The sequence below is a fragment of the Mesoplodon densirostris genome, chromosome 1 (genome assembly GCF_025265405.1).
Source record: "Mesoplodon densirostris isolate mMesDen1 chromosome 1, mMesDen1 primary haplotype, whole genome shotgun sequence".
Lineage (NCBI taxonomy): Eukaryota > Metazoa > Chordata > Mammalia > Artiodactyla > Ziphiidae > Mesoplodon > Mesoplodon densirostris.
In genome coordinates this window covers 76,966,341-77,203,254 of record NC_082661.1, presented here as the reverse complement: position 1 = coordinate 77,203,254, position 236,914 = coordinate 76,966,341, and the positions used below count along the sequence as shown (strand labels likewise).

Genomic DNA, 236,914 nt, shown 5'->3' with positions numbered 1-236,914 from the left:
AGTCTTGACATCAGACACACTTCACCAGAAATCCAAACCCAAAACTACATTGTAGTCAACATCTCCTAAAGCAACTGGTTAAATTAAAGAAACCGGTCCCATATATCAGGGTCAAGCCATATGTGCAACACATGTAAGCCAGGATTGCAAGGTCCTGACTCATGTTGGTATTGAAACGTTATTTTCCCAATGCTTGGCGGCACTGGGGACTTTTTTCCCCAGTGGGCAGAATCTAGAATTCTCCAGAAGTAGCCCCATAATGCTGCCCAAGCCTGTCCGATTCAGACAGGTCTGCTCTCTTGGCGTGTTCAGGAAGGAGGTTGCTTGCTGCAGCCTTGAAAACCCCTGGAAGATTCAGCCTCTTGGAGGCCCCAGCGCCTCTGTTCAGATAAAAGCCTGCCCATATAAGCCTCACAGAGCAAATCGCAGCAATGCTGGAATTGTTATTTTCAAGTGCTTATTTCACGACATTAAAATAAATATTTTTTTCTGGTATATTAAAATTAAAAATAAAATCATAACTTTTGATTAAAACTAAACTATGTTTCTGGCTTCTTTTCTCTCTTGTTCTGGGCAATTACAAGGGGGCGTCCAGGACACTAAGGGCTACTCAAAAATCTCACAAAGGCCATCCCACACTTGACTCCAATGTGTTCACGAAACACACGTGAGTCCCTAAAACTCCTCAGTTCTCAAGCATAGCCCAGGAATGATGTGGTCCCCAGATACTACTGATCAAAACCCCACAGGTGTCTAGCACACCCACGGTGTTTCATGGGTGTAACACCTCACATGTTCTCCAGACCTGAGGGCGCATCAGAGCAGTCCTCATGGGGCAGATAGTCTAAGTTGGATCCCCATTTTACAGCTGAGGAAAATTTGTTCATTAGATCAAATGTCACAGAAGTAGAAGGAATGAGATGTGAACATAGTCTCCTTAAATCCAATTTCACTGTAGCCATTCAAATTTTTTGAAAAGAAGTAGAGTATAAATGAATGAAATTCAGATGCTCAGCTCTGAACTAGGAAGCGCTTTGCCATGTCAGTGGACAAAGTCTTTCAGGACAAAATGTGTGATGGGGAAAATAGGAAGCACAGCACCTCCCTCCTAGAAGGGCCCAGTACGTCACACACCTGCTGGCTACTAGCAAGGGGAATGAAGCCATCTACTCCCTGCTCCTACAATTCGGCCTTCTTCTAGGGTTTTGTATGTTCTATTGTATATGTTTTAGGTTAAATGGTATTCTTTATGGTTTTCTCTACGGTGTGCACAACAGCAATATCCCGACAGCATTTATATTGAAAACTAAGAACCTGTTATTTCTGAAAGTTCTCCACAGCTAAATTACTATGAACACGCCTCTCTCTTTTCACATCATCTCAGAATAAATTAAGACAGAGCTTTCTATTTTATTTGTCAACCACTTAATGTATGTTCTTAACTCAGGGCAAAATGGGTGGGTGGGGAGAGGGAGACCCATACTGCACAGAAAGTTATATTTATTAACTTCACCAAAAAAAAAAGGACAAGCAGAAGCAAACCTTAGGGGTGCTTCTCTTTTTGACAGGAGTCTCAGAACCCAATACAAACAACTGCGCCATCAAGTAGCTTCTGATAGGAACACAGTCTCATATAATGCAAGCTTCAGAAATGAATGCAGCATGCATTAAAACATACAAGCATTTTATATCACTGTCTAGCCAGCAAAAAATGCTGTACTTATGAGACTTCAAGACCACGAAACATGTTATAGCAGGCTTCCTAGGAATGAAAAAATAAGAATGGGATCAGAATACAATATCTCAGCAACATGACCACTCTTGGCTGTTGTTTCAAAATGAATGAAATTAATTGGAGCCATAGTGAGTGTCCTAAATCAATGGTCAGCACAGTTAAAAGAACTAAAAAATAAAAGGGCTCCCCACTGGTTGGTCTGTAGCTGATGAATCTCCGGCACTGGTAGGTCTGGGGCAAGGTCTCAGTTACAGCCAAACACCTGTCCTGAGACTAAATGGGGAGGCCCTACTGAGAAGCAGTGGTGACCATAGGGACTTCCATTGTTGGGGGAGGGGTGGGCTGCACAGAGGGACCCAACCCCCTCCCCCCAAAACTGGACGCTCACACATGTACAGAATTTCACACCTGCTCTCCGCCTCAGCCCGTGATGCCTGAAAACTCGTGTCACCATAAAGGATTCTAGGCAAGACAAGAATCTCTGGATCAGATCAGATCAAATTCACTGTCCCATTTTACCCTGTAACCTTTTACGTTTTCTTCTGCTTTTCATTCCTTTTCATCTATAGACTAGTTGAAAGACGTAACCATTGGTAGTCCACCTTATTTATATATGCGTTATAGAATACATATTTATACAGAAAAGATAACATACATACGCTCTCGGAAGACAACTTGGCAGCCTAAGGGTTAAACATGTGGGCAGCCCCCTCCTGACACACCGGCTGCGACCTCACCTGAGATCTCACAGGATTCTGCAATCTTTGGTATTTTCAGCCCCTCAGGGCGAAAACCCTGTGTTACAGTCTGGGGTTTCATACACAGCTTCCTTTTCTATCGACTACACTAATTCCTTTCATACTAGAGGGAAAAACTGCCCCCCTGGGTGTTTCTCTGCTATGTTTTATTTATGAAAACTCCAGTGGGCGTTTCTTAAGGCAGCCAATATCTCTCTACAAAGAGAAGGCAAACAGTGTTAGCTATTCCTGCATCCCGCCCGGCTCATAGCTCTATGTGAGTTACTATAAAATACCAGATCATTTTTGCAAAACGAGCACTTTGTCTCCTAATTAGAAGCAGTTCTGATTTTAACTTCGTTTTAGAATAATCAAATCAATACAACATAAATAAACCTACTGAGCTTCCAAATTGACTTAGGCGGCCATGCCAACTCATTTGTTCATTTCCATGTAACCCGAATTTCCCCCGGACCCACCAGCCTGTAGAGGCAAATTGTTTGCTGGTTTGTAGCTCGCACTGATGCAGGACCTCTGACTTCCTGCCAAGTCCCTTGCATCTAATTCTGGAAATTGCCAAGGGGTGTCTCACAGCCTCTATCAGGCATTTCTGTTATGTGGTCGCTCCCACCCCACCTCCCTGTCATCCGTACCCGGCCCAGCTGCTATTTCATCTCTCCACTGGGCCTTGAAATCTCTAGGCCTGGCCAGGTTTAGCAGTTCTCAGCAGGCATCCACCACCCCTCAGAGAGGTAGGGTGCCCTCTGCTTTGCAGTGGGGCAAGAATGCCTCTTTCCCTTGGTTAGATGTGCTGTGTGAGAAAATCTGCCCCCTTCTCTACTTAGGAGCCAGACATGCAACCAGGAACCAAGAGATGGATTGGAGAAATGGCCATCACACTGCATCAGAATGTCCATTTCCTCTCCTGCATGGGGCAAAGCTTGCCCCCAGGTTGAGCTCATTGAACCTTGTTTCTCCTTTTACTTGGATAAGTACTGCCCCTGGAAGGTCCTCAGCCCCACTATAAATGGACTCCTGTGACCACCACATCTACTCCCCAGACTTGCCCTGATATATCTGAGCTTAGCAGAGGACACAGGTGGAGTTGCTTTTCTAGAAGTGCCCCAGGTCTCCTTCTGAAGCCCCATTATCTGTCCCCACCACAGGTCCAGACATCTCTGAGACACTTAAATTCAGCCCAGGCAGCCTGCCACACACATAAATAAATAATGAAATACAAACATACTTAAAACAAGTGCTTTCTTTTCTAGTGAAAATCAGCTTTTGAATTAAACAGGCAAACTGCAAAAAGTCACAATAATTTCTTAGGTTTGCTCTGTTTATGCCTGACTCGTGGCCTTCCCATGTGCCTGTTTCGTCTTCCTGGAAAGTAGAGGTTAGGACACTCGTGTTGAGTTCTCATAGCCCTGTGCTTTTCTACCTCGTGTGGCTTATCACCATGGTAAACAAATAATTAGTTATTTGTGGACTGTTGAAAAATCTGTCTTCAACAGATTACAAGCTTTATAGGACAAAGAATCAAGTTCCCCTGTTCCTCCTAGCAACTCCACGGCCTGGGAGAGGGCTAAATGTTTGTTGAGAGGATGAAAAAAATATGATGTTAGAACCTGTTTACATCTTCATTTTTCTTTTTGTTACATAAAAATTGTTTATCAAGAAAAATCCTTATTACATCTGAAAAGCTATTTTAGTTCTTATCAAAATGTCCCACATTTACATATATATGTGTATTTTTTAAAGAATTTTCAGTTTTTTTCTGTATTTTGAACTGCTCCTTATAGCTTAATTCATAAGGAATTTTACTGAGCCTACCCACCCATTAAACTTTTTATTATGAGAACTTTTAAACATATATAAAACAGAGAGAATAATATAATGAGCTCCCATATTCTCAGCACCTAGATTTTTAACATTTATTAACTTCTGCCACATCTACCACATTTGTTTTAAAGCAAATCCTGGGTGTTATGACATTTCATTTTTAAATATTTCAAGAAGCATTGCTTTTTTAAAAAAAGGCATTACTCTTACATAACCACAGCATTGATATTGTGATACTTAGTAAAATTAGTAATAATTTCTTATTACCACCTAATATCCCAGCCTTTTTAAAAATTTCCCTGCCTGCCCAAAATGTCTTTGTTCAGAGAGCACCTCCTTGCTTTTTTTTTTTTCATGCTGAGTGATTTATTAAAGAACCAGGGTCAATGGTCCTAGGAAACTGTTAGATTTTTCTGATTGCTAGCTACGGTATCATTTAACTTATTCATCTGTCCCTCGTATTGCCTATCAGTGAGAAGTCAGATCTTAAAGTTTGATTAGATTCAAGCTATTTTTTGGCAAGTATATTTTAGGTGGTACAGTGTATGTCATATTGCTTCTCCAAGGAGGAATGCAATGCCTGTGTGTCCCACTTTTAGGGAGGCTGAGATTGACAAGGGGCTCAAATGGCAATCCACCCTTGATAATGTCCACTTTCCCCCTTATACTATGGGCTAGTACTTTGACATCTTTCAAATATCCAGTTCCCTCTAAACTTTCACCTAATCCTTTTGGCATCCATTTTGATAACAGTTGCCTGAATTATCTATTCCATTGGGGGATAAAAAAATTGAGATTTTATAATTTTGTTATTTTTTCTACATTTATTAACTAAAATTTTTTTGCTTAAAAAAATCACTCCTTAAAATTCAACATCCATTCATGATAAAAACTCTTACTAAAGTGGGTATAGAGGGAACATCTCGACATAACAAAAGCTATTTATGACAAACCCACAGCCAACATAATACGCAACTGTGAAAAGCTAAAAGCCTTCCAACTAAAATCTGGAACAAGACAAGGATGCCCACTCTCATCACTTCTATTCAACATAGTATTGGAAGTCCTAGCCTCAGCAATCAAAGAAGAAAAAGAAATAAAAGGTATCCAAATTGGAAGGGAAGAGAGCAATCAAGATGGCAGAAGAGTAGGATGTAGAGCTCACCTCCTCTCAGAAATACATCTACATGTGGAACGATTCACACAGAGCATCTACTGAACACAGGCAGAAGACCTCAGACTTCCAAAAGGGCAAGAAAACCTCCACATAACCAGGTAGGACAAAAGAAAAAGGAGAGAAAGGAATCACGACAGGACCTGTGTCCCAGGGAGGGAGCTATAAAGGAGAAAAGGTTCCTGTACCCTGGAATGTACCCTCACAGGCAAGGAGATCAGCCTGGATGGAGAGGGAGCTTTGGAGCCTTGGAGGAGAACACAGCAAACAGTTTGAGAAAGGCAAAACAGAGTGACCTGCACAGATGGTCGGTACTGCCATCCTGTGCTCCCCAGCCTGAGACGCTTGTCCGCCAGTGTGGACAAGGGCTGAGTGCTGAAGCTTAGGCTTCAAGAGTAAGACCTGGGGGGAGGACCAGGGATGGCTGCACAGAGACAGCCTGAAGGGGCTGGAGTGTGGCAACTGAGTGTGTCTGTGGAAGAAGACTGGGCCCACCAGAGAGGCAAGGTGCCACTGTTGGAGCGCATGCGAGGAGAGGGGTGGGCCCATCATAGGACCTTCCTTCCCCCTGCGCATGCTCTCAGGGAACAAGACACTGCCTACAGGAGCTCCAGGGGTGCACATGAGCTGCTGCTGCCATCATGGGTTCCAGAGGTAGGCACAGGCCACCACCTTTGAGAGACTCCTGAGCAGGCACCAGTTGCTGCCACAACCACTGAATGACCCATGAGCAGGCATCAATTGCTAACCTCATCCAGCACAGGCCCCTGGAGCACGTGCAGGCCACCACACCTACACGCTCCCTATCAAAGGGATAACAGCCAGCACACACTGAGGAAAGAGGCAGCAAGCATCCAAACTAAAAGCAGGCTTCTTGCCAAAAGTATTAAACCCACACAAGTTACGGAGGGTTGCTCGCATATATAGTTTTCCAAGACTACAGTAGATAATTATTCCTCCTAAACTCACAGAGTAAGAGAAATACGAGTAAAATGAAGAAGCAGAGGAACCACTGCCAGTTAAAAGACCAAGAGAATTCCCCTGAAGGAACAAACAATGAAACAGACCTCTTCAGTCTAATAGACAGTGTTCAAAAACGAGGTAATGAGGTGAGGAACCAAGATGGCGGAGTAGAAGGACATGCTCTCACTCCCTCTTGTGAGAACACCACAACTAGTTGCTGGATAATCATCGACAGGAAGACACTGGAACTCACCAGAAAAGATACCCCACATCCAAAGACAAAGGAGAAGCCACAATGAGATGGTAGGAGGGGCGCAATCACAGTAAAATCAAATCCCATAACTGGTGGGTGGGTGACTCACAGACTGGAGAACACTTACACCACAGAAGTCCGCCCACTGGAGTGAAGGTTCTGAGCCCCACATCAGGATTTCCAACCTGAGGGTCTGGCAACGGGAGGAGGAATTCCTAGAGAATCAGACTTTGAAGCCTAGTGGGAATTGATTGCAGGACATTGACAGGACTGAGGGAAACAGAGAGTCCATTCTTGGAGGACACACACAAAGTAGTGTGCACATCGGGATCCAGGGGAAGGAGCAGTGACCCCATAGGAGACTGAACCAGACCTACCTGCTAGTGTTGGAGGGTCTCCTGCAGAGGCAGGGGCTGGCTCTGTTTCACCATGGGGACAAGGAAACTGGCAGCAGAAGTTCTGGGAAGTACTCCTTGGCATGAGCTCTCCCAGAGTCTGTCATTAGCCCCACCAAAGAGCCCAGGTAGGCTCCAGTGTTGGGTTGCCTCAGGCCAAACAACCAACAGGGAGGGAACCGAGCTGCACCCATCAACAGTAAAGTGGATTAAAGTTTAACTGAGCTCTGCCCACCAGAGCAACAGTCAGCTCTACCCACCACCCATCCCTCCCATCAAGCCTCTTAGATAGTCTCATCAACCAGAGGGCAGACAGCAGAAGCAAGAAGAACTACAATCCTGCAGCCTGTGGAACAAAAACCACATTCACAGAAAGATACACAAGATGAAAAGGCAGAGGGCTATATAACAGATGAAGGAACAAGATAAAACTCCAGAAAAACAACTAAATGAAGTGGAAATAGGCAACGTTCCAGAAAAAGAATTCAGAATAATGATAGTGAAGATGATCCAGGACCTCAGAAAAAGAATGGAGGCAAAGATCGAGAAGATGCAACAAATGTTTAACAAAGACCTAGAAGAATTAAAGAACAAACAAACAGAGATGAACAATACAATAAATGAAATGAAAACTACACTAGAAGGAATCAATAGCAGAATAACTGAGGCAGAACAGATAAGTGACCTGGAAGACAGAATGGTGGAATTCACTGCTGTGGAACAGACTAAAGAAAAAAGAAAGAAAAGAACTGAAGACAAAAAAAAAATAAAAGCGAAATGAAGACAGCCTAAGAGACATCTAGGACAACATTAAATGCAGCAACATTCGCATTTTAGGGGACCCAGAAGGAGAAGAGAGAGAGAAAGGACCAGAGAAAATATTTGAAGAGATTATAGTCGGAAACATCCCTAACATGGGAAAGGAAATAGCCACCCAAGTGCAGGAAGCACAGTAAGTCTGATACAGGATAAAGCCAAGGAGAAACATGCCGAGACACATAGTAATCAAATTGGCAAAAATTAAAGACAAAGAAAAATTATTGAAAGCAGCAAGGGAAAAACGACAAATAATATACAAGGAAACTCCCATAAGGTTAACAGCTGATTTCTCAACAGAAACTCTACAAGCCAGAAGGGAGTGGCATGATATACTTAAACTGATGAAAGGGAAGAACCTACAACCAAGATTACTCTACCCACCAAGGATCTCATTCAGATTCAAATGGAGAAATCAAAAGCTTTACAAACAAGCAAAAGCTAAGAGAATTCAACACCACCAAACCAGCTCTACAACAAATGCTAAAGGAACGTCTCTAAGTGGGAAACACAAGAGAAGAAAAGGACCTACAAAAACAAACTCAAAACAATTAAGAAATGGTCATAGGAACATACATATCAATAATTACCTTAAACGTGAATGGATTAAATGCTCCAACCAAAAGACACAGGCTTGTTGAATGGATACATAAACAAGACCCATATATATGTTGTCTACAAGAGACCCACTTCAGACCTAGGGACACATACAGACTGAAAGTGAGGGGATGGAAAAAGATATTCCATGCAAATGGAAATCAAAAGAAAGCTGGAGTAGCTATACTCATATCAGATAAAATAGACTTTAAAATAAAGAATGTTATGGGGCTTCCCTGGTGGCGCAGTGGTTGAGAGTCTGCCTGCCGATGCAGGGCACATGGGTTCGCGCCCTGGTCTGGGAAGATCCCACATGCCATGGAGTGGCTGGGCCCGTCAGCCATGGCCGCTGAGCCTGTGCGTCCGGAGCCTGTGCTCCACAACGGGAGAGGCCACAACGGTGAGAGGCCCGTGTACTGAAAAAAAATAAATAAATAAAAAATAAAGAATGTTACAAGAGACAAGGGAGGACACTACATAATGATAAAGGGATCAATCCAAGAAGAAGATATAACAATTATAAATATATATGCACCCAACAAAGGAGCACTTCAATACATAAGGCAACTGCTAACAGCTATAAAAGAGGAAATCGACAGTAACACAATAATAGTGGGGGACTTTAACACCTCACTTACACCAACAGACAGTTCATCCAGAATGAAAATAATTAAGGAAACAGAAGCTTTAAATGACACAATAGACCAAATAGATTTAATTGATATTTATAGGACATTCCATCCAAAAACAAAAGATTACACTTTCTTCTCAAGTGCACATGGAACATTCTCCAGGATAGATCACATCTTGGGTCACAAATCAAGCCTCAGTAAATTTAAGAAAATTGAAATCATATCAAGCATCTTTTCTGACCATAACGCTATGAGATCAGAAATGAATTACAGGGAAAAAAATGTAAAAAACACAAACACATGGACACCAAACAATACATTACTAAATAACCAAGAGATCACTGAAGAAATCAAAGAGGAAATCAAAAAATACTTAGACATAAATGACAATGAAAACACAATGATCCAAAACCTATGGGATGCAGCAAAAGCAGTTCTAAGAGGGAAGTTTATAGCTATACAAGCCTACCTCAAGAAACAAGAAAAATCTCAAGTAAACAATCTAACCTTACACCTAAAGGAAGTAGAGAAAGAAGAACAAACAAACAAAACACAAAGTTAGCAGAAGGAAAGAAATCATAAATATCAGAGCAGAAATGAATGAAATGGAAACAAAGAAAACAATATCAAAGATCAATAAAACTAAAAGCTGGTTCTTTGAGAAGATAAACAAAATTGATAAACCATTAGCCAGACTCATCAAGAAAAAGAGGGAGAGGACTCAAATCAATAAAATTAGAAATGAAAAAGAAGTTACTACAGACATCACAAAAATACAAAGCATCCTAAGAGACTACTACAAACAACTCTTGCCAGTAAAATGGACAACCTGGAAGAAATGGACAAATTCTTAGAAAGGTATAACCTTCCAAGAATGAAGCAGAAAGAAATAGAAAATATGAACAGACCAATCACAAGTAATGAAATTGAAACTGTGATTAAAAATATTTCAACAAACAAAAGTCCAGGACCAGATGGCTTCACAGGAGAATTCTATCAAACATTTAGAGAAGAGCTAACATCAATTCTTCTCAAACTCTTCCGAAAAAATGCAGAGGAAGGAACACTCCCAAACTCATTCTATGAGACCACCATCACCCTGATACCAAAAGCAGACAAAGATACTACAAAAAAAGAAAATTACAGACCAATATCACTGAGAAATATAGATGCAAAAATCTTCAAAAAAAAATACTAGCAAACAGAATCCAACAAAACATTAAAAGGATCATACACCATGATCAAGTGGGATTTGTCCCAGGAATGCAAGGATTCTTCAATATAGGCAAATCAATCAATGTGATACACCATATTAACAAATTGAAGAATAAAAACCATATGATCATCTCAATACATGCAGAAAAAGATTATGACAAAATTCAACAACCACTTATGATAAAAATTCTCCAGAAAGTGGGCATAGAGGGAACCTACCTCAACAAAATAAAGGCCATATACAACAAAACCACAGCAGACATCATTCTCAATGGTGAAAAACTGAAAGTATTTCCTCTAAGATCAGGAAAAAGACAAGGATGTCCACTCTCATCACTATTTTTTTTTTTTTTTTTTTTTTGCGGTATGTGGGCCTCTCACTGTTGTGGCCTCTCCCGTTGCGGAGCACAGGCTCCGGATGCGCAGGCCCAGCGGCCATGGCTCACGGGCCCAGCCGCTCCGCGGCATATGGGATCCTCCCAGACCGGGGCACGAACCCGTATCCCCTGCATCGGCAGGCGGACTCTTAACCACTGCGCCACCAGGGAGGCCCTCTCATCACTATTGTTCAACATAGTTTTGGAAGTCCTAGCCAATCAGAGAAGAAAAAGAATTAAAAGGAATACAAATTGGAAAAGAAGAAGTAAAACTGTCACTGTTTGCAGATGACATGATACTATAGATAGAAAATCCTAAAAATGCCACCAGAAAACTACTAGAGCTAAACAATGAATTTGGAAAAGTAGCAGGATACAAAATTAATGCACAGGTGAACACAGCCTGAAGGGGTTAGTGCACCATGGATAGCCGGGAGGGAGTACGGGAAAAAGTCTGGACCTGATGAAGAGGCAAGGGACTTTTTCTTCCCTCTTTGTTCCCTGGTGCGCGATGAGAGGGGATTAAGAGCACTGCTTAAGGGAGCTCCAGAAATGGGTGTGAGCCATGGCTAACAGCGCAGACACCAGAGACAGGCATGAGACGCTAAGGCTGCTGCTGCCACCACCAAGAAGCCCGTGTGCAAGTACAGGTCACTCTCCACACCTCCTTTCTGGGGAGCCTGTGCAGCCCGCCACTGCCAGGGTCCCGGGATCCAGGGACAACTTCCCCAGGAGAACACATGGCACACCTCAGGCGGGTGTAATGTCACACCGTCCTCTGCCACCACAGGCTCACCCCGCACTCTGTATCCCTCCCTCCCCCCAGCCTGAGTGAGCCAGAGCCCGCGAATCAGCGGCTTCTTTAACCCTGTCCTGTGTGAGTGAAGAACAGACACCCTCTGGCGACCTACATGCAGAGGCGGGGCCAAATCCAAAGCTGAACCCTGGGAGTGGTGTGAACAAAGAAGAGAAAGGGAAATCTCTCCCAGCAGCCTCAGGAGCAGCGGATTAAATCTCCACAATCAACTTGATGTACCCTGCATCTGTGGAATACCTAAATAGACAATGAGTCATCCCAAAATGAGGAGGTGGACTTTGAGAGCAAGATTTATTATTTTTTCCACTTTTCCCCTTTTTTGAGTGTGTATGTGTATGCTTCTGTGTGAGATTTTGTCTGTATAGCTTTGCTTCCACAATTTGTCCTAGGGTTCCATCCATCCATTTTTTTTTTTTTTTACTTTAAAAAAATTTTTTTTCTTAATAATTATTTTTTTATTTTAAAAACTTTATTTTATTTTACCTTACTTTATTTTATTTTCTATTATCCTCTTTCTTTCTTTCGTTCTAACTTTCTCCTTTTTATTCTGAGCCATGTGGATGAAAGGCTCTTGGTGCTTCAGCCAGGCATCATGGCTGTGCCTCTGAGGTGGGAGAGCCAACTTCAGGATGCTGGTCCACAAGAGACCTCCCAGCTCCACATAATATCAAATGGTGAAAATCTCCCAGAGATCTCCATCTCAACACCAACACCCAGCTTCACTCAACGACCAGCAAGCTACAGTGCTGGACACCCTATGCCAAACAATTAGCAAGACAGGAACACAACCCCATCCATTAGCAGAGAGGCTGCATAAAATCATAATAAGTCCACAGACACCCCAAAACACACCACCAGACGTGGACCTGGCCACAAGAAAGACAAGATCCAGCCTCATCCACCAGAAAACAGGCACTAGTCTCCTCCACCAGGAAGCCTATACAACCCACTGAACCAACTTTAGCCACCGGAGACAGACAACAAAAACAACAGGAACTACGAACCTGCAGCCTGCAAAAATGAGACCCCAAACACAGTAAGATAAGCAAAATGAGAATATAGAAAAACACACAGAAGATGAAGGTGCAAGATAAAAATCCACCAGACCTAACAAATGAAGAGGAAATAGGCAGTCTACCTGAAAAAGAATTCAGAATAATGATAGTAAAGATGATCCAAAATCTTGGAAACAGAATAGAGAAAATGCAAAAAACATTTAACAATGACCTAGAAGAACTAAAGATGAAACAAGCAATGATGAACAACACAATAAATGAAATTAAAAATATTCAAGAAGGGATCAATAGCAGAATAACTGAGGCAGAAGAATGGATAAGTGACCTGGAAGATAAAATAGTGGAAATAACTACGGCAGAGCAGAATAAAGAGAAAAGAATGAAAAGAATAGAGGACAGTCTCAGAGACTTCTGGGATAACATTAAATGCAACAACATTCTAATTATAGGGGTTCTAGAAGAAGAAGAGAAAAAGAAAGGGACTGAGAAAATATTTGAAGAGATTATAGTTGAAAACTTCCCTAATATGGGAAAGGAAACAGTTAATCAAGTCCAGGAAACACAGAAGTACCATAGAGGATAAATCCAAGGAGAAACACGTCAAGACACATATTTATCAAACTGTCAAAAATTAAATACAAAGAAAACATATTAAAAGCAGCAAGGGAAAAACAACAAATAACACACAAGGGAATCCCCATAAGGTTAAGAGCTGATCTTTCAGGAGAAACTCTGCAAACCAGGAGGGACTGGCAGGACATATTTAAAATGATAAAGGAGAAAAACCTATAACCAAGATTACTATACCCAGCAAGGACCTCATTCAGATTTAATGGAGAAATAAAAACGTTTACAGACAAGCAAAAGCTAAGAGAGTTCAGCACCACCAAACTAGCTTTACAACAAATGCTAAAGGATCTTCTCTAGGCAAGAAACACAACAGAAGGAAAAGACCTACAATAACAAACCCAAAACAATTAAGAAAATGGGAATAGGAACATACATATCGATAATTACCTTAAATGTAAGTGGATCAAATGCTCCCAACAAAAGACACAGACTGGCTGAATGGATACAAAAACAAGACCCATATATATGCTGTCTACAAGAGACCCACTTCAGACCTAGAGACACACACAGACTGAAAGTGAGGGGATGGGAAAAGATATTCCATGCAAATGGAAACCAAAAGAAAGCTGGAGTAGCAATTCTCATATCAGACAAAATAGACTTTAAAATAAAGACTATTAGAAGACACAAAGAAGGACAGTACATAATGATCAAGGGATCGATCCAAGAAGATATAACAATTGTAAATATTTATGCACCCAACATAGGAGCACCTCAATACATAAGGCAAATACTAACAGTCATAAAAGGAGAAATCGACAGTAACACAATCATAGTAGGGGACTTTAACACCCCACTTTCACCAATGGACAGATCATTCAAAATGAAAATAAATAAGGAAACACAAGCTTTAAATGATACATTAAACAAGATGGACTTAATTGATATTTATAGGACATTCCATCCAAAAACAACAAAATACACATTTTTCTCAAGTGCTCATGGAACATTCTCCAGGATAGATCATATCTTGGGTCACAAATCAAGCCTTGGTAAATTTAAGAAAATTGAAATTTTATCAAGTATCTTTTCCGACCACAACACTATGAGAGTAGATATCAATTACAGGGAAAGATCTGTAAAAAAATACAAACACATGGAGGCTAAATACACTACTTAATAAAGAAGTGATCACTGAAGAAATCAAAGAGGCAATCAAAAAATACCTAGAAACAAATGACAATGGAGACACGACGACTCAAAACCTATGGGATGCAGCAAAAGCAGTTCTAAGAGGGAAGTTTATAGCAATACAATCCTACCTTAAGAAACAGGAAACATCTCGAATAAACAACCTAACCTTGCACCTAAAGCAATTAGAGAAAGAAGACAAAAACACCCCAAAGTTAGCAGAAGGAAAGAAATCATAAAAATCAGATCAGAAATAAATGAAAAAGAAATGAAGGAAACGATAGCAAAGATCAATAAAACTAAAAGCTGGTTCATTGAGAAGATAAACAAAATTGATAAACCATTAGCCAGACTCATCAAGAAAAAGAAGGAGAAGACTCAAATCAATAGAATTAGAAATGAAAAAGGAGAAGTAACAATTGACACTGCAGAAATACAAAAGATCATGAGAGATTACTATAAGCAACTCTATGCCAATAAAATGGACAACCTGGAAGAAATGGACAAATTCTTAGAAATGCACAACTTGCCATGACTGAACGAGAAAGAAATAGAAAATATGAACAGACCAATCACAAGCACTGACATTGAAACTGTGATAAAAAATCTTCCAACAAACAAAAGCCCAGGACCAGATGGCTTCACAGGCAAATTCTATCAAACATTTAGAGAAGAGCTAACACCCATCCTTCTCAAACTCTTCCAAAATATAGCAGAGGGAGGAACACTCCCAAACTCATTCTACGAGGCCACCATCACCTTGATACCAAAACCAGACAAGGATGTCACAAAGAAAGAAAACTACAGGCCAATATCACTGATGAACATAGATGAAAAAATCCTCAACAAAATACTAGCAAACAGAATCCAACAGCACATTAAAAGGATCATACACCATGATCAAGTGGGGTTTATTCCAGGAATGCAAGGCTTCTTCAATATATGCAAATCAATCAACGTGATACACCATATTAACAAATTGAAGGAGAAAAACCATATGATCATCTCAACAGATGCAGAGAAAGCTTTCGACAAAATTCAACACCCATTTTTTTTTTTTTTTTTTTTTGTGGTACGCGGGCCTCTCACTGCTGTGGCCTCTCCCGTTGTTGAGCACAGGCTCCCAACGCGCAGGCCCAGCAGCCATGGCTCACGGGCCCAGCTGTTCCGCGGCACATGGGATCTTCCAAGACCGGGGCACGAACCCATGCCCCCTGCATCGGCAGGCGGACTCTCAACCACTGCGCCACCAGGGAAGCACTCAACACCCATTAATGATAAAAACCCTGCAGAAAGTAGGCATAGAGGGAACTTTCCTCAACATCATAAAGGCCATATATGACAAACCCACAGCCAACATCATCCTCAATGGTGGAAAACTGAAAGCATTTCCACTAAGATCAGGAATAAGACAAGGTTGCCCACTCTCACCACACTTATTCAACACAGTTTTGGAAGTTTTAGCCACAGCAATCAGAGAAGAAGAGGAAATAAAAGGAATCCAAATGGGAAAAGGAGAAGTAAAGCTGTCACTGTTTTCAGATAACATGATACTATACATAGAAAATCATAAAGCTGCCAACAGAAAACCACTAGAGCTAATCAATGAATTGGTAAAGTAGCAGGGTACAAAATTAATGCACAGAAATCTCTGGCATTCCTATATACTAATGATGAAAAATCTGAACGTGAAATCAAGAAAACACTCCCATATACCATTGCAACAAAAAGAATAAAATATCTACGAATAAACCTACCTAAGGAAACAAAAGACCTGTATGCAGAAAATTATAAGACACTGATGAAAGTAATTAAAGATGATACAGATAGATGGAGAGATATACCATGTTCTTGGATTGGAAGAATCAACATTGTGAAAGTGACTCTACTACTCAAAGCAATCTACAGATTCAATGCAATCCCTATCAAACTACCACTGGCATTTTAACAGAACTAGAACAAAAAATTTCACAATTTGTATGGAAACACAAAAGACCCCGAATAGCCAAAGCAATCTTGAGAACGAAAAATGGAGCTGGAGGAATCAGGCTCCCTGACTTCGGACTATACTAGAAAGCTACAGTAATCAAGACAGTATGGTACTGGCACAAAAACAGAAAGATAGATGAATGGAACAGGATAGAAAGCTCAGAGAAAAACCCACACACATATGGTCAACTTATCTTTGATAAAGGAGGCAGAAATGTACAGTGGAGAAAGGAGAGCCTCTTCAATAAGTGGTGCTGGGAAAACTGGACAGGGACATGTAAAAGTATGAGATTAGATCTCTCCCTAACACCATACACAAAAGTAAGCTCAAAATGGATTAAAGACCTAAATGTAAGGCCAGACACTATCAAACTCCTAGAGGAAAACATAGGCAGAACACTCTATGACATAAATCACAGCAAGATCCTTTTTGACCCACCTCCGAGAGAAATGGAAATAAAGACAAAAATAAACACATGGAACCTCATGAAACTTAAAAGCTTTTGCACAGCAAAGGAAACCATAAACAAGACCAAAAGACAACCCTCAGAATGGGAGAAAATATTTGTAAATGAAGCAACGGACAAAGGATTAATCTCCAAAATTTACAAGCAGCGTATGCAGCTCAATGAAAAATAAAACAAACAACCCAATCCAAAAATGGGCAGAAGACCTAAATAGACATTTCTCCACAGAAGATATACAGACTGCCAACAGACACATGAAAGAATGTTCAATATCTTTAATCATTAGAGAAGTGCAAATCAAAACTACAGTGAGATATCATCCCACACCAGTCAGAATGGCCATCATCAAAAAATCTACAAACAATAAATGCTGGAGAGGGTGTGGAAAAAAGGGAACCCTCTTGCACAGTTGGTGGGAATGTGAATTGTTACAGCCACTATGGAAAACAGTATGGAGGTTCCTTAAAAAACTACAAATAGAACTACCATATAACCCAGCAATCCCACTACTGGGCATATACCCTGAGCAAACCATAATTCAAAAATAGTCATGTTCCAAAATGTTCATTGCAGCCCTATTTACAATAGCCCAGAGATAGAAACAACCTAAGTGTCCATCATCGGATTAATGGATAAAAAAGCTGTGGCAGGGCTTCCCTCGTGGCGCAGTGGTTGAGAGTCCGCCTGCCGATGCAGGGGACATGGGTTCATGCCCCGGTCAGGGAAGATCCCACATGCCGCAGAGCGGCTGGGCCTGTGAGTCATGGCCGCTGAGCCTGCGCGTGTGGCGCCTGTGCTCCTCAACGGGAGAGGCCACAACAGTGAGATGCCCGCGTATCGCAAAAAAAACAAAACAAAACAAACAAACAAACAACAAAAAAAAAGCTGTGGCACATATATACAATGGAATATTACTCAGCCATAAAAAGAAACAAAATTGAGCTATTTGTAATGAGGTGGATGGACCTAGAGTCTGTCATACAGAGTGAAGTAAGTCAGAAAGAGAAAGACAGGGCCTCCCTGGTGGCGCAGTGGTTGAGAGTCCGCCTGCCGATGCAGGGGATACGGGTTCGTGCCCCGGTCTGGGAGGATCCCACATGCCGCGGAGCAGCTGGGCCCGTGAGCCATGGCCGCTGGGCCTGCGCATCCGGAGCCTGTGCTCCGCAACGGGAGAGGCCACAACAGTGAGAGGCCCACATAACGCAAAAAGGGAAAAAAAAAAAAAAAGAAAGAAAGAGAAAGACAAATACTGTATGCTAACACATATATATGGAATTTAAGAAGAAAAAAAATGTCATGAAGAACCTAGGGGTAAGACAGGAATAAAGACACAGACCTACTAGAGAATGGACTTGAGGATATGGGGAGGGGGAAGGGTAAGCTGTGACAAAGTGAAAGAGAGGCATGGACATATATACACTACCAAATGTAAGGTAGATAGCTAGTCGGAAGCAGCCGCATAGCACAGGGAGATCAGCTTGGTGCTTTGTGATGGCCTGGAGGGGTGGGATAAGCAGGGTGGGAGGGAGACGCAAGAGGGAGGGGATATGGGAACATATGTATATGTATAACTGATTCACTTTGTTATAAAGCAGAAACTAACACACGACTGTTAAGCAATTATACTCCAATAAAGATGTAAAAAAAAAAATCTTCCAACAAACAAAAGCCCAGGACTAGATGGCTTCACAGGTGAATTCTATCAAGCATTTAGAGAAGAGATATCACCTATCCTTCTCAAACTCTTCCAAAATGTAGCAGAGGGACAAACACTCCCAAACTCATTCTACGAGGCCACCATCACCCTGATACCAAAACCAGACGAGGATGTCACAAAGAAAGAAAACTACAGGCTAATATCACTGATGAACATAGATGCAAAAATCCTCAACAAAATACTAGCAAACAGAATCCAACAGCACATTAAAAGGATCATACACCATGATCAAGTGGGGTTTATTCCAGGAATGCAAGGATTCTTCAATATATGCAAATCAATCAATGTGATACACCATATTAACAAATTGAAGGAGAAAAACCATATGATCATCTCAATAGATGCAGAGAAAGCTTTCGACAAAATTCAACACCCATTTATGATAAAAACCCTGCAGAAAGTAGGCATAGAGGGAACTTTCCTCAACATCATAAAGGCCATATATGACAAACCCACAACCAACATCGTCCTCAATGGTGAAAAACTGAAACCATTTCCACTAAGATCAGGAACAAGACAAGGTTGCCCACTCTCACCACTCTTATTCAACCTAGTTTTGGAAGTTTTAGCCACAGCAATCAGAGAAGAAAAGGAAATAAAAGGAATCCAAATTGGAAAAGAAGAAGTAAAGCTGTCACTGTTTTCAGATAACATGATACTATACATAGAAAATCCTAAAGATGCTACCAGAAAACTACTAGAGCTAATCAATGAATCTGGTAAAGTAGCAGGATACAAAATTAATGCACAGAAATCTCTGGCATTCCTATATACTAATGATGAAAAATCTGAAAGTGAAATCAAGAAAACACTCCCATATACCACTGCAACAAAAAGAATATAATATCTAGGAATAAACCTACCTAAGGAGACAAAAGACCTGTATGTAGAAAATTATAAGACACTGATGAAAGAAATTAAAGATGATACAAATAGATGGAGAGATATACCATGTTCTTGGATTGGAAGAATCAACATTATGAAAATGACTCTACTACCCAAAGCAATCTACAGATTCAATGCAATCCCTATCAAACTACCACTGGCATTTTAACAGAACTAGAACAAAAAATTTCACAATTTGTATGGAAACACAAAAGACCCCGAATAGCCAAAGCAATCTTGAGAACGAAAAATGGAGCTGGAGGAATCAGGCTCCCTGACTTCAGACTATACTATAAAGCTACAGTAATCAAGATAATATGGTACTGGCACAAAAACAGAAATATAGATGAATGGAACAGGATAGAAAGCCCAGAGATAAACCCACACACATATGGTCACCTTATCTTTCATAAAGGAGGCAGGAATGTACAGTGGAGAAAGGCCAGACTCTTCAATAATTGGTGCTTGCAAAACTGGACAGGGACATGTAAAATTATGAGATTAGATCACTCCTTAACACCATACACAAAAATAAGCTCAAAATGGATTTAAGACCTAAATGTAAGGCCACAAACTATCAAACTCTTAGAGGAAAACATAGGCAGAACACTCTATGACATAAATCACAGCAAAATCCATTTTGACCCACCTCCTAGAGAAATGGAAACAAAAATAAACAAATGGGACCTAAAGAAACTTCAAGGCTTTTGCCCTGCAAATGAAACCACAAACAAGTCATGAAGACAGCCTTCAGAATGGGAGAAAATATTTTCAAATGAAGCAACGGAGAAAGGATTAATCTCCAAAATTTACAAGCAGCTCATGCAGCTCAATGAAAAATAAAACAAACAACCCAATCCAAAAATGGGCAGAAGACCTAAATAGACATTTCTCCAAAGAAGGTATACAGACTGCCAACAAACACATGAAAGAATGTTCAATATCATTAATCATTAGAGAAATGCAAATCAAAACTACAATGAGATATCATCCCACACCAGTCAGAATGGCCACCATCAAAAAATCTACAAATAATAAATGCTGGAGAGGGTGTGGAGAAAAGGGAACACTCTTGCACTGCTGGTCAGAATGTGAATTGTTACAGCCACTATGGAGAACAGTATGTAGGTTCCTTAAAAAACTACAAATAGAATTACCATATGACCCAGCAATCCCACTACTTGGCATATACCCTGAGCAAACCATAATTCAAAAATAGTCATGTACCAAAATGTTCATTGCAGCTCTATTTACAATAGCCAGGAGATGGAAGCAACCTAACTGTCCATCAACAGATGAATGGATAAAGAAGATGTGGCCCATATATACAATGGAATATTACTCAGCCATAAAAAGAAACGAAATTGAGCTATTTGTAATGAGGTGGATGGACCTAGAGTCTGTCATACAGGGTGAAGTAAGTCAGAAAAAGAAAGAGAAATACTGTATGCTAACACATATATATGGAATTTAAGGGGGAAAAGTGTCATGAAGAACCTAGGGGTAAGACAGGAATAAAGACACAGACCTACTAGAGAATGGACTTGAGGATATGGGGAGGGGGAAGGGTAAACTGAGAAAGTGAGAGAGAGGCATGGACATATATACACTACCAAATGTAAAATAGACAGCTAGTGGGAAAGAAAAAAGAAAAAAAAACTTAATGCACAGAAATCTCTTGCATTCCTATACACTATTGATGTAGAATCTGAAAGAGAAATTAAGGAAACACTCCCATTTACCACTGCAACAAAAAGAATAAAATACCTGGGAATAAACCTACCTAGGGAGACAAAAGACTTGTATGTAGAAAACTATAAGACACTGATGAAAGAAATTAAAGATGATACCAACAGATTGAGAGATATACCATGTTCTTGGATTGGAAGAGTCAATATTGTGAAAATGACTATACTACTAAAAGCAGTCTACAGATTCAATGCAGTCTCTATCAAATTACCAATGGCATTTTTTTTTTCTTTTTGCGGTATGCGGGCCTCTCACTGTTGTGGCCTCTCCCGTTGCGGAGCACAGGCTCCGGATGCGCAGGCCCAGCGGCCATGGCTCACGGGCCCAGCCGCTCCGCGGCATATGGGATCCTCCCAGATCGGGGCACGAACCCGTATCCCCTGCATCGGCAGGCAGACTCTCAACCACTGCGCCACCAGGGAGGCCCACCAATGGCATTTTTTATGGAACTAGAACAAATCATCTTAAAATTTGTATGGAGACACAAAAGACCCCGAATAGCCAAAGCAGTCTTGAGGGAAAAAAACAGAGCTGGAGGAATCAGACTCCCTGACTTTAGACTATACTACAAAGCTATGGTAATCAAGACAATATGGGGGCCTCCCTGGTGGCGCAAGTGGTTGAGAGTCCGCCTGCCGATGCAGGGGATACGGGTTCGTGCCCCGGTCTGGGAGGATCCCATATGCCGCGGAGCGGCTGGGCCCGTGAGCCATGGCCGCTGAGCCTGCGCGTCCGGAGCCTGCGCGTCCGGAGCCTGTGCTCCGCAACGGGGGAGGCCACAACAGTGAGAGGCCCGCATACCGCAAAAAAAAAAAAAAAAAAAAAAAAAAAGACAATATGGTACTGGCACAAAAACAGAAACATAGATCAATGGAACAAGATAGAAAGCCCAGAGATAAACCCACGAACCTATGGTCAACTAATCTATGACAAAGGAGGCAAGGATATACAATGGAGAAAAGACATTTTCTTCAATAGGTGGTGCTGGGAAAACTGGATAGCTCCATGTGAAAGAATGAAATTAGAACACTCCCTAACACCATACACAAAAATAAACTCAAAATGGATTAGAGACCTAAATATAAGACCAGATACTATAAAAGTCTTAGAAGAAAACATAGGAAGAACACTCTTTGACATAAATCACAGCATGATCTTTTTTGATCCACCTCCTAGAGTAATGGAAATAAAAACAAAAATAAACAAATGGGACCAAATGAAACTTCAAAGCTTTTGCACAGCAAAGGAAACCATAAACAAGATGAAAAGACAACCTTCAGAATGGGAGAAAATATTTGCAAATTAATCAACGGACAAAGGATTAATCTCCAAAATATATAAACAGTTCATGCAGCTCAAGATTAAAGAAACAAACAACCCAATACAAACATAGGCAGAAGACCTAAATAGACATTTCTCCAAAGAAGACATACAGATGGCCAAGATGCACACGAAAAGCTACTCAACATCAGTAATTATTAGAGAAATGCAAATCAAAACTACAATGAGGTATCACCTCACACCAGTTAGAATGGGCATCATCAGAAAATCTACAAACAACAAATGCTGGAGAGGGTGCGGAGAAAAGGGAACCCTTTTGCACAGTGGGTGGGAATGTAAAATGATACAGCCACTATGGAGAACAGTATGGAGGTTCCTTAAAAAACTAAAAATAGAATTACCATATGATCCAGCAATCCCACTACTGGGCATAAACCCAGGGAAAAGCATAATTCAAAAAGACACATGCACCCCAATGTTCATTGCAGCACTATTTACAATAGCCAGGTCATGGAAGCAACTTAAATGCCCATCAACAGACGAATGGATAAAGAAGTAGTGGTATATATATACAATGGAATATTACTCAGCCATAAAAAGGAACGAAATTGTGTCATTTGTTGAGACGTGGATGGATTTAGAGACTGTCATACAGAGTGAAGTAAGTCAGAAAGATTAAAACAAATATCGTATATTAACGCATGTATGTGGAACCTAGCAAAATGTTACAGATGAACCGGTTTGCAGGGCAGAAGTTGAGACACAGATGTAGAGAACAAACATATGTACACCAAGCGGGGAAAACCGCTGTGGGGTGGGGATGGTGGTGTGCTGACTTGAGCGATTGGGATTGACATGTATACACTGATGTGTATAAAACTGATGACTAATAAGAACCTGCAGTATAAACAAACAAACAAAAAAAAAACAACAAATACTAATCTTTGTTTGGGTTATTTGTATGGAATTATGTTAATATAAATGTTTCAGACATTACATGAAATTTCTATAAATCTTATATGTTCTGGTATGATGTTATGAGTCATAATTCTAGTTATTAATTTAAAATGTATATGTCAGAAATAACTAAATTCCTTGTCAACTTCATTATTATGAACTTTCATCAAATCTTTAACCATGGTCATTTTTAAGTCTTTTGTCATTTACAGACAGTTCTGAGTGTACTCTGATGCTTTTGCAAAAATGTTCCTATAAAAGGGTTTCATCTTCAGGAATTCATGGAAAAGACTCTGACAAGTACAGGTTTCTGGTAACTGACTATACTGCTGAACTGAATGAATAAGCATTTTCAGAACTCTAATGGAAAACTGATGAATTCATAAAAGTGCTAACAAACGATCAAGATAAAAAAATAATTACATGGGGGAAAAGAAAGAGGTAAGGAAAATACTGAAGGAATTAAGAAAAGCTATCAACATAAATGTAGATTACTGTAAAAAGGAACTAGAAACTGTAAGGAGGAACCAAGAAAAATTAGAAAATTTGTTTGCTGAGACGAAAGCTGAGCTAAAAGCAATGAATAATGCAGAAGATCAACTAAGTGATCTGGAAGATAGAATAATGTAAATCACCCAATCAGAATAGCAGACAGAAAGCCAAATGAAAAAAATGAAAGCAATATAAGAGGCCTATGGGATAATATAAAGTGTGCCAATCTACACATAATAAGGATTTCAGAAGGATGAAAAAGAGAAAAGGGGATTGAAAATGTATTTGAAGAAATTATGGCTGAAAACTTCCCAAACCTAAAGAAGGAGACAGATATCCAGACACAGGAAGCACAGAGTGTCCCAAACAAGATGAACCCAAACAGACCTGCACCAAGACACATTATAATAATAATGGCAAGTTAAACATAAAGAGGATTCTAAATGCAGCAGAGAAAAACAAAGAGTTAGTTACAATGGAACCCCCATAAGGGTATCACCTGATTTCTCTACAGAAAAACTGTGGGCCAGAAGGGAGTAGCAAGATATATTCAAAGTCTTGAAAGGGAAAAGTATGCAACCTAGAATACTCTACACAGCAAGATTATCATTTAGAATAGAAGGAGCGATAAAGAATTTCTCAGACCAGCAAAAACTAAAGAATACACCAATACTAAACCTATCCTAAAAGAAATATTGAAAGGTCTTCTCTAAATAGAAAAGAAGCAAGAAGATATAGAAAAGAGGAAATCACAGTTGGAAAGTAAATCACTTAAGTAAGCCAGTATACAGATCAAAAAGAGAAAAATCTATTTGTGAAAGTGATGATAACAAAAGGAACAACAAAAGTATAAACATAAAGATGTAAAAGAGGACATTAAAATCATAAAATGTGGAGGAGGAGAGTAAGAAAATGTAGATTCCTTTTTTTTTATAAGGTGTTTGAGCCTATATGAGTATCAGTCTAAAGTAAGCAGATATAGGAAGGGGTTAATATACTTGAAAAACAGGGTAACCACAAATCAAAAACATACAATAGATTCACAAAAACCAAAAAGAAGAGAATATAAGCATAAAATAAAAGGAAATCATCAAACTGCACAAAAAAAAGAAAGGGACAAAAAAGAAACAGAATCAACTGGAAAACAAGGTTTAAAATGGCAATAATTATCAATAATTACCTTAAATGTCAATGGACTAATGTTCCAATCAAAATACATAGAGGGGCAGACTGGATAAAAAAAACAAGAGCCTACAATATTGCTGCCTACAAGAGACCCACTTTAGGGCAAAGGATACTTCATGCAAACGGAAATAAGAAAGCAGGGGTTGCAATATTCATATCAGACAAAATAGACATTAAAACAAAGGCCATAAAGAAATATAAAGGACACTATAAAATGATAAAAGGATCAATACAAGAAGAGGATTTTACACTCATCAACATATATTCACCTCATATAGGAGCAACGAAATACATAAAATACTAACAGACATAAAAGGAGAAATTGTTGAGAATACAATAGTAGGAGACTTTAACAATGCACTCACATTAATGGACAGATCTTCTAGACCAAAAATCAGTAAGGCAACAGAGATCCTAAATGATACAATAGAAAAGTTAGACTTAATTGATATTTTTGGGACTTTACGTGTTAAAAAAACAGAATACACATTCTTTTCAAGCGCACATGGAACATTCTCTAGGATTGACCACAGACTAGGGCACAAAACAAACCTGAACAAATTTAAGAGCATAGAAATTATTTCAAGCATCTTCTCTGATCACAACAGCATGAAACTAGAAATCTACCACAGGAAAAGAAATGAGAAAAAACTAATTACATGGAGACTAAATAACATGCTACTAAAAAACCAATGGGTCAACAAGGAAATCAAAAAGGAAATTTAAAAATACCTTCAGGGTTTCCCTGGTGGCACAGTGGTTAAGAATCAGCCTGCCAATGCAGGAGATATGGATCCAAGGCCTGGTCTGGGAAGGTCCCACATGCTGTGGAGCAACTAAGCCTGTGCACCACATCTACTGAGCCTCTGTTCTAGAGCCCGCGAACCACAACTACCGGGCCCATGAGCCACAACTACTAGAGCCCAAATGCCTAGAGCCTGTGCTCCGCAACAAGAGAAGCCACCGCAATAAGAAGCCCACACACTGCAACAAAGAGTAGCCCTCACTCTCCGTGACTAGAGAAAGCCTGCATGCAGCAACAAAGACCAAAACTAACTAACTAAATAAATAAATTTACTAAAAAAAAATACCTTGAGACAAATGACAATTAAAACACATCCATACAAAATCTATGGGATGCAGCAAAAGCAGTTCCTAGAGGGAAGTTCATAGTGCTACAAGCCTTCCTGAGAAAACAAGAAAAAATCATAAAAAACCTAATCTACTGCCTATAATAATTAGAAAAAGAATAAACAAAATCTAAAGTCAGCAGAAGGAAGGAAATAATAAAGATCAGAGAGGAAATAAACAAAATAGAAATTTAAAAAACAATAGAAGGGACTTCTTTGGTGGCTCAGTGGTTAAGAATCTGCATACCAATGCAGGGGACACAGGTTTGATCCCTGGTCCAGGAAGATCCCACATGCCGTGGAGCAACTAAGCCCATACGCCACAACTACTGAAGTCCATGCGCCCTATAGGCTGTGCGTCACAACTACTGAGCCTGCACGCCACAACTACTGAAGCCTGTGTGCCTAGAGCCCATGTTCTGCAACAAGAGAAGCCACCACAATAAGAAGCTTGCACACCACAACAAAGAGTAGCCCCCGCTCACTGGAACTAGAGAAAGCCTGCACGCAGCAACAAAGACCCAATGCAGCCAAAAATAAATAAAATTTTTAAAAATCTGTTAAAAAAATAGAAAAATGTCAATAAAACCAAGAGCTGGTTCTTTCGAAGGGTAAACAAAATTAACAAACCTCTGGCCGGGCTCACCAAGAAGAAAAGAGAGAGCACCCAAATAAACAAAATAAGAAATGAAAAAGGAGAAATATCAACCAATACCACAGAAATACAAAAAAAATACTATGAACAATTATATGCCAATAAATTTGACAACCTAGAAGAAATGGACAACTTTCTAGAAACATACAGTGCACCAAAATGAATCAAGAAGAAAGAGATAATTTGAACAGACAGATCACCAAAAGTGAAATACAATCTGTAGTTAAACAAAAACAAAAAAACAAACAACAAAAACAAAAACAAACCTCCTATAAGCAAAAGTCCAGGACCAGCTGGCTTCACAAGTGAATTCTACCAAACATACAAAGAAGAGTTTTACCAATTCTTCTCAAACTCTTCTAAAAGATTGAAGAGGAGGGAACACTCCCAAAGATATTCTATGAAGCCACCATCACCCTGATACCAAAACCAGACAAAGATACCAGACAAAACCAGACAAAAATAAAAATAAAATTACAGGCCAATATCTTTGATGAATATAGATACAAAAATTCTCAACAAAATACTAGCAAACGAATCCAACAACACATAAGAAAGATCATACACCGCAATGATGTGGGATTCATCTCAAGTTCACAAGGATGGTTCAACATATGCGAGTCAATCAATGTGATACACCACATCAACAAAAGAAACAACAAAACCACATGATCATCTCAATAGGTGCAGAAAAAGCATTTGACAAAATTCAACATCCATTCATGATAAAAACTCTTACCAAAGTGGGTATAGAGGAAACATACATCAACATAATAAAAGCCATTTATGACAAGCCCACAGCCAATATAATACACAATGATGAAAAGCTGAAAGTGCTAAAATGTGGAACAAGACAAGGATGCCCCCTCTCACCACTTCTCTTCAACATACTATATTTAAAATAGATAACGAACAAGGACCTACTGTATATCACAGGGAACTCTGCTCAATATTCTGTAATAACCAAAATGGGAAAAGAATTTGAAAAAGAATAGATACTTGTATATGTATAACTGAATCACTTTACTGTACTGAAACTAACACAACATTGTTAATCAATTATACTCCAATATAAAATAAAAATTAAAGGGAAAAAATGGACAGGGAAAAAAAAGTCAGTCAGGTCTACTTGATCCAATGTGGTTTTCGTCCGTGAAACTCTAAAGCTGTGCTTTTTTCCCCCTCACTGAAAAGACCATATGACTTTCATTGTATAAAGATAGAATTTTATCCATCCATCTCTGCAGAAGTATAAATTCAATTACATTTGATAAAGATAAAAAGGAATCTTCAAATTGTCCATTACACAAAAATAAAATAAAGGACCCTTGTGTTGGCTATTTAGCCCATGAACAGAAATAAAATGTCACGTACATTATGGCAATTTCTACAGATTACAGCTACCACGATTTTATGTGTTACATTTTATATGGAAGTAGAATAAACAAAATTCCAACAATAACAAAAAGCACTTTGTTTCCCTCCATATTTCTTACTGAAATATTTGAAGTACAAAACTGGTTATGGCCTAAGAAGCCTTGTAATATTTGACAATGCTAGTGACCATTGCTGAAAAGATTTGAGATATTTTTAAACAAACAATCAAGAATGGATTAATTTGATACTAATTTTATCACAATGAAGTTTTTAGTGAAGGATTCCCATTATCAGATTTTTTCTAATTAATTACTGCTGATAACACAAAGGTTAAAATAAAAAAAAAAAAGAAAAATGAGCAGAAGAACCAAATAGACATTTCTCCAAAGAAGACATACAGATGGCCAATAGGCACATGAAAAGATGCTCAACATTGCTAATTATTAGAGAAATGCAAGTCAAAACTACAATGAGGTACCACCTCCCACCAGTCAGAATGGCCATCATTAAAAAGTCTACAAATAACAAATGATGGAGAGGGCATGGAGAAAACGGAACCCTCCTACACTGTTGGTGGGAATGTAAATTGATACAGCCACTATGGAGAACAGTATGGAGGTTCCTTAAAAAACTACAAATAGAACTACCATACGACCCAGCAATCCCACTACTGGGCATATACCCTGAGAAAACCATAATTCAAAAAGAGTCATGGGGCCTCCCTGGTGGCGCAAGTGGTTGAGAGTCCGCCTGCCGATGTAGGGGATACGGGTTCGTGCCCCGGTCTGGGAGGATCCCATATGCCGCGGAGCGGCTGGGCCCTTGAGCCATGGCCGCTGAGCCTGCGCGTCCGGAGCCTGCGCGTCCGGAGCCTGTGCTCCACAACGGGGGAGGCCACAACAGTGAGAGGCCCGCATACCGCAAAAAAAAAAAAAAAAAAAAAAAGAGTCATGTACCACAATGTTTATTGCAGCACAATTTACAATAGCCAGGACATGGAAGCAACCTAGGTGTACATCGATAGATGAATGGATAAAGAAGATGTGGCACATATATACAATGGAATATTACTCAGCCATAAAAAGAAATGAAATTGAGTTATTGGTAGTGAGGTGGATGGGCCTAGAGTCTGTCATACAGAGTGAAGTAAGTCAGAAAGAGAAAAACAAATACCATATGCTAACACATATGTATGGAATCTAAGAGAAAAAAAAAATAAACGTCATGAAGAACCTAGGGGTGATATGGGAATAAAGAGACAGACCTACTAGAGAATGGACTTGAGGATATAGGGAGGGGGAAGGGTAAGCTGTGACAAAGTGAGAGAGTGGCATGGACATACATACACTACCAAATGTAAAATAGATAGCTAGTGGGAAGCAGCCACATAGCACAGGGAGATCAGCTCAGTGCTTTGTGACCACCTAGAGGGTGGGATAAGGAGGGTGGGAGGGAGGGAGATGCAAGAGGGAAGAGATATGGGAACATATGTATGTGTATAACTGATTCACTTTGTTATAAAGCAGAAACTAACACACCATTGTAAAGCAATTATACTCCAATAAAGACGTTAAAAATAAATAAATAAATAAAAAGTTTACAAATAACAAATGATGGAGAGGGTGTGGAGAAAAGGGAACCCTCCCACACTGTTGGTGGGAATGTAAATTGATACAGCCACTATGGAGAACAGTATGGAAGTTCCCTAAAAAAGTAAAAATAGAGTTGCCCTATGATCCAACAATCACACTCCTGGGCATATAACCAGACAAAACTAATTCAAAAAGATACATGCACCCTACATTCATAGCAGCACTATTCACAATAGCCAAGATATGGAAACAATCTAAATGTCTATCGACAGATGAAGGGATAAAGAAGATGTGGTATATATATATACAATGCAAAATTACTCAGTCATAAAAAAGAATGAAATAATGCCATTTGCATCTACATGGATGGACCTAGAGCTGATCATACCAAGTGAAATAAGTCAGAAAGAGAAAGACAAATACCATATGATATCATTTACATGTGGAATCTAAAATATGACACAAATGAACTTATCTATGAAACAGAATCAGACTCACAGACATAGAGAACAGGATTGTGATTGCCAAGGAGGAGTGGGGGTTAGGGAGGAATGGACTGGGACTCTGGGGTTAGTAGATGCAAACTATTACATATTGAATGGATAAACAACAAGGTCCTGCTGTATAGCACAGGGAACTATATTCAATATCCTGGGATAAACCATAATGGAAAAGAACATAAAAAAGAATGTGTATATGTGTATAACTGAGTCACTTTGCTCTACAGCAGAAATTAACATAACATTGTAAATCAACTATACTTCAATAAAAAATAAACAAATTGGAAGGGAAGAGGTAAAATTGTCACTATATGCATATGACATGACACTATATAGAAAACCCTAAAGACTACACACAAGAGCTACTAGAACTGATAAATGACTTTGGCAAGGTAGCAGGATACAGGATTAACATAAAGAAATCTGTTGCATTTCTTTCGCTAACAATGAAACATCAGAAGGGGAAAGTAAAAACAATCCCTTTTAAAATCACATCCAAAAAAAAAAAAAAACAGAATACATAGGAATAAATCTGACCAAGGAGGTGAAAGACGTATATGCTGAGAATTATTAAACATTGATAAAGGAAATTGGAGATGATCCAAAGAAATAGAAAGATATCCCATGCTCTTGGATTGGAAGAATTAATATTGTTAAAATGGCCATATTACCCAAAGCAACCTACAGATTTAATGTGATCCCTATTAAACTACCCATGACATTTTTCACAGAAATAGAGCAAATAATCCTAAAATGTATATGAAACTACAAAAGACCCAGAATTGTCAAAGCAATCCTTAGGAAAAAGAACAAAGCTAGAGGCATAACCCTTCCAGATTTCAGACAATACCACAAAGCTACAGTAATAAAGACACATTTGTGTATTGGCACAGAAACAGACATATGGACCAATGGAACAGAATAAGAGCCCAGAAATAAACCCACACACCTACAGTCAACTAATCTTGGACAAAGGAGGCAAGAACATACAATGGAGAAAAGACAGTTCCTTCAGCAAGTGGTGTTGGGAAAGCTGGACAGCCACATGTAAATCAATGGAGTTAGAACACACCCTCACACTCTACACAAAGATAAACACAAAATGTCTTAAAGACTTAAATATAGACATGACACCATAAAACTCCTCGAAGAGAACATAGGCAAAACATTCTCTGGCATAAATCATACCAATGTTTTCTTAGGTCAATCTCCAAAGGCAATAGAAATTAAAGCAAAAATAAACAAATTGGGCCTAATCAAACTTATAAGCTTTTGCACAGCAAAGGAAATCATAAACAAAATGAAAAGACAACCTACAGAATGGGAGAAAATATTTGCAAATGATGCAACTGACAAGAGCTTAATTTCCAAAATATACAAACAGCTCATACAACTCAATAACAAAAAAATCAAACAGTCCAGTCAAAAAATGGGTAGAAGACCTGAATAGATATTTCTCCAAAGAAAACATCCAGATGGCCAATGGGCACATGAAAAGATGCTCAACATTGCTAATTATTAGAGAAATGCAAATCAAAACTACAATAAGGTACCAACTCACACCGGTCAGAATGGCCATCATTAAGAGATCTACAAGCAGGAATTAACACAACATTGTAAAGCAATTATACTGCAATAAAGATGTCAAAAAAATCTACAAATAACAAATGCTGGAGAGGATGTGGAGAAAAGGGAACCCTCCTACACTGTTGGTGGGAATGTAGATTGGTGCAGCCACTATGGAAAACAGTATGGAGGCTCCTTAAAAAACTAAAAATGGAGTTGCCATATGATCCTGCAATCCCACTCCTGGGCATGTATCCAAAGAAAATGCTAATTTGAAAAGATGCATATACCCCAATGTTCATAGCAGCACTATTTACAATAGTCAAGACATGGAAACAGTCTAAATATCCATCAGCAGATGAATGGATGAAGAAGATGTGGTATATAGATACAGATATAGATAAAATGGAATATTACTCAGCCATAAAAAAGAATGAAATAATGCCATTTGCAGCAACATGGATGGACCTAGAGATTATCATACTATGTGAGGGAAGTCAGGCAGAAAAAGTCAAATATCATGATATCACTTACATGTGGAATCTTAAAACTGATGTAAATGAACTTATTTCCAAAATGGAAACAGACTCACAGACATAGAAAACAAACTTATGGTTACCAAAGGGGAAAGCGGTTGGGTGGGGAGGAGGATAAATTAGGAGTTTGGGATTAGCAGATACAAACTACTATATCTAAAATAGACCAACAACAAGTCCTACTGTATAGCACAGGGAACTATATTCAATAACTTGGAATAAACTATAATGGAAAAGAAAAAATAATCACTCTTCATCAATTCAGGCAATTTGGGCACTCTAAAATACAATTTATGTAGGAAACTATACAGGTAAGGTAGAATAAATCCTTAATTCTTTCCTTAAATGATGATTATCAGAGTAGCAGCCTGGTACAGCAGTGACTTCCAAAGGTGACAGATGAGTTTTGAGGTTCTTTTTTCCTTTTGCTCTCTTCTTTTTTTCATTCTTTATGAACTCATGGATTTTTTTTTTAACTAGCTTCATTCACTTTATTTTTCCTATAGAAAACTATGTGGTGGCTACAGCTGGAGCCTGAGTCCTCTGCACAGAAACTCTGGTGTGGGTCTTTACAAGATGGTCAGTGAATTCCTGATATGGAGACTTGGTGAACACCGTCTCTTTCCAGAGATCAGGAGTGAGATAACTGTAGGTCTTGGAAATGGCATCAAAAGTGGCCTTGGGGGCTTCCCTGGTGGCGCAGTGGTTGAGAGTCCGCCTGCCGATGCAGGGGACATGGGTTGGTGCCCCAGTCTGGGAAGACCCCACATGCCACAGAGCGGCTGGGCCCGTGAGCCATGGCTGCTGAGCCTTTGCGTCTGGAGCCTGTGCTCCGCAATGGGAGAGGCCACAGCAGTGAGAGGCCCGCATACCACACACAAAAAAAAGGCCTTGGCGAAGTTGTCCAGCGTGGCCAGTGCAGCCCCTGGCAGAGGTGTAGCAGTCATCAATTCCAGCCACCATCAGTAGCTTCTTGGGCACAGAGACTGAGACGATGCCAGTGCCCCTGGGGGAAGGGATGAGGCTCACCAGCACAGAGCCTCAGCGGCCAGTTACCTGGCAAGGGACGGTATGGGGCTTGCCGATCTTGTTCCCCCAGTAGCCTTGTCACGCGGGGACGATGGAGAGCTTGGCCAGAATGATGGCCCTACGGATGGCAGTGGCTACCTCCTTAGAGCACTTCACACCCAAACCAACACGTCCGTTGTAATCCCCGATGGCGACAAAGGCCTTGAACCTGGCCTGCTGGCCAGCACAGGTCTACTTTTGCACAGGCATGATCTTCAAAACTTCATCCTTGAGGGATGCCCCCAAGAAAAAGTCAATGATCTCAGATTCCTTGATGGGCAAAGAAAAGAGATAGATCTCCTCCAGGGACTTGATCTTCACGTCCCTGACCAGGCGGCCCAGCTTGGTGATGGGGGAGCCACTCCTTGTCCTCGGCCTTGCCTCCGCGAACTCCACGACCCCGGCCCCGGCCCTGACCACCGCTGCAGAAGCCTGCGCGGAAGCCACCACGGCTTCCCATTCCAGGGCCCCCGGGGCCTCTGGGGCCTCCCATAGCACTGGCGTCATCTGCCATTTGGTGTTTCTACTGAATAAAAGCAAAGAACTCATGGATTTTTATATTTTCCACATGTTTCAACGAATTGTAGTCATTATTCTTTTTTGCTCAACTTATCGCATCTTTAGGCAGTGGGAGACCTTTAAAACGGCTGCTATGTCCCTTTGGCGTGTCCTCAGACATCTTTGAGAGCTTCCTCTCCTTTGGGCAGAACAGGAAGTCCCAAGCTCACCTGAGCTTTTCCTGACCCAGACCCAGAAGCAAGCATCTCTCCAAGGAGTCATAGTTTCTTTTAGTGGGGGAAATTTCCAATTTTTTCTACTCTAAAATACTTACATTTCAAAATGAAGCTGAATTTAACTACATTATCAAGTTGAAAATCAACTTATTTCAAAGACTAAAAACCCACTTACGTGCTGCTCACGAAAGACATTTTAATTAATATCACCAGGCACACACAAGTAAGATTATCAAAGCACTTTGGGCATTTCCTCACTGGTTCTGCAATATTCCCATTAAGTTGGTACAAGATAGTTTATCCTCATCTAACAAGGTGAGCTGAATAGAAAAGCAGAAACTTAATTGTACAGAATATTAGAGGCATGTAAACCTTAAGGCATCAGTTATGTTCTCACTATTACCAAAAACCTAGTCAAGACTTTAAAGAAATTGTACAAATCAGTCCAAAAACTATGATGCAAATGATACTAACTGGCAATTATTTAATTAAATGTTAGTTAAGTAACTTAAAAGAAGTGTTTTGATAATTTATAATTTTTATTTCACATAAAAATAGGTAAGGATTAGCCAGGGATGTAATGTACTGGCTAGAGCAAACATTTATTTGGTCAGTAAATATTTATATGCCTAGAAACATGAGACACTAACATTTAGTCTTTTGGGCTGTGATGTTTTAAATTAATTTTTAGAGAGAGGATACTTTTCCTGTGACTTTAAATCAATCACAATTGAACTATTCCACAACTGTCAAAGGTAGGATTACAGTATCATGATCTCTTCAAAAGACTTAGACATATGAAGAGGAAATTGGCCTAATTTCCTGAGATATCAAATCCCTTGAGGTCCTTGGCTTTTTTTTTTTTTTTTTTGTGGTATGTGGGCCTCTCACTGTTGTGGCCTATCCCCTTGCAGAGCACAGGCTCCGGACGCGCAGGCTCAGCGGCCATGGCTCACGGGCCCAGCCGCTCTGCGGCATGTGGGATCTTCTCGGACCGGGGCATGAACCCATGTCCCCTGCATCGGCAGGCGGACTCTCAACCACTGCGCCACCAGGGAAGCCCAGGTCCTTGGCATTTGATAGTCCCTTGTTTTACACTGTGGTTTGGGTTAGGTTTCAAGTTATAAATCTGGGTTATTCTTATTTTGGTTGCCAACTTGTCATTATCACCATCCTAACCAGCCCCAGCCACCTCATTGTCAGGCATCTATTGTACCAAAGACTAAATTTGAGCCAAACCTATTCCTCCCCGAGGGCTCTCTCTGGATGAATGGCCCAGGAGACTTCTAATAGGACAATTTCACTATTTCACTATTGGATTTTTCACTATTTAACTATTGGATTCTGCCTCTTTGTCAGCAAATGCCTTGTCACCAGAGCTGTTACTCTTCACTGTTACTTTTCAGCTTCTTCAGGTCACAGGACACCACTGTGGAAAGAGCTCTGTTCTAGAAAGCGAGCATCCTAGGTTCCCTTGAAGCCCCTCTGTGAACCACTGTGTGTGATCCTGTGCAAGTCTCTGACCCTCAGTGATCCTCAGATTCCTCATCTCCAGATGATCTCTGAGGGTCATGTTGACTCCAACTTTCTCCCAATTAAAGTTACACACGTGTCTCCAAATTCCACACTGGCAAAGAGAAATACGCTCAAGGTTAGATCCAGGCTACTTCATTTGCATCACTGCACTTTGGTTCTTTTCAGCTGGTACAAACTCAAGCAATACAATGAAGTGGAGAATTTAGGAAACCAGGTGAAAAAAAACAAACAGTAATTGAGGACTTAGACACTATCATCAACAACTTAACTGTTTCAAAATAGATGGGCTGACAAATAGGATTGACTGAATTCACCAGAAGATAATCCAATTCCTCACTTAACTTTTTTGCTGGGACACTGTCTCGCTTCAAAGTAACCTGAATGATGTAAGCCTATAAATGCCTCCTCCTGGTTATGGTTATGCCCTTGGAGGCTGTGTAGCAAAACAGTAAAGAGCGTGTGCTCTGGAGTTAAACTATCTAGATATAAATCTTATTCTATCACTAATTAGCTATGTAACTATAGGCAAGTTACTTAACCTCTCTTTGCCTCAATTTCCTTATCTATCAAACATGGTTAGTAAAAGTACCTCCGTCATAAGTAAATACATTTAAGTTCTTAGATACTGCTTGGTACAGCCTGAGCCCTCAGTAAATATTAGCTAGTATACATAAAACCAAGCTACCACTCCTGACCAAAAAAAAGAATTTTGATTTCTTTCAGCATATCACCATCACCCTTCATCACCCACCACCAAAAGCTCATGAGCCACTACATTTTTTACAGATCACACAGCACCTGTGGGGACACTTAAATTTTTCAAGACAGTCCAATAGAGAAACCATAACTTCCAAATATTTCTGGAACACTTTCTTCAAGTGAGTACCTATCCAGTTACAAATCAATCAAACCCCTGCTGGACCAGTATTGCTCTCCTGAGAGCTGTACAAAAATTCTCTCTCCTGGCAGGGGAAGCAATCCACCTCTTCGGCATTTTTTTCCCTGAAAGGTCGTATCTACTTGTGGTCTTAGACTTACACTGCCTTTTAACAAGATTCTTCAGCCCACGCCTCCTATACCACAGACCTCAGCAGCTCTCACTTATAATACTCACAACCAATGACTTGAACAAAGATTGAGCACTTCCTGTCCCCATGATTGCTGCAACCGGTATACTATTTTCATAAGAAAAATTTATAAATGGGTTTCATTAAATGCAAAATTTCCCCTAAATTCCTTCACGTATGCCGAATGTGGGAAGAAAATTAAAGTTACCTTCAGAAAAGTACTTTTTTCCCTCTTCTGCCATGAGGACTAGTCAGAGTAGCTTGAAACCCTAAGAACATGCCTGAGACTTATTTGCTTGTCAATTACAAATAGATTCACATTTATAGTTCCATAGATCACTCTGGAAGTTGCCCAGCAGCTTTCAGAAAAACAATTTCTCAGGTGCTTACATGAAATGATTGAGGCAAAATGGATTTTTCTACCCAAAATGTAAATTAATTCTGGTTCACATATTGAAGCGTGTATTTTGGTAAATATATAATGTGTTACTGTATCCTTCTTAGCTAGCTGTAAGCAGGAGACAGTGGATTAATTCACAAACTTGGAAACCTTTGCCTGGATTACAGCTGAGCAAAAAAAAAAAAAAAAATGTTTTCTTACCTCAGAAGCCAGCAGACAGACATGCTTAGGAGAGGAGTGTCAGGGGAATGCGTTCGGAGGCCTGTGGGGAAAGAGAAGAGAAAAATTACTACCATACACCTTTTTATTAACACTCTATTTAATAAATTCACTTGCTTTTCCCCTTCAAATTAAAAGGCTTTTCCAGTTAGAACATTCCGGCCTAACATTAAGGAAAACATCACCTTTAGCAGAAAGAAAAGAGCTACCGTCAGCTTCACATCAACCGTGAAAAGGAAAATTTTTCCAGTTGTAAAATTACAAACTGCTCTTCAATAATATCATCCATCATGATAATAACGACAGCCGTGAGGGAGGTTGCTGGCGCCCCACTCTCTCTACCACCTGGAGCACCCCTCCCCCCAGCTGCTGTGTTAAAGGATGATTAAGGAAAACAATGTCAGTAACACAAACAATGTCATGACGCAGCCAGTCTCCACTTGAAGAACTGAAAATTGGGTCAGAAGGCAGGAAGCTTTCAAAGGATAAAAAATAAAGAACAAGGAAGAGACAAATAGAAAACATCTGATTGGCAGGGGCCACGTAGTCAACCTCGTCCGGGGTGAGAAAGAACAAGGAAATAAGTAGAGTCCAGAGTTGGCTTGGCGCTAGAGTATTTTTTTTTTTTTTTTTTTTTTTTTGCGGTACGCGGGCCTCTCACTGTTGCGGCCTCTCCCGTTGCGGAGCTCAGGCTCCGGATGCGCAGGCTCAGCGGCCATGGCTCACGGGCCCAGCCGCTCCGCGGCATGTGGGATCTTCCCGGACCGGGGCACAAACCCGTGTCCCCTGCATCGGCAGGCGGACTCTCAACCACTGCTGGATTGGGTGGATATACTGCATTTCCGGTCAAGCGAAGCATTTACAGGGACACACAAGTTATCTAAGTGTCTGTTTGCTGATGTGGCACCCCAGGAAGGGGTGGCTCCATCTTGGGCCTAGAAATTCAATTCAACAGCTGATAACAACTCACTGGAGAACTGCCCACTCTCTCTGCGTGTGTACTGGGGCTGTGGGCGTGGGCACAGACAACGCGGACTGCCATCAGTTACCGACTGATGTTGAAATGAAAGATGGGCCCACTCACCCCAGGGCGGGGTCAGTCCTGCAGTGCAACTCCTGCCCCAGATCTTCCACAAGGGAAAGCTGGTCTCTAGCTTACGTGACACTCTTGTTTAGTTTTTCCTCTCTGCCCTATCCCTGATTCCTTTACTCCTCTTCTCCAGAAAGCTTTCTTCCAATAAATAACCTGAACAAGAAACTGCACATCAAGCTCCTTCCAGGGAATCCAACCTAAGAGGGGTGGTATTGCATTTGGTCCCAGGAAGCAATGCTGAGGGTGGAACGCTCTGCATCCCTACGTGGCCAGTTGGAAAGGAGGCTCACATCACTGGTGGGAGGTGGAGGGTTGCTAGTTCCCAGCTTGGTGATTGCTAAGACCTTTACCTGTGGAGAACCGGGTTGGGATTTGGGTGGAAAGCAGCGCATTAACTGGTTTAATGAGGTAGGCATTTAGGGTATGTGGGAAAGAGTAACTGTAAGGCCTGGGAAATTTAAAGAAGAGAAAGTGACTGGCAGATCTATTAATCAACAGTTTAAAGCAAAGTATGAGAGCAAGAAAAGAAGGAATCTCTGGTAGCTATTCACAATGACCCTCATCTCCTGCAGCTGGAAGACTTAATGGTAACAACAGCAGAAGTTGAGAGAGGGTTGGATTCCCAGCAAAGACCAAAGTCAGGGCCTCGATGGGGAAGAAGTGGGAGCCTGAGAATTGGCATGGGGATCTCTGGGTAGATGCACTTGAGAACCTGGACAGACCCCCTGCAGATTCCTATGAACTCCCGGGGCTTGCGGTGGAGGCCCCTCCCCAAACACACACATTCTTACTTGAAGAGGTTTCGCTTTCTCAGCTGCCTCACTGCTTGCCCTTGTCGTGATCTGCCCCTCGTATTCCCTCTTGGCCATCACACCCACAATTAGGGTCAAATCTCAGCATAGCCAACTGAGGAACTGCTGGGTTTGCCAGGATAGAGGGGGATTGTCTTCCCAAGCACCACAGGGCCCGGCGAACATGAATCAGCAGGAGCCCGTGGATGCTGGCAGGGCAGGGATGTGGATCAGGGAAGACAGGAGGGTGTGGAACAGGACTCACACCGTAGAAAGGATTCGTTCAGGGTTTCCACTGCTACTTTCCGTTCATTTGAGAGACATCACTTTATTCCTGGGGTAGCAAACTGTTTGCTCAGCATGATTTTTCTTACACATGTAGTTTGTGATTTGAATGTTTTTATGCAGAGCCCACAACTCCCTAGTCTGTTATATGTGGTGGAATTATATGGTCGTGTTACTTCCCTGGCCCTTGAAGGTATTTGTTAGTTTTCCTGCTCTTCTCTCTGCCCCTTTGCTTTCAAGCATCAATTAAAATTCTCTTTACTGCTTTTTGAATCCCCTGAAAAGACTTATTGCTTTTCTTTTAACATCTCTGTTTATTTACCCATTTAAACCTGGCTGTTTGTCTTATTATATTTAAATTCTATCACAATTTAACTGTAATTAATTCCTTATTTATTCATTGTTATCCAAATTTCTAATCCTTCAGATTGCCTTCCAAAACATCTATGTATTATTATCTACTGTTTGTGTGTGAACTTGGTTTTCTGTCATTTGTCACATATGTATTTATAAAATGGTATATATTACAATAAACATGAAAATTTTCACAATCTATTACGGTGGGAAAGATAATTTCCCACTAAAATGTTTGTGTTAATTAACGATTGATCATATGCTATTTACCAGACACCTTGCTTAAATGCATTATATCATAATCCTCACAACAACTCTATGAAGTAGTTAATATTGTCTCTGTTTTACAGATAAGGGAAAACAAGAGAAAAGTTAAACAACATATTCAGTCACACATCTAGTGATTGAAAAAAGCTGGGCTTGAACTTGATTAACCTGAGATCAGAGCTCCTGCTCTTAATCACCACATTGTTCTAAAATTCCAGTTACTACCTTATAAATATCGACTTATTCTAGAAGAGACTCTTAAATCTCAGTCAGTTATAGCCTTAAAAATTTAACAAAGTTTAGAAAGACATCTATTTTGCAAAATAGTTTGACAGCTGTTGTGTGTTATTTTCCAAAACATGTAAATAGAAAAGAAGGAAAAAATACTTCTAAAATGGTATAAGGGAACAAGGGAAATTCCCAACTCCTTTCTTTTAAGTTCTCTGCCCTTGTTGGCTTACTTACTAATTCTTTTGCCTCATAAATTCCTCTGTCTCATTTTTATTCACAGGGATTAAAACTACAGAATGAAAGGAAAAGAATCTCATGTGTATCTAACACTAGATAAGGTCCAATCATAAGAAAACTTACAATTTCCCATTAAGCCTGCCAGCTTTTAGATGAAGTTCAGCCTCCGACACAGGACCAAGAAAGACTCACCGGCTCCAGCCACCATTGCCTTGTTCCCCTTCCTTCAAATCATTCTGGTATGTTCTCAGTTCTTCCAAGGAGCCAGCTGCTCCCCATTCCAGGGTCTCCACGTTCACCTGTTCTTGTGGTCAGAAGTGGTCTTTCTACCTCTCGCTTCCTCCTGTCAAACTCTCCCTTCTCCTCCTTCCTGTCTCAGCTTCAGTGTCAGATCCTCAGGGACATCTGTCCGGACCCTGGCAGACCAGGTTAGAGTCTAGCATCTCACACTGTAAACAGGATCTGTCGTCATCATCACCAGTCTAGTCCCCAGATGGTCTATACTCTGTAAGGGCGGGTCATTTTATACCCAGCATTCTGTGCAGTCCCTGCAACATAAGTAGAGCCTCAACATTTTTTGAAGGAACGAATTGAACATAAAAATAAATGAATAGGGCTCCCCTGGTGGCACAGTGGTTGAGAGTCCACCTGCCGATGCAGGGGACACGGGTTTGTGCCCCGGTCCGGGAAAATCCCACATGCCGCGGAGCGCCTGGGCCTGTGAGCCACGGCCGCTGAGCCTGCGCGTCCGGAGCCTGTGCTCCGCAACGGGAGAGGCCACAACAGGGAGAGGCCCACGTACCGCCAAAAAAAAAAAAAAAAAGTGTTGAGGACTGGAGGCACAGGTCTAGTAGTCTGAGTAGCAACAACTGAGAAGTGGACTGAGAAAAGAGAAGGAAAGGAAAGCAGATCTCTTATCTCCCCATCCCATGGGGAGTGCCAGGGAAATATCTACAGAGGGTAGATTTGCCCAAGAATCCTACCCTACCCCACTCCCCCATCCCACTCTGCTCCACCGAATCCAGATGACCCTGAGAACGAAGGGTCTCCTCCTGGTTTCCACGGCTGCTACACATTAAACTGATTGGCATCATTTCTCTCTACACCTGCCTCCTGATCTGTTGGGGGATTTCACAAACCTCGCTCTGGCAGTGTCTCCACGTAGCCTACACAAACAACCTACAGAAGTTTCAGTGGAGAAAGATATTTACGTAAACATAGCAAAGCCTCCGAAACTCAAAGAAATTATCTTGCAAAAATGTGCCCTTGATTATAAAAGATATATTCATCAGGATCCTCACAAACAACAGAAACCGAGCTCACGATGGCTTAGGCAAGAAAGGTACTGATTAGTCCACAGACGCTAAGGTCAGATCAGTATAGCTGGAGCCAGTCGCTAAAATGTCAGTGATCTTTCTCCGTCTCTGTCCCTCTATGTCTCTCTCTTTCTCTCCCTCCCTCTCTCACTCTCACTCCCCAGTGCTGCATTTCTCTTTGAGGGATTCCGTCTCTGGCAGGCTCTCCCCAGGGGGTAGCAAAATGACTCTCAGCTGCACCATCATTATGTCTTATCAGCTTTGCATCTCTGGCAAAAAGAGAGGGAGTAACTCTCAAGAACCCCTGCAGAAATCCCAGGATAGAGTATTATCATCCTGATTGAGATCAGGTGTCCATCTCTGGGACCAGTCAATGTAAACTTAGGGATGAGAAATGCTGATTGGCCAGGCCTGGATCACATGGCCAGGAAATGAGCTCAGCCCCATCTAAGCTGAGAACTGGGAAAGGCTGTTGCCCAAAGAAAGAGCAAGAAGGAGAAACGAGCCCCAGGCTGATAATAAGATAGTGCCCATTTCCAAAGGCACAGGGCTTTCTGCTTTCTAGAGGTATCTACCCCCCTGCTTCATTCCTCATTTGGCCTACAGGAATCTTTCCCTTCTTTTGGCTGATTGGTTCTCCTACAACAACAAAAATAATAGTAGCTCACCCTTATATGATACTTACTATGTGCTATTTACATGTTTTTATTTATGTATTCCTCACAGCTTCATATGAAGTTGTTACTATTACCACCCACGTTTTATAGATGAGGAAACTGAAACACAGAGAAGAAAATAATTTGCCAGCTTTACACAGCTAGTAAGTGGTGGAACCGAGGGGCAAGTCTAGCAGGCTGGTTCCAATGGGTACTAATGTCTACCTTGCTATTTTGCCTTTGTAATAGTTTTCTTTTGTTGCCCTTTTATACAATTAGACTGCTTAAAGCATGGTTTCAAAAGCAAGGATGATGCTGAAATCTTTTTCACTCCAGGTTTACATAGAATTCTAATCTCAGAACTCAGTGACTCTGTAGTGGGTAAAGGTAACTGAAATGTCTTAAAGATTTTTACATGTTGAGTTTTTGACTCGATCCAAAAAAAAAAAAAAAAAGAAAAGCCTTGGAAATAGAGGAGGTCTGAAAAAAGATCCTCTATAACAGTATTTCTTAAGCTTCACCTATTCACAAATTTTCTATATCCATACACCACCTCAACTATTATTTACTTGGTATTTTTATTGAACTTGATCTTAAATTGACTCACTATTTATTGGCCCTGACTCCAGCCTGAAGTACCTGAAATCATGGAGTTGGTGTTCTAATCGTCTTTTTCCTAAAACATATTAAAAATAAGCACCTGGGAAATCAGATTACAATGAGATAACACTCATGTCACCAGAAAGGGTAAAATTAAAAAGACAATAGGACAACCAAACCACTCATGCATTATTGGTGGAAATATAAAATGGTACAAGCATTTTATATTTTTTCTAAAGTATAGAAAAATCTGTTTCTTATAAAACTAAAAGATACACCTAGCCTATGACCTGGCAGTTAGAATTCTACCTGAGAGAAATAAAAATATATTTACACAAAAAGACTGACGTAAGAATGTTCAGAGAGGCTTTATTCGTGATGGTTAAAAACTGGAAACAGACAAGAGAATGGATAAACAAACTGTGGTCTATTAACAGAATATTATTCAGCAACATAAGGGAATAAACTACCAATGTACACAGAAAAACGAATGAAGAAAAAAATTAAGCTGAGTGAAAGAAGTCTTACACAAAAAAATACATATCATATGATTCCAGTTAATTGAGGTTCTAAAATAGGTAAACTTATCTATGGTGAAAAAAACCAGAACAGTGGTTACCTGGGGATGAGATCGGGACAGAGATGAAGGAGGAACAGGCATAAGGGAGCTTTCTGGGGTGATGGTACTATTCTGTATTTTTACAGGAGTTTGGGCTACATAGGTATATGTATTCATTTTGTCAAACAGTAAATTTTACTAATATAGAAAAATAAACTAAATAGATAATCAATAAGGACCTACTGGATAGCACAGGGAACTCTACTCAATATTCTGTAATAACCTATGTGGGAAAGAATCTGAAAAAGAATAGATATGTGTATATGTATAACTGAATCACTTTACTGTACCCCCCGAAACTAATACAACATTGTAAATCAACTATATCCAAATATAAAATAAAAACTTTAAAAATGCAAAAACCCCCCAAAAAAGAAAAAGAAACTATAAACAAATATTGAACTCATTAATAACCTGCATGCAGAAGGGTTTTAGGGGAAATGCACCGGTGTCTCCAATGCATTAAAAATAAGATGAATCGATGGCTCCATCAAGGGGTGGCTAGAAGGTTAGATATGTGATGAAGCAAGTACAGTGAAATGCTGATGGAGAATCTAGGTGGTAGGTTTATGGCTGTTTGTTGTAAAATTCTTTTCAATTGGCTGCATTTTGAAAATTTCCATAATTAAATGTTGGATGAAAAGTAAATACCTAACCGTTAAAATAAACTGTTCACTTAGCTACCACTTGAAAGCACTTCATCTCCCTCCAGTGGTACATGTTCAGAGCCTGCAAACACTGCTGGAGCAGAAACTTGCTTTTTCTTGACATCTAGGTTTGCAAAAGAACATTTTTCCAGCTCTGTTTAAGCCTATAAAGCTGAGTGAAAAAGTTGTGGTTCAGGTTCATATACATCTCTTCACTTTTCAAGTCACAAATTACGTATTTTCTCCTATTTGTCTCAATTCCAAGCTTTCCTGAAACAAAGGAACAACTGACTAAAATTTTGTAAATGAGCTCTATTCTCCTTCAGGAAGGTCATTCTTTAGGAAAAGAGAGGGATTTGGCTTTTGGAAGTCTTGGTCACTGAACAAATATGTCTCTAATTTAACAGCATGATGGAAAAAAATGAAAGCTGACCACTATGGAACTTTGTAAGTTTTATAGGTGCCGCCACTTAAACCATTGCCTGAGATACTGTTAAAGTTTCAGTTATAGTATGCAGTTATCAAATATTTGAATCCAATAGCAACCCATATCAATAGTGATTTGGTCTAAAATATATTTGTGTGACAAATAAATGACTGTCATTCACAAGGTTTAAACAATAGTCCTTAATCAAAAGAAATTGAGAACGCTAGAACAGCAGAGCAAGCAATATAAAACAAATTAGAAGATTTGGAGCTAGGCAGAATAAAAAAAATGATTATTTTTTAAGCCATGACAATTACTACCTTGATCAAGAAAAGCACTAACGACAAATATTCAGCAGTCTGAAAGAGTTTGAATAGCTATTAGCATAGATTAAATTTGTATAGAAAAAAATAGCACATGGGCTTGTTACTTGCTATGGTATCCAAAAAAAATTCAATGCCTATAAAATGCAGAAATTGTTCTAATTAGGCAATTATAATGACTCTGTTTATTAGAATTGTAATTCAAATGCAAGCTTCCATTTTACATAATCTAGCACTAAAATAAATAAATTAATTGCTGTTAGGAAAAAAGAAACCCAGATTGCTATTTGCTTTATATCTGTGTATATGTGTGTAAACTAATAGAGGGTAGGAATCAGATCAATGTTTCTTCTTCTTATAATATCTACATGAAAGTTATACTTATTAACTACCTAGATGAGATCTACTCTTAGACAAACTAATGATAACAGTTTATTTGAAATTTAAAAAAATGACAGTGATACAAAAAGAAAAATTATTGAGCAAACATTAAGACTATAAGCCTTCAAAACTGCCTTCTAAGGGAAGAAGCAAACCTCTGTGGCTATAGCCAAAGATAAAGTACAGATCGCTTAAAAAAAAAAAAAAAAAAAAAAAGGACAAGAGAGGATCCTGCCAAGAAAACCAGAGTAAGGAAACTATGGATTCTGTCTTGATCTCTCTTATTTGGTAAAATGTAAAACTCTTGCTGAAACCGTGTGAGGAACAGATGAACATGGCTGGGATCATGTATAATGCAGTGGTACAGATGCTGACAGATTCACACAAAGACACTTCCATTTATTTTTCATGGGCTTGAAAACTGAGCTCTACAATGGTCCCAGGTGAGTGTATTTTTGGCTTAACAAATCTCCCAGAGTACTTTGATTTTCTTTGCATCCTAAATGAAGCTATCCATCATGGCTATGCCTCTTAATTGGCAAAATCGAAGAGATGGAAAGGAAGCCAAGTTTCTGATTAAATTAATGTGCCCATTTGCTGAATTATAGAAGACTTCTTGCAAACCCCAAATGGATCATGTGGTTTTTCTAGGACTAGTTTTTTAAAACTGAATGAATGATAGGACCAACTCTGACAAGCCAGGCTTGAAATGAACAGCTATAGGGTTTCTTCCTAGGCTCCCCAAGGTAGAATCACTTCGTTACCCTCCCCAGTCTCCTGCCAGAGAAATTTCTCATTATCCTGTCTCATTATATTCCCGTCAACCCCTCTCCATTGCACACTCACTCAAATACTTCAGTCTCTAGAAACTATCTATGTACTTAAAACTAAAGAAATATTGAAGCTAATTGGACTAGGTATCACTACGATGGAGTAAGCATCTAGATTAGGGAGTAAAAGTAATAAAATGCTGACATGGTTCCCAGTATCCATAATGTGGGGAAGTTGGCATCCTGCATGGTCTGTGGGTTCTGGTGTCGGGTATAGGTTTTAGTTCTGAACCACAATATTTCCCCTCTAGACATCATTTGCACAGTTTGGAAATCACACTCACAGATCCTGGAAGGGCCATACAGGCCCACCTGGGGAAGCTATTGAAAAGGGGCATTTGACCATTTGTAATTGCAAGTTTGCACCTAGTTCAGGGCCTGGTACCAAGATAAACAATGCAACGTAAAGGGTTCCTTTAAGATATCTGATTGAGAACAAGTCTTTCTTTTCTTCCATCTCACTGAAATGACAGACGAATAGAATCTAAAATATAAAAACCTATTTTAAGAAGATAATTCATAATTTTTTTTCTTTTCTGGAATATTTTAACTTAACAGACATAAGCCTCAAACATCAGAAACAAGTTTAACTTAACTCAATCCTGATTGTTGCTACTCGAAGTGTGATCTGTGGGCCATCAGCATCCACATCAGCTGGGAACTTGTTAAAAATGTACATTCCTTCTCCTAGACCTACTGCACCATTCTTTGCATTTTTGACAAGATCTCTGTGTGATTTTGTGGACACAAAAATTTGAGACACGCTGAGCTGGATGCTGGGGAGATGGGTACTTCAAATGAAAAGTTGTACAGAACTTGGGCTAGGTTGGTTTCAGGGCACACTGAAGCAGAGGAAAGCCAGAGTTACACAGAAACAGAAATGACTGGAAGAGGTCATGTTGTCGAGGGAAGAGGAAGAGCAGGGCGGAGAGAAGCAGAGATGAGAGGCCCTGGGACAAGGAACTGAGAGAACTATACCAGCTCCCTACGTTCTTGCCCAATCCTCAGACCCAGAGATCTCTCACTTCACATCTTGGATTGATGCCCTATGATCTGTGGCAACTTTACATTTAATACTTCGTTAGGGCAAGTCTGATGCTAATCCCTGATTATCTCTATATGATTTTCCTGTGTGATGTAGTTGTTATCAAAACTAACAAGGTTTGGGAAGTTGAGTGCAAAAAGGGAAATAAGTCACTTAGTTCTCCACAGGATCTGGGCCACATCTGGAGTATGGCGCTCAGTTTGGACACCTCAGGTCAAAAAGGATCCTGGCACCTTTGGACTTCCCTGGTGGTCCAGGGGTTAAGACTCCATGCTCCCAATGCAGGGGGCCCGGGTTCAATCCCTGGTCTGGGAACTAGATCCCACATGCCACAACTAAGAGTTTGCATGACGCAACTAAAGATCCTGTATGCCGCAATGAAGATCCCGTGTGCTGCAACTAAGACCCAACACAGCCAAATAAATAAATAAATAAATATTTAGGCGGGGGGAGAAAAGGATACTGAGGGTACTGACACCCTGGAGTCAGACCTCCAAAGAGGCATGGTCTGAACTACGTCTGAAAATATAATCAATAGAGGAACGGGCAACAAAAGCAGGGGTATTTGGCTCCTGGAAAAGAAGATTCTCAAGATACGTCTTGAAAAAGAAGACACTATTTTCTAATATTTTCAGGATTAGATAAAGAATTGATCTTTCTAGATGTCAGAGCCAGCCCAGTGGGTGGCCGTGAACAGCTCACTGTAAGGAAAAATTTTCTTGACTCCGACGGCATTACAAGCTGTCTTTTGAAGTATCAAGCTCCCTGTGACCACAAGTCTTAAATTGAAAGCTGAAGCTAAAAGACCCTCTTCAGAGACTTGGGAGAGAAAATCCTACTTTGAGCATGGAACTAGAAGACCTTTGAGATATGTTGTATCTCTAAGATTGTCCAGTTACAAGGCTAGAATTATAAAGGCTCTTTTCCCTCGTCTACTCTTGAGCAGGTAGAGTGACTGCTTTAGTGATCTGAGTGATCACCGAAGTCCAGATTTTTCTATTTGCCTTATTTTCTAAGAACTCTGATGAGTTTTATGACAGATTTTGAATAACAAGATGGTAACAATTGTGAGGGAATAAAAAGTCATTTGGAGTCCAAGAGAGAAATTGAAAGAAAGCTATGAGTTTGGAATGAGAAAGGAACAAAAGCTAGTTCCAAGAGTTCTAATAGGGCAGGGGGTTAAAAAAGCTGTTAGAGGCAGAGGACCTTGAAGCTTCTGCTTTCTTGCATTTGTGATCTTTATTTCCTCTCTATTTTAATTGCTTAAAAAATTATCCCTATCAACTATCTCACGAAGACAGGAAGTACAGCCACTTTCATTATCATTTCCAGCGCAGAGCAAACATAAGCAAGCAATGCTGTATGAATCTGTTGAGTAATTTAGCAAACACAGAAAGTTGCACAAGGATTTGAAAAGCAGAATTTAAAACTTAAAGTTAATGGGAAAACCTAAACGACAAATTGCTAAAGGTCAGATTTGTTAATAAAAGAATGCAGCAAATCAAAGCAGCAGAATTTGAATGACTCTTCTCATCATACTTATGAACATCATTTTTTACCATCCCCAACCAAGTAATTTCTTATGAGACTCCAAATGCCAATTTTTAATTTTTCTATATATTGCCTCCTAGTTTGTACACAGCCTTTCTTTCCTCATAACCTCTGTTATCTCATTCCTCTTTTTTATACCTCTATTTGCCCAAAGCGTTCAGTGTGTGTGGTAAACAGCATTCTCTGCCTCTCTTCAGACTTCCAACCGTGGAGGAAAATTCCCAGCTCAGAAACATGTTAATCCAGCATACATGCTCCATGGCTTCAGGGATCCAGAGTTCAGAAGACCCAACCCAGACAAATGCAAGGAATGTGAATAATTCTGCTTTGGAATCCATGAAGTGCTCAGTAAAATTTAGGGACAATATCTTTTGTGTTCTTTTCACCCTTTTTCTTTGGCAACTGTGAAAGGCACATTTTTTTCACTTTTATATTATGATATATAGGTAGTTTATGGAGAAACAATAACAATAGAAATACCTATGTACCTACTATTAAGACTTAGAGATAGCACATTACCAGGACCTCAGAAGCCTTGGATGCCCATCACTGAAGGTCTCCTCTCCCAGTACCAGAGGCAACTACCCTTCAGAATTTTTTGTCAATGATTCCCTTGCTTTTCTTTATAAGTTTACCATGTAAGCCTATATCCACAAACAATATACTGTTTAGCTTTACCTGCTTATAACTTTATATAATGGAATTCTTTTGTACATAAATTTTTCCTCTTTTCTGTTTAAATATTGTTTTTCAGATTAATCCACTTTCATGTGCATAGCTATAATTCACTTAACTGCTCTACGGTATTCCATAATAAACCTATACACTGATTTCTTATCACATTACTGTTGATGGATATTTATATGGGCTCCAGGTTTTTTGCCATTGTAAACACTCTTGTATGTGTCTTGAGATATATTATTGGTGTAAGAATTTCTCTAGTATATATACCTCAGATTAGAATTGCTAGGTTGTAAAATATGAACAATGTTCAAATTTGCTTGGTAATGCCAACATGGTGATACCAATTAACACCCCACCAGCATAGAGTACTGGTTGTTCCACACTTCTTGCCAAAACTTAGACAGGTCTAACTTTAAAATTTTTGCCAATGAGTGTGAAATGATATCTCATTGCGGTTTGATTTCCCAATTACTAATGTGATTAATCATTTCTTCATGTGGTTTTTTGGGTTTTTTCTTATAAATTTATTTACTTATTTTATTTTTGGCTACATTAGGTCTTTGTTGCTGCCCATGGGCTTTCTCTAGTTGCGGCGAGCAGGGGCTACTCTTCGTTGTGGTGCACGGACTTCTCACTGAAGTGGCTTCTCTTGTTGCGGAGCACGGGTTCTAGGTGCTCAGGCTTTAGTAGTTGTGGCACACAGGCTCAGTAGCTGTGGCTCACGGGCTCTAGAGCACAGGCTCAGTAGTTGCAGCACACGGGCTTAGTTGCTCCATGGCATGTGGGATCTTCCCAGACCAGGGCTCGAACCCGTGTCCCCTGCTTTGGCAGGCAGATTCTTAATCACTGCATCACCAGGGAAGTCCCTCTTCATGTGGTTTTTGGGGGCATATTTGTGTTCCCTCTTCTGCCTTTCTACTGCATTTTCTTTCTTGTTCCCTTTAGGAAGTATGTATATATTCTAGGTTTATATCATCCTTTGTCAGTTATATCTATTGCAAACTTCTTTTCAAAATTACATCTTGTATTTTTACTCTCTTTGTGGTATATTTTGAGGAACAGAAAAGTTCTTAATTTTAATGATAATTTATTGATATTTTCCTTTTTGAGGTCTTAAGAAATTTTCCTTTAACCCAAGGTTATTAAAATATGCTCCTATAAATGTTTCTAAAGGCATTCTAGTTTTGCTTTCCACATTTAAGTTTATATTCTACCTTAGACAGATTTTTTTTGTAAATGTGTAAGGTAGGGACCTGTTCCATTATTTTCTGCACAGTTAACTGATTTTCTCAGGTGTACTTGCTGATACTCCATTCTTATCCCACCGATGTGCATTATCTACTCTATCATCTTTCAAGTTTTCATGTATGGGTATTTTATATTCCATTTGTCCATTGTTGTTATATTTCTACAATGACACTACACTTCTTAGTGGCTATAGGTTTATAATAATTTCTGATACCTGCTAGATCAAGTCCTCCTATTTAATTCTTCTTCATGGGTAACTTTTGTTTTGTAAATAAGTTTATTTATATCATATTTTAGATTTCACATGTAAGTGATATAATATGATATTTATCTTTCTCTTTTTTTTTTTTTTTTTTTTTGCGGTACGTGGGCCTCTCACTGTTGTGGCCTCTCCCGTTGTGGAGCATAGGCTCCAGATGCACAGGCTCAGTGGCCATGGCTCACAGGCCTAGCCACTCTGTGGCATGTGGGATCCTCCCAGACTGGGGCACGAACCCACGTCCCCTGTATCGGCAGGTGGACTCTCAACCACCGCGCCAGCAGGGAAGCCCTATCTTTCTCTTTCTGACTTACTTCCCTTAATATGATAATCTCTAGGTCTATCCATGTTGCTGCAAATGGCATTATATCACTCTTTTTTATGGCTGAATAATATTCTAGTGTGTGTGTGTGTGTGTGTGTGTGTGTACACAACATCTTTTCCATTCATCAGTTGATGAGCATTTAGGTTGTTCATGGATAACTTTTGACTTTTCATAAACAGCCTATATTCATTTAAATTTACCCACATATTTTCCCTTTCAGTTGGTCTTCTTTTCTTATATTTTCATGATTTGACCTGGTATCATTCCACTTCTGTCTGAAAAATTACTAGTATTTCTATTGGTGCATGTCTTCTGGTGTCCAATTTTCTGTTTTTGTTATCTAAAGTTTTAATTTTGCCTTCATTTTTAACAATATTTTTTGCTGGATGTAGAAATCTAGTTATTTTCTTTCAACACTTTACATATATTATTCTATTTTCTTCTGCCTTACATCATTTCTGTTATGTCTTTTGAAATTATGTTTCTTATTTCTGAATGCTTTAAAAATGTTCTTATTTTCGTTGTTTTTAAGCTTTTAAATATTTATCTTGTTTAATTTTGTAGCATTTCTTTAATCTGGTTTATTATTTTTCATCTGTTTTGGAATATTCTCAGACATTATATCTTCAAATATTGCTTTTACTCCCATCCTCTCTTTTCAACCCTTCTGGAATTAAATATATATATTTGGTGTGTGTTAGAAGTTTTTTGTGTGTCTCATGTATTGTGTTTTTCTGTATTTTTCATTTTTTTCTCTTTCTCTTCATGTTTCAGTATAGATATTTTCTATTGACCTAATTTTCTAGTTCACTAATTCTCTCTTCAGCTGTGTCTAATATGTTAAAACCATTTACTAAGTTCTTTATTTCAGTTATTGTAATTTCCAGTTGAGTATTTTTTTTTTTTTTTTTTTTTTTTTTGCTGTACGCGGGCCTCTCACTGCTGTGGCCTCTCCCGTTGCGGAGCACAGACTCTGGACACACAGGCTCCGCGGCCATGGCTCGCGGGCCCAGCCGTTCCGCGGCATGTGGGATCTTCCGGGATCGGGGCACGAACCCGTGTCCCCTGCATCGGCAGGCGGACTCCCAACCACTGTGCCACCATGGAAGCCCCAGTTGAGTATTTTTAATAGATTCAAATTCTTGCTGAATTGTTTTTTCTCAGCCTTTATATTCTTCAACATGTAAACCTAAGTTAACTTTAAATCCATGTCTAATAACTTCAGTAATTGAATCTCCTATAAATCTGTTCATTTTGCCTGTAGTTCTTTTTTCCTCTTCTCCTGGTTTTTGGACAATCGTTTATCTCCTGGGTTACCTAATAATTTTTTATTAAACGCCAGACATAGCATATAAAAAATTGAAGAAATAATCAGAGGTTTTGAATGATGTTATGTTCCTATAGAGAGGGTTCACTTTTTGCCTGTAGCAAAATTAAAGTTAAGATCACTTTAATCCTATTTGGGGATGAGCTAATTTGAATCTGTGTTTCTTTGTGAGAGCTGGATTGTTTCTAGTTAGCTCTTTTCTTAATCCTATTTGGGAATGAACTAATTTGAATCTGTGTTTCTTTGTGAGAGCTGGACTGTTTCTAGTTAGCTCTTTTGCCTAGGGTGTAGCATTCAAAGATCCTTTATGAAAGCTTGCATTGGTTATCAGGGTCACTCCTCTTTGGCAGGCCCTAAACTCTATTTTTTTTCTCCTAGCCCCATAAAACTGTTGAAAGCTCTGTTAAACCTTTCTTCACTTGACTGCTATTCTCCTCTTATCCTTTTAGTCTTCTGTTTATAAGTTGGCAAATGCCTCAAGAAGAAAAGTGACAATAAATGTCAGTTTCATCTCTTTGCATTTTCCATTCCTTCTCTCCAAGATTTAACCCTTCAAATTCTCACTGCCTTAGTAGCTCTCTGATGCCTTCAAATAGATTGTTGTTTGTATTTTATGCAATTTTCTAATTATTCATAGCAGGAAATTTCTGATATGCTAGACTTTTATAACTTTCCATTTAAATTTTAGAAGCAGTTTTTCAAGTTTTCTTTAAAAACATGAAATTTTTATTAAAATGTTATTGAATCTAAATATCTGTTTGAGGAGATATATTAAGACCTCCTATCCATGAACATGGTATATCTTCTTTAGGGTATCTTTTGTATCTTTTCATCAAGTTTTAAATTTTCTCCAACATAGCTTGGACCCTGGTAGATTTATTCATGGTTACTTCATATTTATACTACTATTGTAATTAATATGTATTTTAACTATATTTTCTAATTAGTATTACTGAGGTATAATTTTGTATTACTTCTTGCAATTTAACTGTAGATTCTTTTGTGTTCTCTATGAACAACTGTATCATATTAAAATAATGAGAGTTTAAGTTCCTTGTTTTCAATCTTTACATATTTAAAAAATTTAATCTCATTATTTTTGGAATATTATGGTGGTGTCAAATTACTGTCTACAACATCTAGTGCCATGTTGTGTGGAAGTGATGCTAGTAGGGCATCCTTGGTTTGACTCTGATCTTCAACATTTCACCATTAAATATAATGTTTGCTGTGTGGGATTTTAGCAGATTTTCCTTCACCAAGTTAAGGAATTTCACTTTTCTTTGTATTTTGCTAAGATTGTTTCCATACATGGATGTTAAATTTTATTGAAAACCTTTTCTGCATTTATTATTTTTTTCTCTTTTTATTTGTTACTGTTATACTTATTGGTTTAAATATTTAACCAAATTTTCATTTATTATATAATTGCCATTTGGTCATGATATGCTATCTTTTAAATAAATTGTTGAATTCATTTGTTAGTATTTTGTTCAGGCTTTTTACATCTATACCCATAATTGACTTTGGCTTGTAATCATTCTTTCTTGTGCTATACTTGTCTACTTTAGAAATAAGTGTTATATTAACACCATAAAATGAGGTAGGGAGTGTTTTCCTTAAAAAAAAAGACTTTATTTGTTAGAGCAGTTTTAGGTTCACAGAAAAATTGAGAGGAATGTACAGGGATATCTCATATGCCTCTTGCCCCCACACATGCATAGCCTCCCCCATTATTGATATCCCCCACCAGAATGGTACATTTGTTACAATTGATGAAACTACACTGACACATCATAAACACCTAAAGTCCACAGCTTACCTTAAGATTCACTCTTGGTGTTGTACATTCTCTCAGTTTGGAAAAATGTATGACATGTATCCCTCATTATAGTATCATCAGAATATTTTCACTGCTTTAAAAATCCTCTGTGCTCCACCTATTCATGTCTCTCCCTTAACCCCTGGCAACCACTGATCTTTTTATTGTCTCCATAGTTTTGCCTTTTCCAGAATGTTGTATAGTTGAAATCATACAGGTAGCCTTTTTCAATTGGCTTCTTTCACTTAGGAATGTTTTTTAAGGTTCCTCCACATCTTTTCATAGATTTGATAGCTCATTTCTTTTTAGTGCTAAATAATATTCCATTATCTGGATTATCACAGTTTATTCATTCACCTATGGAAGGACATCTTGATTGCTTCCAAGTTTTGGCAATTATGAATAAAGTTTTTATAAACACCAATGTGCAGGTTTTCGTGTGGACATAAAATTTCAACTCCTTTAAGTAAATACCAAAAAGTTGATTGCTGTATCACATGCTAGGAGTATGTTTAGTTTTATAAGAAGTAGTCAAACTGTCTTCCAAAGTGGCTGTACCATTTTGTATTTCCACTAGCAATGAATTAGAGTTCCTGTTGTTCTAAATTCTTGCCAGCATTTGGTGTTGTCCATGTTCCAGATTCTGGCCATTCTAATAGGTGTGTAGTAGTATCTCATTGTTGCTTTAAAATGTAAATTAAAAATTGTGTGGATCATCTTTTTATATGCTTATTTGCCATCAACATATCTTCTCATTTTCCTTTTTTATTCTATGGAAGTATTTGTGTAATATAAGAATTAGCTATATCTTGAATATTTGGTTGAATTTGACTGTTATGTCAGTTAAGATTAAATCAAGGAAACAAACAACTAGGTATATGGAATAAAGAAGTTATTATAGAAATTATATCTTACCTAATTGCAGGAGGAGCTGGGAAAGTAAGATCCAGAGAAGGGATTTGGACGGTCAGAGAAGTCACTGATCAGCACTCTTGATGCAATGGAATGCATGGATAAGGTGAAGTTTACAGGGAAATCTGCACACCAGGCACTCTTACCTTTCAAGTGGTAGCTGAAGCAGAGCTGGTGGGGAGGTCAGTGGAAGACGTCTGCATCTGTGTCTAGTGGTGGAACTAGGATCACTGGTGTGCATCAGGGTCAACAGTCAGGAAAAAGAGACTAACACCAAATAAGGGAGAGAGAGAACAATCTGCAACCTGACAGCAATCACTATGGGGAAGAGTGAGGACTCACTGGCACCTGTGCATCTGTCTTTCACTGCATCTAACCATGATGACCAACTGTATCACAAAAACATACAAGGAGGAAATTCTGGGAAACAGTTCCAGTTTACCCAGTTGATACAATGCAAAGCTACCAAATATGTAATGTTTAGTATTTTCCTTGTGGGAAGAATTTTAAATTTTTAAATTTCTTTAATGGGTTTAAAACTATTTCTTTCTCTGCAAGTTTGGTAAGCTGATTTTTTTTTCCCCTAGGCAATTGTCCATTTGGCCTAAATTTAAATTTTTATTGTTAAAGTTATTCATACTATTTTCTTATTTTTTAAAATCATGACCATGTCTATAGTTTTATGCTCTTTTCATCCATAACATATATAGTTTTTCATTATTTTTTCCCGATTCCCAAATAAATTTGTTAATTTTTTTCAAACAACTAAATTTTGGCTTTTTAAATTTTCTTATATTTTTTCTTTATTTCATTAATTTCTGCTCTTTGATATCTTTGTTTATACTTTCCTTGGATTTATTCTACTTTTTAAAAATTTCTTCAGTTGGGTGCTTCTTAACTCACTGACTTTCAGGCTTTTTTCCTATATAAGATATAAAGGTTTAAAATTCCCTCTAAATGTCAGTTTAGTTATACACCATAAATTGTGGTATACAGAATTTTCACAGTTGTTCAGTTCCATTATGATTATGGTTTCCATTATGGTTTCATCTTTACCTGTAAGTTATTTAGGAGTGTTTCTATAATTTCCAAGCACTCTCATTATCACTTATCATTTAACTCTAACTCAATTTCATTATGGCCAGAGAATATGGTTTATACCACCACATTCATGTGGTCTTGTTAAACTTGCTGAAGATACATTATGGACTAGCAAATACTAACATTCATGAATTTCTATGTGTACTATATATATCCAGTTGGAAAAATTATAAAGTCTTCTATATCCTTACTAATTTGTCTCCTAAGTTTATTAACTACCAAAAGTAGAATGGTAAAATCTCCTACTGTGATAGTGTTTTCTTCAATACTTCTTGTAAGTTGTCAATTTTTGCTTTATATATTTGAGGCAGGGTATTAAGTGTACATGATTTTAGAATTATATTTCTGGCAAATTGAACATTTTATCATTATGAAGTAATTTTTATCTCTAGTAATGTATTTTATTATTCATCTTCACTTTCCTTCAGTTTTGGACATAATCTATCTTTAAGAATAAGCAAAATGGAAAGAATATCTGCCCCACTAACTTTATAGTTTGGGTGTGAGAATTAATGAGGTTGAATAAGATAATGAATACAAAAATCCTTATTAAGTTACAAAGCACCATGCTACAGATGAAACGAACACACATTGTAAAGCAAATACACTTAAATAAAAAATAAAAAGACCTAAATAATTAAATAAATGAATGAATGAATAAATAAATAAATAAAAAGCACAGTGCAAATGTATGATAGAACTCTGGAGAAAAATATTTTAATAACACAGTTACAAAGGCTTTTTGACCCCAGTGCAAACTATCATATATACCCACATCTATGGGACTAGGTAGCTTAAATGGGATTTGGGTATAAATGTTTTAAAAGCTCAATCACAGCCCAGTCATTACCATAGTTTTTATTTTTTATTTATTTATTTTTGTGTGTGTTTTCAGTTTAATTTAGTTCAAAATATTTTCTAATTTCCCTTGAAACTTCCTGTTTGGGACATAGGTGATTTATAAGTGTATTGTTCAATTTTAAATATTTAGGGATTTTCCTGGTATTTTTCTACTTTTGATTTCAAGTTTAATTTTTTATAGGACATCCTTTGTATGATATATAGTTGAGCCTTGAACAACAGTTTTGAGCTGCACAGGCCCACTTATATGAGGATTTTTTCCAATAAATGCATACTATATTACTACATCATTCATGGTTGATTGAATTTACAGATACAGAACTTTGGATATAGAGAAATGACTGTGAAGTTGTATGTGGATTTTTGACTGTGTGAGGGGTCAGTGCCCCTAATCTCCATGTTATTTAAGGGTTAACTGTATATTTTAAAAAATTTGTTAAGGAAATTTGTGGCCCAGAATATAGTTTATCTCAGTGAATGTTCCATGACCACTTGAAAATAAGCTATATTCTACTGTTATTGGGTAGAGTGTTCTATAAATGTCAGGTTGATCAAGTTGGTTGATAGAGTTGTTCAGGTCTTCTACAGCCTTACTGAGTTTCTGTGTACTAATTCTGTCAGTTACTGAGTGAGGAGTCTTGAAGTCTCCAACTATAATTGTGGATTTGTCTATTTCTCCTTTTAATTTCGTTGGGGAAATGGTATTTCCTTATCATTGAGGCAACAGGTATAAATACTAAAAGCAGGTAATGATAGTGAAAAATTTGGAAAGTTGCTGTTGACAGAGATCAAGTGGTTCTAGAACTCTAGTTATACATTTTCTTACTGATCATTAGAAGCTACCACCTACATCTTTTGTGCTGCTGTCTCCAGCTCTAACAAATTAATAAGTATTTAAAACTAATGTCGACATTCTACAGTGTATTTCTGCTTGGCTTAGCAGCTGCCAACAAATGTTAGAGAAATATCTCACTATAATATACAAAGGGTTATTCTTACAACACATGGGATACTTAATTACCATCTGAGATTTTTCAGTAGAAGCCTTATGATAGTTTCTCAAGGACCTCTTCCGTTTATAAGCTTCCTGCCTTTAAAAAATAGATAAAAACAAAAAAATGTTTTTCCCAGTTCTATCAAGGCACAGATAAGCTGCACAGTGTTGTCTCATACTAATATAGTCATGAATTTATATTCTCATTAATTTCTTTATCCAATGCATAAAACTTGATGAATAAATGACCAACATGTCCCAATGTATATATCTAAGGTAGTGATTTTAATGTAAAAATGAAATTGAATATTTAGTCTGTCTTGATATTTGTGCATAATGCCTCTTAAAATTTTGATGCAGGGGTTTAGGGTTCTGTTCTTTGCCTCATCTTCATGTGTAAATTGCCTGGATTAGAAGCAGAAAAAACAAGGTCACCATAATGTAAATTAATGCTATTAAAACAGTGGTCTCAGGAAAGGGCAAAATAATAACTATAATAATACCATTTAATTTTATGGTAAGCATTATGCTAAGTATTCTACATGCATTATTTCATGTAAAAATCACAACAGTCCTCTGACAACAGTAGTGTTTTTCTCCCCATTCTACAGATGAGGAAATTGAAGCTGAGAGAGATTAAGTAGTTTGAACAAGGTGATAAAGCTAGTTAAGTGACACAATGGGATTTGAATTTAGTTTTATTGACTTCAGAGACCATCTTCATAACCACTACATTCTGTATTGTCATTAAATATACCCACACCACCTCCTCTATCTGGAATCGGTGCATCTGAACTCTGAGAATGCAGCTGAGAAGAGTAAGGAAAAAAAGGATGCAACATGTCAAAAGTTTAAGGGCTGCGACTTCCCTGGTGGCGCAGTGGTTAAGAATCCACCTGCCAATGCAGGGGACACAGGTTCGATCCCTGGTCCGGGAAGATCTCACATGCTGAGTAGCAACTAAGCCCATGCACCACAACTACTGAGCCCTCGTGCCACAACTACTAAAGCCCGCGTGCCCTAGAGCCCGTGCGCTGCAACTACTGAAGCCTGCACACCACAAGTACTGAAACCCATGTGCCTAGAGCCCATGCTCTGCAACAAGAGAAGCCACTGCAATGAGAAGCCCACTTGCCACAACTAGAGAAAGCCCACACACAGCAACACAGCCAAAAATAAATAAATAAAAATAAATAAATCTCTATTAAAAAAAGTTTAAGGGCTAAAACTCAAGTACTTTACACAGGAAATGTACTTAATCTCTCCTTCAGTACTATACATGTACTCTTACTTTACTTATAGTGTTAACTTGCTTGGTAATCTGAACACCAAGTTTACAAAACAGAAGCAACAAGAAAGGTGATAAGGAGCATCTATGGAAGGTAATTGATAGAGCCATGAGAGCTGACAGCTTAAAAGTTCATAAAAGTAATAAAAAAAAAACAGGTTAAAGTATTTGGACTCAAGTTCTAAGGATCTCTGTAAGCAGCAAAGAAGCTCTGACTATCACAAAACTGTAGCATTATACTATGCCTGGTGTGTAATGAAGTTCTTACATCATCAAGAAAATGTGTAATTATGTGCAGGGTGTTTCATAGAGTGGTAGAAAGAGTGTTATCTTAAATTGATTTTTTTTTAAAAGAGAATATTTGGTTTTTAAAGCAGTAAGGCCTTGATTACCTCAATACCTCAGTGGTAGAAATAAAACCTTAGTTTGTGTTGGTGCTGCTGTTACTTTAAGTTGTTTCATACAAAAGATGTCTCATTTTAGAGCTAAAGAAACCACGGTGCAAGCACCTGCCTCACTGTCCAAATGACTCCCTAAAATTCTGAATAATACAGTTTTATTATACTTTATTATTTTGGCAGGTGAGTGGTACAAATAAAAAATAAGAACCCAAATAATTCAGGCATTAATCTGGGATTGACAACTCTTAGTTTAGAACGCACTCTGAAGGCTTAATTGTTGAGTAAGGCACATCATAATTTTCCTTCTGGCCCACCAGAAATGGAAATTGAACTATGTTAGAGGGTCAAATATTCACTGTAGAGGAGAAAAAATAGGAAATGACCACCAGCTAGGAAATTTTCCTGTTTGGTAATTTATGTGCTTCCTACAGTCTCTGGTTCAGATAAGTGAATGATTAACTAAGGATCCATGTCCATCACATTATTTTCCTACTGAGCTACGTTGTTGTAAGCATATACTACTAGCGACAGAAACCCTGTCAAGTTCCAAACGGGAAAGAACTCTGCTTCAGGCATGTCTGGAGTGAAACAGCTCAGGATGAAACAATGCAGAGAGTGTTTCTCATTTAAGGATTTAAAAAAAAGAAGAAAGAAAAAGTTAACAACAACAACAAAATCTTGCCTGTCACAGCTGATTAAATTACCTAGATATTTTCCCTTTCTCCCAGCCTTTTTGTTGGTTTGTTTGTATGTCTTTAAATAATTTATTTAGTGTTTTTAACACATTTTCAGTGATCACACGATAGTCATTTATTCACATGAAGAGGATATCAGTTGGAAATCAAGGTTAATAGGTGGAACTGGAACCATACGGTTTCAAAAGAATAGAGTATGCTAAGCCTTCTATTAGGTGCTAGAAAAGAGGGCAGAATGCTCATGTTATGTAGCAGGTGACATTTAGTCAAATAGGATCACAATCAGGCATTGTGCACAATGAGACCATGAGATTTAGGAAATAAAAATATTTGATTTGCATGTTTTCCAAACTGAGTATCTTAGATGAAAATGCTCTTTTAAAAAAATAGATTCTTAAAGGAGGATATTTCTGGTAGAGACATGGGAGGCTCAGCAAAGGAAAATACTCTTTCAGGGTGACTTGCTAAGGAAACAAAGTGTGTTTTCTCTCTACTTTGACCAGGGAGACAGTGTTAGATCCTGATCAAGGACACAGGGTCCTAGTTTATGAGGTATCAGATTCACTGCACAGCTTGAAGATAACGGTTCAAAGATAATGCTATGTTATGGGCTATTGTGGTCTTATGTTATCGCTGGAATCCTAAAAGAGGTGCTAAAATACAAAAATGTAATCTAAACACATAAAGCTTCCAAAATGTTCACTTTTGGAAGAAGAAAAAATATTCACACAAATATAATTTTCCCATCATTGGGAGAATTATGACTACATTTTTTCTGAGGTCAGTTCACTCATTAGAAATAAAAGACAGATCTTCTGATCCTCCAGGTTATCAACTATCAATTAAAGCAAAACTGAATACAGAAAAATCTGAATTAACTCCACCATAAAATCTTTACCAAAACTTCTAAGAAGTATCTACTTGAAATGGGCTTCAACTCCTTTTCATGCTGACTTCTGGTGTAACCAAAGTCCAAGGAGTTGAAGAGAAAGGAAAGAAAAGATAAGCAAAAGGACTAGTTAATGCATAAACTGAATAATTCAAAGCCCCAAACAATCCACAATTACAGTATTAGGTTGTGTAATTTGTAGTAACAATGTCTTGGCTGCAAGAATGATATTTAATTGGAACACTTTGTGAATTTTTACTTTATAACGTTAGAAAGATTTCAAATATGATTTTTTTTGTAAAGTAACAATAGCAAGCTTAGAAAATCACTTTGCTTCAACTCTAACATCCCCTTAAACTATAATTTATTACTTAACCAGGTGTACAATAAAATGTTTATGTTTAATGCTGATTTTATTTAAATAATTAGAAGAAATTGATTGCTGTCCAAAATTAAAATAAATCAGGCAATTTGCTTACAATCTCATATGTTGAAAATAAGTAAAAATTCTGTTCAAACATACAAAGGGAGAATTTACCATTTTCATTAGAGAAAAAATTATGTGGGGGAAAGAACAGTAATGTCAGAAACACAGAAGTCTCTTGGGTAATGTTTTAAAAATTAAATGCTTCATTCAAAGATTTTTAAAGGAAAAATAAGCCATCCAATTTGGAAGAAATCAGGTTCTGAGTTAGTACATTTTTCATTAATTTATCAAAATTCATTCTTCAAAATTACCAGCATGGACCACACCAATGATAAGTTAAATGCCTACCGATGTATTATATCAATAACAATAATTTTAATATTCTAATCATTTCATAAAATTGAGCTAAATGTTCTATCCAGATAAGAGAAATTACTTTATAACTGACCCAACCTGTATGATTGATTGTTTTAACCCCAAATATCTTCTGGGGCTGCAGGAAAAAAAAAAAATCTGTCTGTATTGAATATTGAAGACAACACAGTTTACAAAGCACTACTTTTCCCATTTTGGTTTCTAATGAGTTACCCAGTGATTCTTCAGGTTACTTTTACTTGAAAATCTGCAGTGAGACTGCTTGAAGGAAGAAGCAAAAGCACAATACGTATTTGTCTCCGACGCTGAGTAGGTGATTAGTTGTAGAGATTGTAGAATGAAAATCTGTATTTTTTCCTCTACCTTTTGAAATGAAGTATGACTATCCATCAATAACAGTTTGTTCCTCTTGATCTTACTTTTAATTCCAGCTTTCACTGAGTCAGCTCCATTTGGTGTGGTGGATCCGGAGCTCTTTGTTGCCATAATGGATAAGCTGATGGGAGAGAATGGGACTTCTCAACTCCCCCAGCAATGGGCCATGCCCCATAGGAGGGGAGATGAAAGCTACACTTCATTCCCTGGTGACTAGAGCCTTTATCACTGGATGATGAAACACAGCATCCTTGTTCTGTGCCCATATACATCTGGGGCTCCTTTCTCCATGATGTTGGTTGCAATGACCCTATACAAGAGAAAAAAGATATTTCAGTATTCATATCACTCACAATGTCCAGCAAGACAGACCCTAATAGTAGTGGCTGGAGGGTAGGCCTGAAATATGAGACACAAATGAACCCATTTTCAAACCATTCTGGACCCAATTTTTAAAAAATTAAAATAGTTTTGGTTAGTAAGATGATTCAAAGGACTGTGCTACCTGACATTGCTACTTAGCTTTCTCTGTGTACCTCCTCTGTCCCCATTTGGCCCATAAATGACTTGAGAACAGACCTCGGGTTTTAAATGCACTTGCATTCCTATCCCCTAGCTTGGTACTCTGCACTTAACTTGTACCAGTTGATGTTGGCTGAGGTCAATGAATATGGTTCTATGGAGGCACCACTAGTATAGCCTGTGGCTTAATGGGTTTTCCAGGGTAGAGAAAGAATTGGCTCAGAGCCAATCTTGATCTTTTAGCTCATTTCCCACTCTACCTCCCCACTTCCAATCTCCACACGCACTTTCACAACAGACATTTATGAGATGGCTGGACATGACTGTGGATATGATCACTCATATTGGGAGACAGGTATTATGAGTGGCTCATAGAGAACGGGTCAAACTGTTTGCAATAGAATGAGTAAAAAGAGAGAGATTCTAATTTATTCCTGAGTATTCAGCTAACTGAGTCCTTAGTTCTTGTCTGAGTTTAACCATACTCTTTTAATTGTGCTACTGAATATCTTACAAAATTACATTATATATACCTCTAAAGGGGATTATCTTCATAACGAAGAATTATTTGCTTTTAGCTCCTCAAGAAAAAGTACTATGTAAAACAAGATATTCCATTACATTCAAAAATGCTACTAATAACAACAAAAACCCAAACAACATTTGAAAATGCTAAATGTTTTCATTATCCCGATTAATAACACTTGTAATGATATATATATATACATATATAATATTTATTGTAGTTTTAATATTCAATTCTGAAGCATACCTTAATATCCAGAGCCTTCCTCAAATTAGGAAAGAAAGTTATACTGAATTTGGGTTACGTGGCAACACATGTATGAGAGGGGGATTTGGAGTGAGTTTTTCAAAACAAGAAGCCTATGTTCTCTCTACGAAGAAGTCTGAGGAGAAGAGAATGGTAATAAGCATATTTATGAAGGGCAAATATCAGAAAATATAAGTGGGGCTGAAGCACCTCTCATTAGCAGAGGAACTGGTTTTGTTGGCTCAAAGTTTCTCTGAACCTTTCTGAAGGTTTATGATACAAAAAGCATATTCAACCTCATCCTCTGAGTTAGGAAATACAACTATGATATCTGAGACCCAAGCCCAAGAAATTTATCTTAATACAACTCTTGACAAAAGTATTATGTCGAATCATACGTAACTCCATTTCTACTGGAAGCAGATTGAGTTCCAGAACAGCCTGAAAATGTGGGTTGATTTTACAGCCCCTCTCACAGGGGTCTGGCTGGATTTCATAGACGGCCAGGCATCTGGTTGAGGGCTAGCTCCTGATAAGACTTAAATACTCGCAAATCCCTAGGAGAACCCCCAGATCAACTTAAATTCACAAGAATCCTTCCTTCTAAAACATGGAACACATTTTCTTGGAGCCACTTGCAATTTCACTGGAACCATACCTACAGCTGCCAATATAGATCCCGAACCCCAAGAATGACCTCAAAACCCAATATAAATCAAAATAAGGAGTGACTCGTTGTGTGCTTGCTTAAGGGGACCTAGCAGACTGCTATGTGACCAGAGTTTTCAGTGAACATGGTAACCTCAGGTAAACAGGAATCTAGTCTAAACATATTTCTCTAAAGTTCTATGGCATTCCAATACAGCCAGCTGCTCACACAGCTTATACAATTTCACTATTCACTGTTTCTGTGTGTAGATGGGACTTTTCACATTCAGGGAAACATTCAAGATCCAGGTAAAGATAATCATTCACCAGGATCCAGGGAAGAAAACTGGTCAACATCTGCCACCAGGCCGTCCTTGAGGGCTACAGGTTGACTCCCATTGCTGAAGTTTTGATGTTCCTTTATAACCACAAACTGCAGCAAACAAAAGGGAGAGAGAGGACATTGTTAAAATCCATAAATTATCTCAACATACGTTAAATAAAATCTATGGCTTCATGTCCACCTATAGAAGGTAAAAGCCAAAAGAAAGGCCCTGTCAAATTTGTCTCTCTGGCTAACTAAAGATTCAGTTTTCAGTTAGAAAACTTCTGTTACTCTCTGTTAAAGCAACTAGCACTACCCATACATGAATCCACAAGTGTTCTAAGCATTGCCCACAGGCCAGACGAATAATATCTCGCACATGTATGTGCTCCAACTTTTCAAATGTGTGTGTGTGTTTAATTAGGAAAATTCACTTAAACATGCTATCAAGTTCTGAATAATCTGGGCTCATTAGTGGGTAATAAGAACTAATAATGCAACTACTATTTTGCAGGGATCCATGAAATGTCTTTTCATGCTTGAACAGCTTGGGAACCAGAATTCTAAAAGGCAGTCTCAGAAAACAACATTATTTCTCTTTGGTCAACAAAATGATTATTTTTGTCATTGTTTGTACTGTCCACATTCGATTGGGCACTTGCAATGCAGGCTAACCAGAGTTCACTGGCTCACATTCACACCAGGTAGATTAGAGATTAAAGTAGATCAAAGATAAAAGGAGAGAAAAGAAGTGACCCCATGCCCCAGGATGAAGGATGCAGTTTGGTGAAGTCCTTCCTTGCCAATCAGTAACCCAGCAGAGAGACTGTCCCAAGGTTCTGAACCAATGCTCTACTGGTTCAGAAATGTACCCTCCACATAATGAGCCCATAGCTCAGAAATACAACGAGGAAGAGAGAATAGAAAAAAATCTCCTTGGTCATATTTCTCCTTGAGAAAAGTATAGGAATTAAAATGAGTAGAGTCGATTAGGGAGAGAAATGTTGGTGAGAGAATGGTGGATCATCTGAATACGTTTTCATTTTCTTATTTTCCACAACACTAATCACCCTTCTCCACCTCCTCCTCATTGATGGTCTCCCGCAGTAACTCATTGCAAAACTAATACATGACCCACTGTTTAAGGGCACATGACCATTTTTCTGGCTCAAGTTAAAATCCAGTCCACTGCACTGCCAGTTTTCCAACCACATGCCTCTCTGCCAGAAGAACATAGGTTCCAGGATTCTGGCCTGGGTTGGGGAAGGCAGCTGATGGAACCAAGTTTGTTTCTGCTGCTTCTCCTCCTAGTTTGGGTGCTCAGCTCTCTCCCACTCACACTGATATCTGCAGCAGCAGTTGGTGTCAATGACAGTTCTGATGGCTGGGAGACTGAACCTCTTACCACAGCCCTGAGACAGCATGCTGCTCATGACAGCAGCAAGTGTTTTTGATTTTTAAAGAAATAAGATACAGATTGTGTTTCTCCTTCTCTCCCATGATTTAAATAAGATGAACTAAACTTGCTACCCAAAACCTGAAGGAAGTAACATACAGGCTGACAGTGAGATCTGGAAAATTAAAGAGTCCACAAGTCATGAAGGTTCAAAGAACTGAGGACATTCTGTAACTAAGTCCACCCAGAACCACACACTTAGGGAACCTCCAGAGACAGGAGGGATCTTAGAGCTCATGTAATCCAAACTCCTTGGAATCCTGATGAAGAAACAGGGGTTCAGTGACTTGCTGAAAATTAGCCAACTGGTTAGAAGAGTAAAGCCAGAATTCACATTTCTTATTGTATTTCTGTACTCAAGTTCCACCAAAAAATAAGTATACACTGAATGCGTACAACAGGCAGAAACAGATGGTCACTTGTTAGTCAAAAGCATAGCCACAGGAAAGCTGTTCTCTGAAATGTACATGAAGTAGAGGCTGGAGAGTGGGAGAAGTGATGTGGGAAGGACCCCAAATGATGCCTTTGCCCCTTGACAACCTCTCCCTAATAAACTTTTCCCTACATGCCCACAGGTTTCAATTCACCACGGACCTGCCATATAGTCCAGCCTCTTCCACAACATATACCACAAGTGATACCAACAACACACACTGAACCAGTCAAGTTATCTCTGACGGGATTCTGAAAATGGAAATTCCAGCAATTTCAAGAGAGCCTGTCCCAAGTCTGCCCTCTAGTGTTCTAAGATCAATTGCTGAAGTGGATGATCTATGAAGCATTTTGAACTTCGCAATTACTATGCTTTTTGGAAAATATACAGGGTTGCCAGATAAAATACAGGATACCCAGTAAAATTTGAATTTAAAATTGAACTTTCCGTATTAGCATGAATTTAACTAGGTGTCCTGTATTTTTATTTGCTAAATCTGGCAAATGTTTTGCTGCTGAAGTTTAAGGACTTAAAATGTGTGTGAGAAAAGAAATTTTAACAAAATTAGGAGCATAATCTTGGGTTTTTAAGACATCCATCTGAAAGGGATCGCCTAAAAATGGGGAAAGACTTTTCACAAACACATAAAAAGCCAAGTTATAGCAAGAAAGTACATGCTAGAAAAAAGATCCCATAAATGTCTCTTGCATTATATTATGGCACTAGTTTAGCTTATCTGATTACTTTAATTTAGGACACAGTTCCTCCACCCTCACTGCCCACCCAGGACCTCCCACTTGCTGTGGTGTTAGGTAACATTAACACCAGCTGGAAGCTATAATAGATTCCAGTCTCTCTGAACTCAGTGAAGAATGAGAAAAAAAAATGAACTGGGATTAACGTAAAGCTTTACTGCTTTACATTTCTTGCTTCATGTAGTTAATTTCTTGCTTCATGTACTGTGGTCACATTACCCAAGGTTGGGGGCAAGAGGACATCCCAGCCTCGTCGTCTGAAGGCCTGATACTGCTCACATCTCTGCTCGACTCTTCATAAGGATTCTTTGGATTTTTCGATAGCAGCCTCTGAGTCCTGCCATAGAGCCAAAATATCAGACAATCTCAAAACAAAATAAAACAGTAGCCTATTCAGTGATGGTCAAGGACAACTACTTTTGCTACTGAAATTTAGGTACTTAAAATGCATGGGAGAGAATAAGTATTAAGGAAACTAGGAGACTAATTTTGTGTTTTAAGGCATCCTTATCTGCATTACTTTCCAGATGATGCTTCACTCTTTCCAAGGTGCCGTGACAAAGGGTAGGAGGGCGTGGGGTGGGCGGGAAGCCATGCATTCATTCATTCATTTATTCATGGACATATTGATTGAGTACTAACTATATCCTAGGCCCTGTCCTAGTCCTGGAGACATAGGAATGGAAAAATAACACAACAAAATCTCTACCTAAACGGACTTAGAATTTGTGGGGAGGGGACGCCCATGGAAATAGTACCACAGCAATTGTGTGACACACACTATATTAGCTTCATTTTACAAGTGAAGCCAGTGGGACTGGAAGATAGTAGTGATGAACCCAAGGCACACAGCTACCAAGGGCAGCCCAGGAGCTGGGTCACAATGCTGTGCCAACTACATCTTGGCACCTGCCATCTACCTCTACAAGGATTACATCACGAGCTGCAGCAGCTGCTGACCTTCAACACCCACTGAAAGGAGTTCAGTGAGGAGATCAGGAATGAGGCACTCTGTGCTCTGCGAAAAACTGGCAGAACAGGTCTTTAGATAATTAGATAGTCTCAGGAAAAGATTTTATGAGCCCAATTCTTGCATCTCCTTGTATCTAGCAAAGCACTAAGATCCTTCATGGTGACGTCACCTCCTCATGAGTAGCAGTAACCTTCACGAGACTAGAAGCAACCTTCCACAAAAAATATGTGCTTGATTGCCTGTACTCCCCCTTCACCAAAGTCACATATATACTGACCTTGCCCCCTTCCTCTTTGGAGCAGTTTCTCAGAGCCATCTGAAATGCTGTCTTCTGGGCTATAGTCCTCATTTTGCCCCAAATAAAACTTAACTCATAACTCTCACGTTGTGCTTTTTTTTTTTTCAGTCGACGGATGCAAAGCCTAGGCTCCTTCCAGGTTTATGCAAGGCATGGTGTCATGCCCTGGGGGAGGGGGTGAAAGGGAGGGAGATCTAACGTGAAAGTGGGATCCCTGTCCTCAAGGCATAGCCTTGAGAGGGAGAGAGACAGGTACATCACATACTGAGCAGCCATTTAAGGGAAACCAATGAAGGAAAGGTGGTGGGGAAGACCACCAGCCAGCCTCAAGATTCCAAAATAATGCTGCTATCCCGGAGCAGATGGCATCTTAATTCCCTCTAGGAGTGTAACCCTCAGTCAAACAGGCCTGTCTCACCATTGGAGGAAGGACAATAAGGAAGGTAGGGGCTGCTGTGGAAGCCCCATCCCAGGAGCTGTGAATTCCATGAGACAGATGGAACCCCATCAGGAAATAGTGTGGGTTATTATTTTTAATCAAAAGCATCAAGGAAAAAAATTGAAGTGGTTAATATAAACAGTTCCAAAGTTGCAAGTTATAGTTTGTGACATAATACTTCCTGTTGATTTTTTTACAAAGCAGTCCTTCCAAGAAATAGTTTTATTTTTATTTTTTACCTTCCAAGAAATCGTTTTATTTTTAAAGTCTTTTTTATTGAATTTGTTACAATATTGTTTCTGTTTTATGTTTTGGTTTTTTGGCCGCAAGGCATGTGGGATCTTAGCTCCCTGACCAGGGATCAAACCCGCATCCCCTGCATTGGAAAGCGAAGTCTTAGCCACTGGATCACCAGGGAAGTCCCCAAACAAGTTTTATGAAGTAATAATATTACAATACTTTTAAAATTATTTAGTTCCACAAACAGTCTTTTCAGAGATACACAAGACAAATAGTGTCGGACAGTCAATCTAGACAAAACAGGTCAGACTGACACAAAGGGAGGAATAACTGATTTTAACTCTTTAAAGAAAATTGCTAAACACACCTAACTGATAAACCCAATTATAGATCTGTATTTATTAGTGTACATTAGTGACGTGGCAATATTTAAACTGGCAGTTTTAATTTGAACTTAGCAGCATATTACTTACTATGTCATAGTCCATAGAATAAGAAGAAAAAATACCTAATAATTACAGTACACTTGGACTTGTTTCTTCCTTCCATTTTTCTCTACATTATTTGCCAATCATCTACTTTCCTTTTGGCATTCTGTCCAATGGGATGAAACGGTGATTATTCAATATTCTTCCTACAGATATCCAAGATATTGATTGAACACCAGGCTAAAAAGTACAATGGTTACTGATGAACCACTGAATTAAAATTTCAAGTTTTTGCCTGAGAATCCTGTGTCTCAAGATAGAAAAGGATTTGGAACGTGTGACTCCCTGGGGAAGATTACAGTTCATGGAAAATCATAACAATAACAAAAAGCATTTATTAAGTCATATATGCCAGACAAACTACAACGGTGCATAAAATGCTTTTCTGTATTGAGGATAGTGGAGGATGCTGTCTTACTTTTTTTTTTTTTTTTTTTTTTTTCTTTTTGCGGTATGTGGGCCTCTCACTGTTGTGGCCTCTCCCGTTGCGGAGCACAGGCTCCGGATGCGCAGGCCCAGCGGCCATGGCTCACGGGCCCAGCCGCTCCGCGGCATATGGGATCCTCCCAGACCGGGGCACGAACCCGTATCCCCTGCATCGGCAGGCGGACTCTCAACCACTGCGCCACCAGGGAGGCCCTGCTGTCTTACTTTTTAAGAAAGTGGAAAATGAGCAAACAGTGTGATGCCCATTCCTTCACCCTAATGTAGTGGGGTTTTTTTTAATAGATGTGTAAATATTATCATTCCACAGTTCTAAACTTTTAACTTGAAATGATTAAAAACATAAACTCCAAGGACCCGAAACTTCCTTCCAAGTTAGGGAAGATAACTGAGTTTCTTGAACAGAAGTTAATACTTTGTGGGAAATCAACTCAATGGATGGCACCCATGAAAAATTATAGTTATACAGGCTGGGGATGGTGTGAGAGGAAGCACATGATGCTAAAAGAAAAAAAGTGGAATATAAAAACGTGTGAGGTTAAATAACAACCCAGTAAACTACATAGGTTTATGGACAAAGACTGGAATGGAACAATAAATCCACTGATGTTTTAGAGCAATGAAATCCTGGACCATTTTTTGTTTTCTTTTACTGTTACTCCAGTTTTTAAATGAAATAAGTGTGTAGAAGCAGCTCATCTCAAGAAGCCCCTGGGAGGAGCTAGAAGGAGGTTGAAAGTTCCAAAGGAAGCAAAGTCACCTGTATTTCTGAGCCCCGCACAGCCCCAGGAGCAGTAGTAGAAGCAGCACCACTGCGCAGGCAGCCACCGCGGTGATGCTCCGTTGCCGCCCGTGGCCGGCATGGCGCAGTTCCCACCACTTCAAGTCTCGGTGCTGACATCGCTCCCCGACGTAGCCAACGACACAGCTGTGACAACATACAAACAGAGGTCAGCAGTGAGTCAAGGCCGAAAGCGCTTATATTTTTGCACTCAATATCCAGCCGTCTCTCAACCGCTGCATTTCAGCTTCAGCTCTTTGGACATATGGAAAATCCATCAGGGGTCAGTTGAAAGCACTCTAATTTACAAGTTAATGCAACACAGACTTCCCCCATTGTTCTGTTGGCCCTGGGATTAATGGGGGATTATTTGCATACCGCCTCTATAAGGCACTGCAGAACATTGATTAAAGATCAATTTCTGTTAGGCTAAAATCCTGTGAAGCTTCCTCTAAGACCAACATAAAGCAACCCTGCCCGGAGAGCCAAGGGAGTTTTTGAACAAATGTTCAGCCAGACTGCAATGAGTATAGGTCAAAGGGAGGAAGAATTCAAAGCAGAGTCTTTCACTTGAGACCAGGTTGTAAAAGAATGTTGAGTAGTCTCTGAACTGGAAGCATAGACTAGTCTGCAGAGGAAATCATTTTTCCTTCTTTTTTAAAATCACAGACTCAAAAGGACTCGGTGGTGACACACAAGCATTTGCCTACTTCTTCAAGGGAGAAAAACTAAATGGAGGAAAAAGGGCATTCACCAACATCCTGCTGTTTCATTAGTGAAATTGTTACTGGAATTACCAGCGGGCAACACAGGCTGCAAACCTTTAGATGAAAGTAAATGAAACAATGCTGCCATCTACTGGGAACACATGCTTCCAAAACTCTCAGGATCTTGGGTAGAACTATATTTATTATTCTTTGTAAGAGCATAAACTTTAAAAATATTCTATTAGAAATTTTGTGTTGCTCACTTGTTAGGAATTTCTTCACCTTGGCCCTGGATCTACTCTCTGTATGTATATCCATGTCCCTACTTTGTTCCAAAAGGAGGTAAAGGAATGAATACACAGAGGACTGATACCAGTCCCCATGGGGGGAAGAGGCAGCAAGGGAAAGGCGTTAGATGAAGCATGCATCATGGATGAAGTCATGGATGAAGGCCCAGAAGGTCTCAAGTCTAGTCCTAGTTCTACCTGAGTTGGTTATAGGAGCTTTGGCGAGTCACTTTCAAAGACAGCAGGGAAAGTAACTAGTGTTTGTTATGCACCTTATGTTTCTGATATTGTACTAGGCACTTTTACTCATTTTATTTTTGATGGCATATTCCCATTCTATAGATGAGGAAAGTGAGATTCAAAGGAGTTAAGTAATTTTTCACACAGTTAGTGAATGGCAGGTTTGATTCAAATGGTTCTCTGATTTCAAAGTCTGTGTTCTTTCTACTACATTGGGCCACTTCCAAAAAGAGTTTTAAGTTCCATGCACCTCTGAAGAACTATTCTTCTAGAAGTGATCCTACCAGAGAATGCAGGATCTGAGTGTAGGAAGCATAAAGGACCATCAGGCTATTCCCGGCTTTCCTGGATGCTGTTTTAATTCTAGCTGTCCTTGGTTATAGACGTTTACTATCAACGCCTACCAGCCACTTTTAAACTGTTTAGATATTAATAGGCCACATCTCCAATCCTCTCATAGATCTTAGGGTCTCAAGGAATATGCCAAGCACGTGACAAGAGAACTGGGAGCCCAGGAGGCTGCAATATCAAAGCCTCTCAGCCTTATACGGTCCAGAGCAATCAGCCAGCATTTCACAAGGGCATGCCAGGCTCCACTAGTTCTTTAGGTTTTTTTTTTTTTTTTAACATCTTTATTGGAGTATAATTGCCTTACAATGGTGTGTTAGTTTCTGCTGTATAACAAAGTGAATCAGCTATACATATACATATATCCCCTCCCTCTTGCGTCTCCCTCCCACTCTCCCTATCCCACCACTCTAGGTGGTCACAAAGCACCGAGCTGGTCTCCCTGTGCTATGCGGCTGCTTCCCACTAGCTATCTATTTTACATTTGGTAGTGTATATATGTCCATGTCACTCTCACTTCGTCCCAGCTTCCCCTTCCCCTTCCCCATGTCCTCATGTCCATTCTCAACATCTGAGTCTTTATTCCTGTCCTGCCCCAGGTTCATTAGAACCGTTTTTTTTTTTTTTTTTTTTTTTAAGATTCCATATATATGTGTTAGCATACGGTATTTGTTTTTCTCTTTCTGACTTACTTCACTCTGTTATGACAGACTTGAGGTCCATCCACTTCACTACAAATAACTCAATTTCATTTCTTTTTATGGCTAATATTCCATTGTATATATGTGCCACATCTTCTTTATCCATTCATCTGTCGATGTACACCTAGGTTGCTTCCATGTCCTGGCTATTGTAAATTGTGCTGCAATAAACATTGTGGTACATGACTCTTTTTGAATTATGGTTTTCTCAGGGTATATGCGCAGTAGTGGGATTGCCGGGTCGTATGGTAGTTCTATTTGTAGTTTTTTAAGGAACCTCCATACTGTTCTCCATAGTGGCTGTATCAATTTACATCCCCACCAACAATGCAAGAGGGTTCCCTTTTTTCCACATCCTCTTCAGCATTTATTGTTTGTAGATTCTCTGATGATGGCCATTCTGATCAGTGTGAGGTGATACCTCATTGTAGTTTTGATTTGCATTTCTCTAATGATTAGTGACGTTGAGCATCCTTTCGTGTGTTTGTTGGCAATCTGTATACCTTCTTTGGAGAAATGTCTATTTAGGTCTTCTGCCCATTCACAACCCTTTTTTCATGAAACATTTCACAGCACCGCTGTTGGGAGAACTTGGGCTGAAGAAGACTTGCCCCATAGGGTGTGGGTTGGTTCAAAGCCAAACCAGAATGAATGAGGACCTCTTCTGTGCTCAGGAGGTTTGGGGTCCTCTGAGAATCCCCAGAGCGGGGAATCTGTGAGGAGGACCTTGGGTGTGGAGACTTCCAGTTCTCACATCCTCTGCATCCACGGGGCAGCCAGCGGGTCCTGCATCTGAGGGGAGCTTTCGTTGCCTCCAAACAAGGAAGGAAGCGCATTCCTTTATTAATGTGCTCACAATGTTAAGAACACTCTGTGTGGAATGATGCCTGTGAAGTGTTTCTAATAAAAGCTGGACTGGGAAGCACTCCTTAGAGATGTGTTATTATGGAATTAAAAAACTACAAGGTGAGGTCATTGGGGCAGGGAAGGAGGGAAGGGTTGGACATCTGATTAAACCACACTTTTATTAAATATAGAATTCAAAAACAAAGTTATGATCCAGATTAATGGGAACTCTGGTGATATTTTAGATGTTGCTTTTTGATTAAAGGTCCTTAAATTTAAGTGTTAGATCCCACTTAATTGTCATTTTGTAGCAACTCGTGTTTGAAACATTATTAGGGGAATGTGATATATTCATCAGGATTTAATGACAGAAAAGAAAGCAGTGTGCTAAAGAGTTCACAAATCATTTAATGAATTGCTGCTATCAGGTCCAAATGAAATTAACGTGCTGACTGCAATAGGCAACCCTGCAGTACCCTTCTTCTTATTATAATGTCCTCTTTTTTTTTAACATCTTTATTGGAGTATAATTGCTTTACAATGGTGTGTTAGTTTCTGCTTTATAACATAGTGAATCAGCTATACATATACATACATCCCCATATCTCCTCCCTCTTGCGTCTCCCTCCCACCCTCCCTGTCCCACCCCTCTAGGTGGTCACAAAGCACCGAGCTGATCTCCCTGTGCTGTGCGGCTGCTTCCCACTAGCCATCTATTTTGCATTTAGTAGTGTATATACGTCCACGCCACTCTCTCGCTTCGTCACAGCTTACCCTTCCCCGTCCCCATGTCCTCAAGTCCATTCTCTACATCTGAGTCTTTATTCCTGTCCTGCCCCAGGTTCATCAGAACCTTTTTTTTTTTTTTTTAGATTCCATATATATGTGTTAGCATACGGTATTTGTTTTTTCTCTTTCTGACTTACTTCACTTTGTATGACAGACTCTAGGTCTATAATGTCTTTAATAACCCAAAGTTAAAGTATCAGAGAGAAACACAAACCATTGCTAGGACACTTGTTTTCATAATTTCATTATCTGTAACAACAAGAAACCATGAACAGGTAAAAACAATTTGATTCTTATTATCAAATCAAGGATGATTATCATTAAGTACTAAATTTATCTTAGGTTAGAAAATCACAGCATGAAATATGAATATGAAAGCAGATTTCTATTAGAACTGAGTCAGTTTGCTAATATTCATGAGCATTTTTCACTGTGTCTGTTTGTGTCAGGCTGATGTGATTTATAATGCAAGGCCATATACTTTGTCACAGAATATAACTTATTCTTCTTATAATTTAGACTATGTTTCTGCTGATTATTAGTGATAAAATAATCAAAGCCTCGAAGCTTATAGCATCTTTTCGTGAGGATCGAAGTATTTCATCATTCCTTCACTAGGCACAGAGAAAATTATCAATGAGTCAGGAGTCCAGCCATAGGAGACCTATTCATTTTTCAGTATCTATCAATTCCCTCAGATTGCCTTCAAATTATGAAAGTAATTAAAAGTAAGATTTGATACAAAACTAGATCTTCTGGGTGTGGTTTTTACTAAAAACTGAGGGGCATGGTTTCTGAGTGAGTACGGTGGGAACACCTCAAAGTTCCAGGGCTTCCTTGAACCCTCTCTTCAGGTTGACACTTAGCCCACCGAAACCATCACGAGGACAAAAGCAGAGCAAAGGCAGCCATGGCTGCATCCAGCAGTTGTTACCAAACAACAAAAATGTAAATGCCAACTATTAGGAAGTAAAGAGGGAAAAAAATGTGTTAGTTTTGAGCAATGAAGGCAAGAAGTCCAGTGTGAATATATATAACACTTTTTAAAATTCAGAAACATAGCATTGATGTGCTCCATCTATTTGGCAGAAAATAAATCAAAGTTTTAAGAAATTCTCTCAGTTTAATCCCCAGCCTATACCAGTAGTAACATCAAGTTATTTAAATAAGAGGGAAAATAACCAGTTCCTTACAATTAATATTTACCACTAGCACCGGGTTAGGGGCGGGGGATGGTGAAATATGCAAGAAAGGTGTAATACACACACAGAATTTATATATGTAAATATAGGGTTACATATATAAATTATATATTTTTCCCTATGGAAAAGCCTAATTATAGAAAAATCTCAATATAGGTTTTCTGAATCTGCTAAAAGTTATGGGCTGCAATATCATTTCTCTGTGCCATCAGAAAAATAGCTTGACTTACTTGCAGGCATAGCTGTCTACTGCTTCAACATACATACACACACCGCCGTGGAGGCAGTACCCATCATGGGACGGGGGACATTCGGGGTAAATATTTCTCACAGGAGAGCGGCCATCCTCCCTGGGATGAGAGGGTGGAGTCGAGTCTAGAAGAAGCAAAGGCATTTCTTTTACTTTCTGAAGTGATTGGGGTCTTTCAGATATCAATATCAGGAAGTAGTTTCTGTGAACAATTTGTGAGATAGAACAATAGTTGTGATTTAGAACAACAGTTTCACTTTCTTAACCAGACCTCGTGTCCTTCACCATGGAGCCAGCCATTCTTTCCTTAGGTTCAGCATTATTTGACATAAAGCATGTTGGAAGCTGTAAGAGAATGGTCAATCCCAAGACCATATGAATTCCGAGTGCAGATCTCATTATAAAAGCACATCCATCATCCAAAAACACACGCTGTGTGAAAAAGCAGTTAGCTTAAGAGTGTCTCACTGAACAACAGTATCTCTTTATAGCTTATAAACCACCTACCACTACACAGTCCACTACTCCTAGTTTCCTGGGAGTCTCAAAAATTTCTCCCACACGAGACTTTCTTCTAAAAACTATTTAAGTTGTAGGGGAGCCCTCAAAGACAAGACTAGCAACTTTGACAGAAAGGAAATGTTACCATAACAGAGGGGATGCCAAAGTGGGGAAGTCCGTTTTATTGAATGGTTTGCTGCTCTTTAAAAGGAAAACATTAGGGTGTATAGCTGATTATATAAATATTAGGAATCTTTCAGTACCTTTAAGAAGAGCAAATTATTTGAGAAAATAATATGCTAAAAAAACAGAGACCCGAGCAAGTGCAGAACCTTCTTTCTCAGGATGTTTTCTGCTTGCAGAGCTGAGACAGGTAAATAGCTGGCAATGACTTAGCTGACCCTGGCTTCTATGGTCTATGAAGCCAGCTCCCCTTCTGGGTACTGATGGTAAGAAGATACTGCTGTTATGGGGGAGGGTTCAGGAAGCAGGAAGCGACAGTTATTAACATTTTTTAAAGTTCTAATTCAGATCAAGAAATACTGACTTTTTTAATAAAATTAAATGCAGTTTTATTAAGAATTTCAAATTACATATGTCAAATTTCTAGAATGGAATAGAACCATTTTGAAACTGGAGAGATGGCATAGATGAACACTGATATCCCTTGAAACTCCAATTTTATTTAAAACAACAATTCCTCTGCAAACCATATTCCCCCTTATATAACAAGATGAAATAGTATCTACCTCTTCACTTAGGCAACAGCTATTTCCTAAAGGAATGGAAAAAAAAAAAGTAGTGATTTTGCTACTTCTTTAAGTTCATTAAAAATGGGATTCTATCTTTAGATTAAAAATTTTAAGCTCAGAAAAGGCTTATTTTAAAATCCTTGAAAGTGATTCAAAATGCTAAGAGTCTGGACATCCTCCTCAACCTGTCTAGCCCTGCAGAGCTTTTCCAGCAGCCCCCAAAATCAACACTACAAATCAGGACATTAGCTGCATAGTTAAAGAGAACCACCTGCGTTCCCACCTTTATTGAATTGTGAATAATAAAAAAGGATTTATTCCAGATGCTATTAAATTAAGAAAACTTGGGCCATTTCACATTCTCAACCACAGCATCAATCTAATCAGGAAAGTAAACTCACCAGCCTGATTGAACTGAATGATTTCTAGAAGCTCTAATGGAAATACAGTTGGGTACTGATTTTTTTCAGAATCAAGTCCCTCCCCTTGGATCTGGACCACCCACCAACCTACCAGGGCAAATCCGTCCAGGTTCAGACAAGTTGCCAGCACATGTGCAGGTGTAGTTTCCCTCCATATTTGTACAGGCGGCATTTTCCCCACAGGTGTGCACACCCAGTTGGCACTCATCAATATCTGTCAGGAAAAGGGAGTAGGAAAGAGAAAAGTAGGGTGCAGAGGAGAACAGAGGGTGGTATAATTGGAAAACCCAATATTCTGGAAAGGGAGCATCTTCAACTTCTGTCATGTCACATGTTCTCAGAGCTCTATACATTTGTAGTTTCAAAAATTCTATTATAAATGTTGGAGAGAGAGATGGACTGGGCCCCTTGGCTGCATGCCCATGCAGGTAAACTCCTGACATGAGGCTGGAAGTTTTCCTACTGCTTGGAAGGAAAGGAAATTTCCCAGCCCATGTAGCTCAGTGGGAAAGTTGGAGATGGTAAACTATCTCCAGGTAAACATTTAGTAGTTCAGATCATATCAAATTCAACATTTTTTGCCTTTTTTACATAAATATGAACAAAGTCATCACTTTTTTCCCAACTACCCATCTTTTATTTTCTCAGTTACCACCACCCTAACCTTTAGGTCCTTCTTCTCTTCAATTTTCCATTGCTGTAAGAGGAGCAGCCTTACAACATTCCCTGCATCCCATCTCTCCTCCGTTTCTCTCCTAAACACCAGTGTCACATTAATCTTCCCAGACCACATCTCCCGTCACTGCACCACTTGACTCAGATGCTGCCAGCAGTTGTCTGTTTCCTAGAGCTGTGCTGCCTAATATGTAGCCATCGCCATTTGTGGGTATTGAGCACCTAGTCCACACTGAAATGTACTGTAAGTGTAAAACACACGCCAGATTTTGTAGATGTAGTACCAACTATGAAAGAACATAAAATATATCAATAATTTTTATATTATAGATAACTAATGAGAACCAACTGTATAGCACAGGGAACTCTACTCAGGGCTCTGTGGTGACCTAAATGGGAAGGAAATCCAAAAAAGAGGGGATATATGTATACATATAGCTGATTCACTTTGCTGTACAGCAGAAACTAACACAACACTGTAAAGCAACTATATTCCAATTAAAAAATAATGATGATACTAATAATTTTTATATTGATTATACATTAAGCTGTTAATATTTGGGATATATATTGAATTAAATAAAATATTATTAAAATTAATTTCAGCTGTTCCTTTTTGCTTTTTGTAATGTAGCTACAAAAAATTTAAAATTACATATGTGACTGACATTATATTTCTCCTGGATGGTGCTGCTCTAGAGAAGTAAAACCCCAATGCCTGACTTTCAGATTCTAGTTTTCCACAAATATAACTCAATTTACCTGTTATGGACTGAATTGCATCTCCCCAAAATTCATATGTTGAAGCCCTAACCCCCAGAGTGACTATATTTGGAGACAGGACCTATGAGGAAGCAATCAAGCTTATATGAAGTCATAAGAGTGAGGCCCTAATCCAACAGGATTGATGTCCTTCTAAGAAGAGGAAGAGATGCCAGAGGTATCTCTCTCTCCCTCTCTCACTCTCTCCACAAGCCACAGAGGAAAGGGCAGGTGAGTGTGGAGCAAGAAGAGGGCTGTCTGCAAGCCAGGAAGAGTCCTCACCAGGAACCAAATCTGCCAGCACCTTAATCTGGGACTTCTGGCCTCCAGAACTCTAAGAAAATAAATGTCTGTTGTTTAGGCCACCCAGTCTACACAGTACTTTTTATGGTAGCCAGAGCAGATGGAGACACCACCTTGCCAGACTCAGTTTCTGTTCTCCTTCACACAGTATAGACACACAGTCTATACTTAAGGCTCTAGTCTTTTCTCTACCCGCCCCCCAAATAAGACCTGTGATATGTTCATGCCTGGGATGCTCCCCACTCCTTCACATTTCTGCATAAAAAAAAATGTACTTATGCCCCCAGTTCCATCCAAAATGCTACTTCCTCCATGAAGTCTTTCCCAATACCTCAAACAGATATGTCTACCAGTTCTGAACTTCCACTTAGTTTTTACTTCTCTTATGATGCATACCTTTCTTCACCACTTATCACAGCCGCATTTCTTTTAGATCATATTCTCCATGTAAGCAAGGACTGCCTTCCTCATCTTGGTATTCCTCACAGATCCTAGCACTGTGTCTTTGCACTAATAGGGGTCAATTAAATATTTGCCACATTGAATCACTAACATGAATAGCCCAAAGGGAGTCTTTTTTTTTTTTTAACTGACATCCTACTGCAATCTCTATGAATTATCACCTTGAGAATGAGAGAGAAGCAAAAACAATGATGTACTGTTGGCCAAGAAACACAACTACTCTTAAGAATAACAACAACAGTTTTTTTTTTTTTCTTTTTGCGGTATGTGGGCCTCTCACTGTTGTGGCCTCTCCCGTTGCGGAGCACAGGCTCCGGATGCGCAGGCCCAGCGGCCATGGCTCACGAGCCCAGCCGCTCCGCGGCATGTGGGATCCTCCCAGACCGAGGCACGAACCCGTATCCCCTGCATCGGCAGGCGGACTCTTAACCACTGCGCCACCAGGGAGGCCCGCAACAACAGTTTTATATAGCACTTATTGTGTGCCAGGCATGGTTCAAAGCACTATATCTACTACATCTCTATATCTACTATATATACATGGGGCTGGGGGGCAGTGTGGAGAACAAGAACAAGCTCAGGGCTTCCACGTGGCCCGAGACGCCATGCCAACCAGGCAGGCTGGGCCATGACACTCTGCTCCATGGAAGGAGATGGGTGAGTAACAGAGTGAGAATCCAGAGTATAATGAGTTTAAACAGCCAAGAAAGTATACCTTCCTTTTTCTTCAAAGTAAATTAAATATAAAGCCTGTTTGTCTAAATTTTCTATGAGCCTGCTTAATTAGAGCAGTGACATTTTCCCAATTGACAGCCAAATATGTGCTTAAAAGAGCCTTTACAGATGTCTGTGGACTCCACAAAACTAATCTGATAAACGTCTGATTTAAACCAACCAGATCCAGAAAATTGGTAGTTATGACTGATATTTCATCTTTAACCTCAACATGTGGGAGAAAGCAATGCCATTTTAGTTTGTTATCAAGGCATCTGCCCCTCACAGTGAAAAGATTTTTATGTTTTCAGAAGGAAAGGAAAATACTGAAAGAGACATGTTAAAGCCCCATAAAACTTGAGATAACTGTTTTACTGGGCCAAGATGGCTTCAGGCAGGTCTTCACTTGTAGGGTGACGTTGTGTTACACCTGGAATGGTACTTGACATCCACTAAGTGAACTCCCAACCCAGCAAGCCACACCCAGACCTTGGCAGAGGATGGTGATTATGAAAGAGGTCTTAATCATTCCTTGCTTGATTCTAAATGTCAACGGCTTGAACTTATCAAGAGCCAGCTGTGAGCCCTTTCACAGAACCATGCCTCCTTCCCTTTACACACAGCCATGACCTCCAACAAGCCCACATCAGCTCTGCAGTTCACCACGGTTCAATTGCCAAATTCAGTGACAAAGAAAATGCTGTCCAGTTCCCCCCATGATGGCTCGAGGTGTGGAGTTATCGATGAGGCACTGATGTCACTCAACCCCCGGAGAAAGAATTAGAAATGCAGAGGGGAAAACAGCCTCTGCAGAGTGTAGAAGCTGACTAGTGTGGTCATGGCCAAAGGGCATGAAATTGACTATTTACCAAAAACTGAAATATGTCAGTTTGAACAGATCACACAACTCCTCTTTTAGTCTTAACGTGTGTGTCACCGCAATTCTCTCCTGTCTTTTCTCGGCCCACCACACCCAGTGTTTGGTGATTCTCCAAGGCCTGCCTTCACCCTTGGCCCTCTGCACACAGCTCTCTTACCAAGGCAGTGGATCCCATCTCCCTGGTAGCCTTCTGAGCACCGGCAGACATGGCCACCTTCAGTATTGATGCACTTGGAGGAGGTGGGAGGGCAAACTGAGATACCCATCTGACATTCATCTATATCTGTGGGCAAAATGATGAGCTAGTGAAATACACAGGCAATCCTGGTATAAAGGAAAAGAGTAGGAAAGGATAGTATAATCTTACATACAATCATCCAGCCATTTACAAGTACTGCTTGCAAATGTGATGCAAACCCTCCATCTTGGACTTAAAGTTCATTTCTGAATCAATTTTTACAGATTTCTCAGTGTTTCATTAGTGTAAGTAAATCACTTTGTGCCAGAGTTTCAGACCATAAGAACATTTACAATAATGGCTATCAATGTAAAATAGTAACCCATCCAGCAAAACCTATTTAATAAACTAAAACTTATGACCTAAGCCTCTGGGGGGAAACACTGTGTTTTTATTGGAATTGGGGAGTTTATAAATTTGACTTGAACTCAAATTCATGCTTTTAAAGCTAATTATAAATTCTTCTCCTTGGGGCTTCCCTGGTGGCGCAGTGGTTAAGAATCCGTCCCCCAATGCAGGGGACACAGGTTTGAGCCCTGATTCGGGAAGATCCCACATGCCGTGGAGCAACTAAGCCCATGTGCCACAACTACTGAGCCTGTGCTCTATAGCCCACGAGCCACAACTACTGGGCCCACGTGCCACAACTACTGAAGCCCGTGTGCCTAGAGCCTGTGCTCCGCAGCAAGAGAAGCCACCGTGATGAGAAGCCCGTGCACCACAATGAAGAGTAGCCCCAACTCGCAAAGACTAGAGAAAGCCTGCAGGCAGCAACGAAGACCCAACACAGCCAAAAATAAAGTAAATGAAATAAATAAATTTTTTAAAAAAATCAATTATATTAAAAAAATTCTTCTCCTTAATGTCGATTGTCTATATCATGGAATTTTAATATAACTCAATGTAATATAACAATATGTTATATGTTTCTTATTTTCTATTCATACACCCATTACCTTTCTAGCTAATATCAAATAATGTATTCAATCCTCAGGGTAACATAAATACTTCTGGAGATTTTGAATCAGTATGATCTGAGAGAATGTTTCTGATTCACTATTTTCCAGATATTATGTGTATTTGGATTTTGCTCTTACCAGAACACAGTTTTCCATCTCCGGCAAATCCTTTCAAACACCGACATGTCACATTCTCTCCCTCTGAAACACACCAAGCCTGTGCACTGCATCCCAAGGTACTACAGTCATCATCATCTGCAAACAGCGAGAACCCCAGAGGATTATTTCCCGACCTCAGAGAAGAAAATGGACTTCAATGTTTTGCATTCTACCGAAAATTCCAGTACTTCCTTTCTCAAGGTCTGGGGCAGGTTAATCTCCAAATAGAAACACTGTGCTGATCTGTAAGCTATATCTATATTAAAGGATCCACAAACCATATGTTTCTGTTTACATGCTCTCAACAAATCTTTAGTCTTAAAGAATTATGTGGTGTTCAAAGACCCCCGTGTGAACTTATTTATAATTTTTTAAAGCATTTGCAAATTTGAACTATACAATTGCTAGGACTAAATGGACTCAAACTTCACAAATTGTATTGCTTTATTTGAGAATTCCCAACCGTTGTGACATACAAAAGGGGTCAATATATTCTTGTCTCTCAAAGATACGCAACTAATATGTAGCAAGTAGATCTGTGTACCAACATGGCAAAGAGATTTAATCATAAAAAGATTTATTGTCAATTTACTAAAATTATGTTTGATATGTAATAGAATATGTATGTCAAAATGTATGTTTATTATCAAGATTTATGCCGTGACTTGCAAACCTCAAGGCACTTTTTTTTTCAATTTTATTATTTTTGGCTGTGTTGGGTCTTTGTTACTGTGCGCGGGCTTTCTCTAGTTGCGGCGAGCGGGGGCTACTCTTCGTTGCGGTGCGCAGGCTTCTCGTTGCGGTGGTTTCTCTTGTTGTGGAGAATGGGCTCTAGGTGCACGGGCTTCAGTAGTTGTGGCTCATGGCCTCTAGAGCACAGGCTCAGTAGTTGTGGCGCATGGGCTTAGCTGCTCTGTGGCATGTGGGATCTTCCCGGACCAGGGCTCAAACCCGTGTCCCCTGCATTGGCAAGCGGATTCTTAACCACTGCGCCACCAGGGAAGCCCCACCTCAAGGCCCTTTTACAGAGTCATGAACCATACAAACTAAATGCTGTAAATGGATCATTTCATTTCATACTCCAATGAAATGCAAATGCCCCAGAAGACAGAGTTGCCTTTTGAGCCATAAACATGAGCAAGGTTTTTTTTTTCCTTTGGCTACTTATGTATATAATCACTCTCCAAATGCCTCCTCTCTGTTGGAGTTGGGGGTACCTCACATACCACAGTAGGATATAAACTGTCTTCTGTCTTTTCACTGGTAAATTTGCTCATCTGAGTATAGAAGAGGACAAGAAACCCTCCAAAGTTGCCCATAAATTAAAGAAAGTTAAATGATCTAAATAGGAGTCAGGTGCCATGTGAATGCAGACATCGGGTAATTGCGTTTGATTTGCTTAGCTATTTGAGTGAGAAGATTTTTCTTGTGGGAACACAGGCCTTTCATGCTTGCTTGGTCACCTACTGTCACTCATGACTCTTTGAGATGGATACGTTCAGACTAAATCAATTATCCATTGGATTCAGTATTTATTTGGAAGACTAGCTCCCAAATCACAAGGCTATTCAGAGTGTATGGTGGACAGTATCAAATTACCCAAGACATTTTAAATCACTTGCGGAATTATCTTAAATTAACATATGATTCAGGATTTATTTGGTAACTTGCAAACCCCAAGGCAGCTTTGCATAATGAAAAGCAATGGATGTGCAGTTGCAGGAGGGATGAGCCATAGCCAAAGCTCCTTCTGCCACAAACTAGCTCCAAAAGGAAGGCATGCTTATGCTTCACGTGCCTCTTCTCTAAAATGCAGATGACAGTTTCTGTTCAGTCTACTTCACATGGTTGTTGTAAGAACTTGAAGAAAAAGTGATTTTTAAAAGAATCTTTTGAGAACTATATTTTATTTACATATCTAGATAAGAATGATAAAGAAGAAGAGTATTGTGACAGCCTGAATCAGAATTAGCCTTATCACACTAGAAAAGACTCTGGGGTCTGTTTGTAAAATTAACAAAATTAATTCATTTTGAAGTACCTACTATGTGCCAGATCCTAATGAGGGCCAAAAATACGGTGGTGGAGAATATAGACAAGGGCTCTGTTTTCTTACATGATTATTTATTGAAGTATAGGTCTAATAAGCACAATCAAGAAAAAATACTGGGTTCCAAGAGAGCTGAAACAACTCTCGCCTCACCTAGTCAGGAGACTAGGAAAGGCTTGCTGAGAAAGAGCATATTAAGCTGAGATCTGAAGGATACACAGGACTTGGGGAGGTGGGGTTAGAAAGAGCACTGTAGGCCGAGAAAACAACACCTGCATGTTATAGGCAAGGCCCATGTAATGGGAGCAGGCCATAGAAAGCTGGGGATAGAAGGGCACAAATTGAGGCTGGTGAGGTGGGTACAGGCTAGTTTCTCCAGGGCTCAACAGGCTACGTTAAGAATTTTACATTTTATTCATGAATTTAGAAGAATTCATGATTTTAGTGAATTTGACAATGAAACTTTTTAGGATTGAATCTCTTTGCCATGTTGTACACAGATCTGCTTGCTCCATATGACTCTGTGTCTTTGGAGAATAAAAAGATATGGACCTAAAGTCTAACATAAAGTTTTCAATTGTTTTTTTAGTATAGATACTTGTTTGAAATGAAATTTCACAACAAAATATAAATAAGACCCCTTAGCCTAACACAGGTAGAACTCAAACTTTACAGGCTAAGAAAAAATAGAACACAATCCAGGGAGGGAAAGATGAGGTAATCTTCACCAAGACAATCAATTTCATTTATTCCACACGAGGCAGAGTACAGTCTCCAGGCATGAAGCCAAACACAGCCTGTTATATATGTATTCCAAATCTTTAACCATTTTGTCACTCCCCCATGCCACCCACGTGGCCTAATTTACTGTCTGTCATTCACCTTGGTCTTTGAGTCCCCCAAACATTAGCCTTTCAAAATATCCTCTATGAACCTCTAGGGATCCCTAGTGACTTTGAAAAGGTTCTCTATACTGCTAATATATATTATGTATATTGTTTTATTCTACCACATTGTCTCCACATCTGACTATGACCTTGGAAGCTGGGGCTATATTTAGCTAAGTATGGTATCACCAGCATTTAGCACAGTGTATGGCAAATAAATAGTCACCAAATGAATAATATTCCTAACGTGACCATGTTTCCAGTAATTCTTTTCTTGATATGAATTAATTACTTGGTCATAATTTTCAAAATCTTTGGTCGAGTCACTAACTTCACATATCTTAGTTTTCAAACCTGTAGAATGATAGATTGTGATAAGGGTCAAATTAGAAGATATACTTAAAGGACCTGGTAAACTCTAAAGCTCTGTAAAAATTATTATTACTAAAAATATTCACCTCTTTGGATTTTATCAAAAATCACACTGATAAAATCCTATAAGGAGGGATAAGAGGTCCCAGGGCCTCGAAAATTGTAGTTTGCTGACCACAAAAGTTGTGGTTAAGTGTATATAATGCCCTAATGTGGAGTTCTCAGATTTACTTTTAGCCACATACAGTGTTAAAATTGTCTCACTCAGAAATATAAATAAATAAAATGCTTCAAAGCAGAGCTGCACTGATTGAAAGGCAGAGACTTATCATGAAGAAGAGGTGGGGTTTGCAGAAGCTTTAGGGCTGAGCTAAGCCCAGTTTGAAAACCACTGGCTTCATAAGTGAACACAGAGTATAAAAGAATTAGGTTCCCTAAAGTCGTTACATACTGAATAAATTATTTAGCATTTTGGTGATAAATGGGCAATATATTATAGAAGAAAAAAAAATCTAACATTTGCTGTTTGTGGACTTTCTGGAGCAGCTGAAGCAACCAGCCTATATTTGCTTATCAGCTACCATCTGCTTTTCACATTGACAGAAGTAAAGCTAAATGGGCCAAACACCAAAAATACTAGGCATGGATGGAGATACACCCAAATCTGTCCTGGCCTATTTTTCACTTTTTTTCCAAGTTAGATTTCTTCAAAAAAGATTCAGTCCAATGACCCTCAATGAGTAAAGTTCATGTCCAGTCTAATATGGAGCCATCTTCCTCAGATAAACCATTCAGAAGAGAAGGACCAAAGTTTGAGTCCAAAGTTTGTCTTCACTAGCTTTGTGTAGATTTAGTCAACATTAAGTTAGAGAGTTCATTCAGAATTTCTGATTAGTAGGATGGAAATTGTTGGAACCAAAGCTGTATTGGAGAACTCATTATTCATACCTGACACCATGATTTCAGCCACTAGCATATGTTGAGATTCTGTAATATTATCTTCAAGCTCTCTACTGCTGGGTAAGATGTCCAACGGTATCACTCCATTACTCAGATCTGCTCCACTACCTATTGAAGGCCAAAGGATACAATTAATTTACCTTTTGTGATTCAAGAAATGTTTGAATTCATTTATATTTATGGCTGTTTGTTGGTTTTGAGTTCAGACTCTTTCTCACAGTTGGAGGATTCAGAAAAACTGCCAGGGTCTTGGTGGCTTAGAAAACCTTCTCTGCTACACTACACCCTCTCAGCTTCACTCCATGCACTTATAATTGAGGGTGGGGAGAGCCAGTAGGGAAGAAAGACAGGACTCTTCTTGGTACTGGCAAAACCAATAAAAGTAGAATATCAAAATCCTTATGAACATAACCAGCTCATAATCACTGCTCACCATTACTGAGGACAAATTAGTGAGATGATCTCCCCAACCTGCCTTTCATATATACCCCTTCTCCTTTAGGCTGCTTATAGCATTTATTTTAGCCTGATTTTGCCAGTACTTAGAAATGTGGAAGGGCATAAACAAGCTATAATTTAACATAGGCATGGGACCTATGCAACTCCCCAGAACATGGAAGAAATGGATCCCCTAAAACACTGTGTATTCTCTAAGTGTAGGCCATGGATCCCTGGGGTCTCACTGCATGGCATCTAGAAGGTCAAAACTATTTTCATAAAAGGCAAATAACTGTATTGTTATTTTCACTGTCAACATTGATAACTGATGGGGCAAAAGCAGACATGGGTGAAAGTGTGGTGCTTTAGCATGAATCAAGTCATGATACTAGTAGCATGTTCTCTACTGTGGTCATGTTCTTCACTGCCACACACACACACACACACACACACACACACACACTCCAGTTTCACCTTTAAAAGCCCATGATGGAGCAGTAAAATTACTAATTTTTAAAAATCTTGACCATGGACTACCTGGCTCTTTAATCTTCTGCGTAATGAAATGGGAAGCAACACATAAAACACTGTGCACACACTGAAGTTATGATGGCTGTCTGGAGGAAAGGCACCTGTGAACTCTCAGAGATACGAGCTAAAACTAGGCTCTATTTTTATTCATTGAACATGATTTTTACCTGAAAGAATGTTTGATAAACTATGTCATTAACATTTGGGGATTTGATACTTTCTCAAAAATGAATGAAGTGATGCTGTCACTTCAAGGAAAATTAGCTCACAGTGCTTGTTGCCAGTAATAAAATTTAAGCTTTCAAGTGGAAAGTAGAATTCTGGAAAATTTTCCACAAAAAAAATTTAACAAAATCCAGACACTCAAAGACTTTTCTGATGAGTTTGATAATAATAATTAGTTAATGTTATTGTAGGTACATTAATGTGATATTTGGCAGACTTGCATAACTCAGTCAATCAATATTTTTAAATGACCAAAACATGATGCAACAAAATCATGCATGGCAAAAGATCCATTCAAAGTGCAAAACAGAACACTGGGTTTTAACATAGCAGAGGACAAAAAGTTCATCAATATGGCTACAGATTCAACATTGCAACTAACTCTAAGAAACTACCACCTGTCTAGTTCTGATATATATAATATCAAAAGAAGATATACAAAAAAGTCCTCTGAAAAGGCTATTAAGCAATCTTCCCTTTTCCAGCTCCATGTGTGTCTGATTTTCTTCATAGGCTTCAAACAAAACAACACAGCAACAGCTTTAACAGAGGGGCAGATGGGAGAATCTGGCTGCCCTCTATTAAGTCAGATATTAAAGATATAAATGTAAAACAATGCCATTCTTCTTACTACATATTTTTGTTTTGAAAAATAGAGTTATTTCATTTATTTTCATAAAAACATGTTCACATATAATGGAATATTACTGTAACTTTAATAGAGATGTTAAAATTTTAGTCTTAATTTCTAATATCATAAATCTTGATAAATATAACCCACACAAACAAAGATAAGTTTTTCAATCATTTTTAAGAGTGTAAAAGGGTTCCGAAACCAAAAAGATTGAGAATTGTTATCCTAAGGCAACAATTGATAGAAAGTTCAGAAAATCCAAAATATCCAATTCTGGTGCATGGATAAATTAATTCATTTATTTGCTGTCAATGTCACCTAACATATCATGCCTATTGGATAAATATGAATTTTTTAAAAAAACATCTAAAATAAAATTTAAGTTCTCTTTGGTATAAGATATCAAGAGATGAATCCAAATACACCTTACCTGTTTGGATGCACATTCAAGGGAAGTAAATCAGTACTACTGTTTACATGTCATATTAGATCTCTTCATCCTCAAAGTCACATTTAGTTTTTAAAAACGTGGATCACAAGCCTTGTTGGGCTGGATTCCCTACACCTGTTTGGTATCCTAAACTTATTTATTACAAAGGACTTTGCTTTTCATATAAAAACAGTCATGTAGGGCTTCCCTGGTGGCGCAGTGGTTGAGAGTCCACCTGCCGATGCAGGGGACACGGGTTTGTGCCCCAGTCCAGGAGGATCCCACATGCTGTGGAGCGGCTGGGCCTGTGAGCCATGACCGCTGAGCCTGCACGTCCAGAGCCTGTGCTCCACAACGGGAGAGGCCACAATAGTGAGAGGCCCGTTTACAGCAAAAAACAAACAAACAAAAAAAAGGCAATCATGTGGCAGGGGGTTTATATATGACTACCTCTAAAATTGAGGCCATAAAACTTCTAAACAAAATGTATTTGAACATTCCCTGAATTGGTAAAATACTGGCATTTATTTCCAAGGATGGGCTACTCCACCAAAAATGGGGGGCTGGAGCACTGGAACTTAAGACTTTGAATATTATCTTTTGTTCATTAATTTTACAGCTAGAAGAAGTCAATTGAATTTAGTTTGTAATGAGGAGGCCAAACTCATCAGAGGGGGGAAAAAAGATAGCTTGGCATCACTAAAAGCAAGGGAGCTTTTAATAATACAAAATATTAAAAATTAGCACAAGCATAAAAATCAATGTAGAACAATATTCCTGAGCTAAAGTAAGATAATTTGGCCCCATAGTTTATCATATTACCTGCCAATATCTGATGGCCATTCAGAGCCAGACACGTTTTTCCATCTGGAGCTTTCACAAAACCTTCACGACACAAACACTGAGCAGTTCCAAACCTCTCTTCGCAAATATGTTCACAGCCTCCGTTTTGATGTAAGCAGGCATCTGTTCCTAGCAGAGAGGAGGTACATTCACAGATGGGCTTGGAGATGAAAAGGTGTAAAATCAGTGTACAGCTTTGGGGGAAAGAAACTATCTAAATGGAGCTGTTTATATCAAGAGCCATTTCAGAAGAGTTCCTATAAAGAGCCACTGGTTCTAAGATAAGCTCAGAATGTTATTACGTTAGGAGTATTTATTGAGTTTAGCCAGTACCTTTGTTCAAGAAGCTATTTGGGAAGATAGGACTCCTATTTCCTGACTTATAATCTAGTCAAACTGACAAAGGGTGATTCAGAAAGAAGAGTTACTGTGGGAAACTAAGTGGCTTTTCCATCTGCTTACCTACTCCTGGCTGAAGCTCACTCACTTGCATTCTCAGGAGGTGGGGAAAAGCCCAGTGTAGGCAGAAGCTTCCACTGCGGGTTTCTAAATCACTCCCCCCACACATCCCTGCCCCTGCCCTTAGTGCCTTTAACCCAAAAGTCTTTGAAAAGGAGCAAATAAGTAAAAGCTACTCAGGAGAAGAAAAGTTGAGGTTGGAGGGATAAAGCCCAAACTTATTACCAGACTATCTTAGTTTAAACGAAATCCAAATCTCAGGAGATCTTAACATCTACCCAAATTAGTGAGAAGTGCAACACACACACCCTTCCCTGCCGTCAAACAATTAAAATAGTTGCAGATGCCAGTCAAAGAAAGACTGTGTCCAGTGTACCTGGTTTTGCCAATGGATGAACTACAACCAGTGATGAGGGCTTCAGCATGCTGCCTCGGAGACGTACCCTATTTTTGCCAGTCCTCTTGTTCACCCTTATTACCGATGGCATAGTCCAATCAGAGAACCACACATGATCCTCAAACACAGCCACAGCAAATGGGTGACCTGGAAGCAGTTGAGATCCATTATAAACATCTTGTCTTTGCCATGAATATTTTTAAAAGGACAAGGCCTGAAACATATACCCAATTCCTACACTAAATCAATTCTTTAATACAGCTGCTAAGCAATGTATGAGCCACTTCCTTGAGCCACCTACATCAAGGAGAACCCACATGATGAGGGAACCTCTTCTTAGAATGGGAGCCTGGTGGTATGAAGTCCTAGCAAAGCCCATGGTCATCCAGCATTCAGAGAGTGGGAGAATGTGGGTGATTGACATAATACCACCAATAAGAAGGAGACCAGGGCTTCCCTGGTGGCACAGTGGTTAAGAGTCCACCTGCTGATGCAGGGGACACGGGTTCGTGCCCTGGTCTGGGAAGATCCCACATGTCGCAGAGCGGCTGGGCCCGTGAGCCATGGCCGCTGAGCCTGCGTGTCTGGAGCCTGTGCTCCACAACGGGAGAGGCCACAACAGTGAGAGGCCTGCGTACTGCAAAAAAAAAAAAAAAAAAAAAAAAGAAGGAGACCAGGGCAGGAATGTTTCCGTGTTCAGTGATTCTGTCACTATTTATAGACTAAACAACTTGACTGGGTAAGTTGGGTAAGTTATTTTACCCCTCTCTGCCTTAGGTTCTTTGTCTTTTGAATGGCAGTAATAAGTAGTAGACTAAATTTACAGGTTGCTGTAAATTGAGATTTTTACAACATTTAAAAAAATCTAAGGTAATTGAATAACAGCCTCCTCAAATCCCATCTCCACCAATATATTTCCTTTCCTATCTCTCCTCTTAACTAAAATTAGTCCATTGACTGTGCTCCTGCCTTCTCTAGGACTTTGTTCTGTCAATTACTCCTTTCATTTACATTAATTCTCTTCTATGCTCTTCATCTTACCAGCTTCTTTCCCTTAGCTGAGTAATATATTCAGGTCTCTCCTATCTTAATTCCCTCATCCCCTTGACCCCTCTAACTTCTTTTTGTCTCTTTCCTTCCCTTCTCAGACAAGTTTTTTGGAAGTTATTTATTATCTGCTGCTTCCATTTTCATGTCTCCAATCAACCCCTAAGTGGCTTCTTCTGATCCTACCTCAACTAAACCCACCTCTCCATGCCACTGAAACTGCTCTGATAAGATATTCCAGTATTTAGGGAAATGTTTTAATATACTATCTCAAGTGGTTAGAGGCTAAAGCTAAGGACCCCTAGGTTTGGAAGCTTTTATCACATCCAGTCACATTCCCCAGGCCAGTCTTTTTGCTAATGAACAATGGATTTGGTGGATTAGGGTGAATGTCTCCCTCTACTGGCAGCAAACTCGAACGATTTTTCCAGGTGAAATGAATCTCCACCCATCATTATTGACCAGGGCCATTAAGATTCATTTGGGTCTCTAGCCTTTGTCCCAAATTAAAGCCATAAAGGCAGGAAGGGAATTTTCTATATAGTTATTGTTTTGTTTTGTTTGTTGTGATATAAAACACATAATACAAAATTTATCATCTAAGTCTAAGACTTAACCCACAGTTTCAGTCATGTTAAATACATTCACGTTGTTGTGCAACCAATTTCCAGAAATTTTTTCATCTTGCAAAACTGAAAATCTATACCCATTAAACAACTTCCTGTTTCCCCCTCCCCCTAGGCCCTGGCAAATACTATACTACTTTCTGTTTCTGTAAGTGTGCCTATTCTAGATACCCTAAGTAAGTAGAATCATACAATATTGGTCTTCTGTGACTGGCTTATTTCATTTAGCAAAACGTCCTCAGGGTTCATCTATGTTGTAGTATGTGACAGAATTAGCTATTGTTTTTCAACACAAACCCCACATTAGATATAATCTTCCTTATTGTTTGTTTATAGGAGAGCCACAGTTGAAGTACCAGTAGATGGCACTGTAATGGTGAGAACGGTTATTTAGATGTTCACATAACAGATTCACATAACATCTAGATTTAGATGGCTAAAGGTGATACTATCACTTGTGAAAATGACATTTGAGAAAACATAAGAAATGATAGTAGCTGAACAAATTCTTATTCTTTTTTTTTTTTTTTTCTTTTTGCGGTATGCGGGCCTCTCACTGTTGTGGCCTCTCCCGTTGCGGAGCACAGGCTCCGGATGCGCAGGCCCAGCGGCCATGGCTCACGGGCCCAGCCGCTCCGCGGCACACGGGATCCTCCCAGACCGGGGCACGAACCCGTATCCCCTGCATCGGCAGGCGGACTCCCAACCACTGCGCCACCAGGGAGGCCCACAAGTTCTTATTCTTAAAGAAGTTTTTAAATGGTTAATATTTTCATTCTGATTTTAAGAAACCTTGGCAAAGAGAAATGATTATGCATCACTATTTTTTATCCAATATTCCAGTGTTAAAGTAATCTTTGTAGCTCATAAATCTCTGGAGAAATCTGTTAGTTTGTTTGTCTGTATTCCTTTCTCACCATATGTTTAAGGGTGTGTGTGTGGGAGGGTGGTGAGTGTGTGTGTGTGTGTGTGTGTGTGTGTAAACACATTTTGTATTTAACACTCATCAACACTCAATCAAGTTGAAGAAATCACCCATTCCAAAGCCTCACCTACATCTTTCTGGGCAAGTCTTTGGCGCTTTGAACCATCCAGATTGGACATTTCAATCACAGACTGCTTGGCATCGCACCAGTACAACTTGTCAGTTAAGTAATCAATTGTTATTCCACTGGGCCAGACCAGATCCGAGCTAGCTATAACCAGTCGGCCAATGCCTTGAAGGGAAGAACTTTCAATTCGTGGATTAATCCCCATCTCAGTCCAGAATAATCTCCTTTAATCAAGAAAGCATAACAAATAAAACTTGCAAGGAAAAAAACTTCTTTTATTCTTTCATTATGAAAAAATCAATGTAAATCACTTTAGCATAAACTAAAGTGGTACACCAAGGAATACAGAAAGTATAGCACTGAATATTGGACACATAATTTTCAAAAGCAAAACATTACCTTCTCTATGTACAACTTGGACAGAAAATGCTGAATTAAGGCTCAGATGATTGGATAAAAAAGGAATTGTTAGCTTAAAAACTTGTAGTATATTACTAATCAAAGGTGTTTGAGTGCATATTCTTAAATCAGCGTTTCATGCTACAAAAGGCAATGGAATCTTGCTAGCCTGTCCCTCTGCTATGCATATGTAAAACTTTCTGTATGTGTAAAATTACAACGTAAAGGGAAGAGCATATTTATCAATTATCCTATTTTATACTATGTACTCAGTTAACTTGGTCAATTTTAAGTTCTGTAAATCAGGTGCTGAGGCACATTTTTTGAACTCAATATGGTTCAATATCTTTTCACTGGTTTGTTTAGAGATGGTTACATTCTCATTGTTTGAATCATGTGGCTGGCTCCAAATTAATTATCTATTTCTACCAGTTTATTATTTCCCACAGACCATCATAAAATTTCCATTATAAATAAAATAGAATGAGCTTTTATCCTTGATTTTTAACTAGGAAGGAATTAGTTATTCTCCTTAACTTAATTCTCTAAACTTAAACCAACATTTGTCACTAATTCACAATTAACAACATAGAGCCTCCTAATATTTCATGATTTCTCTTTCCTCTTCCCCAAATCTATGAATGACCTATCACTGGAACTCATGATTTTTCTAAATAGAATTCATAAGCCATGCAATCCAAATATCATCCTCTCTCAAGAAACAATATAGTTTTTAAAGAAAGTACATAGTGTAAGGGGCTTATGCCTCATTGATTACAACCCACTTCTTTTCAAAAAGAAATTGAATTTGCTTAAAATGAAAGGGTATCGAAACAATAAAGTTTTCTATGGGAAAAACAAATCAAAAGACATTAAAAGGATGAGAAATTTATGCTAGCCATACCATTTCTGAACATTTGAACAAATCTCATGGATTTTCTTGGTTTCTGATTCCACTGAGCACCTGAGGTCTTAAGACAAATTTTGGACACTAGCACATCAAACATAAACTGTCCTATGACCTCCACAGAAAGGGCCTTATTTTCACAAATACTTACTTGGCCATTGGATGAACAGCAAGTCCTCGTGGCTGAGAGATGTCCTCCTTAATGATTATTTCACGATACTTCCCATTTAAATCACTCCCTTCAATGAGAGATTTCCTAAAATGCATGTAATATAAAGGGGCTTTTTATATCAACTTTACTTTTTTTTATCAAGTTTACTTTTTAAACAAAAATACTTGTTTTCCCTGTTGATTACTGAAAAGCAAAATACGCATTCTAAACTCCCCTCTCACAGGTGTGCACATGAACACACACACGTCAGGAGTAACACTTACACAACGTCTATTGTTTTTTTTAACACAGTGTTTAAATTAGTTTCCCAATATTTATCCCAAGCAATTAAAATACACCGTGAAAGGGTAAGGTAAGGGGGGTCTGTGTCGGTGGCCTGGCAGGGATAAAGCCAGGAAGTGCAAATGCCACCATCCCTTTCTCTTCACAACCTCCCAGCTCCTGGCAGAACCAATAAAAGCCTCAGCCTGGTGTTCACAGATCACAGGGAGGAAGGAGAGTAGACCTCGAAGGGCCACAGAGACAACCAACACAAGGACAGTAGGAGAAGACTTACACTGACTTTAATTTTCTTCCATCTGATTCTAAGACAAATGGGAGTACTGAAATACTCTTTGCTACTCTTTACATTAAAAAATAATAATAACTCTTTGGAATCTGGCAGGGGAGAAAATTCTTGCTTTCTAATTTTTCCATTTATTTGTCAAACAAATCTTGATGATCAAATAGACACTTCCTCAGCACCTAGTGTGTGTCAGGGATTGACCTAAGCACTGGAGATACAATAGTAAACAAAACCCAGCTCTGTCCTTAAAGAGTTAGAGATCAGCTGGAGAGCAAAGAGGAGGGAGACCGAAGGGGGTGGGGAGGGAGGAGGATGGGCAGGGAAGAGAGGGAGAGGGAACTGCAATGCAGAGACTGTAAAGAATGCGACTGGCAGACTCAGTGCGGGTGGCTTGCCGGAGTGCACTGTGAGCCCCAGCAGGTTCCCTGAGCAGGCAGGACCACAACAGGGGAGATTAAAAAGAACCTCCCTGGGCTTCCCTGGTGGTGCAGTGGTTGAGAGTCCACCTGCCAATGCAGGGGACACAGGTTGGTGCCCCGGTCCAGGAAGATCCCACATGCCGCGGAGTGGCTGGGCCCCTGAGCCATGGCCGCTGAGCCTGCGCGTCCGGAGCCTGTGCTCCGCAACGGGAGAGGCCACAGCAGTGAGAGGCCCGTGTACGGCAAAAAAAAAAAGAACCTCCCTTCCCCACCTCGTTCCACCTGCCCAGAAACACAGGGCAAGACCAGTCCCTCCTCTCTCTGCTACAAAACACTCAGGAGACCTTCTGCAGGTGGCTTGTTCAAGTGCCCTTTCTAGATGGGGGCCAGGGCTTGATCTTCCTCATGGACCATATGCAGGAGGGAGATAAAGGTAAAATTGGCTCAGGGCCTGGGCTGGGCCAAATACACTTTGCAAACTACCAACTCGGGGCAGTGGATAATTTGAAATCATTTATACTCCAGCACCACTTTTAAAAGATAATTTTATTCCCAGATGAAGTGGAAGGTAGTTTTGAACTCCATGTGCCAAATTCACTCAGTCACAACTGTCACTGTGCCTGTTCCCTTGAGGGAAGGAATTCTGAAGCCACTTGCTTGTGACCAGGGGAAATAAAACTGTCAGTTCTGATCTCATTGTTACATCATCTCTAAATTCTTACTGTTCTGAGCAGGAGTAAGGTGATGAGAATTGAGACCGACATAAGCTCCTGACTCTGGAGCTGTCTCGGGCAGGATTGCTGGAATTTACTCTCAAAGCTCCCCAAGGGGGTCACCCAATAACACACTTCTATTTGATTCAGCCACAAAGCACATCTTGAACTCCAGTGTTGGTCATGAGACAGCAAGGAAAAGGGCGGACATTCGGGTTCACGTGAGTTCAAGCATAACCCTTAATCTAGTAGCGTATCTTTCTCTTCATACTTGTTATCTAATTGGTCTCAGTGCCACCACTGGGATCCTCTAAACCCACCCTATTTCCAGGGCAAGAGTTGTCCATCCAGAACCCTAGGAGAGTGATTTTTTACCTCATGGTAGTTTTTGTTACCTCAAAAGGATGAGCAAACAGATATATTGTTTCCCTCTTGATTCTTTTTACTAGGCGTTTGACTTTGGGAATCAGGATTCCTTAATACTAAATAATAGCACTGTCAGCGGAATTATCAATCTGCTTCCTTCCTAGAGTTAGATGTTAATTTGAATCTGTCTTTTCCTAAGCCAATGTAAACTGTAAGCATCCATTCTGGTTCTTTTACTTGGTTAAGAGTTACTATATAATCTAATATCACAAGCTTGGAATCCCAGTTATTTAAATCCAATTTCTAGCTAATATGAAGGTTTTCAAACTATAAACCTTTCATTTCCAGACAAATTAAAGGTTTTCTCTTAGCAGTTGCCGAGGACATGAGAAAGGCTTGTTATTACTCAAGTCAATGAACTAGAGAATTTGAGGTCTGATCCTCTGGGATACGGTGGTGCCTGTCTATCTCCTGAAGGCATTGCCTCAGCCGTAGGTACTAGGGTGCTATTCATCAAACACGTAAAATTAGAAGTGCCGTGCAAATGTGGGAAATATGGGGAGACCCGGCATGCTTAGAGGGGCCAAAAGTGCCAGACATCTGCTGTCCTAATCAACGTTTCCTAGAACAGCCGTGCACAAGCTCTGTTATTATGCGCAGCTAATATTTTAAATGTCCTTTTAAGTAGGTTCAAAACAGAGAAGGCCATTATTAAGATTTTTAGCATTGTTGTAACTGAAGTTGACTTTCATTTGTTATGTGACACTGGGTCGAGGACATTTAACTGACCCTGGTTGTAGAGGGCAGTACGTACCATGATTATTAAAAACACATGCTTTGGAAATGGTCATCCTTGAGTTCATATTCCAGAACCAGTACTTGCTGGCTGCTTGACCTTAGGAAAGTTATTTTACCTCTTTGATTCTCAATTTTTTAATCTTTAAATTGGGGATAAGAAGACTTACCTTTTGGGGAGTCAATATGGATACAAAGCTCTTAGTGCAGTATCTGGTGCATTTCAGTTATTCAATAAATGAATAAATACCCAAAGGATAAAGTAATGGAATGAAGGTATGGTTAAATGAATGAACAAATGACTGAATGAATTATTTAAAATATACTCACTCTGGTTATAGAAATGCCATATTATTGATAACTGGGCACCACATCATGCATCTGGCTCATGTTTAAAAGTCTGTTTGTTTCCCATGGGTTATCCAGACCAAAAGAGATTTTCTGGGACATAGAAAGCCTACCCTCAAGCACATAAATCCATTCCCTGGGACTTCTTCCTCTATGTTGGGACCACTGATTTCAGAGGTGAAACCCTAATTAATTCTCTCTTCTTTTACTTTAACAAGGTTGCAGAGGTGCCAGAAGTTTGGGTTGGCCACCAGGTCACTCCATAGCTTTAAGTTACTCTGAGAAAGTATCCCAGAGCATATGGAATCTCTAACCTTCTTCTGTGAGGTACGCCATGGCTGGCTCCTTCTTGCTCAGAAGCAGGAAGTGGGCTCTCATTAGCACACACAAGGGATGCAGCCGCTTCCTTCTTCCCCCTTCTCCTGCCCCATTCTTGGGGCTGACAAGGCCACACATGCACACACACACAAACACACACCAAGTGCAGCTGTGCTTCCTGCAGCCCCAAGAGCAGTGTGCCCAGAGGACAGACACACCACAACTTCTCTCTGGTCCTGTTGTTGCCCATCAGAGGGAAACAGGCCATCTCTCCCACCCTGAGAGCCAACATGTGGGTTCTAGCAAGACTTGTCACTTAAATGTTGTGCAACCTTGAATAAATCACTTAGCCTTTCTGAGCCTTTGTTTCCCCACCTGTAAAATGAAGGGGAAGTTGATCCCTGAAGCCCCTTCCAGAGCCCCCTCTGGGAGTATCCATCCTTTATTTGGCAATTATTTATGCATGAGCTTATGATATTTCTTGTACTGAGATTTAGACCAAGCATTTGTATTAGTTTTCCCTGTGTACATGTGTCTTATCTCCCTGGCTAAACTGTAAGGTGACTGGAAACATGGAGCGCTTCTCATGCTCCTATGTATCTCCCATGCTACCAAGGAGAGAGCCCAATCCACAGCAGATGCTCAGAGAATGCTTGCTGATTATATCCAGACAGGTTTTGTGTTTCCCTGATTACAACCAATAGCCTGAAATGCAAAAACACATGCTGCTTTCTTGGTCCTCAAAACTTGCCCATGGATACAGACCTTGATGAAAGATAGAGTCTTGATTAAAAGGCGGAATGTCGGGTTTCCCTGGTGGCACAGTGGTTGAGGGTCCGGCTGCCAATGAGGGGGACGCAGGTTCGTGCCCCAGTCAGGGAAGATCCCACGTGCCGCGGAACGGCTGGGCCCGTGAGCCATGGCCGCTGAGCCTGCGCGTCTGGAGCCTGTGCTCCGCAACGGGAGAGGCCACAACAGTGAGAGGCCCGCGTACCGCAAAAAAAAAAAAAGAGGAGGAATGTCCTGTTTGGTTGTGGGGAGGAGGTGGAGGGACTGTGGACAGCACTGGGGGCATCTTTCCTCCAATCCCAGTCAGGTGCCCAGCAACATTTTCCTGTGTTCAAAGTGGAGGATGAAGCCAGCTGTATTACCTGTCCAATCACTCCCCTCCCATGTGGCTTAAAACTGAAAGAGGAAACCTACCCTCTGTCTGTCCAATAGAATTTACGACCAATCCAGTCTACAGCAAGACCTTCTGGCACACCTACTTCTTCCTCAATAAGCCTTTCTCGCTGGGAACCATCCATATTTGCTCTCTCTATCCACTTTAGGGCTGTATGGGCAAAGTATATCTACAAAAGAGAACACAGGCATTTCAGTTTGATTTGTTTAAAAACTTAATGTGGAATATATACAAATGAGGTCAGTAAATCTTTATATTATACAGTACAATAGTTAAGAGCTGGGCTTTGGAGATAGACACACCTGGAACTGAACTCCACCTCGGTTGCTTCCCAGACATGTGTAAACTTAAGCAAGTTTATCAGGGTCTCAGAGGTTGTTTCCTCATTGGTAAAATGGGTATAATACTATGAAGCACATTAGTTTTATATATATAAGTTCTTAGCCTTGTGCCTGGCACATATTTCTATTGCTATGGGTAATTTGCTTATCTTTGATCATTGGTCAATAACAAAGCCATCATACTTGAACTCTAACGGCTCCTACAGCCTGAAAGGGAACAAAGATGAGCAGTTTAATGGGGGCTGCAAGCTGAGCTTTAACTTCTACTGCTTGATTCACAGGATTCCACTTCACTGCAAGTCAGGAGACACAGCTTCCTCTCCCAGTTTTGACACTTATTTGTTTGATTGCCTTGGTTAAAGCATTTTATTTATTTATTTATTTTAAAATTGAAGTGTAGTTGATGTACAATATTATATAAGTTATAGGTATATAATATAGTGATTCACAATTTTTAAAGTTTACGTTCCATTTATAGTTATTATAAAATACTGGCTATATTCCCTGTGTTGTACAATATACCCTTGTAGCTTATTTTTTACATAATAGTTTGTACCTCTTAATCCCCTCCGCCTATATTGCCCCTCCCCACTTCCTTTTCCCTACTGGTAACTACTAGTTTGTTCTCTATAACTGTGAGTCTGCTTCTTTCTTTTTATATTCACTAGTTTGTTGTATTTTTTGGATTACACATATAAGTCATAACATACAGTATTTGTCTTCCTCTGTCTGGCTTATTTCACTGAGTATAATACCCTCCAAGTCCATCCATGTTGCTTCAAATGGCAAAATTTCACTCTTTTTTATGGCTGAGTAGTATTCCATTGTGTGTACATGTGTGTGTGTGTGTAGGTACCACATCTTCTTTATCCATTCATCTGCTGATGGATACTTAGGTTGCTTCCATATCTTGGAAATTGTAGATAATTCTGCTATGAACATTTGGGTGCATGTATCTTTTTGAATTAGTGTTTTTGTTTTTTTCTGATATATACCCAGGAATGGAACTGCTGGGTTATATTGCTGGGTTTATTTTTAGTTTATTGAGAACCCTCCATACTGTTTTCCACAGTGGCTGCACCAATTTACGTTCCCAATAACAGTGTACATGGTTAAGCCATTTAATCTCAATTCTCTCAGCTATAAAAATGACAAAGTCAGACTAGGTATTTGCTAAAGTTCCTTTCATCTCTAACTGTAGATAATTCCATTTTAATTAATAGATTTTGTCCAACAGAACATACCTTGAAGATGCAAAGTTCTTTTTCAGTCTAGTATGCAGACTATTGAACAGGTACAAGAATAAAAAATTGCTATGGGTTAGCTGACAATTTAATGATAGCATATGTGGAATATTAACTGTGAGTACATATATGTATATAAACCTATCATCAATAATGAGAATATTCATAAAATGGTAATTAAATAAAGGATTATCAGCTTTCTGGATAAAATAGAAAAGGTTCTATTCCATAATACAAAAATGGGCACTTATTATATTAAAAAATACTCTGCTAGTGCTCTGCTTCTCACTCAAATGTGTACACGAATCACCTGGGAATCTTGTTAAAATGCAGATTCTGATTCAGTGGTCGCAGTGGAGCCTGAGAATCTGCAGTTCTAACACGCTCCAGGTCATGTTGATGTCACTGGTCTAAGGACCACAGTTTGAGAAGCAAGCAAATGAGAACATTGACCAGAGAAATGAAAAACCATGAATAAGCCACATGACTTAAAGTTCATTTTAGGTTTCCTTATTCACCTAGTTGTAAAAAATACTGACTGTGTGGGAAAAAACTAATTTGGTAATAAATGAATCTTGAACTGATTCTATTAATTTTTTCCTGTTAATATAATTCTTCTATGGAGTCAAATAGATTCAGTTCATAGAAAAAAAAAGAACTGTTTGCTAGTATTTAATTACAAAACTTCTATTTGCAAAAGTAGTTATATTTGGCTATCAATCCATACCAATTAAACACAGAATCAATTTGCTTCACTCTGTCTCTTTTGGTCATTTACCAGAATGTTTCAAATCAAGAAGAAACAAAAGCACAAGTTTTAAAATTCTAGGAATTAATGCACCATCTAGTAACAACTAAATCATTATGGAGGGAGATTAATAACTATGCAACTTCATAATTATTGGCTGATTCATCTCCAGAAGATACTGTAACATATCATTTCAAGCACATTCTAACCTAGCATAAAGATAACAAGAAATTAAAGACCAAATCATCAGCTGATTGGGTTGATAATTTAGAAATTCTAATGTTTATACAAAAAAAACTTCATGTAAAATTATTATATAAATAATGTTGTGTTAGACTGCCATTCACACATGAGCTGTAAAACATGTTTCTTGGTTTTCATGGTTAGGAGGTCACTGAATTTTCTCCCTTAAGGACATGTATTAAATGCAAGTTAGTAATCCATACTTCCTATGCTGCACCTCAACCTCCTATTTCTCCCAAAACACAAATAAATAAAAACCTATTTATGGTGCTCTTCCTGTGTGTATGGCACTGTGCTAGCTTCCTATTCTTATTTCCAAAGAGGAAACTAAACTTCAGATTCTGTTCAAATTATCCCCAATAAAATGGCTGAATCACAGCAAGGAACAGGGTAGGGTTATGATAACAGAAACATCCTTAAAACTTTCTCAAGTGATGTTTTAATATCTACATTTAAATTTTTCTTTGCCTAATTGTTCTGAGCTTAGCAGGGGATTTTCAAGTAACCCAGGTCATCTGTTAGGATAAAATCCTCTACTCTGTCCTTAAAGCACAGCCACATCTGTTCAAGCAGCAAAACCATACCTTATTTTCCACAGGGTCATGATCTAGGGCAAAAACCATTCCTATTTGCTGGCTGAGCAGGGTTCCATAATCTGTTCCATCAAAATGCATGTGTCGAATATCTTGAGAATTGGCAAACAGCAAAAACGGTGGTGGTCCTAATAACCAAATTTAAATATGGTTGCATTTAAAATATGCCTTGGAACCCAAAAGGCACTTCTGACCCTTCCCATTCATTGTACCCTCTTCCTTAATTTCTGCAGTACTTGTTTCTTAATTTCCCACCTGTACGGTGTAGGTTAAGACAGGCAAGAAGACTTCCTTTTCCATGAGGTGACTTATGGCCAGAATTTCATCACTGGTTTCCTCCCTGTCTAGGTGCCTCCTTTTAAAATGCAAATTACTTATAGAAAGAGACAGTGTTAAGTAACAAACATCTTAACTAAATGATGTAAGTCTTATGCTGTGTAATCTCCTTGATTCACACATATTGAAACATTATTAGCAGACTGTATTAATTCATGTCCAAAAAATACCCTCTCTGGTCTGGACAGTTTTAAAATGGAGGTATCATTATGTGAGTTAATAACTAGACCCCTGATAATTTTCAGAGCTCAGATTATGCTATATTAACTAAGGCCCTGAGAAGTTAAGGGTACGGGGGTCTAAGGCAAGCTCTGTAGGCTCATCACTATGTTATCCCAGGTTACAGGCATAATGAACCTCAGGAGAGATTAAATCAATTTGGCATAAATCTAGGATTTCCAAGGCTGTTGAAGGACATGAGATGTATTATCAGAAGATGAAAAAATAGTTGAAGCACACAACTTCATATTAAATTTTGTCATGAAAAGGACAGAACTTGTCAAAGTATTATGATTATTACATTTACCAGAGAGATAAAAATCAAATCAATCTACAAAGATTTATTAAATGCCCCTTAACTATAAAGTGTTTTAAGACTATTCTGGTTATGACTTTCACGTATACTGGAATGCCATACCTGATGTTATAGTAAATCTTTGCTTAACACTAATTAACTTCAAAATGTTCCTCAAACACAGAATTATTATTTATTTAATGTTAATTTATGTTATTTATATTTATAATGTGATTTGTTTTCCATTTCTAAAAATTAAAAAAATCAGACTTTCTATGCAGAAGCCAAAAGCAATTTAACACTTTCTAAATAAAATGTTGTTTTTCACATAATCTTTTTTGCAGAGACACACTTTCAAATGTTCACAGCACTAACCTGAGGCTGTACAGCTCTTTTTGTCCAGTTGTAGATCATACCCCGGAATGCAGCCACATTCCCAGGATACTGGGCTAAGAGGGATGCAGAGCTGGCTACATCCACCATTATCGGGAGATGAACAACCTACAAAAAACAATTCCTTGGTAATGATGTTATGGTATTAAAAAAATATCAATTTTTCATCAAAATATTAAGGTGAACCAAATATACGTTGCTTTTTAAAACCATTTCCACAATCATTCATACTGTCACAATCAAGCTTATTTTTCAGAGATTAGGAGGAAAATGTCACCATACTCTACTTCCCTATAACCTGACATCTTCAGTGTTAATCCTTCACACCCCAGTGACCCTTGTCTTCTTGTTCTATCACTGAATTTGTGAACAAGCACACTGGCAGCTGGCTGGAGTAAAAAATGCATTTTGATGAGTTTGGCAGCTAGTCTAATTCTTCCTAGTGATTAATATATTTTTTCTCTCTCACATTTTTGGTCTCTTGACTTCTTTTGCTCTTTTTATTTAAAAAAATGTCACACATAACTCTTTGCTAATTTTGAGTTATAGCCTTCACTCTATATGCTTAAGTCTCTATGAAGATAAAAGTAGGGAGGTATTCATAGGTGCAAGGAACAGGCTAAGCACTCCACATCCACCATCTTGTTTAATGCTGGTCACAAATCCAGGAGGCAGGTATCATTAACCTCTACAGATGAGGAAACTGAGACCAAAAGAGGGCAAGTAACTAGTCCAAAACAACACTGCTAGTAACTGGTAATGCTATCTCAGGGCTGTCTAGCTTCAAAGCTCTTGCTCATACCCACTACACTATGGTATCTAAAAACAAAACACAAAAATCTTATTTAAATCCGTATGTTAATCCATTATGTAAATATCTTTCAATGTGTAATGCTGGAAAATCTATTCTCCTTTGTCAGTAGATGGATTTTTAGGTGTCAGTTAGAAAATGAATGTTTTCAAACAAACGATAGATAAATAAACTTACCACTACAGGTTTTCCCATCTGTCTCAAGCACTGAGCCTTCAGGACAGAAACATATGGGACCATCTGATGTCAGAACACAATCATGACTGCATTCAGACACATTGCTTGGGCAGGAAATTAATTCTAATTAATGAAAAATGAGGCCAAGATTAGTGTTAAATCAGATTTGTGGAAATTTGGTAAATTCAGTTGCTAACAAAAAAAATGATATCTTGAAAAGAATAAGTTAAATAAAGATTGAACATTTACGAATTGTTGTGGTAATGGAGATATAAAAATAAAGAAAAAGGTTCAAATCTAAAACAAATTAAAGAAGGACTTCTAATTTTGGAAAATGACTCTAGTTTCCTCAAAGTTTCTTCTCTGACAATTAATACTTTTTAAGTTATTAGTCATCAAAATTCCAAAATATTTTAAATGGAACTTGGGCAAATGATTCTCAAGTTCATCTGGAAAACAAATTACATGTGTAAGAAAACTAAAAACATTGTGTAACTATGGTTAGGTGTAAGAACAGAATGAGAGGCTCTAAAAAATATCAAAATGTATCACAAAGATGCAATAATTAAAACAGTGGGTAATGAGTACAGGAATAAACCAAGAGGATAATATCAATAGAACCAGACAGAAAGTTCATTTTATTTTTTTGCAATTTGTAAAATTTATTTTGTCACAATTTCAAATGAAATAAACAGTTTGCACTTAACTAACAAATTTACTTATCTAACAAACAGTTTCTCAATGGTTTGGTTTGTCAGGAACCTTGTAGATATCTGGTAACTCATTTGCTTATGATTCTGCACAGCTATAGATAGAATTCAGATTGCCCCAGTCTAAATGTCAAGGTTTATATCAAGCACAACATTTTACAGTTTCTTTAACTTTTTAAATTAAGATATTATTTTCAAAGAACAAGGCCCCAGTTTACATCATTACCTTAAAAAAATGAAGATTTATTTCAATGGAAGATAATTATTGTGAAAGCATTTTTTTTACTTGAAAATTATTTTATGTAAACTTACATGGATTTTTTTGCATCAAAATATTCCCTGATAGTATTAAAGCAGGTATTATAAGTTTTTCAGAATATACCTTATAAATGAAATACAGTTATAGGAAAGATTGGAAAGCTCATTTTAGAAAAGACTCAAGTACACATAAGAATATAGTATGTGATAAAGGTATTTTAAATCATTAAGCATGTGGAAGATCATCCAGTAAATGGTAGAGAAATAAATGAGTAATACTTTGAGGCAAAAGCTAAATCCCTACCATATACCACACATCAAAATAAATTCCAAGTAAATCAAATATTAAAATGTAAAATATATACCATAGAAGTTCTAGCAGTTTTGACAATCAAGTGAGATTCTGTGTGTCCTATTAGGCACATAATGGACTCTTTATCATCATGCACTTGAGAATATCTGCTCACAGATAAACCACATGGTATTAGAAGAAGGGCAAATTCCATAAACAGTCACAAAGGTAGTGGGTAATATCCAAGAACTTCATTACCATCCATCCATTTTTCTGTGCCTTGTTTCACAAGCACATATAACATCCAGACTAACATATTCTCCATCATCTGTGAAGCAGTACTAGACAATATACATGAGACTTTTTTTTTTTTTTTTTTTTTTTGGCTGCACTGCATGGCTTGTGGAATCTTAGTTCACTGACAAGGGATTGAAACCTGGCCCCTGGCAGTGAGAGCGCCAAGTCCTAACCACTAGACTGCCAAGGAATTCCCATATGATTTTAAACATTTGTTTCTACTTAGCTATGTTGGTAGATTCAATAAGAAACCCATAAGAAGGTATCTGAGTATGTAATCCTAAATTTGAATTGAGAATGTTCATATAAACTCATAATGTATTTCTCTTTTTAGAAAGTGTTTTCCTAAATCTGATGCCCTAAAACACTCAAAACAATAACTGACTTTGAAGCAGGTTATGTTTTCTAAATACTATTTCTCATAAAAAGGAAGCAGTGGCCTTGAGAGATTGCTGATTCTAGGTCTAGAACATGGAATGTACAAGACAAGCCTGGAAAATATGTCCTACCAGGTAAGAGAAAACTATCAAAGACTACTGGGGTCTGGAACCCATTTGAAGATTCTCCCACCAGCCAAAGAGGAGACAATCTGCTCATTGGTAAGAATAACAACTGCAATGGGTTGAAACATATAAAAAATGTTAAAAATGCAAGAGTTTATAATAATACCTACAAAAAACAAAAAACACATCTCCCAAAATCATTGAAGTCACCATCATGCTGATGCCAAAACCAGACAAAGACATTACAGGCCAATATCTTTGATGAATTACAGGCCAATATCTTTAATGAATATAGATGCAAAATGCTCAAGAAAATATTAGCAAACCAGATCCAAAAGCACATAGAAAGGATCATACACCATGATCTCGTGTCACAAGGATGGTTCAACATATGCAAATCAATCGATACGATACACCACATCAACAAAAGAAAGGACAAAAACTACATGATCATCTCGATAGATGCAGAGAAAGCATCTGATAAAATTCAACATCCATTTATGATAAAAACTCTTTCCAAAGTGGGTACAGAAGGAATATATCTCAATATAATAAAAGCCATTTATGACTAACCCACAGCCAATATAATACTCAATGGTGAAAAGCTGAAAGCCTTCCCATTAAAATCTGGAACAAGACAAGGATGCCTACTTTCACCACTTCTATTTGACATAATATGGAATTAACAGATGCACACTACCATATATAAAATAAACAACAAGCACAGACAACTATATTCAATATCTCAATACCCAAAAAACTACAATGGAAAAGAATTTTTTAAAAAAGAATATAGATATATACATATATATGTGTATAACTGAATCACTTTGCTGTACACCTGAAACTAATGCAATATTACAAATCAACTATACTTCAATAAAAACTAAAATTAAAAAACCCCATTGGCTACCTTTGGAAGGTGTTAAAGAACCAACCCATTATCCTAAATATAAGTAAACAAAGAGAAAAAAAATTCATCATTTATACTGCCTTAACTGTAAGAATTGTATCTTGAAGTCACCAAATAGTTAATGAGAGAACATTCTTTTTATAAAGGTATTACAATTAATGATTAAAAAGAAATATTAGAACTAGATATCATCATTCAAATCCCCTGATGAAATAATGAATCTAGGAAATGAATGTTAATGGCCACTACAACGATTCCCTGAAAGATGACTGGGCTCTTTCTTGTTCCCAGCAATCTTGGCAGCTGCTCTTGGTTGGAGGCAGTCCCACCCTAAGGCAGAAAAATGGTGGCCGAAAAGAAGACGAAAAAGTTGCTGGGCCTGATCAACTCTACGCTCCAACTCATTATAGAAAGTGGAAAGTAAGTGCTGCAGGTACAAGCAGATTCTGGAAATGTTCAGACAAGGCAAAGAGAAACTGATCATCCTCACCAACAAATGCCCAGCCTTGTGGAAATCTGAAATAGAGTACTACACCATGTTGGCCGAAACTGATGGCCACCACTACAGTGGCAATAATATTGAATTGGGCACAACATGTGGAATATACTAGAGTATGTGTGTCACTGGCAAAGCCTACTGGGGTCCTCAGGAAAAATAAGATGGAATCTAGGTGATAAGATAAGGTCTAACCTCTTCTTTGGGCTTAGTCTCGTTTCAGTTGCATGTAGGGGGCCGTGTGCAGAGACCTTGCGCCTAACACATGGGATCAGAGTTCCCAGAGCAGAACTGCTGCACCTGTTACTGCAGCTCGGTGGGCCGTATGCAGAAGCACTGTGCTCGACCCCTCAATTCAACATGGCAGCGACAGCCGTGTGCAGAGACCCTGCACCCAGCACTGCGATCTGGAGCCTGAGCAGCACACTTGTGTGTGCGCAGTGGGAACTCTGCCCCCTCCCAGCTGTGGAGAACCCTATAAAGCAGCCCTGCCCACGGCATGTCAGGGGAGCAGGTACTATGGAGGTGAGCTCACATCTCTCCAATCTCTGGTCCAGTAATAAAGCTTTCCTTCGCTTCTGAACCAAACTCGGTCTCGTCCTATTGGCACTAGCGATGCAGAGCAGGAGGACCCTTGTGAGGACTGACTGGAAAGGGTCAGTAACATGCACACTGGCTATTATTATTATTATTATTTTTTTTTTTTTTACTTTTTCGGTACGCGGGCCTCTCACCGCTGTGGCCCCTCCCGTTGCGGAGCACAGGCTCCGGACGCTCAGGCTCAGCAGCCATGGCTCACGGACCCAGCCGCTCCACGGCACGTGGGATCTTCCCAGACCGGGGCACGAACCCGTGTCCCCTGCATCAGCAGGCGGACCCTCAACCACTGCGCCACCAGGGAAGCCCACACACTGGCTATTATTGACCCAGGTGATTCTGACAGCATTAGAAGAATGCCAGAATGGACTGGTGAAAAGTAAATCATGCATATTTTTTCTTCAGTAAAACTGTCCAGAGTTTGTTTTTTAAAAAAAGAAGAAGAAAGACCATTGGGGAACTTTAGAACGGATGACAGAGGGAGAAACAACCAGACGTTATGTGTCTCCTGATGGAAGTATAAACATACCAATGAAGTATTATTGTCAAAATTTCAAAGCCTAATCTGATCAAGCCTGCAGATCTAACTACAAGTTTGAGAAGGACAGGGACATCTTAGAAGTGTGTTCAGTAAAATCCAGAGTGTGAGAAACTCTGCAGGAAAAAAAGTTTCTTCAGCAAATACTTGCAAGGGAAAAAAAAGAGGAGAGGGAATCTGTAGGATAAGAGAGAGAGGTATCAGCTAATATCAGTATAACACACGGAGCTTGTTTGGATACCTAGTCAAACAAATCAACTGTTGAAAACTTTTTAAGATAATTTGAAAACTGACTAGATACTTGATGTTATTAGGGAATTATTGTTAATTTTTTTAGTTGTGATAACGGTATTGTGGTTATACCTGAAAACTGACTGGGTATTAGATATTAGGGAATTCGAGCTAGTTTTTTGGATGTAATAGTGTATCATGATTATGTTTTTTACATGCTTACCTTTCAGAGGTATATAAACAGTAAAATATATAAATACATGTTTGTTGGAGGTTTTGATTTAACAGGACTGGGATAGAGTCTGGTCATTCGCATTTTAAAAAACAAACCAAAATAAAACTCCAAGTTACTCCTGATGTATACTATTGACCGAGGACCACCAACGCAGATCATAGCCACCTTAGAAACATCAGTGAAAATGAAGGAAATAATGCAATAAATACTTGTTGTGACTTACGGTGACACCGTTTCCCATCAGGAAGCAGAACAAATCCTACAGGGCATGTGCAATAATAGGATCCAGGGATGTTTTCACACCCAAGAGTACAGCCATGATTCCAAAAGGCACACTCGTTGACATCTACACCATAACAACAGTAAAACAGTCAGACGGTTATTTTTGAAAATAAATTGTAGTATCACTAATAAGTCAGCAAAAAGTAGGGTATCTCACACCTCTATCTGCTGTAACTGACCATGGCAAGACTGTTTTTGCTACTCTAACAAAGGGTGAAAGAAATTAGTTCAAATATCATGAAAGCCATGGTTTAAACTGTCACAGTTTATACTTTCAAATACAGATTTTCATATTCAAATTACTCTTGGGATAAAGTAGTACTATTTCCCCTGAAAAGATATAGCCATTTAAGGCAAGGACCCTAGAAAGTTCTCGACAAGGGCAGGACATGCCCCTGCTTTGCTCTTCAGCTTTCTCAATGCTGACAGAAGCCCTTCACCTGAACGTGGGAGCATTCCCTAGCAGTTTTACTCTGGCTGAAACCCAGCCTTCCAGATCACTGTTCTATGCTATGGCTGTCGCCCACTAGTCCCACATAAGCAGGGGGCTGCAGTTAACAGGCAGATGCCAGGTTTACCTGAAGTCTCACCCCAACTAATTCCACTGAATGTACATTGCAGCCATTGGATTCTTTTCATCAGTAACTCACTGGACGTCCCAGGAGAAAGGACATGGCATTTCTCCTTGGGTTAATTACATCGGACCTGGAGTCTCACAGTAGGACGAGCCCAAGTTAACCAGCCAAGGTGCAGTTTCTCAAGATTCCTACCAAACAGTTATGTGATAAGATGTGGGAGTCACATACCCTTTGAGGATCTTATGGGAGCTACGGAACTACTTTCCTAAAAAATCTGACAATACGGACATTTTGCACACCGTCAAACCCATAGAACTCCGTAGAGTCCACTCAGAGACTCCCTGCCTTATGTCAATCCCTGAGTAGCCTCTGAAAGTATCCGATCTGGGAACACAAGATATAAAGGAGACCTGAAAGTGTTACAAGGGCTTTAAAATTGGGGAAAAAATAAAATTGCTTTTTGGGGGGAACAAAGGAGGAAACTTGAAATTGGTTTCACATGGTGGTTCTGGATTGCCCACTGAAGACCAGCCACTGGCCCAGGTGGGCTGTGCTTGCTCACCACACATTACCTTCACAGTTCTTTCCATCTTGGCTTAAAGCATATCCCTCTGCACACATGCACACATGGGACTTAAGCTCTTGACCACACATGCTGCTTCTGCAGTTACCTTTCCTCAGTTTGCAGAGTTTCTGATCTAAAAGAGAAGGCGGTTAATTTGGAGTGGAGGTGTGTTTTGACAGGGGCAATGCATGATCCCCTCATGGCTCCTAAGAACTCTAATCTTCCCGTGACATCAGCAGGGGTGTTGTCCCACGGAGGTGGCACTGCTCTAGGGTCAAACATTAGCCCAGATTACTCAGCCTTCTGAAGCCCATTTATTTCTCTAGTTGTATCTCTCCTACAGTAGCTCTCGGGATAGGACATACTAATTACCTGGAGATGTCATTCCTTGGGTTACAAACACTAAGCACAACTTAATAGCTTTTTCTTTTTGACCTGCTTTTATCAAAAGTATTTATTTATTTAAAAAATAAGTAAGGCAATAAACAGAAATGCTGAAAATGAAATATCTGTTTAAGAAGCAAAAAAGGCTGCAAAATGAAGAACATCTCTTCTTAAGTATAATATTTATAGGTCAGGTCTATATATTTATCTGTTTTTAGGATCATTATGTAAAGTACAACTTCTTTCAGACAGTATATACCACTGCCATATGTCTTATCCCCAAGTTTCTGAGTTTACTGCTGCCGGCATTCCATGTGTGACAAAATAGCCCAGGGCGAATAGTAAAATCTGCTCAGTAAGGTAGGTGCTTGGATTAAATTAGCCAAATACATTGAACAACAAATGGCCAACTTGGTACCTTTGGTTTTCAAAGCCAGAGTCAAGGGCTAAACTAGTAACACATATATCCCTGTTCGAATTTTGTTCCTTCTCAATTTTGCCAACTTTAATAATGACTTTGTGAAATGCTCTGGGAAATACAGAGGTAAGCTTGAATTTGAGGGCAGCTCTCAAGGTGCATGTAGTTATGGAGGCCAGAGCTCTGGCAATAGGTGACGGCAGGGCAAGAGGACCGGGGTCAGGCACCAGGAGACCTGGCATAGCAGAGATCAGCGGGAGCCTGTGAGTAAGGGGAGGAGCCCACTAAAAACACAGGCTTGCCGTGAAAGACACAAGAAACAAGCCAGCGAGAGCCTGAGCACAGTAGTGCACGAGGCTGAGACTGTCCCCCATGCAGGTCTGTTTCTCTGGTGTCTGTCTACTTAGAAAGGTGCCCCTCACTCTGACTCTACCCCTTTCCTTCTACTTCAAGTTACTAAACACTTTTCTTGACCGACAAAGCATCACATTAGAAACGTATTCTTGCCCCCTTGAAAATGTTTCTAATGTACGTTGAGACCACCTGGAGGGCATGTCACCCTCTAGAGATTCTGATTTGATACATCAAGGGAAAGGCTCACTTTTACCGGAATCTGGAATGATTCTGATGCTGGAGTCTTTACACCACACTTTGCGAAACACTGACCTAAAGTACTAATGGAATATCCCACTTTCACCTCAGTTATGTACGCCTCCTTTTAGCTAATCTGCGTTATTTCTTCAGTTATTTTAAACTTGTTTATTCAGATCTCTTGATAGAATTACATGCATAATTATTTAATACTGTTGCAATATTATCAACTAAGTTAAGATTTACAGTGAATAGTTTTATAATTAAAATAAATTTTTTAAAATTTATTTATTTTTGGCTGTGTTGGGTCTTCATTGCTGCGCGCAGGCTCTCTCTAGTTGTGGTGAGCAGGGTTTACTCTTCCCCGCGGTGCGCGGGCCCCTCACTGCGGCGGCCCCTCCCGTTGAGGAGCACGGGTTCTAGGGGCACAGGCTTCAGTAGTTGTGGCTCGTGGCTCTAGAGTGCAGGCTCAGTAGTTGTGGCGCACTGGCCTAGCTGGTCCGTGGCTTGTGGGATCTTCCCGGACCAGGGAATGAACCCATATCCCCTGCACTGGCAGGAAGATTCCTATCCACTCTGCCACCAGGGAAGCCCTACACTGAATAGTTTTTGGATATTGATTCCAAAAATTTTGTTTCTTGTCCATGGTTTTTATGCCAATTATGCATGTTTAGTAACATTGTTTTTCATGTTCCTACACGCTTCATCTATCAAAATTTTAATTAAGAAAATTAAAAACAAAATGACCCCAATTTTTAAAGCAAATGACTAAAGTCAGAAACTCACAAATGTACTGGAGACAAAATGTACCTAATTCAAATTTCTAAAAAAGAGTATGTGATTGTTTTAACTGTATTTTTTATAACATTTACAAATGAACAACAACAAAAATCCAGAAAGGCCTGATTAATAGCACCTTTTAATAGCACCAAAGTGCTACTACTTTCTTGAGGTAACCAAAAATTGAGAGATTATGCTTCCTGTAAATATCTCCTATAAAAATCTTTCCAAACCCAGTATGATAGATGACCACTGCATTAAGAATTGGGAAAACTGAGTTCTGTCTTCGTCCTGCCTTTTACATAAAATCACTTTATCCCTTTGACTTCAGTTTCCATGAAATAAAAGTGTTGAAGTAGATATTCTCTGAGATCTCTCACTTAAAAAAATTATGGTTCTATACAGAATCAAATGTTTGTTGTAAATTCCTCTAAATTTATACCTATAAAGATTCTCAAACCTTAATACCGGCTTATGATATGTTAATGGAGATTCAAACTGACTTACGGAGAAAACAATTAATGTCTAGGGTACAGGAAATTGCTCGTTCTTCATCTAGATCCAATGTTATTTATCTTTTTTTTTGTACTTTTCTACTACCTCTTACCTGTTCTTCTGTGTGTTCTTATTATCATCATCAACATCACCAACATCATCACAATTCTATATATATATGTATATATCTTTTTCATTAATCAGTAAGCTTTTGAGGATAAAACATGTATCCCATTCACATTTATAGTCCCAATAGCACCTAACCTGGTGCCTTTTACAACACAGCGGTGCTACAAACATCTGGAACACATGCACAAAAACCTGTGACCATGAAACCTGCAACTTAACTCCTTTATTTGGTTTCTCCTTGAATTTCCAGTCAACCTCAGAGTTAGAACTCAAATAGATGGTCAGTATTCTTTCCACTATACCATACTGATGATGGTTTTAATGATACTTATTAACAATATACATTACTATTCAATGATGAACATAGGCAGGAAAGCAATCACTATTCGTCTCTGAATGGCTGTGCTGATGATGTGACCTGAATTCAGACACTGAACACTTAAAAGGTCATTTTAGGAAGAGGCAAAACATAGGGGATTGAGGGCTGTATTTTGTTTAATCTCCTTAATCTGCTGTTCTTTAGCTTCAAATTAGGCTGAAGCTAGCACACAGAATGCTGCTGCTGACCTCAGATAACCCCCCTCCCAGAGCCCAGCAGTGGAACCTAATTACCTTTGAGCTCAAATTAAAGCTCCTAAATCATGGAGTTTAATGTCCACCACCAACTGCGCCTTCAATAACTGCCCAAATCACAAGCTCTCATGAGCTCTGCTATAGCCAAGCAAACTATAGATCTTACCCTGGTGCACTTATGAAACAACACACGTGGGATTCCCAAGCCTGCTTCTTTCCACTGATCACACATTTCTCTCCACCTCAAATTCAGTGTCAGACTCACCTCAACAACAAAGCCTTTCTAGTCTCTTCCATTTGAACCCATTCACTTGAATCATTCTTTTAACTAAACATTTAGCACCCCCAACAGTTAAAAATTTGAATAACATTTTATAAAGCATTTACATTATCACATGTAATTTTTATAACAAGCCCTTGAGCTATGCAGAGTAATTATTGTCTTCCATTTTACAGATTAGGAAATAGTATCTTAAGGATCACATATAGTTAATAAGGGGTAGGAGTGGGACTCGAGCCCAAGTCTTCAATGACAGACCTCATCTCTTTAATGTATATAATATGTGTGTTTGTGTATATGTATATACTTATGTATATATATAAAATATATATTTTTATGGGTTTTTATAGAAATATATATATTTATATTATTAATATTATATATTGATATAGACCATTATATACTGATACATAATAAAGTTAATATATTAACATATTAATATGTTATGCTATATATTTTATGTATAATAAAATATATAAATTATATATACAATATATCTTTCTATAAATGTCTATGATTTTTGTTTTATTTATTTATTGTCTTTTTCATTAGTGAGTTCCCTGAATAAATGACTCCCTCACCTTCCCCAAAAAACTTCCCAAACTGTGTAATACAGAAATTTATTCTTCTTTGTTAATAGAAAATAAGAAGGAAGAAACGAGAATGGTTATTTTGTGCTATTGGAATTCCTAATTATAGTAAAAAAAAAAATCACTTAGCCAGAACTTAGCTACTTGGTATCCTTATCCATCTAAACCTAAGAATCAGAAAGTAAAGAAATCGGGACTTCCCTGGCAGTCCAGTGGTTAAGACTTCTTCCAATGCAGGGGCTGTGGGTTTGATCCTGGTCAGGGAGCTAAGATCCCACATGCATCAGTAGCCAAAAAACCAACACATAAAACAGAAGCAATATTGTAACAAATTCAATAAAGATTTAAAAAAAGGGACTACTTAAAAAAATCTTAAAAACAAAAAGAAAGTAAACAAATCAACAGCCTCTGAGCAGTTAAAAAATAAATGCCTTTTACTCTCAGATGCACCCCTCAGGCCCACTCAGTCTTTCCTTATTTCAGACCTATTTCTGAGGAGCTTGGCCAGTCCACAGCATGAAGATGCAAACACAAGGTGTGAAGGTCTCCGCTCCCATTGCTACCACCCCCATCCACAGTGCATTCCCCACTAGCAGGAGTGGTTACATGATTCCGACGTTCTTTCTTGCTGAGCGCAGACACAGCCTCAGCCCAGCCATTCTAGACCACCAAGGGTTAGTTACTGGTCATCTTTCCCACAGCTAGAAGCCTTATCTCAGGTCTCCTCCTGGAGAAAGACGCCATAATCTGAGTGTGAAAATGATAGTAACTGCAATGAATAAAAACATTTCAAATATTTTTTACATCCTTGAATTCATAAAGATGCTTTTTTTAAAAGAAGGCCACCTCTGGAGGATACACAAACCCTTTATTCTGAAAACAGATAAATTAAGGGAAAGATTAAATCAAGCATTTTATTTACCTTTCCTATAAAAGATGCTCCTCAGGGAAATCATAAAGCTGATGTGGAAAAGTTATTCAACAAATAAGCAGTGATAGAATTAGAATGTCATTACTTCAAACCTCTAATGAAAAAATGCCTCTAAGCAATGACAATTAATAGCTTGTAAAGCCATTACACAAAAGGCTGATAGGAAACTCTATAATGGACAGACCAGGCTGGCAACACCTGAACCACTGATGAATCTTGAACATCACAAAAAGAATGGAGACCCAGCCACTACGTGCCCTCTGGCATGGTCACTAGGAAGCATGCGGTACTACCCACAGTACCACCTATAAAGTACTCTTGCAAAAAATCTGAATCTGATAAGGCTTCTAGGCTAAAACTACCAGTGTATAGGAAAAACAGAATCATGTTAATGACACCACGGGGATAGAATCTGAAAAATCCAGAATGTGGGAAATTCTAAGGAACAAATGATCTGGGTTCCTCAACAAATGAATGGCAGGAAAAAGTCTCAGAAAATAAAGAGGCCACAGCCAGGCATATGGAAACCAGCAAGGAGCAAAAGACAACAGCAAGAAAGATAGAAAATTGATAAAGAGCCATTCCAAGTATTTAAAAGGCACTTCACATGGCAGCCATTTGGTGTCAGGGCAAACCTGCATTAAAAACACAGCTTTGGGCTTCCCTGGTGGCGCAGTGGTTAAGAATCTGCCTGCCAATGCATGGGACACAGGTTTGAGCCCTGGTCAGGGAAGATCCTATATGCCGCGGAGAAACTAAGCCCGTGCGCCACAACTACTGAGCCTGAGCTCTAGAGCCCGCAAGCCACAACTACTGAGCCCACGTGCCACAACTACTGAAGCCTGCATGCCTAGAGCCCGTGCTCCACAACAAGAGAAGCCACCACAGTGAGAAGCCTGCGCACCGCAACGAAGAGTAGCCCCCGCTCACCGCAACTAGAGAAAGCCCACGTGCAGCAACAAAGACCTAACGCAGCCAAAAATAATAAATTAATTAATTAATTTAAAAAAGAAAAAAAACCCAGCTTTGCCTCAAATCAGTCCTATTCTTGCCCCAATGACGTGTATCTTTGTAAATGTGACCCTCATCATTAAGAAAATGTCAATAACTATCTACAAATATGTTAGGAAGTACAGAAATCCATAATTTGCTAAGATTTCTGTAATTAAATAACAGAGCTTTGGGTGTTTGAACTGATCATTTAAACTATATGAAAACAGAATATAAGTGTAGATGAGGGTATGGAGAAATTGGAATCCTTGTGCACTGTTTGTGTAAATGTAAAATATTTTTTTACATTATACTGTTTTCCACAGCTTAAAAAAAATCTTAAAAACAAATCAACAGCCTCTGAGCAGTTTAAAAATAAATGCCGCTGTGGAAAACAGTATAATTGACCTTCAAAAAATTAAAAGTAAAATTACCGTATGATCCAACAATTCACTTCTGAGTATACGTTCAAAAGAATTAAAAGCAGCATCTCAAAAAGATATTTGCAGACCCATGTTTGTAGCAGCATTATTCCCAATAGCTAAAACATGGAAGCAATCCAAGTGTTTATCAAAGGATAAACAGATAAGCAAAATGTGATATGTACATGCAGTGGGATATTATTCAGCCTTAGAAAGAAAAGAAATCCTGACACATGCTACAAAACAGATGTATCTTGAGGATATTATGCTGAGTGAAATAAACCAGTCACAAAAAGAGGAATATTGTATGATTACACTTATATGAGGTCGTTAGAGTAGTAGTCACAATCACAGAGACAGAAAGGAGAATGGTGGTTGCCAGGGGCTGAGGAGAGGCAGAAATGGGGAGTTCTCATTTAGTGGGTGTAGAGTTTCAGTTTTACAAGATGATAAGATTTATGGAGATTAATGGTGGTGATGGTTGCACAAAAACTGTGAATGTACTTAATGCCCCCTAACTGTACACTTAAAAATGGCTAAGATGATAAATTTTATGTTATGTGTACTTTACCACAATATTTACATTTTAAGAAAAAATTATGTGAACGAAATATTCATATATCTAGGATGATTCTTTTCTAGAGGTATCAAAAAAACCAAGGTTTTACAGTAGAAACCCCAGCAATGACATAATCAAAGTGAATTAGAGTCCCACCTGGGCAGTTTTAGCTACACTAGTCACTTCCATAAGCAGGTACATTTCTAGGTGGAGACAGTTCTCCTTCAGGAACTCTCAGAGTTAAAGAAATTCAGCAACATTTTTCTGCATGAAATGAATGCAAAGTATTTTAAACAGTGTTGATGACAGATGTGCTACATTTTCCAAAGAAGGCGCTTTTGAAATTCTCTTATGAGCTTAAAACTGGAATCTACATTTTAAAGAATCACAGAAGAAAGCAAAATTGTTTGCACCTTTTACAAAAGAACATCTGTGAGCAGTAAAACTGTAGTTGCAAATTCTCTAAATGTTGAGCTTGAAATAATGCCATCAACACTGTATACAAAGAAGTTCCCACACTGGCTCTGAGATTCATATACAGTCTGTCCTTTGTATTCATGAGTTCCACACCACATCTGCATATTCAACCAACCGTGGATCAAAAATATTCTTTAAAAAAATTCCAGAAAGTTTCAAAAAACAAAATTTGAATTTGCCTTGTGCCAGAGACTGTTTACATAGTATTTACAACTATTTACATAGTATTTATATTGTGTTAGGTATGATAAGTAATCTAGAGATGATTTAAAGTATAAGGAAGGACATTAGGTAATATGCAAATACTACACTATTTTGTAAGGGACTAGTGCATCCTCAGATTTTGGTATTGGCCAGAGTCCAAACAAATCCCCGTGGATACTGAGGGACAACTCTAACAGCATAGGTGTCAGGGAAGCCAGGAGAACACTATTGCCTAATAAGTTTAATCATGACAACAAAAATGTGAGATCAACTCTGTGTCTCTTTTCAGAGCACCAGAGGAGGAGAGAGAGAGAGAGAGAGAGAGAGTGTGTGTGTGTGTGTGTGTGTGTGTGTGTGTGTGTGTGTCAGTGAGAGAGACAAAGAGAGAGACAGAGAGAGAGAAAGATTGATTTTCTGAGTTCCTGAAGTGGAAAAAAATTTTTAAAGAGAAAGAAAATAAGGTTTGGGCCCCATAATCTGTTCAAACTGAAGCCTTTAACCACCAGCAGGCCATGGATAGACAAGAATATGCCAAATGACAGGTTATCCCAAAACAATTAAGGCAAACCTAAGATAGGAAACTATAGACAATAGTGAGAGGGTAGCTGGGAGGCAGCATGGTGTCAGTCTGCCTGGGTTCAAATCTCAGGTCTACCCCAGTGTGAACTTGAACAAGCAATTGTGACACCTCTGAACCTCAGCTTTGTAATCTATAAAATGGTACTAATAATCACACTTAATTTGTAGGGTTGTTGTGGAGATTAAATGAGATAATGTAGGAGAAGCCCAGACCAGATCATTCTGCACCCAGTCAATGGTCATGACTATTATTTCTAAGAGCAATACAACCTGTGCCATTTTTCTATTTCCTACACAGCAGCCCATGTGACTCCCAAGTCTATTACTTCTAGCCCAGACCTTTTTCCTGAAAGCTAGACCACTTAATGAAAAGAAAGAAGAAAAAGACTGACGCATAAAAGAGTCTAAAAGACCCTAAAAAAGACTCTCACTAGAGTTAAGCTGCAAAGATCTGCTGCAGAGAAAACTGATTTAAAACACCGGGATTTATTCATAACTATACAAAAGGAAGCAGGCTCGCTGAAGACTGTCTGGCCAAGGGCAGGGGCTTACAACAGGGAAGAAAGGCAACACGTATTCAGATATTAAATATCTTTAGAACTTGTTCCTCATGGCACTATTTAGCAGGGAGAGGGTACCAAAGGGTGTTTTTCTCAGTCTTTTTTTTTTCCAACTGTGGTTTATTAAATGTCCTCTAGGCACTGAGAGTACAATGGAGAGTTGTATTCTGTGTCCTCATAGGACAAAGGAAGTTGAGGAAGACAGACGATTATGGCAAAACATGATAAGTGCCCTGTGACAGGGGAAATCTGCTATTTTCTGCAAATAGCTACTGAGGCTCTGAGTGAAGAGGTCAGGGAAAGTGTTCCTGAAAGAAGTGATATTGGAGCTGTTTCTCAGAGGATGAAGAGTAAGTCACTGCCGAGAATTAGAAAGAGTGCTCCCAGGGAGTTCCCTGGTGGCCTTGTGGTTAGGCTTCAGGGCTTTCATCGCCATGGCCCAGGTTCAATCCCTGGTCTGGGAACTGAGAGCCGCAAGCCATGCGACCAAAAAGGAAAGAAAGAAAGAAAGAAAGAAAGAAAGAAAGAAAGAGTGTTCCAGAACATGCCAAAAGGCTGGAGGAGAGAGCAAGCATGCCTCCCTGGAGGAAATCAAATCTTTGAGGATGGCTGCAGCCCAGACTTTAATGCAGAAAATAGTGAGAGTGGAAGCTGAGAAATGAACGGGGTACCCCGTGAACCAGATAAAAAGACTGGGTTTTATTATTGGCAATTTAGAGTTGACAACTGATTTTAACCCAGGAATGACACGATTGGGTTCTTCATTTTGAAGGGTGATACTCCCTGCAGCACGGAAAAGGGAGGTGGTGGACATGAATTAAGTGGACACCAGGGATGGAGGGCTCTGAGAGGGGCCCAAGTGGTTAGATGGTAGGTAGTAGAATTGTCAGGAGATAGAGATTGATTTCATGGTGTTGGAATGAGAAAGAGGGAGTTAAGGGCAACTCCTAGATTTCTGCCTGTCAAGGTGGAGGTAAAATGCTACTCACCAAAGTAGGGACACTGGAGGGAGAGAAACTGGGGAGAAGGGAGGAGAAAGTGAGTGGGTCAGTTATTTCCTTTGTTCCTGAAGCATTTGCAAGAAATCCAAGTAGAAATGCTCAGAAGGCAGGTAAACATGTGGGCCTTGAGAAGAAAACTTGTGCTGAGCCTGAATGTGTACCTCCGATGTGGCCCCAGCAGGACCCTGATCCTGGAGGAAGCAGACAGCAAGAGAAGGCACCAGAGTGACTACTCTCAGGAAATAGGTCAGAATCATCAGAAAACCAGCCTGATGCCGAAACTGTGGCTCTACTACCTCGACTTGGGCTCATCAATCTGCTGCATCGACCTCCTCTATAACCAGCCAATCCTAATGGACAAGCCGTGGACAAACAAGGACTTGTTTAAACTGATACATTACTCTTCCTTGTGGAGCTCTGTGGCTTTGCCTTTTTTAGCCCCACCCTTGCCCTTGGTCTTCATCAGGGCTGCTCCCTTTTGCATATTATGAATAAATCCCCAATGTTTGAAATCACTTTTTTCTGCAGCTTAGCTCTCGCTATGCCTCAGGTCCCCCCACCCCACCCCTTCATTTGTCTATATCTCAAGAAAGAGGTCTGGACTAAAAATAATATATTCAGGAGTCAAACAGGCTACTGCATAGGAAATAAAATAGAAAAATGCCACAGGTTATACAGCCATTAGAGATCAACAGTGCACATAACCGTCTGAGTGCTTCTGAGAAATCACTTGAGAAAAAAACAACCTACTTAACTTTATTTAACCCAGTCTGTCTAAATCATCTGACCCTAAAATGTTTCTTCCTTCTAAATAACCCTTACAGAACTAGTGTTTGGAGAACATTTTGATAAATGATAGTTTAGGCATTTTTCATGAGGTAAGTTTGTTGGTCCTCTTATTTGTATAAGTACATATATCTTATAACAAAAATAATATCAACCAAGTTACATGATGTTTCTCAGCTATCTCCTCACTGAAGTAGTCTCACTACTAAATGCCTTGCAAACCAAGGTACTACTACTATTCACTTTGCCAGAAGAGCTACAATTGTAAGCCTATTCTTCAGCAGGAATTAACCAGCCTCCAGAGAAGTACATCTAAATGTGAAGGCTATCAGGTACTTTGAGAACCTGATGGAAGTTAGGTACCATCTCCCTAAAGGCACAATTGCATATCTTCATCTAACATATACAATCAAGGGCTTCACAACCCTAAATCTCAGGTGAAGAATTTCTGCTGTACATGGCACTAAAACAATTTAAACCTATCTGATGATAGCCAAAGTAACAGTGCTCTTGAAATCAAAAGTCCTTTGCACTTGGACCTCGTACGAAGCCCATCCTTTGATCAATAACTAAAGCCAGTATCTCCGGTGACAACTGCCTTCTAGATTCCAGGTTTGCCTGTAGCTCTGCAGCTGGCACCATCTTTCCCATCAAATTCTATTTGCCACATTGTTCTATAGTGCATCATGGTAGATTTTCTCCTGAAATTCATGCTTTCAATATCCTATTTGAACTTCCCATCAAAGAGGCCAAGTAATACTGAAGGACTCTGAAGAGCTTACCTGTTTATGTTAGAAAGAACACTAAACTGACAGACAGGAATTTTTTCCAGAATCCATCATTTACAAGGTGTGTAATCCTGGAAAAGTCACTCTATTTCTCTAGGCTTCATATTTTTCAATTATGAAATGAGTACAATAATTAAGGACCTTTCTGTCTCACAATGTTGCTGTGACAAACCAATATGATAATGCCCAAGAAAATACTTTGGAAATTATGAGGTTACATATAAGTGTAAGAGATAGTGATGATGATGATGATGATGATATCTCTAACTACTGTGAATGAGACCAATAATTATTTATTCATAGTATTATAGTTGTTGGTTCTAATTTTATTGTGAGTCATCACCACTTGGACAATAAGTTGTATTTGAGCTTGAGTCGAAATTTCCCATGTAAGGTAACTGGCAGTATATCAGATTCACTGCCTTTATGTGTGGAATATGGTCACCATCTATTTTATAGTCTTGCTACTTGGTTGTTGTTCTTTAATGTTGTGCTCAAGCCACAGTTGAATTGTTTACCACAACTCTTGCTTTTTAAATTCAAATAAGTGAATTAAAAAAAATAACTTGCCTGAACAAATGTTTCATCTCTAGGAATTTGTCCTTGCAGTTTTTCATCTCTTGCATTGAAAGTATAGTCATTACACAAGTTAAATTATAGTTTCTATCTAAGTTTTTTAAAGAAATAGATGAAAAGCATTTGTATTATTAGTAACCTGCCTGAGGATATAAGAAATAAGAATGTCAATTCCCCCTAGATTCTAACCTCCCTTTGACAATCTCATGCCTGTTCTCTGTTCAGTCCCTACAGCTCTCTTCAGAATCTATGTCCAGGGTGGGTACAAACCCATTTATACACTAATTGTGGGAGGCACTCATAGCCCCTACCATGTCCCACATTGTTACCAAATCCTAGTGGCATCCAACAGGTAGAAAGAAAACAAACAATTCCATCTTTATTTTGGAAACTCACAAGGCTAGTTGCAGATGAAATTAAATATATTTTAAAGCCCTCTTGAAATAAAATTTTTACATAAAGGCAGATGTTAGTGTAACATAATTTATGTGGTATATAAGCCATATCAAGACAGCCTACTTAAAAAAAAAGATTATATGTGAAGGAATTTGTATTCCTGTTAGCATAACTGACATCATCTTGGGCCCTTACAGTTTCTCCTGTCCTTCTGCTGGCCCTTCCCAGGACTGTGCTGTGCAGCGAACCACTTCTCTGTCATCAAGGGCTTTGTAGGTAATAATCATAAGGACCAGGTAGCCTCTACACTCTTTTAGTCCCCAAACCATGATGAAAACCTTCCCTGACATATTCCTGGCACCCATGAGTCTAGTGACCCATTCATAAACATTGTTTCCAAGCACGTACCCCCATACCCCAGCTTAACTATAAAATTGTCCCAGTGGCCCCTCGGCAGTGCGGAGTACAGCTGTGAATGCTTCCAGATCATTGTCTTCCCAGTTGCAATCCCACCCTGTAAGTTACTCTATAATAAATCAATCCACTGATTATACGGAGATGCCTGCCTCATTTTTCGGTCTTAAGATGCTTCCTCAGTTCAATGGGCACTTTTCGTTCCCTTCGTCCTTCAACAGAATTCAGAGAAGACTACATTTGAAAGTAGCAATTTGGAACTATGACTAGATTCAGTTAATCCATTTATTTTACTAATTCTTTATAAATAAATAAATAACCACTGAATATAGGGTGGTTTACATCAATCTGTCCATCCATCCATCTGTCAGATATGGTCCCTGCATGCATGGCATTTATAAACAAGTGGGAGAGAAAATCAAAAACAAAGCAAAGTGGTATGTAATTCCACATTTGATGAGTTCAGTGACTATCTATCGAGAGAAAGATAGGAGGTGAAGGGGCCTACTTTGCTCAGATGACCAGAGAAGGCCTACCTGAGGACATGACAGTTAAGCTCAGAGCTGGAGAGAAGTCTAGGCAGAGAGAAGAGTGACTGCAAAAACCCGAAGGTATGAAGGAGCTTGGCATGTCTGAAGAACTACACGAAGACTTGTGTTAGAGTCCAGTGAGGGGAGGAGGAAAAGATGCTGGATCAAATTGGTCAAATATTGATAGGCCTGGTTAAATGTTAAATTTTGATCTAAATGCAAAGGAAAGCTTTTGAAAGATTTTAAGCAGGGGGGGTTAACAGATCAGATTTACTATTTAAAGGCAAGAGGCGAAAACGGAAAGATGAATTAAGTAGCTGCTACAATAGGCCAGACAAGATATGCTGGCTGGGGCTTCCCTGGTGGCACAGTGGTTGAGAGTCCGCCTGCCAATGCAGGGGACAGGGGTTCGTGCCCCAGTCCGGGATGATCCCACATGCCGCAGAGCGGCTGGGCCCGTGAACCATGGCCGCTAAGCCTGTGCATCCAGAGCCTGTGCTCCACAATGGGAGAGGCCACAACAGTGAGAGGCCCGCGTACCGCAAAAAAAAAAGATATGCTGGCTGTTTGGACTATGGTGGTGGCAGCTGGTGGGGGCGGGGAGTGGACATTTGAGATGTATTTAGGAGGTAGAATGTAAAGGATTTGGCAGTACATTGGAAATTGAGGGTGAGGCAGTGGGAGAAATCAAGGATGACTCCTAAGTATCTATCTTGAGCAAGTAGGCAGGTGGGGACTATGCCTGACTCTGTTTGAGGTCAAAGATGACTCACCAGGTGCCCAAGGATCACCCTCTGCCTTGGGCTGTACGAGTGGATGCACTACTTTAATTCCACCAGGTGGTACAAATGATGGACTGAGGTTAATTTTAACCATATCCTTCCCAGTGTGCTTGTTAGCTATCCAAATTGTCTTCTTTTTCCATGTTGAATAGAAAATACGATCACCAAAAAGGGACATCGCAAAAAAATTGTGCCTAAAAACAACAGGGAAAACACATAAAGAATGGCAGAACATTTCTTCTGGGCTTATTAAAGTTTCACTTCATTTCAATTTATTGTCTGAATTTTAATCACCTACATTTTCAATTGTTTCTCATTTAGGGTTAGAAACAGATATTAAGTTTAATTTTTTCTTTATGTAGACATAGTCTGAATTAATAGGATACGATTTTTAGCTCCAGATCCATTCTCATTCTTTTGCCTCTCAGCACATAAGTGTGGTGAAAATAAAATAGGGAAGAAAACAGGAACAGGATAAGAGTGGACTTCAGGTTGTGTCAATTTTGCACACCTAATTGCTGCCTCCTGCCACAAGCTAGAGTCAGTTGCTGGCAAGATAGCAAATCAAATGAAAGACAGATGCTTCACAAAACATATGACATAGTAATTCCAAAAAGAATAACTATAACCAGCATGTGAAAATTTATTATATGCCAAATACTCTGTTAATTATTTTTATTTGTGTTTCTTTACTTAATCTTCACAATAATCCCAAGAAATAAGTCCTATTATTATCCCCACTGTATGGCTCTCAGCATAACTGATGCCATCTTGGGCCCATACAATTCTTCCTATCCTTCCGCTGACCCTACCCAGGACTGTACTGTGCAGTAAATAACTTCTCTGTTGTCAAGGGCTTTGTAAATAATAGATATTGTTTAATAATCATTAGGATCGGGTGGCCTCTATCCTCTCTTAGTCCCCATAAAATGATGAAGACCTTCACTGCCGTATTTCCAGCACCCACAAGACTTAGGAATAAATCTTAACTGAGGAATGCACTTCCTGTTTCCAAGCACATATCCCCATACCCTAGGTTAACTGTAAAATTGTCTCAGTGGCCCCTTGGGAGTGTGGAGTGAAACTACAAATGCTCTGGATCGTTGCCCACCCAATCCCACCCTCTGAGAAAGTTACCCTATAATATACTGATCCATTGCTTATATGGAGCTGCCTGCCTTGTTCTTCAGTCTCAAAATACCATTTCAGTTCAGTGGGCACTTTTTGTTCCCTCCCTAATCCGACACCCACATTAAAGGAAACAGGATGAGAGAAGTGGTGTAACCTGCCCAAGTCACTCACTTAATAAATAGTAAATCTGGGACTTGAGCTCAAGTTTTTGGACTCCAAAATCTGTACTAAACCACTACACCAGTTTAGCTGACAAAAGTAAAATTCATTTATCACATAAACTTCAAATGGCAATTGTGTTATTTTATACCAAAAGCAAATCTTACTGTGTGTGATGTTTGTTAAAATGGACGGAACCTCCATCGTAATCACAGGAACAAATATGAGAACTGCTTCTTTCTCTATGGTACTGAATCCAAAAGAGCCGTTTATCAAGCATATCCAATGACACAGCTGTTATTTTCTCTGATGTCTCTAACAGAAGCTTCACTTCCACACCACCGAGATCTGCTCTGTGAAGGCTGCCCGCCACCTCTGAAGACCAAAACATAAACCTGAGGGCAAACACATCATGTAGACACATAATTGAATGTAAGGTCACTGAAATGGCCGACTTCTCTCAGTTTTTCAGTAATCCCCGGATGTCTGCACAGGACAAGTTTGACTATTTTGAATGAAAATTCAATTCAACAAATATTTATTGCCCTGTTATGGCAATTCCGTGTGATTTCAACTTAGAAGGAGAATTACGCTTCTCTAGCAGGAAACCATGATAGTCAAGAGTGCTACTGGTAGAGCGAGTCTGCCTTAGTTCACACCCAGGCAAACGCCCTATTGAAAATGGTGTTTGTGCATTGTAAAAGAGAGTCTTGGCCTCAATCAGGAGGTCTCTTTAAGTCAAAATGTTATGATTCCATGAATTTCAGATTTTGAAATATATTTCAATGTCCAAAACCAGCAGAATTTACCTTTCTACTGGATCAACTGCTATATTTGCAGGATATTTTAAGGCGCTTAAGAGAACACGGGAATTGTTTCCTTTCATATCTGTTACTGTAATGATTCCTTCCTGTTGATTTGACCAAATAAGTTCTTCATTGATCCAATTTATTGCCATTCCTGAAACATTTTTCTCTATCTTGCAGATTTTCTGTAAAATCAAAATTTAAAATTGTTATTAATATTTCACCATTCACAACAAAATTGTTTTTATTGTTATGTATCAAAGTTTATTCTTTTAAGTTCTTATCATTTTTGTGCATTCCCAAAATTTAAATGATAAACTAGTCATAGATACCATGCCATTATTCAGATGCAGCAATATTCATCCTCCCATGTGAATATTTCTGGGCATAGTATTTATATCACAGCTTTGAGATGAAAAATTATTCTATATTTATTGAAATTAGGCAATCAGCCATAAAGTATTAATAGTTTCAACTATAGTAACAGTGGAATTTCCATGCTACATTAAGGTTAGTTTTTTCAATTCCATTTGCTAACGGATTTTTCCAGGTTCTCACCTGAACCCAATTCCAAGCTTTGCTAAATTCTGGCAAGATTCCCTTGGAGTTTGTGCATAGGGGCATGAAGTAGATTAATTTCTTCTGGGCCCTCTTCCTCCCTTTATAAAGGGACCTTCCAGGTCCCTCCCTGTCTAAAAGTCCTCAGTGCCTTCAGGCTCTGTCCCCAGGATCTGAATAGCAGGGCTTTTCTTTATGCTCTCTCATGATAAAAACAACTTAACCAAACCTCAGTTATCTCCTAGTTCCAGCATGTGCAGGTAAACTGGTCCTCTAGGTGTGTGGAGGGTGAGAGATTGGAGGAAGCCCTGATTTGTACCATGGCAGATTCCTGTGGTGGAAATATTCCCACAATCACTGATTTTCAGCTACCAATGTGAAATCAGCAAACACAGAGTTGGGCAGAAATCAGTCTCAGGAGTCTGTGCTATTCCTACATCCCATACAAAGTAATCTAGCCAATCCATTTAACTAATTGCTAATATATTAGTTCACCCCGGTAAATTGTTTGCCTTTTAATGGTTGTCCTTTTTAAACAATGTTTTAACCCAAAGCAGGGACTAATACTAGTGGATTTTAGGCTTCAGGCCAATCCTTTCCTAATGACTTGTCACAAATTCCACAACTATTTAATGTTTCTTCCTGTTCTCTGACAGGAAACCCTCCAAATTCTTAAACTCAAGATTTTGAAACTAGTCTACAGATGGCTGGAGAGTAATGAGTAGCCATCTTTGTTAAAAGTGAGATTAGTAAGTATTAGAGATGTGATAAAATAGATTAGTGCCTAATTGAAGGCTTTAAGAATAATTGGAGGGAGAAAGTTGTGTTTAAAAAAAAAAAAACCCAAAAAACAAACAGCAGGCACTTTGTGTTGGGAATAAATGCTTAAGGTTTCTCTGGCCACCTGCTCTCTGTAATCCACCTCCCAGGAGAGACCATTCCTGCTGGGACTCATTTAAGGGTTCTACTAATTAAGAAGAAAGATAAAAGATCTTTTGTATGTGATTGAAGCAAAATATTTTATATCTATCACCTGCTTTATTATTTTTTTTCCAGAGTGCGAACACCTTGAGGATAAAGAGAAAAAAGATTTTCTTCCTAAATATTAGGTGCAAAAACCCATGACAGAGATTTTAAACAGATGAGACAGGGTTTCTCAACCTCAGCACGACTGACATTGGGGGCCTGGTAATTCTTTGTTGTGGGGGACTGTCCTACATATTGTAGGATGATTAGCAGAATCCCTGGCCTCTAGCACATCTTCTCTTCTCCCCAGTCCAGTTGTGACAATCAAAAATATTTCTTGACACTGCCAAATGTCCCCTGAGGGGCAAAATTGCCACCAGCTGAGAACCACTGGAGTAGAAAATAATCATGTAAATAATCTGTTTTAACCATAAAATGGTGATCTGGCTTAATAAACTTACATCTTTTCAAAATTACATTGACATCCTCCTCACTTTCTCCTGTTGGGGACTTCTGAATATCAACGCCACATGCATGGGCTTGTTCAGTAACATGATACCACAGATGCAGATTAAATAAATACCTACATATGCCAGACGGGTATTTGCAATGTAATGTAATTTTCATTTATCTATATGTTATGAATTTGCTATATCATATTTGACAGCCTGTTCAAAAATTCCTCAAATGCCATAGGAAATGGTACTTTACCTCTTGGTTTGTCCCATTCAGAAAAACTCTTTGCAAAAGTCGTCTTTCTAGATCGACCCAATAGATTCTTTCTTCATTATAATGAAAATCCATGATCATGGACACACCAGCATCTGCCACCAATTGCTCATGATTAGTTCCTTCTAAGTCAATCCTAAAGATCCTGTTTCCATGCGAGAAAATTAAGAAGGGTGCAGGACCTGCATGGGAGGAAAGAAACCAAACAGTATATTTTCAACAATATTTTATCTGATTAAGACAAAATACTTCCCCATGACAAATAGCACAAGCAGAATTAATTTTTTATTTTTTTTTGTTTGCACAAATTTTTTTGGTTGTGCTGCATGGCATGGCATGTAGGATCTTATTTCCCCAACCAGGTATCGAACCCGTGCCCCCTGCTTTGGAAGTTTGGAGTCTTAAACACTGGACTGCCAGAGAAGTCCCCACAATTAATTTTTTAAGTCCTGCTTTTATATTTTAAATAAATACCATTGTTTAGATAATAAAGACTTCCTGTAGGTGTTCACAATTAATTTTGTAAATAATTTTCTCCACAAATTGATTGTAAGAAATGAACATTGACAAATTATGAAAAAATAAATATTTGAAGAGAAAGACACTTTCTAGCTTAATGTTATTTTTATGTTCAAAAAGAAACTACCTACTGTATTCTATTGTAAAGAGGGTCTGCATGAATGTCAAATTTCATTATGTAAATCGGAAATAAAATTTCAGATATTACCGTTTTGGAAATGGATCTCCCTCCTCTAGTCTTACCTTATGAACAGAGCATCCAGGTTACTGACAAAGAAGAACATGGTGAAACCTAGAGGTCTTGAGCGGAATCAGGAAAAATTGAAATGCTGTCCATGAAAGCTCTGAAATATTTTGTCCCTGTTAACATTGCCACATAAAATTTATGACTCCCAGTTAAATTTGAATTGCATGTATATTGAATGGGACATCCTTTACCCTAAAAAAGTATTCACTGTTTACCTGAAGTTCAAAATTCAAGTAACTGAGTGCCCTAAACTTTTATTTGCCAAATCGGAGTAGTGGACCTCAGTGGATCTCTTGATTCCTACAAGGCCTTGCCCTGTATCCTAACCCTATGCCTGGGGTCCCGTCCTGTTCCAGGTGATGACCATCTACCCACTCAGACTCCCAAGTACTCAACACCTGCTTGGGAAGCTGATACCTCTCTTTGGAAATCTCAGCAGAAATTATTGGCCATCCACATGGAGCTTGCCTCCAATGCTCCAAGACGATGTCAGGGCACCGTGTCATACTCTGCAGCCACGGTTAGCAAGGGTTAGTTTCCTTGGTCTTTCCGGACTGAGGATGAAGAGGCTTCTGCCATTCTGCCTTTAGATAACTATCCCAGTTAACCACTGGGATGAGTGGGGAATTGCAGAAGAATTCTAACACATTCTCACTGCCCTGCTGGGCTGACTCCATTCTGTTTTAATATTAAACTGTAATAACTTAATGTGACATAATAAATGTGTTTACTGTTCTAAGGATTTCAAATGATGATGAATTAACATCCTCTTACTTGGGGATTATGTTCTAGAGTCAGAAACACTAGCTCCACTTTAGAGAATATATTGGAATAGAGATACAGGAGAAGGGAGAAGTGTAAGATCATGAGAGTTTTGAAATAGGTGCCTTTATAAATGTCTAAAAGAATTGGCTCAAATCACTCTTCCCATATCTTTTCCATAGCACAAGACCCCGGGCAGAGATGTGTAGGACAGCCCATTCTCCATTGCCATTCTAGCTGTAGCATCAGAGGTATCACAGGAAAAATGGAAAGGGCATTAAACTGAGAGCCAGGAGGCCTGGTTTCCAGCCCTGGCTCACTAGTTTCTCTGGACATCTCACAGGACCTCCCCAGCCCATATCAGAGGACTACTGGGGAAAGAAAATGAAATTATAGATATGAAACTATTTCATTATTTGTGAAGCACTACACAAATATGATTTGCCATTACTTATTCCCACAACCAAGGTCTCACTACGTAGGGTTGTACCACTGTTCAGGTTTGAACCCGTGGACTGGAATGTCGCTATAACTCATTTCTCTTATAGCAATGTATCACGGAGAAAAGGAAGGCATAGGAAAAGACACCCTAAATAGACAGCTACTAATCTGTGGGCCACAGATTGCTGCGGGCCTGTGGATTTGTTGCCAAGAGTCCTCTCTTTGAAATGTGTATCATGCATGCTGTGTAAACTGAATAGATGTGTCAATACATGTTATTAATTTTCTAATGCATTGATACACTGATGAGATCGATAAAACATTTGATTCAGACTTCCGGGTAAGATGGCGGAAGAGTAAGACGCGGAGATCACCTTCCTCCCCACGGATACACCAGAAATACAGCTACACGTGGAACAACTCCTACAGAACACCTACTGAACGCTGGCAGAAGACCCCAGACCTCCCAAAAGGCAAGAAACTCCCCACATACCTGGGTAGGGCAAAGCGGAGAGATTCCCGCACAGAGGAGCGGTGCCGAGCGGCACTCACCAGCCCGAGAGGATTGTCTGCTCCCCCGCCAGGGCGGGCGGCGCTGGAGCTGAGGCTCGGGCTTCGGTCAGAGCGCAGGGAGAGGACTGGGGCTGGCGGCGAGAACTCAGCCTGAAGGGGACTAATGTGCCACAGCTAGCCGGGAGGGAATCCGGGAAAACTCTGGAGCTGCCGAAGAGGCAGGAGACTTTTTCTTCCCTCTTGGTTTCCTGGTGCGCGAGGAGAGGGGATTAAGAGCGCCGCGTAAAGGAGCTCCAGAGACGGGCGCGAGTCGCGGCTGAAAGCGCGGAGCCCAGAGACGGGCGTGGGACGCTGGGGCTGCTGCTGCCGCCGCCAAGAAGCCTGTGTGCGAGCGCAGGTCACTGTCCACACCGCCCTTCCGGGAGCCTGTGCAGCCTGCCACTGCCGGGGTCCCGGGATCCAGGGGCGGCTTCCCTGGGAGAACGCACGGCGCGCCTCGGGCTGGTGCAACGTCACGCCGACCTCTGCCGCTGCAGGCTCGCCCCGCACTCCGTGCCCCTCCCTCCCGCCCGGCCTGAGTGAGCCAGAGTCCCCGAAGAGGCTGCTCCTTTAACCCTGTCCTGTCTGAGCGAAGAACAGACGCCCTCCGGCGACCTACACGCAGAGGCGGGGCCAAATCCAAAGCTGAGACCCAGGAGCTGTGAGAACAAAGAAGAGAAAGGGAAACCTCTCCCAGCAGCCTCAGAAGCAGCGGATTAAAGCTCCACAATCAACTTGATGTACCCTGCATCTGTGGAATACATGAATAGACAACAAATCATCCCAAATTGAGGAGCCAGGAGTCAGTGCTGTGCCTCTGAGGTGGGAGAGCCAACTTCAGGACACTGGTCCACAAGAGACCTCCCAGCTCCACACAATATCAAACGGCGAAAATCTTCCAGAGATCTCCATCTCAACAGCAGCACCCAGCTTCACTCAACGACCAGCAGGCTATAGTGCTGGACACCCTATGCCAAACAACTAGCAAGACAGGAACACAACGCCACCCATTAGCAGAGAGGTGGCCTAAAATAATAAAAAGTCCGCAGACACCCCAAAACACACCACCAAACGTGGACCTGCCCACCAGAAAGACAAGATCCAGCCTCATCCACCAGAACACAGGCAGTAGTCCCCTCCACCAAGAAGCCTACACAACCCACTAAACCAACCTTAGCCACTGGGGACAGACACCAAAAACAACGGGAACTACGAACCTGCAGCCTGCAAAAAGGAGACCCCAAACACAGTAACATAAGCAAAATGAGAAGACAGAAAAACACACAGCAGGAGAAGGAGCAATATAAAAACCCACCAGACCTAACAAATGAAGAGGTAATAGGCAGTCTACCTGAAAAAGAATTCAGAATAATGATGGTAAAGATGATCCAAAATCTTGGAAATAGAATAGACAAAATGCAAGAAACAGTTAACAAGGACCTAGAAGAACTAAAGATGAATCAAGCATCGATTAAAAACACAATAAATGAAATAAAAAATACTCTAGATGGGATCAATAGCAGAATAACTGAGGCAGAAGAACGGATAAGTGAGGTGGAAGATAAAATAGTGGAAATAACTGCTGCACAGCAAAATAAAGAAAAAAGAATGAAAAGAACAGAGGACAGTCTCAGAGACCTCTGGGACAACATTAAACGCACCAACATTCGAATTATAGGGGTTCCAGAAGAAGAAGAGAAAAAGAAAGGGACTGAGAAAATATTTGAAGAGATTATAGTTGAAAACTTCCCTAATATGGGAAAGGAAATAGTTAATCAAGTCCAGGAGGCACAGAGAGTCCCATACAGAATAAATCCAAGGAGAAATACACCAAGACACATATTAATCAAACTGTCAAAAATTAAACACAAAGAAATCCTATTAAAAGCAGCAAGGCAAAAACAACAAATAACACACAAGGGAATCCCCATCAGGATAACAGCTGATCTCTCAGCAGAAACTCTACAAGCCAGAAGGGAGTGGCAGGACATACTTAAAGTGATGAAGGAGAAAAACCTGCAACCAAGATTACTCTACCCAGCAAGGATCTCATTCAGATTTGATGGAGAAATTAAAACCTTTACAGACAAGCAAAAGCTGAGAGAGTTCAGCACCACCAAACCAGCTTTACAACAAATGCTAAAGGAACTTCTCTAGGCAAGAAACACAACAGAAGGAAAAGACCTACAATAACGAACCCAAAACAATTAAGAAAATGGGAATAGGAACATACATATCAATAATTACCTTAAATGTAAATGGACTAAATGCTCCCACCAAAAGACACAGATTGGCTGAATGGATACAAAAACAAGACCCATATATATGCTGTCTACAAGAGACCCACTTCAGACCTAGAGACACATACAGACTGAAAGTAAGGGTATGGAAAAAGATATTCCATGCAAATGGAAACCAAAAGAAAGCTGGAGTAGCAATTCTCATATCAGACAAAATAGACTTTAAAATAAAGACTACTAGAAGAGACAAAGAAGGACACTACATAATGATCAAGGGATCAATCCAAGAAGAAGATATAACAATTGTAAATATTTATGCACCAAACATAGGAGCACCTCAATACATAAGGGAAATATTAACAGCCATAAAAGGAGAAATCGACAGTAACACAATCATAGTAGGGGACTTTAACACCCCACTTTCACCAATGGACAGGTCATCCAAAATGAAAATAAATAAGGAAACACAAGCTTTAAATGATACATTAAACAAGATGGACTTAATTGATATTTATAGGACATTCCATCCAAAAACAACAGAATACACGTTTTTCTCAAGTGCTCATGGAACATTCTCCAGGATAGATCATATCTTGGGTCACAAATCAAGCCTTGGTAAATTTAAGAAAATTGAAATTGTATCAAGTATCTTTTCCGACCACAATGCTATGAGACTAGATATCAATTACAGGAAAAGAGCTATAAAACATACAAACACATGGAGGCTAAACAATACACTACTTAATAACGAAGTGATCACTGAAGAAATCAAAGAGGAAATTAAAAAATACCTAGAAACAAATGACAATGGAGACACGACGACCCAAAACCTATGGGATGCAGCAAAAGCAGTTCTAAGAGGGAAGTTTATGGCAATACAATCCCACCTTAAGAAACAGGAAACATCTCGAATAAACAACCTAACCTTGCACCTAAAGCAATTAGAGAAAGAAGAACAAAAACATCCCAAAGTTAGCAGAAGGAAAGCAATCATAAAAATCAGATCAGAAATAAATGAAAACGAAATGAAGGAAACGATAGCAAAGATCAATAAAACTAAAAGCTGGTTCTTTGAGAAGATAAACAAAATTGATAAACCATTAGCCAGACTCATCAAGAAAAAAAGGGAGAAGACTCAAATCAATGGAATTAGAAATGAAAAAGGAGAAGTAACAACTGACACTGCAGAAATACAAAAGATCATGAGAGATTACTATAAGCAACTCTATGCCAATAGAATGGACAACCTGGAAGAAATGGACAAATTCTTAGAAATGCACAACCTGCCAAGACTGAATCAGGAAGAAACAGAAAATATGAACAGACCAATCACAAGCACTGAAATTGAAACTGTGATAAAAAATCTTCCAACAAACAAAAGCCCAGGACCAGATGGCTTCACAGGCGAATTCTATCAAGCATTTAGAGAAGAGCTAACACCTATCCTTCTCAAACTCTTCCAAAATATAGCAGAGGGAGGAACACTCCCAAACTCATTCTACGAGGCCACCATCACCTTGATACCAAAACCAGACAAGGATGTCACAAAGAAAGAAAACTACAGGCCAATATCACTGATGAACATAGATGCAAAAATCCTCAACAAAATACTAACAAACAGAATCCAACAGCACATTAAAAGGATCATACACCATGATCAAGTGGGGTTTATTCCAGGAATGCAAGGATTCTTCAATATACGCAAATCAATCAACGTGATACACCATATTAACAAACTGAAGGAGAAAAACCATATGATCATCTCAATAGATGCAGAGAAAGCTTTTGACAAAATTCAACACCCATTTATGATAAAAACCCTGCAGAAAGTAGGCATAGAGGGAACTTTCCTCAACATAATAAAGGCCATATATGACAAACCCACAGCCAGCATCGTCCTCAATGGTGAAAAATTGAAACCATTTCCACTAAGATCAGGAACAAGACAAGGTTGCCCACTCTCACCACTCTTATTCAACCTAGTTTTGGAAGTTTTAGCCACAGCAATCAGAGAAGAAAAGGAAATAAAAGGAATCCAAATGGGAAAAGAAGAAGTAAAGCTGTCACTGTTTGCAGATGACATGATACTATACATAGAGAATCCTAAAGATGCTACCAGAAAACTACTAGAGCTAATCAATGAATCTGGTAAAGTTGCAGGATACAAAATTAATGCACAGAAATCTCTGGCATTCCTATATACTAAAGATGAAAAATCTGAAAGTGAAATCAAGGAAACACTCCCATTTACCATTGCAACAAAAAGAATAAAATATCTAGGAATAAACCTACCTAAGGAGACAAAAGACCTGTATGCAGAAAATTATAAGACACTGATGAAAGAAATTAAAGATGATACAAATAGATGGAGAGATGTACCATGTTCTTGGATTGGAAGAATCAACATTGTGAAAATGACTCTACTACCCAAAGCAATCTACAGATTCAATGCAATCCCTATCAAACTACCACTGGCATTTTTCACAGAACTAGAGCAAAAAATTTCACAATTTGTATGGAAACACAAAAGACCCCGAATAGCCAAAGCAATCTTGAGAACGAAAAATGGAGCTGGAGGAATCAGGCTCCCTGACTTCAGACTATACTACAAAGCTACAGTAATCAAGACAGTATGGTACTGGCACAAAAACAGAAAGATAGATCAATGGAACAGGATAGAAAGCCCAGAGATAAACCCACGGACATATGGTCACCTTATCTTTGATAAAGGAGGCAGGAATGTACAGTGGAGAAAGGACAGCCTCTTCAATAAGTGGTGCTGGGAAAACTGGACAGGGACATGTAAAAGTATGAGATTAGATCACTCCCTAACACCATACACAAAAATAAGCTCAAAATGGATTAAAGACCTAAATGTAAGGCCAGACACTATCAAACTCCTAGAGGAAAACATAGGCAGAACACTCTATGACATAAATCACAGCAAGATCCTTTTTGACCCACCTCCTAGAGCAATGGAAATAAAGACAAAAATAAACACATGGGACCTAATGAAACTTAAAAGCTTTTGCACAGCAAAGGAAACCATAAACAAGACCAAAAGACAACCCTCAGAATGGGAGAAAATATTTGCAAATGAAGCAACTGACAAAGGATTAATCTCCAAAATTTATAAGCAGCTCATGCAGCTCAATAGCAAAAAAACAAACAACCCAATCTAAAAATGGGCAGAAGACCTAAATAGACATTTCTCCACAGAAGATATACAGACAGCCAACAAACACATGAAAGGATGCTCAACATCTTTACTCATTAGAGAAATGCAAATCAAAACTACAATGAGATATCATCTCACACCAGTCAGAATGGCCATCATCAAAAAATCTAGAAACAATAAATGCTGGAGAGGGTGTGGAAAAAAGGGAACACTCTTGCACTGCTGGTGGGAATGTGAATTGGTACAGCCACTATGGAGAACGGTATGGAGGTTCCTTAAAAAACTACAAATAGAACTACCATATGACCCAGCAATCCCACTACTGGGCATATACCCTGAGAAAACCATAATTCAAAAAGAGACATGTACCAAAATGTTCATAGCAGCCCTATTTACAATAGCCCGGAGATGGAAACAACCTAAGTGTCCATCATCGGATGAATGGATGGAGAAGATGTGGCACATATATACAATGGAATATTACTCAGCCATAAAAAGAAATGAAATTGAGCTATTTGTAATGAGGTGGATGGACCTAGAGTCTGTCATACAGAGTGAAGTAAGTCAGAAAGAGAAAGACAAATACTGTATGCTGACACATATATATGGAATTTAAGAAAAAAAATGTCATCAAGAACCTAGGAGTAAGACAGGAATAAAGACACAGACCTACTAGAGCATGGACTTGAGGATATGGGGAGGGGGAAGGGTAAGCTGTGACAAAGTGAAAGAGCGGCATGGACATATATACACTACCAAACATAAGGTAGATAGCTAGTGGGAAGCAGCCACATAGCACAGGGAGATCAGCTCGGTTCTTTGTGACTGCCTGGAGGGGTGGGATAGGTAGGGTGGGAGGGAGACGCAAAAGGGAGTGGATATGGGAACATATGTATATGAATAACTGATTAAATTTGTAAAATAAAAAAAAAAAAACATTTGATTCATTCCAAAGTACTATTAAATAGGTTTCCAGGTAAAAAAAAGGAGAAAGGAAAAGCACTCTAAACATTTTAGACAGAACATAACATAATGCTTTGTACATAGTAAGTACTCAAAATTTTTTCCTAAATCAATAAATTAATGAAGAGATAATTGTATTTTTAATTTGTCTGGGCTTTTTACCAATATGAATGAAGACATAGACACTAGCAAATCTACCAAATTAATAAAAGCAGAATCTATTCTATGTTGACATTTTACTAACAACAACAAGAATAATAATAACAAACTTTCACATCCTGGTCTCATTTATCCTTAATATAACACCACAGGCTAGATGGGCCAGATATTACAGTCAATGAATCAAAGAGAAAAAATAAATCTGAAAAACACTTAGATCCATAAGGCACAGACCATAGCATTAACTTCAATAGCTTTTCAAAAAACAAATATTTATGAAAATACTAAGTATGAATAATGAATAAATTTTATCTTCAGATTTTTCTCATTCACGGGTGAATCCTAGCATCCAGTGTTTTATCATAGCTCTCAGAACTAGAAGACCCTACACATTACCTAGTTCAGTGTTTCCCAAAACTGTTTGTTCAAAACAACCACACAGGGTGCCCTGTGTGCACACATGTGTGTGTGTGTGTGTATCTTTTGCAGATCCCTTCTCTGGAAATTCCATTTCCGTAAGGCTGGGCTGAGGACTAGGAATCTGTTTTCTGAATAGACAATCCAGGTGATACTTATATCTTGGTGAATTTGGAAATTGTAGATCTAGTTCAGATGAGGAAATTCAGCGACGCTTCCCGGAGTCCCACCTACAGTTGATGGTAGAGCTGGAATTAGAACCCATGTACTATCCTCTCAACACAGTACTCTTTCCTGCATTGCTCTGGGTTATGTGTCAAGACATTACAATCTTCATTTTACTTCTGTAACAGATTTTTATTCCACCTCCCTCAAAACACCATTCCTACATTGTCAGCATCATTTTGTGTAAACCAGGGCCTGGGATGAATATCTGTGAAAATGAATTGTAATATGATTTAAGAGAGAGTTAAAGACTTTGAGCATTAGGCCTGGTGAAATAATCATTAGACTGTAGGACACTGGAAATGATAAATAAGTTAGTGTTTTTTCAAACCTGTCAAAGAATCTATAAACACTGGTATGTGGTACAATGTGTGGATTTGTCAGCAGGGTGTGCACGTTTGAACAGCTAAACTTTCCCATGTCAAAACCCGCAGCATTTATTTTGGGTGCAGTTCAGTGAGAAGGAAGTGCATAGAAAATCAAACATCACGTCTAAGGAATACAAACCCAAAGACAGCAAACAGGTCACAGCAAATCAATTGGAACCTCTGACTTCTCAACCTGGGGATTAGTAGGGGATCTTCAGGAATTAGAAAGGAGTCCAGAATGTTTGGAGCACATTGAAGATCTGGGGCCTCCATAGCATAGAGATCAATTATAAAAAGAAGTTTTTGATTGAAAGGGGTGGGGATGTGGGTGGCAGAAACAGAATACTTCACAACCATCACCCCTTCATCTGCTCTGAGTCTGGAGAAGCAGCCCCACCCAAGGAATTGAGAAGAGAAATTGACTGTCTTCTTTGGGGCTTGGGGGCAAAAGCTCGTGGGACCTGGTTTACAAATCAGGGATACTGGCAGGCATGTTAGCAAGACATGCCAACACTTAGTCTTCTCAGGCCAACACTGCCACCTGCCCTCACCGCCACAGGTTTCCTGCTCTAAATCTGGAAGCAGACTGAAGAAGGCTCACAGGACAAAAGAGAAAATGGAACTCTGGATTTTCAGGATTCAATGACCCTATGAGAAAAGAATGTAGATTTAAACTGACGGGCCTGATGTAAGAAAGCCTGACACCTCCTCACCTGCTCCTACCTAAGCCCCTGATAGGAGTCATTTATTCCTAACTCCCAAGGGGCTGACTTGAATAATATCTGGGTTTTATGAAGTGCAGAAAGTTTTATTTCACTCTAAAAGGCTATCTTCATCTTCTTTTTTTCAATTCCTTTCCCTTTTCCTAAAAGGGCACACATTTACTTTTTGAGCAATGACGGCTTTCTTCTCAGCTTACTCATTAGGGTCAAAATTCAGGACAGATGAGATAGAAGCCAGGTGACTCAGAAATAATACATTGAATACAAACAGCTTATACAACTCAATAACAAAACAACCCAATCAAAAAATGGGCAGAAGATCTAAATAGATATTTCTCAAAAAAAGACATATAGATGGCCAAAAAGCACATGAAAAATGCTCAACATCACTAATTATTAGAGAAATGCAAATCAAAACTACAGTGAGGTATCACCTCACACTGGTCAGAATGGCCATCATCAAAAAATCTACAAACAATAAATGCTGGAGAGGGTGTGGAGAAAAGGGAACCCTCTTGCACTGTTGGTGGGAATGTAAATTGATACAGCCAGTATGCAGAACAGTATGGAGGGTCCTTTAAAAACTAAAAACAGAACTACCATATAACCCAGCCATCCCACTACTGGGCATACACCGAGAAAACCATAATTCAAAAAGTCATGTACCACAATGTTCATTGCAGCTCTATTTACAATAGCCAGGACATGGAAGCAACCTAAGTATCCATCAACAGATGAATGGATAAAGAAGATGTGGCACATATATACAATGGAATATTACTCAGCCATAAAAAGAGAAACGGACTTTATTTATTTGTAGTGAGGTGGATGGACCTAGAGTCTGTCATACAGACTGAAGTAAGTCAGAAAGAGAAAAACAAATACCATATGCTAACACATATATATGGAATCTAAAAAAACAAACAAACAAAAAAGGTTCTGAAGAACCTAGGGGCAGGACAGGAATAAAGATGCAGATGTAGAGAATGGACTTGAGGGGAAGGGTAAGCTGGGACAAAGTGAGAGAGTGTCATGGACTTATATACACTACCAAATGTAAAATAGATAGCTAGTGGAAGCAGCCACATAGCACAGGGAGATCATCTTGGTGCTTTGTGACCACCTAGAGGGGTGGGATAGGGAGGGTTGGAGTGAGACACAAGAGGGAGGAGATATGGGGATATATGTATATGTATAGCTGATTCACTTCGTTATAAAGCAGAAACTAAAATTAAAAAGTCTGCAAATAACAAATTCTGGAGAGGGTATGGAGAAAAGGCAACCCTCCTACACTGGTGGTGGGAATGTAAGTTGGTGCAGCCACTATGGAGAATAGTATGGAGGTTCCTCAGAAAACTAAAAATAGAATTACCATATGACCCAGCAATCCCACTCCTGGGCATATATCCACACAAGACTATAACTCAAAAACCTACATGCACCCCTATGTTCATAGCAGCACTATTCACAATAACCAAGACATGGAAACAACCTAAATGTCTATTAACAGATAAATGGATAAAGAAGATGTGGTACATATATACAATGGAATATTAGCCATAAAAAAATGATATCATGCCATTTGCAGCAACATGGATGAACCCAGAGATTATCATACTAAGCAAAGTAAGTCCGAAAGAGAAAGACAAATACCATATGATATCACTTATATGTGGAACCTAAAATACTACACAAATGAACATATCTATGAAACAGAAACAGACTCACAGAGATAGAGAACAGGCTTGTGGTTGCCAAGGGGCAGGGGGCCAGGCAGGAGGGAACAATTGGGAGTTTGGGATTAACAGATGCAAACTATATATATACAGGATGGATAAACAACAGGGTCCTACTGTATAGCACAGGGAACTATATTCAATATCCTGTGGTAAACCATAATGGAAAAGAATATGAAAAAATATATATATGTATAAGTGAATCACTTTGCTGTACAGCAGAAATTAACACAACAGTGTAAATCGACTCTATGTCAATAAAATTTTTTTAATAAGAAATAATACATCTAGAAAGGTGAGCCAGGAGATGTGAACTTAAACTGCTACCAAACCAAAATTGGGTCCTCTTACCTGTGCACAGTAAAGCCATTCTACAGACACCAGGTTGTGATTTGAAGGAAAGTGCAGCGTTTATTGTAGGGAGTCATACAAGGAGTCCAGGACAGCCAGTGCTCAGAAACCTTGGACTCCCCCATGGGTTACAGCAAAGCATTGCGGATGTGCAGGCTCAGCGGCCATCGCTCACGGGCCCAGCCGCTCCGCGGCATGTGGGATCTTCTCGGACAAGGGCACGAACCCGTGTCCCCCGCATCGGCAGGTGGACTCTCAACCACTGCGCCACCAGCAAAGCATTTTTAAAGGAAGGTGAGGGAATGGCATCCCAGGCTGTGTGATCAGCTCGCGCACAATTCTCTGATTGGTTGATGGCGAGGTAACAGGGCGGCGTCACAGGGGTTAACTATATTCATCCTTAAGCTCCAACAGGTGTGTGCTGGGGGCAGTGCTGTGTGCTCACGGTCATCAAGTAGTTAATTTCTTCCATTTGGTGGGGGTATTAGCATCTGTAAAACAACTCAGGAAATGTGCATCCAATACTGTTATCTAGGTCCTACAAAGAGGAGCTGAAGCAGAGAGGAGGGGGGAGGGGTCTGTCGTGGGACGGCCCCATAGGGTCCTGCTCAGTTACAAAATCTTAATTCTGCAAGGAAAGCTCTGAAAAATGTGAAGATTGCCACCCTAGTCCCTGAGTGGTGGTAGAAATGAGTCATCTGGAGCAAAAAATAGCCCCTTCCTGACCCTCAGCCACATTCTCATTATCAAGCTAAAGAGAATCCATTACCAGGTGCTCAGGATAGTAACTGAGGCTAGCAAGTTCTAGAAAATTAAACTTGTTCTTTTTCAACAGAGCCACTCAGAGTCTTTAATGTGCTATTACACACTTTGATTCTCCAAGAAGGTGGGTGGTAAATACCATCAGAATAGTAACAGCCAACATTTTGAGTGTTCTCTGGGGTAGCACATTAAATGCATTATTTGATCTAATTGGGTAACATTAGGAGGTAGATGCTCCCAGCATCTTCATTTTACAGAAAAGGAAACTGAAGTTTAGAGCCATTAACTTGCTACAAGTCACATGTCCAATACATAACCAACTGGGGGTTTAAAGCCATGTCTTTCTGATCACAGATTTAGCTTTTAAACATCATGCTTATCCCAAACTGAATTCATCAGGAACTCATTGTTTAGCGTCTTGTAGTTCAGCTCCGTCAAGGAACCCACTTCAGGAAGCTGACCAAAAGGCTGGATTCTCTGCATCCATCCATGTTCCAGGAACTAATTAGAAAGTGGGTCTCTTTCAGTGGATTCCTATAACTACATCACCTGGATATTTTTATATCTAATTCTATAATATGTTGCATCCCATATATAATGTATTCCCTGGGTTCCTTGACTCATGGCCCCTTTTTCTCCATCTTCAAAGCCAGCAGTGTATCATCTTCAAATGTCTCTCTGTTTCCATCGTCTTCTTTCTCCTTTGACATTCTGGCCTCCCTCTCTTAAGGATGCTGGTGAGTACATTTAGGATTCACCTAGATAATCCAGGATAATCACCCCGTTTCAAGATCACATATGTGAAGTCCCTTTTGCCATGTAAGGTCACATTCACAAGTTCCAGGAATTAAGACATAGATATATTTGGGGGCCATATTCAGCCTAAAACAGTTAACAATGGTGAACATCTTTTCATGGATTTATTTATTATCCTTATATCCTTTTGTTGAATGTATCTGTTTAAATCCTTTGCCCATTTTAAACTGGTTATTTATTTTCTTATTATTGTATTTGAAAGGTTTTTAAAAAATATATGTTGGATACAAGTCCTTTGTCAGATACCTGTTTTGCAAATGTTTTCTTCCAGCACACAGCTTGTGTTTCCATCCTCTTGACATTGTCTATGGCAGAGCAAAAGTTTCCATTTTGATGAGGTACAATTTATAATTTTTTTCCTTTGTATATCATGTTTTTGGTGTCATTTCTAAGAACTCAACTCCAGGACATAAAGATTTTTTTTTTCCTAAAAGCTTTAAACTTTTACATCTTAAATTTAGATCTATAATCTATTTTGAGTTAATCTTTGTATAAGGTGTGTGGTTTAGGTTGAGATTATTTTGCTCGTGGATGTCTAATTGATCCAACATCATACGTTGAAAAGACTATCCTTTCTCTATTGAATTGCTTCTGAACCTTTGTCAAAGATCAAATGACCATATTTATGTAAGTCTATTTCTGGACTTTCTTGTCTGTTCCATTAATTTATGTGTCTATCACTCAGCTTATACCACAGCTCACTATCACTTTTTTTTTTTTTGCCGTGCTGTACTTGGGACCTTAGTTCCCTGACCAGGCATCGAACCCGTGCCCTCTGCAGTGAAAGTGCAGAGTCCACTGGACTGCCAGGGAATTCCTCACTACAACTTTTTAAAAACTCATAATAATGCAGTTTTGCAGAACAGTGAATGCTGGCAGAAGGTTCCTGTGCTGTAGGTAATCCTTCATCTTAAGTAAGCACGTTTATCCCTCAGCTTGTCAGCATAAATTATGCTCAATTTTATTTAAAGATTAATGTTACCATACTAAAATGCATTCCCCAACATTAAAATTTTTTTCCAGATGTTTCTCACAAACACACACACACACACACACATACACACACATGGAAATCACTATCTTGAACTGTCCTCTGAGTTTTGCCTCTGTGTTTTCTACTTTCTGCTGGACATTTCCAGTTGCAGATGTCACACAGCCTCAAAAGTCCCTCTGCATGTTAAAAACTGAGTTTATGCAGGGACTTCCCTGGTGGCGCAGTGGTTGAGAGTACGCCTGCCGATGCAGGGGACACGGCTTCGTGCCCCGGTCCGGGAAGATCCCACATGCCGCGGAGCAGCTGGGCCCGTGAGCCATGGCCGCTGAGCCTGCGTGTCCGGAGCCTGTGCTCCGCAACGGGAGAGGCCACAGCAGTGAGAGGCCCGCGTACCGCAAAAAAAAAAAAATGAGTTTATGCAACATTCATTTGCATCTATTGAAAAGATTGAATTTAATATAGGAGTTAAAATTTTGGTTTAAAGTTCAATATGTTTTGATATTTAGTCTTTGATAACTGTCACAGACAAAATAGATATTTCACAATTGTATCTATATCAAATACAAGAAATGCTTCATTGGCTATATTTACAAAATCACAAAGTATGTTTTTTAATTACATCTATCAATTATTCACAAATTTTATTGAATTAGACTAGCAAATTTCTGCCTTCCTGTATTTTAATCAGTAAATGCAAACTAACCAGGTGTTGCATTTTATATTTTTAGCAAGTGGAATTGAAAGGACAAAAATTCTTAATTTATAAGTTTTAAAAACAGTTGGGAAAACTCTGTTTACAGGATTTTTTTTTAAGAATGCAGACATGAGAGGTTTTTTGTTTTGTTTTGTTTTGTTTTTTTTGTTTCTTCAGAGTAAATCAGTAAATTGCACTGTGTACCAGAGGTCAGATAGGTGTCACAGAAGAAAAAAAGAAAGAAAAAGAGGGGTGGGCAGTAACAGGATGGGTGGAGCAGGTTAGAACTGTGGTCAGAGAAGGTCTCATGGGGGAAGTGACATTGAGAAAAGACAGAAGAGCAGGGTGGGCCAAGTAGATATGTGGGGTAAGAGCCTTCCAACCAGAAAGAAGAGCCAGTGCAAAGGCCCTGAGGTAGATAAGAGAGAGTTTTTAATAAGTGACATACTGATATTGATTCAACAACCAAATCACATGACAATAGAAACATTTCCAACATCATCAGTTTTCAAACCACTCTCTTCATCATAAATTTCCTACAATCAGCAAGTCACTCTCTCACTCGTTGTTAGAATGTCATCTTTAACTGAAAGGGATAAAGTTCTGTTGTTTTAGTTAATTTTTGAGTAGCATACCACTGACACCAATTTATCATCACAGAAAAGGTTAAAAAAAATTGAAATACTTCTCCCTTTTTAAAAAGAAAAATATGTAACATTTGATCATTGTCATAAGTGCTTTGCTTCCAGATACTCTGCAGGAAGCATGTGGGACAAATATTTTCATGGTTACTCCCCATTCAACACAAAGTATTACAAAGAATCTAGTTTAGTCTTGTTTTTATAGAAATAATGACATCAGTGATGCCCCACTGCACTTTGTGCAATTCCAGTTTCAGTGATTTTGCTGCCCTGATTCCCTGTGAAACTGTGGAGACTATACTGTAGGGTCTGCTGTCATCTCACCCAAGAATGCTTTTTGTTGATGTTCCAGTAAATGCAGTGGCTCCATTGCCACTGAGTACATGCGTACTATTTTTTTTCACAATATATTTGTTAATATATAAAGAAGTCATTGACTACTGAGAAAATTTCTTCTCTGATGCATCTTTCTTTTTTTGGCTTATAAAAAAGTATCTCAGTTCTTTGTGCATTTCATTGTTGAAACAGAGAGGCAAGTACAAGAGTGGCTAAGATCCCTGGCACTGGAGACAGAATACCCATGTTGACTCTTTATTGGCTCCACTATTAGTTATAATAGCTGTGTGACTTTCAGCTCATTAGTTAACCTCTCTGTGAATAGGTTCCTTCATCTTGGAAATGGAAATGATAATAGTACTCTATAGGATTATTATGAAGACTAAATAAATTCATGCCAAGACCTTAGAATTTTCCCTTACATATAGTGAGTTCTCAGTAAATGTTCACTCTTAGTCTCTAGAAAATACCATAAGCTGAGATATAGCAGAAACGCCTTTACTCTCACTCAAACTGTATAATTTTTCTAATACTTACTTCTTTAAAATTTCAGTAATGCCTTCTGTGAAGTTTTCAGTAGTATTTGCTGACAAAAGAACACATTTAATCTGTTGCCATGTGGTTTTCCATGTATTACTTTAGGCATGTTCTACCACAGCAAGGAGGAGGAAGACAAGTATTTCACTAATAGTGTGAGGCTTTACCTTTTTTTTTTGGCAGTCCAGACTTGTGAGGGGAGTTTATTTTTACATTGATGATTATAACTCCTGTTTCCAGAGACCACATTAGCCCTAATGACTGAAAAACTTAGGCAACAGTCACAAAAATTTTGTTATTGCATATTTCAACTTATAGAGGCTTTACCATTTTTGCTGTAATGTCAGAAACCTCAAGGGAGCCTTCTAACTTTTTATCAGTAAGCTTACGGTATGTAGTCTTGCATATCATAACTTTGAACACAACTGTGAAAATCATAAAGAGTTAATCTTCACATTCTGGATACTTATTCTTAAACATCTTGCTTGTCCTGATGGCTTCATTAGCTAACATTTTGAGGCAAATTTTCACTTGTTTCGAGATTTATCACTAATAATAGTAGTAAGCATAAATCCATTTTTCAGGCTTCCTTCTTGTTAATTTCTCCTTTTTGTCAAATCTAAATGTTTTTATCCCTTATGCAGCCAACAAAGAGCTCATTCTAAGAATAAGAGGTCAGTGCTGTTCTTTCCTCATTATCTTCTTGGGCTTGCATTATTAGCATTGTCTGCCATCTTTACCTCCTTTGCAGGAGGGTTTTTAAGTCACTTGTTAGATTTTGTAAGAGTTTGCTTTGATAAAACCAACTAATATGGTCCATAAGGCATCAGGTAAACTGTGGCCCACCCACACCTCGCCCTCTAAGCTGAGAACCTCACTGTCCCTCAGGATACCCTGGGCATCTGGATCAGTGATGTCATCACTGTCAGTCCAAACACATAACTGATGATCAATAAATATTTGTTGAATTGATTTGAATTAATTCATTGGTATAATTGGTGTATTTATAAAAGGAAATCTCAGTCCTGCTTTCAAAGCGCTTTCAACATAGAGAGCTAGTAAGAGACTTTCCTTACACTAACTTAACATTATTAATACTTTTCAATCGAAAGAAGTAATAAAATCATTACATTGATGGGTTTTCAACATCAATTGTGGGAGGTAACATGTGCTTGGTATATATTGTAAAATGACTTGAGGGTCCTGAATTCCAGTTCTCTTAGGAACCTGGTGAGTTAGTTCATCCCTCTGGATTTCAACCTCTCATCTGTAACATGAGGCAGTTGGGCTGGATGATTTATGAAGGTCCTTTCTAATCTAACATTTATCAATTTCTAACCTGCCTGTCTTACAGAATTCAATAGTTTCGTTGTTTGCTGCATTTTTGAAAGAATCCTAAGCTTGTGGTAAATTCATAAATAGATGTTATTCATCTTAACCCCTATTTTCTGTGAAATTCTTCCATCTCTCTGCTTCTCTAAACTTAAAATACCAAATCAATAATGTGTCATTATGAGCTCTAATAAAGGAAATAAAACAATAACCTAAAGCAAAAAACCTGCCCCAAGTGACACCAAAAGCTCAACTCCTGAAAGAAGTCTACAAAATTAATCAATTGATTAAATCTGTAAAAAATTTTTGAATGTACAAAATTTGGTGTTGGTCTCATTTATAACCAACACAATTATCTTCTCCTTTTCCTACCTTTACAATCGTGTTCCTCATATTGCAAGGCTAAACAAATATTTGCCTATAGATACTGAATTCTGAACGTTTCTAGATGAACAGACAGAAAGAAAAGAAAATGAAGAAGTGTTGGAACTTAGATGTTTCCTGAGTCCAATTCCATTGTTCTTATTATACCACCCTGACCAGTGCTAATTTCTGGGCCCTAGCTGTAGGCATTGCTATATAAATACAGAGAAAAATACTTCATATAAGTTTCTTGGAATGTTGAAGGCAAATGTGACAAACTCTAAGAATAATTACTTAGAAAAATTAATTAATTGGGGATTTTGTACCCTACTTTATCATCAAGGATAGTAACAAATCACAGAGAATACCCTAGATGATTGTTAGGACTTGGCTCATGCCAAGAAACCAACTTCAGGTTTCTCTAAGAACTGTTGAAAATCTGAAGAAACAGGTATTAGAAAAATTACACAAAGCAAAGGTGTTTCTAATATGTCTTAGCTATGGTATTTGGTAGCGTAATAGCTAATATTTACTGAGAACTCGCTGTGTGTCAGGCAAGATCCTAAGCACCTTATACGAATAAATTTATTTAGTCTTCGTAACAATCCTGTGAGGTAAGTATTAGCAGCTCATATCAGCTACATAACTGGACTTTGTCCATTTCAACAGCTAAGGCCTATCAGAACCTGCCAGGCATAGTGCACTGACTAGGCGTGAGAGGACTCCTTCACGCAAAGCAAGGCAACAAGGAAGTGCGACACTGGAACCACCACCTCTCCAAAATAGCTCCAGTTTTTCCTGGGACAAGATCAATCCACTCGTGTAAAGCACCAACCACAATTCACTCTGTCTAAAAATACATCCTCTGTTTGAAAAATGGCATTTTATTCGTCTATTGGAAGGAATAAAACCTGGTCATTTTATATGCATCAACACAGTCTGCATTAAAGAGGGATATCCATGCAAAAGGTGCTTCTATTTAGCTTTCTGTTCCAGAAGATAACACATCAATGTTGAAAGACAGTCTCCAATCATCCTCTGATGAGCATTACTGGGTACTTTACAAATGCATTAAGATTCACAATGGAAAGTTTTCTTCACATACCTTATTTTTTTCCTCTTAGGTGAAATTTTTGCCATGATTCATTAGAATAGCCAAGAAATATAAAACTTTCAGAAATTTTTCAAATGTTTCCCAAAACACAATAAGACTTTTGATCCACTTAGAGCTTTTAAAATTCTCAACAACATTGCCTCAATCTAAAAGATATATATTTCCACACACCGGGTAAATTAACATTAATGATAGTAACATTTGCAATTTCCTTGCAAACCAAGGAAAGATTAAATTCCTGTAGTAAACAGAACAATTGCATGCTTCAGGGGGAAGGGAAAAAAACACCAGAAGATCCCTGGTAGCTTCTATCTCTAGGCATGTTTTGAAACCTCATAAGGGAAGGACCCAAAATGCAGAGGATTCATGTCAACAGCCATATGTTATGACAGTGTTGTGTTTGATGGGGTCTTCCATCTTTGACCTGTTTATACAAGGATAGCTCATGGAAGAAGAAAGATCCTTCTTCAAGCTTCTGAAATTTTAACCAGAAAAGCATTGAAGTGAACAAAATAAAATACTATTTCTCAACAGACACACCATGTGCTAAAGAACAAGACAGCTGCCATGAAGTTGTTAGGACTGTCTGTGTATCCTAGCAACGAACTACCCACAAAAAGAACCACCCCATGAATGAAATCCACTTACTACACACAAAGCTAATCCGTAGCACCCTGATAGGTGTCTCAGAATGGAGGAAGAAGGTAGTGCCTTTCTCTGAAAGGTTTCGTCTATCCTACACTGGAGGGTACTTTGCAAATAAATCAGTGCCCACCATGAATCACTGTCATTCTCACACAAACTCCAGTGTGCTAAGTATCCTGGGAAATACTTGGGAAATCCAGACACTGAGCGACATTAGCATGGCCAGGCTTGGGAGAACATGAAAATCAAGGTCATAAGTGAAAAGAGATGCACACAACAATTCAAACTTCGGACTTAGAAAGGTCAAGAGGTGATGAGAGCAGAAGTTCCTGCCTTGCATTTGGCTAAAATGACTGAAGTTTCTATACATTAATTTCCAGCATCAAAGGAAAGTTTTGAATGATAACGTTAAGGAAAAGATCTCCTAAAGAAAGACATACATGTATTTACATGTATTATTCCACAACTGCCCTCAGAGGTTAGTTACATTGGCCATATAAAATACAATGTGTTTTCAGATATGGCTAGATCTTTCAAGAAGTATAAAGGTCTTCTGTTTAATGTAATTTTTTCTTCTATACCTGACAAAAACATTACACATCCTTTCAGGCCTGGATCTCAGTCATCTTCTTGTTGTGGGTCCCAGCAAATGGGACAGCTGGGGACATGACTGGAGTGATGGTATGCAAAGCTAATATTTTGTTTGTTTGTTTGTTTGTTTTTGTGGTACGCAGGCCTCTCCCGTTGTGGAGCACAAGCTCCAGACCCGCAGGCTCAGCAGCCACGGCTCACGGGCCTAGCTGCTCCGCAGCAGGTGGGATCTTCCCAGACCGGGGCACGAACCCGTGTCCCCTGCATCGGCAGGCAGACTCTCAACCACTGTGCCACCAGGGAAGCCCCAAAGCTAATATTTGTATTAACATTATTGTTAATAAAGAATCCTTACAAAATAATTCTGCATTCCTGGTTCACCTAATATCCAGGTAATACTCCCTTCATGGTGAGTAGTTTTAGCGTTCTGGATGAAAGTATTCACCTGTAGGCAAGAAGTAAATAGATAGTGGGTACAATTATGTTTCAATGCTCAAGGTTTTCTTTGTTGCTGTTGTTGTTTTTGTTCCTGGTTCTTTCTTAAAGTTAATTCTAACATTAGAAACTATAACACAGTGAAACTAACATTTTGTTCCCTAGCTCTAGGATTGCTCAAATTTGGAGTTATTACTAAAACTTAACTAAACACTAAACTGCTTTGTGGAATTTGAGAATTTCTTGAAAAATACTGAGAAATTCCTTGAAAGAAAGTACATTGTTTAAAACTGACCTGGACATTCTGGAAAAGTTCTCCAGCTATTGCGGCTAGCTACTGAGTCTTTAATTTTTTTCCTCAGAACAGGTTTGCAAAACTATTTCATTAAAGTAATTGCTGAAATATCTTAGATCAGGCAATTTACACATATTGGAAAGTCACTAGTTTCTTTTTGATTTTTCTCCACTATAATCAAAGTGACTAAAAGGTTAAGAATGTTGAATAGATTTTAGAAGACGAGTTTCCCAGGTAAGGAATTTCTGTTTCCTTTCATCTGAGGTCTAATGTTTGATTTTTTAACCGTCTGGATTAAGAGACAATATATAAATTAATCTAAATAAATTAGTACAATAGAATCTACGGGTCAATGATAAAAATAAGAGAGGAGACATCGTAATTGCTTTGTAATCCAAACAATTTGATTCTCTTAATAACAGACCACTGACTGGGGAATATTCTGCCTCTCTCATCTTCACCCACTGGTGGCTCTCATCCGTCCTCCTCCCATTCCGGCCACATCACTGTGGAGTCACAGTGCTTGTGGAAGACAGTCCCTCCTACCTGCCACTCATTCTACTATTTCACCTGAAACGTGGGACTGGCCTTTTGCTCATTTTCCTCAGCGCAAGGGAGATCAATCTTTAACTTTTAATCAGACCTTCTTTAATGACTAGTGATTAATAGAAAAGAAGAACAACCCACCTTACAATGGCTGGCCAAGACCAGACTTATGAAGGTCTCTTTTCAAGGCAGTGCCCTACCTCACTTCTGACCTGTGTCCACCGGGCCAGAGAAAGGGCTCCCCTAACCCTGGAACTCTGCAGCCCTGAGAGTTCAGGAAAAGTCTCCGCTTCACGTGGCATTCCCACCACCTGGTCTTCTCTTCTGTCTCAAACTTAACACTTCCCCATTGTGGAAAGACAAGCGAAAAGATTGGTTTAACCTGTGGCCAGAATTTCTCTTCTGAGAAACAACTGTTTTGTTTTTACGAAAACACTCCAGTGTACTATTTAGAAATTTTTTAAGGTTTTTAAATTATTATTTATAAAGAGAGGCCTAGGATATGATCAAGCAAACAGAATTGGAGGAGGAATAAATCTACAATGGTTGCCTGAAACAAATGAAGGAGGCCGAGAAAAAGAGGACTAGGTGTAGATCAAGGTCACTGAGAGAGAAACGGGGGTGGCTAAATGTGGCGAGAAGCTGGCGCTCAAGAGAGGATGGTGGGTAAGGCTTTTCCACACAAAACAATTATTTAACTTTTAAGTACAAGAATGAAAAACATTTTGTTCTAGTTGTTTGATGTGCTGGATCAGGACGTGACCATGACGTTTTTGGGTTTTTTTTTTTTTTTTTTTTTTTTTTTTTTGCGGTACGCGGGCCTCTCACTGTTGTGGCTTCTGCCGTTGCGGAGCACAGGCTCCGGACGCGCAGGCTCAGCGGCCATGGCTCACGGGCCCAGCCGCTCTGCGGCATGTGGGATCTTCCCGGACCAGGGCACGAACCCGTGTCCCCTGCATCGGCAGGCGGACTCTCAACCACTGCGCCACCAGGGAAGCCCCAACCATCACTTTTTTTTTTGCCCCAAGCCTTCAGTTAAAGTTTGTACCCTCACAGCCCAAGGCACTGGCTTTTCTGAGGAGTGAAACAGGGTGGTGTGGGTGTGAGGTAATGGAGTGTGGGAAAGGGACAGCACGTGAGGGAAGCAAGGCACACAGTAGTCAATAATTCAGTGGAAGGACCAAGTGGACACAGAGCCTTTCCTTCCACATCACCGTCCCCGCCCAGCAATCCTCCAGGATAGAGGAGGGAGAGAATGAGTTCCTCCAGAACATGAGATGGAGACACAGACCATTTTTATTTTAAAATCCTAAGATACTATGACCCCAGCAGGCCATAGAGCTTTGGGATTTATGAAACTCCAACCCATTCTTAGGGATGTGGTCTGTTCTTCTGGCCCTTATGGCAGAATTTCAGTGCAACCCTACTTCAGGAGGGATCCTGGGGCGTTAAGTTAACCAACTGGGGAGATCAATTTTTATTTCTACAATTACATATTCTGAAAAAACTCATTCACTATGAATAATTCCCCTTTACTTTAAAAAAAAAACTTAGCAACCTTTTTGCTTTTCTCTTCATGCTTAAGTGAAAGGAGCTGAGCTAATAAGGAAGAAGGATGAAGCATTTATTCCATCATTTTACTAGTTCTCTGAAACAGTCTCTCCCAAGTAGGATGTGTAACCACTTAGAGATTGTAAGATGGTTCATTATTGTGTGGAAAGAAAATGTTCGAAATGTTATGTGTTGTATAATGTTCATAATATCAGTATATATATTATGTAAGTAACTGATAAATAAACGTGTTTTGGGAGCATATGTCCACATTTTAACTTTTTTTTTTTTACAGATGGAAGGGAGTTTGGAGACTACTGATGTTTAAAAAAAAAAAAAGCCCAACCATTTATTCTACACAAGGAATTATTTCAAATGGATTTTTTATGAAGGCAAATTTGTAGATGATAAAGTAAGATTCTGAATTTACTTAAGCCAAATTACTAGTCCATTTACTTTTGATGGGAAACAATTATTTGCTCTACTCTGAAATAAGCAAATAAGTCTCGCCTTCCAATTTCTAAATTGAATGTCAAATAAAATGGACAACCCTCAACTAGCCCAAAAAAGTAAATTCATTTGAAGAACTAATTTATCATTCCTTTATATGCCCTCAACAACTTTACAAATCTTAGGGAAATTGGTTCCAAACATAAGGAAAAATACATAAGAAATTTAAATACTTTCAAGTGGCTTGTTTTTTGCTGTTGTTAAAATCACTACTGGTAAGAAATCTAACAAGCAGACTTACTTTGCACACAGTGGAATTTTTTATCAGTTGATGTCACAGAAAGGCAAATATTGGAGCTGCAGTTCCACAAGGGCACTCACTCAAACCAGTTTGATACAGTTCTGTGTTTTTAATAAACATTTCTTTTGAGCACAGAAATACAAGTTATGTATGTTGAAATTATTTTGACTACAAATTGTAATGTTATAAAACTGTCATTGGGTTTTTTCAATGTGGCATTTTTCCATGTGTAAAAGAAATTCAATTATTATAGAAGAAACTAAGCCATATTTAGAAGATACTACTACTATTCCCACCAATAAAATAATGTTAACAACAATAAAAATATTAATAGCAGCTAAGACTTATTGAGTGCTTATTACATGCCAGGCTCTGTTTTGTGCACTTTACATGTATTAACTCAGTGGCCCTAAACCCAGGCTGCCCATTATGCCTGTTGAAATCACCAAGGGAGAGTAACAGAAAAAAATGCCCAGGTTCCACCTCCAGAAGGGACTCTGACTCACTCACACCAACCGGATGCTAACCCCATTGGTGGTTCTAATGTACGGCCAGCATTGAAAACAAATACTTTAACACAATCCTGACAACAATCCTTGGAGGAGGGGGTAGTTATCTTTATTTGATACTGAGGAAAATGACACACAGTTCACAAGCAGCAGAACTGGGATTTGAACCCAGGCAGGCAGTTTCCAAAATTTAAGCTCTTTACCACTAAGCTCTACTACCCCTCAAAGACCACAAACCACTGAGTATTTAGGTGATGCTTTTTTTCACGTGGTATGCATAAAAGATCATTCCTGTAATTTCTTTGCAGTTAGATTTTTTTGAAAAAGCTTTTGCGTTAACTCTGGCTGAAAAAACAAACAAGATTTTGATCATGGAGTTCCTCTGGTTTGCACTTGACTGGGAAGCTGACCAAGCCTTAACCTGTGCTGAAATTAGTGATTTCACTGTTTGCTGCTAAAAGTGATCTCCCCACTTGCCTAACTAGTGCCCTAGGATCCAGCCTGCAGCCAGCTCTCTGAGGCTTGACCTGTACTTCTTCTTCACTCTATTTACCAGGAAAGTTCATATAAATAACGCAGGTACAGATATAAAACAGGAACAGTTCCTTTTCAACTGCTATTTCTCCTCCAGGGCAAATAGGCTTGAAAGTTCAGAAGCCACTGGCCAGCAGTTTTCCTTACTGCTCTCCTTATGTACTGTAGTTCAAACAGAAGCTAACAGAATACACAGTTGATTTAAAAAAAAAAAAAAAAAGCAGGAGGTGTAGGGGAGGGAAGAAATGAAGAAAACCCAGTTCTGTGTTGTTATCACTTGTTTTCTCTGGTTCACAGTCACATGCAAGACTACGTTGCATAAAGTTACCTGAATCAGACCACAAAGCATTCTTCCTGCTGGGTCAGGCTGGCTACAGGTGGTCTGTCTCAATGCCAGGGGCAAGGAATAAGGCAAGTAGAACTTAATTAGAGGAAAAATAGATGATGGCACCGTATCTATTTAGAGAGGAGAAATACTATCCTCTGAAATGCATGGGGCATAGGGTGTGACCCAGGCAGTTATCAGCTAACAGGAGACGTGGAGTATCAAGTAGGGGCTTTAAACCTGTGACTTGCAAGGAACAAGGGAGCAAAGAGACAGAGTCACAAAGCGGCATCCAGACATTCCACCCTCCGTGGGGTCTGTGCCATGTCACTGCAGTGTTCAAGTAAGGCATTTTGTGATAGGATTTGATCAAAGAGATTTAGCCAAGATATGGAGCCCAGAGGAATTTTATTGAGCACAATCTGCTAGCCTCCGTGGCAGGTGCATTTCCCGTGTTATCTCATGGAATCCACACAATTCTGAAAGGGGGCATTATTATTTTTCAGCAATATTCCACTGTAGCTCAAGTATTAAGTAGGTAGCATGGATTTGAAATGAGGTATGTTTGCTTCTAAAACCTCTGTTCCTTCCACTCCGTGACACAGTCTCCTTAACTCATTGTCTCTATCCTGGGCTTCAAGTTTATTTCTTCAACCAGCCTCAGTGAAGGCACTTCTGAGCCACTGGCAGCGGGGGGGCAAGAAGCCTGAGGTGCAGACTCACTTGCTAGCAGGGATCGGGGTGTTCCCTGAGACTCTAAAGCCATGAGTAAAAGTTCATTTTCATACTATTTTTGCTCTCTCAGGTTCTGCTTCTTGAGAGGCTCCCACTATCTCTCCTCATCCCATGCAGATGGCAGTGCCTGACTCTGATCACTTGCCAACTACTTCCACCCCAAAGCGGTCCAGTCCACTCGACATGACTATGTGGAAAGCTATGTCTCCAACAGCTGTGTAACAGGCTCATGAGGTCATTTTTGTCTTTTGTCATTCCCTTTTCATTACTATTCTTCAGGGCCTTGATTAGCAGACCAGGGAAACACACTCTATTCATTCAGCAAGAATTTATTGAGCATATACTATGAGAGCAGAAATGTTCTAGGTGCTGAGGACATGGAGATAACTAGAACGCAGTCTTTCCTTCCAGTACCCTAGGGCTCTGCTCACCTGTTCCAGTAAATGCTGCCTGGTGACAGGGCCCTGACTTCCTCACTGGTAACTTCCTTTACGGGACGGCCAGGACAGGAGCCCAACAACAGCTGTTTGCCTCAGAAGTGTTCCCTTTATTCCCACTATTTCATGCTATATTCCAGAGGCTTCTCTTCTGGAAAATTTACTGTATTTCCTTCAATCTACCTCTTTTTGGGAGCTAGCCCTCTTCTCAGAAGGGCAAAATGCCAAGAAAGGAATATTAGGGCAGTTCATGGTCTGTAATGGATGGAAATGTCTAACTTGTTTGAGCAGCAGGTTGGAGACCCACCCAAGGATTAAATTAAATGAATCGAGGAGGGGGCGGGGGAAGAGACATTTTTTCAGCCAAAGTCCTTACTCAGGATTGCTATTTTACATTCAGTAGAATTCCCACTGACTCTTGATTAAAAACTCATTTAATATGGGAGGGGTTGTGGCATATTAGCATTTCTTAGCAGTTCCCAAAATTACAATGCACCTGTTACTAAAAACTGGAGCTGCATCAGAGCTTCAGAAACAGCAGTGAGGGAGGATGGGAGGAGGTTTAACTTGAAACTTAGCTTAACTTTGACAATGATAGAATCACTTTTGTGCCCAATTCCCTTCCCATTTTTCACTGGGTGTTAGCAGCCTCTGAGTTCTTAAACAAATTTATCCGAAGGAGGATATTTTTTCTTCATGGCTTAGAGACAGTCTCAAAAAAAAAAAAAAAAAAAATCCATCTGTTTCCCCAGTTTCCCGTATAAAGCTAATCAACTAAGTATTTAATCACTCCTCATGTCAGAATCAAGACGGAGGTTTATGTGAAATGCTCAGCTAGTTAAAAATAAGACCTATTCACTCACACACAGAAGAACAATTTGAGAGCCATGAATTTTTATAGTTAGTAGCAGATTAGCTCTAACAGCCAGCATTAGAAAACAAAAAGGAAGCAAATATACACACCCAAAGACAAACCAAAAAAACAAAAAAAAATGTCCAAGTATGCAAGACGGAATGAACAGGTATCTGAGGGCAGTTCCCGGGAAGACGGAACTCCTTTTGATGGAGTTACTTACCCACACAAGTAGAATTCCCATTTCCCGAGGGAGAGCCTTCAGGACAGCTCCAGCGCTGCAGTGCTGAGAGGCTAACAAAACTAAATTTAAAAACTACCGGCAACAGAAGGATAAGGAACAGCAGCATAATCTTGACGGGCTTGAACTCTCAATAGAAAATAAGTTGACTCTGCTTGAGCATAGCCCGAGCAAGGTGGGTATGTCTGACCCCCAGCGCGTCCACCCGGGTTGGCCTGCAGCCCTGGGGCATCTTTTCCTCTGCTGCCCTGTTGCCCTCGAGCTCCTTCTCCTTCAACTCAAGACAGCGTCAAAATGCAGCCTGAAGGGGACACTCCAGGGAAAGATTTCTTTATCTAAGTTTTTGGGAAGCCGGTAAGAAATACCTGACACCCTTATGACAAATTTCGCAGAGTTTAACAGCCATGCACTGGAGGCCTGCCGCGGACTTCACTGTGACAGGCAAAGCAGCAGGGCCAAGGCTAGAGAGAGGAAAAAAAAAAAGAGGAAAGAATTGGTGGAAAGTTCCAACCACGACCCTTCATGAGGCTGAAAGAAGAAATATGGACATATGATTCCTCCCCAAACACGAGTTTCTCTTTTGGAAAAGTAGAGTGACTCCCCTTTCCTTTTTAAAGCTTTTCGGCTCCACCCCTCTCCTTTAGCAACACTTGAGTGAGCCTCTGTTTGCAAATGCGAATGTGGGCAATTCCAGCTACAGGAAAGCATGGACGGTTGCCAAGGAGGAGATAGCTGGCTATTCACCATAAACATTCCGGGCAGAACCAGGGGAAGAGCAAGGAGGGGGCTGGGGAGTTGCTCGTGATGTCTTGGAGGTACCTGCTGAATATTGGCTACGTTTGAATATCTGGAAGGATGGAGACAAAGTTAAACCACGTTGTATAAATCAGTGGTGAACAGCACTGCTGATGATGCAGAGTTTAGAGCAATTGATCACTCACCTGAGCAATATTAAAGAAAAATGACCTTCAGCTCATTATTTGAATGAATGTCAACACCAGTGCACATTCCTGGAGCTTAATCTTTCTCCCTCCTGTATATTTTATAGCGGAATTTGAAAGATTATTCTTTCCAAATCAAAGGGAAATCCCTGACGCCAGATGAAGAGCTACAGTATGCACAGACACCTTTTCTTTCAGCAGGACCATAATAAAACATCGTGAGGGGCCAGGAGTGCAGGGAAAGGAGGGGATTGTTATCATAGAGCAGTGTTGGAAAAAATAAGCTAATAGCACAAAATCTGGGAAGCATTGGAAATCCAGCAGAGCTGAATGCTGTTCCTTCTCAGATAGTTTAGGCTATCTTTTCACATCTCAGTGATAGAAAATAAAAGCTGCAAGTGTGGAATAGCTGTCTCCTCGACCACTTTCTACTTGGAACAGCAGCAGTTATTTCTTCAGGAGTGCACCCAGGACCCAGAAATATCCATCTCAGGCAAACCATTTACACCAGATTTGATGAACAATGGAAATTTCTGCCAATTTATTTCATCCTGGAAAACAAGCTTTCATTTAAGTTGCCCAGAGGTAGTGTTCCCAGTGCTAGTCAAAATGTAGATAAAGCGATAGTCACAAAAATAACAGTCACGCTGGTGAACACCCCTTATGGAGAACGGGAACGACTCCAAGCCTTTTACTCATGTTTAATTCTGTTCTCGTCATTTTCAAATACTGGGTCACTTTTCTGAAACAGCTAAAGTCAAGATTCCTCTGATTTCAGCCAGCCTCTGCCAGGCAGCTCTGACCCCTTACAGGAGAAACAGACCCTAGGGGGCAGCAGAAGTCACGGGGTTGGGGTGGGGGGAATACGTGGAATATTCCATTGCTTTCTGGACTCAGACTCAAGACTCAGAATGAATGTCCTACAAATACCCTGCACTGAGTTACTAACCTTGTTAATGAGCTTCCCCTCCAGCAAATGCATTGCGGGTGTCGCAGGTGACAGCAGTAGAAGGAGCTTGCTTAGAGGACAGTCTATGTTAGTGGAGAAGAGAGAGGAGAATAACATGAACACAAATATGAAATAACCCACAAATATATTCTATTTGGATTTTGAATCTCCTATTATTTTTGTTGTAAAAAATCTTGCTTTCTGAATTACATGTCACTTGGGCTAATGTGGTCATTAACGTTGAGCATAAGCCCCTTAGGAAATGGTGGAGTCAACATGGGTATGGTAGATGCTGAGATTAGTGACTCATGTTAAAGGTCAATCCCAGCTCATTCAGAGACAACCTAGGGTTGCCCAGATGGCAAATACATAGGACAGGGGCTACCACCTAGAAAGGACATCCAGAGATATTTAATAAGTCCATATTCTTATTTCTAAATAAAACTAGACCTCTCCTGGACAAATGAACAACCTCCTTATTTTAAAGCTGCCTAGAAATCTATTGTAGCTTTATGGGTTTGAGCTGCCTAATACCTTTTAGTTTCTGGGATTGAGTCAAATTAACTAATTCATTGATTAATTAAAGAGCTCTATGTGATAGGCCACTGTAGGGAATACAAGAAATAGAACTCTTGGTCCCTAAGTTCAAGACCTTGCTGAGGTTGATTAACCACCACAACAAAGAAGAGTCTATGAGCAGGAACTAACGAATGACCAGTCACCAAGTATTCTGAGGGTGTCAGGAAAGAAGGGGAATTGCACAAACTATGTGGACCAGAGTATGCAGCAAAGCTTTCTGGATTAATTAGGAAGCTTCAGACGGGCCTGGAGAAGGAGGAAGGCCATGCTGACAACAGGATTTGTGACAGGACAAAGAAAAAATTGTTTATTTATTAGATCTGTAGATCCTGAGGTGATGCAGTTGGATGGGAGGACCTGCTGGTAGGTCCATGAGAGAGTTAGATGTTAATGGCAAGGGGACAGCTCTGAATGCTTTTAAACATGAGTGGACATCAATAGGAGAAGGAAGGCTATTGGGAGATATGTTTATGTGTGCTGGTCATCAGTCTAACTCTTCAGATAAAATTTCCCTATTGAAGCACAAAGCACTTAATTCGCCTGGCTGTACACACAGCTGTTATTAATCATCACCACCACCGCCCCATCAACAGATTGCTTCCAATATGTCAGGCATAGAGGAAATACAGATGCTTTATTCACATTGCTTCCATTCCTCAACACCATCTTTCAAGGTGGGTATTATTACCCCATTTCACAAGTGAGGACGTTGAAGATCAGAAAGGCTGAGAATTTTTTCCAATATTACACACATTTATGGAGAATATGAATTCTGAAATCATGATTCTCTCCTCACTAGATGGTGTTTTAGATCAGAATAAACAGGCTGGGATATCATCAAAAGAAAGATGTATATGATCACAGGAACCAGAAGTGACGAGGCAGTGCATTTTGGTAGGAGTGACTATTAAATATCCATCCACAGAAAGAGTACACAGATTATTTCACGGTCCACTTCTATCAATAAGTGTCAATTGTATCGGGACAGTTCCTACAAGATTTGAAAACATTTTCTTTTTCTTCAAAAAGAAAGTTGTTGACATCTGTCTGGCATTCTTAGCAATTCGTACACGGCAGAAATTGAAATAGTATTAAGGACAAGAAATTAGGATCCCAGGCACAGGAGTTAGCTATCAAGGGCAAATTACAATTTATCAAGATATGAATACCAGATATAAAAATTGTATTGAAGAAGAAGGGCAACTGTGCTCCTTGGTTTTTACCAAAATGAGTTGAAAACTTATATCCACAAAAAACCCTACACACGAATATTTACTGCAGTCTTATTCATAATTTCCAAATTTTGGAAAATGTCCTTCAATAGGTGAATGGATAAACGAAATGTGGTACATCCATACAATGGAATATCACTCAGGAATAAAACAAAATGAACAATCAAGCCACTAAAGACATGAGGGAATCATAAACTCATATCGCTAAGTGAAAGAAGTCAATTTGAAAGGCTACATACTGTAGGAATTCAACTATATGACATTCCAGAAAAGGCAAAACTATGGAGACAATAAAAATATCAGTGATTGCCAGGGTTTGGGATGGAGGAGAGATGAATAGGGGGAGAACAAAGGATTTTTAGGACAGTGAAACTATTCTGTATGATCTGATAATGGTGGATACAGGCCATTATACATTTATCACAACCCACAGAATGTACAACAACAGGAGTGAACCCTAATGTAAACTATGGACTTTAGTTGATAATAATGCATCAATATTGGGTCATCAATTATAGCAAATGGACCACATTAATGCAAGGTATTAATAGTAAGGGAACCTGGAGGGAGGGGGAGGGAAGGCAATATATGGGAATTCTCTGTACTCTGCACAATTTTTTTTATAAACCTAAACCTGCTTTTAAGAAAAATAGTTTTTTTTTTTTAAAAAAAAGAATACTATGCTTAATGCACAGATTAAGTAATACCATGCTTCTAATGAAAGAAATCAGATTTTTAAAAGTACTTGGTAAACAAGAAGGAAAAGAGAAGTCCTACCCATGCTCCATCTTTCAGCTAAGTCCACCCAAATCACCTAGAAAGGTTCCTCTGACCAAGAGGAAGAAACAAGCCTTCAGAAACTGGGTATTTATTTTTAAAAGAGCCATAATAATCCATAATATAGAATTCCTAATTCTGTGAAGCAGCAACAAAATTAAAAAAAAAAAAAAAAGCTCGTTTTAGACTGTGATCCCAGCATGCCTATTGGTTTGCAACCTCAGGAGTTCCTGGGTGAAAATCAAAATTGGCCTCTGAACACAGAGGGCAGAAGAGAACTAAGAAAGAGGCAGACTACTCCTGATTGGTACGTGGCAGGTTTAATAAGTAAGGGAACTTATTTACAAGGCTTGTCTTGGGCACCCACAAAATGAGTAAATCTTCACACTAACCCCCTAAAATCTTCAATTTTTCTGTAGAGGCCTTAACTGAGTTCAGTCATGTATTCCATCCAGATGATCTCAACAACACATTGTTCTCTCAAGGCCGAGTCCTTGAAATGGCTCCGGCTATGAGAACGGTGGGCAGAACATACATTCCAAGGGCAGGGGAGGGGAGGGGATGAAGAGCCTCAGGTCAACTGGTGGTCACGTCCTCTTGATGACCTCCGCCAACAATCCCTCCTTCATTGTTCTGTCAGGTATTTTAACTTCTAAAAATATCAAAAGTTAATGGAAAGAACTCTGACTTTTCTATCATCCACAATTCTGTTGTCCCTTGGTATCTGCAAGGGACTGGTTCCAGGACCCCCTCAGATACCAAAATCCAAGGATGCTCCAGCCCCTTATATAAAATGGCTTCATATTTGCATATGACCTACACACATCCTTTCCTATACTTTAAATCATATCTAGATTACTTATAATACCTAATACAATGTAAATGCTATGTAAATAGCTGCTATCATGTGGCAAGTTCAAGTTTGGCTTTTTGGAACTTTCTGGAATTTTTTTCCAAAAATTTTCCATGAATGGTTGGTTGAATATGCAGATGTGGAAGCCAGAGATATGGAGGGTTGACTGTACAATCTTTCCCCTGACCTTCAGTTCTACTGAATCTATAGAAAGCATAGTTCCATTAAGTATAGAACATCTGAAGTCTTGACAAGAGTACTACAGATGCTATAAATTATATATAATTTCATATAATTAAAACTACTTGCTGGAAACTCATGAAAATGCAAACCATATTTTCAGCTCTTCCTTTGCTTTTATTATATTTATTAAACTGTGAAGTAGTATCTTCTCTCCATTCCTCTACCTTCAGACAGAAATTGTGTGAAAATAATCATGGTTTACAACTTAAAATTGGAAAGATGTATAAAATAGATGGTGGAGAGAAAATATTTGAGTAAACGATATATTTTTAAAGTTTCAAATACCAGACAAACAAAATAAATTAAGTTGCTTTCATTTGGTTTCCCAGCCTGACTTCCAGTTGAGATGCATTCACGTTTTATTTTATTAAAGTAAAATTTATACAAAGTGAACAGATTTTAAGTATAAAACCTGATGAATTTTGGTAAGTGTATATACACATTAAACCAACACCTCAACCAAGACAAAACGTTTCCATTACTGCTGAAATTTCCCTGTGCTCCCTCCAGTCAACCCCACCCACGTCCACAGGCAACCATTGTTCTGATTTCTATCATTATAGGTTAGTTTTGTCTGTTCTTGAACTTTATAGAAATGCAGTCATACAGTAGGTTTGCTTTTGTGTCTGACTTCTTTTGTTCACCATAATGCTTTTGCTATTTATCCATGTTGTTGTGTGTATCGGCACTTCATTCTTTTTTTATCTCTGGGAAGTATTCTTTTGTATGAATAGATCAAAATTTGTTTATCCATTCTCCTGTTGATGGACATTTGGATTGTTTCCAGGTTTGGCTCAATGAATGTTTTCATTTCTTTTCAGTTAATACCTAATTACAGGTTCATAGGGTAGGTATATGTTTAACTTCATAAGAAGCGGCCAAATATTTTTCCAAAGTGGCTGCTCCAGTTTATATTCTCACAAGCAATACGTGTGAGTTCCAGTTGTTCCACATCCTCACCTACATTTGGTATTGGGAGTCTTTTTAATTTTAAACATTTTAGTAGGTGTAACATAATATCACATTGCAATTGTAATTTGCCTTTCCCTGATGAATATTGGTGTTGACCATCTTTTCAGAAGTTAATTGATCATTCATGTATCTTCTTTTGTGAGATGTCTATTCACATCTTTTGCCCATTTCTTTATTGTGTTTTAAATATTTTTATTGATTTGTAGAAGTTCTTTGCATATATCCTGGATACAAATCTGATCTATGTATTATAAATATGTAAATATGTACATCAGATCTATGTATTACAAATATGTAAATATGTACATCAGATCTATGTATTACAAATAATTTATCCCAGTCTATGCCTTATCTATTCATTTTCTTAACAATATCTTTTGATGAGCAAAAAATTTTAGTTTTGATGAAGTCCAGTTTATCATTTTTTTCCTTTACAGTTATATTTTTGTCTGTGTTATCTCTAATAAATTATTGCCTACTCCAAGCTCTCAATATATTCTCCTATTTTTTTCTAGGCACTTTTAGGGTTTAAGCTTTTATGTTGGGGTTTGTGATTCATCTTTATTAATATTTGTATATTATATGAGGTTGGAGTTGAAGTTTATTTTTCTCCACATATATATTCACTGAATATATAGTTAAATTGGGGAAGAGCTGACATTTTTACAATATTAAGCCTCCCAGTCTCAAATATTCTATATTTCTCCATTTATTTAGGTCTCCTTTAATTTCTCTCATCAATGTTTTTGACTTCTCAGTGTAGAGCTTTACACATCTTTTGTTAAATTTATTTGTATTTTACATTTTTTGAATGCTCTTACAAATGAATAGTCCTCTGATTTTATTTTCTAGTTGTTCGTTGCTCTTTTATAGAGATAAAATTGAGTTTTATATATGGACTTTGTATCCTGCAACCTTGCTAAACAGTTCCTATACGAGTATTTTTTTCATTGAGCCTAAAGCCTAATGTTTTGCTTACAATACCAGATGTAAAATTAAAAATATGATACAAAATCATGGTTTTTTTTTCTCAAACATCAGCTATCTTTACTTGCCATCAGTCAGGAGCCATCATCAGGAATAAGATGAAGAAGAAAATCTTCCATTTAGTCCTTATGAAAAGTAGACATTAACTCCATTTTATAGAAGGTAACTATGAGGTTAGAGAAGTTAAGGATCTTGCCCAATGTGTCAGAGCTATTAAGTGATGGAGATGGACACAAACACCATGTCTGTCTGACTCTAGAGTATGTGCCTAAACCACTACTCTCTAGGGCCGCTTTTATTTCACTAATAATGTGATGTGTGCCCATCCCCCATGCCAGCTCCTGAGACCAGGGCATCAACAGGAAAATATGGGTTACCATAGCCACCTTCTGTTCTCTTTTTGTCAACTTCTTTGGTGTCTCCTTATGTTTAAAATTCTACCCATTAAGGTCTCTCTGGCTGCTGGTGAATGCCATAATTTGTGTTGTTTGGAAAATGAAGTAGCCTTTTCCAGTGATCCATAAAGTTGTGCCTGGAGATAATAAGAAAAAGAGGCAGCCATTAAATTAAATAAATAGATGTCCGGATTTTCACGGAAGTTTGAAGCAGTGCTCAAGACAGGGAAGTGAAATGTGATTATAAGAAAACAAGCCCAAGAATGAATGCAAGTGAGTATCTTGTTTGTGGAATAATCAATAAGGTGGTGTTATTCCAAATTCTACACAAAGACTTTAAGTACATTGGAGAAAGAAGAGAGGAAGGAATTTAGTCACTTTGGCTGAGACCAAGATATTCTGGGGCAATTAAAACACTGAATCTCAGATCCTGTGACAGCTCACCTGAATTAAATCTATGTCAAGGAAAAGATTCATTCTGTCATAGGTCACCTGTGGTTCCAGTTTCGCTGGGTGCATTCATGTGTTCATTTTAAACCTTTCATGAAATGTATCTGCTAAACCAAGAATAACAAAATTATGCAACTCTGGCATTGTGCAGATGAAACCTCTTATGTGCAGTATTTTAAAACTATACATCAGAATCTGACTGCCTTTTTTATTCAAAGGAAATTTACATTGTTTCCACAGAGTTTGAGAACCAGCTATAATCTTCATTCTTCATTCCCTCAAATGAAGGTGATTACCATGTGTATATACAAGTAAACGTTACAGCCTCAGTCCTCCCATGTGTGCTGAGGCAAAAAGAAGAATGAGATTATCATACCTGGGTCTTAGGCCACAGCTTGTCCAAAATGTAACTTCCAGCAGGGAATCTACTCTACAATTATGACCAAAATGAACAGAACTGAAGTTTTTGATAACCTAGCCCATTCACAATATGACAGACTTTGGCATGATTCCTAGATTATACTCTTGTTCTATATGTTGAGAAATGATATGCTTAGTTTCCCCCCAGTTGGTAAATGGTCAGTTTTATATTACACATATGTTGATCTGGTATTAAAATAAGTCTGACCTTTAGGAGCCGCCTCTCATTTGGTGCAACCTTGTTAGCAAGCCATTTGGCAACACATTTCAGAGCTGTAAAAATATTCATAGGCGTTGACCATGTAATCTCACTCCTGGCAATCTCTCCCTAAAGGAATAATCTCTCCACTAAAAAAAAAGAAGTTATAATCATACAAATAGGTATTGTTAGTCATGATAGCAAAAATTAGAAACAGCTTTCATTTACAACAGAAATAATTAAGAAATTATTAGGAGAATGTGATGTAGTCATTAAAAGGGAAGTGTTTACCACAAAATTAATAGAAAAAATACAAACTCTTATCTATCCTACAATTACAGTATTTATTATTTTGTATAACAGATAAGAAACACAGAAAAATTGAAAATAGTTTATTTGAATAGGCAGTGACATTATGGGGGGAAACCCCCCATAATCTTAAAGTTAAGATTGTGTTGTTTAAAGCTGTAATTTTAAAGGCGACTTAAGTAAAATATCCACTGACTTCAGATGAAGAGCATTATGTTCTTTTATAACCTAAAAATACTGCCCTCAGGTCTGCTGCCTCTGATAGTGCTCTCCTTCTGACCGCCTTGTTTATTAAAAGGAAAACCACATTTAGAATGCAATTCCCTTAGAATGTTTCCCTACCTCCAGCGGGGCCACACTTAAACTACTCCAAATTCCATCTGGAATTCAACACTTCATAGGTAAGGATCATATATCTAGTCTTGGTAGTTCATGTCAAGAATGTTTGGGAGTCCAAAACATACCCTCTGTTTAAAAATTGAGATTAAATTAAGGTACAGTAATTCTCCAAAGTATGCTTAGTGTAAAATTTCAAATCTCCATATTGTTAGAAAATTAATTTCAATCCATCATATTATATATCTCCAGCTTTGGAAGAGAAACACAAAGCCTCAATGCTACAGTTTTTCTCTGACAATTTTTAATAAACTAGATGTTTACTTGACAAAATTATTGAAGCAGGCATATGTGGGTAGAAACATGAGCCTAATCAATACTGTTTTATATGATGTTTATATTTCTACCGTACTAACCTAGTTTTCCTTCAGTCTATTTTTTGATGTAGATGTACAGATTTACTAAAGTATTTCCTTCAAGATTCCTTCTAAGGATATGTGGAGTTGGCCCTCCACTGTGTTTCTTCAAGATGAGACATTTCATTACTTCCTATCAAGCTTGTCTGTTTAATAGTGTTAAATGTTTCTCTTTTCTTCAAATAAATGTTAAAGTAATAATGTAATGTGGTTATGAATTTTTAAAACAGTTTCCATGTGGAATGTTTCATCTGTAGCAAGTATTACATATACAGTAATCTTTACCCACATCTGAGACTTCAATGAGAACAGTTGGTCTCATGATTCACCCTTCTTTGAGAAAAACATAAATACTTAGAATAAGAAGCATAGCCCACAGGAGGGTAGTCAAATATGGATTATTTTGGCCTAGGGATTAAAAGACAAAGGCAGGGCTTTGGGCTGTAAATTGAAGATTTTTTTCATTTGTGGGGAAGAGCATAGTTTTTTATTTCCCACATTTACTGAGAGGAGTACCAAAAGCATAGAATCAAATCAAAAGTTAGGAATCATTCTTAATGGATCAATGATAATTCATGTATGAAAGTTTATAGGGTCTTCTGGATTTGCAATATATTTATAATGGGCTTGGCATTTATCTGAAGGGATTGGTGTAGTTTGAGTTGTTCTTGCAGTAATACAGGAATCAGGTTCTACTTCCTAAGCCAACGGACTCCTTTATTCTGAAGAAAACATCAATGACATTAATTAACTCATGATCACACAACTAAGAAAGCTTGAACTAGGAATAGTATCTGGATATTATAAATTTCCCATTTCGTTTTATGATTCTAAAATTATTACTGCTTGGTGACTGGCTTATTTTTATTTAAAGTTATCTCAGAGGGAGCTACTCCAAGTCTCCTACCAGATTCCTAAGTCATATGACCAGACATACATCTTGTCAATACAGAGATAGTGCCTGGCACAGAGCAGGCACTCGGTATATCTTTGTCAATTGAAGAAATAGATGACTAGCAGGTTAAAAGTAAAAAGAATAGGAAAACATCTTGCTCTGTGTGTCTTTTTTTGAGACCCTCAAAAATCTACGCATAGGCAAATAGGTTCCAAAAACCCAATAATAGCAAAATCTTCCATGGGCCTGATAGTTTTGGCTTTCCCTCATGGAAGTCATTCCCAAAATATAGCATCAATCTAAGGTAAAAACCTGCCTGATCATTTGGAATATTCTGAGGAACTCTTAAGGGGAGCGGAGATGTATCACTTCTACCCTAGAAGGAAATGAGGCCAATGGGAAGGGGGAGCAATGCACCCATGTGAGAAGCCCTGTGACCCCACGCAACCTCCCAGCTGCCCAGGGAGAAAAGCCAGCATGTTGATCTCAACCTTAAATGCCACAATGAGAGAGAGAATCTAGTGTGTGGCATCTGAGTCCCATAGCCAGAGACACACCCTGTTTTCTATCACAGCTGTCCATGCTGTTCTTGGATGGCGACAAGGAGGAGGCTGACGGAGAGCAAAGTCAGAGGGCATAGGGGTGACTTTAGTGCCTGGATTCACTTAATATTTGAACAAGTTGATCTTTGGTAGAATTAATCCATTTAAAAGCGGAACTTCATTTGATGGCTCTGTTCCTATTTTTTCCAGCATGCTACACGGCTTGGAGCAATTCACACTTATTGACTCTGTACCTAACATTCACCTGGAAGTTACTCATAAAAACAATAAACAAATCCAGAGTCTGAGAGCACCGAGCTCACCAAAAGTCAATAATAGGCCTTTTACTTAGTTTCCTGTAAACATGCCATTTATTCTAAAATGAATAAAGGAAAACCTTCAGCACCTAGCAATCTATTTCATGCTTTTTTAAGGTTACTGAACACCCAGTTAATCGCATTCCAGAGAAGGGTGACATTTCTGGGGCACAGAAAGAATGGTATTCACAGCTATTTCCCCAATCACATTTACTACCTTGAGTCAAGAACATCCAGTTGATTGCTTAAGGGAATGTATCTCACCTGAAATCCCCTTGGGTTGCATGCATTTGTTTTATGCCGATGATGTTGAGTCAAATTCTACTGGACATTTAGTCCAGCAACTCTTAACCAAATTCTGTTCTCCTAGTTTAATATCTGGCTTCAGGTAATTCACCTGCATGAAAGTGAGGAAACGTGGGTACCAATAATGGCTCTGACCTTGGATAAAATGCTTATCCTTCTGGGTACTAGTTTCCTTCTCTGTAAATTAAGAGGGTTGTACCAGACAAATTCTAAGGTGTCTTTTGGCTCAAAGATAGTATGTGCTGTGACTGGCAGTGTAAGGGACTACCAGTTACTACCATCGTTCATCCACTGAAAGGAAGAAATCACAGCATTTTATAAGGAATCATGGAGAGCCAACTCCAATATCCTCTGTTACCAAAATAAGGAAAATGAGGCCAATAGAAAAAAAAAAAAAAGGTGTCCCAGCTAGATAGTGGTAGAACAGGCTGAGACCCAAATCTCTTGAGATGTTGTTGGGTACTTCTTCTATAAGACGCTGCCAAGCACAGTTCTTAAATCTCGTACTGAAAGTGGAAGCCCGACATTAGCTAAGGAGTGGAATCAAATTCCTCTTCTCTCTGTTCTTATTGCTCTTTGCTAATATCTCTTTCAGCATTTACCACATTGCACTGTAATTAGTTAGGCGTAGGTGTGAACGACACATACATACGCTCACCCCCAAAGGCACTTATGCACACTTTAGACTGTGAGTTCTTTGAGGACTTTGTCAACTCTAATAAGGAGTTTTACACATAGTGGGCACCCCATAAATGTTTGCTGGATATCACTGCATGAAGTGCTTCTAGAAGAATGTATGAGAGGCTGGGAGTACCAATATTTACCCCTCCTCTGCTCCATCTTCTAATCCCCGTCCAGATTTTGCTCCAGTAGCTTATAAACACAAACCCCTGACACCTACATGGAGATCACAGTGACAGCCTTATTATTGGAGGCTCAGTAAATCTCAGTGTACATGATGCCCTGGTGAAGGTAGATTAGCAAACACCAGTTGCACTCAAGCCAAAAAGAGGCTTTATGCTTCCTCCCTTCTAGCCTTGGGAGCCACCCAGACAAAGAACTGGATCCACAAAGAAACTGAGCTTGCAGAAGACCACAAGCTGCCTCAGCAGCCACCCAGGCACCCACAGAGCAGACAAGGAGACCTGTCTTCTGTCCCAGCCTGGGTATGAGCATCACATGAGACCAGACACCATGTAAGACATCTGGTCCTGACCAATCCACGAGGTGTGCTGGGCTGGGGGTTGGAGGTGCTCAGGTTTATGAGGCTGCTGCCTGGGTCCAGGACCAACTGATGCCTGACTTTCACCAGTCCTGTTAGCAGCTCCTCTTCCTTTGAAGAAAAGGCTTGAAGAAGGGGGGAGAGAAAAAAATACAAAGAAAACAACAACAAAAGTGCTCACCAAGGGCTTCCCTGGTGGTGCAGTGGTTGAGAGTCTGCCTGCCGATTCAGGGGACGTGGGTTCGTGTCCCGGTCCGGGAGGATCCCACATGCCGCGGAGCGGCTGGACCCGTGAGCCATGGCCGCTGGGCCTGCGCGTCCAGAGCCTGTGCTCCGCAATGGGAGAGGCCACAATAGTGAGGCCTGCGTACCGCAAAAAAAAAAAAAAAAAAAAGAGCTCACCAAAATACCTCCTTGCACAAAAATATCAAGATGGAAAACTAGATTCTCCCCCCTTGAGAAACCATTATTAAGAAGAAAAAGAATTTAAATCAAATAAAATGTTTAAAATAAAATCTTTTTTAAAAGAGTGCTACTTAAATGGCTGTATTGGTTTTACAAAATGAAAGTTATTAAGAATATCTGGCTGATTATATGAGTCCATTATGAATTTTTAATTAGTTTAAATATATATTATTTTTCCTTTATAGAAGTAATACATGATTATTGTAGAAAACTTAGAAAATAGAAAAAAACAGCAAGAGGGGAAAAATTAATTGCCCAAAGTCCCCACCATCATATAACCATACAACCATCTTATATAAGACAACAACTTATATAACAAATGCATTCTTTCTGAATATATTTTTACAGAGTTGTAATCATATGATATAAATGTAAATTTTATTTAAAAAATAACATGTATGTTTTCTGATGATAAAAGTAGTATGTATTCATTGTAAAAAAATTCTTTACAAATACAGAAAATAAAAATCACTCTAAAATCCACAATTAGCATATTACTTTATAAAAAGGAAAATGAAAAATGACCACATCTGGGACTTCCCTGGTGGCACAGTGGATAAGACTCCAAGCTCCCAATGCAGGGGGCCGGGGTTTGATCCCTGGTCAGGGAACTAGATCCTACATGCATGCCACAACTAAAGGCCCACCTGCCACAACTAAGGGGCCCACCTGCCATAACTAATGCCCAGCGCAACCAACACCCAGTGCAACCAAATAAATAAATAAATATTTTTTTAAATGACCACATTTGTGCCAAAGTTTTGCTTTACAAAGCTCTCACAAATATCTCTGATTTTGAATCTGCAACGAAATCATAGTAGCAAGTTATACTTCTAAGGTAAGCTTCTATAGTTACACTTCTAAGGTAAGTTGATAACTTCTAAAGTAAATTCCCTCTCTTGTGGGAAATTATTCTGAAAACTTTTTAGCACATCACTTTTTCAGATTTCTAAAATCCATTGTCTACATGATGCACCTAGAAGGAAATAAAGATTATATCCAACCCAATGCCAAGTCCTAGTGATTCCTCTGGGCTGTAATCTAAACTGATTATATAATCTGAACTGATTATAGCCCAGAGACGTGAAGCCTTTAGAACTAAACTTTAGAGACACAACTTTACTTGAATCATGGCTAACCTTTTAGCAAATAATATCAGTTAGGCATCATTAAGAAGCTCTAACCTCAGCTGTGCATTGTGTAATCACCTGGGGAGCTTTTAAAATCCCAAATATGTAGGCCCAGACCAGGGAAATCAAAATCTCTGGGGTCTGGTATCAGTGCATTTAAAAGCAGGTGATTCCAATGTGCATTCAAGGTTGGGAACTCAGCTCTAGGGGAAAAGCATCACACACACACCCCACCCCCAGTAGTGCTTAGAATGTATAGAATGTCTTTCACCTCAATGGCAAAACATCTTTGGTACACTTGTCCCCCAGTGTAGATTAGAGATAACCAGAAACAAAGTGTATTTTTTATTTTCCAATTATATTCTTTTTTCCTAATTTTTATTATAAATATATTTCAAATATATATAGTCTGATTCTCTTATTGTAAAGTTTCAAGAAATATTCTTAAAATTTTCAAAACTAAGTTAATTTTAACTCATTGATAGTTCGTATCATATCTGCTCTCCACTTCACATCATACATACATTAAAATTGTATATAAATTAAAAACTTCAAAGTAAAATACAACTATAATAAGTGCAGAAGAACATTTGGAGAATATATATGCAATTTGGGGATGGGAGGGCCTTTTTAAGCAATATGTAAGTGTGAATATGACTGATTTAACTATACAACAAACCTCTCTATGAAAAACACCATAAATAAAGCTAAAATACATATAAAAAGCAAGGGAAGAATATTTGTGATATATGTAGCAGAGGTACAATTAATATCCTTAAAATTTAAATATTCTTACAAATTAAAAAGGCAGACCACCAGTCCACATTAGAAAAATGTGAAAAGTCCAAAAATAAGCTATTCACAAAAGAAATATAAACAACTAAAATATAAAAGCAGATGTTCAATCTCAGCAACGAAAAAATTAATTCAAATTGAAATAATAAAGAAATATTTGACCACTTACAGGACTGTAAGGAGACCTTGATTCTCTTGGTGGGAAAATAACTCCAAAATATCCTTTATCCAGATTCACCAGTTGTTAACATTTTGCTGCATGTGCATCATTAATCTCTTGCTCTCTTGAAATACATATTGAAGAATAGGTTGCATACATCATAATACATCATGCTCCTCCTCTCCTCAGTATTATTACATGTGCATATTTTATTATCCTTTGTAAGGACTTTGTTTATTGCCATTGAGTAAAGAGATAATAACCTAGCTCACACTTATTAAATATATTAGTGGATATCAAAATCATAAAACTATTCTCCAAAAGAATTTCCTTGATCATCATAACACATATTAAACACCTGGAAAATGGACTGACATAGTTGTTTCCTTCTCAGAGTTTGGCTCCTAAAACATGATCACAGTGAAGAAACTTGTAGCCATACATCAAGAACTTTATTTGAATTCCAAGACAGTACCAGAGGGCCAGTTTATCCAGGAGCAGATTGTCATGCGTGCACATAAGCATGAACACACAGATGCACCCGCACGTTTAAAGAAGCCAAGAAGCTGGGATACACCCCTTGAGCAATGCTTTGAAAACTAAAACCCTAGGTGTCCAATTTTACAAATGTGCAAATTGCTAAAGTGAAATAAGATTCTGCTAAGGGTAAAATGATATCAGGATTGGCAGGAGTGTGTGGGGAGGGAGGTGAAGGACTACTAAGGAAAGAGAATTCGATGAATGTTGAGTTTGTAAGTATTTCCCTGGGATAAGGAAACTACTCCATTTGTCCAGAAGAAAGAGAATCAGCTGCTGTGTTTGCACCCTGGCTATAGATATGGTGTGTTTGGACATATGGCAAAGATCATGTTTAAACAAATACCAAAAATGCCTGCCCAAAGCAGTCATATTCTAATAATACACATGCACTGTTCGATTCTGTCTAGAGATGCATCTTAATTGCATTAATATCAGAGTCAATTTTCTTTTCTTTTAATATTTATTTATTTATTATTTATTTATTTATTTAGGCTGCGCTGGGTCTTAGTCGTGGCACACGGGATCTTCATTGCGGTATGCAGGATCTTTTAGTTGCGGCACGTGGGCTTCTTAGTTGCGGCATACTTGAGGGCTCTAGTTTCCCATCCAGGGATCGAACCCGGGCCCCCTGCATTGGGAGCACGGAGGAGTCTCACCCACTGGACCACCACGGAAGTCCCATCAGAGTCAATTTTCAGTTTTCACTACTTCTCCTTAAATGTTAGTCTTTTCTTAACAAGCTGAGGAACCTGATCTAATTACTTATGTTCATTGAAATTTTGGTGTTTTTTCCAATGCAGGTTGGACATATGAAAAAGGATGATAATCATAAACTCTGTCAAGCTGAAAAAAATAGTTTCATAACAGATTTCTATCTGTAATTCAGAGGTGGGTCTTTAGTTGGGTTTCTATTTCCTACCTTCATTCTGATCTTTGATCTACTGGCCTGTATATTTTTTTCTTTTTTTTACTTTGAAACAATGTCAAACTCACAAAAAGGTTGCAAATGAACTCCAAAATGTGCTTTATCCACATTCACCAGTTGATGACATTTTGCTACATTTGCATTACCAATCTCTTGTTCTCTCCAAGTACATATTGAAGTTTGGGCTGCATATATCATAATACATCACACCTCTTTACTCTTCAGTAGTATATATGCATCTCCTAAGAACATAAATGTTGACTTTATTCTCTTATATAATCTCAGTACAGCTATTAAACTCAAAGAATTTAATATTAATATTATACTTTTACATTATCAATCACCCTTATCCCAATTTCATCAATTATCTCAATAATGTCCTTTATCCTTTTTTTCTCTTCAGAGTCCAGGATCCAGTCCAGGATAACATATTGCATTTAGTTGTTATTTAGTCTTTGTTCTCATTTAATCTGGAACAATTCTTACTCTATCTTTAATCACATACTTTTAAAGAATACAGGCCAGTTATTTTTGAGAGTGTTCCTCAATTTGGGTTTATCTGCTGTTTTCTCATGAATAGATTCATTCTATTGCATCCCCAGCCAGAATACTAAGTAAGGGATATTGTGTCCTTCTCAGGAAATGACATATTGAGGCAGGTTATGTCTGTTGTCTCCCATCAGTGATGTTCATTTTGCTATCCAGTCAAAGGATTGTTCTGCTCATCCACTGTACAGTAACCATTTTTTCCCATTGCAGCAGTGAGCAATCTGTGGGGAGACATTTAGAGACCATGCAAATATCCTGATCCTTCTCAAATTTTTCACCTGGATTTATCATTTATTGATAATTCTCACCCAAACCAATCTTTAATGATTACAAAATGGTGACCCTTGATTTATCAATCAGCTTTCTGCTATAAGGAAGTGCTTTCACTTCATATCTGTCTATCTACCTGTTTGTCTACCTATGTATCTATATATCTATCTACCTACTTACCTACCTACCTACCATCTACTATATATTATCAGTAATGACTCATGGATTTCTATTTTATTCAGTGAGTTATAAACTATTACTGTCTTTATTTATTTTTATGATTAAATTTTCCCAGATTGAGCCAGAAGGAGAACCTTCAAGCTGGATTCATTGCCCTATAATTTTTTTTTGAGCACTTCCTTATATTCTGGCACAAGAAAATGTTACCTTCCCTATCACAGTCTTGAAATCAGCTATTTCTCCAAGGAAACTTGGGTTCCTCTTAGTGTAGCATGGTATTTAGAAGGTAAGATTTGGGTGCTAGGTGTGCTCATTACTATTGGAGTGTAATTGCTTCTAGCTGTTCAAAAGGTAGAGCTAAGAGAGGAAAAACATATGTACATAGATAGATGATAAAGACAGATAGATAGACAGATGGACAGACAGATAGACAGACAGATATGAAATAGTTCATACCTTCAATTCCTAATTCCAATCCACCCCACAAGGTTTTTTCCTTGCCTTTCCCTATCCCATATTTGTATCTTCCTGCACAGTAAAAATCTTGGTTTCCAAGAATATCAATCCATTCACTCATTTACTTATTCCTACAATGCATAAGAAATAATTTTAGAATTGCTACACCTATAATACTACAAAAAACAAATCTAAAAAAAAAAAAGAGTTCAAGCTTCATTTGTGGGCTAATTTCTCCCCCTAGACTGAGAGTATATAGTAAAGGACTGTATTCAAAAGATATTTGAGGAAAACTTCCACTTCTAGTAAGATAGGATAAACATACTTTTCTTTCTTTCTTCTGTTCAGTACAACTAAAAACCCTGGACTTTATATGTAAAACAAACATAAGAAGACTGAAAGGTGGAGAGAAGGCAGACCAGCCAGGGACCTCAACACCTGAGGAACGACATGATGGTGAATTCCCTGGGTTTTCTTTTTGCTTCCTGTATCCCACACTTGGAACTGAAGGAGCTGGCAATCCAGAAATTTCAATAGGCATAGATAACCACAAAACAACAAAAGCCTGTTCTCTCTAGCCAAATCATAGCCTAGCAAGATGGAAATCTTTTGGACAATAACTAACTGCTCTACTCTAACCAAATATCACAGAAAAACCTGGGTCCCAACCCCACCCCATGCCAGCAAAAGCCAACTGGGGATCCTAGACTTTCACCCTTGCTGGGCTGTAATGAGGTATCCCCACCCTTCCCCAATTACAACTGCATGTAAATCTACAATTATCTCAAAATAAAATTTTTAATTAAAAACAAGAACAAATTATTTGGATTACTTCTTCCTTCTCCCCTTCAATGTGGATAGGTTATAAATTAGAAATGGTTGGGATTTGTTTTTGCTTACATTTAGTTTTATTTTCCCATACTTGAGGTATTCATCTTAATTTTTGAATATGTAGAACATTAATATGCTTCCAAAAGGAAAAAGAATAACTATACAAAAAGGCATAGTCGGGCATCCCTGGTGGCTCAGTGGTTGAGAATCTGCCAACCAATGCAGGGGACACTGGTTCGAGCCCTTGTCCGGGAAGATCCCACGTGCCGCAGAGCAACTAAGCCCTTGAGCCACAACTACTGACGCTGCGCTCTAGAGCCCATGAGCCACCACTACTGAGCCCGTGAGCCACAACTACTGAAGCCCATGCATCTACAGCCCATGCTCTGCAACAGAAGAAGCCACCGCAGTGAGAAGCCTGTGCACTGCAACAGAGTAACCCCTGCTCACAGCAACTAAAAAGAAGGCCTGCACACAGCAACAAAGATCCAATGCAGCCATAAATAAATAAATAAATAAATTTATTTTTTAAAAAGGCATACTCAGAGAAGTGTCCTCTTTCCCCTATTTTCTCCACATTAATCTCCTCTTCCCTCTTGCCTTCCACCTCCACACCCCTTCAGGCAATCTATTCCACTGCTTTCTGGTTAAACCTTCCTATGTTTCCTTTTGCAAGAGTAAGCAGATATATGTATGTATGTTTTATTATTTCCCTTTCTTTCTAACTAGGTGTCTAGCTCCAGAAAAATAAAAGTTTATTGGTATTTTTATTGGGATAATTTTTTTAAATTGAAGTATAGTTGATTTATAACATTGTGTTAGTTTCAGGTGTATAGCAAAGTGATTCAATTATAGTTATTTATATTCTTTTCCATTATGGTTTACTATAGGATATTGAATATAATTCCCAGTGCTATACAGTAGGACCTTGTTGTTTATCTATTTTTTATATAGTAGTTTGTATCTGCTAATCTTTATTGGGATAATATTAAATTTATAAATTAACTTTGACAGAAATTATATTTTGATGATGTTGGAACAATCTAATCAAGATTAAAGACTGTCTCTCTGGGCCTCCCTGGTGGCGCAAGTGGTTGAGAGTCCGCCTGCCGATGCAGGGGATACGGGTTCGTGCCCCGGTCTGGGAGGATCCCATATGCCGCGGAGCGGCTGGGCCCGTGAGCCATGGCCGCTGAGCCTGCGCGTCCGGAGCCTGTGCTCCGCAACGGGGGAGGCCACAACAGTGAGAGGCCTGCATACCGCAAAAAAAAAAAGAAAAAAAAAAGACTGTCTCTCTGTTCAAATTTAGCTTTATATTTTTCAGGAGTGATTTTTTCCTCATATAGATTTTAAATGCTTCACATTTCATTTATTTCTAAGTATTTTCGATTTCTTGCTATTGTAAACAGGGTTTTCTTTTCCAAAATATCTTCTAGTAGTTATTATTTGCTTATATGAAAGTTATTAAGTTTGGTGTGTTAATTTTATTAGCCTTGCCACCTTGCTGATTTCTTTTAGAGTTGTTTTTATCACTAATTCTCCAGGTTTTCTAACATTACTATTATGTCATCCTCAAACAGAGTTAGTTTTAATTATTTTTCTGTTCCAGTTTTTATACCTTTGTTTTCTCTTGTCTAATTGAGTTGGTTAATACCTCCAGTAATATGTTAAATAATAGTGGAGATAGTAGGCATTCTTGCTTTTTTCTGGCCTTGATGGGTATGCCTCTGTTTTCACATTAGGTAGAATGTTGGCTTTATATATGAATGTGTGTGAATATATACATACATATGTATATACACATACACATATGTGTATGTGTATATACATCAATATGTGTATATGTCTACCTTAATCATATCAATGGTATTTGACATTTCCTAATCAATGATCTGTGATATTTGAATATTACCCATAAAGGAATTCACCAATTTTTATTTTCTTCAAAGTTTTTATTAGGCATGAGTGTTAAATTTTTTCAAAGGCTTTTTCAGAGCTATTAATACATTAATATATTAGTTTATATTAATAGATTTTCTAACATTTAATCATCCTTGCATTTCTTTATAAACCCTTCTTGGTCATGATGTTTTCTTAATGTGGTATTGAAGTTTCTTAACTAAAGTTTTATTTTGGATTTTTTGCATCAATATTCATAAATGATATTTATCTGGAATTTTCTCCTTTTTAAACTATATAATATTTAGATATTAGTGTTATACTCCCTTTGTAAGAAGAATTTGGAAGTTTTCCTTCATTTTCTCTGAAGCAATTTAAGTAGCACTAAGACTATCTGGTCTCTTTTGCAGGATTCCCCTATATCATCTGAGCCTAATGACTTTTGCAGGATAGTTTCTTAATAACTTCCTTTAATTCTGTTATAACTGCTCTGCTTATGTTTCTATCAACACTTGGGCCCATTTTGGTAAATTGTATTTTCCTATGCATTTCATCTAGGTTTTCTAATTTCTTCACATACAGTTATACAAAGTAGTCCTTCATGGCTTTTTAAATTTTTCTATGTAGCAATAGTTATTTCTCTCTTGTCATTTCATGCTGTATATTTGAGCTTTTTCCCTTTTTAAAATTAAATTTGTTAGTGGTTCATCTCTTTTGTTGATTAAAAAAACAGGATTTTGATTTAATCTCCTGTTTTTCTATTTTCTGCCTCATTAATGTCTAATTCTACCTTCATTATTTACTTCCTTGAGGTTTCTTTTTATTTACTTTCTTGTTCTTTTTCTAGGTCTATTTTTTTTTTTTTTTTTTTTTTTTGCGGTACGCGGGCCTCTCACTGTTGTGGCCTCTCCCGTTGCGGAGCACAGGCTCCGGACGCGCAGGCTCAGCGGCCATGGCTCACGGGCCCAGCCGCTCCGCGGCATGTGGGATCTTCCCGGATCGGGGCACGAACCCGTGTCCCCTGCATCGGCAGGCGGACTCTCAACCACTGCGCCACCAGGGAAGCCCAGGTCTATTTTTTTATTTAGATATTTAATTCACTTATTTTTCTTTCTATTCACTTTCATTTTTATGTACTTGCCACATACGTACTTGCCACTATGAATTTTCTGCTGATCGCTACTTTAAAAGTATCTCATTAATTTTTATTTATAGATTTTAGAATTATCACTATTTTTCAGAAATTCTGAAATTTATGCTTAGATTTTAGCTTTCACACAAGCGTTAACTAATGAAAGATCTTTTTAAAATTTCTTAGTGGGAGGTTCTACTTGGTGGATTGATGATGGCCATACATTTTTTACATACTTCCACTGAGAGGTGGGGTCTATTTACCTTCCTGCTTGATTCTGGACTGGACTGTTACTACTTAGATCAACAGAATATGTTGCTCTGGATGTATCTTATGAGGACTGTCAGTTACTGCTTTGGTCTCTTGAATCCCTGTACCACCACATAGGAGTCTGACGATTCAACTAGAGAGACCATGTGCAGAGCCCTGAAACTACAGAGGAGGGAAGGGAATGCAGTTAAACCCAGCCTTCCATGTCCCAGTTCCTGCCAAGGCACTGGATATGTGGGTAGAGAAGTCATCTTGGAAGGGTATCCTCCAACCAAGTCATCCCAGTTGACACCATAGAATCAGAAATAAACTACCCAGTAGAGCTCTTTCCAAATTCCTCACCCACAAAATCATGTGCAAAATATAATGTTTTAAAGCCACTAAGTTTAAACCTCTTAGGAAAAAGAGAAAATAGCTTTTTATCTCTTATAGCCTCAAAAGGCAGCATAAATGTATAGAAAATTTTTGGCTTGCATTTTCTTTCCCTGAATTTTCTGAAAATGCACCTCTGCTGTACCTTGTTTTTTATGTGGCTTTTTAGAAGTCTGATGGCAGCCTGATTTCCTTAACCTTATAACTAATTCGATCTTTTTGCCTGGAGGCCCTGAGGATGTTTTTCTTTGTCTTTAAAGAGTAATAGTTTTAATCTTTCTGTATTTGGTGGCTTGCTTGCTTTTTTTTTTTTTCTTTTAATTTCCCTTGGTTTTTAAGGAAGGCCTGCATTTTGTTTTTGTTTTAAAGGGTCTTTCAAAATGCCTTTAAATCTTTTTTTTCCTACTTAATATTTTACTATCTGGTCTATAATTCTTAAATGGTATCCTTTGACTCCCACATATTACTTATACAGCAGGCAATTATCTTTTCTACTCTCTTTTTCTCTTCCTTCTCCTCTCATTTTTTAGTTGCATTCTTTCTACTCTGTCAGTACGTACAATGCTCACATACTATCCTTCCACCCATATACCCACTCTTGTCTCAGTCTTTGTTCTACAATTAAATGTATTAAATGATGAACGTTAGTGCATTTGCCTTAATTTCCCCCTTCTTGCTTCTTTCCTCTTATTGCCATATCTTTGAAGGGTACCACACTTTTCTGACTCCTTTTCCCCTAGAAGCAATGCTTTTCCAAAGCTTCCAATTCTGGTCCCACTCACTTTCAAGGCCCTTCCCTGTAGCTCATGCTATGAACTACCAAGTCCCAAACCTCAGGTCAGTATATTTGTATTAGTTTGTCTTTTATTTTCTGGGTGTGATTTTTGTCTCGGCTTCACATGTATTCTCAGCTCTCCTCTTTCTTTCTTAAGCCTTCCTTCTCTTACTCTCCATACCCCCAGGCTTGCAGCAATGGCAAGACTCTGTTGGAATTTGATGTTTATTTCTCTTACAAGCAATGTGAGGTTCATGGTATTCTCTATCTCCTACTAATGCTAAAAATGTGGTCATGTGTGGTTTTTAAAAATTTTTTGTTAAACTAATAGGTTCTTTGGGGAGGGACGAATGCATGAAGATAATAGGATACAGGTGGCCACCATTATCCTCCAGACTTGCTATCTTGCTTTTTTGAGATGTTTTCTCTCAAAATTCTTCTGTACTCTTACCCTTCTTTCTTTGCTCCTAGGAACCACAGAGAATATGATAAGGAATTCAGCATCAATGGAAATCTATGTAACTACAATACTTCAAGAATTTAACTCCTTACTACTGTCACAATGTTAAACACTTGGGAAATTCCTTAAGATAAAAACAACTAGCACACTTAATAAATGGTGTATTAAAATAATGGCAATGATAGGAAAATTGCTACCTTTCTGTAAGGACTTAACTGTATATATAAATTATATCAAAATAATACATAAAAAACATTGGGGTTTTTTTTCCCCGAATAGTTAAGGAATGAGTCATCAGTGTTATACCCTATAGCAAGGAGAAGAAAAATTATAATGACTCCCTCATTCAACCACTTAGTTGAAATTAATTGTATAAAAAGAGAACAACACAAACTTATCCAATAGTTTATAGCCTAATTTTTCCACTATTTAAACAAATCAAGACTCATATGTTTACATACAAAATCAATTTTATTATAATTAAACAAAAAGAGGTTACTTAATACAAATATTAGCATTCTCTTTCCACTGAAACCAAAAGATACAATTTTATTAATTTTCATTTCTTTCTGCTATAGTCCAAATGATTGAACTTTTAGTCTACAATGTCCTTCAGTGTGTCTTTGCATCATTCCTGACTTCTGGAATATCCATGAACATCCTGAGTAATATTATAATAATATGTCTTACTCCACTGTTTTCTAACTCTGGTTGTTGGCAAAAAAGAAGTTGTTTGTTTTTAATGTGGAGCCATTCTGCTTCTTTGTAATTGCAATATTGCTTCTGTATCCATTGCATAGAACAGTGTTTCTCAAAGTCATTACATCACCTGCATCATTCCCCTGGGTTGAGTGTCAAATTGTGGTTTCCAAGGCCCCAGGCTGCTGAATTTGAATTTCTACCTGTAGAACCCAGTAGCCTCCATTTTAACAACCTAAGCAGCCGCTCCTAAGCATAGTCCTCCAGGGCAAGAGTTAGTGCCTTGTGCTACACTAAGCTAGTCTGGTCTCCCCACAGCCTGCTCCAGTCCTTAACCCTTTCTTGAGTGATAGAATTTCCAGATGCTTGGTGATCTTAGGTACCTTCCTATGGATAGTCCATAGTTGTTATCAAGGTCCATAATTATTTAAATTTGGCACCCAAAATTAAACCTGATCCTGTAGAAATGGTCTGTTAATGTAGAATACAGCAGAACTCTTACCTTCCTTGATCTATTACTTATATTGAAGTAACTTAACACTAGCATCTTTAGCAATTACTGTACATAACTCTATTGGTTCATAGAATAACTGTAATCAACTAAAGTCACAGATTTTTTTTTACTTGAACGCCCATATTTATTCTAATACAAACACAAAATTTTCATTTATCCCTGTTAGCTTTAATATGCCATCTTATTAAGATAATTTTCAAGATTTGGTTTCTTCACCTATCATATAAATATGTTCACTGATGGTTTCATACTGCATGAAATAGTCTCTAATAGAAAGCCACAGGTCTCTGTCCTTTACCCTATTTTTTTTAATATAATTCAGTTCTTATATGCAAATTCAAATATCCTCAAATATGTCCTTTACCCTATTCTATCTGGTTTTTATAATTGACTTGGGTGAAGATAAGGAGAGTACCTCTGGGGTACTCTGTATCAAGATGTTCAAAGGCACAGAAATGTCAATTTTCCCTAAAGAAATGAGAGAGGGAGAATTATTTTATTTTTTCAAAAATTATGCCATAGAATGCAAATTCACATGGTTTTTAATTAAGACAGAATAATTCACAGAAATATCTCTCTTCTGCCAGACACTTAGGACAATTGCCCTGGTCTCTCCAGACATACAGTTTTACTTTCGCCTTCAATTAGGAATATTCCAAGGAAAAGTTTGAGAAGCACCAAAATAAGATACCCTGTTTATTTTCACATCCTCTGCAGAGTCGAGAAGCCTATGTTCATCCAGTCACTTATAAAAATGCTGAATTGAATAGGGTAAGGGCATTCTACTAGAGAATTTTTCATAATATATAAAGCCATTTCTAGACATTATTGAGAGGAGGCAACCTATATTACTCCAACAAGTCAAAACAAACACCAGTAACTAGCTGCTATTCGATTTTCAAGCAGTCCTTTATCTATCAGCTTAGTAACCTAAAAATAAACCATTTTAGTTTATCAAACCTTTTCCTAGTTTGACATTTGTTGGCTCCTAATGGCCATAACACATTTCTGCATGCTCAAAAACAAGCCTTTTAACAACCTATTGTCAAATCTGTAAACATGAACCAAGTTATCTATAATTTCCAGAATCTACCCTAGTCCCCTCTTTAAAAATAAAGATGAAACTTACCCATCTGTGGTCTTGCAGTATTTCTCCTATTTGTCATGACTTTTCAAATACTTTTCAAAAACAGTAGCTCTGAGGTTATGGCTGAAAATTCTGTTACCACCCTGCTACCTAATATATCTGGCCTTATTTTAAATACCTTGGAGTTAGTTTACTAATCCCTTATCTATCTTGGGCTGAAATTCCCACTTCTCATAATTTGTTCTCCATGTTCAGCTTAAAAACCCATCTAGAAAAGGGAAGGAAAGAGGGAAAGAAAGGGATGGGAAAGAGAGAAGGAAAAATAGGAGTTAAATGATTCTGCTACTTCTCTGATATACCTTCTGTTATCATCTTTAAGCAGGATACTTATTATTTCCTTGTTATTTTTGACTAAAAAAAAACAAGCCTTATAGTTCCTTCTGGTCAACTTTACCATTTTTTTTTGGCCTTGATTTATTTGGGGACTTAATTTATGACAATTTTATAATAAATTTGCTAATTTCTATGCTCAGCCTTGGCCACTCTTCCTTCTTTATACCTTTTATATATATCATTTGAAATCTGAGATTACTAAATAGCCATTCAACTTTCCTAAGCTTTCTTCCATTTTATTAGAATTATTTCATAATTATTCAGCAGTTTGTGTGTGTGTGTGTATGTGTGTGTGTGTGTGTGTGTGTGTGTGTGTTTAAATCTCTCTTTGTTAGCCATAATCCCTTTTTGAGACTCAAGTCCCTGGGTCAAAATGTTTTTTCTTTGAACTTTTTGAAAATGTTTCCCAAGGCACCTGTCTGACTATTTAGGGTTTGCTTTTCTGGCCATTATACACTATTTGCCTGGAGTTCTCAACATCTTTTATGTTATAGCACATCACTGATGATAGCCTCACATGTGACACACCCTCACCATGTATCTTGAGTTTTACAACCTCAAATATATTTTGTCTGAAAGTAAAATATTGTAATCATATTTAATTACCACATCTATTGCTATCTATCATTTATGAGTGCTCTTCACAATGCATATGGTGACACTGATAAACAGGCTGTTGCTTATGTAGAATTCCATGCCACTTGCTATTACGTCAACCTTTCTCTCCCACTCAAGGAAGCATACTGTAAGAACATAAGAGCAATGATATCATCAGGATAACCTTGACTATGTTCAAACATATGTATTTTTAGAAAGTAGATAATTTATAATTTAATTTATCTTACTATGAGTAACAAATTACTTGCAACTCACCTCGTGTGCCAAGTCCAAGTTGAGGATGACAAAGGTGCTTTCTCCTGCTGTTCCTATCCCCTTCACACTACCAATTACCTTTTCCTCACTAGGCAAAATTAAGTCCAGGCTTCACTTGACTTCAATTATGAAAGCAGTCAGTAATTTATCTCATTAGGATGGTCCAAGTCTCCTTTCTTGACAAATAACCTGCCTTTGTACAATTTGGATGTCTTTTGGCTCATTAGTCTGTAACATTCTCCCACACTATTTCTAATGTGGTAGTATTTTGGCAGTCTGTTTATATGAGCCTTTTAAATATGGCAATGAAATTCCATGATGTCTTTAGAGTAAAGAAATGCACATTTTTGTAATCATCAAATTTAAAATAAATTATCTAACATAAGTTGAAGTTAAACACAAAACTGTCTTTAACAGGTCATTTTCTGGGCTTCTCTGGTGGCGCAGTGGTTGAGAGTCCGCCTGCCGATGCAGGGGACACGGGTTCGTGCCCCCGCCTGGGAAGATCCCACATGCCGCGGAGTGGCTGGGTCCGTGAGCCATGGCCGCTGAGCCTGCGCGTCCGGAGCCTGTGCTCCACAACGGGAGAGGCCACAACAGTGAGAGGCCCGCGTACCGCAAAAAAAAAAAAAAAAAAAGGTATTTTTCAAACAAAAAATCCTAACAATGAATACTGAATTAAAAACTGTTTGGGCTTCCCTGGTGGCGCAGTGGTTGAGAGTCCGCCTGCCGATGCAGGGGATGTGGGTTCGTGCCCTGGTCCGGGAGGATCCCACATGCCACGGAGTGGCTGGGCCCGTGAGCCATGGTCGCTGAGCCTGCGCGTCCGGAGCCTGTGCTCCGCAACGGGAGAGGCCACAGCAGTGAGAGACCCGTGTACCGCAAAAAAAAAAAAAAAAGGAAAACTGTTAGATCATTAGACAATGCACATAGTGATAAAAGCACCAAGGACAAAGAGGCTGGAAAGGAAAGGAAAGGAGACAAGAAGGGGAAGTTTGGGAGCTCTGAGCAGGCCATCCCTCCATGCTTGTCTTCTTCTAATACTCAGATTATGGCTAAACTAGAATTCTCTTTTTCTTTTTAATTAAAAGCCATTTGGAATGAGCAGTTTTTCATTCTCCAGCTGCTTGTGTTATAATTTCCACAATGTGTTACAAACAAATTAAAACCAATTTGTTTCTTATATAAAATATAGAACTTGCTTCTCAGCATATTTCAGGACTCCTGACACACCTGTATAAATCTGTTCTACACTCCAAAATCTTCAATGTAAAGGGAATATAATCTTTAGTAAATATGGTGAAAAAAACTTTCTTTTAAAAAACTAAATTTTATTTATGAAGCCTCTTTCCTATCTAATCATGTGACCCACTCCAATTCAATTTCCCTGATGTTTTTAACCTAGAGTTTGACTAAATAAATCCACTGAATTTGCTCTTTCAAAATCCTAAAACCTCCTTTTGGGATCTAAAAGACTTTCAAAGTTCTTCCCTCTATCCAGGTAATCAAAATATAACATGGCAAAAGACAAACACTTTAGCTGTGATCCTTCAGCTACATGAATATCTTCTGACAAAGCAGAAGAAAAAAAAAAGAAGTGAAGGAAGTAAGGGGAGGGAGGGAGAGAAGAAAAGAGGGAAGGGGAAAAGAAGAGTACATAACAAAATATTAAAGAGATTGTTTTAAAATGAGCACATTTTTTAAAAAGACCCCATACAGTCTGTTAGCAGATGTATTAGAATGCAACAGTTACTATCTTCAAAATGGCCTTACTATTCCATGATCCTCTTTTTAAACTTATTTTTGCTAGTACCTATATTTCTAAGGAAAAATGTTTTCTTCCTTGCAATATAAATACCACTATACTGTATTGCAATGCATAATGGTACCAAGAGCTAGAGCTCTCCCTGTCCATGGGGTTTCATTTAACCTTAGTGAACACAAAAATCTGTACTATTCCACTCTCACCTACAAGGCAGTGGCAGCAAATGTGCACAACAAATGCCATAAAGCACTATGAACAAGAATGAACATCAAGGCTTAGCTCATTATACTAAACTTTCTTTACTGCCCAAAAAACTATCTTTTTAAAATTCAGAGTTTACTTTTTATGACTATTTTCACATGAATTTATTTTTAAGAACTAAAACGTTATCCTAAAATATATTATTAACTTACTTAGCACTACCCTGAAAATTATTTCTGTGGACATTTTCTCCACAACAAAAATCAAAATTATTTGTCTTTTCAGTTCAGAAGTCTCCTGACTTTTTTAAAGCACACTTAAAAGCACTCCATTTGTGATTTTCATGAAGGATATGAAAGTGTCCAAAAGTCATCCAAACAGAGGGTCAACTATATGCCCTTAGATCCTTAATTTTGTGAAAGAAATTTTGTGGAGCTCACATTTGCCTGAGCTGTAAAACCCTAGCAATAATACTCTGCTCTAGAACCCTCACTTTTAAAAGTCATGAGATTCCACGCTTGACCTAGAGCAAAGCAGCAATTTTTCTGAATCGTCTCTGGGCCTTCGCGTCCAAAGTTCCCCTACACTTTGAGACCTGGGGGACAGCGTTTCAAATTGGATATAAGTCTCTTTCGCCAAATCATCTTCCCAGAGGGAGTCTGACTTACACTGAAGTTTGCAAACTTTGTACAACAGGAAAAAAATCAATGGCAAGACAACAACACAGGCAGCACCACTCACCACCATAAGGAAAGACCCTTGAGAATCACCTTCTTCTTCAACTCTGTCAGTAGAAAAGGTGATACATTGGTCTTTCTGGGGAGGCATTCCTTTTGGACAGACACATGCTATATATTGCCAACCAGGCAACAAGCCACTTATGGTGACTTGGTTCTTGCTGGAGTCTGCATTAAGCAGTAGCAGGTCCTTCTCACCATACTTGGAATACAACACAGTCACTTCCAAATTCTGCGTGGTGTTAATGGTGTTCCACATCAAGATCACGCTTTCATCGGTTTCGCTGACTACCTGGAGATTTTCTATTGTGGCATTCGTTTCCATCGGCAGGGCTTGATCCAACAATGCCAACTCTTCTCTTTTACTTGCACTAGCCGGGGGAAGCTTACCGCTACTCATCTCCACCTTGACATTTCTTTTCCCATCTGGGTGGAGTGACTGACGGCTGGCCATGGTAGTGCTTGTAGATATTCTAGTGCTTGGAGTTGTGGCTGAAGAAACAATGGAGGAGAAGAAAGGAGATAAGGAGAAGGAAGCAGTGGAGGGAGGGGATGAAGTAGAAGTAGGAGGAAAAGTGGAAGAAGCTGGGAAGGAAGAAGAGGAGGAATAAGGCCAGGGAGACGATGATGAACCAGGTAGAGTTGCAGATGTTCTAGATCCCAGCTGGACCTCTTGCTCAGGGTGATCCCCAGTTCTTCTTTCAGAAGTTTCTGATGACACGGTGGTCATGACAACACCAACCACTGTCACAGTAACCACAGCTTCTGACATCCCAGCCAAATTTTTGGCCTTACATTTGTAATCCCCAGCATCCATGTAAGAAATGCCTGTCAAGCTTATTATGGACCATCTGACTCCCTCCCCTGGAGATTCCTGAATTACTGGAAGAAAGAAAAATGCATAATCTGTGAGATAAAAGAAAGAAAAGATTCTCGCAACATGCCAACTCAAAAGGCAACAATTTCTGGTTCTACACGCATACCTCTCACATAAACCAAGAGGGAAATGGCACGCTGCAAGTCTCTGATTGCAGGTTATAGTTCTGTAAATGGTTTATATGGAAGTGTAGGACGTTCTGGGTGTCATGAAGTTTCTATGGGAAATAGTATTTTAAAAAGACATGGGGCTGAGAATTAAGAAACTTTGGCCTTAGTAAACTTTTGTTTACTAAGTAGTATGTGATTCTAGACAAGCCAATTAGTGTCTTTAGGCCTCTGTTTCCACATTTTTTAAATAAGGGGATAAGACAAAGTGATTTCAAATATCCCTTCCAATTTTAACCCACTGTGATTCTGTAAAATGTTTATCACAAGACCTTACTTAAATATTTCTCAAAATACTTTTTCATTGTAATAAAGTGTTAACTATCCACATAGTCAGCAGGCATAGTGGACCATTTTCTGGCATGGAGGAGTCATAATTTCTATTCTTATCTTTCACAGTATATTTAATTTAGATAAACAAGTAAACAATGAGGTTTTTATTTATGGAATAATACATAGTGTTTGCAAAATAGGAATTTCAATTTCCTAAACACTAAAATCTGAACATATTTCCTTTCTGTCTTGATTTCTGAAGCTTTCTGAAGAATAATAATATGCACAGAGTGGTATTTCAGTAGCCCAAAATTTAACTCACTACCTTAAACTGTGGCCTTAGGCCTTGACTTTTTAAAAAAAATTCTATCAGGTTTCATTATTTCAGCCTCAATTTAAATTTAATTTGGAAGAGTTTTAAAAATATATCCCTTTACTCATCAGAATATCACTATTGAAACTAAGACCAAAGCATTGATTTGGTCATAGTAGGATCTAAAAACCTGTGTAATCAATATTTTTAAAAATTACACTTTTTGCCTCATAATAAAGTTCCTATGTAATTTATTATTTGAATAATCATTCAAAAATAAGAAACTTGTTTGAAATTCCCTTGAAGGAAATTGTAATTGTTATACATTTTAAAGTGAGCAGTATCCAAGATGATGGAGGAAAGATAAAGACAAAGGCCTTATCTGCAACCATCCATCCACTGCATCATGTTGTTTTCCATCTAAGAAAGAAATCAGATTGTCTGATTTCATCTACATAGTTAATCAGACAAACTGAGGAAAATATTAATCAATAAAGTGCACTTTTCAAATTTCTTCCATTCAACAATCTTAGCATATTTTATTAGAAATAACCAGCCAATCTCAAACCATACAAAAACATAAGATTAAGTTCAGTCATTTGTAAACTCCTTGTTTCAAAGGCCTGAATTAAGAAGATACCTGTATAATTAACTGGCGAGCTGTCTGGTCTGGTCCAGGTGAGCTGCGGGGTAGGGTAGCCAGTGGTATCACACCGCAGCAGAACATTACTGCCCAGAGCAGATGTGATCTGGGTGGCCGAGGTCATCACTGATGGCTTCAGACACTTCTCCAGCTCCGCCCGCTGAAATGAAATCCCTGTGAGGCGTTCCGGTTCACTACAAACCATCAGTGGATCAAGAAGTACTACCACAGGGTCAGCGACTTTTGACAATGCCATTATTTTGGAAATGTGACAGTCACAGAACCATGGGTTGTCCTGCAGGCCTAGACCAGAAGGGAGGAAAAGGTTGATAAAGGTTTTCCTGATGACTTCTGTTTACATCACAGCCTCGGGGGATGGCATTTCTGCACTGTGGCCCTAAAAACATAAGTGCTTTGAAGGATTAGAGTCACCTCTCTGTTAGTTTTGCTCTGCACTCCAGCCACCTAAATCAATATATCTTGTCAGTTTAGATCATTAATGATTATAGCTAACAGTTATGGAACATTTACTCTATACTAGGCTCTGTTCTAAGCACTTACCTGTATTAACTGATTTAATCCCAACAATTCTATGAAAAGAATATTATTTCCCCATTGTAAAGATGAAGAAGCTGAGACACAGAGAAACCAAATAACTTGACCAAAGTCATTTAGCTAAGCAGTGTCAGAGTCGAGATTTGAATCCATGTACTAAAGAATGACATAAATACAGTGATAGATTTCTAGGGTACCATGAAAGTATTTATATATATATATATATATATATATTTTTTTTTTTTTTTTTTTGCAGTACGCGGGCCTCTCACTGTTGTGGCCTCTCCCATTGTGGAGCACAGGCTCCGGATGCCCAGGCTCAGTGGCCATGGATCACGGGCCCAGCCGCTCCACGGCATGTGGGGTCTTCCCGGACCGGGGCACGAACCCGTGTCCCCTGCATCGGCAGGCGGACTCTCAACCACTGAGCCACCAGGGAAGCCCGAAAGTATTTATATTATTATAAGTATTATTATAGGGTGCTGCAAGGCACCTAACTCAGCCTGCAATATGTCATGATTTTGTGTGATTTTAAGGCATATCGAGGTAGTACAAGTTGTTGTAGCAAAAGTATAGAGTGAGATGCAGGCAATGTTAGGAGACAAGATTGGAAAAACTGGTAGAACATGGCTTGGCATGAACGTTACATGTGGTGGCCATGGAGGTGCACTGCTCAAATCCCCTTTCAAGAGAGGATCAGCAGTAGGGAACATAGTTAGCTGACAGCTCCAGTTGCAAATGCCTTCAGGATCTGCCTCAGCTTTCAGAACTCTTAGCCAAAGTGTTGTGTCCTTCAAAGCGGCTATCAGTGAAAGCTTAAAGAAAAGTGAGAAAAATGTTATTGGAAACTAGAGGAAAAGGCACCATTGTTATGGAGTAGCAGAAGGTTTAGCAACACTATCACCTGTGGTTAACATGGGAAGTAGAAAAGGTACTCAATGAAATGAATGTTCTGACTAAGGATATTTCTACACAGTGTTGAAACTGCTGCTTGGTGTCTTCTTGCTGCTCATAGTAAAATGTAAAGGAGAGACAATAGCTAAAGGAAGAACCGTTAAATGTAAAGGAACTAAAACTTGCTAAGTTCAATAATAAAACTGTTTCTTACACCCAGCCTCTCCAAAATTCTCAGAATAAGAAAGGGCTTCAGAATAAAAGTCAAATCCATATGGGTGGTTCTATACAATTAGTTGCTAAGATCTCAGAAGAATCTAAGATGGTGCTTCAGAGCATTCAGTCAGACAAAAATCTCCCTAAGGATCTTAAGGGTGATGTCCCATACCAGCCTTACATAAAAAGCCCAAGGTTGGAAAAGATTCATCTCAGAAAGATTTGTGGTTGTGCAGTGAATTATACATTGATTTGTAAGGAGAAAAGACAGAACAGCAAGTTTAAAAAAATCTAACCCTGGTGGAAGATTTAACTGTCCATTCATAAATTCTAGATTTCTGTTTATGCCTATTTTTATTATAACAGCACTTTGTGAGTGGTTCTTATTTCTCTGCCAGTATTGGTAAAGTTTGATGTTTTTATTATCTTCCATATTAGAAACTTCTTTTCTTTCATGGGTGAATTACCTTGACCTTCCTCCTCTTACATTTAGTTCTGTGAATCTATGAGCAGTTCTCTAATACTGATTTAAATTCTACTCAACCTGCCAACAAACACCAAATTCACTCTGTCATATAATAATTAATATGTGTAGGGACTTTCCTGGTGGTGCAGTGGTTAAGACTCTGCCTGCCAATGCAGGGGATATGGGTTTGAGCCCTGGTCTGGGAAGATCCCACATGCCGCAGAGCAACTAAGCCCGTGTGCCACAACTACTGAGCCCACGTGCCGCAACTACTGGAGCCCACATGCCACAACTACTGAAGCCCGCATACTCTAAGGCCCATGCTCTGCAACAAGAGAAGCCATTGCAATAAGAAGTCCATGCACCACAACAAAGAGTAGCCCCCACTCGCTGCAACTAGAGAAAGCCCGCATGCAGAAATGAAGACCCAACACAGCCAAAAAATAAATTAATTAAAAAAACTTTTTTAATTGCTTTAAAAAAATAAATAATTAACATGTGTAGAACACTTCATACTTTCAAAACACTTTGAGTTGGTATGTCAGATTTTTTCTTTATAAAATAATAACAAAAACAGACTTACAGATATAGAGAACAGACTTGTGGTTACCAAGAGGTAGGGGAGGTGTGGGGGCAGGACTGGGAGTTTGGGATAGCAGATGTAAACAATTACATATAGGATGGATAAATAAGAAGGTATAGCACAGGGAACTATAATTAATATCCTGTGATAAACCATATGAAAAAGAATATATATATGTATAACTGAATCACTTTGCTGTACAGCAGAAATTAGACACAACATTGTAAATCAACTATATACTTCAATAAAATTTTAAAAAATAAAATAAAATAATAACAACACAAGATGACAGTTATTGGTTGCTTCCTATGTGGCAAATACTGCACTTATCAAGAATTGTAAAGGGTTGACACTTTACCCTACTTTAGGGTGACCAACTCATCCCAGGTTTGCCACCATTTTATGGATATTGGTAGAAGATAAAAGACTCCTAGTCAAAGATGAAGAATAATTTATTAATCACAGATCTGGAAGGAGACATTATTTTTATTATATTGGGTAGTAAGCATATCTACCCTTTGCTCTGGAGGGAGACATATCTCTGCTTTCCAAAGTGGTATATCTAGAAAAGACAGTTCAGAACAAAAGGCAGTTGCAGTGTCTACCTCTGTTCACAAGAGAAATGTGAGAGACCATGGAAAAGAGAGAGACCATGCTAAGGTGTTTGTCTATCTCAATCCTCACAATAGCATGAGGTGGATAATATTAGTATCATCCTCGTTTTAAAGATGAGAAAATGCTCAGGGAAGTAAAGGAATCTGCCCAAGGTCAAACAACTGGATGCAGTCAGGATATGAACCTTGATATCCTGATCTTAAAGCTCTCATTCTCAACAACTGTGTATATGTTTTATACTGACCTTGGGAAGCTAGTATGATTCTTCCAATTTCATACCAGACATTAAGGCACAAAGAAAGTACTGCCTTGACTTTGTAAGTAGTGGAGAGTCCTAAGTCCCATGTGTTTGAACCTCCTAGTCTAATACTTCTTCCACCATAACTCATCTCTTTGTCACCTAAAAACATCTAGAGCATGGGTGGCAGCTGTAAGTGCTGTCATGTACAAATAACAAGTGTTAAAGTAGTGATGTCTGGAGAATAAATGTCTATAAAGGGAAAGATCAAGAGCTATAAAGTTAACATTTTCATTTATGCTTTGAAACTTTTATTAAAATGTGTTAATGGTGAAACAAAATTCTTTAAAAAACAAATCCAATTGGTTATATCTAAAAGTTATGTAAACCAGGAGTAAATATTTTTAAATCCCTCAAAAATAAACTATTTATTCAAGCTATGAAATATCTAAGGTCAAGGGTACAACTTTTTTTTTTTTTTTTTTTTTTTTTTGCTGTACGCGGGCCTCTCGCTGCTGTGGCCTCTCCCGTTGCGGAGCACAGGCTCCGGACACACAGGCCCCGCGGCCATGGCTCGCGGGCCCAGCCGCTCCGCGGCATGTGGGATCCTCCGGGATCGGGGCACGAACCCGTGTCCCCTGCATCGGCAGGCGGACTCTCAACCACTGCGCCACCAGGGAGGCCCAAGGGTACAACTTTTAAAGCCTGAATAATAATAGTAATCTGAGGGCTGAACACATTCAACTGTTTTTTCTTCTGGGGACAAAGTACAAGAACTCTCTGAAGTTAAACTATTACTTGTACTGCATTCCTTCAAGGCAAAGCACCAACCACAATCAGCAATTTGCATTAAGTAATTTATTTTATATAACTATTCTTGGGTGGGGCAAAAGAACTTTGCCTTTTCTAAAAGGGTAATGTTTTTCATGCATCACAGTAGTTGGATGTGCTATTCTTTATGAAAAGTCAGTGATAAATTCTAGTACAAAAGTTATTCTGCAGACTATAAGCTCTTGAAGGCAAAATCCATGCCTCAGTCAGTTTTGTGGAGGCAGTTGTACTTAACAATTCAAAAGGGAAAGTAAAGTCTTTTCAACAAATGGAACTACTGGACATCTGCTTGGGAACAAATAAACCTCAACCCCTACCTCACACTACACTCGAAAACTATTTTGAGCTGGGTCACAGTCATAAGCATAAAAGCTAAGAATATAAAGCTAAAAACTGAATATAAAAGTTAAAACTATAAAGAAAGAATATCTCTGTGACCTGTAGGTAAGCAAATATTTCTTAGATGGGACACAGAGATCACTAACTATAAAAGGAAAAACTGATAAATTGGATGTCATCAAAATTTTAAACTTTCTGAAGGGCATAGTCAAGATGGCAGTGTGGGAAGACACTGAGTTAGTATCTCCCCACAACTAGGGCACTTGCCAGCCACTGGTGGGGGACTCTGATGCCCAAGGAGACAGGAGGAACCCCCAAGTGCACCTCTGGGGGTTGGGCCAAATCTCCTGTGGTGGGAGGAGTCTGAACCACTGGACCAACAGAGAACCTCAGATGTGAGGGAATATTCACTGAAGTGAGGTCTCATAGAGGTCTTCATCTCAGCACCAAGACCTAGCTCTACCCAATAGCCTACAAACTCCAGTGTTGGAAGTCTCAGGCCAAACAACTAGTAAGACAGGAACACAAACACACTCATAGAACAAACAAAAAAAATGAGATGGCAAAAAAATATGACACAGGTGAAGGAGCAAGGTAAAAACCTACAAGACCAAATAAATGAAGAGGAAATAGACAATCTACCTGAAAAAGAATTCAGAGTAATGATAGTAAAGATGATCCAGAATCTCAGAAATAGAATGGAGGCATGGACTGAGAAAATACAAGAAATGTTTAACAAAGTTCTAGAAGAACTAAAGAATAAACAAACAGAGATGAACAACACAATAACTGAAATGAAAAATACACTAGGTGGAATCAATAACAGAATAGCTGAGGCAGAAGAATGAATAAGTGAGCTGGAAGACAAAATGGTAGAAATAACTGCCCAGGAGCAGAATAAAGAAAAAAGAATGAAAAGAATTAAAGACAATATCAGAGACCACTGGGACAACACTAAATGTACCAACATTCGAATTATAGGGGTCCCAGAAGAGGAAGAGAAAAAGAAAGGGTCTGAGAAAATATTTGAATAGATTATAGTGGAAAACTTCCCTAACATGGGAAAAGAAATAGTCACCCAAGTCCAGGAAGCACAGAGAGTCCCATACGGAATAAACCCTAGGAAAAACACACCAAGACACATATTAATCAAACTAACAAAAATTAAATTCAAAGAAAAAATATTAAAAGCAGCAAGAGAAAAACAAAAAATAACACACAAAGGAATCTGCATAAGGTTATCAGCTGATTTTTTAGCAGAAACTCTGCAGGACAGAAGGGAGTGGCAGGATATACTTAAAGTGATGAAAAAGAAAAACCTACAACCAAGATTACTCTATCCAACAAGGATCTCATTCAGATTCGATGGAGAAATCAAAAGCTTTTCAGACAAGCAAAAGCTAAGAGAATTCAACACAACCAAACCAGCTCTACAACAAATGCTAAAGAAACTTCCCTAGGCAGGAAACACAACAGAAGAGAAAGACCCACAAAAACAAACCCAAAACAATTAAGAAAATGGTAATAGGAACATATATATCAATAAAAACCTTGAATGTAAATGGATTAAATGCCCCACCCAAAAGACACAGACAGGCTGAATGGATACAAAAACAAGACCAATATATATGTTGTCTACAAGAGACCCACTTCAGACCTAGGGACACATACAGACTGAAAGTGAGGGGATGGAAAAAGATATTCCATGCAAATGGAAATCAAAAGAAAGCTGGAGTAGCAATACTCATATCAGATAAAATAGACTTTAAAATAAAGACTGTTACAAGAGATAAGGAGGGGCACTACATAATGATCAAAGGATCAATCCAAGAAGAAGATATAACAATTATAAATGTGTATGCACCCAACAAAGGAGCACCTCAATACATAAGGCAAATGTTTACAACCATGAAAGGAGAATCGACAGTAACACAATAATAGTAGGGTACTTTAACACCCCACTTACACCAATGGACAGATAATCCAAACAGAAAATAAATAAGGAAACACAAGCTTTAAATGACACAATAGACCAGGTAGATTTAATTGATATTTATAGAACATTCTACCCAAAAGTGGCACAATACACTTTCTTCTCAAGTGCACACGGAACATTCTCCAGAATAGATCACATCTTGGGTCACAAATCAAGCCTTGGAAAATTTAAGAAAATTGAAATCAAACCAAACACCTTTTCTGACCAAATGGCTATGAGATTGAAAATCAATTACAGGAAAAAAAAACTGTAAAAAACACAAGTACATGGAGGATAACAGTGTACTACTAAATAGCCAAGAGATCACTGAAGAAATCAAAGAAGAAATTTAAAAATCCATAGAAACAAATGACAACAAAAACACAACGACCCAAAACCTATGGGATGCAGCAAAAGCAGTTGTAAGAGGGAAGTTTATAGCAATTCAATCTCACCTCAAGAAACAAGAAAAGGGATTCCCTGGTGGTGCAGTGGTTAAGAATCTGCCTGCCAATGCAGGGGACACAGGTTTGACCCCTGGTCTGGGAAGTTCCCACATGCCGCAAAGCAAATAAGCCTGTGTGCCACAACTACTGAGCCTGCTCTCTAGAGCCCATGAACCACAACTACTGAACCCCATGTGCCACAACTACTGAAGCCCATGCACCTAGAGCCCATGCTCCACAACAAGAGAAGCCACCGCAATGAGAAGCCCACACACCACAAGAAAGAGTAGCTACCGCTTGCCACAACTAGAGAAAGCCCGTGCACAGCAACAAAGACCCAATGCAGCCACATATAAATAAATTAAATTAGTTGAAAAAAAAAGAAACAAGAAAAATGTCAAATAAACAATCTAACCCTACACTTAAAACAACTAGAGAAAGAAGAACAAAGATAACCCAAAGTCAGTAGAAGGAAAGAAATCATGAAGATCAGAGCAGAAATAAATGAAATAGAAACAAAGAAAACAATAGCAAAGATCAATAAAACTAAAAGCTGGTTCTTTGAGAAGTTAAACAAAATTGATAAACCCTTAGCCAGACTCAACAAGAAAAAAAGGGAGAGGACACAAATCAATACAATTAGAAATGAAAAAGGAGAAATCACAACTGACACTGCAGAAATACAAAGGATTGTAAGAGACTATTACAAACAACTATATGCCAATAAAATAGACAACCACAAAGAAATGGACAAATTCTTGGAAAGGTACAATTTACCAAGACTGAGCCAGGAAGAATTAGAAAATATAAACAGACCTATCACAAGTAATGAAATTGAAATCGTAATTAAAAATATTCCAACAAACAGAAGTCCAGGACCAGATGGCTTCACAGGTGAATTCTATCAAACATTAGAGAAGAGCTAACACTGATCTTCCTCAAACTCTTCCAAAAAATTGTAGAGGGAGAAACACTCCCAAATTCATTCTACGAAGCCACCATCACCCTGATATCAAAACCAGAAAAAGATATCACAAAAAAAGAAAATTATAGACCAATATCACCGATGGACATAGATGCAAAAATCCTGAACAAAATATTAGCAAACGGAATCCAACAGCACATTAAAAGGATCATACAGCATGATCAAGTGGGATTTATCCCAGGGATGCAAGAATTCTTCAATATATGCAAATCAATCAATGTGATACAGCACATTAACAAATTAAGGAATAAAAACCAATGATCATCTCAATATATGCAGAAAAAGCTTTTGCCAAATTTAACACCAATTTATGATAAAAAAAAACTCTCCAGAAAATGGGCATAGAGGGAATGTACTGCAACAGAATAAAGACCATATATGACAAACCCACAGCAAACATCATTCTCAATGGTGAAAAACTGAAAGCACTTCCACAAAGATCAGGAACAAGACAAGGATGTCCACTCTTGCCACTCTTATTCAACCTAGTTTTTGAAGTCCTAGTCAAGGCAATCAGAGAAGAAAAAAAAATAAAAGGAATACAAATTGGAAAAGAAGTAAAACTATCACTGTTTGCAGATGACATGATGTTATACATAGAAAATCCTAAAGATGCCACCAGAAAGCTACTAGAACTAATCAGTGAATTTGGTAAAGTTGCAGGATACAAAATTAATGCACAGAAATCTCTGGCATTCCTACACATCAACAATGAAAAATCAGAAAGAGAAATTAAGGAAACACTCCCATTTACCAATGCAACAAAAAGAATAAGATACCTGGGAATAAACCTGCCTAAGAAGGTGAAAGACTTGTACTCAGAAAACTATAAAACACTGATGAAAGAAATCAAAGATGACATAAACAGATGGAGAGATATACCATGTTCTTGGATTGGAAGAATCAATAATGTGAAAATGACTATACTACCCAAAGCAATCTACAGATTCAATGCAATTCCTATCAAACTACCAATGGCATTCTTCACAGAATTAGAGCAAAAAATTTTTACAATTCATATGGAAACACAAAAGACCCCGAATAGCCAAAGCAATCTTGAGAAAGAAAAACGGAATTGTAGGAATCAGGCTCCCTGACTTCAAACGATACCACAAAGTTACAGTAATCAAGACAGTATGATACTGGCACAAAAACAGAAATATAGATCAATGGTACAGGATAGAAAGCCCAGAGATAAACCCACACACATATGGGCACCTAATTTATGACAAAGGAGGCAAGAACATACAATGGAGTAAAGACAGTCTCTTCAATAAGTGATGCTGGGAAAACTGGACAGCCACATGTAAAAGAATGAAATTAGAACACTCCCTAACACCATACACAAAAATAAACTCCAAATAGATTAAAGACTTAAATGTAAGACAAGACACTATCAAACTCTTAGAGGAAAACATAGGAAAAATACTCTTTGATGTAAACCACAGCAAGATCCTTTTTGACCCACCTCCTAGAGTAACAGAAATAAAAACAAAAATAAACAAATGGGACTTAACAGCAAAGGAAACCATAAACAAGACAAAAAAGACAACCCTCAGAATGGGAGAAAATATTTGCAAATGAAACAAGAGACAAAGGATTAATCTCCAAAATATACGAACAGCTCATGGAACTCAATATCAAAAAAACAAACAATCCAGTTAAAAAATGGGCAGAAAATCTACAAACAGTAAATGCTGGAGAGGGTATGGAGAAAAGGGAACTCTCTTGAACTGTTGGTGGGAATGTAAATTGATACAGCCACTATGGAGAACAGTATGGAGGTTCCTTAAAAAACTAAAAATAGAACTACCATTCAACCCAGCAATCCCACTACTGGGCATATACCCTGAGAATACCATAATTCAAAAAAAAGTCACGTACCACAATGTTCATTGCAGCTCTATTTACAATAGCCAGGACATGGAAGCAACCTAAGTGTTCATCGACAGACGAATGGATAACAAAGATGTGGCACATATATACAATGGAATATCACTCAGCCATAAAAAGAAACGAAACTGAGTTCTTTGTAGTGAGGTGGATGGACCTAGAATCTGTCACACAGAGTGAAGTAAGTCAGAAAGAGAAAAACAAATACCATATGCTAACATATATATGGAATCTAAAAAAAAAAAAAAAAAAAAGGCTCTGAAGAACCTAGGGGCAGGACAGGAATAAAGACGCAGACGTAGAGAATGGACTTGAGGACACGGGGAGGGGGAAGTGTAAGCTGAGATGAAGTGAGAGAGTTGCATGGACTTGTATACTACCAAATGTAAAATAGATAGCTAGTGGGAAGCAGCCTCATACCACAGGGAGATCAGCTCGGTGCTTTGTGACCACCTAGAGGGGTGGGATACGGAGGGTGGGAGGGAGATGCAAGAGGAAGGAGACATGGGGATATATGTATATGTATAGCTGATTCACTTTGGTATAAAACAGAAACTAACACACCATTGTAAAGCAATTATACTCCAATAAAAATGTTTAAAAAAATGGGCAAAAGACCTAAATAGACATTTCATCAAGGAATACATACAGATGGGCAAGAGGCACACGAAAAGATGCTCAACATCACTTATTATTAGAAAAATGCAAACCAAAACTACAATGAGGTATCACCTCACACCAGTCAGAATGGCCATTATCAAAAAATCTAGAAACGATAGATGCTGGAAAGGGTGTGGTGAAAAGGGAACACTTCTGCACTGTCAGTAGGAATGTAAATTGATACAACTACTATGGAAAACAGTAATGAGGTTCATTAAAAAACTGAAAATAAAACTACCATATGACCCAGCAATCCCACTACTGGGCTTATACACTGAGAAAACCATAATTCAAAAAGAGACATGTATCACAATGTTCATTGCAGCTCTATTTACAATAGCCAGGACATGGAAGCAACCTAAGTGTCCATCAACAGATGAATGGATAAAGAAGATGTGGCACATATATACAATGGAATATTACTCAGCCATAAAATGAAACAAAATTGAGTTACTTGTAGTGAGGTGGATGGACCTAGAGTCTGTCATAAAGAGTGAAGTAAGTCAGAAAGAGGAAAAAAATACTGTATACTAACACATATATATGGAATCTTAAAAAAAAAGGTACTGATGAACCTAGTTGCAGGGCAGGAATAAAGATGTAGACGTAGAGAATGGACTTGAGGACACAGGGTGGGAGGGGGAAGCTGGGGCGAAGTGAGAGTAACATTTATATACACTACCAAATGTAAAACAGTTGGCTGGTGGGAAGCAGCAGCATAGGACAGGGAGATCAGCTCGGTGCTTTGCGATGACCTAGAGGGGTGGGATAGGGTGGATGGGAGGCAGGCTCAGGAGGGAGGGGATATGGGGACGTATGTATGCATATGGCTGATTCACTTTGGTGTACAACAGAAACGAATACAGTATTGTGAAGCAATTATACTCCAGAAAAGATCTATTAAAAAAAAAGAAATTTAAACTTTCTTACCAAAGACACCATGAAGAAAATTAATAGACAAGTCCCAGACTTGAGAAAATATTCATAATGCATACAACTGATAAAAGACATATTCAATAATAAAAAGACAAACATTAAAAAATTATAAAGAAATATACCAATGGACAATAAGCAAATATAAACTGTCAATACCATTACTTATCAGGGAAATGCAAATTAAAATGGCAATGTGATTCCACTCCCTGACGTATCTACTCCCAAGAATGACTGAAATGAGAAAGACTGACATCAAGCGTTGGTAAGGATATGGGGCAAACAGACTGTGTTAGTGGGAGTGTAAAACAGTATAAACTTTTTGGAATACTGGTAGTTTCTTCTTTTTTTTTTTAAATAAATGTCTGTTGTTTATTTAATTAATTAATTTATTTTTGTCTTCGTTGGGTCTTCGTTGCTGAGCATGGGCTTTCTCTAGTTGCAGCGAGCCGGGGCTACTATCTGTTTTGGTGTGTGGGCTTCTCATTGCAGTGGCTTCTCTTGTTGTGGAGCATGGGCCCTAGAGCACAGGCTCAGTAGTTGTGGCACACAGGCTTAGTTGCTCCGCAGCATGTGGGATCTTCCCGGACCAGGAATGAAACCCATGTCCTCTGCATTGGCAGGCGGATTCTTAACAACTGTGCCACCAGGGAAGTCCCTGGCAGTTTCTTAAAACGTTACATATATAGCCATCCTATAACCTAACAACTTCAATCCTAGGAATTTATCCAAGAGAAATGAGAACACATGCTACAAAAAGCTATGCACAAAAATGTTAATAGCAGCTTAATTCATAATAGCTAAAAACTGGAAACAGCTCATATGTTCAACAACAGGAGAAAAGATGAACAATTGGTACAATCATACAATTGAATATGACTCAGCAATAAGTAACTACCGATACATGCAACAACATGGATGAATCTCAAAAACATAATGCTGAGTGAAAGAAGCCAGGCACAAGAGTGCCTCTTAAATGATTCCATTTACATGAAATTCTAGGGCAGGCAAAATTAACCTATGGTAATAGAAGTAAAAATAGTAGTTCCCTGGGGTGGGGGGAAATTGACTGAGAAGGGGCACAGAGGAACTTTCCAGGGTGATGAAAATATTCTGTATATCAAGAGTCCCCGGGCTTCCCTGGTGGCGCAGTGGTTGAAAGTCCGCCTGCTGTTGCAGGGGACACGGGTTCGTGCCCCGGTCCGGGAGGATCCCACATGCTGTGGAGCGGCTGGGCCCGTGAGCCACGGCCGCTGAGCCTGCGCGTCCGGAGCCTGTGCTCCGCGGTGGGAGAGGCCACACAGTGAGAGGCCCAAGTACCGCAAAAAAAAAAAAAAAAAAAAAAGAGTCCTCAACCCCCAGGCCACAGACCGATACCAGTCCACGGCCTGTTAGGAACTGGGCTGCACAGCAGGAGGTGAGCAGTGGGCAAGCGAGCAAAGCTTCATCTGCCGCTCCCCATTGCTCTCCATTGCTCTCATTACCTCCTGAACCATCCCCCAACCCCACCCTACATTCATGGGAAAATTATCTTCCATGAAACTGGTCCCTGCTGCCAAAAGGATTGGGGACTGCTGCTGTATCTTGATGAGGGTGTGCATTTTGTGCAGGTATATGTTTATCATCATTTACCAAATTGTACACTTAAAATCCACTGTATGCAAATGATACTTCAATTCCTCAATTTAAAAGAAATTTAAGGAGTTCCCTTGTGGTCCACTGGTTAGGATTCCAGGCTTTCACTGCTGTGGCCCGGGTTCAACCCCTGGTCAGGGAACTGAGATCCCATAAGCTGTGTGGCATGGCAAAAAAATAAAATTAAATTAAATGTTAAAATTTTTTTTTTTAAATAAAAGAGTGATGTCTCTGGAGATGGACTGTGAAGTTGAAGCTGAGTCTGCCTCTTTACCAGCTGGAAAAAGAAGGTGATGACAATTACAGACCCACTTCATGGGGTTGTCCTAAAGGCTGAGATAATGCCAGGCAGTCCTCAGAAGAGTGTCTGGCAAGAAGTAAGCCTTAACTGTGTGAATTTGTTTCCCCCATGCCTAGGAAAGAGCAGGCACACCAACAGAGACTGAGAAGTATTCGTCGAACTAAAACAATGCCATTTTACAGAATTCTGTGGGAATACTCAGGGCCACCACTGCCCTTCTGGCAAACTCCTTTCTGAATAGAAGAGCTCTTTTACAATGGAGCAAATTTGGGTACCAGGAAAAAGGACCAAAAAAGCATTTTATACTCTCTGCTACTGCAGGTTTTTTCCTCCAAGATAAACAGTGATAGGTCTTGCAGAGTTTGTCTGTGTAAATATGTCCTTATTCTTGAAAAAGAGGCCATGGAAATTTACCTGTTTTGTATATCAATAATCTAGTTTCATAGTTAATTTAAATGTTCATTTGCAGGACACTAGTTTACATTTTTACAGATACATTAAAGGACAATTTTATTAGGTTGATATTTTTATTCACACGGAAGAGAGAGGAAGTAATTGAAAAGCCTCTCCCTAAATTATTTTTTATTAAATAAATATATGATTTAAAGATATCAGTAAAATAAGATATATGAGGAACATAACTCTAGTATTATAACATACCTTGCATTACAAAGGAGTGGGGAAGAGCATGGGTTCTAGAACCAAATGGCTTGTATTCAAACCCCAGCTCCATCACTATGTGATAAGTGACTTTGGGCAAGTCTTTTAACTTGTGCCTCATTTCTTCATCTATAAAATGGGGATGAAATGGTATTTACCATGGAGTGAGACTAGAAGAAGTTATATCCATAAACTTTTTGGCCATGAGTAAGCATTCCATCAATATTAGCTATTACTATTTATTATTACAAATAGAATCTGTTAACAGCAATAAACATAGGGCAATAAAAACGAAATGGAAACAGAATGTATCCCATTGTAATAGTACAAAGGTAAATTCTACAGGGTACGTGGAAAGATATAATTGCTACAGTTAAACACTGAATTCTAGAAAATCTAGAGCTGGTTCTTATTACCATATTTTAATGGTGAAATTGGAAGACTCAAATGTAGTTAAAAATAACAAGAAAGCCAAACTAGAAAAATATTTCTTTATAAGACACTCACATCTCAGTCACAGCTGCTATGGATTGTTGTTGATCTAAAATCATAGCCTCAGAGACTGTCCACTTTATATTCTAAAGAACTATCACATAAACTCAACATTTCATTACATTCCTATTAGCAAGATGGAATAAATCCTGTCATCTCCATTTTCCAGATGTGAAACCTGAGTTTTCTGTGTGTGATTCACACACATGAACTAGTCTTCTTTTGAGAGGGTAGCACTTCTTTTCCCCTTTTGTTACATAGTAGTCATGACTTTGCTAAGGTCAGCTGCCACATATGGCTGGACATGTTTCAAAATATCTTTTGTTATTTATTATCATGATTATTATCATGATTAAAAAAGTAATGCATGATCATTGCAGAACACTTTGAAAATACAGAAAAGCAAAAAGATATCAAAGAGAATAGTTAACCAATTAGTGTAACTTTTCAGTCTCTTTCTTTGCAAATTTTAAAATAGTGATCATGCTTTATATATAATTATATAAATTTAATGTTACACTAAAAGTATTTTCTCATTAGTTTTTAAAGAATCTGAACCCTTCCTCAACAAAATATTAGCAAACCAAATCCAACAATACATTAAAAGGATCGTACACCATAATCAAGTGGGATTTATTCCAGGGATGCAAGGATGGTTCAACATCCACAAATTAATCAATGATTACATCATATTGTATCCAACAAAATGAAGGATAAAAGTCACATGGTCATCTCAATAGATGCAGAAAAAACTTTTGACAAAATTCAACATCCATTAATGATAAAAACTCTCAACAAAATGGGTATAAAGGGAAGGTACCTCAACATAATAAAATACATATATGACAAACTGGCAGTCAACATCATACTCAAGGATGAAAAGCTGAAATCTTTTCCTCTAAGATTAGGAAAAATTCAAGGATGCTCACTCTCACCACTTTTGTTCAACAACATACTGGAAGTCCTAGCCACAGCAATTAGGGAAAAAAAAGGAAATAAGTAAATAAATAAAAGGCATTCAAATCTAAAAAGGAAGAAGCAAAACTATCACTATTTGCAGATGACATGATACTATATATAGAAAACTCTAAAGAACCACCAAAAAAAGAACAAATAATTCAATAAAGTCACATGATACTAAGTCAATATACAGAAATCTGTGCATTTCTATACACTAATAACAAACTATCAGAAAGAAAAATTAAGAAAACAATCCCATTTACAATTGCATCAAAAAGAATAAAATACCTAGAAATAAACTTAACTGAGAAGGTGAAAGACCTGTACACTGAAAACTGTAAGACACTAAAGAAATAAATTGAGGATGATACAAATAAATAGAAAGATATCCTGTGCTCATGGATTGGAAGAATTAGTATTATTAAAATGTCTATACTACCCAAAGCAATCTATAGATTCAATGCAATCTAATCAAAATTCCAATGGCATAGCTCACAGAACTACAATAAATAATTCTAAAATTTGTATGGAAACACAGAAGATCTCAAATAGCCAGAACTGTCTTGAGAAAGAACAAAGCTGGAGGTATTATGATCCCTGATTTCAAACAATACTACAAAGCTATAGTAATCAAAAGAGTATAGTACTAGCACAAAAACAGGCATGAAGATCAATGGAACAGAATTGAGAGCCCATAAATAAACCCACATACATGTGGACAATTAATTTACAACAAAGGAGTAAAGAACATACAAAGGAGAAAGGACAGTCTTCAATAAATGGAGTTGGGAAGACTGGACAGCTGCATACAAAAAAATGAAACTAGACCACTATCTTACATTATACACAAAAATTAACTCAAAATGGATTAAAGACTTGAATGTAAGACTTGAAACCATAAAATTCCTAGAAGAAAACATAGGTGGTAACCTCACTGACATTGGTCTAAGTGATGTTTTTGTGGATCTGACTCCAAAGGCAAGGGTAACAAAAAGAAAAATAAACCAACGGAACTAAACTAAAAAGCTTCTGCACAGCAAAAGAAACCATCATCAAAACAAAAAGGCAACCTACTGAATGGGAGAAGATATTTGTAAATCATATATCCGATAAGGGGTTAATCTCCAAAATACATAAAGAAGTCATACAACCCAACAACAAAAACAAATAAACAACCTGATTTAAAAATGAGCAGAGGATCTGAATAGACATTTTTTCCAAAGAAGACATAGAGATAGCTAATAGGCACATGAAAAGATGTTCAATATCACTAATTATTAGGGAAATGCAAACCAAAACCACAATGAGATACCACCTCACACCTATGAGAATGGCTATTATCGAAAAGACACGAAGTAACAAATGTTGGAGAGGATGTGGAGAAAAGGGAACCCTCATACACTGTTGGTGGGACTGTAAATTGGTACAGCCAACATGGAAAACAGTATGAAGATTCCTCAAAAAATTAAGAACAGAACTACCATATGACCCAGATATTCCTCTGGGTACTTATCCAAAGGATTCAAAAACACTAATTCAAAAAGATATATGCACTCTATGTTCATTGCAGCATTATTTACAATGGCCAAGATATGGAAACAACCCAATGTCCAAGGATGGATGAATGGATAAAGAAGATGTGGTATATATACATACAATGGAACACTATTTAGCCATAACAAAGAATGAAATCCTGCCATTTTTGACAACATGGATGGATTTTGATGGTATTATGCTAAGTGAAATAAGTCAGACAGAGAGAAATACTGTATCATTTCATATGTGGAATTAGAAAAAAACAAACAAGATAAAAGAAAAATGAACTCATAGATACTGAGATCATATTAGTGGTTACCAACGGGTAAGGGGAACGGGGGGTGGGTTGGCAAAATGGATGAAGGGGGTCGATTGTACAGTAATGGATGGTAATGACCTGTGGTGGTAATCACTTCATAGAGTATACAGATGTTGAATTATAATGCTGTACACCTGAAACATATAATTTTTTAAAAAGAATCTAAACCCTAAAACATAAAGCTGTTTATCTCCATGGACAATGAAAGTTCATAACCCTTTCCCATTTGATCCCTAAGTTCTCATTCAGATTTAACTCACAAGTGAAAAATATTAATGTTCTATAAATTATTTATTTATATTAATATTAGGAAGTAATCATTAGAGAGCTATTAATAGCAACTTAGTAATTTGATTTTATTTTCTACTATATGTCTCCATTGGGTAATTTTATTAGAACCGAGAATTGCATCCAAAGAAACTTTAAAAAATATGTAGAGAAATAAAATCTCAATGTTTAAGTTAAGAAAATTTCTAGCCATTAGTCTTACTCATCAAGATTAAATTAGTGACTAGAATAAAGTAAATATATACTACAGTATGGGTTTGCATAGTTCCTATTAGAGTATATATTTTAAGGACTCCACAACTATTGTTAAATTAAACTAATTTTTTTCTCTAACCCGTCCTACAATACCTCTTTTATTTTCTAATAAAAAATGTTTGAAGGACTAGATAGCTAGTGGGAAAAACATGAAATAGCTGTGTAAGAAAAATTTATTTGACCTTTTCGCTATCTGGTTCTTATTATTCATATTTTTAGTTTCATAAGCACTAAAATGCATATACATTTCAACAAAAGTAATGCTAAAGCAATTTAAGTGTTGTCACAGTATTTTCCCTTTTTTCAGTTAGAAAATTTTTTATGGAAGTATAGTTAAGGTACAATATTATATAAGTTACAGGTGTACAATATAGTGATTCAAAAATTTTAAAGGATATACTCCATTTATGGTTATTATAAAGTACGTCATACTTTTCTTTTTATCAAAAAAATCTCAAATATATCTTGTATTTTATTTATTCTTTATTTCAGCAAATATTTGGCAAGTGATATTGGTAGGAATTTCTGGGACAATTTCTTAACATCTAGTTGCTTCTCATTCCAAAGTCTTATAAGTCATTTCACTGGCCAAACACTCAGAACTTCTTTCATCCTTCTGAGAACTATAACCTCTTCTGCAGCCATGATGGACATAACTTGTGAAATAACAACACAGCCTTATTGGGTGAACAAAACTTTAGCAAATCAAACTGCTTGGTCAAAGCCTCAGGCTTGTGTCTCATACAAAAGTGGAAAAGGCCTCACTGCCCACAGATACCGCTGAGAAGGGTCTCAGTTCATTGATTTCAATCGGGCAACCACATTTACTGGGCATTCACCATGTACAGAGCACCGTGTAAAGCACTTTGGGAAGACACACCAAAAAGAGAGAAGGGTTTGCTAGAAGAAGCTTACATGTTAAAATTCAAGGCAAATACCCAGAGAACCTAAAAGAAGTTAGGATAAAAATACACAAAACTAATCACAGCTAAACTAAGAGACCAGACACATTAGGATACCCGTTTAGGGCTAGTAAAATAACTGGTGTCTAGACTAGTTCTTTTTAAATTAAGAATATTTGGGGGCCTCCCTGGTGGCGCAAGTGGTTGAGAGTCCGCCTGCCGATGCAGGGGATACGGGTTCGTGCCCCGGTCTGGGAGGATCCCATATGCCGCGGAGCGGCTGGGCCCGTGAGCCATGGCCGCTGAGCCTGCGCGTCCGGAGCCTGTGCTCCGCAACGGGAGAGGCCACAACAGTGAGAGGCCCGCGTACCGCAAAAAAAAAAAAAAAAAAAAAAAAAGAATATTTGGAAGATATACTTCCTAACTAATTAAACCAATTAAACCACTGGTACCTCATAAAGATGCAGATGCCCTTCTCCCACTCCTGAAGAGCCTATGAAGGGTTGAAAATAGACCAGAGCAAAAGGTTGGTTGTGGCAGAGTATGGAGCACTGGTGTGCTCATGAGAATCAGTGCAGGTTGGTAGATTTTGTCACTCTTCTCGAGGTTCTCTAAGAGCAGCATTAGTCTCTCAGTTTATGAGGCCAATTTCCTTCCCTCCCCTAACACACACATACACTGCTGCCCTCACTCCACACGCATGGATGCATACATGCATAAATACATGCGTGCTTGTGCACAGACACAAACAGAACCATTACACCTGACACAGGGCAGATGGGTAAACTGACCTAGGTCAAATGATAAAGTACTATTCCATCAAAAGTGCAAGTATAGAGTAAAACAACAAATTCAATAGACATGAAAATACTGCACAACTGAAGGTATACAGAGCAAATTATCTGGATCTGAGAAGCCCAGAGGTTGTGAGCTTACCAAGAATAATTCTTCTTGCTGAAATGTCCAGCCTTCTGGATGATGTTGTAATTAAGTGGGACCAGCTCTCCAGGAAATCTGGCGGCAGTGTGGTTAATCTATTGCTTGATAAATCCAAGTAGGCAAGGTTCTTCAGATACGCGACCGCCTCGTTTGGCACACTGGTTATTCTGTTATTGTGCAAATCCAGGGTCCTCAGACGAGGCATGTCCCTCAGAGATGTCCAAGGGAAAGCAGCCAGAGAATTTCCATCCAAGCGCAACTCATGCAGCTGCTTTAGGTTGTAAAAGCTGCTGGTGTCAAGGCTGGCCACAGAATTATAGGTCAACCAGAGGTACTGGAGCTCCACCAGGTAGTAGAAGGCCTCGGCGGGGATCCTACGGACAACGGTCTTCTCTATGCGAAGCTTCACAGTGTCCAAGGGGAAGTTTGTAGGTACCTCGTTCATATCCAGGTCACTACATAGCACAGACCTAGTGTCACAGAGCAATGGAAGAAAACGTGTTTTCTGAGACTCATTTGAAAAAAATAATACTTGATTGAAACAAGCATCGAATTTTTCATTCCCTACTGGTTTGCACAAAACATCTATTCAGCCTGGCTAAACTGTTCGTTAATAATTTGACAATATCATCACCTTCTTCTAGGTTGAACTATATGAAATGGTCATTTTTGTAGGTTAAAAACAATCAAATATCAGCAATTTCATGTGATTCAACCTGAGCTCTTTATGTGTCAGGCCTGTACAATACACATCACATATATCCCTGTATTTAATCATTGTAACAGCCCAATGAGTTGAATATTGGGTAATAGGTAAAGGCAACAGCTCTAGATTCAGGCTGATCTTGGTTTGAATCTAAGCTCTATCACCTCCTTTGTGGCCATGGAAAGCCACTTCACCAATCTCTCAACTCATTTTCCCACATGGCACTGTTATAATGATTAATTGAAATGGATGGAAAATTTTACACCTTCCTGGCACATAATAAGCACTTAATGGGTATTTGCTATTATTATCTTCAATCTCATTTTTACAGATAAAATAACTGAGGCCCATCAACATTAGGTAACTTCCCAGGATCACAGAGCTAGTGGTTACACAACAACCTTTCAGACCCACAACTGTCCAGCTCCAAGGTGCATACTCTTAACCTCTTCAGGAAATGGCCCATTTTAAAAGAATCCCCTACTGAAGTTATAAATTGATCCTTTTAAAGAGGAGCACAAGAGAAAGGAAGAAAAAAAAGGAAGCAAGGTAGGAAGGGAAAGGAAACAGCAAGTGTTCATACTAGATGATTAAAATTAAGCCCTATTTTAACAATTGGCACGTGCATTGCTTTCAGCCTAAGGAATAAACCAGGAACTGCAAGTTTATTTTTTTTTACCGCTCACTAATTTAAGTGACCTTGAGTAAGTCACACTGTGGTCTTGTTTAGTGGCATGTGTAAAACAGGCATAGAAAAACAAGCCTGTCCCATGTGTGGGTGTAAAGTATGAAAAATCAGAAAATTTAGATTCATTTAAACCTGAAAAAAAAGATCTATTTATCTCCCATTATATATTCAGTCCCACTGGATTGCTGAAAATGAACAATAAAAAGTTTTGCAAAGCATCATCTAAATTATAATACAATACACATATAGCAGATAATAATAATAAAACGGCCATTCAGTAAAACACATCACATTAAATCAGTGAATTTTTAAAGCCAGGCTATAATGTAAAGAGAGGGAAGAGGCATAAGCAATGTACTGGTCACGTCATCTCCTCTCTTTAACTTTAGGAGAAGAGCCTATAGCTTCATTGGAATTCTCTAGGTACACCTCTCACTCTTCATCTCTAATCTGAATCACAAATTTCAGTGCTACTTTATACCAGAATGATCCAGCTTCTCCTCATTAAGTCAGCGTTCCAGTGTGTTGTAATGGAGGAAAGCCTGGATTGGAAGCTAAAAGACCTAGCGTCTTTGTCAGGCAGTCACTGCAGCAACTCAATGCTGTGACCTTGGACAAGCAATTTAGTCTCTATATGATTTAGTTTATTCATTTAAAAATGACAGTGGTCAAACTAGATTATTTCTGGAGTTCTTGTCAGGCATAACATGCTATGATTTTTATAAAATCCATCAATAATGGGGCCACCATGAAAAAGGAAACATTTCTGTGACTGTTTTTTCAAAGGTAGCCTGATCTGAGTCATTAACTGCAGCATACTTTTGCCAAGTAGGTCTTTAAATTGTTACATTCTTCTCACTGTCTTTAACCACCTACTGACTATCTCAAAGAGATACCAAGAGTTAGTAAATTTTATACAATAACAAGACAAACTACACAAAAATACGTGTTAATTATTATTATTTATTTGTATAAAGTTGTAAGATATAAATTGAGCGATTCTTTTAACAAATTACTTTAAGAGGCTCACTGTTCACTTCAACCGAGTCACACAAAAAAATCTGATTTTGTTATTAATATCCTCTCCAAAAAAAATCAAGGTTTACTATGTTTAGCCAACAAGAATTCCGTTTTGCATTTAACTTCTATCTAAAAGGATTCATGCATATTATAAATAAATACTTATTCTCACTCCACAAGTAGATATTAAAGCAACACAGAGGTTAAGTAATATCTGTAAGGTCCCACAGTGTCTGCAACACAAAGTGTTGACCCATTTCTTTCAAACTCCAATACCTTAAAATGAGAAATTCTGATTATGAACCTCTCTAATTTCACTCATGTGATCGTCCTTCCTACTTCCTAAGGTCTATCCAGTTGCCATGAATAATCCTCAAAATGAAATGGAAAACACTGGAAGCAAATGATCTGGGCATGTCACACACCTTCTGATCAGCCCTGCCCTCTTGTGCTTTCTATAATCAGGCTGAACTGGCCACACGCATTTCAGTGGTTTGACCTCCTGCAAGGTTCATTTTGTGAATACAAGTGCAATGAATATTTTATTAACACGGAATGTGTTTAAGAGTCTCAAATAATTTGAGGGGCTTTGAAGGAGTTAAACTGCTTGAAATGAAAACATGAAGGAGCAGGCAACCAGGATTAACACCATTATGTTAAAGCTTATCTAGATTAAATCTTCTCTTCTCTGATTTCTGATCAACAATTTGCTTTCAAAACAAGGCCATCTGGTTTGAGTCTTTTTCCTCGGAATCATTAGAACACTTAGTAGCAAGGAGAGAAGCATACCTTGATCCCATGCCGTCATTTCTGCCATGATAACCACAGGTGCACTGTGAAGGACACAAACAGCTCACTCTTTCCAAAAAGCCTAGCGCGATGCACAGACTTGCAAAGAGACGCATGGTTCCTTTTAGACGTTATTTGGACAAAGGTAAAAACCAAATCCTAAGCATTCAGAAACTGGTGTGCCAGGAATACAAACGGCCATTTAGTAACAACAGATTACACGGGATTAGATGAGATCTGTAGTTACTTAACCTTCAAGTGTATCTTGCAGGGGATCAATCGACCTAGTCTTTGAATCTGGTTTCAGCAAAGTAACACATTCTAAGAGAAATGAACATCAAACACGTCAGAAAAATTTCAATAGTTGTCCATATCTAGATTTACAAGAAAATGCCTGTTAAATCCCTTTCCTATAGAAGTAATTGTTACTACACCTTGAAGATACACATAATGCTCAAAATAATTCAATGTCTTAGCAGATGTTAGAAAACACTGTAGATTACTTGAATGTTATATAACATTACAAATTTTACTTTTTGCTTTTTACAAGTATGAATAATATTTAGTTTTATAAAATTTAGCTTTAGAGATAGAAGCACATGACATAAAATTGATTTAGAGTAATCAATATTGCCACATACTGGTTAGCCCCCAAAACAAACTAATTTCAGTACCTAGAGTTTTTTAGGCAAAATGCTTCAATCCATCACTGTCATGGCAGCACTAAGACTGTGGTAACAGTGCATCGTGCAGTTCTCCCAGGTCATTTCTGTGTAGTGCAGGGTCATCCCAACACATTTATTTTTTTAGTGAAGCCATTATCTTTTTTCAAGAATATATTTTATTCCAAGTTAGTTTCCCAAGTTATGGGCAATCAAACCTTATCTGAAGCTTAACCGTCCTGTGTTTAGCATATAGTAGGCTCTATCAGAAAATAAAAATTAAATATTTAAAAAACTACTTCCATACACATAACATAGAGAATCCACAGGGTCAATCAAGGATTTAGGCAATAAATATATAGGGCATTTAACCTTCTTTTGGGGTGGTTCTTTTCATCCCCTTTAAACCGAAATACTTTTTCAAAAGGAAATTAATTCTATAAATATAAGAATATTATGGAAAATACTATTTAAAACTAATAGGATACATATAGAAACAATAGTGTCAAAAGAATTTTCTCAAAATAAAATACTGTGGATTTTCAGAATATGCACAATTCATTTATTCATCTGGTATTTACTGAGCATTTACTCTGTACCAAGCACTGAGCTAAGTCCTAGGGGTCCATAGATGAATAAGACATGATCACTACGTAAAAGGAACCCACATGATAAAGAGAGGCACAGAGTACACTTGTGAAGAAGCACAAGAGAACACCAGACCAACAGTATTGGTAGGGAAAGGCTTCCTAGGGAGGGTGTACCTGAGCTGCCCCTATAGGATGCATACTAATGTATTAAGTGGAAAATCAGGAAAGAGGCATTGCAAGCAGAATAACAAAAGGAACAAAGGGATGTTAGCAATAAACAGCATGTGGTCCTTAGAGAAATACAAGCATTTCAGGTTGTTCCAGCATATGATTTGAGGCAGGAGGTTTAAAAAGAGGGGAGGAGATAAAGCTGGAGAGGTGGGCAAAGATGAAGTCATGAAAGAAGGTTTCAGATGCCCTGTCAAGGAGCTTGCACTCAGCCGGTAGGCAACAGGCGGCAGCAAAAGTTAAGCCAGGGAGTGGCACAGCACACTACTATTTTAGATAGATTTTTCTGGTGTCTGTGTGGAGGAAAGGCTTAAATAGAGCAAAGCAAGGAGGGAAGGAGGCTGTGGTTATAGCCTAGGTAAGCAGCCACAAGCCTGCAACCTGGACTGCCCTGTTGGTCATAGCTAAGATAATGCAACCTCCGGAAATGCCTAGGAGGGGAAAATGCCTGACTAGATGAAGGGATGAAGGAGAAGAAGGGATTTTAAAGCAACCCCAAGTTTTCCCAGCATGGAGACACAGTTGATTAGTAGTGTCCCTAAGTGCATTTGCAAGCAGGGGAGGAGAAAGGAATGGCAGAGAGGTGGATAGGGCTCTGATCACCAAATGACCAAAATGGTTTCTGAATTATTAATTTCATGAATGTTATGATCTACATAGAAGCAAAATATGTTAAACAGAGTATAGAAAAGCTGCTTAAAAACATCAGAAATTAATAACTAAGAGGTTAGAGGGAGATACGTAACCAAAGCTGGGTCTTCCCAGTCTTTTCATATAAGCAAATTAATTGACTGATGTGGTATTAAATGTGGTATTAAAATATAATTACAATGTTGAAGTTCTTCATGCTTGAAGCAAAGTTGTCCCTTGATTATTGCTGGAAATGAGTCCAAGCCTTCGCAAATTGGAACTCTGAAACAATTTTTAAACAATATTACATATATTGTCCCTGCCATATACTGGTTCTGTGGCTTTGGGCTCAGACCCTCACTGTGCTTTCTCTGTAAATGGCTCAGCTACAGAGGATAGGACCAGCAAAGAGCTAGTGGCACAAAGACACTCAGCACTCTCTGGGAACACTAAACATTTGATTTGGCCAAGGGGAAAGACAAAAGCCTGAAAAGTCCCTGTGGGACCATGTTGAAGAGGGTCATGAAGGTCCAACTGACAGATTTATACTTACTTGGCAGGTGATTGAAGATTTTTTGAGCTGAAGATTTGGGGGATTGGAACTTTATTTTTAAAAAGTTATTCTAGTTATAAACTTGATGCATTGATTGCAGTGGAGAAAGGCAGAGGATGGGGAAATAAATTAAGAGATTATTAGGGCAGTTTACGATTCCAAATATACAGAGACAGTTGTATATATATAGGACTAATGCCCTTATTTTCCTTTATATGCAGCCAAAGGTGCTAAAGAGACAAATTTAAAAATAAAATAAAATAAAAATAAGAAAATACAATATGCAAAGACACACAGCCTCACTAGAAGTTAAGGAAATGTGAAATAAAATGCATTTGTTATACTATATAGCTTATAGTTTAAAAAAATTGATACAGCACTATCAGCAGGAATATGATGGGGAAAGTGAACTCATTCACTGACAGTGGCAATGCAAATTAGTTCAATCCTTCCAGAGAGCAAGCTAGCAACAATTATACTGTTTCTATATTTTTATCTAGTAATTCCAGCCTGAGGAAACACTCAAACAGAATAACCCCACCCCCCCAAAAAAAGTATTTATACTAAAATATTCCCAGTGGTTCATCCATAAACCTAAGAATTGGAAGCAATTTAAATGTCCACTATTGGTCCACGATTAGTACAGAACAGACTGGGTCAGGTGACTGGGGATACACTGGGTGGCACCTAGTGGAAGTTCTTAGCTTAAATACTTACTTATGACCTTATTAATGTTACTAGCTATATTACTTATATTCAGCCTATTTTGTAACATCTTTATTGGAGTATAATTGCTTTACATTGTTCTGTTAGTTTCTGCTGTATAACAAAGTGAACCAGCTATACGTATACTTCTATCCCCATATCCCCTCCCTCTTGCATCTCCCTCCCACCCTCCCTATCCCAACCCTCTAGGTGGTCACAGAGCACCGAGCTGATCTCCCTGTGCTATGAGGCTGCTTCCCACTAGCTAGCTATTTTACATTTGGTAGTGTATATATGTCCATGCCACTCTCTCACTTCGTCCCAGCTTACCCTCCCCACCCCCGTGTCCTCAATTCCATTCTCTACCTCTGCGTCTTTATTCCTGTCCTGCCCCTAGGTTCTTCAGAACCTTTTTTTTTTTTTAGATTCCATATATATGTGTTAGCATACAGTATTTTTCTCTTTCTGACTTACTTCACTCTGTATGACAGACTCTAGGTCCATCCACCTCACTGCAAATAACTCAATTTTGTTTCTTTTTATGGCTGAGTAATATTCCATCGTATATATGTGCCACATCTTCTTTATCCATTCATCTGGCGATGGACACTTAGGTTGCTTCCATGTCCTAGCTATTGTAAATAGTGCTGCAATGAACATTGTGGTACATGTCTCTTTTTGAATTATGGTTTTCTCAGTGTATATGCCCAGTAGTGGGATGGCTGGGTCGTATGGTAGTTCTATTTTGAGTTTTAGTTTTTGGGGTTTTTTTAATTTATTTTTTTATACAGCAGGTCCTTATTAGTTATCCATTTTATACATATTAGTGTATATATGTCAATCCCAATCTCCCAATTCATCACACTATTTTTAGTTTTTTAAGGAACCTCCATACTGTTCTCAATAGTGGCTGTATCAATTAACATTCCCACCAACAGTGCATGAGGGTTCCGTTTTCTCCACACCCTTTCCAGCATTTATTGTTTGTAGATATTTTGATGATGGCCATTCAGACTGGTGTGAGGTGATACCTCATTGTAGTTTTGATTTGCATTTCTCTAATGATTAATGATGTTGAGCGTCCTTTCATTATTCAGCTTATTTTATAAGATTATTGTTTCTTGCATTACTAAATGTGTGACTGAACCTTTGATAAAAATAATTATGACTAGACAACTTAAAACAATTCACCAAATATATAGTTCTACTATAAGATCAATGACTGTAACAGTGTAACTCTAGATATGGGAAGAAGCAACAAGAAGGAATCAGTTCCTGGACCATAGCAGACTAGTAAGACAGGCGGTCCAGAGGCCTTGGCTACTGCTAACAGGGCCTAGTCCAGCAATAGCACACTGAGTGGCCTATCAACAAAATCCTCGCTTGAACTGAGAATGAGCATTCCTAGCACTGTGGGACAAATTGGTCACGAAATGCCTCTCAAACCTTGGTCAAAATCATGACCAAAAAGTAGGGGATTATAAAATAAAGATATTGCCCACTATCCAGTTCTACAAGAATCAAGTCATTAGGCACTGCAGTCATGGACCTACAATACACCCTGAAAGGAATTCAGGGTGAAGATCAGGATGAGGCACTTTATTCTCCAGGAAAACTAGCTGAACCAGCCCTCATAGTTAGATATTTTCAGGAGAAAATTTTATGAACCCAGTTTTTTGCATCTTCCCAAACTTAGAAAAGCACTAAAAACATTAACTAAGATATCTATTCCTTGCATATAGCAGTAACCTTCTACCGAGATGTGTACTTGATTGCAGTATACACTGGCCTCCCATCTTACCTCTTTGGAACAGTCCACAGAGCTTTCTGAAAGACTGTCTCTTGGGATATAGTCTTGAGGTTGGGTCAAGTAAAATTTTTCATTTCTTTCTTACACTGACTATTGATTAATTTTTTCATCAATAAAACAAAAGATAGGAAAAAAAAACACAAACATACAAAAACCTTCACTCTGATTAAACTTAATTCTAGTGCCAAATATATGGAAATACATACACATGAAAACAGTAATTAAAAATGCAGAACACATAATAGTATGCACAGATTATAAATTGCTATATAAAATATATATGTGCATTGACTGATGTGATTTAAAAGCAATAGTGCTTAATATTCATTTGATCATTTTTATTAAGTAGACTGTTAATAAATAATTGCATTAAATTTTTTAAATTGTGAAGTGCTAAATATGTTTTCCATTCTAGCTGGAAACATCCAACAACTTATTTCAGTAATTATTTATTAAAGACTATTACTTATTATTATTATTAATTTATTCTAACATTAAAATAGCAGTTGCTTCTGATCTAATGGAGGGACCAGGCAAGATACCAGGTACAGCGTAATACATGCCATGATAGGGAGAAAGAGAAGAGGCCTTAATCTCATGTGCTTCTATTCACCAAATGAGATAAGCAATAAGTTTACATATAAGGAAACAATGAAACATTCCCTACAGTGGCGAGTGCACCAACAGAACTTATGAACTACACGTGAGAAATCTACAGTCTATTAGGACAATCCTCTATGTCTGCATTTGATTGAAATGTGCTCAGATTTTAAGCGAAATTAAATCATTGAAAAAAAAAGTAAAGCAAATGTTTTGATAATGTGTGCTTTCCTCTTATTTCAGACTTTTCCAGAAGTCAGTGGGTTTTGGGGTACATCCATTGGTAAGATACTCTCCACGGGCATTGCTTGGTGAGTCTGACATTTGAACATGGCAAGCATTGCCCTCCGGAACCTACAATAAAAAAGGGAAAATCTGGCATTACCCACGAGGACCTGGCACTTTTAGAGTACTCTCAAACATGGCTAAGATGCCACTACTACCAACTGGCATCTCCAGATAAATTTCTGCTTCCAGCTTTAACATCTGCTGTTGAGACCCTTGGTCACTGTATCAAGTGTATGACACAGTTAAAGACCATTTGTGCCCCACTGACTATTAACATTGAAGACACTTAATAAAAACCACTAATGTCTAAGAGGGTGCATCTAACATCATTTGCAAGGAATTAGTTAATTGAACTAAGGATGTGTATTTCATGCATTTGTTCTTCTGAGCAAAGGCCAGTTTAAATTAAGAGGAGCTTGAGAATGCCTGACCTTTCCTAAAGAACTACCAAGAGACTCTGAATTTAAAATGTGTTCTTTACGCTTCTTATGCAGTCTGCTTCTTAAAAGTTTTTATGTTTCTTCATATATCCGTGGCTAAAGTTGCTTTCCTAACATGTGCATAAATACATAAGTGTAATAGAAGCAGCATTGGCATTCCAGGATCAAATTACTTCACCTCTACTGAGACTTTTCTGGTCAAATATTTAAGCACAGTAGATTGGTTCATCCCAATCTACTGTAGATTGGTTCATCTACTGTTACATCTTTAAGCAGTAACAGGAAATGAAGTAGTCTAAGCTTCACTGAGGAGGCAGGAAAGAAATCCCTACTCAGAGGCTCAACAAAGGGGGAAGGGGAAGATTCTCAACTATCCTGAGTGACTACACACTCCTGAAGCCCTTTATGTTAGCACTGAATTTTTCCTTGCGTTTGAATGATATGTCTTCCTCCTAGTAAATATACAACTATGCTACCCACTTAGGGAGTCCAATTGGCCTTGCTTTGTCCATTTTCCAGTAATACAACTACTCTCTTCTTTGTAAAACCAATTCCACGTATTTTAAACGGAGTAACCATGTGATCCAAGCTGAGCTCACCAATGACCATCCAGGGCCGCTTCTGCCAGAAAGCCATGTGAGACGAAATTGACATTTGGGGATACTTAGCTTGTGGAACTTGGGTCTTGAGTTACCCGTGATTATCTCACCTCTGTGTGGGAAGAGCCTGTCACAGAACTGGAGGCCTAGACATTTAAGGTCCTAAATGTTTCTCAAGTTGCATGAACCAAATAACTTTTACATTCATCTGAAGTGAGTTTCTGTCACTTACCTCCCCAAAAGTTTTAGAACATTATCCATTGCCTTTTTAACATTCTTTCTGTATATGCTTTTTTTAGTTGAGAAGCATTTTAGACATAACTTACTTTTTATTAGCAATCACATAAATACAGGGATTGTAGAATGTAGAAGATTTTGCAAACAGTGGAGCTAGGATGGCCACTGAGGGAGGAATCTTCTTTGGGTCACCAAAAGAAGCCCATAAGCACACGATGGAATAAGGGGACCAGGCCACCAGAAACATAAGTATCATTATCACAGACATCTGTAAAAGAAATCAATATTCGCCAAACCCAATATCTAAAATATCAAAATAACTAATATACCTTAAACTGCATGAAAAATTACCTGGATTGGAACTTGAATAAATTTATGTTGTTGAAGACACAGAGGAAAAACTGAATTTTTCCCCTCATACTTTGCTAATGTGCCTGAGGTCATCTATGATAACAAGAGCTTGTGAGATGGATATACTGGTGCACGAATGTAAAGAATGCCCACTTTCCTTTGGTGAGCTGGGGAGAATACAAAAGCTGGCTTGGATGACAGGCAGAAGGGCCCACTCCTGGCCCACTAGGAGTAACTGTGCTAGGGACTGCTGGTGTTGCGCTTTCTTTCTCTCATCTGCTAATCTAAAAAACAACTTTCTAACTTTCTAAACTCAATGTGAAAAAAAAAAAAAAGTCCTCTATTGAGTTCAGTGAATTCTCATACAGGCCATTTGAGCTTGGTATATAATAAATCACATATAATACGTACAGTGCAGATAATTTTGTAAAGGAGTTACCCTTACATTTTGTTTGAATGAAATATAATTGTACATTGCTCCCTCCTGATTGCCCACTAAAACGATAGAAAAGGTTTAAAAAGACATAAACGCATAAGGTCTGAGAACCACAGATTAGACACCTTTGTAAAAGTTAAAATTGAATAACCATTAGACAAGTGGCATATTACTTATCAGACCTGAGAATGATTTAAAAAAAATTTTTTTAATTTTAAAGAGCCAGGAATGAGGGAAAATCAGGTACAGATGAATCCACTCCACAGAACTACAGAAAGTCTCAGGAATTGGAGGTGACCGTTATGAATGTGGGGCTGCACTTGGAACCTAAAACACAAAAACTCATTAAAATCTGCAAAAAGAAGCAGTTAGACTTCTGAATCCCCTCTCTATTCAGCTAGGAAACAGCCCCCTCTCCCCAGAAGAATCCCAAGGGTCAGTATAAGAGAGGGTGAAGCAGGGAAACTTGGGACTGGGGGACACTGGGCTCAGCTGAGAGCTGGTGTACTGTCCTGAAAAGAGGGGGGCTGCACGCTGTCCCTTCCCTGCACTGAGCCATGAGAATGTGGGTACACAGACTTGTACCTCCTACCCAGAAAGGTGAAAGAATCTTCTCTCCTTGGAAACTGACCAGCCCAGAAGAAAATACCCACAGGTACAGATCATTAGAACCCCCCCTCTCCAAAGACATATCCCAGTGAAAGAGCACAGCGAGAGCTCACAATCAACTTTTTAGCGCATCACTCTTAAATATGCAGGGACAGTCACTGATCACCAGACATTAAGGAAACACGCAAACTGACAGGCAGAGACCAAAACAGTGCAGGAACTCGGGAAAAAAAAATATGTGATGAACAGAAGGAAAATGTAAATATATACACAATATCACCACAGAAATCAGAGAAGATACACATTCATTAAACAAGAACAGGACACTATTAAAAAGAAGTACAGAGTATAAAATAATGCTTCCATCTCATCTATAAAAGTGAAAGCAGAATTTTTAAAATGCAATAGGAAGGCTGAAATGCATGGTCAGCCAGGGTAAGGGTGAGGTAAATAAGGTGAACTGTGCAAGTGCAGGGTCATATCTTGTCTTTATTTAATATTTTATATTTTGTTCAATGTGGATTTTCTACATAAATTTTGATTTTTTAAAATACTGCACTAACTACTTGATTTTTTGATTACTGAGCTTTTTGGCACCTGCTTAAATTTTGCACCCCAGGCTTGAGCCTCACTCTCCTCACCCAATCCCAGTCCTGGACATGGTTCAGGAAATCTCTCAGAAAGTAGAAACAGGGACTTCCCTGGCGGTCCAGTGGTTAAGACTTTGCCTTCCAATGCAGGGGGTGTGGGTTCAATTGCTATTTGGGGAGCTAAGATCCCACAGGTCTCCCGGCCAAAAAACCAAAACATAAAACAGAAGGAATGTTGTAATAAATTCAATAAAGACTTTAAAAATGGTCCACATCAAAAAAAAATTTTTTTTTAAAGAAAAAAGTAGAAACAAAAACAAACAGGGGACTTCCCTGGTGGTGCAGTGGTTAAGAATCCGCCTGCCAATGCAGGGGACATGGGTTCGAGCTCTGCTCCGGGAAGATCCCACATACCGCAGAGCAACTAAGCCCGTGCACCACAATTACTGAAGCCCGCAAGCCTAGAGCCCGTGCTCTGCAACAAGAGAAGCCACTGCAATGAGAAGCCCGCACACCACAACAAAGAGTAACCCCTGCTCACCACAACTAGAGAAAGCCCATGCTCAGCAATGAAGACCCAACATAGCCAAAAATAAATAAATAAATAAAAACAAAACAAAAAACAGAAATAATGCAGGAGAGAATATTTAAGAAAATTAAAAGACAAATCCAGGAGATTAAATACTCAAATAAAAAGAGTTCCAGAAAAAGAGAACAGAGAAAACAAAATGGGAGTTGAAACTCACCAGAGAAATAATACAAGGAAACTCCCAGAAGGGAAGACCTGAGTCTCGACATAGAAAGCATTCACCCTGTACCCAGCACGTGGGTGAATAAAGAGCCACACCAAGGCATATCGGCATGACATTTCAGAAAACTGGAGACAGAGAAAATCACAAGCTTCCAGAGAGAACGCAGATCACCGGAATGCTGTCAGCCTTCTCAATAGTGACACCTGAAGCTGAGAAACTACATAGAGTAATGCCTTCAAAATTCTTTGAAAGTCATTTTTCTACTTAGAATTCCGTACCAAGAAAACAATCAGTCAAACATGATCGTAGAATTAAGACATTTTCAGGCATGCAAAATCTTAAAAATTTGACTTCCTTGTGACCTTCTCAGGACTCTATTAGAGAATGTGTTACACCAAATGTGAAGGAGTTAACCAAAAAAAAAAAGGGAAGACATGCAATCCAGAAAATGGGCGATCTGACCTACAAGACAGGCCAAAGGCATTCCCAGCTGGTGACAAAGGAGATGTGGGGATGTTGGCTACCTAGGTAGTCATCCTAAAGAACAGCCAGTGTAGACTAGGGCGAGAGATCTGGCGGGTGTCAGGAGGGTAGCGCCAAGAAAAGGATAAAGTCGACCTAGTCTCTGATGTATTTGAAAATACTAAGAGGAGACTGAAGCTTCTGGTGGAGAGTCCAGAGATGAATTAGTGACAGGTACACAGAAGAGTCAGCAAACAAAGCTACAAAGAGAGAGAGAGAGGGAGAGAAGAGAAGGGGAGAGAGATGAACGGAGGAAGAGAAAGAGAAAAGAAATGAATTGTGAACTCCAAAGGGGGAAAAGTTGTATAAAAAAAAGAAATATAAATCATGGAGTTTTACAGAGATTTTCAATAAATAAAATTTAGATAATCACAATAATGTAAAATTGGCTCTTCATCTAACCAAATATTAACATTTTACTGATAAGATGAGAGATGAACGTTGGTGGGGAGGAGCAGGAAAGGTTGGTGGCGTAAGAAAAATTTTTTGTCTATAGTAGGAAATCAAGAAGTAACAGCAAAGAAAAATACCTAAAACAGGGCTCCCCTGGTGGCGCAGTGGTTAAGAATCCATCTGCCAATGCAGGGGACATGGGTTTGAGCCCTGGTCTGGGAAGATCCCACGTGCCGCGGAGCAACTAAGCCCGTGTGCCGCAACTACTGAGCCTGCACGCCTAGAGCTCATGCCTCGCAGCAAGAGAAGCCACTGCAATAAGGAGCCAGTGCAACACAATGAAGAGTAGCCCCTGCTCACCACAACTAGAGAAAGCCGCGTGCAGCAACAAAGACCCAAAGCAGCCAAAAATAAATAAATTTATTTAAAAAATAAAAAATTACCCAAAACAGCAGATAAGCACATCATTTAGAAATACGGAGGCCAACACCAGAAAAAAGAGCCAGAGAGTAAGAATGGGGAGTTGGGGAGAGGTGACTGCAGGGGCCAAGGAACCATGTCCATGTAAAAGCTTGATTACAAAACCTTTTTAAGGATTTTAATGTCTTACCTTTGTTACATCTACCTGATCTGACCAATCTCTGTTGAGATACTCGGTGCAGTTACTAGTAGCATGATGTTTAATGGATCGAGTGACATGGTAATAGCAGTAAAACATCATTATCAAGGGCACAATAAAATTTATTGCAACAACCATCATGGTGTAAGAAACAAAAGATCTGAAAGTAAGAAAAGGAAATAATTAAATCATGACATTAAATCACTACTCATTTAATATACTAAATAGAGTAAGGGAAACAGGATAATTATCAGAAATAATACTGGCACTGTCCAGCAGTCATTATATTATTAAATAGCTTAGGAAGTGCATTTGACTTTGAGTTCATTTGGACTAGGGGTTGGCAAACTATGACCTGTGGGCCAAATCCAGCCTGTCGCCTGTCTTTGTAAATAAAACTTTATTGGAACCACATTCATTACATACAGTCTAGGGCTGCTATCACAGGCAGAGTTGAATAGTTGCAATGGAGAAAATCTTGCCTGTAAAGCCTAAAATATCTATTTTTTGACCTTGCACTAAATCTAAAAAGTTTTAGATTTAGTTTGAGAGTTAGAAATTTTCTATTTGCTTTTCTTCATAATCTTTCATTTCTTTTAATAAACTAAATTACCCCCTTTTCCCTGGTAAATATAGGAAAGCATCACTGATGAGCAAGCAAATCCTTGTAGCGACTGTGCTTTTGCTGCATAATTCTCAGGAGATGCTTTATCACCAGATCATCTAGAAAAGAAAGCCTGGACTTTTGTCAGATCTGCACACTGTCTAGCTCCACTAACACTCCTTTTCCCCATCAGGTCCTACCTCTAAGGTGCGGATATTGGAAGGATTCTCTGTTTCGCCTTTGCTGCCAGAAGTTAGAGGAAGGAACAGAGCAGGGGACAAGGGGAGCTGGATGGCCTTTCCTTGCAAATAAGCATAATTCACTTTTCTCAATTCATCTCTGCCGTAATCATATCATCTATACCAAGGAAGATCTTTGTCATCTCTGTATGAGAAACATTTGATCTGACCTTAAATTTGAAATGGTGAGAAAATGTCTACACTAGAAGCATTTGATTATAAAGTGTAAACATGTCTCTTACACATCATTTTTCCGCCAGTTTATGGTACAGGTGGCCCCAGTAGGATCTGGGGCATAACTAGCCCACCCAACAATAGGCATCAAAGCCCAAAAGAGGCCATTGAACCAGGCCCCCAGAATCATGCTGATGTAAGTGTTGGTGGTCATTCTTCTTCCTATTAACAAACATATGGAACATCAAAGTCATTTCCCAAAGATGTGATTCATATCTTCATTTTGTTTTAACTGATTATTCAAAGTTGTCATCAAATAGATTCTTCACAGAGCACTTTAGTTCACACAAAGCCTATCTACATGAATTCACATTCTGAAAAAAAATGACATTTAAGCTGAAACCTGAATGATAAAATGATCAGTCAGACGATAGAAATGGAGAAACACTAGGGAAATAGCATTTACAAAGACCCCAAGTGGGAAAGGGTTTGGCTAGTACCCCAAAGTGAGAGGACCCCAGACCACACTGGAAAGGTAGCCAGGGGCCAGAATGCATGGGACCTTGGAGGCTGTGTTATGAAATTTGGGTTTTATTCTAGGTATAATAGAAAATCACTGAAACCTTCAGTCAAGGATTATCAGAGAAATATGACTGACTGTGTTGCAAACCATTACATTTACATTTTGAAGTGAATGTGTATTGAGCAGTACTTAGGCAAAAATGGGTTCATTGAGAAAGCTGAGAAAAGTGCTGTACCTGCATCAGGACAGCAGATGGTCAGGTATCGATCCACAGCCACAACTGTGAGCAATCCAATACTTGCCATTCCAAAAAAGATATTCAATCCAGCATAAATCTGAAGATTAAAATTGGAAAGATTCCACCATTCTACACATCCTCCCAAGAGACATTTACACTTTTATCCCACTGCTAAAATATATTTTAAATACACTGAGTGTTTTTTATTTTACTAATTTTAAAATATATCATCTATTGTCATATTATAAGTGGTTTAATAAAGGCATTTATAGAAAATGTTTTGAGACTTCATTAATTAAAATAAACTTTTTAAAAAATGTTAAGGCTTAAAGTAAAACTTCTATACATACTCTGTGGAGTGCAAAAACAAACCATAAATTAAGTGCAATGCATATAACCAACAAAAGACTGCTATTCAGAAGACAGACAATTCAACAGGGGGAAAAGACAAACAGAAAAATGTGCTATTCACACAAGAGGAAACCTGCATGTTTATGACATAAGATGTACAATCACACTAAATCTTGAAAGAAATGCTAATTATAAGATACTATTTTATATCCATCAAAATGCTACAAATTCAACAGTCTGACAACCCCAAGTGTTGGAGAAAATGTGGAGTAATAGAAGTTCTAGCAACTGGCATAACCATTTTGGAGAGAAATTTGTCCACATCTGATAAAATTGAAGATAAACATTATCTACAACCAAACCATTCCTTTCCTAGTAATGTATCTAAACTCTCACACATTGCAGAAAAAGACATGTATGAGAACAATTTATTGAAGCCTTGTTTGTGGTTTAGAAAAATTGGAAACAGAGAATTCTCTGGCAGTCCAGTGGTTAGGACTTGGTGCTTTCACTGACGGGACCTGGGTTCCATCCCTGGTCGGGGAACTAAGATCCTGCAAGCCAAGCCACACAGTGCAGCCAAAGAAAAAAATAAAAAATAAAAAAAAAAAAACCCAAACAACCTGAAGCACATATTGCAAAACATTAAGATTTGACAAAACTGGTTGGTGCACACATGGGTATTCACTACTCTCTACTCTTCATTTTATTCTCTATAGTTTTAGAGCTTAAAATAGCTAACTGTTTTAAAAAATTAGGCCAAAAGTCATTAATGCAAATTAATATTAATTTATTTTCTTGTCAGTAAAAATCATAGTAGGTATAATCACCAGCAATTCTCATGGAGAACTTTCCATAGAAAAAAATCAGCAACATGTAGTTTAACTACATTACTTAGATATTATGACATAGTCATTAAATATTTTATTGTTTCAAATGAAAGCAGAGTATTTCTTTTTGAATTTGAAATATGTAAGTTTTTATTTGAATATGCAAATGTTCACTTTTCTTCTGTAGTTGACTGCTAATTTTTTGTTAGTTTAGTTTTTTCCTTTGAGTTGGGGAAATCTTGAAAATATAATGATGGCGACTGATTTCATTTCTCTTCTTAAAGAATATATTTCCCAGTCACTCCTGAAGCCATTTTTATTAAGGGCACTATATCTATTATCCTACATAATCTTATTTGATTGAAACGCTTGGGATTTTTTAAAGACATTTAAATGTACATTTTCTTAATCTACTTTATTTTGCTTTGATTCTAAAGATCTCCAATACCTGACATCCTGCATATCCAAACTTCCAACTTCCATGCAGATCTGAAGCAGCAGACATGGGGTAGCCAATGCTACTGACCCCTATATCAGTAACAGCCAAGTTAATGATAATTGCATTTGTGGGTGTCCGAAGCTCCTTGTACTTAACGAAGATGCCCAGAACTATTATGTTGCTGAGAACACTTATCATACCTGAGAACATAAACAAAAAAATCACACATTTTGTTTAATTTGAATGTGTAAAAGTAGAATCAAATTAAATATTTAAGCTCCTTCAAAAATATAGCAAATCCATTTTGGTTCGTTTATTTGAAGAGCTTCAGCTATTCTTCAAGCTAGTTGTAATATCTTCACAGCCCTTTTGTAAAATAGAAATATAAAAATTAAAGCACAAAGAATCTACCAACTGCATAAACCAGCACCAAAGACTGGTGTTAATGTCATCACTATTGATCACTCTGTCCTTGGTATTATTCCCTTGCATGTCATGATACCACCACCACTGATTTTTAGGATATACATATGATCATACAATCTCCTTTGGCAGCTTAATTTTCTCATCCTCCTTCCTGAAGCCTGAGGCTCTCCTTTCTCTATAGTTTCTCAAGCCTCAGCTATCATTCTATCCTAACAGTGCTTCCGTCACTTTCCATCCCTGAAATATGCTCCAGTCCCACATCCCTTTTCATACAATTCATTGCCATTAAACATTAAGCATCTACAGTATGTAAGATCATATGACTGTTTCAATATCACTTGAAACTCAACATGTTCAAATCTAAATTCTTCATTACACACACACACACACACACACACACACACACACCCCTATAGAAGAATGCACACTGCAAAGTTTGGCTATCCAGAGAGGAAGTTGGACTGGCTTTCAGGTCCACTGAGAAGCCTCACAGGCCTTATCACCCTAGTCAAGTCTCCACAGCCTGGGATCTGACTCCTAGCCCTGCAGGTCCAGAAACTCAATGTTGTCGGTGCCCCAGAATTGGCTGGATTCAGGTAGACTGATGACTGAACTTCTTAATCTGAATGCCAGTGTTTTCATTTACAAGAAATACTGTTGAGTGGACTGGATGTGCACGTTAGCCTGTTTAACACTCCCTACATGCAACAAAGGATGCACACACTTCCCATAAGCCAGATGTGGGCCATATTAGGTTCTAACAGCTGAGAGAGGCTAGAGCTATTACCAGATTCCTAGGGGGTAAAGGAGGGGTAAGGAACAAAAGGAATAGAGTGGTGTTCACCATCATGAAGAGAACTCTGGTGATCAGCTCCAGCTATTGCCGGAGAGAGGGAAGGTTTCCAAGCACCAACACCCAAATGTATCAGCTAAGGAAGAACTTCTATTATATCTTGGCACCTTGGTCAAAACTTCCATTCAAAATCCTGTTATACTAATCTTCCAGGTTCCTGTTCTTTCCTCCTGCATGCTGCTGGCAGAATAAACTTTCTATAACATAGAATTAACCAAGGCTGTTCTCAAAACCTCCAATACCCCCCAACGTCTGCAGGATGAAGTCCACATGTCCCAGCCTGGTATTCCAGGCTCTTTGCCTCAATCTGTTTTTACCCTCTCTAAGTAAATTTTCACACTTGTCAGACAAGCCCTCCATCTCATTATTTATCAAATGCACCAGTCTTGTGGTAAATTTCGACTTTCATTTCTCCCACTTGGAACACCCTACTCCTTTCCTCTACCTTTCCAAATGCTACCCTTCAAAATTCTGTTCAAGGCCAATTCTGCCCCAAAGACTTGTCCTCTGCATAGTATCCTCTCTTCTCTAAATTCTCAAAGTACTTGTTTATATTATACTTTATCTTATGTGATGCTATATTATTTAATTCATATATGCCTAGTCTTCCTGTGTAGATTTTAGGCTTCTAATCATTTCTATGTTGTATATATGACATATAGCAGATTTATTTAATAAACGGACAACTAAAACTCATATTGCTTAATGTCTATTATTCCTGCAAGCATAACTAAGGCAATATGATATCAAATTTGATGATTCTTTGGCTCAGTATTTTTGCATCTAGTATTGTAGCTCCAAAAAGTTTAGTGAATTGAAGAATCTTTCTGGGCTAGTTACAGATTTGATGATTTTTAAGTCAGATAAAAACACAGTGCAGTAAATTTTTGCCTACCAAATATGCAACCAGAATAAAGTAATTGTGCTTTGGGGGCGGTTTTAGATATAACAGGGCGAATGAAGTAAACAATTTAGCCCTTTTTCTATTTTCTCTGCAGCTGTCTCAAGCACTCTGCTTTATTTCCTAGCTGTAGGTGTTTTCTAATGAGTAGACAATAGATCACTTAGTAGTTAGGTCTATGTTCAGTTAATTTCCCCTTGGCTTCTGTGGCTCTCCTCCAATCTCTTTGGCAGATCCTTCTTAATCTACTTCCTGGCCTTTCTTTCTTCATCTCTACCTTATTAAATATATGCATTGTCCAAGTTTCTGTCCTGGACCTTCTTTGTTTTCACATTCAATATACACTCAGTGATTTCACACAGATCCAAGGCTATATGCTGTTACTTTCCAGATCAATCTCATAAAATTCAAACTCATGTGCGCAGCTTTCTACGGGACTTCTCTCAAATGGAACCCAGAGATCTTCTCTCTTGACCCAAACATGTTCTTCCCCAGATGTGCTCCCATCTTGATGAATAGCTTCACCGTCTATCCAGTGGCCCAAAAGAGAAACCTAGATGTCATCTTTGATGCTCCCTCACCTTCTCCCCCAGTCTCCACATCCAACCATCAATTCTAACTTCTAGCTCTTGAATGTGTCTATTTCTATCTCCAATGCTACTACTTCCTCCTCAGAAGTCTTTTTAATCTTAATCACCAGGGGCCACCTACCTGGTCTCTTAGCTACCACTACAGCACATTTCTAAAATACAAATTGGATCATGTCATTCAGTGATTCCCCTATCGCCTTTACGGCTTAGGTCTTTCATTAGCTGGTACACAGGCATCCTCTCAGCCTAATATCTCTCATGCATCATCCTACAAGTCACCTGTAATGAATCTATTTCAGATCCTTAATTCGCCATGCCCTCTTGCTCCCCAGCATTAACTGGAGAAAGGGAGAGTGCTCAAGTTGGTAACATTTGTAAGAGCTACAATCTAAGAGAAATATTAAACTAAAAATTAAATTTAAAATGAAAAATCAAAATAGGCTCGTGGTAAAAGTAACAAATGAAATAAATGCTTTGACTAAATTCTTTTCCTCATAGTTTTGGTTTCGATTTGGACATTTAAGTGAGTTTTGTTAAAGGGGAAGATTGGGGGGCCCAAAGAACAATAAACGTTTGAACAAAAGCATAAAGAAGTTAGATATGCTCCCTTCAGTTCATCTACTAAAAACTCAAACAACACGTACTCATAGTATTGATAAAACTGATCCTTGTGGTTATACCTGAGGGTTCTAGAGTCGAAATACCTGAGTTCAAATCCTGGCGTAGCTACTTAGTAGATGTGTGTGTTGGAAAAGTTATTTAAACTCTTTATCTGTAAACAGGGAAAATAAAATTTGCTCACTGAATTAGCATAAGGATGAATTATTCTGTACATGTAAATATTTAGAACAGTGCTTGGTATATACCAAGTATTCCAATAATAACATTAGTAGTGGTAGCAGTAATAGTAGTGGTGGTGGTGGTGGTTGGAGTAGTAGTAGCAGTAGTAATAGTAATTCTAGTAGAAGTCATCATTGTCGTCATAGTAAGATTACTATTACTATTACTGTTACTGTTACTGTTACAGGGGTAAGAACCAGCAAGAATATTTTCTTAACAGGAAAATTTATTTGCATGCTTCTTTTGCAACCAGATCAAAAAAGATAGCTTTTCTTGTTCATCTACCAAAAACTAACTAAACCAAAAGTTTGTATACAAAGTACTTCTATATAATTGTGATAAGGAGCTGATCTCTTTAAGTAGCATATTGTTTTCTCCTTTCTGTTGCAACACCAAAAAAAAACCAAAAAACCAAAAAGAAAACAGAATTTATCCAGTGCTTGTCATACAGAGGTATTCAAATGAAGTTAGCTGAGGAACCACATTTTCTATCACAGAAGTAATACTCTGTGAATTATGGGGAAACTAAGCAATTATAAAGAATAAACTGGGTACAGTAGGATTTGTTATGTTTTTATTCTACTTTTGAATATATTTGAAAATTTTCATGTCAATCCAAAAAATAATAAAGTTTCTTCTAAAACTCATTACTAAGCATAAAGTTGAAAATGAAGTGACTGCTAAGCATAAAGTTAATACCACAATTCAACCTATACATAAAAAAGGTAATCAGAGAACGTCTATTGTCAATTTCCTCACCCCTTTTTTTTCAGCCAACAAGTCTTTATCTTAATCCAATATATGCATCAATGAGTGTGTGTATGTGGGGAGAAAGAAACATTTGTCCAACATATACTGTATATATCATTTAGGTAGATTTGTGCATTATTTAGTTTTACTTTTCAAAACAATTGTGACAGTAGCTTATTCTTATCCCCATTTTACAGATATGAAAATGGAAGAACAAAAAATTTGCTCACTGTTACAAGGATACTAAAAAATGAAAACCAAAGCTCAGTTTTCCAATACAGCATTCGAAAATGAGCTCAATTTACAAACTCTGTCCTCAGTGACAATACACTCTGCTCTCTCTTTTTACGACTTTAATTTCCTTTCCAGGATCTTTCGATCTTAACTAGATTCCACCACCAAGGACAAAACTACAGAAAGTATGTATGAGAATAGTAAATGCTAGAAAAATACATCTTTGCCATGGTGCACACTATTCCCCAATAAAAACTTAATTTGACAATGTAATAACCAAACATATGGATAATTACTCATTTTATAGAAAACTTTTCTCAGCCCCATTTCACGGCTCTCACTGCCTATCAAAATTCAAAATAACTTGTTATATTAAGCACCATTAACAATGTTTCCATTTATTCTTTCACCTACATTCTCTTTTTGATCTTTACAGCCAGGAAGTAGAGCAAGTATTATCATCCTTATTTATCACATGAGCACCCCAACTGAGAATGGATAAGTGACTTGTCAAGGTTGGCCAACAATATAGAACTTGAAACATTATCTCTGAACCCATGCTTTTTCTACTACCTTATGCTGAAAACCTCTGCTTTTCTTCACTTATTCAAAAACAAAATAACTGTTAATGGAATAAACATCCATACCTGCCGTAATCAAGTAAGCTGCAACAATATTGTGTTCAGTCTGTGAAAAGGTCGAGCCGTCTTCACTCTTAGAGTCTGAA

General features: G+C 38.6%; 3 protein-coding genes and 2 pseudogenes across 5 annotated transcripts in view; 1 reads left to right on the top strand and 4 right to left on the bottom strand.

The window, feature by feature from the left end:
* Window positions 1-32,893: 32,893 nt before the first annotated feature.
* LOC132483266 (small ribosomal subunit protein uS5-like) lies at window positions 32,894-33,990 on the bottom strand (annotated as a pseudogene).
* A 29,137-nt stretch (window positions 33,991-63,127) lies between these two features.
* Window positions 63,128-160,480, bottom strand: EGF (epidermal growth factor). 3 transcript variants are annotated; one of them, XM_060088520.1, is made up of 25 exons: window positions 160,354-160,480; window positions 131,437-131,636; window positions 129,205-129,386; window positions 128,563-128,790; window positions 127,097-127,299; window positions 112,878-113,003; window positions 111,669-111,791; window positions 106,376-106,498; window positions 105,370-105,495; window positions 104,136-104,272; window positions 100,996-101,144; window positions 96,248-96,352; window positions 94,791-95,014; window positions 92,045-92,212; window positions 91,189-91,338; window positions 88,097-88,216; window positions 83,819-83,935; window positions 82,641-82,766; window positions 78,779-78,901; window positions 76,993-77,137; window positions 71,622-71,789; window positions 68,199-68,316; window positions 65,366-65,443; window position 63,441; window positions 63,128-63,378 (listed from the first exon to the last, which is right to left on the bottom strand). In XM_060088520.1, exons 1-25 carry the CDS (start codon window positions 160,478-160,480, stop codon window positions 63,128-63,130), a joined length of 3,618 nt encoding a protein of 1,205 aa, XP_059944503.1. The 3 variants fall into 3 exon arrangements, with proteins under 3 accessions (XP_059944503.1, XP_059944511.1, XP_059944516.1); XM_060088528.1 differs by lacking the exon at window positions 78,779-78,901; XM_060088533.1 differs by lacking the exon at window positions 112,878-113,003.
* LOC132488725 (large ribosomal subunit protein eL30-like) lies at window positions 109,692-110,824 on the top strand (annotated as a pseudogene).
* Window positions 160,481-190,947: 30,467 nt separating the features above from the next.
* On the bottom strand, window positions 190,948-216,697 carry LRIT3 (leucine rich repeat, Ig-like and transmembrane domains 3). The gene is made up of 4 exons (XM_060088508.1): window positions 216,582-216,697; window positions 213,376-213,848; window positions 193,460-193,765; window positions 190,948-192,071 (listed from the first exon to the last, which is right to left on the bottom strand). Exons 1-4 carry the CDS (start codon window positions 216,695-216,697, stop codon window positions 190,948-190,950), a joined length of 2,019 nt encoding a protein of 672 aa, XP_059944491.1.
* A 5,901-nt stretch (window positions 216,698-222,598) lies between these two features.
* Window positions 222,599-236,914, bottom strand: part of RRH (retinal pigment epithelium-derived rhodopsin homolog) — a 14,342-nt gene continuing 26 nt past the window's right edge. Inside the window, exons 1-7 of the mRNA XM_060088501.1 lie at window positions 236,835-236,914; window positions 231,603-231,793; window positions 229,971-230,070; window positions 229,281-229,434; window positions 228,187-228,355; window positions 224,013-224,191; window positions 222,599-222,713 (exon numbers count right to left, since the gene is read on the bottom strand). The exon at window positions 236,835-236,914 is cut by the window's right edge and continues 26 nt beyond it. Coding sequence (XP_059944484.1) covers window positions 222,599-222,713; window positions 224,013-224,191; window positions 228,187-228,355; window positions 229,281-229,434; window positions 229,971-230,070; window positions 231,603-231,793; window positions 236,835-236,914 — 988 coding nt within the window. The remainder of the gene's footprint in view (window positions 222,714-224,012; window positions 224,192-228,186; window positions 228,356-229,280; window positions 229,435-229,970; window positions 230,071-231,602; window positions 231,794-236,834) is intronic.

Bases quoted from the DNA above. Each gene is read 5' to 3' on its own strand.
- EGF (XM_060088520.1), bottom strand. From the start codon at position 160,480: ATGCTGCTGTTCCTTATCCTTCTGTTGCCGGTAGTTTTTAAATTTAGT. The intron at 104,273-105,369 runs GTTAGTGCTGTG...TTTGGTTATTAG, and splicing joins AAAGAGCTGTACAGCCTCAG to GACCACCACCGTTTTTGCTG. The intron at 77,138-78,778 runs GTAGGTTGGTGG...TGCTTCTTCTAG, and splicing joins ACCTGGACGGATTTGCCCTG to ACTCGACTCCACCCTCTCAT.
- LRIT3 (XM_060088508.1), bottom strand. From the start codon at position 216,697: ATGCGTCTCTTTGCAAGTCTGTGCATCGCGCTAGGCTTTTTGGAAAGA. The intron at 213,849-216,581 runs GTATGCTTCTCT...CTGTGACACTAG, and splicing joins AATGACGGCATGGGATCAAG to GTCTGTGCTATGTAGTGACC. The intron at 193,766-213,375 runs GTAAGCTCACAA...CTTCTGGTCTAG, and splicing joins AGCAAGAAGAATTATTCTTG to GCCTGCAGGACAACCCATGG.